General features: G+C 38.2%; 3 protein-coding genes, 1 non-coding gene and 1 pseudogene across 5 annotated transcripts in view; 2 read left to right on the top strand and 3 right to left on the bottom strand.

Annotated features, from left to right (window-relative positions):
* Nucleotides 1–95,545, bottom strand: part of SUSD1 (sushi domain containing 1) — a 100,274-nt gene extending 4,729 nt beyond the window's left edge. Inside the window, 18 exon segments of the mRNA XM_054584521.1 lie at nucleotides 5,525–5,564; nucleotides 11,996–12,254; nucleotides 15,442–15,538; nucleotides 25,596–25,782; nucleotides 27,297–27,388; nucleotides 36,106–36,298; nucleotides 41,687–41,796; nucleotides 48,747–48,933; nucleotides 49,426–49,523; nucleotides 59,008–59,041; nucleotides 59,044–59,087; nucleotides 59,090–59,151; nucleotides 59,153–59,186; nucleotides 72,441–72,620; nucleotides 73,264–73,416; nucleotides 81,183–81,338; nucleotides 84,432–84,539; nucleotides 95,212–95,545. Of these exon segments, the coding sequence (XP_054440496.1) occupies nucleotides 5,525–5,564; nucleotides 11,996–12,254; nucleotides 15,442–15,538; nucleotides 25,596–25,782; nucleotides 27,297–27,388; nucleotides 36,106–36,298; nucleotides 41,687–41,796; nucleotides 48,747–48,933; nucleotides 49,426–49,523; nucleotides 59,008–59,041; nucleotides 59,044–59,087; nucleotides 59,090–59,151; nucleotides 59,153–59,186; nucleotides 72,441–72,620; nucleotides 73,264–73,416; nucleotides 81,183–81,338; nucleotides 84,432–84,539; nucleotides 95,212–95,530 (2,353 nt within the window). The 5' untranslated portion in view covers nucleotides 95,531–95,545.
* A 21,956-nt stretch (nucleotides 95,546–117,501) lies between these two features.
* PTBP3 (polypyrimidine tract binding protein 3) lies at nucleotides 117,502–208,973 on the bottom strand. 2 transcript variants are annotated; one of them, XM_054584519.1, is made up of 15 exons: nucleotides 208,770–208,973; nucleotides 205,406–205,439; nucleotides 178,610–178,694; nucleotides 167,233–167,402; nucleotides 164,029–164,175; nucleotides 154,603–154,767; nucleotides 148,348–148,458; nucleotides 146,685–146,859; nucleotides 134,850–134,927; nucleotides 130,117–130,256; nucleotides 129,837–129,870; nucleotides 127,308–127,400; nucleotides 126,114–126,330; nucleotides 122,525–122,602; nucleotides 117,502–122,378 (listed from the first exon to the last, which is right to left on the bottom strand). In XM_054584519.1, exons 1-15 carry the CDS (start codon nucleotides 208,775–208,777, stop codon nucleotides 122,246–122,248), a joined length of 1,668 nt encoding a protein of 555 aa, XP_054440494.1. In that variant the 5' UTR covers nucleotides 208,778–208,973; the 3' UTR covers nucleotides 117,502–122,245. The 2 variants fall into 2 exon arrangements, with proteins under 2 accessions (XP_054440494.1, XP_054440495.1); XM_054584520.1 differs by lacking the exon at nucleotides 205,406–205,439.
* On the top strand, nucleotides 161,795–161,921 carry LOC129079728 (small nucleolar RNA SNORA25). The gene has a single exon (XR_008530090.1). It is a non-coding gene; the product is annotated as a small nucleolar RNA SNORA25 (small nucleolar RNA).
* Nucleotides 208,974–222,975: 14,002 nt separating the features above from the next.
* Nucleotides 222,976–283,244, top strand: HSDL2 (hydroxysteroid dehydrogenase like 2). The gene is made up of 11 exons (XM_054584517.1): nucleotides 222,976–223,153; nucleotides 231,923–232,086; nucleotides 233,050–233,148; nucleotides 234,042–234,156; nucleotides 238,879–238,982; nucleotides 242,122–242,220; nucleotides 258,204–258,398; nucleotides 260,293–260,364; nucleotides 263,341–263,490; nucleotides 266,289–266,417; nucleotides 282,476–283,244. The coding sequence occupies exons 1-11, from the start codon at nucleotides 223,137–223,139 to the stop codon at nucleotides 282,586–282,588; spliced, it is 1,257 nt and encodes a 418-aa protein (XP_054440492.1). The 5' UTR covers nucleotides 222,976–223,136; the 3' UTR covers nucleotides 282,589–283,244.
* On the bottom strand, nucleotides 250,936–251,951 carry LOC129079346 (heterogeneous nuclear ribonucleoprotein A1-like; annotated as a pseudogene).
* Nucleotides 283,245–288,358: the final 5,114 nt, after the last annotated feature.

The following is a 288,358-nucleotide window of genomic DNA, read 5'->3' as shown; positions in this document are numbered from 1 at the left end:
TCACCTTTTTTCATTCAGCGTAACATGACGGGTTTTGCCTCCAGGCATGGTTCCTGCTGATAGAACAGTTTTTGATTATATGTCTCTCTACTTTGTCTAGATATTCTGAAAATCTGAGTCCATCCAATCAATAGCCTCACGGTGAAGCCACATGGACTTCTTTAAGGACTTCCCCATTGATTCTTTATGGAGAAAACTTACAACTGGCCAATCTGAATTACATTTCTTACAGCTTTGCCATCCTCTGTTTACTCCTCCCTTCCATGGTCTTATGCCATGAAATCATGGTGTGTGTGTGTGTGTGTGTTTGTTTGTTTGTTTGTTTGTTTTGGAATCACCTGTAGAATATTCTCTTAGAAACCCAAGTGAGTGGATCAGGAGTTATATCCCAAGTTCTCAGGAACTCATTCTTGGAGAAAATAAATCCACTGGGCTTGAACTCCACCATTCTCTTCAGGACGGCTCCCTAAAGAGGTACAGTGCTCAGGAGGAGTGATAGGACTTCTCTGGGCTTATCTTTAACCCTTTCATGCATGGAAATATTGCGGATGCTGAAGAACCAGTTAGAAAAGCCCTATTCCTACTCTCAGACTTTGTGACAGCTTGAGGACTTCCTATGTCTGTGGACATTTTTTGTGAACCTACTCAGCAGGGTCATTTCCTGAAAGCACCAATTCCATTCTCAAAAGCTACAAATAATCAGCACTGTGAATTCTATTTAATGTGTTAAATTTCTCTTGCTCTTCTAGGGACTCCTCACCTGAATTCCCCACATAATAGGAGGTAACAAAGGAGATCAAAGCAGAAAACTAATTTAGAGGTAAGTAAAGTCTGATGAATCAGCAACATTATTGAATTCATTTTTCTATCGCAACTTCACAAAATACCATAAACTTAGCAACTAGCACCCATTTATTAGCTAACGATTCTGTGGGTCAGAAGTTCAGGCACATTGTGACCAGGTCCTCTGCTCAGGGTCTTACAAGGCTGAAATCAAGGTGTCAGATGGGCCACGTTTCCCTGCAGGGGACCTGTGGAAGAATTCGTTTCCTAGCTCATTCAGGTTATGGGCTAAATTCAGTTCCTTGCGGTCGTAGGACTGAGATCCCCATATTCTCACTGTTGTCAGCCAGGGGCCACTCAGTTCCTACAGGGCATCCACCTTTCTGCCATGCGGTCCCCTCTACCTTCAAAGCCATCAGGAGAAAACCTCATGTCAAATCGATCTCTCCCTCGGAATCTTCAGTTTCCCCTGTCTCTGACCTCTAGACCCACTTAAAAGGCTCATGGGATTAGCACAGGTCCAGCTGAATAATCTCTCCATTTGGGACCTTAATTATATCTTCAAATTTTTTCACAGCACCTAGAATAGCCTTTGAATAAATGAGGGAAGATGTGTGTACACCAGGGGCCAGGAGTTTGTGAGACTATCTTCTCTGCCTACCACAATTATGAAGGTTTTAAGCGAGTGTCTGTGTCTGTGTGTATACACACATATACATAACATACACATAGATATACAGATATAGTAGGCTTATATCTTGATGTAAATCTTCTCTGGATTATTTAATTTGATAAGTAGGCACCTACTATGCTTCGTTTTTCATCAAACTGTACTCCTGGTTGCCTGTATTTGTTCATTCCAATTCCATACATTCTGATTAAGCACCTAATGTGTGCCAGGCACTGCTCTAGCTCTTCAAATGCTCTCCCTCCAGAGTATAGAATCTAGTAAGAAAAGAAAGTGTACTAGTTGCTCTGAAGTATGGCAGAATGGCTAAAGATAGGAAGAGATAGAAACCTTGTCCGTCGAGCAAATTTAAAAAGCCTTAGGAAGAAGATGGCACTTGATCTTAATCTTGAAGAACAAGTGAGATTGCAGTAGGGCGTAGGGTATAGGGCAGTCCAGGTGGAAGTAAGCATGTAATCAATCATATGAGCAAAGACATTAAGGAGAAAAGGCAGGGGCCATATCCAGCGAAGAGCTGGTATATACGTTTGCATGGAGAGATGCTACTAGAAAGGTACATTGGTATCACATTGAGACCTTGAGAACTATGGAAAACCATCACAGGAAAGACTAAAATCAGTCCTGTAGTCTAGAAATATGAGTCAGTGGCAGCATGCAGGCTGCAATGAAGAGGGAAACCCTGAACACTTGTGATGGAAAATGAGATAGGAGCCTTTACCAGCCATCCATGCTGCAAATGGCAAGGCCTATGTGCAGAATGAAAATCAGAGAGGCAGGCCCGAGGTGCCAAATGTGGGCTGAAAGAGAAAGAGGAGAAGCCAGTGACTCAAGAGGTTTCTGCCTACAACTGAAGACTGTTCCCTGATTATAGCTTATTATCATTTCACATATATCAAATGACCTCGCTCTGTGACTCAAGAAATCACAGACTCATAGACTTTGTGGCTGCAAGGATCTCAGAGATCTCGGAAAGAGGCCACTGAGAATCAGCCAAGTTAAATATAATTTCAAAGACATTGGGCTGATTAGTAGCAGATCTCAGGCAAGAGAGCCTGGGCCTTTGCATTTCCCATTAAACCAACTGCTGTTTCCCTGGTAATCACCACAAAGCTCCTTTACACGCAATTTGCAAAAGGTAAACACCATAATTCACGATGGTGCAAGTTCAAGAATGGGGTTGTTGCTTGGCATGACTGGAATGGAACAATTTCTCTTGTTCACAGAAGAAACTGCCAGAGGTTAGTGCACAGCCCAAGTTAATTATGTACGTAGAAAAATGTATGCTAGCATTCCCTTCAGAATTCTGACAAAACCATGGGTGTTCCATTACCTCCAGAGCTTTCCAGAAGTTTGAATTCAAAGGTTCAAACCTGCTCTCAATGTGGGTTCTTAATTTGAAAGTGGAGAAAAAGGCACTTAGATATTTCCAAGGCAAAATCCTTCCTGTTTAACTTAATCACAGTAGAATGCAGCCAGCTCTTTGGCCATTTCTTCTATCCAGTTTGAGTGTCTGCCAAGCATCCCAAAGAGTTGCAGAAAGCAGTGGAATCTGGAAGCGACTGTCTCTGTATCTGTCCAGGTTACTCACACATCTCCACTCTTCTGTAAAAACGACCTCTTTTCCTTGTGGCAACTCCATTCCCACCCTTAGAGCTTTAGGAAACAGACTGGCAGAAAAATTTCCCGTTGGATCATTGGAATGTGTGGTTGTTTCTCATGCCCTCACTAAACTCCAAGAAAGGGAGCTTAGCCTATTGGCACACAGAAAGGTAACAAACAGCATACATCTTTGTTAAGAGAGGTCCTCACTTACTATGCTAAGTGAGATAAGTCAGAGAAAAAAAGATAAATACTATATGATCTCACTTATATGTGGAATCTAACAAAAGTGAACTCATCAAAATAGAGAATAGAATGGTTGTCGCCAGGGGTTTGGGGGGGTCAGGGACATGAAAGGGGACAAACTTCCTGTTATAAGATGAACTAGTTCCGATGATCTAGTGACTGTAGTTACAGTTATCAATCCTATATTATAGAATGGAAAGTTGCTAGGAGAGTAGATCTTAAATGTTCTCTGTCACTCTGTCATACACACATACACACAAAAATATATAGCGAGATGTTGGAGGTGTTAAGTAACCTTATTGGGGTAATCACTTCACAATATACATGCATGCCAAATGATCACATTACAGACTTTAAACCAATTATATGCCGTTTCTATCTCAATAGAGATGGAGATATGAGAGAGAGGAGAGAAATCCTGGTGGTCTGATAATTCGTCATCCAAGATGGCTGGCGGTCAGGTACCACACCTTCCCAAGTGAGAAACCAAGTCCTCTACCCCTGATGAAGGTGTGAGTAGAGGTAAAAAGAGGGGAAATAAGATTAGGGGATAAGCAGACAAGTGAAGGGAGCCTAATACCCTAGGTCCCTCTCAAACATTTCCTGCTCAGTACCCTGTACTGAGAGGGTAAGGAATCCCCCATTGTAACCTGCCACCCACGGGAATCCCCCTGGAAGCCAGGCTACATCCGCTCTTCCGCATCACCCGAGCATATTGTTTTATGCTGCCCTGAGTAAGGGATGGGATGGAAGGGGTTAAACTGAGACTCTGAACTAAGGGCAGGATTCCTCAGGCTGTTGCCGGGGACTCATAAACCACAAGGAAACAGTTTAGATTCAAAGGTCATAAACTTCACAACATTTCTGGTATTAGCTACAAACTAAGAGAGTTCTGGGAATCAAATCTACTGGCTGGCTGCCTGTTGGTTTAAAGAAAGAAAGGCACGGCTCGGGAAATCCCAGCCTGGAAATCGGGACCTGCCTTTGCTCAATCCCTTAGGCAATTCCCCCACAGGGAGAGCCGCGTGTGGGAAACAGAAGCATTAAACTGTACAGCACTCACAGAGCTCCTTCCGGCCGCATCTCTCAGGCGCGGCTTTGGAGGAAATGGACAGGGACACTCTCCCATGGGGCAGAAAGACCAAGGCAGCCCAACCAACTGATCAAGTGACCCGCTCTGCTGCCAAGGCAAGGGCGGCTTGCTTTTCCTGTCCTGCATGATGTGCTCATTCTTACGAGCCCGCTGACTGGTGCACAGTACTTGTCTTCCTTTCTAGGTGAAATTACTTGTTTGTCTTTTCATATTTTATACTGTGGTTTGAGAATGGCTGAAGTTACCGTTTAGTCAGAGATTGATCAACAGATCAGGAGAAGCACATCTGGATTAGATTAAGAGGAATGGACCATGCCCAGGGATCTTGGTCTTGGAGCTGGATGCCGTACCAGACTAACCTTTGAGTTTTCTTCTACCGGGGTTCCATTTTTGGTTGTGTGGAAGACAATTCTGTTTTCTTCATGGAGGGTGTCTTTCTTAATAGTACATGTGCATGTGTGTTGCAAGCAGCCAAAGGGCTGAAAGTACTGGAATGTTTCAGCCCTTTGTTTTGGCTTGACAGTGTGTCTTTCTGTGCCTCTTTTCCTGGTGGGGTCCATGCCCCATTCTCACCGCAGCCCTGGTGGGGCTCTCAATCCCATTGGTCTGCCTCCAACCAGCCATACAGGTAAGCCCCAAACCCACGGTAGGATGATCATAGTACCCCATCTCCTATTGATAGTGATGCATCCAACAGATAGTCACATAACCTGAGAGAAAAAGACTCCCTGAATTGAAAAACTTTCTGTTCCTACTCAAGTTGCTAAGCTGGGGCAGCTGGTACACCTCCCTTCCCACCACATGGCTTATAGTGGAAGAAAATGAGGCCCACTCACACTTAGAAACAGAACAGAGATGACAGACAGAAAGGGAGAATCCCACTCACGGCATCGAGTCCCCAGTTCCTGGGGCCCTTGAGATGCTGCCCTTGTTGGAATTCCATAAGTCCCGGCCCCCAACCCCCCTTCCTTTTCAGCTATGGCTTTGCTTAAGCTCCTATGAGATCGGTTTCTGTGCCCTGTGACAATTTCAAAAGAAAGCTCATTAACAAACACTTGATGTTGCAGATTGGACATAGAAATGAGGACAGCATTTGAGGCAGAAAATGGTTTTACCTTTCACCAGAGCCCAAACTGCACAGGAGCATCTTCTCACCTATAAAGGAAAACACAGCAACATGTTTAGCTAGATGGCATATGCTCTCCGTTGAAATAGTACATTTTAGCCCTTCAAGTTTCAGGGTTTTATCTCTTAATTTGGACTACAATATCTTCAGCATCTCATCTAGCTCTAATATGTTACAAATGAGCCACATGATCACCAAGTGGTCAGTGGATTGGCAAGTGACCCCAGCGCTCACTTCTATAGCTTTCCATAGATCTCAGAAAGCACACACTCGGGGTCACCAACAGGAATGGCAATTATTTTATTGCCTTTGCCAGCTCTGAGCAACTGGCATCCACTGCCTGGGGAATGCTGTTGAAAAAGATTCTGAGATCCCATCCAGGTTCAGCAAGAAGCTTTGATGCCTGTGATAGACAAGGCTATGAGAACTCCTGGCATATAATTATACTTCACCTATCTAGGTGATACTTATTGGGCAACCACATTTACCCAAAATGTAGCCAAGAACCAGGAAGAAAGCAAAAAGAGTATGTATGAGACAAGGGTCTCATCCATGTAGAAGAGACCCACAAACTCACTGGAATAGAATGCCTTCTCTTCTTCTCCACTGTTTTTATTTTATGCATACTTGTCTATTAGGAATGCTGAGATTACCATTTATGATAAAACAAAGCAAAATATTCCCCAAAGGAAACTGAATAGCAGACATTAGAAAAAGATTTTCCAACTTCAATCGAATTCTCTTTCAAGTGACAACCTTGGGCAGTTTGGGCTTTATTTTATTAAAAAAACGACAAAATATTTACACTGAAAAAAAATTCTGGCAAAAATTTAAAATGGCTATAAGGTTCTGACTGAGACTAAATTTTGCCTGATACTAAGGACAGCAAGTCCATCTAATGAAAGATAACATGCAAGAGTAACCAGTGAAGGACGTGTTTCAAGACACTGGAGAAGAAAAAAAGGCCATACACAGCATGGCAGTTACTAGGGAACTCTGTGTATTAAAAGAGAGAAATTGGAGGGCCAGGTTAAGAAGGGAGCTCATTAAAATGAAGTGCCTTGATGAGATTTCTATTTTATAAAGCTCATTCCAGCAATAGTATGGAGAAAGGAGACAGGCAAAACAAGAGACAGAAAGATGAGTTAGAAACTTGATGCTCAGACAAGAGATGTCAAAGGCTAAACAATGCTAATGAAAAAAGGAAAGAATGATTTTAAAGAGCATTATGGTGGTATAATAGACATAATATGATGATGGAATGGAATAAGAAGATAAGAAGAATGGAGAAGACAAGAATTATTCTCACATTTCTGTCTTAGCAAGTGGGAGCATGGTGATACTATGCAAAAGGACAGATATACAAAGGGGGAAAAAATGAAGGACTTGGAAAACTCATACTTCCTGATTTCAAATTTCACTTACAAAGCTACAGTAATCAAAATACTGTGGTTTTGCCAGAAGACAACATAGAGGAAAAGCTTCATGAAATTGGATTTGGCAGTGATTTCCTGTATATGACATCAAAGGCATGGGCCACAAAAAAAAAACAAAAAAAAAAAAAAACCAAACCCAGAAAACTTGCGCTTCATAAAAATTAAGAATTTCTGAGCATCAAAGGACAGTATCAACAGAGTAAAAACTCAACCTACAGAATGGAAAAAAAATACTTTCAAATCATATATCTCATAAGGGATTAATATCCAGAATATATAGAAAAAACTCCTAAAACTCAGTGAAGAAATAATTCCATTAAAAAATGGATAAAGGACTTAAATAATCATTTTCCAAAGAAGATATACAAATTGTCAAAAGTATATGAAAAGATTCTTAACATCACTAATCGACAGGAAAATGCAAACCAAAACCACAATGAGAAGCACCTCACATCCATTAGGATGGCATTATCAGCAGAAACCAGCAAGTGTGGGAGAGGACGCGGGGAAAATGAAAGCCCTGTGAACACTTAGTGGGACTGCAAAATGATGCAGCTGCTGTGGAAAACAGCATGACAGTTCTTCAGAAAAATTAAAAATAGAATTACCATATGAAGCGACAAGTCCGCTTCTGGGTGATTACCAAAATATTTTGAAAGCAAAGATTCAAAGAAATGTTTGTACACCCATGTTCATGGCAGCATTATCTGTAATAGCCAAAAAATGGAAGCAACGCAGCTGTCCATCCACCCATGAATAAGTCAACAAAATGTGGTATTCACATACAATGAAATATTTTCAGCCTTAAAAAGAAAGGAAATTCTGACACAGGCACAACACGGATGAACCTTGAAGACATTAGCTAAGTGAAATATGACACTCACACAAAAAGACAAATACTGTAGGATTCCATTCATGAGGTACCTAGAGAAGTCAAGTCCACAGAAACAGAAAATAGAAGGATAAGGCATCGTCGAGGGGCAGAGGTTGTTATTTAGTAGTTAGAGAATTTCAGTTTTGCAAGATGAACAGAGTTCTGGAGGTTGGTTCCATAGCGATGTAAATGTACTTAATATTACTAAACTGTACACTTAAAATTATTAAGATGGTAAATTTTATGTTATGTATACTTTACCACAATTAAAAATAAATCAGTACTATAATGTTCTGGCATTAGATGGTTGTAAGGGTTGTAAAGCCTCATGAATACACTTGAAAGCCACATAACTGCATACTTTAAATGGATAAATTATATAGTATGTGAACTGTATCTCAATAGAGCTGTTTAAAAAATAAAAATAAATAAATCACTGCTGACTTTAATATGACCGTTACACTAATGTATTTGAAGCCCAGGGGGAAGTAATTACAATTCAAATACACAAGTCTACATATAAATTTCTTCAAAGCTCCTTCATCTCCTTTAGCATCCCAAAGAGCAAATACATGCTCTACTTAGCTGTATGAAAAAGGGGTAACAATGACATCACAGAAATGTTTCCTACACACTAGAATTTTTATCATAACCTCCTGGTTTATTCTCTCTGTCATAGACTGAATGTTCACGTCCCTCAAAATTCATACGTTGAGCCCTAACCTCAATGTGATGATATTTGTAGGTAAGGCCTTTGAGAGGTAATTAAGTTTAGATGAGGGCATGAGGGTGGGGTCCCCATGATAGGATTCGTATCCACATAAGATGAGGAAGCCACCAGAGCTCACTCAGTGTCCATCATATGAGGAAACAGCAAGAAGGCAGCTGTCCGCAAGCCAGGAAGAGGGCCATCACCAGGGAACCAAATTGGCCTGCACCTCAATCTTGGATTTCCTAGTCTCCAGAACCATGAGAAATAAATGTCTGTTGTTTAAACCACCCAGTCTATGGTATTATCTAATGGCAGCCCAAACTGAATAATACACTGTCCCAGACCAAAGTCTCAACCTGGGACAGCAGCTCCCTAGCAACCTCTAAACTGTACTCAGGTTGTACTTCCAGTGCTACGTCTATGCCAACCAGTATCTCCAGGTAGTTTTCCAGTAAGAAGCCCTTGTTTCAGTCATAAACACCTTTTGAACAAGTTCAGGTCAAATATATTCTCGGCTTTAATCTTCTAATTCTTAATTCCTACATTACTGTCACAAAACACTACCAGACCTCTTTGCTACTTGGACATATTCTTTAAAGTAACCATTAGGAAACTTTCAGTCAAGACGGGGCTATAGGTAGACATGCTTCACCTCATCACACAACCACAAGAAGAATCACAACTAACCTCAAAACAAAAAACACCCAGAATTCCAGAAAATCAAACTGAATGGAAGACTAACAACCAAGGATTTAGATAAGCCAAATTCATCCAGACGGGTAGGAGGGGTGGAGATGGGGAGCTGGGGCAGAGAGGACACAGAGTGGCACAGAGCAGCAATGGCAGCAGTAGCAGTGGTGGCAGAACAGGTGGTCCCACATTCACATGCGGTGGATAAAAATTGGGAGGGAGACCTTGGGTGTGAGCAATCCCAGCCCCAGGCCAGATGGTGCAACACAGTAAAAACCAGTGGGGGTTGGGGTGGCAGAAGAAACTGCTGGTTTCTCAGGAGAGTCTGTTTAAAGGACCTGCATGGGCTTAGAACATACACAAACCTACCCACTCTGAGAATCACCACCAGGGCAATGGCTAGAAGGGTGCCAGTCACATGCAGGAAGTAGGTGAAGTGCCTGGAAATGGGGCAAGTGCCAGGGAAGCCTTCAGAAGCTAGGCAGTAGCACAGCCCCCCTCTGAGGCCCTCCCACACACAAAACCACAAACCAGTGAAGTGGGCTGCCCTGCCCTGGCATATGAGACTTTGCTCCACACAACTTAACAGGTGCCCTAAGACGGGGAGTCAAAGCAGCTCCACCTACTACACAGAAACAAACACGGGGAGACTGCCAAATTGAGGAGACAAAGATATATCACCCAAATGAAAGAACAGAACAGAACTCCAGAGAAAGAACCAAACAAAATGGAGATAGCCAACCTCTCAGATGCAGAGTTCAAAACATTGGTGATCAGGATGCTCAAAGAACTCACTGAGTACAGCACAAACACAAGAGAAGAAATGAAGGTTACACTAAGTGCAATAAGGAAAATTTCACAGGGAACCAACAGTGAACGCAAGGAAGCCAGGATTCAAATCAACAACTTGCAACACAAGAAAGAAAAAGACATTCAACCAGAACAGATAGAAGAAACAAGAATTCAAGAAAAACGAGGAGAGTATAAGAAGACTCTGGGACATCTCCAAAAGGAACAACATCCGAATCATAGGAATGCCAGAAGGAGACGAGGAAGAGCCAGACATGGAAAACGTACTTGAAAAAAAAAAATGAAAGAAAAAATCCCTCATTTGATGAAGAAAATAGACATACAAGTCCAGGAAGCACAGAGAGTCTCAAACAAGGTGGACCCAAAGAGGACCACACCAAGACACATCATAATTAAAATGCCAAAGGGAAAAGATAAAGAGAATCTTAAAAGCATTAAGAGAAAAGCAGAGTTACCTACAAAGGTGTACCCATAATACTATCAGCTGATTTCTCAAAAGAAACTTGGCAGGCTAGAAGGGACTGGCAAAGAGTATTCGAAGTGATGAAAAGCAAGGGCCTACAACCTAGATCACTCTGTCCAGCAAAGCTATCATTTAGCGCTGAAGGGCAGATAAAGTGCTTCCCAGACAAGGTAAAGCTAAAGGAGTTTATCATCACCAAGCCATTATTACATGAAATGCCGAAGGGCATTATATACGAAAAAGAAGATCAAAACTATGAACACTAAAATGACAATAACCTCTCAACTCTCAACAACTGAATCTAAAAAACAAAAACAAACTAAGCAAAGAAGCAGAACAGGAACAGAATCATAGATATGGAGATCCTTTGGAGGGTTATCAGCTGGGAGGGGGAAGGGAGAGAATAGGGGGAAAGTTACAGGGATTAAGAAGCATAATGGGAAAGTGCAAAATAGACAGCGAGATGTGGAGAATAGTCTAGGAAGTGGAGTAGCCCACCAACTTACATGTACCACCCATTGACATGAACTAAGGGGCGGGGGATTGCTGGAGGGAAGGGGGTACCAGGTCGAGGGGGGCAAAGGGGAAGAAATTGGGACAACTGTAATAAAATAATCAATAACATATGCTCTTAAAAAGTAGCTATTAGTTTTATATCAAACATAATAATGGCACATTAGATTCGTGTCCTATACAGAATTTAATAAAATGTCTCAGTTTTAAATATGTGATGAGCCTTACACTCAAAATGGCTCAAGTTCATCAGTCAAGAGATGTTTCTATTAATGTTAATATACTTTTCCAGTTGCAATGACCAACCCATATGAATTTACACAAAACTTACAGCATTCTCTTACAGCATTCTAGGGCAGCTATAACAATGTTTATTCCAGAAGATCTTCCATCCCTGACTGACTGATCCAGCTCTTGCTATTCTGCTTGTCCAGATCATTATATTTATTTATTATGTGATGAGTACTGGTTCTGTCTCTTGAAAGAACCACTGCTGAAGGAACATAGCCTTGCTAAGGACAGGGAGAGGAGGGCCTATGCAATAGCCGCGGAAGGGATGGAAACTGGGGCAGGACTGAGCTGAGTCTTCCCCTCTCTCCTGCTTTCAGGTGAGTGAGGGGAGGCAGCAGCCTGGCTGGAGGACAGGGAAGTGGCAGAGAGATCTAGAGATTCCTCTCCAGCTTGGCTTCGGTAGTGTACTAGAATAAGGGCATCTGTGAAGCGCAAGAGGAAGAACCCAAACCAGGTGAGTCCCAACGCAGGTCCAACCAGGTCCCCCAGGAAGTTCAGACCCTTGCCCTCCAGAAAGGTTTCACCTGCCTGTCATTTATAAAGGCAAAGGATTCAACACACTCCTGTGCTTATTACATGCAGTGTTCCTCCTGAATGATGGGAAAACAAATATTCAAATTCCATGTAAAGAAGAAAATAGAGAGTTCATAAGAGCTTTTCAAGAAATATACCTTATTCCATTCGCTTGTGATTCGTAATATAATGCAATAATCATTCCCTATTTTCAAGGGTGCATTATAATATTTCCCATAATACAGCCTGTCTCCAACAGATATCTCCGTGGCCTCATCTGGAACAGCTCTGGCCAGAAGTTCCGCAGCCACGTATCCACTGGCATCAGAAGCATTGCTAAAGAACGAGGCAGCCCCTTGAGAATCACAGGAAAATGTGCTTTGGACAGCCAGGGGAACCACTAACACCTGATAGGAACTGGAAGGAAAAAGAAAATGTCTATCAGACTCTTGCTTGGGGAATTCATTCATTCATTTACTCACATTTATTGAGCAGCTGCAATGAGATAAGCAATTTCCTAAGCACTGAAGATACAATACTGGATCCAAAAAAATAGTCCCTACCCGTGTGGGATCTAGTCTGACAGCTCCAGCAGTCAAGGAACTCCAGTTTTAAACCTACAGTGTTATTGCCAGATGACATGGGGGGGAGGGATGTCTTCACGCTCTGGCTGCTGGGTGCCAAGGACATCCTCTTTAGCCGAGCGAAGTTGTCGCCTGCGTCGCTGCCTGCCCTGGGCATGCATTCCGTAACGTTGATCTAATGAGTGATTTTCACGTGGGCACATAGAGCCCGGCTGTGGAAAGGGTTTAGCGGTCACAAGGAAGCTCGCTGCCCACAAGAGTTAATGTATTAAGTCTGCAAAAGGCTCCAGGGAACCACATGGTAGCCTAACACAAAACTCATGTGACTAACATTCCCTGCAGATTGCAGACTGACACAGAAGTTCATGTGAAATCAATGAGAAGCAAGGAGTACAAAGTCACCACGGGTTAATCTAGTCTGATGACATCCTGAAATAGCCAGAACGGCAAAATGTCACAGGCATATTGTGAAACCGTTCCCTAATTGTGGACACAGAAACACATTAGCAATCAGGTGTCATTTTGTCATGTGTTTTCTTATTTATCCCACCAAACAGAAACCCTGTCAGTGAAAGGAAGGCGAAGAATAAAATTTCACTGAGAATGAATCACGCCTTCTTTTTTATTTCCATCTATTCAGTACAGAGCTCCTGCCTCTGGTATAGTCATTGTTTGAACATCTGCTTCCTCAATCAGGCTCGAGAGCAGGGATTTAAATGATTCACTCTTACATCTTTGCAAGTCCTTACACAGGCCTTTGGCTGTGACTGACTCCACACTAATGTTTCCTGAGTTAAATTTTCAGTAAAAAAGAAAATAGGCATCGACATAAGATATGATCGGGGTGATTTCCAAAGCTCATTAGGCCACATAATTCTGTTTTACCTGTAAAGGTACCCTTCCTGGTCCACATTCCTAACGCTTGCTGCAGGCCCATGAGTCACTAGGTTAAGAAAATGGAGCCCTCCCCCACAGCACGTGTGTGACCTGGAAAGTCTCCGTCCTGAGCCTCATAGGTGTCCTCAGGGCCCTGATTTCCACAAGGTCTGGGTTTACTTTCAGCAAAGGGTTTTCTAGGAAAGGGACGAAGTAAAGCCTGCAAGACAATGGCTTGACACTGCCACAACCAGTAAACATTTTCTAAGCACCCACTGCCTACAAGGGATCATCTCTAACGACATACTTTCCTGGGGACTTGAAGGTGTCCCTATGAATCACGGGGAAGAAAGTAAATGTTGCCTCAGCCCCTTCCTGTCCATAAGCATATCTTCAAATCCCTCTCTTCTTTCCAGGCAGGTGGTGGTGTTCAAGTGCAAAGCCAAGGCTCACCCGAACTATTTGACTTGGCACATTGCCCGTGAAAGGCACTGTTCACGTGGCAGAAAGCAGTCTCCCCAGTTAGTGTGATCATCCCCTGAGCTGCTTGATAATTATACAGATTTCTAGCCCCCATCCCAGACCTACAGAATCCGAATCTCCCGAAGTAGACTCTGAGAATCTGTCTCGCTGATAAAGCAGCCCAGGTGATTCCTGTCCTCTTGCAAATGTGGGAGACTCCGTCATTTAGAGAGCCTAGGAACAGGCCCTCGGCCACCCAAGTTCACCAAGCTGCAGACGAAAGCCTCAGTCCCAGAGCCCCTGCTTTATGTACCATGTGCCCCAAGCCACGGCTCCCTTACCAACAGCACGCAAAGCAGACTCATGCCCATCTCACACACTGGCCAAGCTGCTACCCACAGTTCAAGTCAGAGACAGTTAGTTGTCAGGCAGAGGAAACCACCCTACCTGCCTGCTGGTAACTAGCCCGTGACGTTAGCGAAGCAGTCCCTAACTGCTGTTAGGGCTGTTGGGAATAGGAATGCTCGGGAAGAAGTTTTTGCCTCTTTCTGGTCACCACCCTCCCTTGAATGACTCACAGATCTCCACTTCCTGTTTTGGAGGCTCAGGTCTGCATAAGCCCCAAGGGTTGACTTATCATCTGGTTTTTCTTTTTGCCTTACGTCATTATTTGGCCCAAATACCACGTGTGCTCTTACAAATCCTCTCAGGAACTGATATCACAACTTCTGTTCTCTTTATAGCAACAGAATTATATAGTGCATTCCAGTCACTTGTCAGGAATCAAGAAACAAAACAATTTAGGCCATATCCATCCCTGGAGAGACCTTTGAGCATTTACTGAACTTAAACTAATGGAAAAACAGGAAAAAAAAAAAATCCCCTAAGTTTCATTATAAATGGACACCCAGATAATATCTCCAGATGTTCTCTTTTATAATATCTCACATTTAGTTTTATCTTGACTGTACTGAAGGGTCGCTGGACTGATGGGGTCAAGAGAGAGAAGGCAATGTCGGTTAGTCAAAGACAGCAAGGTTACTATTACCTCCTTGACTTATTCCTGCAAGCAAGTTGCTCACCTCTGCAGGCAAACCTCTGCTTTCCTCTCTAAAAAAAGGGAGTAATTCTGCTTTCATAATTCTACCATGACCTTTGAAAAGAAAGTGCTTAAATGAACACAGTGCAGTCCTCTAACCTACTACTATCTGTCCTACTACGCTGCTGCTATCTGGGATCCCAGAACAGTCATTAACTATGTGGTATTTTGCCCATAACTGAATACATGAATGAATTAAAAGGGTGATCTAAATGACCATTTCAGAAGCCATCTGTCCTTAAATAAGGGGAAATATATTCTGTTTTTGGTAAATGGGATGATGCTGCTGATCCACCATCACTGCCAAATACTCGTGGAGACGGGAGTGTGAAGGATGATGTCCGGCATGTCGCAGACACCCAACCGACACTCGTCCAGTGAGCAAGGACATGGTTTTAAGTTCTAGAGCTAAACCGTCCAAGTGCTGGTTTCTGGTCTTTTAGGAGTCTCTCTGCTTGTTTGGAAAGGTGCTGGTTGAAAATAAAGGTCCAGTCTGTGTGTAACTATTCAAGTGCTGCCACCCAAAGATTCCCAAACACTCTGTGGATTCTTGAGCAACCGTGGAAAAGGGGCTGATACTGACCTGATAGGCCCATTGATCTCCTTGGCTTTCCTCAGTTTCAGGCGTGGGAGAGGCCCTCCGTGTACTGTGAAAAAATCTACTTCTGGAAGGGGAGGCTCTGAAAACATGTTGAAAAGAAGAAAAGAGTATGATCAGGATAAGTAGAAGCACAAAGACAGGGGTCCTTGCAGGGCCATCAAAAGGAAATGTTTAATGTAAGAAGTGATGAGCATATTCTAATATACACTACAACACAGATGAATCTTGAAAACATGCTGAATGAAATAAGCCAGACACAAAAGGACAAATATTGTATGACTCCACTTATATAAAATATCTGTAACAGGCAAATTTATAGACACAGGAAATAAATTAGAGGTTGGCAAGGATTGAGGGGGTGGGTAGGGAATGTGGAGCTATTGCTTAATGGTAAACAGAGTTTCTGTTTGGGGTGATGAAAACATTTTAGAAATAGATAATGGCAATAACACTATAAATGTACTTAATGCCAATAAATCATGTACTGAAAAATAGTTGAAATGGTGCATTTTTAAAAAATATGTTATTATTTTATTACAGTTGTCCCAATTTCTTCCCCTTTGCCCCCCTCGACCTGGTACCCCCTTCCCTCCAGCAATCCCCCGCCCCTTAGTTCATGTCAATGGGTGGTACATGTAAGTTGGTGGGCTACTCCACTTCCTAGACTATTCTCCACATCTCGCTGTCTATTTTGCACTTTCCCATTATGCTTCTTAATCCCTGTAACTTTCCCCCTATTCTCTCCCTTCCCCCTCCCAGCTGATAACCCTCCAAAGGATCTCCATATCTATGATTCTGTTCCTGTTCTGCTTCTTTGCTTAGTTTGTTTTTGTTTTTTAGATTCAGTTGTTGAGAGTTGAGAGTTTATTGTCATTTTAGTGTTCATGGTTTTGATCTTCTTTTTCGTATATAATGCCCTTCAGCATTTCATGTAATAATGGCTTGGTGATGATAAACTCCTTTAGCTTTACCTTGTCTGGGAAGCACTTTATCTGCCCTTCAGCGCTAAATGATAGCTTTGCTGGACAGAGTGATCTAGGTTGTAGGCCCTTGCTTTTCATCACTTCGAATACTCTTTGCCAGTCCCTTCTAGCCTGCCAAGTTTCTTTTGAGAAATCAGCTGATAGTATTATGGGTACACCTTTGTAGGTAACTCTGCTTTTCTCTTAATGCTTTTAAGATTCTCTTTATCTTTTCCCTTTGGCATTTTAATTATGATGTGTCTTGGTGTGGTCCTCTTTGGGTCCACCTTGTTTGAGACTCTCTGTGCTTCCTGGACTTGTATGTCTATTTTCTTCATCAAATGAGGGATTTTTTCTTTCATTTTTTTTTTCAAGTACGTTTTCCATGTCTGGCTCTTCCTCGTCTCCTTCTGGCATTCCTATGATTCGGATGTTGTTCCTTTTGGAGATGTCCCAGAGTCTTCTTATACTCTCCTCGTTTTTCTTGAATTCTTGTTTCTTCTATCTGTTCTGGTTGAATGTCTTTTTCTTTCTTGTGTTGCAAGTTGTTGATTTGAATCCTGGCTTCCTTGCGTTCACTGTTGGTTCCCTGTGAAATTTTCCTTATTGCACTTAGTGTAACCTTCATTTCTTCTCTTGTGTTTGTGCTGTACTCAGTGAGTTCTTTGAGCATCCTGATCACCAATGTTTTGAACTCTGCATCTGAGAGGTTGGCTATCTCCATTTTGTTTGGTTCTTTCTCTGGAGTTTTGTTCTGTTCTTTCATTTGGGTGATATATCTTTGTCTCCTCAATTTGGCAGTCTCCCTGTGTTTGTTTCTATGTATTAGGTAGAGCTGCTTTGACTCCCTGTTAGAAGCATCTATAAATTGTGTGGCATGGAGCCTTAGATAATCTCCTGGATGGGGCAACCTGCTCCTCTGCTTTGTGGCTCTGCGTGCTCTGGTCAAGATGGAGGCATAAGTACACACACTTCACCTCATTGCACAACCACAAAATATAATTACAACTAAATCTCAAAACAAATAACAGTCAGAATTGTCAGAAAATCGAACTGTATGAAAGTCTGACAACCAAGGATTTAAAGAAGTCACATTCATCCAGATAGGTAGGAGGGGGCAGAAATGCAGAGATGTGTGGAGAGTTGCAGAGAGGCACAGAGAGGCACAGAGAGGCGCGGAGAGGTGGAGAGGCATGGAGAGACATGGAGACAATAATGTGTGTTGGATAAAAAACAGGAGGGGCACCTCAGGAGTGAGGAATCCCAGCCCCAGTCCATCCCACGCACCCCTGGGTTCCAGCACCATGAAGATAAGTCCCCATAACTTCTGGCTGTAAAAACCAGTAGTGGTTGGGGTAGTGAAAGAGTCTGAGGGAGTCTCAAGAGACTCCTCTTAAAGGGCCCTCAACAGACATAATACTCATGCAGACCCACCCCCTCTGGGATTCAGCACTAGGGCAACAGCTGGAAGGGCACCAGTGGCATATAAGGAGAAAGTGAAGTGTAAGTGCCATGAGATAGCTTCCTCCCAGGCAAAACTCCAGAAGCCAAGCAGTGGCATTGTCCCCTGTCTGAGCCCTCCCCCACTCAGCAACAGAGTGGTGACATGGGTTGCCCCAACGTGGTGATTACCTAAGGCTCTGCCCCATACAACTTAACAGGTGTGCTTTTCTACAATAGGCCATGCTGCTAGGACAGGGAATCAAAGCAGCTCTACCTAATATATAGAAACAAACACAGGGAGGCTGTCAAAATGAGGAGACAAAGAAATATGGCCAAATGAAAGAACAGAACAAAACTCCAGAAAAAGAACTAAATGAAATGGAGATAAGCAACTTTTCAGATGCCCAGTTCAAAACGCTGGTTATCAGAATGCTCCAGGAACTCTTTGGGTACTTCAACAGCATAAAAAAGACCCAAGCAGAATTGAAGGTTACCCTAAGTAAAATAAAGAAAAATCTACAGGGGACCAACAGTGGAGGGGATAAAGACGAGAATCAAATCAACAATTTGGAACACAAGGAAGAAAAAAGCATTCAATCAGAACAGCAGGAAGAAAAAAGAACTGAAAAAAAAAAAAACAACCAAGAAATGAAGCTAGGCTTAGGAACCTCTGGGACATCTTTAAACATACCAACATCTGAATCGTAGGGGTGCCAGAAGGAGAATAGGAAGAGCAAGATATTGAAAATTTATTTGAAAAAAATAATGAAAGAAAACTCCTCTGATTTGGTGAAGGAAATAGACATACAAGTCCAGGAACACAGAGAGTCCCAAGCAAGATGGACCCAAAGAGGACCACACCAAGACACATCATAATTAAAATGCTAAAGGTTAAAGATAAAGAGAGAATCTTAAAAGCAGCAAGAGAAAAGGAGAGAGTTACCTACAAAGGAGTTCCCTTGAGACTATCAGCTGATCTCAAGAGAATCGCTGCAGGCTAGAAGGAGCTGGCAAAAAGCATTCAAAGTGATGGAAAGCATGGACCTACAACCGAGATTACTCTTATCCAGCAGAGCTATCATTTAGAACTGAAGGGCAGATAAAGTGCTTCCCAGACAAGGTAAAGCTAAAGGAGTTTATCCACGAAGCCATTGTTATATGAAATGCTAAAGGACATTACATATGAAAAAGAAGATCAAAACCATGAACATTAAAATAACTGTAAATTCACAATTATCAATAATTGAATCCAAGAACAAACTAAGCAAACAGGCAGAACAGGAACAGAATCATAGATATGAAGATTATTTGGAGGGTTACCAGTTGAAGGGGGAAGGAGGAAATGGGGGAAAAGGGCAGGGATTAGGAAGTACAAATTAGTAGGTACAAAATAGACAGGGGGATGTTAAGAACAGTATAGGAAGTAGATAAGCCAAAAACATACGCATGACCCATGAACATGAACTAAGGGGGGGATTGCTGGAGGGAAGGGGGTACCAGGTGGAGGGGGGCAAAGGAGAAAATTGGAACAACTGCAGTAGCATAATCAATTAAACATATATTTAAATTACAATAATTGAAAGAGTAAGCACAGGATAGGCAAAGGTAGGGAAGACCTAGAACAGTCTAGAAAGGGATACAAACAATTAGAAAATTTTTTTTAAAAATAGAAAGAAAGAAACTCAAATAAATAAATGAAAACATTGTGTGTGACATGAATTGTCTTCCCAGAGGTGGCAGAGAACTGGCTTACCATTTTTTTTTTTGTGGGGGAGAAGGCTATTACCGAGCAAATTTAGCCTTATACTATATATCCAAACAAATTCCAAGTGGATCTAAGGTTAAATATGAAAAATAAAAATATTAAGAAATTAGAAAATAAGAATTAAGCTGATTTTATGGTGGGGAAGTCTTTTCTTGGGATGATCAGAAGCAGAAACCATAAAAGAAACAATAAAATTGGTTATATGAAAATTTTAAGTGTCTAAATGTCAAAAAGAATATTGAAAAGAAAATTAAAATGTAAATACTCTGGGGGTTGTGATAAGTAGAACATAGAACAAAAGATTAGTATCATTACATAGGCAAACTATTAAAATCAGTAAGAGAAAGGAGGTAATATAAGTGCAAATGTGTTTAAAATTCCTCTAAAACCCACCAAAAGGAACTAAAAGAACCAAAAATAGACAAAAAATTTATTTGCACCAAAACCAAATGAAAGTCCCAAGTTTATTCTATAAACTTCAACTAAAAGCAAGAAATTAAGACTCATAAATAGACACCACGATGGTTCTTTTCTAATCCTGAGTCCCACCCCAAGTAGACCATGCCACCCACTCTAGGCAGGATCAATTGACATGATGGCAATAGAAAAAAATGGTAGCTTACACCGTAAGTCATCAGATATCACAAGGCTGCTATGTCTCCCCTATCAATAAGATTATGAGACTTGGCTTCCCAGGAAGAAGGAACAATCTTCTTTTCATCTTTATTCCTCCTTCAGCACTTAGCCTGGATCTTTGAACATAACCAATCAATAAATATTTGCTGAATTAAATTAATTTACAGCATGCCCCTCCCCCATCCCTGTGCCACACAGAAACCCTGGTTCTGGGTTTCTAGGAGTTTCCACCAGTAAGATTTAGTTTAATGTGAAGACACTTGGAGGGAAAACTCCATTAATGTTTTTTTTCTAGGAAATCAGTTGTATCATTTTCCAGGGCCAAACCCTATCCTTGCTTCACACTTGTAGTAAAACTTAAAAGTTCACAATTTTTCTGAAATGAAGGCATATCTTCAACAACCAGATACATCTCTTCACAACAAATACTCTTCCGACGTAAAGAAACTCTCCAGCCCTGCCAGGTAGCTCAGTTGGTTAGGGCATCGTCCTGACATGCCAAGGTTGAGGGTAGATCCCCAGCGAGGGCACAGACAAGAAGCAACCAGTGAATGCATAAATCAGTAGAACAACAAATTGATGTTTCTCTCTCTCTCTCTCTCTCCACCCCACCCCCCTCCCCCATTTCCTCTCTCGAGAAATCAGTCAATAAAAAATATTTTAAAAAAAGAAATGAGCTACCGAATGGATTTCCATCTCACTGCACCTCTCACAAGCACACTCTTCCATTTTCACTGCAACACTTGCATCTCTGTCCTTGAACTTTCCTAGGAAGTTAGCAATAGCGTATTCCAAGTGTTTTCATCGGGTTCCCATCAGTAACATTTAGTTTAATGTACGACTATCAGAGGGAAATTGATTCACTTTTCTTCTGGGAAATTAACAGATGTATTTTCCCAGTTCAAATTCCTTGCCTAACATTTCTGGTAAAAATTCAAAAGTTCACAATTTTACTAAAATAAAGCCACATCTGAGGCAGCCAGGCATATCTCTTCATGTCAACATATAAGATCCCCTTTTTTCCTCTTCTACAAAAGGGAAGGGGTTTTCCTTTTCACCCTTTTATGAAATCTTAACCTGAATTTTTGTACTTTTTTAAAATTACAAATTCTTTAAAGTAGGGTAAGAGTTGGAAAATATGCTCATGAATTCAACGAATTTAAGCAGCTCAACAGTGCCCCCTGGTGGCCATAGGCACAAATACAGAATACTTGCGCTACAAAACAAGGTAGAAACTGTCTTACCAAGCTGAAACTCTCTTCCCCCAACTCAAAAAGTATTAAATGCTCATTTGAATCAGCAATGCAAACCATCCAAACATGACAACGACCAAAGAGTAAGAGAAGAGACTGCATAGCTATTCATTTTAATAAGTCACATGGGACGGAATGCCCTAAAACAAACATTACTTCTCTTTCCAGCCCCTAAAAGGTGGTACATTGTTTTTGGGTCGGGGCTCTAAAAGTTTTTTGAACTAACCATCCATCTCCTCAAGACAAACTCTATCCGCTGGCCATTTCTGGGTTGGCTCTCGTATTCATTAAGTACAAAAATATTTTGTTGTTGTGCTATGTGCTAGTACTGCCAGTATATGTTGGATTCAAAGCAGAACACACAGGCAACAGTCTCTGTTTTAAAGAGCTCCTATTTTGGTAGGTGAGAAAGAAGATAACCAAGTAAATTTTAAAAACACAATTTCTGAAAACATTCTATGAAGAAATTCAAGCCGGGTAAATGGACAGAGAGTGATGGGGTGGAAATGGAGAGGTTATTTATGAAAGAACGGGCAGGGCGCCTCTCTAAGGTTACAGCAGTTTAGCACAGATCTGAATGATTGCAATATAAAGGAATCACGTATAGAAAGTATCCATGAAGAGCAATTCTTGGATTCTATACTATTCTAACCGAAACTCATTGGACAGTTGAGCTTTCCAATGACATGTTCTCATATATGTTTTTAAAAGGTCGCTCTGACTAAGGTGAAGTTTAAGACTAGTTGCAGGGGGAAGTGATAGGCAACTATGAAAGCAGAGAGATCAGTTAGAAAACTACTGCAGAGTCTAAACAAGAGGTTGTTGGCTTGGATTACATTGCTAGTGGTGAAAGCAAAAGCAAAGAGAAATGGTTAGATTCAGAATACATTTCAGAAACAAGCCAATGGGGCTTGTTGATGAATTAGAAATTGGTGGGAGGGACAAGATCCAACATGACTCCTTTGACCCGAGCAGTTGGTGAGTAAGAATGCCAATAACTAAGACAGAGAAGCCTGGATAGAAAATTGATCTGGTGATGAGGAAAGAAATGAGAACTCAAAAGTTCTGTTGGATTTGCCTAGTAGATGCTCTATAGAATATGTTTAGGAGAGGAGTGGAAATATGAATCTGGAACTCAGAGAAAAGATAGGGACTAAGATACATATTTGAGAATACTCAGCATATAGTTAATATTTATAGCCATGAGACTGGTATAGATCACCTAGGCAGAAAGGGTAGATAATAAAGAAAAAGGAAGAGAGGAGGCGGGGGTGGGGGGTTTATAGAGCAGTAAGCTGCGAGTAAGGGGAAGTACGCCAATAAAAGTAGATGGAGCTATTTTCTTCCTTCTGCTGACTTTGGGCTACATTGCTCTTTCCTTAATTCTTTAAAATGTAATGTTAGGTTGTTCAGTTGGGAGTTTTCTTGCTTCCTGAGAGAGGCCTCTGCTGATACAAACTTCCCTCTTATTTACTGCTTTTGCTGCATCCCAAAAGTTTTGTTCTGTCATGTTGTCATTCTCATTTGTCTCTATGTATCTTTTCAATTCTCCTTTTATTTTTTCTTTGACCCAGTCACTCTTTAGTATCATGTTGTTTAATCTCCAGATATTTGTGTTCTTTTCTGCTTTCTTTTTACTGTTGATTCCCAATTTCAAAGCACTGTGGTTGTAGAATATACTGGTTGTAATTTCAGTCTTCTTGAATTTGGTGAGGCTAGTTTTGTGTCCCAGCATATATGATCTATCCCTGAGACTGTTCCATGTGCACTGAAGAAGAATGTATAATCTGGTGTTCTGGGATAAATGGGCTTGTAAATGCCAACTATGTCCATTTGGTATAATGTGTCATTTAAGGCCAGTATTTCCTTACTGATTTTCTGTTTAGATGGTCTATCCATAACTGTCAATGGGATTTAGGTTGTCTACTCTGTGTTTTTGTCCGTTTCTCCCTTTAGTTCTGTTAGTAGTTGCTTTATATATTTTGGTGCTCCCTAATTGGGTGCATAAATATTGACAAGTGTTATGTCTTCTTGATGACTTGTCACCTTTATCATTATCAAATGTCCATCTTTGTCTCTTGTCACTTTTTAATCTTGAAATCTATTTTTTCAGATATAAGTGCAGCTGCACTCACTTTTCTCTGGATGCCATTTGCTTGGAGAATCATTTTCTACCCTTTCACTTTAAGTCTATATTTGTCTTTGCAGCTAAGATGTGTCTCTGGAAAGCAGCATAGGGTTGGGGTTTGGGTTTTGATCCAAACTGCTATGTTGTACCCAACAGAGGATTCGATAAAGAATATGTAGTACATATACACTGTGGAATACTACTAAGTCATAAGAAAAGATGAAACACTGCCATTTACAATAACATGGATAGATCTTGAAGGTATCATGCTTAGTTAAATAAGTCAGATGGAAAAAGTCAAGAACCATGATTCATTCACTCATATGTGGGATATAAAACTGAAAGCAACAAATGAACAAACAAGACAAACAAAAACTCTTAGACACAGACAACAGTATGATGGTTACCAGAGGGAGAAGGGAGTGGGAGGGAGGTAGTAAAGGGTAAAGGCGGTCAAATATATGGTGACAGAAGGAGTTTTGACTTTGAGTAGTAAATACGCAATACAATATACAGATGATGTATTGTAGAATGGTACACTTGAAACATATATACCTCTATTAACCAATGTCACCCCAATAAATGTAGTAAAATTTTTTAAAGTAGATGAAGCTAGCAAAAAATACAGAGAAGGAACAGACAGAAAGATAGGAGGAACCAAAAGCCAAGATAAAAGGTATTCTAAGAAGCAGGGAAATGTCAAATGCTGTGGAAAAAGAAAAGAAAAAGATAAGAATGAAATTGGCCAGTGGATTCCACAAGTTGGAGACCCTTTCAGTAAAGCAGGGAAAGCAAACGCTTCCAAACTGGAACCATTTAAAGGGAGAACAGGAGGTAAGGATGTGGAGCCTACACAAAAGTCACTTCTTTCTGTAAAGTGGGGCTGAGAGAAGACAAAATAATGAGAGAGTATGTGATCAAAGGAAGTGTGTTTATTTTTCTTTGCTTTCATTAAAAAGGGAGATAGTACAACATTCTTGTGCAGTGTTGAGACTAATTCTATATTGGAATGAAGTGATGATTAGGCAAGAAGGGATAGGATCCAATGCACTAGTCTGGGGAGGCGGGCGTCACCCTAGGAATAGGGACAAGAGAGAAGACAAAATATATGGTTCTGCATGCTGGTATTGATGAGAGATTAGGAGGTGGCAAGTCCTCACCTGATTACTTCTAATTTCTTGGTGAAAGAGAAAACAAGGAGCTAACATTTCGAGTGTTAGCTCAGAGTAAGCAGGAGGAAAGGTAGCACAGATTTGAGAGAGACAAGAAAATGAGTGGAAAGTGAATCTGCTAGGGACTAGAGTGAGGCTGACAATCATTTTTCCCTGAAAGAAAACTATTCTTTTTTTTTAATCCTCATCTGAGGATATGTTTATTGATTTTAGACAGAGAGGAAGGGAGATGGAGGGAGAAAGAACAAGACATCGATATGAGAAAAAGACATTGATCAGTTGCCTCCCAAATGCACTCTGACCAGGGTTCTTGGGGGTCAAACCCACAACCTAGGTATGTGCCCTGACTGGGGATCAAACCTGCAACCTTTTGGTGTACATGATGATGCTCCAACCAACTGAGCCACCTAGCCAGGGCAGAGAAAAGTATTTTTAAGGCACTTGGACCAGAATCACAATTAAATATGTTGCTGAGAAACAGTAATAGGAAAAATTCTTTTTTAAGTATGAATTATTTTAAATATTTCAAATATCCAGAAGGAATTTAACCAATACTCATGTACACACCACCCAAGATCTAACCAATGGCAACATTTTGTTTCAGGTATCTTTGTAAGAAATAAAAGTCGCCGTGGTAGTCCCCTCAGCATCTCTCTCCAATTCTATGTCCTTCTTATTCTCTCTCTTAAAGTTCATTATATAATGATAAAAAGAAGTGTTCGTTTCTCCAGCTCCATGGTGACTTTGTTCACCCAAGTGCCTTTATTTGAGACTTACCTGTTATCTGGGTTGTCAGAGAGATGGCCACGGGACGTGCAGAAGACCACGCCTGAAGGCTGACACTGTAGTTGGTACCCGGACGCAGGTCCAAACACGTAACAGGAGCCTGGCTGCTGGTAGTGATATTAAAGATGATTTCATGAGCAAATTCCTTCTGATACCATCTCTGACCCTGAATGTGGAGCTAAAACAGAAAAGTTCACAAGGCAAATCATTAGCTTGGCAGGCTCTGAATGCCTAGATCCTTACCTTTCTCATGAATTCTCTTGCTGTCGAATCTGAAGTTCCTTCGAAAAATGAAATACAGCCCTGACTGGTGTGGCTCAGTGGACTGAACACTGGCCTGTGAACCAGAAGGTTCAATTCCTCATCAGGGCACATGCCTGGGTTACAGGTCAGGTCCCCAGCTGGGGGCCTGCGAGAGGCAACCAACTGATGTTTCTCTCTCTCTTTGTCCCTCCCTTCCCCTCTCTCTAAAGAAAAACAAATAAAATCAGAAGAAGAAGAAGAAGAAGAAGAAGAAGAAGAAGAAGAAGAAGAAGAAGAAGAAGAAGAAGAAGGAGGAGGAGGGGAGGAGGAGGAGGAGGAGGGGAGGAGGAGGGGAGGGGGAGGGGAGGGGAGGGGAGGGGGAGGAGGAGGGAGGAGGAGGAGGAGGAGGAGGAGGAGGAGGAGGAGGAGAAGGAGAAGGAGGAGGAGGAGGAGGAGGAGGAGAAGGAGAAGGAGGAGAAGGAGGAGGAGGAGAAGGAGAAGAAGAAGAAGAAGAAGAAGAAGAAGAAGAAACATCGGCTTTGGGGATCAGACTAACATGTATTCTCACTCCTGACTAACACATTATTATCTGGGAGACCTTAAGCAAGTTATTTAAAAAAAAAAAAGTGAAATACAACAGTAAGTAAAGATTAGACTTATAATATGGTATATATTGTATTTACAATATTATCAGTATGATAAATATATTTTTATATTAAAATACACAAAAGATCCAGGGCCCAACTCTGGCAAAGTTCTCTTCCCTGTTCTCGCATGTACAATATGCAGGTCCAATGTGAAAATCTATCGGCAAAATTTTAGGAGCAAGGCCAAGGGACAGTTTCCTAGAGAAAATATTAAGAATCTGAAGTAAGGCTTCTCCAAGGCAGGACGTGGGTTAGAATAGTCTTAGCTGGTCTGGTGAAGCCCGGAAAGGGTTTCGCTCCTCTGCGCGCCCCCTTCTGACAGTCCCTACACTGTCCTGTAACATCCCAGTACCTGGGCCAATAGACACACACATCTGTCTACTTAATTCCTTCTAATAACAGCTCATCCCGTGGTATTTCCCTTTCTTACTGAAAACCACGTCTACCTCCAAAAGTTCCCCTGGATGTCCCAGACAACACACCGAGACCCTTGTTGGGGGCATTGGCATGAAGAGACACACGCCTAAGTCTTTGGATTTCTCTGCAGATCCAGCCTGGACATCAATTCTGCACCAGGCTATGTGCCCAAAAACAACCTCCCCTGGCTTTCTCACAAATCCCCAAGGTCTCTGTTGTCAAAACTGCAGCAGAAGTGCCCATTTTATTGCTCCTGGTTGTAATTGTTGCTACAATTCTTCTATTGATAATGGCAGCTATATAAGTAGATTTTTAGGTATGCTGATATTTTTTAAACCTCCCACACAACCAACACCCATAAATAGAGTGATTGTCAGTAACTTACTAAATACATTTCCTGTATACCAGCTATCTTCATATTTCTCCATCTCAAGCAGGTTTCATTAAATATTGAAATGTTACTGATGGTCTGTTTAACTGCAGGGAGAAAAGAATGAGAAATCAATTGACATCCTTTAGAAATCTACTACCTTTTCATTAAAATTTTTCCAGTGATAAGCATTTACATAGGATGATGTCAGCAATATTTTAATTTACAAATTAGTGGTAGTAGTGCACTTCTATACTAATGTAAACTCAGTCCTAATGAAATATTTAGGATTACAAGATGCCCAACTGGAGGACGCCTCTTAAAAATTATTTAAGTGTATTCACTGCAAGCTCCTTTGGTTTACTAAATTACAACAGCAACTCATTATACTAGCCTTGGACAACGTCACTTAGATAAACAAACATCGGTTTGAAACTCTGAGCTGATGGAAACATTTCAGCATCAAATTGAGAACCACTCCATGAGGGACTGAATGTTCCTATCTCACGCAGTCAGGCTTTTCATGATGGAAGAGGGGGAGGGGTACCTCTTAGTTTGTGCTTCCTCATCTTTTATGATCAGAGCACTTGTTGGCCTCTGCTCCGTTTCATGGTAATCAATCCAGGAGTTATTTCAGATCTGGTACAGTGTTATGTAGAGGCATATATATAATGCCCCTCCTCCCACACACTTTTTTTAAATAAAAACTATTTTCAAAACCCTGATATCAGAGGTTTACTGCCTTCCACAATTATCCTTGTCCCTAAACTGTAAATAATAGAACAGACTTGCTAAGGAGTTTCATAGGAACACTGTGATGATTACTAAGTGATAAAGCACTTGTAAAGCATCTAAGAAATAAAGAAAGAAAAAAAGAAAGGTTCATGGGAGCCAAGCCAGGCGTGACAGGTTCCTACGAGTAAAGCCAAGTTGGTCGACATGAGAGTCCTTTACGGATTGGGTGGCTCTACCCAAAGAAAACCTGTTCCACAGGTTACATACTATACTCTAAATGTTGTGAGATAAAGTAAGAAAGTATAGATGATTCAGGATAACCTAACCTTACTCCTGGGTATAGAAGATGGTTTTAGAGATATGCAGTTGTGGTGTAAGGAACCTCACACTGATGAAACTTAAGGAAAATGAAGTAACTCCAATACTATTTAAATAGCTCCAGACCTTTTCGTATAAAAAGACAGAAAGTTCCCCAGTTCATTCAATATGACTAGATAATCACATGCCCAGAGCATACAAGGATGGCACAACTAATCACTAAGCACACCATGTCAAACTCACTTATTAAAATAAATACAAAAAAATCCAAAATAAAATATGAGCAAGTAGAAGGCAGCAGTACATTCAAAGAACAATACATTATGATCCAGGGAGATTTATTCCAGGAATACAGAGATGATCACTATTGGGAAAGCTATGAATAGATAAAAAGAGAAAAACCATATGGTTATTTTTATAATTACAATGATTAATATATTTAATACACATTCTTGACTAAAAATCTTAGTTAACTAGGATTTAATTTCATAGAAATGCCTTAATTTACAAGAGTGTTTATTAGAAGCTACTATGCTTATAAAAACATATTCAGTAAAACAATGAAAAAATTCCTAGTAAAGTGTAGAACAATACAAGGATGCATGGCCTCATAACTATTACTTAGCATTAGTCAGAGGATTTTAGACAATCAGAAAGAGGCATGGAAAAAAAATGAGCTATAAATACCAGTAAGAAAGAGAACAAATGTTGCAACTGCCAGTAACTCTAAGAGAGTCAACTGAAAAACAAATATGAAATTGCTTGAAAATAGAAAAACAAATACAAATAAAAGGAGTTTGGCAAGGTGCACCCAAACACAAGAACATAGAAAAACCAACAGTTTTCTATATAGCTGCAAGGGCAAGTATGGTAGGCTAAGTAACGGACCCTACCCTGAGTTGTCCACATCTGAGCACACCGGCCCCTGGATTCTGTGACCATGCTCCATCACATGACAAAAAGGACTTCGTAAATGTAATTGAGACAGGAGATCATCTGGATAAGCCAGAGGAGCCCCTTGTAGTGACAAGCATCCTTTTAAGAGGAAGACAATCAGGGTTAGAGATTAAGGACAAAAGCAGAGGTTAAACTGCTCAGATTGAAAGATGGAGAATGGGACCACCAGCCAAGGAATGCAGACAAGCTCTAGAAACTGCAAAGAGCAAAGGAATGGATTCTCCCCTCGAGCTCCCAGAATGAACATTAGCCTGCTGACACTGATTTTAACCCAGTGAAACCGATTCAGACTCCTGACCTCCAGAATTATAAGATAATAGGTTTTTAAGCCGATAAATTTGCAGTAAGTTGTCATACCAGCAATCGAAAAGTAAAACACCAAATAAAAGAAAATAGAAAAAAAAATAAATGATCCTTACTCACAAGAGAAAACACCATGAACAAATTTCTAATACCTAGAAATAAATCTAACTAGAAATGTCCAGGACTTACATGAAGATTTAAAGACAATTTTTCCCCCTGAAGGACAAAAAAGAAAACAATAGAGAGAAATGTCACATTCATGAAATTAGGAAGACTCATAAATGAAAAGGCATCAATTCTCTACCAATTAGTCTACAAATGGAATGTATTATACTTCCAATGGTGATTCCAATGGACCTTCTTGAAATGTGAGAAGTTCACACATTTATTCTTTGGATACATAGGAAGAGGAAGTAGAACAACATAAAAGCAATGTGGTTATCAGAACTGGAAGACAAAGAATACTACAAACTTTAAATTTTTTTTAATTAAAGAAAAAGCCAAGTTCCAGCAAAGCTCTCTTTAAATATCCCATATCTCATTCTACAGAGTGAGGGGGATTCTAGAAGAGACATGTGAAAGAGAAGAGAGGAACAAAGAACCCCAGAGTGAGCTAGAAATTTTATTCCCACGACCAAAAATTCTACCTTAACTGTGAAAGTACTGAAAAAGAGATCTGGTATAGCAGAAGGACTGATGACAAGGAAGGAAGGAAAAGCCTATGGGACTCCAGGCAGGGGAATGAGAAAGGTAGTGCTTCTGGGAAAGAAGAGGACTAAAAGGACCACGTAGGAGACTGAGTGGTTACAGGAGAAAGAAGCCAGGGGGACATTCAGAGCCTGAAAGGCAAAAGAAAACCCCAAAACAGAAGAATACACAATTCATCCCCACCCTCACCAAAGATAAAAATGTTCTTTAAAGAAACTGCACTTCATTCAATGACAGAAGAGGGCGCTCTTAACCTAGAAATCTTATTAATCCTCCTAAATTACCCATTCTATGGAATTAACAGACATTAAAAAGAAAAAATATATATAATCAAAGCATTTCAGCTTGTGAAAAACTCCAGGTTGTTAAAAAAAATCACATTCTAGGAAAAAGGTATAACTCAATAAACTAAAATAAATATCCCCAAATAAGCATCAGGAATATGAAGCAAACACCTTGAGTGAGAAATTCAAAAACTAAACAGAAATGGACAAAAAGCAGGGAAGGAAAGAAACAAAAGTTACTGAATTCAGGAAAGAAATGAAAGGAAACAACAAATAAATATCAGAAATAAAGTAAAAATGTCATGGTGCTCAAGGACGGACAGATTAGAATAAAATTTAAATAAGGGGCATTGAATAAAAACACAGGAAAACAACTAAAAAGAATTAAAAGAGTAAAAAGAAGTAAAAAAAAGTATTTTAAAGTGTTTGAAATGGGATATAGACAAAGATCCAACATGTGTATAATTAAACTCTCTAAAGAAGAAAAACATTGAGCTAACATTTAAAATTATAATCCAAGAAAACTTTATAAAAATTAGAAATATAAATACTGAAAGGGCCCATAAGATACCTGAGAAAGCTCATCCAGAACAATCAATTCAAGTAAAACTATTAGACTTTAAAGATAGAGAAAAATCCTCTGTGTCTCTACTCAAGTAAACAAACAAGATCCAAAGAGGGTGGGGGAGGCTGCATCAGACGTCTCAAAAGCCAAATAAAAAGCAAGGTAATAACAGAACTGAGTTTTAAGGAAACTCAAATCAAGAAAGTGTGAACCAAGATTTTTATATCCAGCCAAGAAATCTTTCAATGTGTCCAGGCCACAGAGGACTGTGAAACATGCAAGAACTCAGGGAACACTGGACTCTTGAGGAGTCTACTTGAAGATGAGTTTCATCCAAGAGACAACTAGGGGAACTTCAGCAAAAAGACTGAGAGTGATTATCCGATATATTCTATTGTAGATTTAGACAGAAAGGTAGAACAAGGTAGAAGAAAAAAATACAAATGGCCTGTGTTCTGATAAAGTAAAAATAAGGCAACTAAAAACTGGGAGGAGAAGGGATAGGAAAATAGACCAATTTGACTATTATGCAGTCAATAAATGGAAGGTATACCATTAAAACCTGACAAACCAGACATGGAAAAGTTATATAAGAAAACAGGAGACAAAGCACTTTAAAAAGGTACAAAGGTAACATTAGAAAATATATATACAAACCTTCTTATGAACAAATAAATAAATAATCACCAAACAAAACACAGCACAGGGAAGTACACAAAATACAACATAATACATATAGCATAATAAAATAATAGGACAAAGCTGAGTCCAAACATATCAGTATTATCAATAGCTGTAAATGGATTTAACTTCTTAAAAATATTTTATTAAAAAAATTTTTAAAGATTTTCAAATGGTCTCACAATGCAAGATCCAACTATACACTGTGTGCCTGAGGGACACCTAAAATACAGTGATTCCGAAAGGCTAAATATAAAGTGATGAGCAACAGTAAAACCAGGAAATGGAGACCCAAAGAAACTGGGGATTGTAATTCTGGTATAGATAGAACTCAATGCAAAGGGCATTAAGTAGGACAAAGAAGGACACTTTTTAATGCAAAAGCCACCATTCACAATAAAGATAAAATGCAACCACCATTATAAAGCAAAAAAATACAAAAAGAAAAAGAAAGACTATAATAAATATGAAAGCAGAAATTAACGACACAGAGCAGGAGTCAGCAAATTTTTTCTACAGAGGTCAGTTAGTAAATATTTTAGGCTTTCCGGTTCAACCAATTCTGTCACAACTCAGCTCTGCCTTTGTAGCACAAAAGCAGCCACAGACCATATGTAAATGAATGACTTGGCTGTGCGTCAATAAAACTTTATGATCAAACAGGCTACAGGACAGATTTGGCTTGCAGGCCATAGTTTGCTAATTCCTGATAAAGAAAAGAAAAAAGAATACTAGGTCTAACTAATTAAACAACCTCTTGGCTTTTATAAAATACAGAAAAATAGATAAACTTCTATCTAACATAATCCAGGAAAAAGGAAGAAAATACAAATAAAGGGAGAAATAATTATTGAAACAAAAGGAAATTCAAAAAGCTAAATGAAACTACTATGCAGACCATATGCCCATAATCTCAGAAACATAGATGAAATGGGTAATTCCTAATATAGTTTACCCAAACTGACCCCATTAGACATAGAAAACTTAAACAGGCCAATTTCCATAGAAAAAAATGAGAAAGTTATCAAGGAAATTCCTCATGTCCAGACTCTTTCAAAGGGGAATTCTACAAAACCATTTGAGACCAGACAGTCCAAATGCTGCATGAATTGTGATAACAAAAGAAATCTCCCAAATAATGAAGGAAACCTTCCAAATTCTTTTTATGAAGCAGGAAAAATACTAATGCTGAAACATGATAAAGGTAGTACAGAGAAACAGAGAAAACTATAAATGAATATCACTTGTGGATATTGGGGCATAAATACTCTGAAGAAAATATTAGGGAACAGAATCCAAGTCATACCATAATGCGGCATGACCGAGTAGGATGTATTTCAGGAAGAGGGGGAGAAAGGCAGGGAGGGCAGAAGAGGGAAAGAATGAGAGAGAGAGAAATTTGAAATGATATCAAATTAAAAAGTTGCAAGAAAATAAAAAAGAACATCTTGTAGTTATCTTTTCTTAACGTTGTATTAATAAACAGTTAAGACTAAGAAGTAAGTGATCTTTTCTCTGACTTCAGCCTGGGAAGCAGCCGTCTCGGAGCCTCTCTGTCTGTGTACCTGAGACCTCGCCTGGGGATTCTAGAGCAGGGATTCTTCTTGGGTTGAAGTAGATAAAATCCAGTGGAATTACCACAAACTCGGACGCCAAGAAGAAGTCATAAAAGGTGTGTGCCTAGAACCCTCCGTTTCTGGAAAGGAGATTTGCCCCGTCTCTGAAAAAGGATGAAATTATTTTATAAAACAAGTTTTGGTCTAGCAGATAGGAAAAGATTAGGAGAGAATGAAATAAAGGAAATAACACCAAGGAGAAGAAAATTTGAAATCATATTGGCCCAGCTTCAAAGCCATGACAAGGAAAAGGAGATCTATCCAAATACAATTGCTCTACAGAGACTAAAAAAGATAGGAATGTTTACTGGGTCTGGGGAAGTGGCTCAAAATCATTGAGGAGAAGAATAAAAGGACTATTTTAAAGAACAGACTAAAATGACTCTCCTCCCAAAAGGTGCCTAGATTCGGGTATTATTCTATCAAGAAGGGCCCCCTTCAAGTTTTAAATAGGGAACCCCAAGTAAGCAATAGTGGGGAACCCCTCAAAGTGGAATTGTGATACTACGTAGTTATAGAAAATGTGGACATATTTCACAAAAGAAAGATTTGAAAAAATCAGTGTAGACTTCTTCAAGCATCATTAAATTAGCATCAAGGAGATGCTATTCTTGTAGAGGGAAGGGCAGGCGGGCGCTGGCCAGAAGGAAGGATGCTGGGAAATGTAGGGAGTTAGAGTTTGAAGAGAAGAGCAGAAAAGCAGAGCTGCATTAAAATAGGAGGGTCCCTCAGAAAACTAAAAGCAGAACTGCCTTTTGACCTGGCAATTCCACTGCTAGGATCATACCCTAAGAATTCTGAAAACACCAATTCAAAAGAACCTATGCACCCCAATGTTCATAGCAGCACAATTTACAACAGCAAAGTGTTGGAAGCAACCTAAGTGCCCATCAGTAAATGAGTGGATCAAAAAACTATGGTACATTTACACAAGGGAATACTATGCAGCAGAAAGAAAGGAGCTCTGACTCTTCATGACAGCAGGGATGGAACTGGAGAGTGTTATGCTAAGTGAAATAAGCCAGTAGGTAAGAGACATGCACCGTATGATCTCACCTATAAGTGGAACCTAATCAACAAAACAAACAAGCAAGCAAAACATAACCAGAGACATTAAAATGAAGAATAAACTGACAGTAACCAGGGGAGAGGCAGGGGGGGAATAACAAGGTAAAAAGGGGAAGGGTGGTCAAGAACATGTATAAAGGACACATGGACAAAGCCAAAGCAGGGCAGGATTGAGGGTGGGAGGTGGGGATGGGTGAGGTGGGGAGTTGTGGGGGGGAAATGGAGTCAACTGTACTTGAACAACAATAAAATATTAAAATAAAATAAAATAGGCGGATCCAGGGAGGGATGACAAGTGATCCAGCCCAGGCCTGGGTTATAGGTTGGATGGAATAGAAACAAATACCACCTAATGAAAGTAAAATGGGCGGGATTTATTTGAACACTGGATGATTGTGGCAGATCTAGAACTTTCTGGTATCATCCTCTCTCAGTGGAGAGCTCATTGGCAGAATCCAAAGCAATACATTAGGAGGAAAAAAAAATCTAAGTGTGAAAACAAAAAGCAAATATAGGGAAGGAAAGTATTACAATTTAGCAAAAGGTATTAGCCAGGGAGTAAAAAAGGAACAGGAACAACTGGGATGGCAGTTTATAAGCTGAAAGCTCAGCTGGGCCCACGGAACAGCAGGAATACGCAGAGGGAAGAGGATCACTTTCCTTCTGTTTGCCTCCTGATGCACAGAAGGAAACAGTGGCAGGAAGGAATGCTCCAGTTCTCGTCAAAGGAGCACAGGCGCTTCAAGTCTTAGAAATGCAGTTCTAAGGAAAGGTGTGGCTTGGGCACTTCCTGGTTTATTAGACCAGTGAAAGCAGAAGTTCCAGAAACTTAACAGTAGCTCAAGGGTCAGCTGAGGGTAATTGTCCAGAGGAGACAAGAGTCAAACCTCCTAACCAGGAAGCAGGACTTAGAGGCAAGGCATTCAATAAAATAATTCCTGGAATCTTTCTGAGAATAGAAACACTCATAGGAAAGAGCAGAAAATTGGGACTGTGGCAGGGACATGGGAGACAATCCATGTCACTTGAAGAGCTTCCTACTCTCACTACCATATTGGGTACTCTGCCCACAAAGAAAGAGGCTCTTTCACTAAAGAGATAAAGCTCTTCGGCAATGGCGGGGGGTGGGTAGAAACAGGGCTCGAAGGAGGAAGGAAAATGCAAAGGTTGTAAAGACATGGGATGGGCACCAAGAAAGACCTGGGGCCAATGTTGCAAAGTTCTGACATTTCCAAGGAAAGTGAATTTCCTCCTTCCAAAATACACAGGAAGCCAAGTGTTAGACTAAATTCCAATAACCTCATTAGAAGAATTATTTCCTGAATTAGGTTTCCATTCACAGGTGCGGGGCTCCAGCCTGCTTGGCAACTTAGAGAGGCTGAAAGATCACAGGAGCCAGAACCTCTGCGGGAGGGGAGAGGTGGTCCGTTCCAGGCACCCTGAACCCCAGACCAAGTTGGTAGTTTGTTAGAACTAGAACCCCAGTCTCTTGATGCCCAGACTAGCATCTCTTATGCTCCCTCACACTGTACAATTCACATATTTCACTTTTTGCCCCGAGATGCAAACAGAAAGGCACGCACACCTACCTGCCGGTGCGGTGGTTATCACTACTTGCACCGAGTGTGGCTCAGGAGACCCCAGCAGGGTGACATTCACCGTGTAATCCGTTGCCGGGTACAGGTCTAAACACACTTCCAAAGCTTGTTCCCCGGTTGTGAAATTCAATGATGTGGCGTGATAAAAATCATGCAGATACCCCCTTCGGCCCAGAATTTTAACCTGTCATGAGATTAAATGAAATTGTTGCATTACATTTGCTGTTGATCTGCAGATATCGAAACTATAAGCAAAATAAAGACAAAGCAAGAAGTTTCCTTCTATTTGTCTTCATCCACTTAGAGTTACATTTAGTACAAGAGCAAGCTAAACTGGGGAAGGGCTTTACTAAGTTACCCTACATATTTTTATGCAACTTCCCCCTCACACAACTACAGACTAACCTTGAAATGCGTAACTTCATCTCGGATGAACTGAGTGTCAGGCTATTCCAAGGTAATCCCTGGACTGCGTTGGAGTTACTGGGCAAGATTATTTTAAATTCTTTTCATTCCTAAGGATTTCTTCAATAAGCCTCAAGGAACAGTTTTTAAACTTTATGAGAACTACTCCAAACTATGCATTCAAAGTAACTGCGAAGTGACACTTACTTCACGTGTTCTTTTCCAGCTGAGCTCTGCTGTGAAATAGCTTTTGGTCTGGGGAGTCATCACATATGCTGCCAGCTCAGTCCATTGCCAACTCAAGTTGCAGATTTAACTTAGGGACTTGTAAGGGAAAATACATGTGCAGGTCCCAGAAGGAATGTGCCCAGCCCTTGACTGATCCCTGTGCTGTAAGCTGGATGTCCATGCGTTCAGTGTTCCCTCTGCTGCTCATGTCATTCGCTACCCCACCCACCCCCTCATCACTGCCATCGTTCCACAGTCATCCAAGACCCTGACACAGGACTCACTGGGAGATTCCTCTCTCCCCCAATTCCTAGCATTCTCTTGGGTAATTTAAAGGTCTTCATATATAAGCCATCAGCACCTGGCCTCAGAATCCCTTGAGCTCAATGCTATGAAGTTCTCCCACTCAACATTCGTGGCTCAGATCCCCAGCCACACCCTGGACCATGTCATCACAGAGTTGATCCACCAAGATCTCACATGTCCTATTCTGGACCTCTCATTCCCACTAGACATGATCTCTCTCAAGATAACCCCTAAGATTTCCTCACTCAGGATTTTCTACCAATATTCTCCTACTTCTGTCCTCGTCTTCCCCACCTATCTCAGATACCACTTTTTATCATATTGGCCATTCTCTTCCCCAATACCCTCAATGCCCATGCTCCTTTGTTCTCAATTCCACCCCTTGTAGAAAACTCAAAGCACTGGGCCAGTCCAGGTGTTTGGCTCCCTCACCCCCGCGTTCAGACTGCTGACGTCTGCTGGAGAAAATCTCACAACTCTGGAGGCTGCATTTCTCCGTCATTCTCCTCCTAAACTTCATGTAGTGTAGTCTATAAACAACAACCAAAAAGGCTTTCTAGTTATAGTCTTTGATTCTGCTGTATGTCCTATTTTACAATACAGTCCTTTTATTTATCAATATATCATAAGGTTTTTTCTCTATCATCAATTCATTCTATAGCTAGAGTGCCTCTGACTTGCCAGCCAGAATATACAGTGTTGGGTCTACAAGGGCAAATGAGTTCCTAACCTAACACACCACAAATAAATATTCAGGCAAATAAAACACTCAGAGAGAAGTGTGGTCATACATGAGGCTGTAGGAGCACCCAGGAGGGACACCTGACCCTCCTTCAGGGATCCGAGAAAGCTTCCCTATCTTAATTGGGGACTGAAGGAGAAATCGACATTCACCAGGAGGCCTGGGGAAGTGAAGGGACAGAGTGGGAAAAACAGTGCGGATAGCAGGGACAGCGTTCAGGGCAGGAGGTCGGTGTAAGCCTCCCACCCGGCAGAGGACTGCGCTGAGCCTTGGAGCAGGGGCGGGAGTTAGCCAGGTGGGCCCAGGGAGGGAGGGAAGAGGGTTGCAGGAAGGACAGTCACAAGTGTGAAGACACATGTGAAAGAAAATGCAAGTAGCTTGTCAGGGATCCCAAAGATTATGGAATAGATGAGGTCTGAAGAAATAGATTTAGGAGTCTCAGCGTCGAGATCATTAAGGAAGCCAAGAGACTGGGTTAGATGCCCAAACAGGGTACAGAATATAAAGAGAATGGGCAAGGTAAAACTGGGGGTAATCAGATTTAAGGGCAGGTAGAGGAAGGGAATCCCATGAAGGAGACTGAGGGGGGGTCGAGCCAGCAGGAGAAAAAGAGAGGAATATTGGGCAAGAACAGCAAGTGATGTCCGGTGTGAATTAGATGATACTTCATGTCTGTGTAGTGCTCTATCAGATGAAGGTATGAATATTTATTTAAACTAATTCCTACTGATGAATATTTGTTTCTGATTATAACTAATAATTCAGAGAACAGCTTAATTTTTCTGTACATGCCTGAACAATTCATTATCATACACTTCTAAAAGTCATAGATAGATAGTAGCAAATATCAAATAACTGTGCCAGAAATGTCATGCCAATTTAAGTGCCCAACAGCTGTGTGTAACAGTACTCTCTCCAAGTTTATAGAAAAATCATAGTATCTCATGGTTTAATTTTTTTGTCTGTTTATTAGTGAGACATAATGTGTTCATGCATGTTTTAGAAATATGTATATTCTCTTTTGCAAACTGCCTTTGAATATTCAGTTTTTTATGGATTTCTTAAGAGTGTTTCACATGTTACTTAAATTTTTCTTTGTCTAACATATTAACAAAAGCTGTTCAGCCATTTTTAAAAAGATTTTATTAACTTATTCTTAGAGAGAGGGAAAGAGAGTGAGAAAAAGAGGGAGAGAAGCATCGAGAGCTTGTACATGCCCTGAGCTAGAGACCTGGCCCACAACCTAGGCATGTGCCCTGACCGGGAATCGAACCAGCAACCTTTCAGTTCTCAGGCTGGTGCTCAATCCACTAAACCACAACAGCCAGGACTTCTCTTTTTCTTTATATTGCTTGATCCATTGTGATACAAAAGCAATTTTTTCAATTCAATCAGTTTAGTGTAGGAGTAAAAAAATCATTTCTTTTCCTTTGTTACTTAAGAGAAGTTTAATATTCATATTATATACATAAGAATTTTTAAATGTGTGAAGAATGTTGGAATAAAGTTTTCAATTAATACTGCCTATTTTTTGTAGTTGGGGAGATTTATTGGTCTTCTGCATAAAATCATTTATGGTCTTCTCTTGAGATTAATAGCCAGTAATGGGTCACCTAGTAAGTAAGAAATGCATTGAAATAACAGTAAGGAGCTAGGATGGGAACGTGGACTTCTGTAATTCTCAGCTGCCCAGGGTCCAGCTTCTTGTTTCTACAGAACCATGGTTTCCCTTTGGGAAACCCACTTGGAGAGTGAGCATGAAAGCATGTGATTCTCACCAAATACTTTTGTCACCTTCAAAAAGGTTCATGAATTTAGTTATTGTCATGTACAGATGCTCTATCTTAAAGACACTGATTTTTGCTTTGGGTGTCTGTGTTCGTACCACACATATTACAGCATGGGTTTTTCACTCAATATTTTGTTTTTGAGACTTATCCACGGTGAATTATTTTGATCTAATTTATTCATTTTTAGCTCCTATATAATATTCAGTTTTATAAATTTATTAGGTTAAGCCATACCAAAACAGCTGAATAGCAGCAATTTCACATGGCTCGACCAAATATCACAACTATCTACTTTCCAACTGAAGTTATTTTCAATATTTTATTATTGTAAGCAATGATGTAATGAAAATCCAATTATATACCCTCATAAATACAAGTGCAAAAATTTCTCTAGGGTATATACTGAAAAGTAGGTCTCTGGCCAGGTGTCTCAGTTGGTTGGGGCATCATCCCATACACCAAAAAGTTTTTTGTTTGATCCCTGGTCAGGGTGCATATGCGAGGCAACCAATCACTATTCCTCTCCCCACCCCCCATCTCTAAAATCAATAAACATATCCTTGGGTGAAGTTTTTTTTTTTTTAAGTAGAATTGCTGAGTCTTGGGATATATACAACTTCTATTTAAATAATTTATTTTCTTAACCAAGTAGTTAACCAATTGTCTCAGAACCATTTATTTCTGCATTCATTTGAAAAATCATTTTTATTGTATATTAAATTATTTGGGTACTTGAATATGTTTCTAGGTCCAGTGTCCTCTCTAATACGAAAAACTGAGTACTTCACTCACTTGCTTAAAGGCCTTCAGCACCTCCACATAGACATCAAAATAAGATGAAAACTCAAAAGCATAGGATACAGGGCTTTTCATGATGTGGCCACTGCTTAGATTTTTGCCTCATCCCTTCCCACTTCCCCTTACTTCCTCTATCCCCGGAGTCACATTCTCTATTACTCAGCTTGCTATTCTACACACCCACTGCACCCTTCTTTGCCCTCACGCCACCTCCTTTATCTAGTTAATTCCTACTCATTCTCTATGACTTAACACCATCTTTACTTCCTGTTTTAAAAAAATTGTACCTGGACATACACACAATATCCTATTCCATTTATTTACTTTTTATCAAAGCACTCACTGTATCATATTGTAATTGTCTTTTTAATTGTAAAATGATATTAGTTTGAATAGGAACTTCCATGTCCTAATACCTGGTATACTTTTGGTAAACGATTAATTAATTACTTAATTTTAACTTAATTCCTCCTCAGTCTACTCTCTGACAGATGATTTGCTAGGCACTGAAAATAGTGCATAAAAATAACAAATTTCAGTTCCTTCCTGAACTCACTCATAATTTTACTTGAGGTCTGTGATGTTTAAAAAGTCAAGCTAAAAAAGAAGAAAATTTCACCCTTTGTGACAGTATGGATGGACCTGGAGAACATTATGCTAACTGAAATGAGTCAGTCAGAGAAAGACAAATACCACATGATTTCACTCGTCTGTGGAATTTAATGAGCAAGTGAACTAATAAGGAAAATGGGGACAGGCTCATTGATGGAGAACAGGATGACAGCTAGTGGAGGAGAGGAGGTTAGGGGGTGGGAGGATTGAGCAAAAAAGGAAAAAGGGCTCATGGACATGGACAACAGTGTGGTGATTGTTGGGGGGAGGGGGTATAAGGGGACTAAATGGTAATGGGAAAAAATACAATAAAGATTAAATTAAAAGTAAAAAATAAAAAGTCAAGTTAAATGAGGACAAATAGCCATGCAACAAGTTTCTTAAAAACCCACATCCTTGTGTGAATTTGATGACAAAATAAGCAGCAATTACTCAATGCACTAATAAGCTTATAATACATGTAAAATACCAGACAGGGAAAATGATAGCAAGTCACTAAATAGAGTGTCTTCCTTTAATTTAGTCCCTCACTTGCATCTACCTCATATCTCATATCCATCTCTAGAAACAAAAATCAAACTGTCTAGATGTTCATTTCATAAGTGTTTCTAAATATTTTGAATCCTCACTTGGAGCGCACCCAAATTTTTAAGTGACATAATTCTTTAATAAATAATACAAGAGATCTTACTTGGTATATTTGTTCTGATCCAACTTTCCTAGAATGCCTGTTCAATTTCAAACAAGCTTCATTAAATATTGAGATATTGAAAATTCCATCATCTTCTAAGAGATCATCTTCTAAAAGACAAGAGAGAACATAGAGAAAGGTGGCATCATCTTAGTAAACACGTCACGGCCAAGTACACAGGAAATTCTAACATCTTAAGAGAGCCAACGGGGTGTTTAAAGACAAGACCACTGCATTTGGCTTCAAGCCCTGGCTCTACAACTTCTTTATTGCATGACTTTACCTAAGTCACTTAACCTTTCTGAACCTCAGTTTCCTCATTTGTGAAATCAGGTCATCCAGTTTGCTTTCCTTACATGACAGGCTGTTTCCTTACATGACAGGCTGTTGAGAGTATCAAATGAAATAATGCATATTTAAAAATTGCTGTAAACTAATCAAGCTGTGATATTTTTAGAAATGTAATCCCATCACTTAAGTAAAATGGCATGTGATATAAGCATACAAATAACCAGAAAAAACTCTGAGACTAGGAAAAAGGTAAATAAAGGCAAAGGCCACAAGGTAGAACTCTCGGAGCGAGTGTTTCCATCTAGAAGATGACCAGCAAGTAGTTGGCCAGGAAGGATGTTTGTTCTCACAGCAGACTGCATTTCAAGAGAGCTGCTCCGACGAGTTCTAAGGCAGTAAAATAATCAGAAACAGACTTATTTCAACCACTGTGCAGAAAAAAGTAATTTCATGCCTTGTGTAGTCTAATTCTTTCCATCACTGTTCTATTTTCTTAATGTAATCACAAAGAAGAGGTTTGTTAGTAATGAATAAAGAACTCACAGAGAGCCCAGGAATACCATGGCTAATTTCTGAGGAAAAGCAAACTTCCTAACAAACAAGCTATATGTTTTCCACAAATAAGAAAAAGTTTAAATGTCTACCAGAGGGAAGCTTTTTATAACTACCTTTTATGCCTATTTCTCACACAGGAGCCTCTGCCTCCTCAGGAGTTATAATAATAACAATAAATTATTCTGTTCAAGTCAGAATTGTCCACAGAACTGTAAGTATCACTGACATATGCTGCACCAGGCAATTAGCTGGGAGGGAGGAAATATTCTTGGCTATAACTGGAAATGTAAAAATATGGTTATGAGAGAGAATCTGAAGACCTATCGGATGTGCTCTCCTTTATCTTCGCAACTTTTATTTTAAAAGATTTCATATGGACATCTGAAACAAAAACTGCTCCACGTATGCAAAGGATTCTGAGGCGCATCAATATACATATTGTATTCAGAAATACCACACACGGTGTATGTACACAAACAGAATGTAAAGGCAGAACTGCTGTCTGCACACTGAATACCCATCTCCATATGATTTTCGCCCTTACAGCCATTATAACCTGAATTCAGGGAGTGATGGCAACGTGAAGGAAGGCATCTCATTCCCACTTCCCACCCCCAATCCAGACAGAAGTGCTGAGAATAGTAAAAATGGGTCAAAATTTGCATCTGGGTTGGAAAGGAGGGTCGGTTGCCATACACAAGGCAGAAACACGAAGATATTTGAGCTCGGCACAGCGTGGAAGGAGCAGGGGAAGAAGAAATACATCGAGTGCTTCTGGGCAGCATGACTTCCAAGCAAAGGAGCATGGTCTCAGAGTCTCAAAGGATGGACCTGGAGGAGGGCAGGTGTCTACAGAGGTGGAGGCTGGAAGCAAGGACAGGCCACAGGACAAAAAAGTGATGAATACCCCATCTACCACCATTTATCCCAGTGGTTCCCAGTCTCAACTGCATATCAGAAACACCTGGACATAGCAGATCTAAAATAAAGCTTGGACATCTACATTTTCCTTTAATTTACCAAGCAATCTGATAGGTGGCCAGGGTAAAAAGTGTATGTACTACTACAAATAAGTATAGTCCCTTTTTAGCACACTGGAGATTTCCTAAGGTGAGGCTGAGGGACCTGGAGGTTTCATGGGCCTGGGTTGGCAAAAAGAGAGACTTGGTTCTTGTTTACCTTCGTAGGCTACACCACCACCATTAAGCCAGGCAACGCTGGGCTGGCCCAATTGCGACAAAGTCACCAGTCAAGATAGCAAAGTGCTCAGAAAGAAAGCTCAGGGCAATGGGCTTCCTCACAGCTGCTCCCCACTAGATGCTAGATCATCCAAGCTACACTAACTCCTTCAAGATGAGATCTGAGATACTAATATTAACCAATAAAAAGAGCAAAGGTAATGGCATCCGTTTTATTACGAAAAAAAAAATCACACCTAAATGAAAGTTTTGTCTTCCAAGAATAAGTAACCCGGGAATGAGTGGAGCCCAAAAATGATTCTACAAAGAATAAGAGGGAGATTGTGCTTAGGAGGCAAAGAATGAACATACTTTGGGGAGAAAAATATTGAGCCAAATAATAGCAAAATTAGGCAACATGTGTCATATACTTTCAGTTAAAAAAATTTAAGATGGATTCAAAAAGATAAAGGATGAGATTAGAGGAGAATGCAATAGTACAGAGGAAATTCGTTGAGAGAGGCAGAAATGAAAAGGGAAGTGGATGAAATAAAGAAACAAAAGAGAAGCGCAACAAGGAATTCAGAGTGCATTAGAAATGATGGAGATAGAAAAGTCAATGCATGTATGCATGAATACATACGGAGAGCGAACTTGCTACCGTCCTCATAGAAGACAGAGGAAAAAGACACGAATATAAAATGAGAGAAAAGGAAAGACCAATGCAGACAAGAAATTCCAAAGAGGAGTATCTGAAGAGCCAAAAGAACAGCTTTTTTAAAAAAGCAATAATCAGAGATTTCATGAAAGAAAATGTTCCTAATGTGTAGATAGGCCAAATTGTGAAGACAAAAAAAAAAAACAAAAAAAACAAAACCCACAGGGTACTAAGAAAATTTATTTCTAAAAAAAATTAACATTTATATCAGCCACGACTGAAGTTTCATGAGAGAAGGGATTTCCTTCTCATTCGCTGCTAAACTCCCAAGGCCTAAAACAATGTCAAACATGTAGTAGGTGGTCGATAAACATTTACCATGTGTATGATAAAGTGATTAAAGGTTTGACTTTCACACATAAAGAAAGCCTCTATGATATCCAGGCTGAAAAAATCAGGTTATCTACACAGGACTTTTAAACTCACACCTTCTTCAAACTCTTCTTTCAAAACTTTCAAGTCCCATTGCCAATGTGAAATGCCTCCAGAGTTCCTACAACAAAGATTATGTATGGCCCAAGAATTTTATCTTCAGTCAAGCTCTCATTCACTCGTGAAGAAAACAAAAAGACATTCTCAGATAGTCATGGGCTCAGAAAGTATCCCATTTCTCAGTGAGCAGAGGGCAGAAACCATTGTGCAGAGAGAAGAAATACAGAAAAATAGAGAAACTTTGGTATGAAACTTAAAATGCAGTAAACATTGAGACTACTATAACATAAATCTGTTTAAATAATTATTATAAATGTTGTTATAAATCAAGATAAAAGCGAACTCTTTAAAGATGTAATACATGTCGAAAGTAATTAGAAATAAGCAGGTAATAAAATGCCATGTTAAAGCAATAACATAAGGGAAGTGAGGGGGCAGAAGTAAAAGGAAGTAAAGAATACTTACAACTCCCACATCCTTTTCAAGGGGAAGTTAACATTATTTCAGCCTTAACACTGGTAATCCGAGAAATACATATGCAAGCAGGATTATTTTTGTTTTTTAATATGTATTGTGGAATAAAAACAGAGTCTTTTTCAATGATTCAGATGATACTGTCTGAATCTTTGAAAAAGAAACTCTGTAGCAAAAAGAAAACAATGGACATAATAAAGTAGCATAAAAAGAGTAAAATAAAATAAGATGACAGAAGAAAGGAAAACTGTATCACAAACAACACTAATGTATATTGCTTAATTTACCCACAAAAGAATAACACTTTTCTCAGAAAGGCTTCTCAACATATGCGGTCCCCTGGTGTACATCTTTAACACTGTTATCTTTTAGGGAGAACAAAACTGGGTGAAAGCATGTCACACAAATGGAAGCACAAAGAAATCAAGGAAGCCAGTATTGCTAATCAAAGTATAATTCAGGGCAAAAAATATTAAACAAGACAAAGTGAGCCATTTGTGAGTAGCAAAAGTTAGAATCTACAATTAAGATACCAGTCATGACTATAAATATGACATCAAAAGGTGTGAAACAAAACAATTAGAATTTCTAAGAGAAATTGAGGTAAATGGTGATCCAACTAAACAAAAAAGCAACAAAACAAATTTTTTAGAAAATCTCAGAAGTCCTGGAAAATCTTTAAATAGAGTTCATTGAAGACTAGATATACTCTATCTTCAAGCAAACACTCTACTATCCAGCACCAACCATAAAATTATAAAAATTGGCCAAAATTACAAAAATTGGCCCAGGGTAAGCCCTCCCAAAATGTCAATAAATCCACCAAGAGAATACCAAAATGCAATTAAACTAGAAATAACAATAAAGTGTAAATGTCTAAAAAATACCAGTTGTATAACACATAATTAATCATTCTATGAATGGGAAAATCAAAATAGCAATTATTTAATGCTTTGAAAGTAAGGATAAAGAAAACATGTATTAACACACTCATAAATAATTCTTCAATCAAAGGGAAAATCAGAATAGCAATTATATCATGCCTTAAAAGTAAGAATAAAGAGAACAGGTATCCATTCATACCTGAGGAATTCTGCCCGTGCTCAAAAGCAGAAGGTAAAAAGAAAAAATAAAGACTTTTATTATCAAACAGGAAAGATTGGAAATAAGTTGAATTATGCATTCACCTCAAGAATTTAGTAACAGAACAATTTAACCAACTTAAGAGAAGCAGGAAGAATAAAATAATAAAAATAAGGAAGAAATCAATGAGATACAAAAAAGAAAAACAATTTAAAGACCCAAGAGTTTATTCTTTGGGGGAAAGAACAGCAGCAAAACAGACAACCCAAGATAAGCTAATCATTTTTTAAAAGAGAGAAAACAATAAAATTAGGAATAAGAATAACCTGGGGTTATATAACCTGTAAACGCAGAGGAGTTGTAAGCAAATATTCCGTATGACATTCTGCCAATATACTTTAAATATCAATAAAATGGCCACTTTTTAAGGAAAACATTAATTATAAAAACTGACTCAAGAAAATGAAAGAAACATAAACAGACCAAAAATAATCATAGAAGAAATCACTAAAGTTATCAAAGAATTATCTCCCAAAAAGTGTGAGATTTAAATGATCTTATGAGCAAATGTGTCCACCTTTAAAGGAAAGGAATCAATTCAAAACTTATATAAATTTTTCAAGAGCATAAAAAATTTGGAGAAGTTCTCAATTCATTTCAAGAAAACTAGGACAACCCTGAAAATAAAATCAATAATTAAATATTCAGGATCTAGAGGGGGAAAAAATGATAAATCTTTATGAAAGTGCATAAATAAAGAGGGTAGACAAAACCCAAGTAGATATTGAGTAAATGTAGAAATGTACCTGTTTCCTATTGGGATGACTCCGTCTAAATCCCAATTCTCACTAAATTAATTTACAAATTTAATCCAATTTTCCCTAAAATTCCAGACAGAGGAAAGCAGTCTGGAGACATTAAACATCTCAGCCAAGGCCACGCAGCTCCTCATGGCACGTTAAGATGCAAAGCCAGGTCTGTCTGACCCCAAAGGCCATGCTTTCCCAGTGGAAATTAACTTGAAGAAGTAATGAGAGACTAGTAAAATCAGCTGACCCTGAACAGCAAACTGTCATTCTGACGGAACAGTGAAAGATGAGTTTGAAGTCCTGGGATGAGCATTTAAAAAAAGACATATTCCTAATAAATCCATAGCAATTTATTATTAATTTTGTACAAGCTTCTCTAATTAGTTACTATATTAACCTTATAGTATCTTTCCTTACATATTGTTTACTTAGAAAGAAATCATTTTGTTTTATTCATATACAAGTACTCAGGGACCTAATTTGTGTAATTTCGCAGTTGGCTTCATGTTGTTAAGATTGGCAGCCTTTTCAATCATTTCTACCAAATCTGTGTCACTTCTGATTCCTAGTGGCAGCAATAACTGAAGGTTGAGGTACATTTTCTTAAGTAAGAACTATCTCAACTCTCCCAAAATAAAAAAATGACCTCAATGGCTTTTAAAGGTTTTCTTATAAAATACTTAATCAGTCCGTACACTCTATTACCAGGATTATTTTTTAAAAACATTATAATTGTCACAATGTTATTATAAAAATCCATGTGATAACTCTGTGCAATGAGGTTTATTACTACTTCTTGAAACTCCTTTCTGCCAATTTTTCTTTTCACCCAACATTTACCTTCCTGCATCCTGGGACTGCCTAACCCTATCCACTCGCCCCTTGTCAATTTGATCACCCAGCCCCGATCAGTCCTGGGGGCAGTTCCCATTCTAGACAGAGAGCCACTGGGTCGGTGTCCCTGGCTCCTCCTCTCATTGGCAAGAGTAAGAAATGCCTTTTGCATTTCATACGAAAGATAAGCCATGTGGTTACCCATAACACATAATTAATCCTTCCATGAATGGGGAAATCAAAATAGCAATTATTTAATGCTTTGAAAGTAAGGATAAAGAGAACATATATTAACATACTCGTAAATAATTCTCCAATCAAAGAGAAAAATCAGAATAGCAATTATATCATGCCTTAAAAGTAAGAATAAAGAGAACAGGTATCCATTCATACCTGAGGGATTCTGTCCATGCTTTTTATAGCTAAGAATTGACTGCATCTTCACCTAATGCTGTTCTCTTTTAAACGCCCTCTTATTGCCTTCCACTTCACCCAGGCACCCCAGCGGAGAAACAACACATGCAGCCTGGTACCACCAGGACAGGAATCTCTCCTAGGCATTCTCCTGGCTACAGATCTCAGAAAGCAACTATGAACTCTCCTGCCCAGTTGCTTCTGAAGCACATTTCCCCCACATCCTGTGCTTAGCATTTTCTAGGAGGGAAAGAGATTTCAGTCCCACCTACCTGCTGTCTGCAACCCAATGAGGGCTGGCACAGAGCGTCTGGGAGGGGCAGTGGAAACGCTCACGGTGTAGTTGGTGCCTTGGTGCAGGTCTAGGCACACTGCTGGAGTCCTGCTGTCTGTGGTCAGGTTGACTGTCTCCTCGTGAACTGATTCCATAGGGTCCGCCCGGTGTCCTTGTATGTGTATCTTTGCAAGGAGAAGAGACAAGAGAATCCACCAGAACTACAGTTAAAACCACCAAGGGAGACTTCGTGGTGCTGGATCCTTTTCTCCTACTATTCCCTTTTACCCAGGCTGCTCACCTGGGGAAGATAAAAGAGGGAAACTACTGACATCAGGTATCTGAGGATGAAGTCTGATCAGCCATAAACCCTAACAAGTGATATAAAATGAAGAGTCCCTCTGGGGAGTGACATAGAAGCGCCTAGAAACAGGTCTGGATACCAAATGTAAATCCGTCTCTACACATACACCCTGTCAAATGACAAACACATGAAGCACAAAATGTAAAATAAAATACTCCAGATATCTTTAAAAACCTGCTCACTTTTTAAAAAGATGATGGGATTTGGAAAGCAATTAGACTGAGAGGCTCTTCCGGAAGCAAGTCCGTCGCCTCACGTTCCCATGAGTCACCATTTCTGTCCTCACAGGAAAAAAGTAGATCACCTTACTTACCACATACACGATCTCGGAGTCTATTCTTCCTGGGTTTATTTGCCACCTCACACAGGTGTTATTAAACACTGACAGAGCATTAATTTCTGTAATGATTTCTAAAACAGAAAAAAGAGATAGTCCACTCACAAAATGCATCAATGAGCTTTGGAAAAATCCTAACAGCAACCATGCTGGAGGGCAGGGCTTCATGTATTTGCCCAGCTCATATCTCTGCTGCCCACATGCTCTGACTCAGAAACCGAATCAGGCAATTCCGGCAACCCCAGGCCAGCCACCTCGTTTATCTTCATCGTGAATGAGACTGGCTTGCGGGGAAAGGCAAGATTCCTGCCCGAGCAAGTATGGGTAGGAAGTCCAACCTGTGCTTGGCCAGACAGGCCACTGGATGCCACTGGCGTTCTGCTCATGTGGGAGGGGAAGAGGTCCAGGGCTGCGCCCTGAATCTCCTCTGCAGCTGCACAGCTAGGATCGGCTTCTGGCTCCTCATGCCTCTGGCCGGTGGAGCGCTCTTATTTCCAGGTCACCGCTGTTCCCCAGAGGGAAAAGACAAGCATCGCCACTCGGGACTGTTCTTCAGGAGCAGGTTGGGATAAACTAAATGAATTTTCACAAGGTCCCTGGATACTTTTGGGCCTCCTTGAACTGAAACTGTTTAATCCTGATCTATCAGGAAGCCTCTGGTGTCTTCGAGCTGTTTGGCTTCTTTTAAATATCCTGTATCTGTTTCATGTAACGAATTTGGCAGTGTGGGAAACCATATTAGGCTCTTGGTTCCAGTGGGCCCAGTTAGCTACCTGAGAAGTTGCTCTGATGGGAAGAGAGCAAGGATCTAGCTTTTTAACCTCTTTAAAATCAGATTTCCTGTAGATAAATAAACCTATCCCTATCAGTAGATGACATGATCTTGTCTATAAAACAATCCTAAAAATTCACATGCAAAAATAACCATTGCTAAGAAAGGAATTCAGCAGGGCTGCAGTATACAATGTCAATATACAAAAATCAATTGTATTTCTGTACACCAGCAAGGAGTAATCCAAAAATGAAAGAAATAAAACAATCTCACTCCAACTGGTGTGGCTCAGTTTGTTGAGCATCGTCCTGTAAGTTGAAAGGTCACCGGTTTGATTCCCAGTCAGGGCACATGCCTGGGTTGCACCAGGTCACCGTTTGGGGGTGTGCACAAGAGACAACTGATCGATGTGTTTCTTGCACACTGATGTTTCTCTCCCTCTTTCTCCCTCCCTTCCCCCCTCTCTAAAAATAAAAAAAAAATAAAATTGTTTAAGAAAAAAGAAAGAAAACAATTTTATTTACAATAGCATCAAAAAAGAATAAATTTTCCTACAGTGGAAGCTCCCCTGCTACTATCTCTGGAGGAGGGAACCCTCATTTCTCCAAACAGAAACATTCTACAGCCCAAATTCAGGCTTTTCCCACTGAATCAGGCATCTCTTATGGAGTCTTCAGAATCTCCCAGCCTCACCTGTTCCCTGTTCCAACCCTACATGGGCCTTGACAATATGGCTGTGTGTTGTCTCTCAGCAGGATCTGCTGGGGTACCCACACCCAAGCACATGCAACCTGGAGGTGCGGGGGAATTAATGCCCCATCTTTCTTTTTGCCAGAAGGACAGTCCTACAAAGGCCTCTCAGGGCGCTGATGCACAAATGGGATGATCACTTCCGCTTAATGGACCCAATGCAATAAGGAATCCTTACATTGGCTTTTCTTCCTTCCCTGCTTCCTGAGACATCATTCCCTATGGTATATATAATAAATAGAAGCCCTCTGCCTCAGGCTCTCTTTTCTGGAAAACCCAAGGAAAGACTCTCATCAATGAGAGTGAGAAACTGTAATTGAAAAAAATGTTTTTAATTAAAAATGAAAGAAAATGGCTCTCCTCAACTCAGCTCCTGTCCATCTCTTCTAGTAAATCTCTTCCCAGTCTCCAAGCAGGAAAGGGAGCCTGAGCCTTAGGCACCTGTAGGGTTGGCTCATTCATCCTGAACTCAGAACCAATGCCACCTTTAGATAAACCTTGGGCTACTGATCTCCTTGCCCAAAGAAGACTTGACATCTTTACTCAATCATCCCATCAGCAGCGTTACAGAGACTGTAAGTTCCACATCACCTAGCCTTGGCTAAACCCAGGTCAGATATAGATAAACAAGAATAAGTGGAGGCAGAGAGAGGAAAACAGGCAAACTCATGGGGAGACACTGGAATATTGCCTATGGCTGTCCAATGCATTCCTGGGTCTCTACATCAGTACTTCTCCCCAGAGCACAGAGAATGTGAAATCAAAGAAATATTCCAGCTGTGGACATGAGTACTCTAAGAGATGCAAAGGTTCTATCCATGTACCCCCAAGGGTTGCATAAAGATGATGTTGCCACCAGTCTATCATCAGCTTAAAGAAGCCCCTCCCCTCTCCACCACTCCTCAAAGCCCTCGAGCCCTGGACACCGATGCTCACTCACACATCCCTCTGATGTTAACTTACTACCAGGTCCGGAAGGAAAAGGAAACATCCCACACTTCACCTTCTGAGTTGTCAGTAAAGTAAATTTCCTTCTCACTCAGGATCCATTTGCCACCCAAGCAGAGATTAGAGAAGAGACACAAAAGTTTCCTTTCTTATCCTTCCTTTTTGCTCATTCACTATGACAACTGAAAATGACATCTCAAAAATGCCATCTGCCTCCAGCTTGTGCCATGCTCTCTGCACAGATGGGACCCAGATCTGATTATAGGGTGTCAGATATTTCATCTCAAGGAGCAGTTAACAAAGTTTTTTGTTTTTCCTTCCAGGTGCCTACAGATCAGCTTGAAAAACTTTTTCATAAACATATCAGATATTAAACATTCACATTAATGTTGCCTTTTTTAAAAGGGATGACTTGGGCCTGGACTAGTGTTGCTCAGTTGGGCATCATCCCACAAACTGAAAGGTCACCGGTTTGATTCCTGGTCAGAGCACATGCCTGGGCTGCAGGTTCAGTCCCCAGACGGGGTGCCTGTGGAAGGCAGCCAAATGACGTTTCTCTATCAATGTTTCTCTCCCTCTGCTTCTCCCTCCCCTCCCATCTCCCTAAAATCAAACAATCAATCAGTCAATCAAAATAAAAGAGATGACCTGGGAAGCTATGTCCTAATTCCAATACCAATAGGTGAAAACATTTCTAGAAGTTCTCTCTGGAATTTACTCCAGAGTTCTTTATTCACCATTAACAGAATGTCCACTGAACGTCAACCATTCCTTCCACGTGAGGCACTGGGCCGTGATGATGATCAGAAGTCCTTTTCTCAGGGGTATGCTGTCTAATGGAGGGAGCAAACATACAAGCAGGTAAACCACAACTCAGTAAGTATTAGAACAAAGCTACCCTCAAATACCACAGGGTATAGAGAAAAAAGTCATCAACTGTCACCAAGGGACCTGGAGAAGCCGGCTTCACTGTCACCATGAATTTAATGGATGAAGAGCTGAAGAGCAGAGAAGACATCTAAGCAGACAAACTAGCAGGTCTAATGCTTAGAATGGTAAAAAGGTGTGGCATATTCAGAGTGGAGATAGAGCAGTGCCCTGTGATTGAGGAAGAGGAAAAATGGGAAGTGAGGTTGCAGAGAGAGGACAAAGTCAGACTTGGAAAGACCTTGATAGGTAGGTCAATGTGTGAAGACTGATAAGTAGGTCTTTATAGACTTGACCTCATCTTTACAGCAGTTATAAGAAGGAATAATAAAATCAATAATGAGTTATTACCACACACCAGATAACACATATAATACTTTCATTTCTTTAATCTTCAAAATAGCCCCATAAGCTTGCTCCTACTGTGTCCATTTTACAGACCTGAGGCTTAGAGAAGTTAAGTAACCTGCCCAAGGAATAAGCAGTCAAGTCAGGATTCAAATCTAGATCTGTCTGATTCCAGAGCTAAGAGCCTTTGTTTGCATGGAAGTAGTTATTCGGCAAAAAGGCGAAAAGATTCAATCAGGGCACTACATTGAAAATCATGAAACAATTATGATAGAGAAGCAACAGGAGTTGAGGACGTAAGGAACAGCAAGGAATCCTGGCTTCCTGCCGGTCTTTGAACTTGAGAGTCTGAATGGATTGCCTTTTACTGCTCTCATAATAAAAATAGGAGGAAGTCAACCCAGTTTGTGAGAAAGAAACTAATGAATTGTGTTTAGAACATGCTGAGTATGAGTTATCTATAGACTATCCACGTGAAAAATAGCCTTGAAAGTCATCAATGTGAGGATGACAGCTGAAGCCCTGGATATTGGTGAAAAATCCAGGTAGAACATCAAGTGGCCCAATGACAGAACACCAGGAAACACAGACACCAAAGGGGAAACCGGAGGAGAAAGGACAATGCAGAAGAAAGGTAAGAGGTTGGCTGAGAGAGCGTGATGGTCAAGAAGTCAAGGAAGAGATTAAAGGAGCCTCTGCTTCCTCCAAAATGATCTCCCTTCCTTCCCACCACAACCTCCACCTCTTGCACTCAAGGGGGGCCTGGAGCAGACCATCAAGGCCCCGGGGGCAGGTTCTCTCTCTCGCCTGTCATGTGGCTCTTTCTGCTCTGACAGAGTGCCAGTGTCATGGCTGGTCTGATATTTGACTTTGGTAAAAGTTACTAACTCAATAATTTTGTAATTGCTTATTTAATGCCGACCTGTCCTGAATGTAAGCTCAGTGATGGCGAAGACCGGGTTTATTCCTAGCCCCGGGACCTAATACAGTGCCTTGGACATAGATAGTTTTAAAATATTCATTATTTGGTTGATTGGTTGAATGGGTGGATGAATAGACAGATGATCAGCAACGCTAAATTGTGTAGAAAGGTGAAGAAGAATAAGGACTGAAAGTAGAACACGAATTTGGCCATTAGGCGGTCACTGGCAGCCTTGCTGAGAAAGCCATACAGTGAAGTGGGGGTGTGGGATGCCTGGTTCTCCCTCAGGAAGCGGAGAAGGCGACGGGGTGGGAGGGAACGGGACAGTGAGCAGAGACTGCTCTTTCGGAAGTCCCCCTGTGGGCCGGGACTGATCGAGTTGCCAAGTTACTCTCTTGGTTTCCAATTTTAGATCTTTTTTCTTTATTCAGGTGACCCAAACAATTGTCAAGCTCAATGGCATTTCTAGATGAAAACAGTACCTAATTTCAGAATTAATATAACTGATCTTCTAATAAGACTCATCAACTACCTTTGAAGGCAATTCCCAAACAGGGATTATAAAACAGATCTTGATAAGGCAGCATCATTAAAATGAGGGTATGGCTTCCCAAGGTGACTACTTTAAATAAGTGCATATTTGAATAAATTAAATCATAGCAGTTCTGCAATGTTTACTTTCTTTTTCTTTTTTTTCAGTCTTTAGAGTCACATAAAATAAGTAGAACTAGCATGGCTTAGGGGAGCGATTTCCTAAAATGCATTATGTACATCAGGATGATTTTTGGTTGTGCTTAGATACATTTTTATATTTGCTTTGTATTACTTTTTGTGTAAATTAGAAAAAATACACCTAGTTCAAAGTCATGAGGTCACCTATATTACAAAGTGCCCTTGATCAACTCATTTAAATTTAAATTTTAAATATAAGTTGTTTTAAAAAATTATTAAACAAATAATACTTTTGGTATAGCAAACATTGTCAGGTTGGTATACAAATAATTCAAGTTTGGAAAACACTAACATAGGAGAGAGATCGGGGCTTTCGAGGCTAACAGACCTGAGTTCAAGTCCTAACTCTGACATCTGCTAGTTACTGAATGACCCTGTGAAAGCTGTTTTAACTTTCATGAGTCTCAGATTACTCATCTATGAAGTGAAAATAGCAATCCTTAACTTCACAGGGCTTTTGTGAGGACAAAATGAAATCGAGCAATAAGACCGCTAGCAGAGCTCTGGGGGTGTGAGTTGGCATGCAATCAGTGGTGGCTATAATGCTTGATGGTCCAAACATTATTGCACATGTTTAAACAAATCCCAGCCATGTGGCTATTTATATAAATGAGTCCCCTCATCCTGGCTGACCTTTCTTTTCCATCTGAATTGTGTAGAGCTGCAAGTGAGCATCACTGGGTAGAAGAGAAGGGTTGACAAAACAAAAACAAAAACAAAAACAAAACAAGGAGCAGAAGCTACGAGGAGGCCTGGAGGCAGCTGGACTTGGTGCCTCAGTCAGGTTAGGGGTCTCAGAAAGGATCTTAGCAGATAAACAGTCTGTGTTCCAACAGAGATATTACCCTTCTGAAAGCATGGAAGAAGTAAGCATTAGCCTTATAATTATTAACTCAGATTCTAAACATAAAATGTCAAATGACCTGTGCAGAATGAAAGCCAGGGACACAGTCTTATCAAGAAAGAATCAACCTCTTTGATCTTGAGGTAAACCAACTCACTGAACATCAAGCTTCTACCTGGGGTTTTTCCAGACACTAGTTACCTAATTCTCAGCTGTCTGGAGTTTCCAGTCCAAACCAGCCTTAAAAAAGAAAAAAAAGTCACCACGTTGCTGGAGTTCACACTCCATTAAAAACACATACAGATGCATGTGACTAATCCAAAGAAATAGGGGCTCCCAAAATATTTTTAACTAAAAACAACCCAGGTAAAATGAAGATAAATTATTCCACCCAATTTGGAACTAAACATTTAACTATAAAAGAGGGGTCAACAGAATGAAAACAGAGAACAGAGGCCAAGGGCATTCAGAGATTAGGCAGGAAAGTAGAAGATGCGGGGGACCCCAATGTGGACACTGAGGGAGGTAAACACAAAACCCACAAGAGGGAGCTGGGACAGAAGGGGCGTTGTGAAGAGATGGGAGAAAACAAGGAAAAGAAGCAGGAAGAGGGGCAGCTGAGCAAAAGCCGTGGCAATCAGCACCTCTCACTACTTCTCCCATAGCCTCTCCTGCCTTCACATCCGCGATCCTGTGCAGGGCGCTATGAATTAATCAGCATGGAAATGACCCCCTTTATCTGCAGAAATTGAATTCAGCTGCCAATCTTGATGGAGGGCCTAGAGGCCTCCTCACAGAAAGATAACAGCTCCCAGGGAGAATGCCTTGTCTCTCCTTAAATCAAAGCGTGCACAAACCCATGGAAACAGCTGCCGCTGGAGCCACAGCCTCTGTGAAAGGTGGCAGGCTGAGGAGGGTAATTATAATTAGCAGTTACATAACATGTTTGTTCTTCAAAGTGCTCTACAAGCATCAGCTAATTAATAGCTTACTATGCCCCATGCAGATCCACAGGTTTTTCATGTAGTGACTAATCTTTGTACCTCCATTGAATTCTGAATGGTGGAGGCAGAAGAGCTGGAGCAAGGACGCAAATGGCTGGGTCCAGGAGATATGTCCAGCTCTCTTACCAAGTGACACCATACATAGCTCTGGGCCAGGAACATGTCCCCACATGTTGAATTCTGCATCCCATGAGGCAGCTGCCTCGCTTTCTCCAAATAACTCTTAGAGGTGCTGTTAGAAACGCAATAATAGGTTGGAATGACCACCAGTCTGGTCCAATATGGCATTAGCTCTTCTCAACTTCCCCAGTTATTAAGACTGTAAACCTGGAGTCCTTGTTGCAGGTACAGGTTTGCCTTGCTTTTCTGTGCAGGTTGAGCAAGTCAATGAGATCTCTGGTTATTATTCATGCCTGCCCTTTGTTGTTTCTATGGTTACAGTCTCTAGCCTCTATCTTCCTGTATTTGTGGCAGGGATGACTGAATGTGGGAACTGCACGCAACAGACAGGGCCTCAGCAGCAGAGCTGAGTTCTCCATCTACACCAGGAATGCTTTACCCAAGCATTTCTAGAGGTCCACAAACACTGTGAGTTTGAAAAACATCATAAGTATATGAGTATGTGCATTTCTTTGGAGAAAAGTCTATTTACCCAACTGTCCTGTAAATTCCAAGAAGGTCGTGTCTAGCAAAGTACCTCGTACATAGTGTATGCTACATAGCTATCTACCGACTGATTTGATAGATTTCATCAAATATGTATCCCCAAAATAGTTATGAACCATTGCTCTATGGACAAATAATCAGCAGCAATCCACAGGTTTTGCTTGCTCTGACTTTCCTATGGAAAACTGTGATTGGCAAAACCCAAGATATTCTATCATAATTCTGCTGTAAGTCAAACCAGAGACCCACACAAAGCTCCCCTGGGATTTCACGATTCAGGGTTCTGTCTTTGAAGCCAAGAAACTCAACATCTAGAAATACATTCCCAGAGCCACTCAACCATTTGTCATACCCCGAGACCAACCATCATCACAAATGGTGAGAAGCATCGCCTTTTCCCTCCTTGCTTCTTGGAGACAGGTGTGAAATAAAGCATGGGAAGTGCACATTTCTTATTCATGAGATCCTCTTTAACCAAGGCGAATAATTTCAGTAAAAGACCTAACACCTGTATGGTGCTTTAAACTTTTCAAAATGTTCCCCAAAGATTATCTCATTTGATTCTCTCTCAATAACTCTGAAAAGCAGGGGAAGCAGACTTTATTTTCCCACTTTTGGAGATGAGGAAACTGAGGTTTAGAGAGAATAATGCCTTACCAGATGACACACAGCTTAATACGTGGCACTGCTAGAATTTGAACCAAAGTCTCAGAACTCCTTTTCACCAGTAATTCTATTTTGGGTTATATGAGTACATCCAAAAGAATTGAAAGAAGGGTCTCAAAGAGATATTCTCACACCCGTGTGCAGAGCAGCATTATTCACAATTGCAAAGGGAAGGAAGCAACACAAGGGCCCATCAGTGGATGAGTGGATAAACACAATGTAGTATATACATAAATGGAATATGATTTAAAAAGAGGGCAAACTCATCACTTACGACAGCATGGATGAACCTGGAGTACATTATGCTATGTGAAATCAGCCAGTCACAGGACAAATATGACATGGTCTCATTTATACAAGGCAACTAAATTGGTCAAACTCATAGGAACAGAAAGCAGAATGGTGGTGCTGGGGGGTGCAGCGTGGCGGGGAGCGGAGAATTATTGTTTAATGAGAATAGAATTTCAGTTTCGGAAGATGAAAAAGTGCTAGAGTTGGCTGCATAACAATATGAATACACTTAATACTTAAAATGGTTAAGATGGTAAATTTTATGTTGTATGTACTTTACTGCAATTAAAAATGAAAATAAGTATTAAAAACCTATTTTTCATCATGCCAACTTTTCTCTGAAAAACTGCCAACATGGACAAAGTTAGGGCTTTAAAGTATGGTCCCCTGAGAAAATGGTTCATAGAGTAAAATCCCTGGGCCAGCCGAGCAGAAGGGACCGGAATCACTGTGATTTAGGGTGAGCTTCAAATGTTGGCAGCCTGAAATTCCCTATCCAACTGACTTTCCCAATCCACCCTATACATTTTCAGGATTCAGCTGACAAACTTAAAGCCAGGTGCACAGCCAGGTAAACGGCACAGCCAGGCGCAGTACACAGTGCGGCGGCAATCGAACAGCTTTAGGTTAGTGCTCCCATGACTATTTGCTTCTAGGAAACAGCAGCCCCACAGAATAAAATCTACACCTGTGCGTGTCCGAGTACTTTCTCTCCAGGTGCCTCTTTCTCTGTGCATACACAAGTGACCTTTCCTCCAGGACTCTCAAGCCCTCTTGGCAGACACAGCGAGCCAGGCCATCCCGGCTGCAGCCGTGGCCCCCACCAGGAACGGTGCTGCCCTCCCGGAGGGCGGCCACAGCGGATCTCTGCCATGGCAGGCAGCGCGCACTCATTAGGACCCTGCATTCTACCACTATAATTCACGTTTTGGAAAGAAACATAAAGTGATGATGGAAGCCACTCATGTGGGAAATGAGAAAACACTAATCCCACCAAGTCATCCAACTGCAGGCATATAAAGTGAGATTGTTCAGAAGTGGAGACAACAGGTATGTCTGACTTTAATAAAATTTACAACCACCACGCATAAAAATATTCCAATTATGAGATTATTTATATTATAAAGAATTCCTTGGTTGATGAAATAATCCATCTCAGGGTTCTTTTAATTATTAAGACTTTCTGGTACATTTTACCATGTACCTTCAGATCATTAACTTCTGAATAGATTGTAATGCAATTGTAGGAGTTTTGTTGCCAAATGATTATTAAATTTTATATATATTTATATATACACAAAATCTCTGAACTTTTTAAAGAAAATTAATGGAGAAAGTATATAAAAAGGATTATGACATTACCATTTTAGACCCAGCCAAATGCTACTTAACATAAGAGTAAAAGAAAGACATTATCAGAGATTTTACAATTGAAAAATATCCATGTGTATCTTTTCTGGAAAAAAACTCAAAGCTAACAATATAAAAAAATTAATAACTTGAAAATAAAATTACAAATTATTTCAACAAAATCTGAGCAGTGAGATGAATGGAAGAAATAAAACATGCTACGTTTCTCATATAGTAGTGGAGAGCTCATGATACAATTTTATTCAAGAAAGCATAATAAATATAAAATACACAAAATACAATGTTCATAAAAATTCCGAAGATAATCAAGAGTCCCAGCTATATGTAAATACGGAAAGAAAAAAATGACATTTTGCATTCATCCTGATTTTCATTTTTCTCCTCCATCTGAAGAAATCCAAGAAAATTAAGCACTCCTGACATCTAGGATTTTAAAACGTAAGTCCATTTATTGAGATAAAGTATTCAAAATAGAGAAAATTATATGATCTGTTTCCAACTCTGCATCAACCATTTTTAGCCTTAAAAATAGATGCCCTCTCCCTCCCCCCGCCCCCACTTCTTTTATATGAGCTTCTGACACAGAATTGGTGGATTTAATGGAACCACACTCTTCTCGGTCCCACATGGATGCTTGGCCTGCTGCCGAACCCCAGAGGTCGTTCCCTGAGGGAGGCCTCCCAGAGCAGGGTTTCCCCACTGTCAGTGGAGTTACTGTAATACCCTCAACACAGAACATCAACCCACCTGCCCAGGCGCTTGGCTCTGAGATTTTTAAAACAGAGTTAGTGCCGATTCAAATCATCAGCAGTTAGGGCACCAGAATGAGGTGGTCATTTCCTAAATCCTCCAACCCTATCTACCTCTGAAGTCCCTTTCCATAGATGTTTACCAGACACAAGACCTCTTGGCCATTATCATGTTTTCCCAGCATCAAACCTTTAGAGATTTACCGGCCCAAAACATTCCAAGACATGAGTACATTTGGGCGTAAATGAGCAACCAACAGACCAGGTGGTTAATATTTCCTAAGACTGCCCAGTCAATGTTGACAACTAAAACATCTGGTTTAAGCCAGGGTTCAGTTACAGCAGGAAGGAGACAGAGCATCAGGGAAGAGATTGAAGGTATAGGTTTAAGTAGGTTTATGGACCTTGAAGCTGTGATTCTAAACAGCACATTGGAGATGTTCGGGAGAGAACTCAGTGACAAATAGTGGGATTAGGGAGAAGCACAGACACAAAAGGGATAAGAGTGAAGAAGATTATTAAATTGACTTCCATCTTGGGCATGACCAAGAATAATGGAAGCCATGGTGGTTTTAGTTGGGACTACAAGATTTTTTTAAATTAATACCAAAAATATTAATTTGGGGGTTGACGAGAGACCAATAACCTTGTCTCTAAGGGCTAAGGTTCAGAGATTCAGGTAGATGCCCAGTGGTAGGCATCCGGACCTATGACTCTGTGAGTTCTCATCATAGAGCTTTTCTAACTGATAGTCTCTTGGCAAGAGATATGTAGAGAGGATTCCAGCATGGCTTGGATTAAAAACATGGTTAAACAATAGCTGTACAACTCAAATCAGCTGAGGAGCTTTTGAGAAACATATGCTGGAATCTCACCCCCACTCCCCACCCCAACCCACACACACACAGATAACTCTTCTGAATCAGTGGTACTGAGTTAGTTTCTTGGCATCCCCATTCCTACAAAGCTCCAAATTTGAGAATCTAAATTAAATACTGATATAAATGGCTATGATTTATCATCGCATGCATCCCATTTGGACCCTAAGTGGAAATTGTTACTATTCACTGTAACTCTCCATGCTGGGGATTATTGTCCCCATTTTACAGGTGAAATGGCTCAACGTAGCTAAATAACACATGCAAAGTCACACGGATAGTTATGAGATGGCCAGGAGCTGAATGAATCCATGTCTGTCCTTTCCTTCTCCTACAGCCACTGCCTCTAAGAGCTGCTCCATCTGCAAATCCTGTAGTACCCGCCCCTCTCACCTCAGCTTACGGCCCTCTGCCTTGCTCACACTCTTTCTCACCCAGGTATATCCTTTCTCCCTCCTACCTAGCAAAATATTTCCCAGTGACTCATCTGCTTTATCAATAAGAAAGGGGTCCTTTCTCCCTCTGAACTTCTGTGGCCTGTATCCTCTGGTTCATTTATTCATGCATTTATTGAGCACCTCGTAGTTGCCAGACACTATACTAGTCATTGCTGCAAAGAACAAAATGGACAAGATCACTGCCCTCATGCAACTTAGGGAGAGAATAAATAGACATAAATAAAATCAACATGATAATTACAGAGTGTGGTAAATGTTACAGAAGAGGTGAAATAATGCGATAGGGCGGGAAAGACTTTTTTAGCAGAGTGGTCAGGAATGGTGTGATGTCTCTGAGGAGGTGACATCTGAGTGAAGGACCTGAAGGATGACAATGAGCCAGTCATGTTTAGGAGCAAAGGTACAACATTTCCTTCAAATGAAATGGCCCACACAAAGACCCTGAGGTGAGAAAGCTCTTGCTGTGTTCCTGAAAGGGAAGAGCAACCTGTCTGCTAAAGCATAAGATGAAGGTGTGGAGGAAAAGCAGGACCACCTCACACAGGGCCTTGTAAGCCTTAACAAAGAACTTGGGTTTTATTTAGAAGCAGCTGAATGCCCTTGGAAGATTTTAAGCAAGGGAGTAAAAGAATCGTATACAGGTTTTTAAAAGGCCATTTGGACCATGGATGGAGAAGGGATGGGAGTAGAAGGAGAGAGATCAGTTAGGGTCTACAGCAGTGGTCCAAAAGAGAGAGGACGAGGTCTCGCGTGGACTTGAGAGGTGCTTGTGGAGACGGAAAGAGGATGCATTTGAGCTGTGTTCGGGAAGCAGAGCAGCATTCTTGGTGGTGGACTAGATGTGAGGATGCAAGAAGAGGTAGAATCAAGAATAATTATTCATCCCATTCATTCGACCTTCATTTCCTGCTTCAGGCTTTAGTGTCTTTTTATACATACATTTTGTCTTCCCAAATATACGTACAGTTTGTGAAGGATAGAATCTTATATCTTATAATCTCTTGCACCTCATAATGCCTACTTAAAATGCTATTTTACATAGTAAATAATAAATTCATTGACAGCTTGCTGCTATTTTATCACTGCTACTTTGGTATGCTAGCAGCCCCTACGGAAGAAAACAGACATCAGATTTGTCAGCATAATAAATGAGACACAAATAACATTATGTCTGTATTTGTTATACGACAGAGGTAACTCACACCCACCAAAAACCAAGTAGGTGGAAGATTAAAAAAACCCCAAGTAGGTGGAAGATAAAAAAAAAAAAAAAAAAAAAAAAAAAGACTCACGAAAACTTATCAGTCCTGTACCAAGGAATTTTGAGAAAGCTGTTCAAACCTCGATCATTTAAATCCTAACAGCATTCATTGAAATCCTACGAAACGCAGGCATTTTATTAGATATACACTATCTTACTTATTGCTCAAAGAAAACCACGCAATCAATGTAGATATATTTTTTCATGTAGTTTATAGTATGAAAATAGAGATCCTAAGAGCTTACATCCCATTCAAAAGTCACACCACTAATAAAACCAGGGTTTGCAGGACCCCAAAGTCTAGATCCATGAAATCTGGGCAGCCTCACAATGAAGGGGCCCACTCTAGGCCCTGGTGAGGGCTGCCCATAGAGGTGAGCTGATACCTTGGGAGGAAAGAGGATAGGAAGGAACATTCAAATCAGCCTGGAAGGTTCTATGACAAGTCCCTCTGCCCAATTTTGTCTCCAAGGAGCTGTCAAGAGCAAAAGAGCTGTTGGAAATAGACTTCCCCTGAAGTTGTGTGACCTCCAAGAAGCTTTCTTGGTACTGATGTTTAATCCCATAATAGAGGCATGTGGGCTGTGTCTGGCCTGGAACATAACCCTGTCACAGATAATGCCACCACCCTTAAGAGAGACAGCAGACCCTGCCACTTTAACTCAGACCAAAAAGTACCCAAGAAAGCAGGTGGCTTCTACTAAGAAATCCTAAAAACTCCAAAAGATGCTGCCATTGGTAATGAAAATATAGTTCTACATGAAAACCCCAAAGCTCTCATAATCACAAGGAACTACACCATTTAAAAACAGTTTATGTCCAAAGGAAGGGAAAATGTAAGCAGCACAAATTTTGTGCTGCATATGCATAGGAGTGTTCATTAAAGCACACATTTCTCTGGCTAATTACATTATTAAGATAACAATGTTTGGATCTGCATCAGGAATACAATCCACTAATTAGCAACATGGCTGGGAATTTTTCCTCACTATCCTATTATCTGTGATTTTTATTCAGATAATCAGCTTCAAAACAGGTCTCCCTGGGGGAAAAACGTGCTGTGCCGGTTTCAAGAACCACATTTATATTGTAACTTTATTTCATATCTTGAAGGTAAAAATGTTTATCCACACTGCCAGTTTTAATACTCTTCTCCAGAAAATATCCCAGCAGGAAATCTGTTGGAGAAAAGGCATAGGCAATGAATGGCATCTAACCAACGACTTGCTGTCACCAAAAGTCATCTACACTGGCTGCCACTTAGCATAAACATCAGCACAGTATGTGACTGATGACAAAAGTTACATAGTAATAAAAGGCTTTATCTAAGATTGTTTTGGAGACCAATAAATGCCAACCTAAGAAAGAAAAAGAAAAAAAGACCAGGAAGGTCTATGAATTGAGGCAGATGTTTGTCAACTGTTGGAGGAATGAATGATAGACCTATTCCACATATTGATATTGACCAAAAAAAGAAAATTCCCAGAAAAATAAACTGCTACTAGGTGAAGAGCTCTGGAAAAAGAACAGAAACAAGTATGAAAGCTGAAGAAAATCACATTAAAGTCTGTTTTCATCGTTAGGCAACAGCAACAGAAGTCTCTAATCTTCTCAAATCAGAGGCTTTACGTATCACCTGGAAATGAATATAAAGTGCAGGGATGTAAGAGTCCAAACAGTACAGGCAGACTAACCCCAGGATCTGTGCTATACTTGCCTTCTAGACGAGATAATTCAGCATTTGTACCTATACTTCCTTCATTTATTTCCTTTGTAAAAATGCTCTGACCTCCCATTAATGGGGAGCTCTTTTGGGCCGTGTCTATACCTCATATTTTTTTAAAAAATCCCCTGTAGTCATGGGAGTAATTAATATTATTATGAACATTAATCTTTGTGATGTCTATATGTTAAAAATATGGCCTAAGGAGTGAGGTTAAAGTGTAACTTTATGACACAGTTGAGTGCATTTTATAGCATGTTTTGAATTTGGCCAAGTAGAGTTTGACCCTCATTCCGGGATCACTTGGGCACTACATTACACATATTACTGGAATTAGGGGTTGAAATCTAACATCTCAATCTGTGGCAAATTGAATTTAGAAAATATCATCATAACCATCAAAGGAAAATGGGAGGGCTTTAGTGTTGCACAAGCACATTCTCAAGAGCAATGAAACTAAGCTAATGAGCATATTAGTACCAAAAAGCCCACTTGCCTTAGGCAGTGAAAAATAAATTTTTTTGATGTACTTTGTATTCTAAAGTCTTCCACAAACTTTAGTCTCCATGAGCAATACATTTCCTTCAAATAGAGAAAGCTCATTTGAAGTAAAAAGGAAAAATTTCCATTACACATAACGGTATTTATTGTTAACAAATAGTATCTAGTATGGAAACAGCTAGAATCTGAACACTTCAGAAACTGCAGAGGAGGTGATAGCAGTAAGTAAAAGCATGAATGCTGGGAAGAGAAAAAGAGTTTATCAGCTTATCTCTCATAAGGATCTTGCATTTGCAGAGGTGATACAGGGTTCTGATACTGTGAGCTGCATATGAATCTTCTTTTTAAAAAAATTAAAATTCTTCATTTAATGGCCTAGTTCTAAATAGGATATTTGAATCAAAAATAATTCATTAGGCAAAGTAAAAGATGAAGAATTTTTGACCTTCCCACTTTATGGTAGGAGATTTCAGAAAGATCTTAAATTTTTTATAGAAACATTGCCACCTGCCACACCCACTAGATTATGACTCTCCTATTATGGCAGCAAACACTAATTCAGCAGCTGCTCTGCATCACACAAAGTGAGTGCCCCATGCTGTGTATATCATTATCTCATGAAACCTTCATGCGATGAAAACAATTTTGTCCCCTTCTACAAAAGGAAACTGGAGTTTAGAGAAGTTTAGAGGTGGGTACATAAGTAGTAAGCGGCTCAGCCTAAATTCATGCAAGTATGTCTCATCATCTTATAGAAACCAATGTCACCATTTATGTTGCACATGCAAATGACTCCAACCATTTGTAAGTGACCTATTTTAATGGCATGTACTTGGCCAAAGGGTAACATAAGAGATTTGTAGCATGTAGCAAGTCAATACCAGATTCCTTTTCAATGTTTTAAAAGATTAGTATATAGTAGGGTGCCAGAAAGATCTATTTCAAATGAGCTAAACCTCCCATCATCCCTTGGAACACAGATGATAAACACAAGATAAGTGTGCTGCCGCAGGGACCCGCCTCACCCATGGTTGCCACCATGAGTCGATCACTCTTCCCTGCTGAGCCCAGACATGGTCTCAGAATGCTCTTTCCATCACTAGTAAAAATTCAGAGAAAGCAATGCAATGGACTTATCTGCCACCCCTCACTCGAACCCACTAATTTGTGTTCCAACTATGTCACGAATTTGTCAAACCCTTCCCAACTTTGTAGAGATGAGATTGGGCTCCACTGAGAAAATCTCAAAAGATGAAGAGTTGACTTGGCAACAACAAACACCCTTCAGGGTGGATCCTAGGCCACACTATGCAGGAAGCCACGTTTGCCGCAGCGTCCCCCTCCTTCCAGGACCCTCCAGCCTTTCATCATTGCCTCTCATCTCCAGGGCTCACCGGAGCTGCTTCTGCATGGGATGCGCCTTCCAGGGACGTGCTTTGAGTCCTCACCTTGATACTCAAGCTAGTGACATACAGTTAGTCACATTGTCACTCTGGTTCTTAATGGGAAATAATATCCATTATTAGTTATAAATAGAATGTTTGTGAAACGGGAAATAATAGCAACCTATGAACCACCTCAGAAGGCATTTCTAAAGATCAAATGAGACAATGTTTATGGAAATCGTGTAAACCTTAAAGTGCTGGACACCTCTAGAAAATCAGGTTCTGCTATTAGTAGTCTTGAGAAACCACGTCCCACCCTTGTTAACCAATTCGGAGGAGAAACTGCCTCTACAGTCGGCCTGCAGTGCTGGGCCACCCATCCCACAAAGGCCATAGGCGTGGCTAGAGGGGGACCAGGCGTCAGCCCCAAGGCCTTGCTCCTGGTTATCAAACACAGAGATGCCACACCCAGTGAGCAGCAAGCACGGAGGTCCAGAAGACAAAGTACAAAGGTGTGGAATCAGGAAAGCCATGAAATTTGAGGGGCAAAACAAACGAGGAGGCCCAGGTGTCGGCGAGGTTCCATCACAGGATAAACTGAGGCGGCAGTTCAAGAGCCAATGCCACAATGTCTGCCTTTGCCTGGGCCGCCTTTTGAGGCAGATTCGGGATATGTCCACAGGCCTCAGGTATGCCCAGCCTGATGTCAGGTGCTGGACAGGTCATGCTGAAGACGACATGGTCACTGAGCTCCCAGACTTACAGTCTAGTACGGGTGATTGGTATAAACCATAAAAATAATTACAACATACTTACACATTGCACACTAAGAAAGAGAATAATGTCAGAGGTGACATTTAAGTCAAAAATGGAAAGATGCAAAGGATGCCAAGAACAGGGAGGTTGCATCAACAGATGAATGAACAAACAAAATGTTGTCCATACACACAATAAAACCGTGGTCCCCAACCTTTTCGGCACCAGGGACTCATTTCGTAGAAGACAGCTTTTCCACTGACCAGGAAGGGTCGGGGAGACAGGAGGTGGAGTTCAGGCGGTAAGGAAGGCGAAGAGCAAGGCTTCACTTGCCCGCTGCTGCGCGGCCAGGTTCCTAACAGGCTACAGGGCGACACTGGTCTGTGGCCCGGGGGTGGGGGACCCCAGCAATAGGACATTACTCAGCCTTAAAAAGGAATGAAGTTCTGATTCATGCTACATCATGGACGAATCTTGAAAACATAATGTTAAGTCAAATAAGCCAGACATAAAAAGACAAATACTGTATGGATCCACATATATAAGGTACCCAAAATACAAATTCAGAGAGACAAGAAGTGGAATAGAAGTCACCAGGGGCTAAAGGGAGACAAAAATTGTAAGTTCTCATTTAACAAGTACACAGTGTCTGTTTAGGGTGATGAAAACATTCTGAAAGTGCATACTGGTCGTGGTTGCACAACACTGTGAATGTGCTTAATGCCACTGAATTGTACATTTATAAATAATGAAAGTTTTATATTATGTGCATTTTACCATAATAAAAAGAAATGTTTAAGTGGGTTGGTAAGCATTTCAAGTAGAGGGAAAAGCGTGTGCAAAGGCCCTGGAGCTAGGAAGAGCTTGACGTGTCGGTTGGGTGTAATGGGAGACCTTCAGGGAAGCCAAAAAGGCCAAACCCCTGCTGGCTTCCAATGCTGTTGTTATGAGCCCTTTCAATGATTTTAGAAGGGTTTTAAGCAAGGAGAGAGGATAATCCAATTTATGTTTCAAGAGGTTCATTCCTGCTGCTGTGCGGGGGAAGGGACTGGGGGAGGCAAACATTGAAGTGGATTCTGAGAGAGACTGCTCAGTACCAGGCACACTGCAGATAGGAACTCCCACCTCAAAAGGAAGATAAGGCCCCGTAAGGCAGGGGAGCATGTCTGGATGGTTAAGCTTCCTAGAATCCTCCCACCCATGTGCCCGCACTTCAACCACTCCTCCTCACTGGACCCTTACACAGGAGGCTAACGCCCCTCTTCCAGGCAACCACCCCATGTCCCCATTGGAACTCTCTTAGTCTTTGCCCCGTCTTATCCCGTAAACGTAGGTGCTCGCCCTTCTGTAATAGCGGTGTAGCTGCCTTTTATCTCCTCCCAGACGCCAGACTTTTCTTAGTCACAGGATCTGTCATACACAACATGAGACTAGGACCCCCGATTTGGTGTTGATGATCGATAACACAGTTCAAGTGATTCCCTCACCTTGCTCCTGGCTTGGCTGAATTTTTAAAAACTTACAACTTGCATCTCTTCTGAAAACTTAAAAAAAAAAAAAAGCAACAATAACAAAATAATAAGACATGCAAAGTAGAGATACTATCTTTTCCAGAGGGTTGATGGAAATGGGTGACTGACATTTCCGTAAATCCCTACCTACGTCAGAAGAGGTGACTACAGGGGCCTTTCATCCCCACTTCCAGCTCTGAGGCCCGCGTAGATGCCAGACCAAGTCACAGGCTCCCTGCCAAGGCAGCAGAGCCACCGAGGACACAGTAAGTAGAAGAACACGAACAACAGGTCCACCAACTGTACCTTCTCTGATGAGGAAGTCCGCTCTCAGACACACACGCTGCCATCTGTACCTCACAGCCGCTCCCTTCACAAGTACCTGCTCCTCCGCAGCATCCAAGTTCACAGTTTGCTTGTGTTCTTAGTGGAATTCCCAATTCCTGTGGCTTTATAAGTCTGAGCTAAAAATACAGTGCTGGCTGGCACCCAGCCCAGATTCTGGAGGCCCAAAGAAGACTGAAGGATAAATAAGAAGGGGTGTGCTTTTGAGAGGAGCAGGCACAGCGCTGAGGAGCAGTGGCCATGTGGGGACATGGGAGAGGCAGAGGAAGGTGTCAGCAGGCAGAGAGCAGTTATTAGAGGAGGGGAAAAAGAAGCGAAGATCTTCTGCATAACAGTTCTCTGGGGGATACAACAAGCGCTCTCTCACCTTCTCCATTCTCAGTCCAATAATCCAGATGGAAATCCAATTTTCAAAGTAATACAAACTGTCTAATATGGGGTTTCCTATGTAAGTCCGTAGGGAGTTCTTTGATATGCATTATGACCCATTTTAATCTAAGTCGTGAATTTTAATTGAGCCACTGAAAGATAATATTAGAACTAAAATATACTTTTAGAATTTCTTAACCCTCAGGATAATAATTAACTATTAAAATGTGTTTAGAGCCTGAAATCATAAATCAGAATAGCAAAAGGATTAACTCAGCCAAGCACATCACTGAGGTTTCTTAGTTATGCAATCAACTCAATGAAAACCGAGGTTTTCTTCCTTTTTTCAAAAATGGAAACAGCTTTGTTATATATTAAAAACTCCTTTGATATAGAAAGTATATACAATAAAAAAATCATCCAGGACCCCCACCCCAGTAAAATTTACCACTGTTACCACTTGATGCACAGCGTTCTATACTTTTTCATAAGCCTATATCAACTATTTCAAAAGTAAGAAGATATTATTCATAGTTTGCAACTTAGCAATATACTATTAATACTTATCTATGTTGGTAAATATTCTTTTTCAACATAACTTTATTGACTCTATAATATTCCATTTTATGTAGATGCCATAATTTATTTCGCCAATCTTCCATTGACAGACATTTGGGATTGTTTCCAACATTTCACCATTATAAACAATTATAAACAAATATAACTTCAGAAAAATTAAAAGTGTGAGTGCTTTATACTTCTCTATACAAGTAAATTTGAAAATCTGGATGGAGTAAATGATTTTTAAGAATATGTAAATTATCAAAACGGATATCAGAAAGGATAAAAAACTTAAATAGCCCATTAAATATAGAATTTTTAAATTAAAAAAAGTTTCAGCTACTTCTCCAAAAGTGCCATGTTGAAGTAGTTTTCCAGGTGAAATCTCTCAAATCTTTTAAAATTATACATATATTATTCCAGAAAAAATTTTAAAAAGATATTCTTTCACATTCTCTTTTTAAATTCTGAATAATATTGATACCAAACCCATAAAGATGATAAAGAATAGAAAACAGACCAGTCTCACTTACGAATATCAATGTTAAGAATTCTAAGTTAAATTTAACAAATATAATCTACATTAAAAAAGTAACACACAGAAAACCCCAGAAGAATCCATTCCAGCAGTTAGTATTGATTATTCAAGAAATCTAATATTAACCCCCCACATATGACTGGTTAAAAGGAAAAAAAAATATGATCACCTTTGTACATGCCTAGAAGACATGTAAAAAACAACATTTCTGATTTTTAAAAATCCTACTAAAATGGGAACAAATGAATGCTTCCTTAAGCTTATGTATATATAGCCAAAAACTAGTATATATGGTAATAAATGAAGAGAGAGGAAGCCAAAAGTAGAAAACAACCCAGATGACCAAGACACGAAAACAACGAAAGTGCCCCCTGATAGAGGAGAGAACACGTGGCACATATACACAATGGAACACTACTCAGCCATAAGAAAGGATGAAATACTGCTATTTGTGACAACATGGCTGGACCTTGAGAATATGATGATAAGTGAAATAAGTCAGTCGGAAAAAGCTGAGAAGCATATGACTTCACTCATATGTGGGATATAAAACAAACTCACAGACACAGACCACAGTACGGTAGCTACCAGAGGGAAGGAGCATGGGGGTAGTAAAGGGTACAGGGAGCCAAATATATGGTGATGGATGATGATATGACCAAAGTCAAATTGCATGGTGGGTACATAATGCAATATACAGGTCATGCATCACAGAAATGTACACGTGAAACCTACATAATCATATTAACCCATGTCACCTCAATAAATTTAATTATTTAAAAAGATTTCTTTTCCAAACAACTACTAACACCATAATATCAGAAAAGAAAACAAACCAAAAGTCAACATCATCATAAAAACAGAAGTAGCCCTGGCTAGCATGGCTCAGTGGATTGAGTGCCATCTTGCAAACCAAAGGGTTACCAGTTTGATTCCCAGTCAGGGCACATGCCTGGGTTGTGGGCCAAGTCCCCATCTGGGGGCACACAAGAGGCAACCACACATTGATGTTTCTCTCCCTCTTTCTCCCTCCCTTCTCCTCTCTCTATAAATACACAAAATAAAAATCTTTAAAAATATATTTAAACAAAAAATCAGAAGTAGTATCCCAGTGTGATTAACAACACAACCTCTGAAACTAGAATTCCTCAGTTCGAATTTCAGCTCCACCACTCTTTGTATGACCTTGAACAAATTAACTTCTCCATGCCTCAGTTTCCTCATGGGGATACTGTCAGGACTGAATAAGTCAATATATAGATAAAGTGCTTAGAACAGCCCCAGGCACACAGTGTTATGTCAGTGTACATAAGAATATAAGTAGATATATATATAACATCAAAAGCCAAGTTCATGAATGAATAATGAAACACTAAAACCATTGCCATGAAAGTCAGGAATGAGACAAGAATATTCAGAGTCAGCACTGCTGTTTAAATGTTTGTTCTGAAAACACTAGCCAAGTGATCAATCAAGAGAAAAACTAACTTTTATAAGTGTGGAAAAACAGAAGATGGAATTATCATTATTTGCAGGTGATAGGATGCTATTCCTGAAAAACCCAAGGGAATCAACTGAAAACCTTTTAGGAAAAAGAAAATGGGAATTTATTGGGTTTATTTCATTCATTCACCTCCTTGAAAGGAAATTTAGGAGAGAAATATAAAAATCTCAACATGGTATAAGCTGTGAAGCTAAACCTTTTGAAAACTCACCTTGGCAATTTAATTTTGGGGACTCCCATGTGCCCAAGGCAGTGCAGCTTGAAACAGTATCTTCTGGGCCACTGAAAAACCCTTCTTTGCAAGCATAATGAACCTGGCTGCCAAGCCTGGAAGTGTAATTGCCTATGATATAGGCATCTGGGACCTCGGGAGGGGTGCCACAGTCTATTTCTGAAAATAAATTAATGTCAAATTCATTACCACATGCATATGAATTTTCAAAATTCATAACCTCTCTTCCTCTCCCCCATTCCCCCTCCCTACACACATAGACCTCAGCCATATTTTAAATAGAATGGTTCATTTCCAAGTGACTTCAGGGCATATTTCCAATGGTTATCTCTATCCAATCTTCTGACTTTCCATAAGTAATAGCACCTATGCATATACAAAGCTGAAAGAGTTTGGCAATCAACACTCACTAACTTATTACTAACTAAAGAGAAGCTTAGTCCAATGAAGCGAAAACACTGCATTGCAAAATACCTTAAGCTATATATGCCTTTATAATTTTCAGGGTCACTTTTGAGATGCTGGTCCTTACCAGATCGGCTGTGTTCACCGGCTAACATAATGATGAACATCAGAGTATCTATTAACTGCTGAAAATCCCTAAAGTTTACTAATTTTAGCTTTTCAACATAGCCCCTTCTACCTCGATTGTGTTGTCCTTTGCTTATTTCACAGGTTGTATAAATGTGCAAAGGAACTAGTAATCCCCAGCACAGACCCACAAACACAGGCTCGGAGCAGGAGAAAGTCACCGTCAACAGAAACGCCCTTTCCGAGGCTGCAGTCTCTGGCAGAAACCCACCTTTGCATGACGTGGTATCTCTGGTCGGGTGGAAAGGCTCGGGCCCGCTCTCTGGCAAGTGTCCATCCAGACAGTAGCATTCAAAGCTCCCATGAGTGTTCACACACCGTCCTCCTTGCCTGCACAGGCCGGAAACCTCACACTCATCTATGTCTTGAGACCCATCCCAAACATAAGAGGGAGAGAAAAAACAGAAAAAGGAAAAAAGGTGTGTGAGGGGGATGCGACGTTATGACAGCCATTCTTCACATTCCCCGTCTACCTTTACAAATGGATGCACTTGTTTGTAATGGTATTGTGAATTTTATTTTACTCCTTAAGGGGTCTTCTCATGTATCCTTCATGAGGAAGTGCTCAGTAAGTACTTGTGACCTTGTTACGGGGATTTATAAAAACCAACGACCATCACAAACTCTCTGACACCAAATAATATGAACCCAAAAAAGTATGCTAGAAGAATTCAGTTACTATAAAATAAGGATGGCCTCCACCTCATACTAAAACCATCTAAAGAACTCCAGATACAAAATGATTTAGACAAGAGGGAAAAATGCTTTCAGAAATGAACATAGAATAGTAATCTATACTAAGTAGAACAGTAAAGGGATCACTTGGAAGGGCCTTATTAATTTTACCAAGATAACAAAGGCTTAAAACAGGCTTCAAGAAGGATGAGACACGCTTCTTGACAGACTTTTCCCCTTGACTGAGGATTATGAGAAGTAGCAGAGACAGAGGCAAGAAAAACACAGAATAATTCAGAGTCCAAAAACGAATCCTCTCAGCCAGTTAGCAGCCCTGCACCCCCACCCCAAACTGACTTAGGCAACAAAACTCAAAACCTAAGGACTCCCATGAGAGGCACCCACACCAATTTCACTTGGAGAATAAAAGTACCTTAAGTGAAGTGGGGCGCTTCCTAGGACTTGTGCAAGAACCACGGCGGGGCGGTGGACAGGGTGCAGCGAGGCTGGAGAAAGTCGGGTTGCTCCCAGACTCTGGGATTTCAAAGACCAGTGATTTTGGAAGGACTGCTACAAGGTGGCCAATATTCTATTTGGCCAGATAAAAACTTTTTCTTTCCAAAAAAACTACTAACACCATAATTTCATCAAAGAAGGAAGAAAATAATCCCAGAATCCTTTTAAATTTGTTTAATGTGATTTTACTGAAATTCACTGCTTTCTCCCTTTTCTTTGGTTTTGTCTTTTGGTTTGTTTTAGTCTCGGACCAATGAATACCTCATCACTCACTGATTGCTGCTTGGGAACTGGTAATTCACCCTGTCGCTGAAGGAGCCCACACAAGCTACCAATTCTGATCAACCTACACTTCTTTTACTGCAGCTAACTTTGGGGACCTCTTTGTGGGAGACTGTCTTCAAAGATGGCAGGCAACAACTTCCCTTCTCCCTTTCTTGCATGCCACTCCTCAGGTCAAGAACGGAATCCATCTCCACTGCCTTTGGGCTGGCCTTGGGACTTGCTTTGGCCAACAGAATGCTCTGGACCTAAATTTCAAGACACCTGGAAGCTTCTTTTTTCCCTTTCTTAGACTCCAGTGGCCACGCTGTAAGGAAATCCAGGCTACTGGGCTTGGAAGAGAGGTCCTGAGAGATGAGACCCCCTGTGAAGAGAGGCCACGTGGAGGAGAACTAAGGTGCCTGGCTGCTCGTCTGCATCGGGCCCTTGCTGTGTGAGAGAGGCCTTCCCCTACCGACCAGCCCAGCCCAGCCCCCAGTTGGATGTACCTACCCAGCCGTGGAATTGTGACAAATAATAAATTGTTTTAAGCCACAAAATTTAAGAGGGTGGGATGGGGGGAGAGTAGAGTCATGTAGTAATAGATAAGTAAGACAGTTTCTAAAAAGAGATTTTATTATTTTCCCCAGTTTCTAAAAGGGGAAGAGGGAGAAAGAGAGCGAGAGAAACGTCAGTCCATTGGTTGCCTCCTGCACACGCCCAGCCAGGGTCATGGCCCGCAACCTTGGCATCTGCCCCAACCCGGAATCGAGTCAGCGACCCTTCGGTTTTCAGGGCAGCATGCAATCCATTGAGCCACAGTGGTCAGGGCTAATTAAGACAGTTTTGACATATAAAGAGATGCAGAAGCGCAAACAAGATTAAGAGAAAACTACTGATCATTTTAAAACAGGTTTTTTTAATTAAAAACAAAATGTGAATGCCAAAAATAAAAAATCAACAGAGACACTGAATAATAGGTTGGTCAATGCTGAAAAATATGCGGATTCCAACTTTAGGAATTTCCAAAAACACATAGAAAAAGAAATTACATGAGACATAATATAGGACAAAAAAGTGATATGAGGACCAATCCAGAATACTCAATATCCATTTACTTTTTTTAGAGTATACTTTTTATACTATTCTGTATTCTTTTTTCCCATCCCCATTTCACTTGGCAAACATCAGTATTCATGTCAGAGGAACCGCAGAAGAGAATGAAGTAAATGTACAAGAATTAATATTTAAAAGAAAAACTCCTCAGCTTATGTGTTCAAATCCAAATAAATTTTACAACTGACAGGCATGACTGTTGAAAAATGAAAGTCATTCTGTACTTCATAGAATAAGGGGAAACTTTATAAACCTCCTGAGAGAAAGGAGCAGTAACCTATGAGGAAAAGAGAACTCATCTGACCTAGGATTTACTGTCCGAAACACTCAGTGCCACAGAGCTATGGAGTAATGCTTACAGGGTTCTGAGGAAAATGAAGCGAAACATCGTGCCATATTTAAACAAGGGGATGACCTTTCAGAACATGAACGATCTCAGAACTCTTACCACTGACATTTCTTCTCCGAACAAGATTTTGAGAAAACACTGAAGCCAGTGAAAAACATCAGAATAAATAATGGCAAGAGGAAGACAAAACGAAATACAATGAAGAGTGTTGAGAAATGAAACCAGTAAAACTTAGGGTTAAACAACTGTTAATAATAAAATCATGATGCTTTTGGCAATCATCAAGAAAGTGGGCTTAAAATAAAAATGATACAAAATGAATTCAATCTCAATCTAGGACAGACTTTAAGAGATGATTTGAACACTGCAGAATACATGCGTTTCTAGATTTGATTGATCCTTTTAGCTTATGAAGATTTTTTTTTTATCTCATTGAGGGATTTGTAAAATATGTATGTATAGCTTTGGCACAGCTATTTCCAGCTTGACCACCTGCTCCAGACTCCTCAAACAGTAGTGGGAACCAGCGGGCTTTCTTTTTTCAGTAGAGTTCTAAAAATGAGCAGTATGAATAACTATAGGGCAAAAACTGTGGCTAAGCAGCCGTGGTCTGGAAAACACTTGGAGTTTCTAGATATTATGTCAGCTCTGCATGGGTCACTATAGTCAGTTATCAGTTTGTTTTGTGTGCAGCCATTCAACAGCCTAATTAAAAATAACTGTTACAATGATCATTAATAACTATTTCTGCCCATCATCTTGCACATACTAGGCATGGTTCTAAACCTTCATTATTTATTACTGATTATTTCTATTTTATTTAAGCCTCAAGATAAGCTGTGAGGCAGATGCTATTATTATCCCCACTTTATAGCTGAAATAACTGCAGCGAGGAGCGGCTGCATAACTGGACCGAAGTCACGGGAGTAAGTAGTGGGAAGCCAGGACTGGAAGCTGGGGACCTGGCTCCAGAGACCATGTTCTTACCAGCTACACCACACTGTCTCTCCCATTACAATCTAAATGCATGAACATCCAATCAATAATTCCCCGTCCACAGAGATTGTCAGAGACATCATCAATCGCCTTAATGAAGCCTAGATATATCTGCTGTGTATCACTGAAGTAAGAGTATGACACGATTTTGACTTTTAATCCCCTGCTACCTCTTACACTCACAAACCATCCCTTTTCTAACCCATTCTAGAATCTTGGCTGGATAAACCTGTTAAGCTTATTGGAACAACTTCTCCACGGGGTCTCCATGAAATTCCATGGGGTCTCCAAGGTTACACACGTTTGTGAAGAAAAAATGTCCTAAGCAACCTTATTAACATACTTAACTAATCAAGGGGGGAAATTCCCTGTGTCCTATTCTATATATTGGATTATTCAACTTTATCCGCAGCCAGGACAATTTCTTGCTAGCACGTAGCTAAACCGAGCAGGACACTCTGACCTGGTGCCAGGGCCTTGGTGTTCTATATTTAGCCCTTTCAACTGAAGCATGGGTTTGAAAGTCAGAAAGAGCCAGGTCTGGGAACTGATTCTGCTGTTTACTAGGTATACTCATGCCTGTTCCTTAACCTTTCTAAACGACTTCTGCAAAATGAAGCTAAATATAGGAGGGGTTTTTTTGTGAGGGTGAAATAAAACATATGGAAAGCACTTAGCACAGTGCCTGGCAGATGGCAGGTCCTGGAGACATGTCAGCTAATACATGAATGAGTCTCTCTCTCCTGACTCATACCTCCCTGGAGCACAAGCCACTCCTTCATACCTGAGCCTAAGCATGACCTTGAGCAATGCTACCAGTGCTTGGGGAGTGGCCACCTGGCTTGTTCCACTGGACTTGAATGTTCCAAGACAGACACAGAAAGTCCATCTGGGGGACCCTTAGCTGGAAAAAAAGGGCCAAGGAGGCAAAAGTTTAAAAAGAAGCTAGCCTTAGACTTAGAGTAGACTCAATGAGAAAAATGCATTCAAGAACTTTCAATGAAAATGCTCATGAAAATGCTCTCAAAGCCAACTTCCCTCTATATTGCTACATAAGTACCATATCCTCCCAACTCCAGCAAGTAAGATGAGAAAAAAATTATTCCCGCACAACTTGGAGAGTAACTTCTTTTTTCCCGCCACCTTCCTTCCTCAAATACCAAATTTAGCTAAGAAGCCACAGTAGAGGAAAATATACACCCCCACCCCTGAAAATCAGGATTGTTCAACTCACATCATTTATAAATATTATCCAGTGTTGGCAAAGATGCAAAGACTTGAACACCTTCATGAAATCAGTAGTCAGGGAGAATATTGCTATGAACTTTCTGGAAAACAGTCTGGCACTATGCATCAAAATATGTACCTTTGATACAGAAACCATTTTTCGAAGTGTGTAAAAGGAGATCATTATTTGTAAGGCTCTAAGTACAAGATGTACCTTACAGAATTCCTTATAATAGCGAAAAACACAAACAAAAAAAGAAACAAAAAAACAGAGAAACAATCACAACAGGGAGGGAAATCAGTTAAGTAGCATAGTACAGCCATATAACAAAGTCTGTATAATTTAAAAGGTATTATATATCTATCTCTACTATTTTTAATGACAGTTATAATATACATTCAATAAAATGTACTGATCTTAAGTGTTTGGGTCATGAATTTTGAATCAGAAGATGCTGTACCAAAGCTCTGCCCCCAAAATGTCAGATGCCTTGACTAAGGCACCATTGTCCCTTTAGGGAGTGAGGGGGGCACCCCTGAGTTTCCCCTGCAGGTTAGCAACCCTCACACTTTACTCTTGCTTCTTACTTGCTCAAGCCCCAGGATATAGATATGGCAAGTTCTTTCTCAAGGCCTTATGTCCACGGCAGTCTCATTTCTCTCCACCTACTCCTGGCCCACTCGAGTCAAAGCGTTGTCACACTGGAAGTGCCCCAGAGCTGCTTTCTCTGCATTGTGGCCCATGGTGACACTTCCATGGTCCCCAGGAACATCCCCAGGAGCCCTGGGGCCACAGCATCTGCAGGTTCTCCAGAACAGGAAGCCCTACCCCGGAACCCCTGCACTCATTCCTCACCTATCCTTGGTGACATCCAAAGAGGCCTATCTGCAACCAGCTCCTGAACTTGACTTGAACTCTGCAAAGTATGAGGAACATCTGGTCGCAGGATTCCTTGTAATTCAAGAACTCTGATTTGCATCCTTTGATTCCAGGCAAACACTAGCTAACTGCTGATACCCCAAAACTTGCTAAGCTTCTGCCCCAGCTAAAGTCCACTGACGTTTCTGTGGCAACTGTGATTTTGAAAAAGACAAAAACAAAAACAAAAACTCAGTATCATCAAGAAGAGTAATCCACTGGCTTTCACAAAGCGATGACTGGAGACCTCAGGAGGAAAGGTCATGTGAATGGATGGCTGCCAATGGGCATGGGGCTTCTTTACGGGCAAACGGAGATGTTATAAAATTTGATAGTGGTGATTGTTGCTCAACTTTGTGACTATACTAAAAACTACTGAACTGTGTATTTCAAAAGGCTAAATTTTATGGCATGTAAATTCTATCTCAGTTTTTTTTAAAGCAAAAGTCACTAGTTACAAGAAGCAGAATAAATAGAAGCAACGCCCAGATCAGGATTTTACTCCAGGAAGATTCGTTCTTACTAGGCTGACAACCCTTGCATAACTTTTTTTCTTCTTTCTATCTTTTTAAAAGTAGAATGCATCCTTGAAAACTATAGTGACATAGTTATAACATGTGTTTCCTGGAAAACTCCCACAGCCTTGAAAACACAATTTCAGGTATCACGTCCTCCAGAAAGTTCCTCGATCCCTTTCCCACTGCCACGGTTAAGCACCCCTATGGATTCTGGATTCCAGGAAGCCCCTTTGCTTCCCTGCCACTAACACTTCATTCTGAAATTAGCTGTCTGCATCACCTCCCTCTAGCATAGAAGAGCATGAGACCTATACATTGAATGAACTGAACATCAGATCATCTTCTTGGAAGGTTGTGTTTTTTTTAATGATATCTTTAAAAAAAACCCCACAAAAACCCACCTAATTTAATCCTGCAACCCTGTACTTCTGCAATCATATGGCAAGTAATTTGCTGCCTAAAACAACAGGATATTATAATATGTCTTCCTGGAAGGAATGTGCTCATTTGTATCAAGAATAAATCAAGTGGACCCTTGAAGGGGTCTTAACCTTGGTACAGGTTCAAGAGGGAGAAGGAATCAGAGCATCAGAACCTGTGGTTCTTGGTGAGTAAGAAGATAGACCATGTTCTCCTCTCCTTTTCTTTTCCCTGAAAACCTTTAAATATAGCAAAGCTTTTAAGCAGAGTCATTAAGTCTGTACAAACCCATCTTAGAACCAGCAGTCTCTTCCTGCCTTTCCTCTTCATTATAGTTCAAAGATTTTCTAAGAAAACCAAAGAGCTATATTACCATGACAAGCTGTAAGTAGACTTCGGATAGTAGAGGGGCCACTGAAAATTAGGAGGGTTTTGCCCACCCTTTGTATTTGACCAACATATGCCCAGAAATCTGACCATCTAAGCTGCTGTGGCATGAAAAGTTACACTCCTCACTCCGTTTATTCCTGGGGGAGGTGAGCCCACATCTCTGATAGGAGCAGCTCTCGGACCTCCTGGAGGCCATGTCATGGTGCCCACCCCCTGGGACCTTAGTGGGCAATACGCACAGAGCTGGCGAGTGCCAGTCACCCCCAAAACAAACACCGCCCCCCGGGGTTACAGGAACCTGCAGATGGCACAGCATCTCTGAGAGTCCCTCCTTGCTCCTTGTTATAAAAATGATCAAACACACAGGACAAGAAAAAGAATATTACAGTGAATTCCCATAGACCCGCACCCCCAAGATTCAACAATTGCTCACATTTTGCCATTTCAAGTACCTTACAGATATAGTAACACTAGATACTTTCATAATAACAACACTCAGTACTTAAAATAAGAATATTATCCTAAATACCTCAGGATTGTTATTCCATCTAACAAAATTAACCATAATTCTCTAATATTAACTAGTACTCAGGCCATAGCCCCATCTCCCTCATAGATGTCCTTCCCCGAGCATCCTTCCCTGACACCGCACCCTGCCCTAGACTGGCCCTGTCCCTCCTCGCGCCCCCAGACACTGCCCTGCCATCGCCAAGTTGCCATCACACAGCCCCCTTGGGCAATACCTGTGCAAAAGGTGCCGTCGTTGGGAATGAATGTCTTGTTGTTGTTTGTGGCTCGATATCCTTCTAGGCAAATGCAATAAAAGCCGCCGAGCGTGTTGTGGCAAGACGTGTGGTTCCCACAGACCACAGTGGCCCCAAGCTGGCACTCGTTTTTATCTGTTGATACATGGAGACAGCACCCAGGAAAGGCTATCAATCCGTACATGGTCAACCCCCGCCGTTCTCCTGTGCTATGGAATCAACACTCTGTGACCCATTTCCCCAGCCTCTTTTCCTGTCACTACGCTCCTCTGACTACAGGACACAGGCCCCTCGCAGTTATGTGTCTGGTGGGTATGACACCGTGAGAGAAATCCGACATCTCCTTCTGGAAATCCATCTTAGTTGAAGGTCGGGAGCAGTGGGTTCTTTCTGAACTTCTCCACATTTGGAAAGAGCATATCATAGGCCTGGGGAATCACACCCAGCAGAGTCCCACGCTTCCAGTTCAGCCATTCTTCTTGCTTTTTTTTCCATGAAAGCCAGGGGAGGACGATTTTACACATAGTGATTAACCGGAAAAATTGTTACTTCTGGGTTACCAGGAAACACAATGGCATTAGCGCTTAAGCCTCATCCGGGAACAGGGCTAATACGGTGGCAGGAGCGGCTCCTCAATGATCCGTGTGAATAATATTAGTCACCCAGTGAGGCGGAACTGGAATATGGCATGCTTGGTGAGTCCACAGGAGCCTGAGGATTTTTAATTCAATGATTTGACATAGACGCAAAATGAAAGGAAATCTCCCTCCTGCCTCTGTCCGCTGGCCCAGGAGCCAGCAAACTTCTGCTGTAAAGAGCCAGCCTTAGGACTCTGGTTACCACTGCTCAGCCGTGCTTTTGGAGACCAAAACAGCCATAGACAGTAAGTTAAAAAAAGAGCAATGCAGTGTTCAAATAAAATTCTATTTACAAAAACAGGCAGTGTCCAAATTCTTCCCTAGCCTCTACCACCAGAGGAAATTCCTGTGATCAATTTCTTATGGATCTTTCCAGAGCTGATCTATCCAGCCAGTGGTTTGAAGTGTTTTTGGTCTTTGAAGAGGCGCGGTTGGAACTATTAACTTATGAACCTCAGTGTTTCTGTTTGTTTGTTATTTAGTGATTTGTTACAGCATTGGTTCCCTTGAAGCGGTTCCATTGCTTCTCACAATAGCACTCAATTCCCACTAACTGGAAAGTATTCCCCCAGGCCCCGGCTGGTGGCTCAGTGTGTTGGATCATTGTCCCGTACACTGTAAGGTTGTGGGTTCAATCCCTGGTTGGGGTGTGTATGGGAGGCAACCGATCAATGTATATTGATGTCCCTCTCTCTCCTCTCCTTTCTTCTTTTTCTAAAAAATAATAGACATCCTCGAAAATCAAAGTACCCAAAAAATCTGGTGTTGGTTTTTTCTTTCATTTTTCCTGTATTATCTGTTAAAATTTAATGGAACTTGGAACGCAATTCATCATTGAAACTGTCTGTGGTAAGAGCTGCCTGAGCATTTACAGAGGCAGAGGACCGTCAGGCCCGAGCCAGGCCAAGCATCCAGCCCAGCTGACTGAGCACTGCATGGGGGTTTCAAATACAAGTCTGGCTGCCCATAAAATGGGTCACTCCTGTCCTTCGCCATTTCTGTCATTGTCTCTGAGGCATGTCTTTCTCCCTCCCCTCTGCGGACTTCACCAGAAGGGACATTTGGGCTTGGAAGAAATCCTTGTATTTTTAGGTCCCTCGGCATAATACCATGTCACAGCACCTCTGGCCCAGGTGTAACCTCCCCGGTAACCTGTGGTGTGGCATCAGCAGACCAAGTACTGGCAAATGCAGTGTCTAGTATTTGGGAGCAAGTAGCACATAAATTCATAAAGCTCCCTCCTTCCATTGGGAAAAGTCTGTATTGTTCAGAAGTCAGAAAGCAATCAAGGGGGCAGGGAGTTTTCCTGGGAGGAGGACCTCATTTGGGGAGGGAGCAGAAAAGGATTATCCATGGTCCTCAATTCCAACAGCATTGTCAAGCCCCTGTCAGCAATCCGTGGGGGGAGAGGGTGACAGAAATTCCCTCCAGCGCCTTTGACTGCTGGGCAGCCGCAGTTCTCATGGGCAGAATCCCAGAGAGAGAGAGAGAGAGGCAAAGAAGGCACAACTGCAGCCTGCAGGAACTGGCGATGGTGTGTGGTTGTGAAAGCTTGTATCTGTGAAGTAGAATATGGCTTTTGGAACTCAAAACTGAGTTGTAGTTGTTTTCAAGGAAGGAAAAAAAAAAAAGATATCACAACTTCCCTGGCTGGGTGGCTCAGTGTGTTGGAGCGTCGCCCCGTATACCAAAAGGAGCATATGATCGATGCGTCTCTCTCACATCAATGTTTCTCTCTCTGTGTCTCTTCTTTTTTTTCCCCTCTTTCTCTTCTCCTCTTTCTCTCTCAAATCAATAAACATATATCCTCTGGTGAGGATTAAAAAAAAAAAAGATATCACAACAAAGTTGTATACACTGTTAGTCCACAACCTCAAGGGAAAGTTATCGATATTTTTATTGCATGCGGCAAGGCTGCTGGGAGGAAATGGTTATTATAGTAACATTCATTACTACAAAGATGCTGTGAAACTCTTCCCTCTCTCTGAATTGGGCTTGAACCTGGATATTGTCTGACTCTCATGGCATGGTAGACACCATGAAGCAAAAAATGATCTCAGATGCTTCCAGCCTACAGGTCTTTATATTAAGTCACGCAAGACCCCAAAGGGCCATAACCACAAAGTATTTGGAGGATAGATCGTGGTAGACATAACACTCAAAGCAACAGTATTTTATCCATTAGCCAAAAAGTCTAACAGGCAATTGTGCTTTGTTTTTACTCATAATACTAATATAAGTAGTTTTACATCCAAACAACTGGAGAAATTAAGAAACTCAATATTGATTTGAGTTGCTCAGTTCAACTCAAGACTTGAAACAGATTTCAAATATGTGTTAGGCCAGAGAACCCTCAGAGAGTCAAGTTCAATGACCTCTTACATGAGGGATACTTCCTTGAAAACGCTAGAGACAGGATATATCCAAACACTGAAACAAAGACTTATTATAATTGACAAAACTTCTTGTAATAAAAACAGTGAAAAAAATAACAATGTTTTCTCCCCAGCGACATCAGCTCTTTAACACTAGAGAATTTTGTTTCTTAGTTCGTTCAACTTTTTAACTTGGTGCAGGATTCAGAACTTACCAATACACTGAGTCCTCCCGTTGCCCACAAATCCATACTTGCAAATACACATCTTCTTCCCTTCTTGTTGCTTGCAGGTGGCATGTTCATGGCAAGTGGCACAGATGTCTAAACCCGAATCATAAATTGTATATATTGGGAAAAGAAAATGATATGGTCACAAATCATATTTTGGGTAGTAAACATGTATAATGGAGAACCAAAATTTAAATACCAACATTAAAAAGGATTTGATCCCATCCTTAAAAATCTACAGTGACTGCTCATTGCCAACACAGTCAAGTGCAAATTCCCCTACCTGGCAATCGAGGCTCTTAACAGTCTGACTCTAGGCTAGCTCCTCCAGCTTCATTGTTCCCAAGCCCGAACCATACACGATATTCTCTGGTCAGGAGGCCGCCTCGTCTTTCCCATACATGCTGTCCACTCATACTCCATGCCATAGTCACAATGTTTCCTTCCATTATAGTGCCTATCCCTCCCATTCTGATCAGCTAGCACCTATTCCTACTTCAAGACCCAATTTAAGCATCATCGTCTCCCTGACACCTTCCCCATTTGCCCATTCTTGAAGGAAATTGAGTGTATCTTCCTCTGTGCTCCTCTAACACCTGCATATCTCCCACGTTACTTTGTCATTATATTCTATTACAGCTGTGTCTTCTGTACTTGGTATTATGAAAGAGCTTCTCAAGGACAGGGACTATGTCACTTGCCCATATGTCATTATTAATACAGTGTAAACACTCAATCTATTGTTATTGACCAACTGGATAAAGGAACCTGTGATCCTACTTGCTACAACTCAAAAAGCAAATGAAGGGAGGAAAACTTCTCTACTACCCTATCCATTTTCTTTGCAGGGAAAAAGCGAATGTGTTTACAATGTCAATGAGAGAACAGCCGGGTCCCAGCAGGGTGACCAGATCCCAGTTACTTAGATAAGCAGCAAAAATGTTTGGGGCTAAAAATCCTGAAACACCCAAATTACCAGATGGTGATATCTGGCCCGAGATCAAACAAGAATTTCTACCAGAGGCTAGTGAGAGATCGTGTTGCACTCTCTGCGTCTGTAATTTCAGGAGTGACCAGCAAGGAGAACCTTTCCGCATGGAATTTCATCTCAGCCTTGGCCCCGTTACTGCCCTGGTAATAAAGACTTAGGCCTCGGGCTGCTCCAGGCATGGGGCCAACTGAGACAGGGAGACTTCTAAGTACTTGTAACCACGCTTGCTTTATTTTTTTTTTAAACAAAAGGTTACACAGAAATGAGACAAACCACTACTTCTTACTAATAACAAATTAGCCATAGAATATTTTTCAAATTTTGTATACATAGACCATGAAGAAAAATACAAATTTTTCAAAAGCAGAAATTGTGTGAGTCATACTATCTGATATCTGACTACTGCTACTAATGTAATAAAACTATAAAGTAAAACAGAAGACTAGTGTCCCCAAAAGAAAACCAACTTGAAACTATAGAACACTTTCCCAAATAAGTCTTGGGACAAAGAGAATATCAAAATTGAAATGTTTACTACCAGATATAAAACCTTACCTGCTCCAGAAACTTTGTGTTTTACGTGTCTTTATGCTTTAAAAGAGAGAAAGAAGAGCAAGCAGCCGGGGCGGGGTGGGCGGGGGGGTACCTAGAATTTTACTGCAGGAAGCTTAGAAAAAGATGAAAAAATAAAATAGAGGTTTATTGGGGGTTAGGAATTAGTAAAAGTAAAAAAATGTTAAAAATTAGAAAATATATTCAAATTCATTTAAAAAATTTTCCCCAAAGTCAGTACATCATGAAGACCGGTAAAGTGGTCAACACTCAAGTAAGAGGGTGGAAAAAAAAAGAGCATGTACAATCTTCGGAATAAGAAGGAGCTTATAACAAAAAATACATAAAACATTTTTTCAAATTACAAATGAAAGACTTTCATTTTCATAAATGAAAGTTAAATACCACGGAGTGAATATACTCTGAACCCTACCCCACCCCCCGCAAAACATCAAGGACTAGGAAGGTATAAATGCCAGGAGGGGATGTGATAGCAGACGAAGGACGTCAACGATCTTTCAGGAGACGGGAGAAGTGGACCTGTGGGAACCACCTGAGAAAGAGGAAGAACGAAAAACCAACCCCGAAAAACTCAGGAATTGGGGTCACTGAGGAACTCAGAAGGCAAGCATAGGGGGATAGCGCTGAAAGTTCCAGGAACTGCTTGAAAGCACGTCTAAGGAGTAGTTAGATGCCCAGACCCCTCACTAACCCTGGCATCAGATGGACTTCTACCACACGGGGAGAATGGACCAGAAAAGCCCCTGAGAATAGGAGCAACAGACAAAGCTGAAGTGAGAGTGAGCCCCTTATCTAAAGGTTCATCAATACGGGTGATATATATGCAATGGTTTTGACATTTTAACACATATTTTAAAACAGTTCCATAGGGACACTGTCAGTTCATCATCACATGCAACCAAAATTGTGGGAGTAATTTTAAAATAACGGATCTCGGGTCAAATCCACAAACCCAGCTGCGATCAACCATAAAATGACGAGCACTTTCCCAGTGTGCGTGTACGGCACAATAATAGAAACACCATCTAATAAAATCAACCAAAAAATGGTAAAATGTTTGATTTTTTTCCTTATATAGAATGCTTGTCTTTATAAAGATATCAGCCTTTATATACATTCAGTTCCAGGAACTTATTATCATGTGGAAAATGATTGCTTCATATAACTGCTAAGTGAATCTAATACACACACACACACACACACACACACACACACACACAAGAAATTAAGAAGCAAAGTAGTACCACCTACTCAGATAAATTAAAGGCGGTCCCATCTGAATTAGTGAAGGACAGAATCTGAAGTATTTTTAAATAGATTTAATTAAGTTCAACTTCATTCAATAGATTGAACCAGACAAATGAAATATGGCCCCGTAGGAAGGCAGCCGGGTACAGAGGAAAGCACTGGACTTGAGAGCTGGGACTGGACCCCAGATCCAGCTGAGTCCCCTTCACGTGTGACCTTTTGCAAATCACTTAATCTCGCTGGGTCTCAGGTTTTTTTTTTTTACCATCTGTAGAACAAGGGCTTTGGGCTTCTCAGATTTTAAAAATACATTCAAATTACCTGAGGATCTTGTTTAACTGCAGGCTCTGATTCAGTTGGTCTGGGGTGGGGCCCTATATACTCGCATTACATTTATGCCAAGCTCCCAGGTGGAACACATTTGAGTAGAAGGGTTCAGTGGCCCCTGAAGTCCTTTCCCGCTAATGTTCTGACACTTCATCCTTAGGGTACCTGTTTTAATGACCCATTAAGAATAATTTAATGTTAAGCGTAACCCCAAGGACAGTACATGGTATGCTTGGCTCAATAAATGTCTGGTCCTCAGACTGGCAAGCGCGATGTATGCCAGGCTTCCAAAGACTTCTCAAACCACCTGCAGAAGGGAAAGTGGTTTCCAGAAGAAGAAAAGCCTCAGCCGGAGCTTCTCATTCGGGCATAAAGAGCGAGGTCTGCAGGGCCTTGTGGGCAGGTGTTAAGAGTATTAAATGCTTGAGGGACCAAGTAGCCTCTTAGGGAAAAAAATCTTGTCCTAAAGAAAAGGCCAGGGGAGCACAATCCCAATCCAAAAACAGACAACTGGGGGAGGCAGGGCGGGGCGCTGGCTGCTGCTGACCACACACAGTGTCCGTTGTTCCACAGCCCGAAGCTCGATTAAGAATCACATGGAGATAGGGTGACCAATCCATGTCGGTTTTAATACTGAAAGTCCTGTGTCCCGGGAAACCCCTCATTTCGGTGCAAATCAAGACAGTGGGTCACCCTCCCCGCAGAGCTTGTTAAAGCAGAGCCAGTCCATGGAGATTCTGATTCAGTAGCGGTGGGGCAGGGCCTGGGAATCTGCATCTACAACAAGCTCCCAAGTAGACTCAGCCAGGGCTACCCCCTCGATTCACTTCCCTTCGCCACTCTGTGGGGACTAAGCCAGCTTCAGCCACATTCAGCAAAGCGAGGATGAGACCTAGGTTGGCATCTTCTCTCTTGCTCCCTGGCTCTGTGATCCTAAACTGTCAGTCCTTCAGCTTAGTCTGAGATGGAGATCGTGTTGCAAGGATTAAATGGGAATTATAATGCTGTATGAGCTCTGAGGCACTTGACTGAGATCATTTACATGAATATTTATCTCTCTCCCTGTGGATACTGCTATTATTGTTAGAAACAAGTCACACAAGATGCAGTATCTGGTACTGGTCAGGGTGGCTAAGAGAGAGATGACTTGGGCCGCAGTCCTAGCCCTGCCACTTGCCGGCTGCGTGACCCCAGGTAACCCGCGTGCCTCTGTTTCCTATAAATCTGTCACATGAGGATAACGACAGACCAACTTCGTATGGTTGTTGTGAGAATTAGAGAAAATGAGTTACTATACATAAAGCAAATAGAATATGTTAGACATTATTATAACAACTACTCAGCAGCTCTTTGTTAATGAATAAATGGCAGCTAGCCAATTACACGGATGAAGAGAGTGATAAAAACTGCACTGATGCAAATCCCCCCAAAAGCAATGTTTTTGTGTGGTCAGATGCCTACCTGTTCATGGGGCTGATAGTCTAGGAACCATATTATCTTATTTTATATAATCGCTCCCTGCCTTCCCACATCACATCCTGACTCCGAGGTTGGCAGTTCAGCTTCCTGAGGTTCTCAGTGCTGCCCAGCCCTCCCTCCGCTCCACCGCTCACTAAGTAATCCTGCGCCTCGGGTGGATGGCAGCCGCCAGCCTGAGCAAGGCCCCTCGCTCCCGATTTTGATACCAAGCAACAACTTAAAGTCACTTCTGAAATAACAGCAGGTGGACTTTGACAGTACAATGAAGGGATTTTGTCCACTGCCAAGGGAAGAAGGTAGCTCAAAGGCACAAATGGAGCAGTAGTGTTTGAATCTTAACCTAATCCCCAGCCACATACAGTTAGACCAACAAATTCACAGCGCAACCCTCGTGAAATCCTGGATCTCAAACTTATGGAGACATGTGGAAACGTGAAAAGACCTGAGGAAATAAGCAAAGGGGGCACGGAACTCAGGAAGAGACAGCATCTCCAGTCTTCTACAGCATGATGCAAAATTGCATTGCTCTTAAGAGACTGCATCAAATTCCAGAGAGGGAAGGAACCTGAGAAACTTCATATATTCTCCTCTGCAGCATCCCTAATGGAAACAAGCAAAAACATAGCCTCTACTTTAGGGTTCTCCAAGACAGGGAGCACTCTATTCTTCCTAGCAACTGAATCCTCGCAGGGCAATGTGAACCACCCTGTATTTCCCTTCCCAGCCCAGCCTGAGACTGACATTGCCTGTCAGGAACCCGTAACTTTTCCTCCTATAAAACAGTTATAGGGCCCTCAGCTTCCTTTCGACTTTTTGCCCTTTTTTGTCCACTTTCCTGTTTGACCAAGATCAACTTGCAGTGGGGCTGTAACGGCGCAGGAACTCCATTTCTTAAACATGACCCTTCCTCCCTCCTGTTCATCCACTCCTTTCCTTCATCATTAAGTCCTTAGGATGTCAGATTCAGGTCAGTATCACACGTCTTAATAACAAAACCTAAGGTCTGTTAACCACAGAAACAGAGTTTCCATCAAGCAGATAACATCTTGACTTCAGCTGTGAGTCAGCCCCCAGGTCCAAGAAAGCCAACCACACCCTCATGAAAGCAGACTGAACCATGGCCATGGCTGACAGCAGGACCTGACACAATGACCTGCTGACTGCCCACTGGCCCCAACCAGTCAGTGGGGACCGCAACCCCAACTCCTTTAGCCACAATGACTAATGATTTTTCCTTTATATAACCCATCCCATGGAAGCCATCAGGGAGCCAGATCTTTGAGCATTAGCTCACCTGTGACTCTGGGCTTGGTACCATTTCCTCAATTAATAAACCCTTACTTCCTTGGCTGCAACTTCCTGTTCGAGTTTGATTGGGCTTTGATGCATGAAGGCAAGCGGACCCCTTTAGTCTGTTAACAGGGCCTCCACCCATAACCTCCTGACCAGGAACCAACCCCCACTAAGTGCCCCCATTTCAATGCTTTTGAGTTTTGAGTTAAGCAGCCCTATATTTAGGCCACCCCCTAGGTTCCTGTCCCGCATGTCACCCCAATAAGCTCTCTCATTCTTGGGCAGGCTGTATACTTCTTAAAAAATCTGTCATTTCATTCACTCTGTCTCCTCTGCAGAGCTGAGGCCAACAGGCCACTTGCTATCTGAGGCTACAGAGACCTTGGGTGCCCATTTAGGATTTGACCAGAAGACTGAGAATGTGCCCAGGGCCAGCTCTCTGGAGGTGGAAGACAGGCCAGAGTGGCAATCTTTCTGGGCTCCAACCCTGCTCCCTTTCTTTGAGCAACTGCGGGTTCCTCTGAAACAATTCGCTCCCTCCACTTTTCCTCTTTCTTCCTCTTCCCCCCTCTAACGAGTGAATATGCTGCTATGATTCATGATAACAGAGTGAAGGTCAAGCCTATGAAATGCATGATTAGTAAAGTCAGGTGCCCTTTATACAGATCTTCCCGCACCTTCTCCACCACTGATTGCTCTGCCAAGATTTTCAAGGCCTCTGCCCATCCTCCTTGTGGCCTTCCAAACCTCAGACAGGCCTGAGCCAGCAAGTCCCCCAGCCACTCCCACATTCAGAGAAAGGTTAAGAAACAGGACTGACTGGTTCCACCCATCCTTCCCCTTCCTAACCTCTCTATTCCCCGAGGGCCTGACACCCCACCTAGCCACCAACCAACACCCTCCTGCTCAACCAACTGTGCTCTCACGCTTCCCTCACACTCAGGCCATCTAACTTTGGCTCCCCCATTCTCTCCTCCCTGAAACATCTTTGATACCAATTAAATGTAATTTAGGGAGAGACTGAATATACCTGTGGACAATGGCCAGACCATATGTAAAAATAGAACTCTGACCCGCAATCTATAGCAATCAGTCCAGGAAGTCAAATCGCAACCTCTGTAGCAATCGGTCCCAAACGGTCAGGACTCAGACAATATCACCCAGCTTCCCTAATTTTTGCTCCCCTACCCTGCCTCCAGCATTCCAACTTAGGACCAATCAGAGAAAGCCAAATACGTTCCCCTAACCAATCACACAGGACTCCCGCTGGTAGTAAGCTGCCTCTAACCAATGCCAATATCCTCCAACCAGGGCCTTCCCTCTTGTTCCACTATAAAGCTTTTACACTGCCTGCCTTTGAGTCTCTGACAAATGTAAGTGATGGTGGCTGACTCTCTTGCCATAGTAGGCTCCGAATAGATTGCTGTGCCTCTTCTCATTTGGTTGGTCTTCATTTATTTCCATAACAGGTTCTTAACTACAAGCCACAGTCCCTATGCACATAGAGCTCTCAGTCCAGTAAACAGTCACACTGGTGGAAGTGTACAGAGTACCATAGAAATGCGTATGTAAATAGTAAGTGTGTACGCGTCCCATACAAATGTGGTACAGAGGCAGGGGCATGGTGTTGCTGAGGCTGCAAAGGAGACTAGAGAACTTCATGGGGCTTCCAGGGAGGGAAGACAACTGGGCTGCTTTGGAAATATGAACAGACTCACTAAGGAGATGGCTGTGGGGGAAGGAAAGGGCAGGTCTCCATTCTTCTCCTTCCATCCCCTTCCAGAGACTAAGCTTTCCTACCTGTAGACCAAGTTTGCCTTTGGACCTGCTCCCTGAGATATCTCATTTATTTTTGCATTCTTTATTTTCTCCCTTTCTACTGAATAGGCCCCTGAGTCTAAAATGGTCTGAGTCTCACCCCCACACCTCCTTTCCCCCTCAGAACACACGAAAAGATTCTTGCACTGGCTTGGCCAGCCCCCTGAATGCCACCTTCTATTTCCAACTTCTTTAAAGAGCACCCGCTCTGCAGCACAGGCGCCTGTGCTCTCTAGAGCCCCCGCATCTGACGCTCACGCTCACTGCTGGGCTGGCCCTGGCTCACCGCTGACCCAGGCCCCCGAATCCGAAGCCTTCCCCGTCTCCACCCCCTCGACTTCTCTTGATGCTCTGCTAACCCAGCCTTCTTCCTACCTTAGTGGCTGCTGCTCTTTCTCTTCTACCTGCATCTACCATCTAAATTTGAGCTTCCTCAAGAATCTGTCCTTGGCCCTCTTACTTCTACTAAACCTCAGGCTCCAAGCAACCATCAAGTTTACATTAGCTGCATACATCTGCTGTCCACAGTCTTAAGTCCCCATTGGTTTCATCTGAAAGCCCTACCATCACCTCCAGTTCAGGATATCTAAAACCAATTCAGTCATCCTTCTTCCCAAATTAGCCTGCCCCTCCTGTGGAACCAGAGATCCAAGTCACCCAGTCCCCAGCCCTTCCTGTCATCTTTCATCTTCTGTTCCCTTGCACCTTCATGTCTGTTACTAGGTCATGCAGTTCCACTTCCCCCTTATCTTCTACACTTGGTCCTCTTTTCCTGCCGTCATACTGTGGAGACAGTGCTCAGAACTTCTAAGCCAGCGGTTGCGCAACTTCCTGAATGGCTCTAAGCCTCCAGTCATTCCCCACATTGTCCACTGTAGGGAAACCTGCCCGTAATAAAATCAGATTCTCCAAGGTTGTAAATGAAAGAACAATGCCTACCTAAGGAGAGAAGGCTCAACCAGGCAATCCTGACTTCCATTTCCCCAAATTCACCCCAGAGCCTTTAAGTAGTTGCAGATGGATGACCTAGGGGAGCCACTTTGTTCAACTACCTTAGACCAACAATTCAGTAAGACTACATTGGCAAGTTTGCTAGGCTAGAGAGTCTTAACACAAAGATTCTGGAGGGGGAGGTAGAAAAGAGTAAAGGGGGAATAAATGGTGATGGAAGAGACAGCTTGGGGTGGTGAACACACAATATAATATGCAGATGATGTATTACAGAATTTACACCGGAAACCTATGTAATTTTATTAACCAATGTCATCCCAATTAATTCAATTAAAAAATTATATGCGTCCTGACCATTGTGTCTCAGTTGATTGGATGTCGTCCTGCACAGCAAAAGGTCGCCAGTTTGATTCCAGATCAGGGCATGTGTCTGGTTACAGATTCGGTCCCCAGTCAGGGCACGTGTGAGAGGCAACCAACTCATGTTTCTCTCACACACCGATGTTCTTTCTCTCTCTCTCTCTCTCTCCCCCCTTTCCCTCTCTCTAAAAATAAACTATTTTTTATAAAATTATATGTTAAAAAAAATTCTGAAATAGGGTCGAAGCACCTACAAGCTTTTATGTACACTGCCGTGGGAGACCAAGTTATAGGAGGAAGTTGGAAAGCCTTTCAGGCATATGATGTACAAAAACAGGCACTTCGGAAGGCTGAGCCATCAAGAGAAGCACCCACCAGTGATGGTAGAAGTCCCAAGATGAAGAAAACCTGGGGGGACAGGAGTCTGAGCTGCAAAGTACCTACCATTTTTCCTTACATAGGTTTCCTTCCACTTCAGGGTCAGTGTTTGGTTTTATTAAGTAAGTCAGAGGGTTTCCTTACAGCCACTTTTCATATCACTCTCGGCGCAAAAACCTGCAGTGACTTCCAAGGGCTCCCCACTTCCCATAACCAACTAAGTCTAAATGCCTTGGTCTGCCAGTTAGGGCACTCCGCCTTCTGGTTAAATCCATTCTGCTTTTCCGCCCGCATTTCCCAACCATATCCTACCTACCAGTCGATCTGAACTGCAGGCCCCCTTGCTTTTGAGCCCCCGTGTGCTGCTTGTCCCGGCAGCTCCGTCCGGAATTCATCATTCTACGTACAGTATTTGTGGAGCGCTCACTGTGCCCTCTACTATGAGCGGGGACGCCTTTTCCTCATCTTCCCATATCCAAACACCACCAATCCTTGAGAGTCTGGTTAAAGGGTCACCTCATCCATGATGCCACTAGATTCCCCCAGCCAGACGTAATCTTTCCCTTCTTTGACCACCCACATCTTCCCAAAGCATATATGGCATTGTCTTCTCTTACAGTTATTTGGGCAATTGCCACCACCCTTATATATCTCAATACCATATTAAACACTGCGTTTGAATGGGATGGGGGGGGGGGGGAATCTACTCCAATGGTCTGGAAATAGATTATTTGCTTCTGTCTCCTTCACAATACGAACTCACTGAGGTCCAGCATCAAGACCTCATCACATCTTGCACAGGGAAACAAGGACCATCTATTGAATCAAGTAATGAATACTTTCTTCCTGTAAACTTTCTTACACTTTTTCCCTCACCATATTAGCATCTAGTTCCTTATCAAGGTGAAAAGAATTAAAAGGTAGAGAGAAAATTTCTTCGGCTCTAGAATTTACAGTGCAAAAGCCACAGCAGGACCTGAAGCGTGACGGTGCGGCCAGCCGGAACACCCTTCGACGCCGTGCGTGACTCTCCCCAAGGCGCCGCTAGTGCCCAGCCCCCACCTCGCTTCAGGTCCCTCCGGGGCGCGAGCAAGGCCACCCCCAAACAGGTCTCCCTGGCAGCCCTGGGGCGGGGACGGGGAAGCCCAGGCGGGGAGCCCCTCCTGCTTCTTGGAGCCCCGCCTTCCCTATCCTCAACGGCCGGAGCTGCCCCACCTGCGCTCCTGGTTCGGGCCCCGCGCGGGTCCGGCCCAGGGGCGGGGAAGCGTCCGGGCGCGCCCAGCCTCGTGGAGGCCCAGCAAGGACCTGCGGGGCCCCGGTGCTGCGCCCGCCCCCGCCCGCACTCACCGACGGCGCCGTGCGTTCCAGTCGCGCCGCGGGCCAGGCCGAGCAGCAGCAGCAGCGGTAGCAGGCGGCGAGGCAGGCGGCGAGGCGGGCGGCCCCCGCGCCGGGGCCGCGGGCCCATGCCGCCGCCGCTGCGTCCCTCCCGGGGTGCCCGCGTCTCCTGCTGGGGCCCCGAGGCGCCGAGATAAGGCAGCGGGCGCCGCGGGGAGGGGGCCGACCCGGCCGCTTCCGGCGCTGCGCTGGTGTGCGGAGGACTCCGCGGGGTCCCGGGGCGGTGGCGGGGCCCGGCCAGCGCGCCCGGCCTCGGCAGACGCTCCTTCATTCACTCTCCCCTTCACTCATTTGTGCACCTGCCAGGCGCGCGGTGGCCCTGGGAACACACAGCGGGCAAAGGGACAGGGTCCGGCCCCCTCGGCGCGGACGTTCCAAAAGTGAGGACTGTCACCCGGCAGACAGTGACACAGCTGAACAGAGGGTCCCGGACTGTGCTAGAAGGAAACGGCCATCGTGCCCTAAGCGTGTGAAACGAACGTGGCATCCAACCCGGTCGGGGACTCAGGGAGGCACCCCCGGGATGGCAAAGAGTGGCGAGGGGCAGAAAGAGCGGGAATCTTCCAAGAGGTTCAAGAGACCAGGGTTGAGGTCGCTGGAGCTCCAAGGGCAAGATGAGAGGGTGAGAAGCCGCCGGCCCAAGCTAGCCAGGGCGACAGACTTCACCAGGTGACAAGACCTTAAAGAGCGACAGAGTTGGGGTGGGGGAGGGGCTGGCAGGGGTTCCTGCTGCTCCAAGGAAGTAAGCTAAGCCCCTGCGGATGAGCAAAACGTGAGAGAGGAAACAAAGCAGGTAAGAAAGTCACGTACAAAGAGTGACAAGAGAGTGTATTTTAGATGTTTGGAGAGAGGCATTAAGATGCAGAAATAAATAGGACCTCATAAACCAAATAAAGGGGTTGCGGAGAAGCTGTAACGGGATTTTAAACTGAGCGGCTTCATCAGGGAAGTCTCCCAGAGTCTCTGTGGGGTTGGGATTGGGGCTGGGGAGGCAGGGAGACGGGCCTGGCCCTGCCGCAGGAATCCAGGCAGGAGAGGGCACGTCCAGGAGCAGGGCATTGGCAATGAGTACAGAGAGAAATGGCAAATGAGAAGTGGTATTGGGTGGAATGCACTGGATTCTGTGACCAGTAGAACGGAGGAGAAGGAAAGTGAAATAACTCATCACCTAAATGTCTGATTTGGGCAACGCGGTTGGTGGTGAGGGGGGTCACTGAGACCCAGACCTAAAGGAGTCGCTGTGAGTTGGGCAGGCAGAGACTGCAGGGGGGGAAGAAATGTTTCAGTCTGAAGGCTTTGAACTTGGGATGTCTGAGGGCCTCTCCAAAGCAAGGCCCCCGCTCCTTCACCCACGTCCTCACTTGCTTTCTCTCTACCATGAGCCTGATCTAAATCTAACCATCCATGAACACACCCATATAAGGGCTAAACTTGTTGTGCAGCCTTAAAAAGAAGTAGTTAAAAATAAACTTCCTAGCCTCCTTTGCAGCAGGCACTCTTGCTAATTATTTTCTGTTGTTGTTGTTCAGCGAAGATAAGAGCCTGCTCTGAGGAGCAGGAGGTGGACATTGTGGGTACGGTAACCTAGCTCCTGTTATTGAGACAAATTCTTTGTCAAACTCAGCTCTCCATGAAGTTTAAAATCATGTCAGTTTTTCAACAAAAATGCATGCATTAAATAAACTTTTAAATCAACCTATATTTTCTTTTATACTTGTGTGTGTGTTTCATTTTATTTACACATACACACACACACATTTAAAATGGGTGATGTTAGGAAAAATAGCCCAAATCTTAAATAGGTTTTCATTTTATATTTGCAGGAATCATATTTTTAATATTTGGAAAATTTTATGTTCACACAATCCATGTTACTCTTATATTCTATAGCAGATTGTATGGTTTTCATGAATTCTTTTTATTGGCTCATTTTTTTTCTTTCAAGCAAATATTAAAAACAAACAAAGTCCTTACCCAATAGTGAGTTCATGGAATCACAGAATGAAAAATTATCTCCTCATCTGTTTTGTTACTAGAATTGAAAAAGACTAATGAACCAGAGTTAAATCTGGAGCAGTGGAATTATTGTTGAGAAATCATTATTTAGCTTAAGAAAAAGGATCTTGTTTTAAGGGAGCATGGCCAATATCAACATCTTCTGAAACAGAATTTAGAGAGAGTTCTTTTTTTCCATGGCATCTAGATATTAATGACTTTATCAAAAATACTTTTCTTTTGTTTCAAGGTAGCATTATACATCCTGAAAGTTCTCTCTCCTCTCCTTCCCACGCCAGGTAAAATGACCAAAGATACACATACGTGCACACACACACAGCACACACATACAATTAGATATGCAACAGTGCTTTCGACCAGGAAAGAGTGACATCAATGAACTAGGTGGCTTTGAGGAGTGCATTGGATTAGGTTTGCCACATGTTCTTCACAAAAATATCCACTAAAAGAGATGGGAGGTAGGGAAAATAATTAAAATACATGCAATTTAAAACATCAAAATATGATACACACACTTCAAGTTATTATCTGTACATATTAATGTGATGTGCAGAATTTATAGTATTTTAAAATTTAATTTGGAACCACTATGTAGGAAATATTGAAAAAATACAAAGTATACTTCTTACCAGTTCAAAGCACTTTATTTTGCTCATCTGTGTACATATTGATTAACACAATCAGCTCCTTCCTCAGGCTGTAAGCGACCCAAGAACCAGTTTCCTGGCCCTCCAGGAACACTGTCAGCTCTACACTTCTAAGAAACCATTTTTTACTTCATCTTTAAAAGGTTTTTTTAATAATAATTTAGTCATCAGAGGGCCTTTATGTGGCAATATAAAATATTTAACTCCCACTTAAAATACTGAGATTACTCACCAACACCTGAAATGATCTTAAAGGACCTTGAGCAGGCAAACATAACCCAGAGGGCTTCCCACTTTGTTCCTGTCTCCATTCATGGAAGGTTAGTAAATACAGAAGTCTATCTTAATACATCTTGCTATAAAGTTAAAGCATGTGATAACAAAGGAATATTTGTGCACTCAAGTACACAGCAGCCTTATTCACAATAGCCATAAAGTTGAAACAGTCCAAATATCCATTAAAGGATGTGTGGATAAATAAAATGTGGTATATCCATACAATAGAATACTATTCAGCCTTAAAATTCTGACGCATGCTACAATGTGGATGAGCCTTTGAGGGCATTATGCTAAGTGGAATAAGCCGGTTTTATTTTTAAAGACAAATACTGTATGAGTCTACTCATATGAAATATTTAGAGTAGTCAAATTCATAGACAGAAAGTAGAGGGCTGGTTGCCACGGGCTGGGGAGAAAGGGGAATGGGGAGTTAGTGTTAACCGGGTAGAGAGTTTCAGTTTTGCCAGATAAAAAGAATTCTGTACAAGGAAGGTGTTGATGACTGCAAAATAATGTGAAGGTACTTAATGCTACTGAACTGTACACTTGAAAATGGTTAAATGATAAAAAAAAATTAGGTGCCAATTTTTATTTTTATTTTATCAGACTGGCACTAGCATATGGAACATTCCAAATCAATTTTGGATCCTGGTCAAACAGAATTACAGGAAAGTTCCCTGGGAAAGCCCCTTCCCCCAGCCCCTGGGCTGTAAGTAGATAGGATTCTAAGAGACTCCTGGGTGGGCTGTGGGGCAGCCGGGGGTGACGAGGAAGAGGACAAAAAGAAGGTGAACCCTAGTCCAGTGTTTAGGATTTGTCCCCAAGCTGCCCTTCGCTATGTCCGTTTACAATATAAAGTTTGGGGTTTGCCCAGTTGGTTCCCAGCTGGGTATAAGGCCAGAAGGAAAAGGGAACAGGGAGGCTGGATACTAAATATCCTGGAAATTTCCTAGAAAAATCCTTTGCTGGGTAGTCACATTTGTAACCAGAAATGATACAGAGTTTTTCCCACTAGCAGGCCTACAAGTTGTAAGTAAATTGCTTATATGTGGTTTGAATATCTAATTGTAATGGTTTGATATACTTTGGTATTGAACTCATTGCATTAACAGGAATGATCTAAATGTTTGAATCCTTTGAAAAATAGTACATTTTTTTTATTGGGAAAAGATTTAAAAAATATTTGAAGCCTTTGAATTATGTTCGTGAAAAATTGTGTGTTTGGTAAAAGTGAGTCCCACTGTAATATCCCGCTCCACGCTCACACACATCTATTCCCTAGCTGACAAGAAAGGACCACGTTGACGCTCATCTCAGGCAGATTTATCACAACTGATACAGCGACCTGTCTCTGTAGAGAAATACCCTACTGGTGACTGTCTCTAAGTCAAGCGAAGGTAGACTTCTCATTCTTGGATGCTCAATGACTCTCGGATACCCTGCTGCCACATGAGAAACAAGAGGATTACTCTGTCTTCTCTAACACACCTCTTCTACTCCTCAAACACCCCGCCCGCGGTTAGTTTGTAGAACTTGGGCAGCAAACACACACTTGGCCGCTGCACACTGCATGCTAGAGGCAGTGCTGTCTGACATGCAGCACACCCAAAACCCCAGTGTTCTCAGAAAAGCAAAAGAAACATGGATGGAAAATGGCAGCTCAGTAGAGCAGGGAAGCCCCCCAACTCTCCCCGTTTTCAGAATAATGCCATCCCTCCTCACTTTGTACTGGCAAGTGCACTTTAACAGGACTCAGACACCTCCGGTCCCGCCAGCAGAAGCTGGAGGAGCAGGACGTTTGGATTTGGGAGCCAACTTCAGACACTCCAACAGACCCAAGTTCAGGGAGCAGCTGTCATAGTAGTCACCAGTCCTCCCCCAGACCTCAGAAAGTAGGAACACCAAACGGGACTGGGCCTCTGTCACCCAGTCTGTCACATACACAGTGCCTGTGTGCATGCGCGCGCCACACACACACACACACACACACACACACACACACACACACACACACACAGAGTCACCTGCCTCACTTGAGGAAACCTCAGCTGTTGGTCTGTTTGTTCCACAAACCCTAAAAGGAAGCCTTGCTAGCAGCCCATTTCCGGACCCACGATCAGCTCAAGGACCCTTGCAGCCACCCACAGGCCTGAGGAGAAGTGGGGCACACCCAGCCATGACCAACACAATTGCTGAGGAAGCCCACGGCAGCTGTGAAGGCTGATTGAGCTAGACCTTCCTTGGTAAATTCCGGCTGACAGTGAGGGCGTGTATCACTGACCTTGACAAATAGTGCAGTCTTCATAACAGACTTTACTCAATTATTTTGCAATGGACTTAGGTTTTACTGGTTTCTTTGCTTTCTACTGTTTCTGTGTCTATAACTTCCTCTTTCACCCTCCTCCTCTATCTTCATATTCTTCTGGTACACCTTTGAGTAGTTCTATCAGAAAGCGTTCCTGGATGGTAAACTTTTTGAATCTTTGCATGCCCTAATATATCTTGATTTCACTCTCATAATTTAATTATAGACTGAGTATAGAATTCTGACTTCAAAATAATTAAAGGCTAGGTCAATGGAGTCTAGAATTCTGGGTTCAAAATAATTCCCTCTGAATTTTCTCTTCCAACATGCGTGTTACAGATGAGAATGACAGGCTAATGTGGTTATAAATTCCATTCCAGTGATGTGTATCCCATGATTCCTGTATCAAGCTTTGGAGATTTTCTCTTTATCCTTGGAATTCAGAAATTCTTGAGAATGAAATTTTTCATTATTTTTGCCCAGGACTCATTGGTCGCTTTCAGTTTGTAGATTTGAGATTTTCTTCAGCAGAGACATTTTTTCCTTTTATTTTTAATAACTTTTTAAAAAAGATTTTATTTATTTTTAGAGAGAGGGGAAGGGGAGAAGAGAGGGAAACACCAATGTACTGCTGCCCCCCACACACCCCGCACCGGGGACCCGGCCTGCAACCCAGGCCTGTACCCTGACTGGGAATCGAACCAGAGGCCCCTTGATTTGCAAGCCAGCACTCAATCCACTGAGCCACACCAAACAAAGCAGAGACATTTTTTTCATTTGATTCTTTGATTTCATTCTCTCAATTCTTTCTATTTATTCCCTTCTGGAATTTATGGTAGACAATGCCTAAAAACTTGCCTCTAACCTCCCTCAGTGTTTATCTGATTTTCTTCACCTCCTTTGCCTTTATTCACTGAATGTGGGAGACTACCCTGTTCACTAATTTGATCTGCTTCCATACCTATTCTGATTTTCAGTCCATCTGTTGAAATATTTTATTCTGACAATCATGCTTTTAATTTTCAAGGATTCTGTTTCTTTTACAGAATGCTTTTAATTTTTGTGGATCTGATAACTTCTTAAATTGCCCTGAGTATACCAACTAGTGTATTTTAAAGTTCTTTCCTGCTTACCTCTGTTTCATCAGGAAGTTGATTATTTATTTAGAGGATTTGATGAGCCTTCTGGTGTTTTTCCTCAGGTGTTTCATGATGGTTGGCTGCCTGTTCTTGTTTTCTACATGGGAGTCTCACATGTTTAGAATTAGTTGTTTGGATACATTTCCCCCGCCCAGATGAAAATTGTTTTCTTAGGAGTAAATCCGGCGGCAGTGGTCCTAGCTCCAATCACTTTGGGAATGGGAGGGGGAAACCAGCTATGGCTACTTTCTCCGGCTCCAGTGAGTTCTCTGAGAGTTTCTTGTATCGTGACTCTCATCTTACTGATAAGCCGTAAGCTTTACTTAAAAGTTTCACTTTGAGGAAAAAATTCACAACTAGCCACTTCTAAAGTAGAAGGTGGTTGCAGGAGTTTTTGCCCCTCATGACTTCATTACCAGCTCCGTGCCATCCCAGTGCTGCTCCCTGTCCCTGCTGTCTCTGAACTTGAGGTTATTCTGCAATTCTAATTGGAAGTTCACTTTTTTTGGAGATACTCTCTGCTTTTGTGGGGTTGTATGTACCTTGGCTCTTTCATGGAATCTGATAACATTTGCTGTGTATCTTCCACAGATCATCTCTATTTTGGTATTATTTCTAATAGTAATACCCTACCTGGATTTCCAGGACGCTTTCAAGTGATTTTTTTTTCTTCCCATTTTTTAAAAAAAGTCAAGGTATAATTTATATACAGTAAAATACATAAATATTAATTATATAGCTCTACTTCCAGAGCCCCCCATATGTCGCTTTCAGCACGCACTTAATTGTCTTCCCCACTAGACTGTAGGTGGCCCACAGTCACAGCGAGTGCCATATTAAGCAGCCATCCCTGCATCTGGCAAAACTCCAGGTACCTACTAAGTGTTCCTCACATTTGGGGAAGAAAGAAAGGAATGGGGTCAGTCATTGTCAGTCCTAGGTTGCCAGTGGCTGTTAATATCAGCTCAACCGCACAGCCTTGGAGCAAGCTGGTGTAGAAAGGTGTCAGATTCGTCATCTCCCCGCATGTCTCATTTCCTGTTCATTCAAGGGCTCAGTAGTTACTAGATGATATGTCCCCAGATGACTGTCTCCCCCATTGCCTCCAGGACTCTGACGATGCCCCACATTGTGCTGACTTGCTCACACAGTTGTTTTAAAATGGATATGAGTGAGAGAGACTTTGAATCTGTGCCAAAGAGGTAATGGAAAAGGCAGCATGTATTAGCTAGCGCAAAAGATTTCTTAGGCTTTGATTTTTTTCTGGCAGGTTTGTAGAATAAACCTTAAGCACTCACAGGTAATTTTTAAATCAAATTACTCTTTCACATCATGGTAGCTACTTCTTAAATGCAATTTGCCAGTATCAGCCACAATATCGGGCCGACAGGCCACAAACATTAGATGCTCACAATACACAGGTTGTCACACATCATCTAAATCAAGCCACTTGCACCTGCCAAACAGACGAGCTCTCCATGTTACCAACTCACCAGCTGCTCTCAAAATCCCTCTCCTTCATAGCCCTGCTGTGTTCTATTTAGGAGACTTCTGGTTCAAGTGACTTACAATAATCCAACATGTTGAAAGCAGAACTGGAATGTATTGGCTCCCATAACCGAAAAGGTTCCCTGACAGATCTGACTTGAGGTGTGACGTGACCTAACACAAACAGTGTGGCTGGATTCCAGTTCCTTCCTCTCGGCTCTGCCTGCTCCATTCTCAGATTTCCCCACGATTGTAAGATGGCTGCAGCGATATCCCCTCAGCTTCGAACCCAGAGGACAGAGAAAGCTTCTCTTCCCCAAGAGTGACACAAAAACTTTGTGAGCCTATTCATCCCTGGGGACAAATGCCCACAGCTAAACCACTGTCCTGCATAATAGGATCAATAAATAGCCTAGGGCAGCAATTTTCAACCAGTGTACCACAAGAATTTTTTAAAACAGGTAATCCCTGACTCTTCAGTCAAGGGCACTAACTTCTTTTTCCTTAAATTGTCCAATTAAAAAGTGACAACAGCCTGCACAATGATAGCCATCCACTGTGTGAATAAAAAAAAAACACCTTTTTTGTCAGCTCACCAAAAAATATAATAGATCCTTTTTGGTGTGCTTCAGGATTTTAGTAATTAGTTTACATGTTTCACGAGATGAAAAAGGTTGAAAATCGCTGGCCTAGAGCCACCAGGATCCACCTTCAGTGTGGTGTCAGCTTCACCCAAACCCCAAGGACTGAGCTGGGGCGAAGAGGTTCCCAGCGGAAATGCAGGGTGATGTCTTTTATCAGAAGGGTAAAAGTGCCAGGCAGCAAAACCAGCAGGTGTGACCACAGCCGTGAACACGCTGACTCTGCAGAACCCCCCTCTTCTCCATTTAACTAGCATGCCTTTTACAAATCACACCTTATTTGAGCTGGACCTGCTCTCCATGTGACATTCTAGGACATGGCTTGGAGTCTCTTATTCTGGGTAACTCCTTTTTGTGTGGTTGTTTTAAACTTGTTTTCCTGAAGGGTTTATTTATACCCCTAACTAAATCCAATACTACAATATTCTGGAAGTCGTCTGATCAGCGTAACATCAAGTGGATCTTTTCCTGAAGGTCCTGATAGTCAACCCTTGTAACACCCTCAAAATTTGTCACACTCAAGCACAGGACCTCACATGGGTACCCACTACATTTGATATTTTTAGATGCAGTCCATTGCACGTGCCCTCTGGTCTTGTAGAACATGATGACTCCAGAATGCACTGTAAGTGGCTTTCTGGAAAGCAACCCTCTGCTTTGCCCAGGAATAATGAGCCTGAAGTCACCTTGGTCTGGCTCCCAGGACCTCTCCAGGGTGGTCTAAAAGGGCAAGGAAACTGCTTGGCTTCCGTACACCACACACTACATTTGTAGCCTCTGCAAAGGCAGAGGAAGGACTATAGCTTCTAGATCAAATGATCAACCTAGTTTCTAGGAAGCATTTCCATCCAGCCTACACAAAGGCTGATGGGGCCCCAGAAAAAGGCCTTCCAGCTGCCAAGATAAGGCAAGTTATCATTGAGGATGAAGCCTTTAAGCTGGGGCCTAAAAGGCGGGTGGGTTTTCAACAGGTGAAAATGGGGACCCAACAGGGAATACAAGATAGACAGAAAAAAGTCTTTTCTCTGAAAAAAACTGCACATAATTTGCTAAGGGATGGAGGTATCTGATTTTCTATGGACACTGCAAGAAAAAAGTCAGAAATTGAAAGGAAACTAAAAGGAAAATTTTGCTGCGCCTACCCCTAAGCCTCCATGTCTCACGGAGCTTCCCCAGGAAGTGTCTCCAAGCCAGGATGCTTTTTAATTGCAGCACAAGGAGCCCTTTCCCCGAATCCCACTTTTTAGAGGACTCTGCTTATTACAAACATATTTTTAAAAATTACATTTATTGATGTGCAAAGTAGCACTTCCTGGTTCATCACCTGGTTATAAAAGTAATATAGGTGAATTACAGAACTTTTTTTTTTTAAAGAAATAAACAGTCTTTATTGGGCTCAGACCAGGAGTCTGAGGGCCCTGAGGACCTCTGTGTGTTTGCCAATATCCTGTTCCACATTCTTTTTGACCTGCTTCCATAGGCTTGTGAGCTGTGCTGCCTTTGGTGGCAGATCTTGGCCTCCTTCCTCTTCTCCCGGTTGACCATCGCTGGCGGGTTCTTCCAGCTAACCTTGTGAGCCAGGGCGGACTTGCACAAAGGCTTCAGATGCATAGTCCGGAGGGCAGACAGAACCACCCTCCTCCTTTTCTTGTCATGAGGTCGCATCAAATGCTTTGGGAGCCTTGCCTGGCTTGGTCGTGGGGACAGCCAGCCGCACATGATCCAGATGGTGCTCCTGGAGGCCAGGCACTTTAACTTGTTTCTCTAGAAATTGTCTGAAATGTTGATGCTCTCGCAGTGTACAATCCCCAGCTCCAGGCCCAGCAGAACCTGCCTGGCCACGATGAACTGCCAGGTGTATGATGGGTAGGGCCATTGAGCACTGGGACCTGCCCCTCTGCCATCTCTGGCAGCTGTTTGGGAAAGTGGGATGTTTTAATACAGAAAACTATAAAGGCTATTTGGCCTACACATAAAAATTAACTTCTTAAAAATCACACCAGTGCCCTGTCATTCAGAATATTGCTCTTAGCATCGGCACAGCTACTTGTCACTCTAAACATCCACTCCCATGGTCAACCCCATCCAGGCTCAGGAGACGTCCCTTCCCATCTGCCACCCCACATTCTTGAAACAAGGGGTGGCTGCTTTCAAATGCCCAGGAAGTTTCTCATTGTATCACGGCTCACAGCAGAGGTGGGTGCTTTAAAATGCAGGGAAGCTTGAGAAGTGAAAGCACAGTAGAAAGAGAGCAGACAGGTAGATTGATTTATTAAATTCCTTCTATGTGATAGTACAAATATAGCAGATTCTTGCATGATGAAGTACATTTTGCAGTAGTGCTGAGTACCACTTTCTGTTTTTCTTCATGTTCTATCTAATTCATGGCTCTAGATGTACTCACAAATTTGGACAGTTTTTGCAGCAGTTGCTCATGACAGCTGAGGAACATTTACAACATTAGCAATTCATGTGACTTTAAAATTTGTGAATACATAGGTCTAGATCTAATGTAGATGAAGTATAATACCAGTTCTTTATGTTGGCAACTATATGGACATTAAAGGCTAGAATTGTGAATAGGCTTATTTTTATAAAAACATTTAACAAGATTCAATCAGGTCTTTACAAAAGTAAATTAAGTCAGTTTTGTTGGAGTGATTTTAACTTAAAATGTTAATATTAACTAATTATAATTTGTATTTTACTCAATTTTAACAGAGTTTTGAATATTTTAGAAGAAAACATCTTAAAAATGTATTTAAAGAATTACATTTTTATTTTGATTTTGGTTTACTGTTTTTGATAATGTATGTTCAAATTTTGTGCCCTGTGAATGCAATTACATTTTATTTTTAATCCTACACAATTAAATCTGGCCCACCACCTGTTTTTGTTTTATACATAAAGTTTTACTGGAACACAGCTATGGTGCTCAACATTTACATGTTGAGCAACATCTATAGCTGTTTTTATGATACAGTGGCAGAGTTGAATAGTTTTCATATTAACCATATGGTCCGTAAAACCTAAAATTTTTACTATCTGGTTCTTCATAGAAAAAGTTTGTCAACCTCTGCTTTGGATGATTACTGCCAAAAGAATACAAATTATGTGAAAAGCTCTAATGTCAACATCATTTTGCTGAAATAAATACAAAACCCCAAATGTTACGGAATGTGTGTGTGTGTGTGTGTGTGGTGTGTAAGTCTTATAAATTATGGATGTCTTTATTACTCATCCAAGCATCACTGGCTTCACAAAAGAACACCCAGACGTGTACACAATAATTAGATTTAGTCATCTTTAAAAGCCTGTCAACTTTCAGCCATATAAGAAGGTAAGGCTTTTCACCTATTTTAAAATTTCGTATTTAGGGAGGCATATTTTTCCATATGAGGTATATTTACTCTAGTCCCAGGCTCTGCAAATATAGGGGCAGGCCTGCCAGAGTGCGCTCTGAAATGTGCCAATGTTCTGCCACACCGAGGGCTTGAGAGATGGCCCCTTGCGTGGAGGGCACAGTTCCAGAACAATCACACTCCTCACCCTGTGCCCTGCTTCAGGTTGGGTGGCCACGAGGACACCTGGGCAGACACGGTGCCTGGAAGGACTCCTCTCCTCTTCTGCAACTGACCGGTGGGAGCAGCGTCGCCCCTTGAAGGCTCCGAGAGGCTCTGGCCTTGGGAAGAGCTCCTGAGGCACTGCCAGCGCAGACAGGCCTCCCGGCCACACTGGCAGCCCTGCATTTCCTCCAGCAGCTGTGGCCTGCCCACCCCGGTGGACCCTGGGCGCCAGCGAGGACAATCGGTGTCCCTGCGGCTCAAAATGTCAGGGCCCACCCATCTCTGCTGTTGGGGGTGGCAACCGTTCACAAGGTGTCAGATACGCTTTCCTTAACTGTTGCCAGATTTGGCCGATAAAAATACAGGATGCCCTATTAAATTTGAATTTCAGATAAACAACAAATGCTGTTTCAGGATGAGTAATCATGCAATTTTATTGCATAATATGCCCCATGTGTCACATCTCAGACAAAGCATTTAGTAACAGGGACATTTAAGAATCATTGCTCTTTCCCTGCTGAGGAGACTTTAGTGGCCATGTGTCTTAGATGATATAGCCAAAAGATGGATGATAGTCGCCCAGCCTATAGAGATGAACTTCAATTCCTTGCTGGAAGCTGTGAATATTAAGGGTTTATCTGTTACTGCACCATCACCTGACTATTACATCATCCAAGACCCTGCCTAGACTTCACCCTGGCCCCTTCCTTCCATTGTGCTCCTGGTGTTTTTATAACCCCCTCTCTTACAATGCTTTATAAATGCTCATTCAGTCATCTTTCTCCCTCTAACCAGACACCGGAGCCTTGTCTTATCTGACTCTGTGATCGCAGGAACTCAGGTAGTAAGTATTGAACATTTGAGGGTGTGCTGAATCAATGAATGGCCAATAATTTCCCAAGTTTAGAGCCAGGAGTTAGCTTCACATTCACCTTAGTCTCACCGAGATGTCACTTCTCCAGGGTTTATCTCCACGATTCCATAAATAAAGGATCGCCTCCCTTGAACACGTCTTCGATCTTGGGAAATTGAATTACACGTAGCTGTGTTATTTATAGAGCAGCTGGTAATCAGAAGCGCAAGAGATGGGGCGGGGGGGGGGGGGCGATGACATTCATTCTTAGTCACAAATTAAAAGAGAAACATGACAATGACATTTCCACTGAGAGAGAAAAGGTAGCCTGGCATTCAGAGGCCCTAATCCAGAGCTGTGTTCACATCCTCATCATCTATACTTTTCCCTGGATGTCTTGCCCCTGATGCAGAACGTCTGGGTCCACAGCCTACTTAGAAAAAAGAAGGAATTATCATTTAGAGTAAATGTTACTCTAGAGCAGTGATTCTCAACCAAAGGGCGGGAAGAGCACCTATCAGTCTCAGAATGGGGGAAAACATAGAAAATATTTTTTATTTAAAAAATGAATTTTCCTAATACAAAATACAGGGGTTCAAGTGTGACACGTTAGGTTGATAAGCATGTGGAGAATGCAGAAGGAGAAAGCATTCAAAACAAGCTGTCGAACCGTGGCGCTCAGCACACATTTGCCAAAGGGTGTTATTTGTATTGCATGTTTGCTACCATCTGTGCTACAGTTCCTACTGCAAATACAAAGCAAGTGTTCTTTATTTTAAGGGGAGGGCAGGTTTTTATTTGAAAGCAAGTTCTGATTTTGAGTCTTTAAGATATGGCAAAAAAGACATGGCTTTGATGGGTGTAGGAAGGTGAAGCTGCAGAGACAATTCTGTTTCGCTATTTGGTTGTGAATAGGGAAGATAAATAGAAAGTTAGGCAAAGAAGCATCGGGGATCTTATTCCTTGTCTTAGGATTGGGGAGATGAGCATGTTTAAAACGCTGATAAGAAAATCTGGTAGAGCAGACAAGGTGGAAGAAGCAGGAGAGAAAGGACAATGGATAGAGATAATGGAGCATGGATAGAACACAGGAGGGAAAGAGGGGAAAAGGACAAAGAATCTGTGTGGTTGCACTAAATTTTAGAGTCGCTGGCAGGTTGCTGAGGACTGCAGCCTGTCAAGTCCATTAGGGGCAGAGTAGAAAACCTGATTTGCCTATTTTTGTGAATATGTGAACACTGATACCAAATTTGTACAAATTTCTTCAGTTCCATACTAATGTTTATGGGTGGCCAAAGAAATATTCACTTGGCTAAATTTAGAAACTATTACCTACCTTGAGTGGCTTTTTCAAACTTTTCAATAAAGGCCAACTTGAAATTGAGCTTGTTTTGTTTGGAATGTAGAATTGAAGCCCAGAAGACACTGAATCTGAAATTTAAAGGCACAAATACCAATCTTGTTTGCTCTTTTAAGCATTTACAACAAAAATCCATTTCTAGATTCAAGTTGGTATTAAAATATTTCATTTTCTCATCTCAATGATGCTCTAAAGGACAGATTTTGAGATTGGTTTCCAAGAAAAACAAACTCCCACCACATCTAGTCCAGCGGCAGGATAAATTCAGGCTAACTTCCTGAATTTATCCTGAATTTACTAGGTCGGGGTAGACCTAAATTTCCTGTGAAACTCTTGGGGGGAAATTCTTCCTTCTTGATATTCAATCTTTGCGGGGGGGGGGGGAGGGGAACCCCTCAAGGAGGGTTTGTTTAAGTGACACAACTCTGAGTCAGTTGCATAAGAAAACATTTAGAAAATCCAAATTCACCTGGGAGAATTTAGGGATGGAGCAGTTCCCTGTGTATCACAAAAGGAGAACCGATTTCCCACACCTCCCTGTCATTCCCACCCATGAACATGTGCTAGTCTGACTTGTCTGCACCTCTGGCTCTGTAAACGGAGTGGTGGTGGCAGACTCACCTTTGAAAATGCTGAGCCATCCACGCTGCCTAAGACACAAGCCACTATTCTCAGTGTGACATCGATGCTGCCTTATAAGGTTTAAAAACATGGATTTTTAAAAAAGATCAAAATAACAATTGTTCTCAAAAATTGCCATTGCTTTGTTTTTAGCCTTGATGGTCACATTCTAAGGACCTTAATGAAGGGGGCCATGAGACTTGTCAGTGAAGGAGAATAAAGAAGGGATTTGTAGGTGAAGGAGAATAAAGGAGTGTTGAGAAAAACTGCAATAAATGGAAGAAAATTGTGCTGAGAATGAAGACACTGGTAAAGAGATAAAGAATAGTTGCCTGGGAACAGAGGCCCCATTGTGCTGGCAGCGCTGTATTTAATTCAAATTCCTGCCTTAGTTGGGGGGTAACTCATTTTCTGTATTTGGCGAGAGGGCCTTCAGAGAGGTAGTTAAGGTAAAGTGAGTTCAGATGGGTGGGCCCTAATCCAGTATGACTTGTGTCCTTATAAGACACACACACACACACACACACACACACACACACACACACACACACACACACACACACACGACACAGAAGGCAGCTATCTGCAAGTCAAGGGGAGAAGCAAGCAAAGCTGCCAACACCTTGATCTTCGACATCTAGCTTCCAGAACTCGGTGGAAATACATTTCTGTTGATTAAACCACCCAGTTTGTGGTACTTTGTTATGGTAGCTCTAAAAAAGTAACTTTGTACAAGGGAACATTTAGCTTCTTTGGGAATGAAAGTATATGGGAAATCTATGCTTTTGGGGGACATCATGGGAGAAGTAATGGCCACCCTCAATATCTATAGATCAGAGGCAAGTTTCAGGGTAGTAAACTTGAATACATATTCTAAAATACAGTTGTGCCATTGGAATTTGTCACCAAATTCCCAGACCCGTAGAGTGGAAAATAGGTGTTTTTGTAGGTTGAGACAGAGTCTCTATTTACTTCTCTGAGTCCTCACTCAGCAGTCCTCACTCAGCTTTCTGTGTATTTGATCAGCTTGCAGCTTGGTTTAGATGAGATATTGGCCAATAATAACCAGTTTGCCGCCCACAGTCACCAGAAATCACAGGGTTCTATCTATAATGGTCTCAGGATTTTTACTTTGAGTGGAGGATGGGGACTACCAAGGGAAAATACTAGGACTGGTTCCACCAGAAGCTCCTGCCAGCAGCAAGGAAATGGCAAATCTTTCTTTATCCAACAGACGATGGACTGTATGCTGATCTTTGCATGACTGTTTTATGTCTTAAGGAACGACAGCTACTTAGTGAACAGGGGTTATCATCACAACCTTGTAATCCCTAGTCTTTACACCTTTATTTGTGAGACTTTACAGTAGATTAGTCTAAAAGTGTCATACATGAAGCACAGAAGCTAACAGGTAATTCTGTAGCTCTGAAAGAAAATTAGAAGCATGATCTGAAAATACAAAGACAGTATGCCTGTTCTGGAAAATCTGGGGCTGACAGCCACTATTCTTGGACCGTATTTAGAGATGTTTAAAGGTAAATTTGTAAATTAGCATCATGCTGCAAGAAAAGACGTACCAGCACTTTACACCTTTACTATGTTCCTTGATTGCATGGTGACTTTTACAACTTTGAACTCTCCAGCAAACATGTTTGTCTACCAAATCAGCCTACATTTAAGTACAGCAATAAAAGGTGTGAGGGGTAAGGGATTCACTGGGACGGTCCTAAACCTTGTTTTGGCTTAAGTTTTCATTCCTACCTAAATAAAAAGTTTTATTTTGCTCTCAAGCAGCTACTTATCATTTTTGTCATAAGGGATAGGTATGCATTGGAAATCCTTAAGTTAAACAAGCCAATCAAAGCAGATAGCTACGATTAACATACCCTTTTGCAAAAGAACCATGAAATGAAACCAAAGGTAACATAAAAAAATATAACAATAAACTAAAACACAAACTTATTTGGAGGATCAAAACAAGGGAAAAACAAGTATTTTGAAAACACTTCTGGCAAGATAGCTGAAGAGAAAAAAAAGAAAATAGCAATTAAAGAGTGACTAACAAATTAGGTACAGATTTACAAATATTATAAACAACTTTTGACCAATCAGTTGGAAAACTGTAAGATGAATTAATTCATTAGTAACCACCTCAGTAGAAGGGGACAATGAGCAGCATTACAGAAGATTAAACACAGTATGAATTATATAAATTAGGTGACAGGAACATGAAGTTTCACTATAGTCCTTCTACTTTAACAAATATTTGAAATTTCCCATAAAAACAAGGTAAACAAATTTTTGAAGGATAGAAAACAAAATAATTTTGAAAACAGGCAAATAAAGGGAAAGAATCAAGTGTTTATCTTGTTTTTTCCTATAGAGTGCACCTCTGAGTAACCAAATAAATGGATATGGAGAAGTTTCTCATATAAAAGTAATCCAAACAATACATGCAAAGGGAATAGAGCTTCACCATTTTGCAATCTGTAAAAACTAATGGAACTAAGCAATGATCATCAATTATTACCATCACAAGACACATAAGTGCCAAATGCCATCTATAAAGTATGTCTTGCCCCCGTCCCCCGCCCCAAATAAAAAAGAAAAACCAGCCCTGGCCAGGTAGCTCAGTTGGTTAGAGCATCATGCCAATACACCAATGTTGCAGACTCTATCTTAAGTCAGGGAACACACAAGCAGCAAGCAATGAATGCATAAACAAATGGAACAACAAACTGATGTTTTTTCCTCTCTCTCTAAAATCAATAAATAATAATTTTTAAAAAGCATACAAAAAGAAAACCAGGGAGGCAGGAAGAAGGTAAGCAGCAGCTCCCAATTTACAGAAAATTTGAGGTGGGAAGACGTATTAAAATAACACCATGGGGGCATAATCAGCAAAATCCAGGCTGTTGGGAATTTTTACAGAGCAAGTAACTGTTTCTTCAACAAGTTGCAAGGGGGGGAAAGGTGGAATGACTTTGAAGACTTTATTAATAATTGTATTGTATGAATTTAAACATATAGCCATGTTTGTGGATGAAATTCTGTAACTGGGATTTGCTTCAAAATAATCTAGGGAGTGAGGAAGAACAGACAAAACAAGATTGGCCTCTAACTGCACTTGGGTATTGGGTACACAGAGATTCACCACACTATACTAATTAATATATATTTAAGAATCTTAATGACAAGAAGTTTCACTAAGCCTTTCGTTTAAAGTCTTCTCTTTGGACGGTAGGTCTTTCTGGCTTTTCTTGATGAAAATATGTAAGGGGTCAGACATCAAACAGCCTACCAGATCAGGCTTCTAGCTGCAAAAACAAAATAGGTACATTTGACCCTTGGACAGGGAGTGGGGGCACCAACCCCTGCAGAGTCCAAAACCAGAGTACAGCTTTTGACTCCCCCAAACTAACAGTCATCCCTTGGTATCTGGGGGGATTGGTTCCAGGACTCCTTGCAGATACCAAAACCGAGGGATGTTCAAGTCCCTTATATAAATAAAATGGTGTACAGTGCATAGCGGGCCCTCCATATCCACGGGTTCCCAGCCACGGGTCAAAAATACTGTTTCCAACCTGCAGTTGGTTGAATCCACAAATCCACACATAAATGAATCCAGTTAAAGCCTGTGTTGTTCAAGGGTCAATTGTATGAATAAAATCGTTTTGAATTTAATTGGGTATAAATGGTTCAAAAATGTAGAATTTCCTGAAAATAGAGTTTGTGGCTTTTTTTTGTTTTGTCAGGGAAACATTTTTCCTGTAAGTATGCTGTCATCAGAGATGAATACTATATATATTTGCGAGTTTCATGGTGAAGCTCAGTCCATGGTATCTTGAGTACTTTATAACAAGGACTTATTTAGTGGGTAGAATAATCAGCTGATTAAAGAAGAAGGAGACAATAGCACCTTGCATAATTATAAAGTTTTTAAAATCCTTTTAAATGAAATGCAGCACACAGATAAATGCACAAATCCTAAGTGTAGAAGAGCAAAGAATTATCAGGAAGCAAACAGTCCTGGGTAACTGGTACAAAGGTTAATAAATAAAACATTTACCACACACTAGAAACCTCTCATCCCCTCAATTACCTCCTTCCCAAAGGTAACCACTATCCTGTTTTTGAACTTGACGTAAATAGAATTAAACACTATATATTCTTTTGTGTGACTTTCTTTGTTCAACATCACATCTGTGAGATTCTCCCATGTAGCTTTTATGTAGCTTTGTGTTCACTTAACTATCGTTAACTACAGTTATAACTATCAAGTATTCCACTATATGACTCTCACTATAAAATCTCTTTATTTCTACCACTACCTGTTGCTTGAAAGTACTTTGTCTGGCATTAATACCAGCTTTCATTTGGTTAAAAACAATTGCTAAACAGGTCAGAATCTGACATTTAAATTCTGCAGGATCGAGGGTTTAGCTGAATAATAATTCCATAACCCTGGACATAGTTTACTTAATCTGGGGGCAATTTATTCCAACAGAACCACTGAATTTTTCCCATTACCCTCTCTATATCTAGAACACAGGAATAAGATATACAAACCTTTATGGAACATTAGTATCATTAACTTTTTCTGGCTAATTATACTAGCAAAACTGGGAGGTCTACATCCAAACCCAAGTTCATGAATGCAGTAATACCAACAAAATTGTTACTAAAATTTTATCAGTTCAGCATTAGTTATTTTGACAGAAAGACACAGTGACAAATTTCCATCAGAAGTCAAAATAAGACAACAGAAAAAAATCACTGATGTAGAAACAGAATCACACAAATTGTAAAGAGTGGACTTAATATTTCTAATTATTCCTATTCCAGCACTCCAGTTCAATTATCAACAAATGTTGAGCATTAAAAACTGGGCACACCTTGTTTGATAGTGTCCTCTTGCTTGCTTATTCCTGCACTGTTCAAGTCTGGTGTGTCTTAGAAATGATCACTGCTCTGAAATAGCAGGTTTCTGAGTCAAAAGTAGACAGTTACGTATGCAGGTATATGTTATGTGTCCCTACATATTCATAATTAGCTGTATGATAGCTTTAAGCCAAATGTATTGTCTAGAATTGCCTAGAATTGCCTAGAGGCCTCATGATGCATTTTGGGGACTTCCTAAATCAAAGGCAAGAGTTTAAGACAAATTGGTTTATGCATTTAGACAGAAATTTCCACTTATCAGACATTTCTAAAAATGGAGTCATCATATCCTTAATGCTCTGTTTCCCAGCACCCAGCTCAATTGCTGGTACAATTCATACTTGGTCAGCTGAACGAATAATTTTTATTAAATAATGTTATGGGCTAAATTGTGTTCCCCCAAAATTCTTGTTGGAGTCCTAAATCCCCTGCATCTCAGAGTGTAACTGTATTTGGGGACAGGGCGTTTAAAAAGGTATTTATGGTAAAATGAGGTCAGATGGGTGGGCCCTAATCCAGTATGACTGGTGTAACAGTATCTTGCAAGAAGAAATTAGGACGCAGATACACACACAGAGGAAAGACCATTTGAAGGCACTGGGAGAACATGGCCATCTGTAAGCCAAGGAAAGAGGCCTCAGAAGAAATCAACTCTGCTGACACCTTGGTTTTGGACTAGAATTCTAATCTCTGGAACTGTTAAGAAAATAAATTCCTGTTGTTTAAACTACTTAGTCTGGAACACTTTGTTGTCAGTCCTAGCAAACTAAGACAAATAGTAACTACATTTTTTTGAGTTTAGTTTTCTCAAATTTACAACTTGAAATTACATTTTTAATTTAAAATTTTCAGTAGTAGGTAGGCATTTTCACCCATCAGCAGAACCACCACCACCACTTACGCAGTCTTTGAGTTGGTTTTGGTTAAATATAAGCACCTCTATCCCAGGTACAGACCTTCAAGAGTATAACCCTCACAGCACTCGGCAGGACAAAACCACAACAGCTGGGTGCAATGGAGGGTAGCGGACAATGTCAGGGAGACTTGGTTTCTAGTCCAGACCCTGCAATTAACTGGTGTGTGGCCTTGGGCAAGTCACTTCCTCCTGTGTTGTTTCTTCAAAAAGTTGATTTGAATTAGATGATCTCTTAGATTCACTTAGACTCAAAAACGCATGATTCTTAATGATGGTTATAAGCACTCTGCTATGTAAATAAGCATTTCATGGTCAAATTAAGTTTATAAAAACTTCACATGGCCATTGGTTTATTTTATCTTTTCCTGATAAAAATGTCTCATGTTTTTCTAAAAAGAATTGATGTAGTTACATTTATGGAGATTTTACAGGTGATCCAGCAAAGATCAGTAGTGTTTACATAATAAATTCTCTCTTCTAAAAGATCCCAGGGTAAAAGATTAAAATAAATTACTATTTAGACTCCTACAATCCAATATTTCTTTAAAGACAGACCCCAGAAATAAAACATTTATCTAAGGAAAAGCAATATATGGGCAGCTAGTAACTGTATTACCCTTTGAATTAAAAAGGACAGAAACTTGGTTTGAGATCATGCCTTGTATCTCAAAATTTATGGATACTAATTCCACAGGGAAGCCAAAAACGGAACCAGACTAGAAAAAGTATTCCAACTCTTTTTTGGCGTTTCACATTTATCAAGTGTGTGTGTGAGAGACAGAAAGAGACAGAAAACAAGCAAGCGCGCCACTGAGTACTTGTACTAAAGGAGGAGTGCCATAGAAAAAGCTGCACTACAGGCGATTAGAAAAGCAGTTTGCTCATCAAAATGAGAATTGTTCCTTCAAGAGAAGTGGTTAGTAGACTCAGGGTTTTTTCAGTTTTTAAAGCTGTATAAATATGTGCTTGCTACTCTCTAACTATGACAAGTTTAGATGGATGGCTATGAAAAATAAAAGAAAATATGACATCATTAGAATTACAGGTAAGACAAGGGGAAACCCAAAGTACAGACAAGAACACAGAAAAACTTTAAGAGCGTACAGATGTCATGACATTTATTAAAAGGCATGCTACAATGCTATACTTGTTAGGAAAAGAGATTAGAGATACCAAGTAATAGTCAGCAAATATACAAACTGAATGAAAATGGAATATACTGTAGGGTACAGAAGCTTGAATTAACCATGCACTACGCATTTAGAAAATATGTTTTTTAATATTTTGTCTTCTCTTTGCATTTATAACAATTCACTCCAACAATCACAGAATCCTTCCCCCCCCTCAATGCCACAAACCGTGTTACAAATGAAGCTGGTACTGCTGCTTATCAAAATATACAAGACAATTGATGTTTTATATAAAACCACTTTATATGTTAACTTGTTCCCAAACCCGCCGCCCCCCTCTTTTTTTTTTCTTTTTTGGCCTGGTTAAAAAAAATGTTGTTACAAATATTTACAGCATCTTCTGTTAGATGAACATTCTTATAAACCGAAAAAGGGAATCTTATGAACAGACCATGTAAAACACAAGACAATGTCAGAGGCTCCTAGCTGTGCTATTTTTTTTCTTAAATACAGTACTGAAAATGCCCATTAAACCCTTGTCATCCCAATCCATTCTGTTCACATTTTAACTCCCATTTTCTCTAAGTAGTCTATTCACCGATAGGAAATAGAAAGTAAAGGCCGCTTTGCGCTGGGTCTTCTTTCAGAAAGGAGCGTCAGAAAAAATGCTTACTACAAGTTAAAACCAGAAGTCAGTCTTTGGTCAGAGCAATGAGGTGACATTTTGATGCAAAACTTTGCTTGGTCGGTGATCTTTATAATTAGTACTTTCTGGGTATGGGATGAATTTTTTAAATATCTGGGTAACAATGGCAAGGGTGGGGGAAGGCCAGAGTATGACATCAAAAATAGCTATTTAAATATCTGTTATTACAACTACTATATAGATTTAAGAAGTGAAAATAACACAACAAAAATCCGTTTACAGTGCTGTATTAAGCTTGCCATAAGCAGCTTTCAATTATGACTATTACCACCAAGGTCATTGGACCAGACAAATATCCCTGTTCTCTGGAACACATGCCTCAGGTTACAAAAACTAAGATGATGACCACAAAGATTTACAGCAGCTCTGTTCTTGGACCTGCACAATGCTATATAATGAATATTATGCAATAAAGGCAAAAGTGTGACTGAGACTTCATTTACTCAGTTACAATTCTTCACTTGTATGAATAGTCTGTGGGATAACATTCTTTTAAAACTATATAGTACATATTTCCTGAAAACCAGCATACTGATACTATCTTAGTTTTGAATAGGAAGAATAGGTCAATTAAGACTACTGAAGAAGGCACATAAACTTTGGTCCCGTTTAGTTTTTCTCCCTCTATAAAACCCCTGAAACTAATATTTCATTAATTTTCTATTTTTTAAAACAATTCACAACTAACTGTTAGAATTTGCTCTGAAAAAAGACTGCAAATAGTCTTGTAGGTAACAACACAGCTCTTTTAAAAGATTGCTGAGTTATATTTTCTTTAAAGGAAAAGTTTTGTGCAATCTAAATTGTATTTCTTTTAGCACAATAGTAGAATATTTTAAGTCTGGCAGTTTTATTCTTGTTCACAGATCAAGACAAAGGAAAGGCTAAGAAAAATGCTTTTACGCATAGTCATGCCGTCTTTTTGGTTTTAAAAATAGCAGTACACATTAGGTTTTCTAAGAGATGGGCTAATAGCTTGGCAAACTTCCGTTTTTTAAGTGACACATGGTGGGGGGGGGGGCACATACTTTTGCGTTTGTCATCTTTTGTCCAAAAAATATTTAGTGGGAACAGAGGAGCAATTGCATGATAACATACTCAATGTATATATAAACATTGCTGTGTTAAGGACATGGAAGCTTTGCAAAATTTACATGAAACTGAACAGACATTCATGAGAGTTATTTCTAACCAACTGATGTAAAATCTATGATTACTATTGTACACAGACAAAGAAGGCATTGCTCTGCTCCCTTAAAGAATTAGGCAGGCAGAATTAGGCAAGCAGAAAGAAGTTATGTCTCTACAAACTGTGAGGTCTGCATCTTCCAACTACAGCCCCCCAAAAAATCAGAAACATTGTTACTACAAATAAATGATCATAATATTTAGTCTTAAAAAGAATTTAATAAGATACTGGGTAAACCTCTGAAATTCTTCAGTTATCAATTAAGATACTGGGTCATTTTTCTATTTGTATCTCACACAAAACACATTTTACTGTTCTGCAAGTTATTTAAATCTAAAAAAAAATGTTTTGGCATAAATTGCTACTATTAAACTAGTATGTACTGCTATTTTTTAAAAGTCCTGAATATATATACTTCGTGTAAAAGTGAAGACACTTCCAAAAGTGATAAAACAATACTCCTTAAAATAAAGTAAGCAAGCATAAAAATAGAATACTATGTCAGCTCAACAGCAAAAACATGGCTTAGAAGGTATCTAATAAGCGCATGCCAAAAACAAAAACACCACCACCAAAGATCTAATTTTTCCACTACCCTGATATTTTAAAAACTTTTTACAGAAACTATGCCAACACAAATACCGTAGACTTCTAAAATTCAAATAGCAAATAGCCCAGTATGGACAACATTGATGTGCTACAAATTGATGGTTTCAAACACTATTTTAAATAAGAATACCTCACTTTCTCAAATCTTAATTTGATTTTCTTTGTCAATAAATTAAAAAGTATGTAATGTGTATATGTATGTACATCAGGAGTGTATGTATGTGTGTGCATGCACGCACACACACACACACACTTATCTACACATACATACACACACACACACACACACACACACACAAATCCCTGAAAAGGATTCAAATGTTCTCTCTCAGATTTAAAAACCATGCCCTATTTCAAAAGTACATTCAACACCATTATGATCTCCCTTCGGCTACACTTTTGCTATGCTTACCCACTGAATGTTAGGAGAGTCATGACTTTAAATTACACAATAATTCTTAACTCAAAGCAAATGAAATAATCCAATTTAACAGGTTGAAAATTTTAATAGTGCCTATATGAAAGGAAAAAAGAAGCAATATTGGGAGATTTCTCAAATTTTTTCTTCCCCCCTTAACTCAGTGTTTCACTAAAAATATATCTCATAAATGAAAAAATAAAAACTTAAGTGATTATACCTATCAATTCAGCCAATGTTATACTGATCCACCCAAAATGTCTCAATTTAGTGTCCTCCTTCCTATTCTACTAACCTACTATTGCTCAGTGTTGCTTGAATTCTGCTTTTAAACAGAAAGCAGAATTTTTTAAACAGAAAGCAGAAAGCCTCTGTTGTCTCTGATTTTTTGTAAAACATCTCTTGCAGAAACCTTCCTGTGTTCAAATTAATGGCTGGAATATAGCAAAAAGATTGAGATATTCATTTTAAAGATGAGATGAGCAACTCTGAGAATCTGAAAAGTGTAAAAGTGGTGACAAAAATGTCCCTTTTGACAATTCCTGCTTTAAAAAAATCTGATCAAGCATTGAAGGAGTAATTAACAAAAGCAAAGTTTCTCATTAAAAAGAAACAATTTTACATTTTACAATTACTGAAGCAACATTAAAATGTATTCTTACATTCAGCCAAAAAGAAAACAGGACAGAGATGAGAAGGAACCCACTGTGTCATACTCTTGTGTATGTGGGCACCCAGTAATGATGTTATATTAACAAAGAAAAGCAAATTCTCACTTGAGTACTGAGAAAAACCAAGCAATCCTGAGACAAAACATGATGAATGATAAAGATTAGACAAGATCCAGAAACTGAGATTGTATTTCATAGGTCCAAACTGGTATGCCCTACTGGCAGACCGCTATTGGTCACAATGTGAAGAGGCCTACAGGTGCGCACTGAGTTATTCTCCAAACCATTTACCTTTCCCTACCCCATCTCTGCACCAAAGCACCATAAATTTGAATAAAAAACTATTACTTATTGAAAACCACTTAAAATAGCAATGAAAAAAAACTTTAAAATCCTTACCAAAACAGGGAAAGAAAAGAAAAACACTCACCAAGCCCACAATATAGCTTTCAAGATTCTTAGATAAAACTCTAACCTATTGTATCATAAGCACATAATAAGGCACATAAGAAGAAATTAAGTAAATACACAGTAATTCTGAATAAGTATTACAGATTATAGTGGTACAAAAAACCCTTGAGATTAATTTATTTCTAAAAGAAGACCTTACCAAAAATAACTTTTAAAAATCTGTCAAACCATATGATAGACCTGAATATTTTCCTTAAGACTGTAAACTTTTTCCTGAAAGCAATGATAAAAAAGTAGTTTATAAGTAGAATTATTTTTTTTAAATTTTCTAAGATCATATATTACTCAGCAAATGTGTTATTTTGAAATTTAAAACATGATTTTTCCTAATAAAATTATTAATTATTCTAACACCTTAATTGATCCTGGCTGGAATTTCCTTGGGGACAGCTGAGACACTTCATTTCTCCAAACAATCTTAAAAAGTTAAAGATATGCAATATTCAAAGGAGTGTCTTAAGAGTGAAACAAGCCATTGAAAGAAAACATGGAAGTTTGTAAATCTGCTTCCAAAACAACCCAATTTATGTATAACTGTCAATATAGGTGAAATAATTTATAAGTGAACATAATTATGAATCATAAAGTTAAAAACGGTTGTAAGAAATTGAAATTACTTACATCAAGTAATTTTAAAAAGTTGGTATGCTTAAATTTTGTAAAGTACAAAGGAGTTTAGAAATGTGTAAGGCTGATCTGGACCCAAACTAAAAGAAAGTCTGTCCTCTTGAAATCTAATTTAATATGGGGAATGTAATTATTAAAAAAAGTTTTCTTTTTTCCTGAAGACCATTTTCATAGAAATTATGGTATAAAGGAAAAACACATCGTTGATCACATATTAGTGGGGAGTGTGTGTGGGGGTAATCATCTCTTAATTTTTTAAATATACTTAAATAGCGAACTCAGAAAAAATTATTTATGTAAAAGAGGCAGAATTGGTCTAGAGCTGCTTCAGTCTATGTCTGAACGTTTTACTGAAATTATGGTCCAGTCTTAGGAGAAAAATTCACAGAAAAGTCAGATTGTGGATTTTGAGAAGGAAACTCTGAGGTGGTGATTTTCTCCAAGGTCATGGTTATGAAGCTCAATGAGGGCCTGGATTGCTTCTTCCACAGATCCCAGCTGAATAAGGGCCATTTTGCGATCTTTCCTGAAAATGGGGTAAGAAATATAAAACGTGTACAGAATTAATTTTGCCTATACACCTTCTCCCCAACCCTAAAAGACTTCATTGAGCTACCTTAAAATTTGCATACCATATTAAAAAAGGTTAAGTTACGTCTTAAAAGGACTTACTGAAAGAATTTAAAAGCCTTCACTGTACAGCCAGCTTCAGTGAAAAGGTTCTTCAGATCATCCATTGTAACAGAAGGTCTGTGAAAACATCAGAGAGTCAACCAAATATCTTAGCCCTTATTCTCAAGTGAAGCAAAGAGAATCAAGACATGCAATGCAGGCATGTTTTGGAACTGCCCTGAAAAATGTTTGAGGTTGGCATATACATGTCCTCAAACAACGGAATTTTGTCTGAAATCTTTTGCAAAAGATGTGGACAGGTATATAAAGAACAAGAAAATCTTTCTATACAAGGGCAGGGAAATGTAGGTTTACAGTTGTTAGTATGTGGAACAGTTTATTGTACTAATATTATTAATTATTCTATTATTTATTTGCATTACAACTGTAAACCTACTTTTGCCCACCCCTGTATTTATTCTTTCAAAGGGATTAGTACCCATAACACTGGCTTCAGTAATTAACTTTATTACTTCCAAAACTATTTCCCTAGTTCTGACTTGTCTACTACAGAGTTCTACATTTTAAACTGCTTTCAGGATAATTATGAGTATGTGTATATGGTAGTAAGGCTCTAAGATGGCCCCCAATTACTCTGGCTTCCTAGAATTCACACCCTTGCCATACTGAATAGAGACGTCCTCTATAATCTTTAAAGGGTACTGTAGAAATGACACACGTGATTTCTGAGGCTGACAGACACTGCATTTCCCACCTTACATTCTCTTGAATCATTAGCTTTGGAAGAAACCAGCTGCTATTTCATGGGGGCACATAAGCAGCCATTGAAGAGGTTCTTGTGACAAGCAAGTGAGGACCTCCTGTCAATAAATAGGTACATGAATGAGCCGCTTAGGAAGTGGCCCTAGTTAAACCTTAAGATGCAGCCTTATGAGAGACTCAGCCAAAACAACCCAGCTAAGCAACTTCTGGTTTCTTGACTCACAGTTACAGGATAAGATAATGAACACTTACTACTGTGTTAAGTTTTGGGGTGATCTGTTATGCAGCAGTAGATACCCAATACATTGGTCTACCACATGAGTGTTAACTAACTAAACACAGACTCTTCATCTCACAACTGCCTGCAAGGTCAATATAGCAGAAAAATACTGACAGATCTGCGTTCGCATTCTATATTTCTCATTCACTTTTATGTCACTTTGAGTAAGTTACTTTACCTGAGACTCTCAGTTTCATTGATAAAACGAAGCTCATGACCTTGCCTCCAAGGTTATTAGGGATAAATTGAAAGAAACAAAAAACAGAATACGGTGGCCCCTTTGTCACGGTTTTGCTTTCTACAGTTTCAGTTACTGACAGTTTGAAAACATTAAATGGAAAATTCAAGAAGTAAACAATTCATAAATTTTAGATTTGGTGCCATTTTGAGTAGCATGAGGAAATCTCCTGCGATCTTGCCCCATTGCTCCTAAGACACAATCATCCCTTTGTCCAGTGTCTCCAGACTCTATATGCTACAAGTCTGTCAGTCACTAGACACTTCAGTGTTTGATCACCTGTCCTGGTGGTATTGCAGTGCTTGTGTTGAAGTCACCCTTAGTTTACTTAATAGCGCAAAAGTATAAGAGCAATGATGCTGGCAATTCAGATGTGCCAAAGGGAAGCAATAAAGTGCTTACTTTAAGTGAAAAGGAGAAAGTTCTTAACTTAATAAGAGGGACCACATTTATGTAACTTTCATTACAGTATTTTGTTGTAATTATACTACTTTATTATGTTATTGTTATCAGCCTCTTGTGACTAATTTATAAATTAAACTTTATCATAGGTATTATGTACATATAGGGTCTTGAAACATTTCCTGTAAGGGGGAAAATACTGTACTGGTTACCAGGGACTAGGGAGTAGAGGGAAATGTGGTTACTGTTCAATGGGTATAAACGTTCTGTTTTGGACCATGACAAAGATCTAGAGCTGAATAAAAGTGATGGTTACATAATATAAATATACTTAATGTAAACATACACTAAACTGCACACTCAAAAATGGTTAATATGGTAAATTTTAAGTTGTATATATTTTACCACAATTTTTAAAAAAATTTAATATGGAGATTAAATGAGGTAACACACATAAAACACCACCACAGTGCCCAAAATTTGGTAGATGGATCAGAAAATATTAATGTCCTTTTTCTCTTCTACTCACATGTCCTATGTATGTTGCAACTTGAGGTCAGCTCCTGGATAATGTATTGAATTTAAATAAGTAATGATGGCAAGAGCCTGCCTCAGTATGTAAATATGTTGCCCCTCTATGTGACTCTGTAGTGATGAGCTGCTGAATTTCTAGGTCAGCATAATTTAGATTTTTTTTTAAGTGGTTCCTCCAACTTCCTAGCTAGCATGAGGCTTGTGCTATTACCCAATTCAGATTCAAAGTTTCCCTAAGTAGGCTAATGAGAGGCTAGCTGGGAGCCCAAGTTATCAACAGTTTTGAGTAATTATTTTCTATATCTATTCATCTCCTATTCTCATTCTCAAAAATGTTCTAAAACTTTACCATTGTCCACTCCTTTGGTCTTTAAATTTCCACACACATACAACTGTACACCACAGCTTTTTACCCACCCTTTCCAAAGCATATCCCTTGTCATTTAATAGATTATACAAAATTGCCACCTTTTTTGGTTAAGGATTTCAAGAATTAAAAAAGGGGTTGCCTGATGTTTTCTATAAAAGGACACACAGTAAATACCTTCGGTTTTGATGACCATACAATTTCTGTTACAACTCTTCAGCTTTGCTGTTATAGCTCAAAAGCAGCCACAGATAATATATAAATGAGTAAGAGTGGTTGTGCTCCATGAAACTTTATTTATGGAACATGAAATTTGAATTTTAATCATTTTCTCAAATCAAAAAGTATTTTCCTTTTCCTTTCCCCCTACCATTTGAAAATATAAAAAGTCTTAGCTAGCTCATGGTCCATACGAAAACAGATGGTTTTGGTCCATGGGCTGTAGTCTTGTTGATTCTAGACTTAGATTACTAAAGAACAAGCCTACTACAAAGCTGGTTAATACAGAGCGGTCACCACAAGAATCATTTTTAGCTATAATTAGTTACAATTAATGTTAATTATAATTAACAATTATATATGGCTTTGCAGCTTGTATATAACTAAGAATTCTTTTTTTAAACAAATTCTTAAATTCATAAATTATTTGATTTTTCTATGTTTACTTAAGAATCTTTACTTCTATACAAAAGGATGGATGAATACATACCAATGAAATATTTCTGTGTATATTTATTTTTATGTCATTTTATAACCAATAGGTTAACAGGTAACTAGCTGCTAATTTTCTACTTGGAAAGAAAATTTTAAAACACTGCTATCTTTCACATTTTCCCATGCAGACTGAAGATACAACCTTCTTAAGATATAATGGCAAATGAATCATCTCATAAGAAACTAGTTGATAGGACAACTGCTGCATTGAAATAACTTCGGAGTTTTTACTTCTCTTAAAACATACGCTGTTTATTATAATAACTATGAGTCACTAGTCAACAGTGGATTACTAACCACCTAAATGAATAATAACTAATTAGGTACATACGGGATGTTGGAAAGATGTAGAGTGGCTGATGGTGGAAAAATATTCTGGAAGTTTTTAGAGCCAGGCTTTTTGAAGCGATGCAAAGGACTATTACTAAAATCCTTAGTCAGACCTTGATCTTCTTGTCCCTCTCGAGGAAGCTGAACTGCTTGATGTTTGGAAAGTGTAGCACGAAGCACTTTTCCATAAAGTCTCTGACCGCTCAGATGGTTCATTGCTGGTGCATAGGAAGAAAATGAGATAAGTTTGGGTATTAAGATAGTCTCTGTAAAATTTGTCTAAATTATCAAAAATTCTTTTTATTTAGTCATTTAAAATTCTACTGTTGGTTTCAAAGTTAAAATGGTTATAAATTTAAAAACTTACATATAGAAATGTACTAATGATTTAATTTTACTATAAGGGAAGAAAAGCAGTCAAACTAAAAACAACTATCTTCTGCCCTGGCTGGTATGGCTCAGTGGATTGAGCACAGGCCTGTGAACCACAGGGTCGCAGGTTCAATTCCCAGTCAGGGTACATGCCTGGGTTGTGGGCTAGGTACCCAGTAGGGGGCACATGAGAGGCAACCACAAATTGATGTCTCTCTCCCTCCCTTCCCCTCTGTCTAAAAATAAATAAAAACCAAAAAAACTATCTTCCTAGCACAATGATAGGAAGTTCCAGACTCCCTGAAACAAAGCAAGTGCTCAAGAAATGGTTATTGAATAACTCAGTTTAATCTGAAGCAAAGTATGTTTTATAAAAATTCTGAGTGTTAATATAGTAGCCACTGTAACAATGAACAATGAGACCACAGAATGATACTTTGTTGTACCATCACTGTAAAGTTTGCCCAAATTTTTATGCTATGCAAACAGCTCTAGAAAACTTAATTTACAACAAAATCAAGCAACCAAATAGAAAAAAATTAAACAAAGAAAGTGATGTTCAGTAGTTTAAACTAAAAAGACAAACCCTAGACTCAAAGCTCTAAATAGCATTATGTTCAAGTAGATAAATGAACTTTAAAGAGCAATAAATATTTTAAATCTTTATAAAATACGAGCATGTTCAAATAACAATGAAGACATTAGCACAAAGAGGTACTCTTCAGTAAAAGTATGTTCCTACTAGTGGTAAGTTTATTTTCTAGGAAAAATCATAATACAAAAGGTAAAAGTCACCATTATTATTATTATTAATCATTAATACCTAGCTGAGCTTGATTTGCATCTGCCATCTGAACCAAAGCATTTTCTTTCTTATTAAACATAATCTTCACTCGATGTACATCACCATATACTCCTAATTAAAAAGACAAAAGAAAACATTTTTAATGCCTGTGTAATATTTAATTAATATTACTAATACATTAAAAGGTTTTCCTCATATAGGTGGGGCAAAAGTAGGTTTACAGTTGTGAATATGTGAGGTTATTCTTACATTATTAGTTATTAATTATTATATTATTTTCCATTCAAATAACTGTAAACCTTTTGACCCACCCTGTCTGTAAACCTACTTTTGACCCACCCTGTATACATTCCCTGCGCAACTTCATATATACGCTCCCAAATTTGTATCTCCTCTATGTTCCACATCACCTTTTCCTTTTTCCCAATTCCATGTTCACAATCTCTGTTGATAAATATTACCATCATCCAAATACTTGCTCTAGTTAAGACACCTGGAATTCATCTTTTGACTTTCTTTCCTTAAACCATTACATTCAATAAATCACCAGTCCCCACTAATTCTATGGCCTAAACATCTATCACTTTTGTCTACTTCTCATCATCATCACCATCAAAGCTATTATCGCCATTTCACATCTGCACTGTCGCAACAGCCTCCTAGTTGATTTCATTACAACGAATTTTTCTACATTGGTGTTTCCCATTGTGAGTCCTACATCTCAAAGAACAAGCAAAATGATCTGTTTATAGAAAACCAACATGAGAAGTTATATTTAATTAATATTTAATATATAGATAAAATTATAGGCAAAAGTTTCTATAATATGAAGGGCATTCTCTCATTTTTTTCATTTAGCATATTAATATATTGCAGTTTATGTGCTACAGAGTATCATCAATATTACAAAAATAATATCCTTAAGAAGTGTTGGTTATCTTGTGGGAAGGCACCTAAGAACAGCTGAACTTAGAGATGAGTGGTACTTTTAAAATTTAAAACAATACAAGTATTCTTGTCCTTTTCAGAAATATGCTATCCTTTTCAGAAATAACAAGTGGCTGAAATAGATATTATTTAAAAAAAAACAACAATACACATACAACTTGTTCTTCAAGCTGAGTGTAGTATTTTTTTAAATGAGAAGTTAACTTCTTTAAGAAATATGCTTTGACTATTAAAGAGATACGAAAATGTATCATTAATACTTGATTTCATTATTGAAAATTAACAGAAATGTGTCATCTATAAAAACTTTTACTAGAAATAAGCATAAAGGATCTCTATGGGGTGATCAAAATGTTCTACAATTGGCTTTGATAATAATAGCTGCACAATTCCATAAATTTACTAATAATCATGGTGTTGTTATGTGGTATAATGTTTGGCTATAAATTACATCTCTAAAATGCTGTTTAAAAAATCCATTACCCACTCAAAAAATTTAAAACAATTTTGTCATAGTAAAAATTCTTCCAAGTGAAAGTGAGTTTTAACCCCATTTGTTAAAAATATTCTAATAAAACAATTTTCAAGATCAACTAATTTAACCAGAAGAAAAATGGAACTTTTCTAAGAACAACAGAAATTAGTGGATTAGGCTGAAAAATTAGTATCATAATTACGTACAGCAATAATGAAACACTTCTATTTATAGTGCATATGTTTATGAGCTATCCTCAGTTATGACAACCATTAAGATCAGGTACTACAATAAAGTGAATTTAAAATCAGAGCTTAGAATACTGAACCAAAATAAAAAAGATTTCTGAAATTAAGAAAGCATATTAAATCATATTTCTCCCTAAATGTTTTTTATGAAAAAGTTTCATCGTTAATAAAATCTTCAAAATATTTAATACAGCTTATTTAATCACTCATGTATTTGTACGTATTATACTATACATAATGTATATAATACAAGATGGATAAAGTATATGAATAATTAAGCATATATACATTAGGAGTATATGCTAATTTTTTTTAACTGAGAAACACTATTAGAAAGTTCAGAGATTTGTAAAACCTGAATCTTATTATGCCTCTCTCCTGCTTTTAACTATTCAATGTTCCCCACTGTTCTTAGATGAAAACCAAGCTCCATAATTTGGCTTACAAAGCTTTCCATGACATTGCTTCTGTCCATGTGTACAGCTTCAACATGTCTCTCCCTTATATTCTCCACTGGACTTTCTTCACTTCCATGTTCCAGAAGCCTTCTCTCTCACTGGTAGTATCTGAGAAAAGCTATTTGCCCTCCTTTTCCTATGTGGTTAACACACACTCATTTTCCACATCATTAACTATCATTTCTCTTGGTACACCATCTTTGATTCTCTCAACTAGGTTAGGACTCCCAGCTACATGTTCTCTTCTTTACAAAACTTTATTGTCACTGTAATTACTTACTAATTCTTATGATCCACTCTATAATCAGTGTCAAACACACTACTTAGCACACAGAGGAAGTCAATAAATATTACTGAATGATGAAATGTGTTCAATCCACATCACAGATAATATTAAAAACAGCAAAAGAGAACTTACCAAATAAGATAAACAGTCCATGTGGTGTGATAAGCTGAAAAGGATAATACAAAATATAAGTGTCTAATTTAAGAAAAATTTAAAGTAAGTTTACCTGTAGTAATAACACTTGACTTTGTTTAAAGCATTAGTTTTATATATTTTCTCTCTATATATTCATGTTGGATTTCAATAAAAATCATTGAAATAAACTTAAAAAGTTTTTTTTTGGAATACAACTTAACACCAGAAACCACTATAGACCTCCTCCTGAACGACTATTTTATACTTTTCAACTCACATCAGGGTTGAGATTGGTGACAAGTAGAACAGAATTTCCTGGTATGCCACTAGCCCCAGGAATGGCCATCCTTCCAGTGACAGCAGAGGAGGCGATTGTGAGAGGACCGAGAGCTCCAGGAACAGCTGGGACTGAGAGACCTTTTAAAAATATCAAAAGCATTTCATATTCTAGTTATCTGGAGATTACAACACTTAATAAGTAAATAAATGAAGACAAAAGAAAAATAGAGAAGAAAATGTGTCAAAGCTACCATAAGGGTATCACAGGCCAGTTTTCTGCCCTACAGAATCTGTCTGGAAGTTCCTTGTTCTTCAGCATTATCCTAGTCAGTGTTCTATTATCCATATAGTACTTTGTAGAGCAACTAAATTCACTGTTTTCTTTTTTTTTTAAAGATTTTTATTTATTTATTTCTAGAGAGAGGGGAAGGGAGAAAGAGAGGGAGAGAAACATCAATGTGTGGCTGTCTCTCGTGTGCCCCCAACTGGGGACCTACCCTGCAACCCAGGCATGTGCCCTGATTGGGAATCAAACCAGCGACCCTTTGGTTCACAGGCCTGTGCTCAATCCACTGAGCCACACATGCCAGGACTAAATTCACTGGTATTAAAAGCCATTAGACTTCTCAGAGGATCTATCAACTACAAGCATGCCCTCATTTCTAGAAACAGATATATTCCAGCACATTTCTATAAAGTAGAACAAATTTGCATATTGACTTCTACCATAAAATAAGATACATACAAGGTCTGTCCGGAAAAGTCCAGCCATTGTTAATATAACAAGAATGGTCTGCATGACATCGACGTAACCTGGTAGCCAGGGAAAGTGGACTGGAATGCGCATGTGTGAATAATGATGACTTCACTGTACTAGTTTGCAGGGACAGTAGATGCTGTTGAATGAGCATGTGTGGCCATCACATTCAAAATGACTAAGCAAGTAGAGCAATGAATCTGCATCAAATTTTGCATTAAGCTTGAACATTCCTCCATGGAAACTATTCGGATGATTCAGAAGGCTTTTGGTGACGATGCAATGCGTGCAGTGCAAATAAAAAATGTGGCACAAATGCTTCAAAGATGGTCAAGAATCTGTTGAAAGTGATACTCGCTCTGGAAGGCCTGCAACAAGCAGAACACTGAGAAAGCTGAATGTGCACAGGCCGCAATCAACAAAGATTGGTGACTGAAAGTGCGAGAACTAGAAGCTGATCTGGGTATTACAAAAATTACCGTGTCCAAGATTTTGACACAGGATCTTGGCATGGAACGTGTTGTGGCAAAATTCGTTCTGCAGTTTCTGCTAACAGAGCAGAAGGAACGCCGTGCTGCAGTTGCTAATGACTTGATTCAAACCACTACCAATGAACCAGATTTGGCATCCCTGTGACTTCTGCTTTCTCCCAAAACTAAATAACCTTTGAAAGGGAAGAGATTTCAGACCATTGATGAGATTGAGGAAAATACAACAAGCTGATGGTGATTCCAACAAAGGATTTTACAGAGTGTTTTGAACAGTGGAAGAGATGCTGGGAGAACTGTGTGAGGCCCCAAGTGCCTACTTTGAACAGGACTAAAGCATCATTGTTCTAGGTACAATGTTCTGTGTATCTTGTATCTTCTTCAATAAATGTTTCTATTTTTCATATTACACAGCTGGATACTTTCTGGACATACCTTGTATATTTTAAAGATCTTTGAGCAGAATTCACAAATATACATGTAGGTCGTATTGCCATGTTCTAAAACTGCATTGTGAAAATGGCTGTTCAACTTTGTGATTTTTAGTTAATTTACACAGAGTTGTATATCTAAGACAGGTATACAGCCAGAAATACATTCTGCATGGGAAAGCATTATGTAACCTTGTAAAGTGCTATATATGTATTATTACCATCAACTATAGATTTACAGGATTCAATATTCTTTTGTACCAAGAATTTTCAAGTCCTCTATTCTCCAGATATGTCAGAACTACTGAGAAAGTTCTATATACTGCAATATTGACACTATATACTGTACTTAAAACAGCATACCTTCTCTGAAGGTCCCACTATTTGTGTTCTCAGCTTAAAAATCGTAAGGTAGCCCTGAATAATGTGGCTCAGTAGGTTGGGCATTGTTCTGCAAACAAAAAGGCTGCCAGTTCAATGCCTTGTCAGGGCACATGCCAGGGTCATGAGCCAGGCCACCAGTTGGGAGTATGCAAGAGGTAATCGATTGATATTTTTCTCACACATCGATGTTTCTCTTTCTCTATCTTCCTCCTTTTCCCTCTCTATAAAAATAAACAAAATCTTCAAAAAAATTATGTAAGGTAAAATCTCTAGTACAAAATAAAACAGTTCCTTAATTTATTGATTCTTAGAACTCAAAATTCCTTGTAATAGACAGGATCTTTCCACTTTCCCACGAATCATGTAATTAAATTGCAATATAGTTTACATTCAGCCTCCTGGTATTGTGCTTGATAAATCTAAAGTTTATCACTACTATCGTTCTGATGAATTTTAAAATTCTGCAGACTACCATCTCAGGCTGGATACTCTTCCACGAAATTTATAATCAAGTCTTTCATATGACTTCTTCTTATGCCACTCCAATCCAACTCTACAACTTTTGAATAACTTTTTTTTCATTTAAAATTCTTTTCAATTATACTTTATTTCAAATTTTATTTTGTATTAGTTTCAGGTGTACAACATATTGGTTAGACAATCATATACCTTACAAAATGTTCCCCCTAAGATTTTAAGTACACACCTGGCACCATACATTGTTATTACAATATTATTGACTATATTCCTTATGCTGTACTTTTGTAGGTCTATCATATATTGCCAAAAGCACAGCTTAGCTACGTTGTAGGATGCCTATGTGTATGCATATGTACTCGTATATACACAGTCATTCTTTGATATCCATGGATGCCCACAAGTATCAAACTCTGAGGATGATCAAATCCCTTACATAAAATGGTATAGCACTTGCATATAACTTTTATGTATCTTCCCATATCCTTTAAAAATTATCTCTAAATTACTTACAATACCTAATACAATGTCAGTGCTATGCTCTGTGAGTGCTTGTTAAACTGAACTGTTTTTAGGAAATAATGACAAGAAAAAAGTCTGTATGTGTTCAGTAAATACACAATCACTGAATGCATAATCACATACTGCGCATCAGTAACATTTCTGTCCCCAAATATTTTCAATCCACAATTGGTTGAATCCACATATGCAGAGCCCATGGATATGGAGGGCTGACTGTCTATCCCCCTCTACAAGAACTTAAAAGTTTTATTGACTTCTCTTTCTTAACATCAAATACTGTAGTTGATGTTAAGAAAGAAAAGCTGATATTCAAAAAGAAATATCTAGTTGATATTCTAAAAAGAAATATCTACAATGAGGAAAACCTGTAACACTACTTTGAAATGTATGTCAATTAAACACGTGGGGGCTTCAAATATATAAAAAGTCTACAATGCCTGCATTTTAATGGAATAGTCAGAATATTCGCTTAATTAAGCATGTTAACATGTCTTAAAACCACCAAAACCCTACAACTTAAACCTCAGTCTTATCACCCTTTCTTTTTTAATTAACTTCATCCTGTCCATCAAAGAGAAAGTAGTTAAAATTCTCTGAATTAGAAGGGTAGGATATAAAGATTATTGCCAGAAAGCAGCTATATTGCAACTTAAAATAGTTATAGTCATAAATCAGCTGGAAGCTGGAAACGTAGTATGTAGACTAGCTTAATACCACTCTTCTAACTGCCAACCTCAAAATTTTCTTTAGGAACCAGAGATAATATCATAAGGAAATTTTTTTGTTCCCTTAAGTTATGATCAAACTTATCTGTTTACTACTTAGAAAAGAGTGAGAGTCATTTGGCTGTGTATAATGTGTTCCCATGTATAATGCACACCCAAGTTTTTGGCCCAAACTTTCAGGAAAAAAATCTTTCATTTTAATTTCTTAATTCAATTTTTAATTTATATTTAGGTATTTGGTTTTTTTGTATTATAAAGGAATTTCAGCATTTATTTTTGAAATTTTATGTAACAATTACCAAACACAAGAACACATACAAGGTATTTCAGGTACTAACCATGTATAATGTGCATCCTTATTTTTTCCCTCAAAAATGTGGGCAGAAGAGTATGCATTAAACATGGCAAATACGTATCTCCATTAGCTAAAGAAAAAAATACATATCCCCTGAAATTAACAGCATGCATACCATCTGATGGTAATCTTCTGAACTCATTATAGATGTTTATTGATTCAAATATTTACTAACTGCATAATATGTACTGAATGCCATCAAAGGTTTGAGGACAAACATTAAGATACAGATCTGTTCAACATGTAGCTGATAAGCTTATCGGCAAAGACAGATTCAGTCCATGTATTTTATACAATATCCAAAATGGCAAACCTAAGGCTATTTAATATAGTCAACTTAAAGTTATCTGTGCCATTAGCAAATATAAACAATGTAGAACATATAATGGAAATTTGCAACTGAGAATGGAACAAGAGAGATTTGTAAATATAAGGAAGCTATGTATCATACAATGAACCACTTCTATGGTTGACACACATAATACTTTTATTGTAAATCCTTCAAATATGGTAATATTTTTCACCTTGATAAGTTCCTAGAAAATACAGAAAATCAGAAAAATAATTTCAAATTCAACTTTAAAAGAGTCACCTGTAGCTTGAGGAAATCCAATGGCTGGGGCAAATCCAGCAGCCCCCGCATATGGTGAGGAAATTATACCTGGTGCACCTAATAGGAAAGAGAAGCTAAAATAAATATACTACCTTCTATAAATATGGTTATCAAAGCAGTATAAAACAGCTATTTGAGGGTATATTACTGTTAAAGAGTTTCTGTTATGAAGTAAAAATTTATTCAACAAGTGATCCTTAATGTATAAGTGAAGAGTCTCTTCCATTTACAGAGGCTAACCCCCTTCAATTGGGTTCAAGATTTAAGAGTACAGCTTAGCTGTTACTTAGTTTTGAGTTATTAGTTTGTTACTTAGTTTTGTTATTTAGGATGAGATTCTTGCCCTTATTTAGGGGACTGTTTCTATGTGAAAATAATCAAATACTTATTAAGTTATACTGTACCTATGCGGTACTGCATTGATAAAAAGAAATATGAAATAAAAATTCTTGTCTTTGAGAGGTTTACAAACTAAAAATATAATTAAAGGAGATTCATATGCTGAGGATCTAGCAGTTTAAATACAAATGTACTACAAGTGGCCTAAGAAGAAGGGATCATAGAGGATTCATTCTGTTTTGGAGAAGGTTTCTCAGACGTAAAATTTGAGCTAGACATTACATACTGACAAGCACAGTGTTTACTCTGTACTAGATGCTAAACAAATGCTGTTCCTCTTCCCTTTCCTTTTAGAAGCATGGTGATTATGCATCATCAACAAAAATAGGACTTAGTTCCAATGGAGGAGTCAGTATTACGAGAAAAACAATTTGGTTTTGGACATGTCAAGGTGGAGCTAAAGACATTCAAATGGAAATGCCCAACAGGGGAAATGAGGGGACAAACTCAGAATAACTATTATAAGAAACAGAACTGTAAATCATCTATGTATAAATAAATATGAGAAAGCCATGCAAATGAGAGGACCACTTAAAAGGACACACAGCAAGAAATAAAGAGGGCTAAACCCAGAATCTGAGAGTATTAGTACACTTAAGTGGTAGAAGAGGACATTCTAAGGAAAAGAGGGAAAAAAAAGCCTTAGAAATAGAAAAATGTGAATTATAGAGCTTCGTGATCTAGAGAAACAAGCTTTTTAGGGAGAAGAGGTTCAAGAGAGGTTAAAAAAATGAGAAATGTACAAGATAAAGAATAATTTTAGAGCAACAGTGAAAAGTTATAGATTGTGAGAGTCAAAGGGAGTTTGTTTTTTTTTAAATGATGGGTGATGAATGTATTTATAGGAAGAAGAATGTAGGCTGTATTTTCCAAAGGAATTTAAAACTTATGTAATTTTTTTCTCTTCATTGAAGAGAATTATTTGACAGAATTAGTTAAATACATAGCTGTGATTTATTAAAACAGTTCAAGAAAATACGGTCATTTAGACTTAGGGATAGAGCTAGAAGAAAGACCTGAAGATACAAAAAAAAAAAAGAAAAACAACAAAAAACACAACCAACCCCAAAAAAACCCAAAACCTGACAAAATAACTGATATAATAAGGGAAATATATTTACTGAAAGCATATTATGAGCCAAGCATTCTTCCAGTGCTAAGAAAGCACTGAATGAAGAAGAATCTCTGTCCTTGATAAACTAATATTCCAGTCAACTGAAGATCATAGGTAAAATGATTCATTTTTACAAGAGTAACTATATTTAAGGCATAAAGGAAGGCAACAAAAAAGCTTCAATATGGAGATGAGTAATTATAAAAACTTACCCTAGGAGGTTAAACATAAGAAGAGATATGAAAGATTGTGTTATTGTTGCCAAATACTCACTTGCCTCTTCCATATAGCTCTGGCCAGTCCCGTGACTTGGGAGTGCCTCCTATGGGAGGAACACGCATTCCTATGCAACTCCCACTGCATTTGATCATGTCAGAGAAACACATAGATGGACATGCTGCCTCTAAACAGCAGTTTTAAGAGGTATTATGGTATAAATCAACTCTTATTTTTTACTCTCTGCCACAGAATGCCATGTCTCCAATGGAGTGACATTTTTGGCCCAGGCCCTAGATCACGAAGGCAAATGAAGGAGGGTTGCAAAAGCAGATCACAGCTGCCTAAGTGTCGTGTATGAGGGAAATAAATTTTAATTCCTGTAAACCCTGAGATTTGGGGAAACAAGGGAGGTACTTTTTAAACACAACAAAGAGGCTAACACAGATGCTCACTGAGAGGGGTACATGAGACAGGAGAGCCGTAGGTTCTAGAAATGAGAAAAATGTTGAGATAACTATTTCAGAACATAAAATAGTGATAAATACAAGAACTGGCAGATGATTACCAGGATCAAAATTTTAAATAACTGTTTACAAGTAGAATATTAATTTTTAATATTAGATTATTAGATTAATAATTAGATTGAGAACATCTGTTAAAATTTGAAAAAAGAATTATTTGTGAAGTTTCCAAAAATCTGTTCCTCAAATAGGCAGAAACAAAAACATTGGAGCAGAGTAACCTGTTAGACAATAGGTTAGTATCTTTATGAAAAGATTATAGAAATCTTCAAGAAAAAGATCTAAGATTTGAATGGTTAAGAACAGATACTTTGTATTTGGAAAATGTACCACCATAAAAGTATTAAGGCAAGACAAAATAATAGACATTTTTACCTATGAAATCAGTTTATCAGTATTATTTATAATAGTAAAACCCATAAGGAAAAAGCTTAATGTCCCAATTGGAGAATGATTAAATATACTGAGTCACTAGACAAAACACAGAGCCATTGACAATATTACAAAGAGTGTGTACTATGAAAAAAAAGCACAATTATAATTATGTTTTTTTAAAATGTGGGTTTAGTAGCACACTAAACAATATAGACCAATTTTATTGCAGAAAACGCTCAATGAAAGAATAAAAGGATCTTTGGAAAGCTACTTACATGTCTAGCAAAGAAGGAACAAAAATGTTCCTGAAAGTTCTAACCAAACGCAAGCTCTCATGCATATTTGCAGCCAATATTCATATTTTTAGGGGTCCAAGGGAAAACTAATAAAATTGTGGGTTTAGATAAAGATGGTCCCAAATATAAAGCTTTTAATATTGAAGAAAAGAAATTCTCTCTGAAGGTACATACCACCTTGATCCTAAGCCTCAAAAAAAAAAAAAAAAAAAAAAAAATCACCCAATCAATTATATAAATATAATGAATAAATCATGAAAAAAAGAAAATGAAAAAATATCTTATTGAAGAAATACAGCTGCAAAGATTTCGGACACTGGAATTATCATATAAAGATTTAAAGGTATGTTGTAAAATATCTGTAGGGCAGGAGTCAGTTTTTGAAAAAGAACCAAATAAAATTTCTAGAAATGAAAAGCAATTATTGAAATCTGAAATGACCAGAATTTTAGCAACAGATTAGATGAAGGTAAAGAGATTGTTAATGAAATAAAAGTTAGACCCTAAGGAGTTATTTAGAATGTAGCTCAGAGATAAAGGAATAAAAAATACAGAAGTTTGAGACACTCATCAGAATAGAGTAAAAGGGTATAACAGGTTAATAAAAGTTCCAGAAAGTATAAAAAAAAAATAGTGGGGAGGGTAAATATATGAAAAGATAATTTCTAGAACAACAACAAAAAGGTAACCTACCAAATCAAGAATCCCAATGAGCTCCAATCAGAATAAATCATACTGAAACTACAGGACATCAAAGATAAAGAAAATATCTATGGAACAGCCAGAGAAAAGAGTAGTAATTAGGTTGACAGCTGATTTTCTCCGAGCAACAATGAAAACCAGAATACTGTAGAATGATTTCTTTAATATGCTGGGGGAGAGGGGGACCTACAAACCTAGAAGTCTATCCTAAGAAAAATAGCTTTTAAAACTGACAACAAAATAAAGACATTTTGGACAAATAACAACTGCAAGTGTTACCACAAACTTCCCTAAGTGAATACTGAAGGATGGGCTTTAGGCACAATGTAAGTGATTCCCAGATGGCATATCTCTGTTGAAACAAGGAATGGGAAACCTCAAGAGTTATGTGTGACTTAATCTAAATGAATACTGATTGTATAAAACAATACTATTGCCAGGTTAAAATAAAATTTTAAAACATATATCATAAGTCAGAGGAGGTAAAAGGAATTAAAGCAGCATGAGTAAAATCTGAGGGTATCTGGAGAAAAGCACTCCAGGCAGAAGGAATAACCAACCAGTGGAACAATCTAGGAGTGGGAACATAACTAACATGTTTTAGAAACAGGAGGGGTATCAGTTTGGTTGGCAGAAGGAGCCAGGAGGGAACATCAAAGGAGGTATGTCAAAAAAGTCAAACTGGAGTGGATAGTATAGGACTTGGTAATCCAACATAAGACTGTGGGCATTTACTCTAAAAGAAATGGGAACCTTTGGAAGGTCATCAACATTAGATTCAATTATATGACTTAGTTTTCTTATTTACATACAAGAAACTATAGATATAAATAAAAGGTACTATGTGAACAATTCTGATGTATATTTAAAAACATGTGAAACTATCATCACAATTAAGATAACAAATATTTCCATCATCTCAAAAATTTCCTTGCGTCCCTTTGCAATCTACCTTTTCACAAACCCTGCCTGTCCTCAGGCAACCATTGATCTGTGTTCAGTCAATATAGACTAGTTTGCATTTAACATAATTATATATAAACAGAATAATATATTTTTTATCTGCTTTCATTCATAATGGTTTATTTGGCTTCTTTCATTCAGTATAATCCTGTTGTTCTTATCAATTTATTCCTTTTATATTGCAAAATAGTATTTCATCACATGGATGAACTACATTTTGTTTATCCATTCACCTGTAACAGAATTATTTCTAGATTTTGATCATTACAAATAAAATTACCAGAACATTTGTGTACAAGTATTAGTGTAAACATAAAAACAGTATGCTAGTGAAAGATGTCCCACATCTTTGAAACAGTAAGCCTTTTTAATTTTAGCTATTCTAATGAGCATGTAAATAATACAGTGGTTTTAATTTCTATTTCCCTGATGACTACAGATATTGAGCCTCTTTTCATGTGCTTATCACGGCGCATACACCATCTTGTAAAGTAACTCTTCAAAACTTTTGCTCATTTTTATTGGTTTCTTTGTTTCCTTATTATTGTATTGTAAGAGGGTTCTTTATATAACTTGATATAATGAATCTGTCTGACATGTGTGCTGCAAATATTTTTCTTCATGTCTGTAGCATGCCTTTTGGTTTTCATGATGGTATCTTTCAAGCAGTAACACTTAAACCTCTGCACATCCCAGGTTGCAAGATTTTCTCCTAAGTTTTCTTCTAGAAGTTTTATAGGTTTAAGTTTTACACAGAGGTCTAAGATCCATTTCAAGTCAAGTTGTCAGTATGGTGCGAGATACTAATCATTTATTATTTTTTTCCAATATGATATCCACCTGTCCAAAAACTACTTGAAAGATTTTCCTTTCCCTGTTAAATTTTACATGGGCAATTTTGTTGAAAAGCAATTAACTACATGTGTGAGGTCTATTTCTAGAGTCCCTATTCTGCTAATTTAATTTATATAGCTATCTTTCAAACACTACCATATTGGCTTGATTACTGCAGCTTTATATTGTCTTCCAATTAATAGTCTTTTGAATATTCTAGATACTTTCTTTTTCCATTTCTATATAAATTTTAGAAGTTCAGTGCATCTTACTATAGAAAAAAATTAGTAAGTTTTTCAATGTTGCTGAATATGAAATCAAGAAACAACTCTGCCTTTCTATATTAGCAACAGTTAGAAAACAAAGTAACAATAATAGCTAAAATTTACATTGCACTTTTGCCATGAACCATTCTAAACTCTTTATGTACATTAGCACATTTAATATTCATCACAACTCTATCAATTAAGTGCTACTATTATGCTCATTCCATATATAAGGAAACAAAAGCACAGAACAGTTACGCAATTTGCCCAAGGTTATACAGATAATAAAATAATAAATATTAGACCAAAACTATGAACAGTAAAATGACAACAAACTCACAACTATCAGCAACTGAACCTAAAACAGAAACAAAAACTAAGCAAAAAAGTAGAACAGGGACAGAATCACAGGAATGGAGGTCACATGGAGGGTTATCAGTAGAGAGGGGGCTGAGGAGAGTGGCGGGGTGGGGGAGGGAAGTACAGGGAATAAAAAGCATAACTGACACAGGTACGAAATAGACAGGGGGAGGTTAAGAACAGTGTAGGAAATGGAGAACCCAAAGAACTTATATGTATAACCCATGGACATGAACTCGGTGGGGGGGAGGATGCTGGAGGGAAAGAAGGTACAGGGCAGAATGGGATAAAGGGGAGGGAAAAAACGGCACAACTGTAATAGCATAATCAATAAAACATACTTTAAAAAAATAAATAAATATTAGTTCTAGAATTACAACCTAAAAAGTATGGTTCCTAGGAATAAATCTAACAAAACATCCAAACCTTTAGGGAGAAAAGTCACCAAATCTAATGAAAGACATTAAGGAATATCCAAATGAATGGAGAGATGTATGTCATTCAAAGACTGGAAAATTTTATTGTAAAGATATCAATATCTTCTAAGTGATTTAGAAAATCAATGTACCGATCAAAACACCAATAGCTTTTTTGATAAGCTGATCCTAAAATTCATGTGTAAATGGTCAAGAATTGCCAAGATACTCTTGAAGAATAAGGTAAAAAGACTTCCTCTATCTGATATTGAGACCTGGGGTAATGACAGAAGTAAACAGACCAATGGAACAACACCCAGAAAACTACTTAAGGGAACATTAATCTGAAGTTTTAATGCTATAGGATAACCATGTTGAAACTATTTTTTGTGTATTACAGGATCAAGCAAATAATTAAGGCTAATGGAAACTAGCTTTCACATTCTTGAAGAAGGAAGTTATCAATATGAAAAAGGTGCTGGGTTGGAATTGGAGGCATCAGTTAAAATTTGTGGTTTTTAAACAAACACACATAAAAATATATTTATGGGGCACAAATACACATATATCCTAGTAATGTCCATTTAAAGTGCCTAACCCTGATATGATTACTCAGTTGGCTGGAGCTGCATCCCGTACACCAAAAGGTTGCGGGTTCAACCCCCCAGTCAGGGCACCAATGGGAGGCATCTGGTAGATGTGTCTGTTTGCTTGTCTTTCCTTCCTTACCTCCCTAAAGTCAACAAACATATCCTCGGGGAAGGAAGGGAGGGAGGGAGGGAAAGGGAAAGAGAAAGGGGGGGGGGGAAGGAGGAAGAAAGAAATAGAAAGGAAGGAAGGAAGGAACAAAGGGAGGGAAAGAGGGAAGAGTGAGTGAGAGAGAGAGAGAGGGAGAGAGAGAAAAGGAGGGAGGGAGGGGAAGGGAGAGAAAGGAAGAATGAACGAACCTATAAGCAATGATGTCTTCTTAGCAATAAGCACATCTAATGCCCAGATGTTAATTTCCAAATACCATTTCTCATTAAAAGGAACCAGAGCTCACTTTGCAGTGCTAAGTCAGGGCAAGTTAGGAAAAATCTGTTTTATCTTCTGCCAAAAAGTCAGAAAGTGATCAAATGCTAATGGGGATATTTCAAGAGGCCACAGAAGCCAGTGTGAAAGAGCTCCCACTGGCTAAATCTGGGACAGTATGAACATAAGATGAAAAATTATTCTACAAAACTATAACCCACAGAATAAGAATCTATGAATCCATATTGACATAAAAATAGGTAAATGAATAAGCCACAGAGATCTAATGCACAATATAGTAAATATAGACAACAGTACACTTTGTAATGTGATAAATACTGTTAACACATTGGCACTCATATAATATATAAATGTATCAAAGTAACATGTTGCACACCTTAAATTCATACAATGTTACATGTCAAATTTATTCAAAATGAATAAATGAATGAATAGGATGATGTTAAGAAAAAGTCCTTTATAATTAAATCCCAGCTAATAAAAGAAGAAGAAATAATGGAATTATCAAATCACCAATATAGCAACCATCACAGCAACAACTAATTTTGGCAATGGATATCAAAACTATATTTACACAGTCCCAACAGATCTTCCTACAAATTAATTACAAAAAGAAAAACAGTAACTTCATTGGAAGAAACTTGAGAGAAACCACTTTAATAAGTGACTGACTATAGGGGTTCAGAATGAGTTACCCCAAGACATGCCCTTGTGGTATGCAGATTATTTTGAGCTAAAGGCTACTGAAACCCTGCAGGCTCAAGAGAAACTTCTTCCTCCATTTAACTCCTAAAAAGAATTTAAATTAGAGCCCTTGCGCCAGAAATAACTTTTTATGATTTATCTATCTACTGAACATCTGCTTTTCTTACCCTGCAGTGACCTTTCTCCCCTTTGGAGACCCAATGTAGAATGTTTCCCTTTCAATCACTAAACCTCTTATGTATGTGGGGGTCTTTGACTTAAGTTTGGTTATTTTCTCTTGTTAACCTGTCTCATATAAATTTAGTTATTAATATTAGACCAGCCTAAAAAACCTGAAAGGGCATAGAAAAGTTTCTTCCTCTGCCCATGATCAAAGTTATTATCACCAGGAACAGAATAAACTGATATTGTGTGTCTCTTGATGTAATAAACAGAGAAAAACACATTATTTCAGCCAAAAAACCACACACTCATACTGAGTGACATTCTATACAATATCCAGCCTGAACTTTTAAAAAATGCAAAGATCATAATAGACAAAGAATGAAGAAATGTTCCAAATGAAAGAACACTAAGAAAACATGACAAATATATTAGCCTGATACTGGTTTGGATCTTTACTAGAAAAAATTCTCTCATAAAGAACATTACTTTCTCAACTGGCAAAATTTTCAAAGGTCAATGGTTTAGATAATTGTGTTATATGAATGTTAATTTCCTGATTTTGATAACTGAACTGTATTTAGGTAAGACTGACCTTGTTCTTAGAAAATACAAAGTGAGTATTTAGAAGTAAAGGCGCATTATGCCTGCAACTGACTCTCCAGTGATTTGGGGGTGGGGACGGGGGGGGGGGGGAATACCACCTCTACACACACGATAAACTGTGGCATGATGTTAATAATTGAGGAATATGAATGATGGATAAAAGACAATTCTTTGTACTATTTTTGCAACTTAAATAATTTCAAAATAAAGTTACTAAAATATTATAAACTTTAAATAGAATTATATAGTTTTATGATGTCAGGGTAACAAAAGATTTCTTAAATAAGACACAAAAACACAAATATAAAGAAAAGGGCAAATAAATTTGACTACATAAAAATGCCATAAAGCCAAAACTGGGAGGAACACATATAAACCGATACATAAAACCAAAAAAGAATTAGTGTCTGGAATATATTTTAAAAACTTCTACAAATAAACACAAGAAAAAGGAAGAAACCCAAACACAAAATAGGCAAAAGAGTTGAACAGAGAAATTCATAAGGGAGAATGGCCAATAAACAAATAAAAATACGTTCAACCTCATTGGTGATCAGGAAAATTTCTCAGCAGCCATTGTTCACAATAGCCTCAAACTACAATAATCCAAATGTCTATCCACAGTAGAATGGATAAACAGTGGTATATTCACACAATGGTAACCTATATCCTTGATGCTATTTAGAATGAATGAGCAAAAGACCCATGTATGAATATAATGAATCACAAGTCACAAAAGAAAAGAAACAGCATGATTCCATTTACATAAGGTTCTAAATATAGGAGAAAACATTTTTAAAATTAGCACTTAGGGCTTCATAATAAGTGGTAAGAAAACAAAACAAAAACAAAAAGCTGAAAAGCAAAAGAATGATTATCATCAAATTTGAGACTGGTTATCTTTGAAAGAGTGGAAGCACAATTAGTAAGAAGAGTGCAAAGAGTGCTTCTTGAATATGTATAAATATTTGATTTCTTAACCTAGTTGACAATTACATGTGTATTAAAAAACTTATTTACAGATTTTGTAAGGTTTTCTATAAATATAGAGGTAAAAGTAACCTTACAGTTGTCAGTACATGAAACAGCTTATTCTTGCATTATTATTTATTAATTACTGTATTATTTTCAATATGAAGAACTGTAAACCTAGTTTTGCCCTGCCCTGTATGTATCACTAAAAACAAGGACAGAGTGCTTACAACTCAACCGTAGGAACTTTAAATGACAATCTTTAAAAAAAAGAAAAAAAACAAACAGGTAGGAAAAAAGTTAGGAGCGTGTGGTATTTCAGAAGCCAAGAGAAAAAGGAGGGAATAGTAAAATTTCACACAATATATAAAAAGCATTCTTTGATGAGTCACTTATCTTAGGATGTAGGCAATACTTTATAATGACTAAGAATTTAACACAATGAAATAGGATGTTAATGTTCTGATATTCAGAAACCAACTATGCTAATTGTATTTTTAAAATGTCTTCTTTCCACAATGCAGAACATTAATTACACCAACAGTATGTACTAAATTATTGCAGTTAACTTTACTAAGTAGTTCTGCATTTGATAGTCAGTTTTGGCCAACTTCATTGATAGTTCCAATTTCTATCATGAGTTACTGAACTGGTAACTACAAAGATGTTTAGCTCTGCAAAACTGGAAATGTAAGTAGGGACTGCTAACAAATATAAAGCACAAACATTGGTCAGCTCAAAGCAGAAACTTTAACAATTTTAGGAATGTGAACTTAAAAACAATTCACTTGACTTTTTCACTTATAAATAACAAAAAGCTTTTATTTGAAAATAAAGTTACAAACTATTTTCTAGAAAATTTTGGACAACCAAATGGCTATGGATTCTTCTTTCTCACCTGTAAAAGGAGGATTGACTAAAAACCACTCAAAGTCTCAACTAGCAATATTTTATGGTGCCATTTGGGAAAAGAAAATCAATCATAAAGGGTAATAAAATTTAAGTTTATCTAAATATAAACCACACTTGTGAGAGGTGCAAAATAAAAAAGTAGCATACATTTACCTAATGATATATATCCAACTGGGCCATCCACTGCTTCTTCCTTAACATTAAAGGTTTATTTAAAAAGTATAAATATGGTCACAAGAATCAATCAATGAATGCATAAGTGTAGCAACAAAATTGATGTTTTTCCCTCTCTCCACCTTCCTCTCTCCAAAGTCAATAAATAAAATTAAAAATAAATAAAACCAAAAAGTATCAATATACTGGGAACTAGTTATAAATAAAAGGAAGTTCTTCAAAGCAACATTTGCAAAGACTATTCAGAAGACTGTAGTTTTAATAAAGCAAAACTACAACTTCCCACAAACTTAAAAGATGAAGTTCAGATGTTTAAAAAACAAAATAAAATAAATCCTGTTGTTTGAATAAAGAAAGAACATACCACTAATTTAGGTTCTTATTTTAAAATATCACTATTTAAAAAAGGGAAAAGCATTTTTCTCAAGAGCACTTAAGCCAATATTTTGTTGGCTACAAACCAACATATTTAAACTAATGTTACTATGTAAAAGACTACTGATTTGAAGCAAATGGTTGTGTGGCTAATAAAGGATGAATAACAGTAATGTTAGAAAATAAATCTGTAACTTTTAAATTCAGATACTCACTTGTTTTGCCAACTAATAGAATCTACAAATATTAAAATCTAACTAATGGACACATTTTGTTCTATGATCCTTGCTATCCTTTACAAATCCTGAGAGAATCCAAGAAGAAAAAGGCTAACTGACATAACATGGATTAATAAATGAAATGGCATAACTTCAGAAAACTTGCTTTGTGACTCAAAATGGAACTACTCACCAAAAGCAGCAGCCATAGGGGGTTCAAGGGATGGATGGCCATCACCAGTAGGAAGGTCTAAGCGAGTGAAGTCTCTGCTTTTGTCATTATTATATTTCACATTAAGGCTGGTGAGCTTGGAGAAGTCAATACGCAGAGTGCAGCATGCATTATAGATATTCTGGCCATCCAGAGCCTAAAGCATGTAAGAAAGGGACTGATATTTTGCAAGACAATAACACTGATAAATCAAGTAGCCTCTACTTTGACACAGAATGGCTATCAGATATAAAGCAGAGAGCACTGGACTGAAAAAACAAAAGACCTTTATTTACATTTACCTCTGCCACTATGTGTACCTAAGAGAGAAAAAGAAAATCTCTCTCAGTTTTTTCTTCTGTTATATAAGGATAACAATCCCTATCTTTTCTCCAGTAAGATCAAATGAAAGAGGAGAAATGTAAAGACTTGGAAAACTATTATGCAGTGTTGTACATTGTATTAGCTATTATTATGATTGTTTTGTCCACAAAAAATGTTTAAAGATATTTTAATTTTCCATTTCATCTTAATTCTTTTTAATGTAGTTTATATACATTAAGATGAAAGAAAGCCTTTTTAAATGATACTTATCAGAACAGCAATATATGAAATATTATCTTGCGTTTTTCCTTCTCTTGTAAATTTATTTTTTAGTACTGTGAATAATAAGCTGAGGGAAATTCGGAGTCAGCTCTGATACAAGACCAAAGATTAGTAATCCCTCCCCTTCACAATAAAAATTTACCAAAGAAATATTTGTATTATGACTTCCACAAATACCCAAACTTATAAAAATAGGTATCAGAAACCAAGACACATAAAAATGAAACAAAAAAATACACAAATATACAAAATACCCTAACTTGTAATAGTATTTTATGAGTATGCCATCATAAAGGTACAAAATAATATATATGAAGGTAGGAGGTACAGCAAAAGGCTATATTTTTAATTAAGAGCTAGACACTAAGTGGTACACAAAAGTACAACAAACCTTGTCCCTGTCTTTGGAAAGAATTTAGAAATAATTCAGATACTGATAAAAGAGAGAATTCCGGTTGAGGATAGATCTCACTAGGAGATGGGTCACATATAACTAAACTCTGAAATTTTATATCTCCGTCGAAAAGTCAAGCACTCAATGCACTAAAACAAAACAAAACAAAACAAAAAACCCTATGAATTGACAGCAGTATAGTTCCTGAGATTTAATGTCTTCAACAATTCAGAGTTCAACAAGATTCAACAGTGAGTATGGCTGCAAAAATAGTGAAATCAATCTTTGGCTAATTTAATAGAAGAAAATGAAGGTCAAAGGCAAAGATAATTCTACTTTATTAGATTATATCAGGAGTACTGTGCTCAATTCTATACTTTAAATATAACAGTAATGAGTCCCAGCGATCTGAGAATAGGTGATTTGAAACCATTTCACATGAACAAAGAAGTAATTTTTAGCTTATTGTAAAAAAGAGCACATGAAACAGTATATTTAAAAATGGTAATTTTTATACTATGTATATTTTAATAAAACTGAAAAATACATGATAAACTGGAGCAAGGGAGAAGACATGATGGCTCTCTTCGGTATCACTGAAGTGACTGATTAACACTTGAAAAATGAAAGAAAGATAATAATTACCATTTTGGCATATTGTGCATTCAATGGGTCAGCATACTGAAGCAAGGCTTGAAACTGATTATTCTTTGTAAAGGTGATAATTTTCAAGACTGTGCCAAATTTAGAAAATATCTGAAAAAAAGTTCACATTAGGTTAAATCTAAGTAAAAATTAAACTAACATGTCTTTATAAATACAACTTGATTCATGAATCCCATTTTTAAATTTCCCCTATTAAAACTGTTGGTCAAAAATAACTTAAATAAAGCCTAAGATGTTAAAGTTTCAACATCTATGCATGGCTTAAAACAGGACCTACCCCAATAGGCACTCAAATATTTAACCTATTTTATATGTCATAAATGACACAATACTAAAACAGGAGGCTACAATAAAAATTAATTAATGTTACAAGATAATGGGGTTAAAAGTATACGAATGCAAGTGAAAGAGTAATATGGACCAACTATTTCACTCTGACAATCAGCATCATCTACTTCTTGAGACTTTTATAAACAAACTACAAAATGTTCAATACAGACTGCTTTATTAATTCATCAAATATTCACAGAGCACTGTTCTAAGCACTGGAGAGTCAGCAGCGAACAAAACAAAGACTTTCTGCCCTTATGAGAAAATACATGTAATAAATGAGCAAATAAATAACAATGTCTAGTCATTAAAAAATTGTTACAAATTTTAAAAAGAAAAAGGGATGAGAGTAAACCAGAATGCAAGTTGAGAAGGTACAAGAGTGGTCAAGGAAGGTGTCTCTGAAGTGTCACTGGAGAAGAGGAATAAACAGAGTACAGAGAACGTTTCCTGACACATCCCTGGTTACCCGTGCTCTTACAACACTGTTATATTTCACCAACACAAAGGTTCATGGCCAAGGTTACTACAATGCATTTTGTTTTTCCCTCACACCCCATTTTAAATTTGAATCTTAATGAGCCAGAAACTTGTCCTTCTGCTTCTAAGAATAAAAAGATAATTATTCCCTCTACTGGTATGAAGTTGCTATTATCAAATATTATGTCTGAGAGTCCTTAACAGGACAAATGGCCCTACTTTTTAATTATCAGAAAGAGTACTAAAGGATATCCTAAAGCAGAAGCAACAACAACAAAAAGAAAGGTAAATTCGACTACATCAAAATTAAAAACTTTTGTGCATTAAAAATCACTATTAATAGAGTGAAAAGGCAACCCACAAATTGAAAGACAGTATTTGCAAAACATATATCTGATAAGGAGTTAATATCCAGAATACATGAGGAACTACAACTCAACAACAACAAAAACCCAATTTAAAAATAAACAAAAAACCTGAATGGACACTTCTACAAGAAAAATTAACTCGACAGCCAGAAAAAACAGGAAAAGATACTCAACGTCATAAATTAAGAAATGCAAATAAAAACTATAAAATACCACTTCAAACCTAATAAAATAGCTATTAGCAAAACAAAAAACAGAAAATATCAAGTGATGGTGATGATGTGGAGAAAATGGAACCCTGTGCACTATGGAAAATATTATGGTGCTCCTTCAAAAAAAAACTTAAAAGCATTACCATACGATCCAATGATTTCATTTCTGGGAATATACCCAAAAGGACTGAAAGCAAGGACTCAGACATATTTGTGCCCCATGTTCACAGCGGCATTATTTACAACAGTCAAAAGATGAAAGCAACCCAATGTCCATCCACAAATGAATGGATAAACAAAATGTGGTCTATATATACAATGGAATATTATTTAGCCTTAAAAAGGAGCTTCTGATGTGTTATAACATGGATGTACCTTGAAGAGAGTATGTTAACTGAAATAAGGCAGTCACAAAAGGACAAATGATACATGATTCCACTTGTATAAGGAACCGAGAGTAGCAGTCAAATTCATACAAAGTAGAATGGTGGTTGCTAAGGGTGGAGAAAAGAAGGGACTGGGGAATTATTGTTTAATGGGTGCAGGAGTTGTAGTATAGAAAAGATGAAAAATGTCTGTAGATACATATATTGTGTTCAGAACTTAATGCCACTGAACTATAAACTTAAAAATGGTTAAAATGGTGAAATTTGTGTATCTTTTACCACTCCCAAAATAAAGTAGTCTAAAGTCCATTATTATAACAATTGATTGAAGTAAAAGCATACTTTTAACAGGTACAGACATGATGAGGTAACAATCAATTTCCTTGTTACAGGAAAGATATTTTGGGGGTTGTTGCTTATTTTTTCTTTTTTTAATTGTATTTTTTTCCATTACCATTTATGCCCCTGACACAAAAAATGGAGAAAAGCATTTTGTTTCTAGAAAATAAAGTATTTCTATTCTGTAAGTTTTCTTTGCCAGTAACTTTTCAGAATAAAAATAAAGACTCAAATAAAGCAGGAAGAAAATATCAAAAAAAATAAGCAACAACATTTAGGAATCAAGGAATGCCTAAAGTGTGATTTTTAACATTATTTCATAGTTATCAAAATATAAAATTTTCAAAAGATTTGGTCTCAAAAGATTAACATTTGGGAAAGTGTAATATATTCAGATTTAGTTCTATTGATTATAAGGTTTTAACTCTATTTCCCTAATATATTTATTTTGATGTCATAAACATAAACACAGAGACTCAACCCTTGAGGTCTTCTGTACATTATAATCTTTTAGACTTTAAAATGGGACTAAGAAAATACTATAAAATTCTGGTAAAATTAATCGTCAGGGCAGAACTTGCCAGAAACTGAAAATGTTCACTAGTATTCACTTGCAAAAAGCATATTCATATTATTTTTAAAATATCAAGCACATTGGCCACAACTTGCTTTTAATATTTTTTGTAGACAACAAAACAGTAAGACTTAATAACCAGAATTTTATATTATTAGTATTGCTTCTTTTATGTAATACCATAATAATTGATTTCTGCAAGTTATCTATCTTTATTCTGTAATTCAAAGAGATCAGTCTTTTACCGTGATGAACTTTGTCTCTTGGACAGTCATAAAATATCCCTATATATAATAATACTTGGAAATAATGAATTATATGAGAATATTATTTTGAACTACTCCAGTGCACAAAGAAGTTTTTATTATGCAGGGTTGAGTTTACATAATGATCAGTCAAAGAACACCTTCTTTACCTACAAATTTCTCTAGCTGATGCCACAGAATCCAATGGCTTCAAATTATTGCCCATATACTGATGATTACCAAACCTCCAGCCCTGAATTCTTATGCAATCCAAATTTATTTCCCCATTGTCTATTCAATATCTCCTTCTTGGATGTTTATTAGGTATATCAAACTTAATATGTCCAAAACACCCTCTTGATTCCTGCTCTACCTCCCACTCCTGCCCCAAATCTTTTTTCCCTTCTGTCTTATTTTAGTATAAGATAGTTCTAATTTCCATAGTCTCACAGCCAAAATACAGAAGACATTCTTGATTACTCTCTTTTTCTTCATAAACCACATGTATTTGACCCATCAGCAAATCTTTCCAAACATATCCATATAACTATCTCTTATGCCTACAGAATCACACAGCAAGAGTGATTCTGTTAAAACATAAATGTATCCCTCTTCCCAAAATCCTCCAATGGTTTCCCCTCTCACTCAGTTTAAAGATTATAAAGGCTTTACGCCATCTGGCCCCTAAACCACTTGCTTCTCTGACCCTTTTATGGCTCTCCTAGTTTTTACACTCCAATGACATATCCTTATTTTTGATATCTGAACACATCAAGTATACTTCCATTTTAAGGACTTTGTACTTGCTGTTTTTTTCTGACTGGACCATTATTCTACCACAAACATACCCAACTAACACCTTAACATTCCTTGTTTGAAGTAGCACCACTCCAATCTCAATCACTCTCAATCCCCTTACCATGAGCTAAAGGAAAAACCACTAGTTTCTACAGCAGTTTAGTTAATGCCAACTATTAAGCACAGAATATAAAATAATCCTTTAATTAATTATAACAGGTGCAAGCAACTCCATACTTTCACATATCTCTACATCTCAATATTCATTGTGTTTATGCTATTACTTACAAAATTATCTTACCCACAAGACTACAAAGCAAAGATCAGTTTCTTACAGTGCAATTTACTAGCATCTGATATAGCTAAAATTTCTTGAGCCCTTAATACGCAGCAGGCACTGTTCTTAGTGTTTCTAGTGCATTAACTCATGTAATACTTACAATGAAGGGATTGGGCACCGTCTTTGTTCATCCCCATTACATAAATAAGTAAAAGACATAGAAGGGGTAAATTACCTGCCTGAGGTTATAGAGGTAGTAAATGATAAAGCTAGGAATCAAACCAGCTCCAGTCCCTTATGCTATACTACCTTTTGCTGGCTGATGAGATAGAGTGCCAGGGGGAAGAGAGCCTAATTAATGGTATTAGAGAAAGACTAAGGAAGCCTTTGACTGAAAACTTGATAATGCAGAATTCAGTTAAGTGACTAATGTCAGTGAAGTGTTACAAGCCTAAGAAAGAGAAAACAGAAATGGACTAAGATATGAATAAGCTGGCAGGAAGGGGAGAAAGTCAAGGGCCACACAAGTCAGGGTGCTAAATAGGTAGAGAAGTGTTAGGAAATAGGGTTTAAGAGATGGAGAAGATCTGCAGGTGGGGGTGTTAAGGGCTTTGGTCAGGAGTTTGGTTTGATCTCAACAACAGAAAGTAGCATTAAACAAGGGAGTGCTATAACAGAAAGGCTCAGAACCCTACACTGAAAGTTGCTATTAAGAATTCTCAGAATTACCCCTCTTCACCTGAAGGACCCTGTGATCTTTTGGGAGAGAAACAAGGTTTGTTACTGCTCTCAGAGAGATGATAAGTGAAATGATAGGACACGACCACATGATCCTGACTAAACTCACTGCAAGAGATAGCAATGTTGAGCCAAAAGAGCAAGAACATCCTTTGTAAAACAGTGTAAGTTAGCAGCAGCTACAGTGTTACAGTACCAAAAGCAAACAAACACAGCTGATGGATCATAGAGTGCTCCATTACACTTTGTGGGATACATAGAAGAGAAGAAAATCCACCAGAACAAAGAAACCAATCACTTGAGCAACTCCTGAAGCTTTTTAGGGTACAACAGTGGCTATGGACACCAATGTTAAAGCACTCTGTAGAATATGCTTCACAAATGCATGTTTAAGAAAATGATAGTCAGAAATCTATCATAGGGATCACTGGCCTAATAAATGGCATATTCTGGTATTTATATGCATGGCACAGGACCTGTATTAGGAAGTGTACCCAAGTTTTATCACCAGTTGGTACAGTAACTGGAAATGTAACTTAACTTCTAAGGGCCTCTGTTTCCTTATTTGTAAAATGTGAGAATAGGATAAGATGCATTTCAATTCTCAAAAACACTTGTGTGTGCGTGCACACACTCACCTGTGACTCCTCACTTAGCAGTATAATACAATGATGAGCAAGAGAGTTAAATAATTCTAAAATGGCTTCGCATTGTATTGGCAATATATACTGAGATACAGTATAAAAATAAGCAAATAATATGTTTTAGTGTTTTAATAAACAGATTGACAAGTATAATGAAATAAAATCAATATGTAACTAAAAGGGACAAAACTAACTGGTGTTTTTGGGCTAGATGCCAAATATTTATGTATATAGATTACCAATGAACTATACGTTACATTTTGAGAATATATATATATGGAGTATTACGTAAAAATATAACAAGCATATAAAACAGAACTCTGCATTTCACATTAGCAGGCTTGAATTCTAACCGGCTCTTCAAGTACTCTCTACAATATTCAATGCATCAGTTATCTGAGTCTCAGTTTTATTCACTATAAAGTTATACAATGAGGTGGTGACCTTCCATTCCTTAAATTTTAATAGGTCTTCATCGTAGGTAGGCCATGATTTGATAGAACGTCTTTTATCAAGTCAATTTATACATATTAATAACTAGTCAATGAAAGCTATTAATCAGTATTTAACATGATACTTCCACGTTACATAAAGAATTACTGTATATCTTTCAGTGCTTTTTATAGGATTTTATGTTTAAATCATTTTCATGCTTAGATATATAAAAAAAGAATGTCTCATACACCCTTTTTAAATCAGTATTTAAGTTTACAAAAATGGGAACTGTTAAAATTATCTCTGATTTTACTTCTTGCATGAAACAGGATGAATTTTTTTTTAATTATTTAAACCTAGCAACCAAAATTCACAACCTAAAAACATGTAAGTGTTCCTCCTTACCTGATGAAGAACTTCCAGAGTAACAGGGTAAAAGAGGTTTTCGATAATTATTCGGAGCACAGGGCTCTGCCCAGGTAGGATTGTGCCTTCATTGGTAAGAGCTCCAGGAAGCGCCAGACTTCCCGACTGGACAGCACTGACAGCCTGCAGTGCAGCTTGGGCTCTCTACATAACAATCCAAAATGAGAACTTTTGGTTATACAGAAGCATTATATAAATCCTAAAAATTAGTTAATGTGAAGTAATATGAAGTAATATAGTTAAATAAAAAATAAACATATCTACTCTTTCTGGATGTATATATCCTAAATTTATAATCAGTAAAGAGTCAAAAGACTTGGCACAATGGCACAATATATAAGAATGCTGCTTAAATTTACCTGAAGAAACGAAAAAAAAAATACACGGCAAAAAAGGAAAATTAGATACGGTTTTTATCCAAAAATTTTAAATGACAACAGGAAAAAAGACAATGTGAAAGTAACATTAAAGATCACTTAAAAACCATTCAAGTTCTCTTCTTTTTGTCTCCCTGAAAAGTTGAAATCTAAGGCCTTCGGGAGAAAAGGACTCATGGACATGGACAACAGTGCGGTAACTGCTGGGGAGACGGAGGTATATGGGGACTATAATGGTAATGGAAAAAAACAAAATGGATTAAATTTAAAAAATAAAACCTTTGGGTGGCATGTGGAAAATATATGGAGGAGAGGAGTTGTAGTGGTTCAGTGAGGTACGGAGGGGATCCCTGTAAGGAGGCATGCTGACACGGAGCACCAGGGCCTGAGCAACATTAGGAAAGCATCCATTTAGTAAAGCTTCCTTAGCAAGGGGAACCTGAGCCCAAACAAGGTAAGAAAGGGGCAGCTCATTTCGATATCAGAACCTGAGGAGCAAGAGAAAGGTAAGAAAGGCATCCAGAGGAGAGTAACCTGGACAGGAGTGTCCAAACCCAAGGAGAGTCAGTAAGGGGTTCAGAGGGGATGGGTAGCCAATGTGGTAAAGACAGTCTGAGTATGGTGAACAAGAGGTTTATGAGGGCCTGAGTGGGGTAAAAGGTAGTAATGGAGGGACTGCCTTGCAAGTGACGTTAGAGCCCAAGCAGGTGAACACAGACAAGTTTCTAAATATGCTTCACTAAAAGAAACCAGGGTACTCTAAAAAATGTCTACTTCCAGATGTGGAGTAAGGAAAGCAGAAGATAAATATATAACTTTCGTTTTTATGGGTTTTTTTGTTGTTTGTTTGTTTTTTTTTAAACTACAATGCAATGAAGTGTGTAAGGAATGACAGGAAGAGGCTGAAAGGGCCCCTAAGGGGGATCCTACTGGCCAAATATAGGACGATTTGAAAAATCACAATAATAATGATTATAACAAATATTGGGTTGGCCAAAAAGTTTGTTTGGTTTTTTCCCCTAAGATGGCTCTAGTAGTGCTTAGTTGCCCTTAACTTCATTCAAAGTAATTTTGTTAGATTGTATCATGACAGCTTCCTATCAGCGTGCATTAAAAAAAACTTACCAAAATCGGTAAATTTTTCTGCAGCCATTTTAACACTGAAGATGAGGAAAATAAGCAATATTTTTGGCATATTATGCTTTATTATTTCAATAAAAGTAAAAATGTAACTGAAATGCAAAAAAAGATTTGTGCAGTGTATGGAGAAGGAGATCTGTGACTGATCAAATGTGTCAAAAGTGGTTTGCAAAGTTTTGTGCTGGAGATTTCTCATTGGGCAATTCTCCATGGTACGGTAGACCAGTTGAAGTTGATAGTGATCAAATCCAGATATTAATTGAGAACAATCAATATTACACCACTCAGGAGAAGCCAACATACTCCAAATATCCAAATCAGTAAAGTTATTGGTGAAAATGAAAAATGTGGCTTTATTTTATGGAAAAAATCATACAGACTTTTTGGCTAACCCATAATAGCCTATCAAATAAAACAGGAACCCTTTAGTCCATACTGATATAAACTGACAGCTGACAAGGAACAGTATATTTACATTATCTTAAAGTACCCTTCCCCAAATATTCCTTTCCCCCTTTGTAAGTCCTGACCTTACAGTGGAGATGCCAAGCAACACCAGCTTAACCAAGTGATCAAAGAGCACATTACCAGTAACGCAACAAACTGAAATTATGTCCCATCTAATATGATGCAATGAAGAAAAAAAGAACATAACTCCTATGATGTTCCTGTCAAAGATATATACACTGAACCTAATCACAAGATAACATCAGACAAACTCAAACTGAGGGACACCCTAAAAGATAAATTGCCTGTACCTTTCAAGTGCCAAGGTCATGACAATGAAAGAAAAACTGAGGAACTGTTTCAGATTAAAGGAGACTAAGAAAAACATGAATTCTAAACAGAACATGTGATTTGGAATATTTGTTTTACTCTAACAAACATTATGGGGCTACTGGCAAAACTTGAATGGGAACTGAGAATTGGAGGGAAGTAATGTATCAATGTAAACTTCTAATTTTTTTTTTATCCTCCCAAGGAAATGCTTACTGATTTTAGAGAGAGGCAAAGAGAGGAAGAGACATAATATGAGAGAGAAACATTGATCATTTGTTTTTCACATGTGCCCTGACTAGGTACTGAACCTGCAACCTAGGCATGTGCTCAGACCAGGAACTGAACCTGTGTCCTTTCAGTTTGGTGAATGTAGCCTAACCAACTGGGCCACATTGGCCAGGGCTTAAGTTTCCTGATTTTGACCACTGTATCCTGGCTATGTAGGAGAATGTCCCTGTTCGTAGGGAAAAAAAAACATGCTAAGCGTTAGACAATGCAGACAAACCAGATTAGCAATTAATTTTCAAATGCCTCAAGAAATCAAAAGTTCTTTTTATTGTATCAGCAACACTTTTCTAATTTTGTAATTGTCTCAAATTTTAAAGTCATTATTTAAAAAATGAAATAGGTGGAGGGAAAATTAAGAGAAAAAATCATGGTGGTTAATGATTACTGAAATTAAATGGATGTTTTCATCGATCTTTTGTTCCATACTTATCACTACTTAAGAATGCTAATAATTAGTAAAATGTTTGTGCCACAAAATGAAAAACCCCACCACTTTAATGAAGCTCCTTTCATTTTCACATAGTGTTACTTGAAATTTTAACTCTGCACTTTGTCATTTTAAATGAGCATTTCTTGTGTTTTGTTTTCATGATTTTAATTTTTACTATTTACCATCTCACTGAGAGAGAAGTAGTTTTCCAACATTTTGCTGTAACATTAAAATGTAAAATAAATACCTTTCTGAAAAATGGCCATCTTTTCTTTCTGTATGCTTAATAGCAGGACAACTATTTTTATACTTAAATACAGTCGTTTGCATAATGACGTTAAGTCAAGGAAGTATCACACACGATGTATATAATCTTATCACTAAGATTAAAAAGGAGCTGAAAAATTCCTATTGTTTAGTTACATGTTAAAGGTCATAATGTTGTAGTACAAGATGTTACTCACATGTTTGTGGAGATGCTGGTGTAAAGAAACCCAGTATGCTGTCAGTCATATAAAAGTATAGCATAAACAATTGTGTACCAATACATAATATGGATAATGTTAATAAACACCTATGTTACTGGTTTGTCTACTTTATCTACTTTCTGTTATTTTAGAGTGTATTCTATTTATTAAAAAAAAGTTTGCTATAAAACAGTATGTCATGCTATGCTGGCAGTAGCTTCATACATCTATTGTTTACTACAGGGGTCCCCAAACCACAGGGTTAGGAACAGGGCCACAATAGCAGGAGGTGAGGCCGAGGTAGAGTGAAGCACTTCTCTTTGGCATTACTACCTTAGCTCTGCCTGCTGTTCCTCCCCACCTCCTGCCCCCATCTGTGGAAAAATGCTCTCCCATGAAACCAGTTCCTGGTGCCAAAAAGGTTGGGGACAGCTGGTTTACATCTCTTGATTGCATCATTTTCTCTTGTACTTGATTTTATCTTATGTTGTTTTATGAACTCAGTGTTACCAAAGTGTACAGTGTTTATGAAGTCTGCACTGGCATACAGCAATGTCCTAGGACTTCACATTCACTCACCACTCTCTGACTCACCCAGAGCAACTTCCAGTCCCTACAACTCCATTCATGGTAACTGTCCTATACAGGCTTAACAATTTTCTTTTCCTTTTATACAGTAATTTTAATGTAACTTTTTAATGTTTAGATGCACAAATACTTACCATTGTGTTACAATTATATACAGTATTCAGTACATTAACATGCTGTACAGACTTGTAACCTAGGAATTATTAGCCTAGGTGTGTGGTAGGCTATACCACCCAGGTTTGTATAAGTGCACTCTGTGATATTCACACAATGACAAAATCACCTAATGATACATTTCTCAAAACACATCCCAGTCGCTAAGTTGCAAATGGTTGTAACAAGCCTTTTATTTATACCTTTTAATAGCATCTTTAGGTTATATACAAATTTTTTATGTTATCAGGTAAAGCACAACTGTCAACACCATGTTCAAAGCATCATCATGTTTGAGAACAATTTTAATATTTTATCTCACTGATTTTTAAAACTATGCTCTTGGAAAGCCCATTGTATGTGGACTACTGAGCACCACCATCCCATTTCAAATACGGCAGTTTATGTCATCTATTTATACCGGGCTCCTCAGTAAGATTTTAAGGTTCTATTTCTTACACCTTTGAAAACTTACTTAGACTTCTACACTTTGGGCCCATAATTAGGTGAGGGATGGTGGTGGTGTCAATCAATCAAAAAAGACTCAGAGCTGACACAGGGGTTAGATTAGCAGATAGGAACGAAAGCAGTTATTTTAACTACTGCGTGTGTGCACACGCACACAAAGGTGAGTAGAGATATGGAAGATAAAATAGAGTGCTGTCCAACCAAATTTCCTGTGATGATGGAAATGTTCACTATCTATGTTGTTCAATTTGATAGCCACTAGCCATATATGGCTAGGGAGCACCTGAAGTTTGCCTAGTCCAGCTGAAGAAATGAGATTTTTATTTTGAAATTTATTTGTCTAGGAAAAGACATCATTATAATGAGGTTCTAAGTGGAATAATAGTTCCTTTTCCTCCTAGATTATGATGATTAAATCTTATCAAAATTAAGCCTGCACGAACAAAAGTAAACTTAACCTCACTGACTTGATGTCATTATACCTCCAACACAGTTCTATTTCTTTATATTAAGCAATTCTCTATATATGCTTGCAGTTGCTAGTATTACAGTTATTGTCGTTCCTCTTCACTCCTTCCTCGTTGGCATAAGGGATATCATAGTGGAGAAATATAAAAAGCCATTGTATATATTGTCTTAATCATTCTGGAGTTTTCAATATACTCTACGTTAAGTATTTCATTGAACACTGAATACAAAGGTCTTGCTGAATAGCAGGCATGCAAAAAATGCTTTTGACAGCAAAAATCTGAGAAATTAACACCTGGGGAAAAAACCCTTTACTCCATAAGTAACTCTGTAGTTTCTATTTTTAATTAGGCAAAAGAATATTTAAGTTAAAAAAAAAAAAGAAACTGAGGCATACTCTCCACTGAGAAAAACAGAAAAATTGGAGAAAGGAACAATAAATGTTTTCTGTGATTCTGACACTAAAAATTACAATGCAGAATTCCTATTACAGGAGATTATATTTAAATGTTCAGCAACGAATCTATGGAATCACTGCAACACTGACTATAAATAAAGAAAATGGCAGTATGATCAAAACACCAACACATATTTTTGAGGCAGGGGAGAGAAATATACTTCATGTAGAATTTAAACATGCTCAGATTATGTGAAGAAGGCATTTCTAAAATTGAGATGGAAATGAGTATACAATAAAATGCACATATTTTAAGTGTTCCGTTTGATGACTTTTTAGGGAAATTTTAGAGAAAAATCCTTCCATGGTCATCTCTTTGAAGATTTATAAACTTCCACCTATGAGATCAAGAAAAACTGCCTATACAATAACGGCTGCTCTTAACATAACCAATTCTCAAATGCTGTACCTCAAAATATGATATAAATTTTTTAGCTATAATTTTAGTTTAAATCAAGGGACAAAAATACTTGATATTCACCTAACCCTCTGGCAAGTATGCTCATAAGCTGGAAAAGAAGTTATGTGCATTGGGGTATCCTGTTATTCAGAGAATAAAACAGAATGAAACAGTAATTTATCAGCTTCCCAGAGCTGTCAAAATACAAGACATCTGAAACATTTTATATATGCAAACAGGTACCTTCAATTTTGAATTCAGCTTTGTGGTAGAACTTTGAAAAGAGAAATTATTATATTTTATGAAACATCAATACATAAAAATTACACAAAAGTAACAAAACAGAAAGAGTACTGGGAAGAAATCAAGGCTATCAAAGAATAAACTAGGTCATTTGGGCTGGCTCTGGTTGCCAAGCAACTGGGATTTCTTACTGTTTCCCTTTAGAATAATCCAGTCTTTAAGAGTTTTATTAAATTGCTTATTTCTTCCTCAAGACTTATACTAACATATTTAGGAATCACACTAATGAGAAAACTGTACAACTTACATAAAAAAAAAATTAAAAGCTCTACTGAAAGACAAGAAACAAAATATAACTTCTTCAAAAGGATCAGTAAGAAAAATAAATACGTTAATTACCTGAAATTTAATCTATAAAATCAACTCAATTCCAATTATGTTTTTTGGGGGTAGAGGTTATCAAAATAATTCTAATATATCTGGAAGAATAAGTGACATGTATTGACCAGTTAATTTCATAAAAGAGAGAGTAAAGAATGGGCCTTACCCTATAATATATTAAGCCATAGGGACATTGAAACAGGAATCAAACAGAATGGAATCCAAAAGGCAGTCCAAATTAGACATGTAGCGCATACTACGTGAGCATCTGTCTCATGAGGGGAGACTGAGGTCATGCAAGCAGAATATGTAGGCATGACTAACAAGTGTATATATGCATGTTGTAAGTAAGTATAGCATGTTTATAGAAAACTAGAACATGACAAAGAACATGCTTCACATATGCGGATAATAGGTTATCAAAAAGATAACCAAGGAGAAACTGATCACTAGAAGTAAAATAAAGACCAAAAAATCCTAACCTTACTCTCTAACCCTAAAATATTTCTAATAAAAGATTTACATATTAATAGGTCATTTCAAAGAGAGCTTATGGAATCAAAACCAGGAGCTCTTAACCCTGTGACCTAAGATTGAAATTCTCTATAGGATGTGATAGACACTCAGTAGTGCTATGGTTTCCTGAGGAGATATAAAATTTAAAAAAAAAAAAAAAGATTTACATATTAAAATACAAACAACTAAAACACAGAAGTAGGAGAACATAGGTAAATTATTTTTAATTTTACTAAGCTAGGTCTTTATGAGTATGGTATTAAAATCAGAAACTGTAATACAATCTTAATAAATTTATTGTACGAAAATATATAAAAAAACTGTATTATTAGCACACAAAACTCATAAGAGACAAAGTAAAATGGTGGTTGCCAGGGTCTGAGAGGACAAGGGAATGGGTACAGAGAATAAGTTGGGGAAGAAGAAAAAGTTCTGAGGATGGATGCTGGTGTTGGGTTGCATAATGTGAAGGTACTTAATGCCACTAAACAGTATACTTAAAAATGGTTAAAATGGTAAAAGCCCACAGTAACAGAAATCACTATAAATACTTTATAAGTTACCAAATAAAAATATGTATTTTTATTATCTTAAAAACAATAAGATATAATTTCTCACCTATCATATTAACAGAGACAAGAAAATTGCTCATACATTATCAGTGACACCCAAAGAGAGCACATAATCTTTACAGAAAGCAATCATATAACATATATCAAAATATAATATATGCATATGCTTAATCCCAGCAATTTCACTGCCAGAAAGATAAACTAATTGGAAACAATCTCAATGTCTATTATTAAAAACAAAAATTGCCCTGGCTGGTGTGGCTCAGTGGATTGAGTACTGGACTGAAAAACAAAAGGTTGCCAGTTCAATTCCCAGTCAGGGCACATGCCTGGGTTGTGGGCCAGGTCCCCAATAGAGGACATGTAAGAGGCAACGACACACTGATGTTTCTCTCCATCTCTTTCTTCCTCCCTTCCTCCCTCTCTAAAAATAAATAAAACCTTAAAAAAAAAAAAACAAAACCTGTTACAGTTGTTCCATAAAAGGGAATATCATGCATTTAAAAATTATAAACTAATTCTGTATTTGTTCTAATGAAACAATGTCTGACAGCTTTCAAAACATTAGACTTCCTTTGGTGTAAAATTATATACATAGATGATAATATACCTAAATAGAGAATGGGCATAGATCAAAATGTTAGTTATCTCTGGGTAACTAAGTTGTTTTTTTTTATTTTGTTTTGTTTCTTAACTTTTTTAATTGTTTTATGTCTTCTCATGAGAATGTATCCTATTTATAATTTATAAGGCAATTTTTCATTTTAAAAAGTCTACATTATTTAAAAATAATATTTCACTTACACTTGATTTTATACAGCTTATATATGTCATTAGTATCTCTTGGAACAAATTAGGAATTACATATGGAAAATAGTTACTTTTTAAAAAATAACGTGGAAAACTTATTTAAATTCAGCAGCGTGCATTATAAATTACTTTCAACACACAATCAAAGAGCTGGAAGAATTCTTTCACCTACAGGAAGAGTATCGGAGCCAGACATGCTCTTAACATAATAAAAAAAAAAAAATCTGTCTTAAAACGTTACTTGTTTTGTGGTAAAAATTTTTTCTACCCTTAAGTAATTTCAAATTACTATTTTAACTACTTAAAAAGTCAACCTGGAGAGACAGGGAAGATTCAGCATCAACTACACCATAATAAAAACTGGAAAATAGGTAAGAAATGTTGGTATTCTACATTCCACATTCATCTTGAAATCACTTAATGAACATATCTATATAAATTCTTATTAACATCTTAAGTTCAGTTACTTAACATCACAATAGAAGCATCATTCAACTTCTTAATGCCTTTGTTATATATTCAGTGAAAAGAACTGACTTCTAAAGTTCCTTTTACATCTGAGATTTTTGAGACATCTATAACAATGTAAGTTTTTTCTTTTTTTCTCACGAAAACAGTTTCAAGGAAAAAAACTAAGTATTTGGCATTTTTAACACCTTAACCTCAAGCTTCACATTTCTAAAGGGCTTTACTTTCTGATATTTAAGCTTTTAGGTTAGAATTTACATACACAATCTTTACTAATAAACCATCCTAAGATAAAAAAAAAAAAAAACCAAAAACTTTTCCCCCCTCTGAAACACAGAAAATTAACTTTAAGCTATTATATTTATTTAATAACTTTTTAAAAATGCCATTAATACTTACAGCTTGATTAGGTAGATTGTCAGTCTTAAGTTCTCTGTGATTGGAATACTGAATAAAAATAGGCTGGCTTCGAAGATGAGGAGTAACAGGAGTGTAGTAATTCACCATAGTAATAGCAGCTTCTTCAGAAGCCATTTCTAAGAAAGCCTGTAATCAACACAAGAAGGTAAAGAGGAAGTTTTTGATTTTGAAATACAGCTATGAACTCTCTTGTCATTCTAGCTTGCTCTAAACTCATTCATTCTCAATCTAAATAATATTGCTCCCAAGGGAATGAAGAAATTTTTGCTTCAATTTGTATCACTGATATTAATTGGGAATAAATTTAAAAAGTTGAGTTCAGTAAAGGATTTGGGACTGCCAGTTGATTAAATGATTTCATGTGGGTTTTGGTTTTTCTCTTTTTTATGTTTCTCTTAAATCTAGAAATAATTAAAAAGACAAAAATAAAGTGTGCATCACCACTGTAAATGGATGCTTTCAGAAGTGGGGATTTAACAGTTCTTTTCTAAAAATTCTCTAACAGTGATGAGGCATAATGATTTGTTCTTTACCTTTTTATAAAACAGCTGTTTATGAATACAATTAAATAGAGTAGTCAGGAGCAGAGGCTCAATTGTTCAAATTATGAAAATGGGAGAACTTCCTATGTTAAGTCAATATTGATTGGAGTCACTCAAGTGACAATTTTTAAATATCTGTAATTACTGTATTAGTATTAGATATTTGCAGAGTAACACAGGACAAGCTAAGATGGAAGATGCACCTTGGTATTTATAACTTATTCTATATATGGCTTCTTCTGGCTATCAGGACTCCTGTAACTTCTATTATAGGAATAGGATACTCATAAAGCTTTAAGATGGCAGGCTTTGCCACCTATCTTAATGGTTAATTAGGAAGATAAAATACAGACATACATTCACCACTCTGAACCCTCAGAACCACCTTATTCAATTGGCAAGCATACGGTAACCAATTCAAATTATGTATATAACATTTATAATTTATTTATAAAATATGTATTTAACAACAAAATTTACTGAACACAGCAAATGGTTAAGTATCTATAAGCTGAACTTTCTTTGCTTATAATTACCTTACTTGGCAAGTATTTCCATTTGGCAAATATTCCAGGCAAAGGAGTATTAACTTAATGAATGTTAAATATGATACTTCACTGAATTTATCAACTATCACAACTGAATTGATTAAATGAACTAATAAAAACATTTTATTAAGCAGTAATGTAAGCCACACAACAGTGGACCAAATACCATTAGTTAATTGATCCACAATGAACAAATAATTTCTCCATCTTCAAGAAATAAAATAAACTTTGAGTCATTTATACCATCTAAAAGGTGGTATAAATCCACTATCCAATTGTATCAGTAATATACTTTTTCTAACATTTCTAAGAAAGGAGGATAAAAATGATCAAGATAAAAATAGCTATGGCAACATTCTCCATCTTGTTTTTAATCATCTCTTCAACAAAAAAAAATTGTAAACTGTATTTTAATAATATTCACTATATGGGGAAAGTGTCTCTTCTTTAAACTCTTTACTACATGTTAAGAACAAACTCAGTGTTTAACATGAGTCACACAAAGGAAAAACTAAACAATGTATTTGGAATAGTACATGATTCTTAGCACAGAAAGTTTTTTCCTGAAAGTATACAGAACACAAGAATTCATATGTGAAAATAATTTTTTCACATGGAATCCAGTAAATATTTTATTTGTTTTTCTAAAGTATTCAGTCAGAAGAATCAATTTTCATTATGTGGGTGCAAAGAAAATCAAGTCAATATCCACAGAAAGGCTGCTGAAAATAATTTCCTTTGTGCCCTCAATACCCTAACTCCAAGTACCAAGGGAAAGATTACACCTAAAAGTATTTCTAGTGACTCACATCAGAATCTCTGGCTTAAGTATACTACTAACAAGACATTTTTCAAACAGAATTTATGATCAAAAGACAAGCAATCAACGTAACAGCCAATTAGCACTACCGGTAAATAAAAATCCGGAACTAACAGTAGAGACAAAGGAAAGTATGACACTGCCTGATGCCTCTCACAGACATTTGTAATGATGTATAGGATACACTATGGAAACACGATAATATACACGATACATGGCTGTTAGACATCTCACATCATTAGACATGGCCACGTTGGCTCTTTTCAAACTATGCAAACCTACCATTCTTAACAGAGGCAACCGTGTTAAAATAAAAATCTTAGTACATGTACTATCTCCAAGAGACTTAAGGGAAGTGTGGAGACACAGCAAGGGTTGAATACTAAGACATGTTATTTAACTTCTAGAGATTAATAACCTCATCCAAATTAAACAGAGATGTTAGTTTATAGTTTACTAAAGATATGGGACCGAATCAGACATCATCATCCAGTATCTAGCAAGATTAATGCTAATCAATTTATTTATAAATATATTTAAAATGTGCTTCTTAAATTTTATTAATGAAAAGTACAAGAAACACAGGGACTTATCACAATATACAACAGTGTCTAGGGCCTATATTTGTTATCCTCTTCTTTGCAGCAATGCTCAGTGTAAAAGATTTTCAGGGCAACTTAAAACTAGAACTAAAAAATTCATTCCATTGGGTTCTGAGCTGGAACAAGAAAGCATGCAATTATTCAAATAAATATGACAAGTATTATAATTTTATCATGATCACAGCAAAAGCAAGTTTCCTTATTCATCTTAAGAAAAACCTATTAACTTCTGAAATGAAGAACCTCTTACAGTCTCTTTCAAATTATTAAAGAAGCTACATATTAATTCTACAACTAAAATACACTAAAAATTTATATGTAGATTTTGGAAAACTTACATGTTCTATAATTTGCCTATGAGGTATAATTTATATTCTCTCTCTTTCTCCATCAGGGCATTCTGATAATCACAGGATATCTGCATAAACTATTTTGTAATTAAAAAAACAAAATGTGTTTTATTAAGGAGGTAAAAGACCAATCAATAAATAAGAGATAATCCTGTTTCCTATGTTAATATTTTTGTTTCCTGTCATACAAAAAAATACTTTAAAAACTACTTCAAACAGAAGGAAATTTAGAAAATACAGAAAAGTTCAAGAAAATAAAAATCATCTTTAATACTAATACCAAGAGACAGCATTATGGGCCAATCTTTAAATATTACATACCTGGCTTTTTCCTTTCAACATCAAAAGATTAGTTACTTTGCCAAATGGTAGACCTAATGATATGACCTCTGCTTCGGTGGCATCACTTGGAATTTTGCGAAGATGGAGAACACGAGAAGGCGAACAGGGAGGTCTATCTCCTTTAAATTTCTTGTTGTCATTCCCATTAGCTAAAGAAGTAAGATTTTCAAAAAATTACTGAAACTAATTTGGGTTGACATACTACATTAACCATATTGTCACATTTGATCCTACAAGAGTGCTCTCTGTGAAAAGCTCTGCAAAATCCATTACATGAATAAAACAAGATGTAAAAAGAAAGCTGACTACTTATAGGAAGTAAAAGATAAATGACTACTTATAGCAGTAATATATAAAATAATAGAATATGTTACAGTAGTAAAATAATAATGTTTTGGGGGTTATAGTATTATATGAAATGTAAACTGTACGACAGTAAAACAAAGGATATGATGAGGGAAATGGAAAACTTCTTACATTATATTTCCGTCTTCTAATATTTTTTGAAGGTAGACTGGTAAATTTAAGATGCATATTGTTTATTTAACTTAAGAGCAGTCACTTAAAGTAAGCCCTGTCCTTACCCCATTCTGTTGTCGATGTCATGAAATTACATCTTTATATACTGTGTCTGGAAATACAAACTACAAACTAAAAATTCTTTTAAATTCATTCATCTCCTAAATAATGTTGAAAACAAAATATGAAGTTACAAACCAAGTCACTTGAAAGCCTTTACATTAATAATTTAAAAAACAGTATTAGTCTCTTAAATTGTGCAGAAAACAAAAAGTGGCATTATAAACCATTGTTAGAATACTAGCCTTTATAATTGCCCATGTATTTTATCTTCATTAAGATCTTTATTTCTGTATGGTTTTTGTCTAGTGCCCTTTATTTTCACCCTAAAGAGTTCCCTTGAGTATTTCCTGTAGGGCAGGTCTAATATAACAAACTCCTCAGCTTTTGTCTTAGAATGTCTTAATTTCTCCACCATTATTTTTTTAATCAGTGACGTGACTTTAGAGTCAGATGAGTTACACATAAGTTGTCTAATTTCTTTCTTAAAAATTCAACTTATTTAAACTAAAAAAAAAAAAAAAAAAAACCCATAAAAAAACAAAAACACCTGTGAATGAGAGCTATGCCAAACATAGAACTCTTTGACAGGTTGACTGTTTTATTCTTTTAGAACTTTGAATACACTGGTCAACTGCCCCATGGCCTCCAAAGTTCTTGATGAGAACTTATTCTTACTGAGGATCCCTTGTATGCGATGAGTAGATTCTCTTTTGCTGCTTTCAAGATTCATTGTCTTTTGAATGTTTGATTATAATGTGTTTCAGTGTGAGTCTCACTGAGTTCATCTTACTTGGAGTTCACTAAGCTTCTTGGATATTTACGGGTTTATTCATGTTTTTCATCAAATCTGGGGAGATGGTAAATCTAGAAATCAGATTCTTCCCCTTCTCCAGAGCTTTCTGGGTTTTGTTTGTTTTATTTATTGTATCTCTCTCTCTCTTTTTTTTTTTGATAATTGAAGGCTGCTTCTGTGCCAAGGATGAGGTTGAGGTGTAAATTTAAGGTCTTCTCAGGTTTCTCCCGTGCGTTTTCCTGAGTATGCATGATTTTCCCTGTAAATACAGTTTTTTTTTAATGTCCTAGTCTTTTTTAATGTCTGGCTCCCAAAAGAGAATAAAAAAAGAAATGAAGTAGGGGAAGAAGAGCACTGGCTCTTTGTATCTCCTGGTAGTCACTTGGTAGAGAGGGTGACCTGGCCTGTAACAATAGGGGGAGATACTGCCTCTTTGTTGGCAACTATCTGATCTAATGAAGCAGTTACCTGTCAGAGAACCTAAAGGATAAGGTCCTTTTTGCCCAACCTAGCAACCACAAGCTGTTTGTAAGCTGTTCCTGGAACAGAGAAACAGCTGCTTGCCATGTGACTAGGGGTGGGGGATGGTAGCTGCTACTGTGCTAAGAGCTTAAAATTAACCATAATTTACTTTCCAAGTCTACCCCTGGAACCTGCAAGCCTTCAAAAGACTCAAGAGTTCCAAATTAGTTACAGATTTTGGCAATGCAATTGTCTACAGAGGAAATCAGATTCCTGGTGCTTCTTATCCTGCCATCTTTCCAGAATCCACCCTCAATTATCTTTTAAATTAACAAGAAAAAATGAGAAAGGAAAGTCATGTATGCATATAATTACCACTTTGTGTAGACCCAAGTTTCCACCTGGTACCATTTTCCTCAAGAGTGAAGAATTTCCTTTACCATTTCATAAAATGAAAGTATATTACTAAGAAATGCTCTCAGCTCTTTTGTGCCCCAAGAAAGGCCTTTTCAAATAGACAAAGAATTCCAGTTTCATTGTATTTATTTTCAACACTTTAATGATGTTGCTCCACTGTCTTCTGGCTTGCACAGTTTCAGGCAAGAAATCTCTGGTCATTCTTCCTATGAATAAAATGTTATTTTTTCCTCCTCTGGCTACTTTTAAGATTTGTTCTACATTCCTGGTTTTCAGCAACTTGATTATGATGTGGTTTTTGATGTGTTTATCCTACTTGTGGTTCTTTGAATTTTTTGGATATGTGGGTTTATATTTCGAATATTTTTAGTTATTTCTTCAGTTGTATTTCTGCTTCCCCATCCCCATCTTTTTCTTTGGGACTTCAATTATATGTCTGTGTAGATCACTTGATATTGTTCTAGAAGTTACTAAGGCTCTTTCATTTCTTTTTCAGGGTTTTTTTGGGTGTCTGTGTTTTAGTTTCTATTGCTGTCTTCAAATGCACTGATCATTTCTGTAGAATATAATGTGCCGTTAATGCCATGCCAGGTATTGTATTCAGGTATTATATTTTTACTTTTAGAATACCTATTTGATTTTCTTTCATTTTTTCCCTTTGTTATGATGATATTTTATTTTAAATCCCTGAACATACTTTTAGTAACTTTCAAAGTCCAAATCTGCTAATTCAATCTTCTCTGTCATTTTCTAGGTCTTTTTCAATTGACTGATTTTTCTCCTGATTATGGTTTATAATTTTGTGGTTCTTTATATACTTGGCAATTTTTTAAAAGATTTTATTTATTTAATTTCAGAGAGTGAAAGGTAGAAGAAAGGGAGAGAAACATCGAACAGTTGCCTCTTGCACACACCCAACCAGGAACCTGGCCTACTACAATCTAGGAATGTACCTTGACCAGAAATCAAACTGGTGACCTTTTGGTTTGTGGGATAATGTCCAACCCACTGAGCTGCACCAGTAAAGGCAATACTTGGCGATTTTTGACTGGATGCTAAACACTGTAAGCAACAGAATCTCTTTTATTACTTTAAAGTACCAAAGTCTTGGACTTCCAGTCAAGATGGCAGGGTGGGTAAACACAGCTCACCACTTGCACAACCACATCAAAAATATACCTAAACTATAGAACAACCAGCATTCAGAGCCATCAAAAATTGAGCTGAATGGGAAGTCCTACAACTATGGAATTAAAGAAACCACATAGAAACTGGTATAAGGGGCAGAGGCACAGAAAAGGCTGGTCCCACACACACGTATCGCAGATAAAAATTGAGAGCATAACTCAAGAGCAAGGCATCCCAGCCCCATCCCAGCCCCCCAGCTCAGGGTTCCAGTGTCAGGAAGATAATTCCTCATAACTTCTGGCTGTGAAAACCAGCAGAGACTGAACCTGTGGAAGACGGAAACTGCTGGAATCCCAGGCAGCTCATCTTAAAGTGGCCACACACAGACTTACTCGGATTTATTCCCTCTGAGCTTCAGTGCCAGGGCATCCAACTGAAAGTCACCAGAGACACATGGGGAGGAAATGAATTATCTGGCATCAGGTTGAAACCCGAGAGGCAGCCTTCTTCCAGACAGAAGTGCTAACTGAAACTACTTTTCCTTTTCTGAGCCCTCCCCCAACAGAGAGGGCAGGTGGAGGGGGAGCATATCTGAGACTTCATCAACCTGGGTCACACTTTGCCCCAGGCTGGTGAGTCCCTGAGGCCCTGCCCCACCCAACTTTTAGGCCCACCCAACCTGCTTCCAGCGGCTTTTCCATAAGAAAGGTTTATAAGACCCATGATTCAGATTTTCCTAAATTCTCTCAAACAAGTTGCATCTGGCATCAGTGAACACCACACTTCTGGCTAAGTCATCCCAGGCCAGGACTATCGGCAGCCGTTCTTGGTTCACAGCTTAGCTTCTTGTGGGTACTGCCAAGCACAGCACAAGTAGTTACCATCTGCAGATCAGTTTGTAGCTAATGGTGTGTGACCCAGGACAGAACACAGGTGGTGGCTGACCTTGGGTATGCCAACAGCAATCAGGGTTCAACTATAAAAGGAGGGAGTACACAGCCCACACAGTGGGTGCACCTCGAGTACTCAGTTTGGGTAATAGAGGAGGCTGTGCCACCGGGTACTACAGAGCATCTACTACATTAAGCCACTCTATCAAGCCTGGGATATGTAGTAGCCCTGTCCATTACAGAGAAACAAACACAAGGAGGTTGCCAAAATGAGGAGACAAAGAAACATGGCCCAAATGAAAGAGCAGAACAAAACTACAGAAAAGGAGCTAAACAAAATGGAGAAAAGCAATCTATCAGATGCAGAATTCAAAACACTGCTTATCAGGATCTTCAAGGAAATTAGTGAGGACCTCAACAGCATCAAAAATAACCAGTCAGAAACTAAGGATATATATGGCCCTGGCTGGTGTGGCTCAGTGGACTGAGTGCTGGCCAGCGAACCAACGAGCTGTCAGTTTGATTCCCAGTCAGGGCACATGCTTGGGTTGCGGGTCCTCAGTGGGGGGCATGCAAGAGGCAACACATTGATGTTTCTCTCTTTCTCTTTTTCCCCTCCCTTCCCCTCTGTCTAAAAATAAATAAAATCTTAAATATAAAAAAGAGAAACTAAGGATATACTAATGGAAATAAAGAACAATCTACAGGGAATCAACAATAAAGTGGATGAAGCCAAGAATCAAATTAACCATTTGGAACACAAATAAAACAACCAATCAGAACAGCAGGGACGAAAAGGAATCCAAAAAAACAGAGGATAGTGTAAGGAACTTCTGGGACAACTTCAAGCATACCAATATTCACATCAAAGGGATGCCAGAAGAGGAATAAGAACAAGAAATTGGAAATTATTTGAAAAAATAACGAAAGAAAACTTCTCTTATTGGTGAAGGAAATAAATATACAAATCCAGGAAGCACAGAGTCCCAAACAAGATGGACCCAAAGAGGCCCACAGTGAGACACATCAAAATTAAAAAGCCAAATCTTAAATACAAGAGAAAATCTTAAAAGGAGCAAGAGAAAAGCAGTTAGTTACCTACAAGGGAGCTCCCATAAAACTGTCAGCTGATTTCTCAAAAGAAACTTTGCAGGATAGAAGGGATTGGCAAGAAATATTCAAAGTGATGAAAAGCAAGGAAGGACCTACAACCAAGATTACCGAGCAAAGCTATCATTTAGAATCTAAGGACAGATAAAAGAGCTTCCCAGACAAGAGAAAGCTAAAGGAGTTTATCACCACCAACCAGTATTACGTGAAATGTTAAAGGGTCTTCTTTAATAATAAGAAAATCACAAATACGAACAATATAATCGCAATAAATTATATCTGTCAACGAATCTAAAAAACAAATCAAACAATTAGAATAAAAACATAATCATAGATAGAGAACATTTTGATGGTTTCCAGATGGGAAGGGGGATAAGGGGACAAGTGAAAAATGTAAAGGGATTAAGAAGCACAAAATGGTAGTTACAGAATAGGGACATAAAGTACAGCATAGGGAACCTAGTAGCCAAAGAACACATATACAGGACCCATGGTTATGGACAACAATGAGGGGATTGCCTAGGGTTGGGTAGAGGGGACAAAAGGGGAAAAACTGGGACAATTATAATAGCATAAACAATAAAATATAATTAAAAAAATAAAGTACCACACTCTTTTCTGGAAAAAAAGTTACTTTTAGATCAGGTAGCTGATGTGGAGCTTGTTTTTAAGCTTTATTAGGGTGAGTTTAGAGTAATCTTTGTACTTGAACTGGTGTACCCCTACTGTTAAGGTATCTGTGGCTTAATATTCAGCAATAGATTCAAATGCAGATTTCTGAAGCACTTTTCTCATAGAGCTCCCGCCTCTCCCATATTCAGCCCTTATGTTCTCTAGCCGCCTCAGCACTCCTAAACTCTTATCTCCAACTCTTCAACTCAGCAATTCTGCCATGTTTGCCTGGGTTCCATAACCTTATACAGTTTAGGAAAAAAGCCAGGATAGGGCTCACCTCATTCGTTTCTTTTTCTCTGAGATCACAGTCCTGCTAAAATAATAATATATTTGAAATAATAGCTACTTATAAAAATAAAAATTTTAAAAAGAGATGGGAAAAGAAAAAGAGGTTTATTTCCCACTCATGAAAAAAGTTGGAATGTAGAAATTCCAGATCTGGAATGGTGACATACAAAGTTATCATCAGTCAGGGTCTAGTTGTCTCTCTGTTAGGGTATAATCCTCATCCTATTTATCTAAGACGAAGGCTGGAACTCCTACATGCAGCAGGATAAAAGAGGAAATTAGCCCCCATGTAGAGATGCCCCAGAAGTAACATTTCCATTTCCATCTCATTAGCCAGGACTTAATCACATGACCATACCTAGCTATAAGGAAGACTGGCAAAATAGTAATTTAATCGTGGTAGCAATGTGCCCAGATAAAAATCCGGGTTCTGTTACTTAGAAAAAAGTATTGGAGTATATAATTAAACAGTCTCTGCCAAAATTCTTAAGATTAAATTTAAGAGGAAAAACACATGATTTATGAAGAAAAGTGTAAACCATTTTCATAACCATGTTCCTAGATGAAAGACAATACCAAAAAAAGGATCCACAATTCACATTAACATACCAATTTAATATAATTCTAATCAGAAGGCCTAAGATGTTGTGAGGAAAATATTGTGAAAAGAGGAATTATTTGTTTGAGAACTAGACTAAATAAAGTTCACGTGGAAGATACCCATAATAAGCTAAAATATATTTTAAAAAATTAATAACTAATATCTAAGTAGAATTACTGTATGTCCCAGTTTGCCTCAGACAGTCACAATTGGCACCACTGTTCTAGCATCCTATACAGTTTAACATCTTCCATTTTGGAAAAAAATATTATTAATAGTTGCACTGAAATAAGCTACAATAGGAATAGTGGAATCCAATGTTTTTAACTTGCAGTTTTTGCCATAGTCTCATCTAATAAATAATTTATAAACCCCATGTACAGTGGTTAAATTTAAAAGTCAACCAGTGAGAGACTGAATTTTTTCCCAACTGTTTCCACAGACAACATTCAGAGCCTTTGACTAAAAAAAATTTTTTTTAAAGTGTATAATGGGATACCAGTACCTGATAGCTTCTCATTCCTTTCATGTTTTTTTTTCCCATGAGCTGTACCAAAAAATATACATTTTATTACTATCTCCACAAAAGTTTTGCCTTTAATGCTTAACTATTTTACACTGAATTTTCATTAGTGTCTGATACTTCACTTTTGACAGAATGACTTCCCAAAGGCTTTATTGGGATTTATTGTAAGGATTCAATATTAAACCATTACTGGACAATAACTGATCTAGTGTTAGCATATCTAGTGATGATAAAACACATAATTTAACTGTTTGCAATGTCCAATTAATGGAATCAACATATTAACACCTGTAACTTCACTGTTTACATGCGGAGAAGGAACTTTGCAGGTTATATTAATTTAGAATTAACAGTGTATGGATTAATTTTATTTTATATTAACCTGGCCAATAAAATTCTCACATTTTTCAGTGACTAGAAGCCTGGCAGCCAAATGAAAAGCATAAGTAGCCAGCTTTTACAGAACTGCATATAGTACAGAAATATTTTTAATGTGTAAGTGATCTCAAAAAAAAAAAGGCGGGGGGGTGGGGGGGCGGGCGGAATTTCCAGCTGTCACTAGCCAAGCCACTCAGTGAAAGGTAAATTAAAAAGCTGCCATCTACTAGAGGTATGTAACAAGGAAGCCAATCTCTGTTCAGGGATTGTGATGGAGACATCTGAATGTTTGAATTTTTTTCTTCCCTTCTGGTATAGGAATTCCTAAGGCAATATAATTAGCATATACATTAGAACATGTTAGCACACAGTAATACTCTACGAAGTCTAGCAACACAAACACAAAACTACCCTGGAGATTCTCAAAGAAAAAAAACAATTCAGCTAGAGATTATCTCACAACCAAAAATTATAAATCTGCAAAAGTAAAAATAACATAGCATAATCAAATATTAACACATACAAAAACAGGAATATGAGAACCCCAAGAGCTCGAAAACTGTAAAATGTGAGGCTATAAAAACTTTGTTTTAAATGATTAAAGAATTAGGGAAGAAAAGGAATAGAAACCAGAAGAACAAGATACTGTTTTTTAAAAAACAAAACTTTAAAAATGAATCAAACAGAATATAAAGAAATGAAAAATATAAGCCCTGATATCAAAAACCCAACAGAAGGATTAAACAACACATCAGATGAAGATGAACAGGTGAGTGAATTAGAAAACCATTTTAATAAAGGAAATCATCCAAAATACAGGGTGACAATAAATATAAGAGATTAAAACAAATGTGGGACTGAATGAGGTGGTCCTAAAAACTGCAGTTCCAGAAGGAAGCAATTCTGTGGAGAGTCTGATCATTTCTAAGCAGGATAAATAAAAGTTTCCAGCAATGGTCCTCAACCCTGGCTGCATGCACTGAGATGTTTCACCTAAGCTGCTTTAAAATCAAAATAAAAAAAAGTGCTTAGACGGCCCCTCACTCCCTTCCCAGATAATCTGGAACAGGTGTGGGGTAAATCAAGGCATCTGTATTTTCTTCAAAGCTTCCCAAGCTACTTCAGTTAGCACCCAGTGTTGAGAACCTGTGATCCATACCTAGGCATATTTAGTGAAATCACAGAACAAAAATAAAGGAAAAATATTAAAATAACTACAGAGAATACTATCTACAAAGTATTAACCTAGACTGACAATAGACTTCTCAACAACAGAAGCCGAAAGAATAAAATAGTACATTCAAAGTACTGAGAGAAAATCCTCAATCTAGAATTCCAAATAGCTAACTATCATTCAATATCAATAGTGAAAGACATTTTTAGTCAGTATGAGAGGCTACTATTTATAGGGCTTTGATGAAAGAGCTACTAAAGAGGATGCGCTTCAGGAAGGGAAACATTGAACATAGGAAATGGGATACAAGAAGAAATTCAAAACATAAAAACAAAATAAACTGCTGCTGCCTGTTAAACTCTGATCTCATACTTCTTTCGTTTCCTAAGTAATCAATCAACCAAGATATAAGTCTTTCTGGTCATCCATTCCACTATGTAAACATGACCAAACAAATTAACTGGCTTCAGTTTTTAAAATAAGAACAAACACATGGGCCCCACCCTAGATGTACTATAACTGCAGAGTAAGGGCAGAATTTTTTTTTTTAAAGCCCACCAGATCAAAAAGATAATCAGGTTTAGGAACTTCATGTTCTAGCATTTCCTTTATCCATTAGTTCTCAAAACATGGTTCTCAAATGGCGGCATCACCTTTACCTGGGAACTTGTAGAATGCAAATTCTCAGGACCCACCCTTGATCTACCGAATTAGAAAATTCTAGGGATGGACTCAGCAACTATGCTTTATTTAACCAGCCCTCCAGGTATTTCTGATGCCAGCTCAACTTTGAGAAAGCTGCTTTAGTCTCACGCCCATGTTACTCTGTCCAGACTTCTACATGAATGAATCCCTTGCAGTTGCCCTGCCTACAAATCTTTCCATTTAGTCCTCTAGAGCAAGGTATCATGGTTGACAATTCCTATTTATTTTTAACCTCTTCACTCAATTTTCTTTTCATCTTTTGCCTTAACTGAACTTAGCGCAGTTCTCTAGATTCCTAACATAAAGGCTGTTCACTGTCCCAAACCCTAGGTAGCTCAGGGTATGGAAAAGTGAGGTCCCCTCACTCCGTAACTCCCTGTAACTCCAAAATATCTGGATAAAACCTCACCTTTTCTGAAAGGCTCTCCACTGTCACAGCTTCAGCTGTCAACTGTGTATGATACTCACTTACAAATCTCCATCATGTTGAGACCAGAAGAACCCACTGTCTACCTGACACTTCCATCCTGATGTTCCAAAGGAACTCAATCTGAACCTGCTTTGTTATCCAGTTCTGTTCTTCCTATAGTTTCTATTATAAATGAGTGGCATCACCATCTCTTCAATTACAAGTCCAAAACATGGAAATCATCAATGGGATTTCTTATTCAAACATTAAAAACAAATAGTAATCATCAATAACTATTAATTTCACCTTCTATAAGGTCTCTAATTCTCTCCATTACAATTGATATTGTTACAGTACAAATAGCCTCTTAACTGCTCACTCTCCATTATTACACTTCCTCAACTCATTTTACAGTCCTCAAATTTCAAAAATATTTATTTTTATATCATGCAGTACCTTATGGGCTGTGAATTATGTTTCAATTTTTAAAAATCATGTCATGCCCTGGTTGGTGTGGATCAGTGGACAGAGTGCCAGCCTGTGGACCAAAGGGTAACTGGTTTGATTCCCAGCCAGGGCACATGCCTGAGTTATAGGCCAGGTCCGCAGTAGGGGGCGTGCAAGACACAACCACACATTGATGTTTCTCTCCCTTTCTCCCTCCCTTATCCTCTAAAAATAAATGAATAAAATATAAAAATCACGTCACTTTGAATTTTAATATTGGATACTACTACTATTCTAAACCCATCATTATTAAATATAGGGTGGGGCAAAAGAAAGTTTACAGTTGTGAGTACATGACACAGTTTATTCTTATATTATTATTTTTTAATTATTGAGTTATTTTCCACATAAACCATACACCTACTTCTGCCCAACCCTATATAAGAGTTTAAATCTAGTTCTTTTACTCAATTGTTCAGGGTCATCGACTTACTGACAATTTTATCGCAACTGTGTAACAACACACAGAACATCAAACAAAAAAAGAATTATCAAATTAAATCCAAATTAATCCTTAAAATTTAAGAGAGCCATAACTCTTAATTTCATATACATAAATTTTACTGCAATAAATTTTAGTTTTTGTTATATATAAACACAGGCACTTCAACCTATGTTTATAAGATGAGCAAAATAAGAACAATGTAAAGAACTTTTTCTGAAACCCATGGAAAGAAAACATTTTAGATTTAAAAAAAAATGAAAACTCACCATACACACCTGTAGAAGGAGTAGAATTGTTCATGGTAAAAGGTCCGTTAATGATGCCAGAAGAAAGAAACTCATCAGGTCCCCGCTGAAAAGCAAGAGCAATATTCTGTTAATAAAACAAGTCTCAGATAATGATCCATATTTACTAGTAAAAATGAAGAAGTCAATATTACTTCATCTGATTATCAAGGCATTTAAGGAGATGTCCTCAAGAATCACAGAAGCTAAAGACTGGAAGTGAACTTTATAGTAAGGAAAAATTACTGCACATTTGCATGACTATTGCCTTTGAAGGGATTCAAAGGTACCAAAAAACAGAGCTGCCATCACATAACTGGGGCATAATTCTGCACCCTTTTTTGATGAAACCCAATCCTCTAACCTGTTACATTTGAACTACCAGAAACCATACTGAATAATACAAAAATTCACATGTTCTATGATGGCATTTATATAACATTCTCAAAATAACAAAATTATAGAGATGAAAAACAGACCAATGGTTGCCACGAAGCAGAGATGATTGGTGGGAGAATGGGAGTATGATTATAAAAGGGTACCATAAAGGAGATCTTTGTGATGATGAATTAGTTCTGTATCTTGATTGTGGTGACAGTTATATGAATCTAAACATGCAATAAAATGAAACAGATTTATTCAAAGGTACTGTATCAATGTCAATTGTGTTTGATAGCGTACTATAATTACGATGTCACAATTGGGGGAAAGGGTGCAATTGGGGGAAAGGGTGCATAGCACGCAGGAGCTCTCTATAGTTCCTTTACAACTTGCTGTGAAACTCATTTTTTCAAAATAAAAGTGAAAAAAAAAAAAACCAACTATGATGAGATATATCATTCTGAGCCAGAGGATTCCTACTGACTTAAAAGATTTCTTGTTAACCCATCCTCAACCCTCGAGAGCAGATAAAATTGGTCCAGGTGTCAAATACCAAAGCTTACTCTCAGAGCTCATCCCTATCTCACACTACCATCTATCAGCATCCTATACAATCATGGTCCAGAAGGCATCCCTTCAAAGGCAAGCATGTTCAGAAACGACCCCATGAGTTCCTTATGGATCTATATGTAGGGAAAAAAAGGGAAAGAATCAAAAGGCAAACGACAAAAACCCCAAAAAGGGGGGGGAAAAAAACATGGAAAAAAATCACCCAACTCTAAATTATGAGCAAATAGTTCTTAAAATTTAAAAAAATTTTGAAGAAAAAAAATAATAGCCTTTCCTAAATAAAATACAAAGGGATACGACAGCATAGGAGGGAGGCAAATGAGAATTATACTAAAGAGTTAAAAGACAAATTGGTGAGAAACAATACAGCAGTGTCATGAAGGCAGACATTTCAAAAGAGAAGGATAAGAGAGCCGAAAGTGCAAAACAACTTTCCACCATTCAAAGAAGTTATCTGCTATAAGTAACGAACTCTTACTATGTAATTTCATTATCAAAAAGCTTTTAGAAAGAACAAATTTTCAAGAAAGCACTTTAATGGAGGCACATGACCCTATCTAAAAGGCTTCTGGCCCTGAATGGTATATAGCTCAGTTGGTTGGGTGTCCTCTTGCACAGGGAAAGGTTACTAGTTAGATTTCCCATCAGGGCACATGCCTAGGTTGTGGGGGCACGTATGAGGGGAAACTGCTCGAGGTTTCTTTATCACACGGTTTCTCTCCCTCTCTAAAAATAAATAAGTAAAATCTAAAATTAAATTAAATTAAAATAAAATAAAATGCTTCTAGAGAAGACGTCAAGTTGCTAACACAGGCCCAGGCAAAGCTGGCCAGTTAAGAATCCAACAAGTTGATTTTAATTTTCTTGATGAACACATGGCATTTCAGTTTCAATTTGAGGAGAAAAGTGAATTACTCATGGTTCTTTCCATTTCTACCTCATTCAATAAACTTTGTATCTAGTTTCCTAACAAACAAAAATCCAATTAACCGTTAACACGGAATTATTTCTTGCTGCTTACTAAATCAAGTCTAAATGTACTGTGATGCCACCAAAAAGCTTTCTAATCTGGACCATCTACTCACAATAACACTCATCTGGTAATTTTCCCCAAATACATATTTATTCCCGCCTTTTTAATTCTATATTCCTGTCTCAAAAACTATCCCTATACTACATATCCAGTCCTATCTACTGGTTACAGACTGATAATACTATAACCTTGACAATTTTTCTATCTTAAAAGTGAAGAGGTTGAATTTAATTTTGACTGTCTTTCAACATTAAAAACTGTATGGTTCTAGGATTTTAGTATCTTTTGCATAACATATTCTTCATATGTATAACTATCAATATAACACATTTGATCAAATACGTACACCAAGTTTTTTTCTCAGCTACTTGGAGGTCTATTATTGTGCCTTCTACTTGATTATATTCACCCATTCCCTATAGCATGTGCGAGATTCATGGTTTTCTGCCTTAGCTATGCATTACAGTATAGTCATTTATCTAGTTTAAAGTACTACATACCAAGTTCTACCCCAGATATTCTAGTAGGTGTAGGCTGAGGTCTGGACACCTGTATATTTCCAAAGTTCTAATGTGTAGCCAACTGAGAACTTTTATAAATAGTACAGATGCTATAATGAACACAGAAGCATAACAGTAAAATGGTTTAAAAGATAGTGTTCTAGAATAGACCAGATAAAGGTTTGAACAGGTTCTACAAACTTACCTTCTTATGATACTATACATTCTTTAACCTCTCTAAGGCTCAGTTTGCTCATCTGTAAAATCAGAATCAAAATGGTACCCATCCTTATGGGGTTTTCTGAGGATTAATATTTCTAATACATAGGTCTCATTAAACACTGGTAAATAAATACTAATGAGTAACTCCTCAGTCCTTTTCAAAAGCTATATATGCCAATAATTACATGTATGCAATGTAGTTAGTATTGGACAGCAATCTCCTGTCCAACAGAGGTAAAAGATATCATTTTTTCATAAAGGAAAATTTCTAAAGTTTCAAAAAGACATACCATCTCCCAAACCTAATGAAAAGAAAATTTCCTTTTCTCAGATGAACTGAGACTTGATTTTGAGATAAAACATTCTTAAAAACTGAAAGCAATAATTTCTACATTTTCTGTAACAAACTCTTACAATATGTATAAATTCCTAATAACAAGAGTTGGGACCCTTTTTGTATGTAATTGCACTGGAGATTTAATAAATCCCCATGTATGATTAACCTCTGAGAATAAGAAATAAAGCATATATCTGCCTGGGCATTAGGATTTTTTTTTACAGAAAAATAATGAGATTGTTTACAGGAAAAAAAGAAAATTTTCACTACGACCATTTTTGTAAGGATCTTTTTATACTTATCCAATTATCTCATAATAAATCTGCTGATGTTAAATAAATCATTTTTAATTTTGATATTCTCTTTTATCTTGATACACACTTTGTTATAATATGGATCTATGCTCCTTTCTGTAACCCTCTGAACTGATAAACTTTTGCCATTTCATTAAGAGTTCTCATCCTTATTACTTTTAATGAATTCTTAAAAATCCATAATGGCATACTTAAGTATTCCCTTATTATTAAATATTGATATTTGCAGTTTACTGACATAAATTATGCTGTATTAAATCTTTTAAAATATAGCATTTTCTGAATTTTGCATTCTATCCATAGAATATTCAAAAGTGAAATAATTCTGCCTTTTTGAGTAGAAGATAAAATTGCAAGAAATCTCAAATTCCTACTTAATGTAGAGTAACTTCAAGTTACTACTCTATTACAAGGGATTATTAAGAAGCATTTTTATTTCCACAGAGATCTTTCAAATACCATTAGTATTAGCACATGACCACCTCATTTTAATATTATTCAAGAGTTTGGCTCACAGTTTGTTTAAGAAAAGAATTTAACCTTTTCCAAAGAGAGGTCTTTTGCCTTCTCCTTCTGGGAGGTAATCTCTAAACCCCTGGAAGGCCCTAACTGAGAAAGGTGTCTTTTTTTAATCTGGGGGCTTTATATCAACAGTCTGAGGGTAAGGACTGGTCACACCAAAAAGATGAACAATGTGATGGAGGGTAGGGGTTTTGGGGCATATCTGGAGAGGCTAGCGACTGAAGACTAAGATTAGCTTCAAGAACAATCAATTATGCCTACATAAAAGAGCCACCTCAATAAAAAATGCAATCACCAAAGTACAGGTGTGTGTCCCTGTTTGACAACACTCCATGAGTACTGTCATATATTAATGCCAGGAAGGTAATCCTGACTTTATGGAGAGAGAACAAAGGAAGCTCTGTGTTTGGTTCTCCCTCCAGACTCTGCTCTATGTGTTTCTTCCCTGGGCTAATTTAAATCTATTATTCTTTCCCTGTAATAACTAATAACCATAAGTATAACAGCTTTCTGTGAGTTCTGTAAGTCCTTCTAGCAAATTACGGTACCTGAAGCTGTTTTTAGAAACCTCCTAGAAAATACAGTTAGTGTCAGAAATGAGGGTAGTCTTTAGTGGACTGTGTCCCCTAATTTTGCAGATGGCCCAATTCCTCTCATGATTAAATGCTATATATCAATAAGGTATAATAAAACTATTCATTTAACACATTTTTTTAAACTTTATTCTTCACCTTTAAATTACCATTTCAACTTCTAACTATAAGAAAAGTTTAATCTAAATATGTGGTCAAACACTTAAGCACAGAAAAAAAAAATTTAACTTAAATTAATGCAGAGGTTTAACTGTCACATGCAACATACCCACACAAAATAGAAAGTATCATAACAAAGAAATGATGAACAATGCTAAATCTTCAAAATAAAACCCCATTTAAGTTGACAATTCTACTAGATCTTTCAATAGTTAACAGGAAGAGCTTTTTTAAAAAAAGAATATGCCTAAAATATACATAAGTAAAGCAAACCCTACAACAGCATGTACAGTGTTGGCGTGGCTATTTTTATTTTTATTGACTTAATACATAAGGAAATAAAATATTTGATCCTGAAGTTTCATATCTGGAAATTCCATTTTATATCAGAGATGGCATTTATCATTCATTATACAGGATAAATAATACATCTCTTAAATAATATGATAGATACTTAAAAAGCCTGTAACTTTTTGACCCTAATAATTCCACGATACAATAAAAGACAAAAAGAGCAAAAAGCAGCTTACATTTGAAAATACAGTCATAAAAATCCTCTGATAATCACCATTTTTTGTCCAAGATTTTCCCCCCAAGAATTCATTTTTAAATTACAGAAAATAAAGGTTTTTTAAAAATATTATAAAGCTCAAATACTGAGTCATATTACTTTGTACAACTTTGAAAAAGCCAAGAAAAACACAATTCTGTATTATTTTAAAGTCAGTTCCCTGCTTTTAAAAAATGACTTTTCTTTCCTAGACATAAATTCTCCTGAAAACACAACACTACCTGTAATTAGACCATTCAGTAGAAAACAAAAAGTATTTTTGAAAATCGTACTTAATATTTATAAACAAAGCATGTGAAAGCAATTTTCCATTATAGTCAAGGGAGAGCAATGCAGACCTAGGTAAAACTGAGTGGCTCTCATAAGTCTGACTGCTATCACAAGATAATGGCTTAAGAAATGGAAGATAAGCAGAATGAAGACATTTAAAAAATAAATAAAAAGTTTGGATGAGTGACTACAGATGACCAAAAAAGGAAATTACTAAAAAGGGAGAGAAAAAAAAAACAGACTCTCTCACAGGTAAACAATTGACCATTACATTAAAAGGCTTCAGCAAGCCAAATAATAAAGATATCATAGGGTGAGGGTGTGATGCATGAACAACACTGGATCAACAGTCTCCTTAGAAACACATAGTAAATTTACACAAGTACAGCAGTTGTTCTGTGGCCTTGTCAGCTCTCTGGCTAAGTCAACACACCAATTGGCTTCATTGCCTCAAGTATCAATTATTGAAGCTCTCTCCTACTGAAGAATAATTAAATACACAGGGCCAACAAAGCAAAGGAATATTGTAATTAAGCAGTACAAATAAAGTGTTTCATCATCAAATTTTATGGGAAGTAGTTTTATTAACATTAAAGTGAGATAATTAATATGATAAAAGGCAATCCACACAACTGAGAAAGAGTCACTAAAATAACATATAAGGAAGATTCTGAAAATAAACCATTAACTCAAGGTTAAACTTCAGATCATATCTAAAACAGACATGAAATTCAAAAAAAGATCATTTGTTTTAACCAATCAAGATACTATAACCATAAAAAAGAGATTTTAAAAACTACCAATTTTCCACAATCCTAGAACTATCTCTTTTTAAATAAAGAATCTTAAATACTGCAACTAATATCCACTTACTACCTTGAAACCAAGGTAGTCAGTTCCCTCTATAAGTCTAGATTATCTAGTAACCCTTTGTGAACACTTAGCTAGAACAGAAAACTCACGTTTTTACCATGAGTTTTCATGCTGTTCATGCTGTTACCATGTTTTTTCATAAACAAAAATAAAACTGATTGGTATGTAGAGCCTCATCATACTACATATATTTGTTGATTATGGTCTAATTATTCACCTTTATATCCTCTTCCACAGAACCTACTATAATGTTTCCCATGCAATCTATGTTCAAAACATTTTTTGCTTATAAAAATGAGTAACTATAAAGCTAACGGAATAAACTGAGTGAAGGTTTCATATTTTGAGGCAGTATTAGATAACTTCAAGTTTGCTTTTTAACATTTAGCCTTTGTTACCTTTAACCCTTTCAACACCTACTATTCTAAATACATTCAAAACCCAAAGGCACTGACTATTGGTAACTCGACCCTTAAGAGAGACTTATAGATATGTCCCCGTACACTTTGCGGCCCCATCAACATTTCATCTACTAAAGGGTGTGATTATTCCAAAATGTATTTATTTCCTGAAGAACAGTTACTTACTCTCCCTCCCTCTCAAAAGGACAGTTACCAAATTGTCACATTTTCCTCTCCAAGGCAACCACCATTGAGATTTTAGGATGTGAGAATAAAAAGGGCGGTAATTAAAGATGGGGCAAATTCTTCAGATGTACAAGAGTGGCAATGTTTAAAATCCTCACTTATGATACAATTTCAATAAAATGATTTTGATTGCTTTCATTTTATGTGGGCACCTTAACCATAAAACACTAATTGTGTTTTTTTTAAGTTTATTGATTTTAGAGACAGAGGAAGGGGGAAGCGGGGGAGACAGAGAAAGGAAGAAAAGAGACCGAAAAAAGGAGGGAGGAAGAGTGACAGAAACACTGCTCTGTTGTTCCACTTATTTATGCATTGATCGGTCCTTACTTGCATGCACCCTGACCAGGGATCAAACTGAAACCTTGGCATAACGAAATGATACTCTAACCAACTAAGCTAGGTGGCCAGGCCATTAACACATTTTTTAATGACTAGTAATTATTCCTTTAAAAGCCTCTAATTCATGACATCAAACCAAAATACCATTTACCTGAATATTTATTTAGTTCCTACTATATAGGCATAACCCATACATAGCCAATTCTATATGTATGAAAGCCTGTCCAGAAAGTATTCAGCCATGTACTTACTATGAAAAATAGAGATATTTATTGAAAAAGATACCAGAAACATTGTACATAGGACAATGATGCGTCAGTCTCCTTCAAAGCTGGCACCTTGGGACCTCCCAAAGTTTTCCCAATTGTCATTAGCTGCCCCATCTGAATCTCATCGATGGATGGTCTGAAATGTCTTCCTTTTCAAATGTGATTTTAGGTTTGGGAAAAGCCAGAAGTTGCAGGGTGCTAAACCTGGCCTGATGGGAGCTGAGTCACCTTGGTGATTTGATGTTTCGCCAAAACACTGCACAAGATGTGACGCATTAGCAGGCACATTGCTGTGATGAAGCTGCCAATCACCCGCTACCTCTAGCTGCAGCCTTCTGAATCATCAGAATAGCTTCTGCAGAGGAATGTTCAAGCTTAATGCAAAATCTGATGCAGATTCACTGCTCTACTCGCTCAGTCATTTTGAACACGTGGGCCACAAAGCACACATGCTCACTCAACCATGTCAACTGCCCCCACTGACTAGTACAGTGAAGTCGTCATTGTTCACACATGCACATTCCAGTCCACTCTTGGCTGCTCCGTTACATCAATGTCATGCAAACCGTACTCATTACATTAACGCTGGTTGCGCTTTTTCCAGACAAACCTCGTATAACTGTCATAGCAATAATATTCATTCATTCAACAAATTCAACAGATACTTACTAAACATCAAACTGAGAGGTCTTTATTCAGTGGGGAAAACCCCAGTGAACAGACAAAAAAATCCTTGCCCGTATTTTATGGAGTCTACAATCTTACAAAAGAAAAAATAATAAATAAAATTATGTAGTATGCTTTAAAGTTGTAAGTGCTTTTTTAAAAGTGGGATAAGGAGCAGCCAGGGATAAAGAGAATTATAATTTTAAGTAGGTAGTCATGGAAAGATTTACAAAAAAAGTGACATTTAAACAGTCTTTTAAAGACAGGAGGAAGGAAGAGGGAAGAATATTGTAGGCAGAGGAAACAGAGAATGGCTTGCATGTTCTAGAAAAACAGTGAGAGAGCAACTGTGAGTGAAAGAAGTAAGCAAGGGGAGAACAGAAGAGGTTAGGAAGACATGTTACAGCATGTGGTACCTTGAAGGCCATTCTAAAAAATGTTTCTGGATGAAATGAGTCACAAAGAGTGTTTAACATAGGAATGGCATGGTCTTCTTTGCTTTCTAAATGATCATTCTGGCTGTTGTGTTGAGAATATCCCTTCCCATGGAGGAAAGCACAGACTCCAGAAAGGAAACTATGAAGATAATCCAGATGAAGGGCAAAGGGAGTGGCAGTTACTACAGAGTGGCTGGATTCTGAATATATTTAAAATTGCTAATGAATTAGATGTGTGTGGGGGGAAAAAAAAAAGTCAAAGAATGCCCTGGCTATCCCAAATAGACTTCAATGTAAAATATTCCTGCTATATTGTCAGTTCACAGACATTTTAAAGTTTACATTTATTTATATATATATATATATATATATATAAAATCTAATTCTCAAAATTCTTCAAAGTAGGTATTATTTTATCCCTCAAAGAAACGAAACATCAGAGACTCTTTTGACATAGGTCAGAGAGGGTAAATGGCATAATTAGTGGTTTATTCAACAGTTATTTTTAGAGTAGATGGCTTATTTCTCACTCTCCATACCTGTTTTTTCTTAGTCTAATAAACAAACCTCCCCTTGATATGTTACGCCAACCCTTTTATCCATTTATGGCACCATCTAGGCATCATTTTATATTAGAACTGGACATAAAGATGTATGTATGTAATCATCCTTTACAAGAGCAAAATAAACAAAGTGCAAGGATAGCTAATACTTACCTATTGCCTAGTATGTGCCTAGTATGTGTACTATTATTCTATTTCTATGTACTTTATCATACATATTTCATATAATCTAGGAAGTCTCCATTTGTTAAGACCCATAACAATCTAGAAAGAAAACGTACTGCCAGTTAAATTATCTTACAGCATCAACTTTAAACCAGCAAAAAATATAACATAATTTTTGGTATGCCACAGAATTTTACTGATTAGTTTATGTGGGCCACGAGATGAAAAAGGTTAAAAATTGCTGCTCTAACACAAGGAGAAAATGTTCTCTTTTCCACTATGACTGCAGGAAAAAAACAACAACAAAACCCACAATTTCTGTCATAAAACTGCTTACAAGGGCTACTTCTAACAAAGGAATCCTAGGATCACCTTAACTCTGAAAAGCATAAACAACTATGTCTTCTAAAAGTAACAACAGTCTGGGCTTTGGTTAGTTGTCATGCTTAATAATTTACTGCACTAGTAGTACTACTTACACTGACGACTATTTTCCAAAATATACAGAGTTGGGTCTCTCCAACAAACACTCCTGTGAAGCTGAGAGTTTCTCCCGCTGATGCATCCCTCCATAGGTTTTTACAGCCAGAGGTCTTGAGGCTTTCCACAATGGAACTCGGGAGAAACCTGGTCTCTCTTGCTCCCCAGCTGTTCCTCCTGGTTTATGCTCACGCAAATGTGGAACTGCCTGGTCTGCTAGCTGCCACCTCACCGACCTCGTCCTCCAGCCACCACCTTGCCACGCGTCCTCTCTGCCCTGGCTGCCTATCTCTGCCCCTCCTACTGGTCTGAATGAATGTTTCTTCTTCAACTTCTTTGTTGTTTGGCTTCCATACAGTTCGATCCTCTGGCAGTTCTGGTTATTTTTTGTTTTTAAATTTGTTGTTGTCCTTCTTTTGGTTGTGCAAGGAGGCAAAGTGTATCTACCTACGACTCCACCTTGGTCCAAGATATCACAAAAATTTTTAATTAAAAATTTCTTTGAGCCCTGGTTGGAATGGCTCAGTTGATTGACTGCTGGCCTGTGAACCAAAGGGTTGCAAGTCTGATTCCCAGTCAGGGCACATGCATGGGTTGAGGGCCAGATCCTCAGCAAGGGGTGCATGAGAGGCAACCAAACACTGATGTTTCTCTCCCTCTCTTTCTCTAAAAATAAACAGATACAATCTTTTTTTAAAACGTCAGTTCCTAAAATTTCTTCTGCATAATTTAGTGATCTCCTAGCACCTCTGAATTTTATAACAGCTACAGTGTTTGTACTTAGGCTAGTTTTCATGTTTCCTTAGTTCAAGAGCATTAAGAAATCAGAATGAATAGTGATGAGCCTGACAGATGAAATTTCAATGCATCACAAAAACAGAGTTGTGTTCTAACCTCCTTTACATCTTGGTGAAACTACAAATATTCTTTATTGTTTTAGCACACTTAAAGCTACGCTTCCATCTCTAATTCTATTAAAATGGTATAATATTTGTCTTAAAAGAAATCAACTTCCAAAAATAATTGAACTTAATAAGGAAATACTGGCTGGAATATTCATTTTCCTGTTGCCAACAGAGACACCTGGGTGTGAAAAATAGAACATGGGCTTTGGAAACACACCTTTGTTTGAATCTAGCCCTTGTTATTTATCACTTATTTGACCTAGGGTTTTAGGTTATAGTAACATCATAGATTTAATATCCTGAAAAACTGGTTTAATATTATAATAAATATGCAAAATTCTTCTAAAAGGACTTCTTGTACGATGATACCTACCAGAATAGGGATAAAATGCTTTTTTTTAAAAAAAAAAAACCCTCTGGAGAGGGAGCAGTATTGGTGAACAGAATGCTGATGTTCTGTCTACTAATTCTATGAATAACTGAGAAAGAAGTTGAAGCCTATGACTAATTATTCATTTGGCTATTTCTTCTTTCACCCAAAACTGTTACACAACTTGTCAGAAAAATGTCTTATTTTCTTAAGCAGGAGTCCTTTTGAATAACAAATTCTAAAATCTCAAGAGTGCTAACTTAGTCTAAAAAGTTGATTCTCTTCAACTACTGCTAGTCTTTTGCTGTTGATGCTATTGCTCCAACATGTCATCACTAGAGGAGAGCTGTTGAATGAAATTCCTGTCTGCAATAGTGACTGAGCAGAAACCAGTATTTCCTCTGCATGTAAAGATGGGAACTCTCCTCTGGTGTTAGTCTCAGCTACTTTGTCTCCTAACCTCCCAAAGTTATAAAACTCTCAAATTTTATATACATTCATTCATTCTCTCCACCCGCTTCACATGCGCAGACATATTCCCTACTGCCCAAATCACAACAAACATTTTTAGTGTCAGTGTCCAGAATTAGCCTAAAGACCACCACCAGGTTCAATAATTCTCTAAGCACTCAGAGGACTTAGCATATAGTTGTGTTCTAAAACTTACAGTGGAAGGATACAAAGCGAAATCAGAAGAGAAAGGTATATAGGGAAAAATTCAGTGGACATCACATGTAACCTTTCAAGAGTTCTCACTCTGTAAAGACACATGGGACACGACTCCTCTAGCAATGAATTGTGAAAACACATGTGGAAATGTTGTCTACCAGAGAAGGTTATTAGAGACTCACTGCCCAAGGTTTTTATTGGGGTCTGGTCCCAATAACCCTCTGCTAAGCATATACCAAAATTCCAAATTCCCAGAAAGAAAGAATAAACTATATCATTTACACAAACAGCTCAGGCACAATGAGCCATTCTTATCATTTAAGGATAGGTCATATCAATGTAGGGGAACTCTATTCCAAATAAAAGCCAATTTTGTAAAGTTATAAGCAGCCTTTCTAAGTAGTCTCCCTACTACATTAACTACATTAACTATTTTCCACACTTACCCAGCTAAATGGCTAAGCAAGTTTTTATTTTTCTAGCCGCTCTCTGGAATCCAGGCACATTTCTTAAGTTAAGGCTCTATTTCTACAGCTACTGCTGTTGCTGCTGCTGCAGCATTAGCAATGGATTTGAAAGAGTAAAAAAACGAGGTTCTGTGCTGCCTCATTAAGATCAGAGACAGGACATGGTGTTATAGGGTAAAACAGGTTAAATGGCACAGGCTATGGAGTCACACCTTCTGGATACAAATCCTGGCTCCACTGCTTACTATGTGATGAATAAGTTACATCTTTCTACCTCAGTTTCCACTTCTGAAATAGGGAAACTACAAACACCTTCCTCATAGTGTTGCAAAGATTCCATGCAAAGGTGTATCTAAAGCACTTAACAGATATCATTCTTTAAAAGGAAGTTTCCCTCCTTCCTAGTGTTCTATCTCAGGTGAACTGACAATGAGAATAATCAGGGTCTTATACCCATGGTCATGATACTACATTAGCAACAGCTAAAGTATCAAATTATACCATTAATTCACAGTGGGGAAAATGGACGTTATAATTAACTGGTATTTGAATAACTAGGTGGCCATTTGGGAAAACAAAGTTGACTCCATTCCTCCCACTTACACCAGGATATACACCAAATGAATCAAGATCTAAATGTGAAAAATAATCATATAACTATTAAGAAAACATGGGTGAATTCCTTTAATCTCAAGTGGGAGAGTCTATGATTCAAAATCCAGAGCTCTAGTACTACTACAACTACTAATAATAATCAATTTAATTATCCAAAAATCAAAAGCTTTCGCATGGCAGACAGTTTCATAAGCAAGTCAAATGACACACAGGGGAAAATATCTGCAATTCATTATAAACAAAGAATTTACCTCCCTAATTTATAAAAAAACTTCTATAAGCTGAAAAGGAAAATAGCCCATAGAAAAATAAATAACAAAAACCAACACCCCAAAGGAAAGGAATTAAAAATATCCCTTAAAGATATAAAAATATGTCCTGACTGGGTGGCTCAGTTGATTGGCGCATCGTTCAGTGCACCAAGAGGTTGCAGGTTTGATTCCCGGTCAGGGCACATACCTGGGGTGCAGTTCAAGTCCCAGGTGGTGGGTGTGCATGTGCATGCTCACGCGCACCAGACAAACAATGTTTCTGTCTCACAGTGAGTCTCTGTGTTTCTCTCCCTTCCTCTCTAAGATCATTGGGCATGTCCTCAAGTGAGGATTAAAAAAAAAATAAAATAAAAGATATAAAAATATACTCTATGTCACCCATAAAAGAAATGCAACTAAAATGAGATACTGGCAAAATCCGAAAGTTCAACAGTACTATCTAGGCAAGAATTGTGCTTCACAAAATTGTACTACCATACTGGAGGTAAATCTCTTATCATTTACCTAGAGACATCTTTTAACCTTTGATGTAGCAATCCGATGCCTGGACTCTACTTACAGAAACACCTGCATATACATAAAATGACATGTATACAAGATTATTCAAAAGAAGTTGTTTATTTAAGCACCATACTAGGAGTAACATGAGGACCTAATAAATAACGTCTACATCCACAAAACATTTTTCAGCTGTTAAAAAGTTAGAATGGAATTTTGAGGAAAATTCCCTATTTTGTGGTAAAAACATCAACATATAGACCAGTATATATAAGTATGCTGCACTTTATATTAGAAGAGGAAGAAAACACTATGTATATTTGCCTTTATTTGCATAAAAAGTTACTTAAGGGTAAAGAAAAAAACTAATAAAATTGCTAGCTTTGGGGGACAACACTGGGAATGAGAGTTCTCCATATACACATAATTGAATTTATTTTTTCGTTGAGTTACTTCTGTTAACTTTTATTAATTTTTTTAATCAAATATAGTATAAAAACTGAAATACTTCAGAGGAGTTTCTATGATAAAAGCAAATCTCTCCATTTATATCTCAATCTCTAAACAATCTAAGTTATTCTAATGGTTGTCCCCATAACTCAAATATGCTTTTATCACTACTTTTGAGTTACCGACTTTAAAAATAAACTGACTTCTAAAGTGAAAACTTTAGAATTTATCTCTTACACTTCTTCTCTTTTCTGTCCTCTCAATGTTTGAAAAATATGCTATTAATTTTAATTCTTATATAAGTATCTTTGAACTTTAAACACTATACTTATAACTTATTGCTAATCTTGTCAATTTTACATTACTTCTTGATTTTCCATTTTGAAAGACAATGCTATTAGTGCTAGCAATCAGTTCTCTCCTGTCCCTCCCTCTGCCAGCTTCACTTTTATTTACTTATGGTTACTACATTGTGCCCTGCAACAATGGCATTCTGGGCTTTGTTCACTGTGGCCTATCCAAAGGTTGACTTAAAGTTGGAAATAAACAACATTTACATTTTTATCACTATGTAAAGAAATATAACCCTGGTGTAGTTCACTTTTTACTCTATGGTCTAATATTACAACTTCAGGACCACTTGAAAAAGACTGTTCCTAGAATCAAGATCAAATGAGCCCTAGCCAAGAAGCTCAGTTGGTTAGAGAGCATCATCCTGATACACCAAGATTGAGGGTTCCATTCCCAGTCAGGGCACATATAAGAATCAACCAATGAATGCATAAATAAAAGGAACAACAAAATTGACGTTTTTCTCTTGCTCACTTTTTAAAATCAATTAATAAAGATCAAATGAATTTTTTTCCTTTTTAATTTTATTTTATTTTTTCAAATACATTTGTCTCTGCCTACTCCCCACCACTTTCCCTTTCCCCTTCCCTCCTTCCCTCCCTCAGCTCTTCCCCTTTGGTTTTGTCCATGAGTCCTTGCTATATGTTCCTTGACTTTCCCCTTCCCTTCCTTTTCCCTGCCCCCCCTCCCTCCTTCCCTCTTGTCTCTGTTGGTTTCTTTTCCTTTCAGTGCTGCTGGTCTTATTTTCCTTGCATCTTTGTATTGTTGGTTAGGTTCCACTTATAGGTGAGATCATATGGTATTTGTCTTTCGCCCCCTGGCTTATTTCGCTTAGCATGATGCTCTCCAGTTCCATCCATGCTGTCGCGAAGTTTTAGTCGTTTTTTTCTTTCTGCTGTGTAGTATTCCATTGTGTATATGTACCATAATTTTTTGATCCAATCATCTACTGATGGGCATTTAGGTTGCTTCCAAAACTATTGTAAATTGTGCTGCTATGAACATTGGGGTGCATTGGTTCTTTTGTATTGGCGTTTTGGTATTCTTAGGGTCTAGTCCCAGCAGGGGAATCACTGGATCAAAAGGCAGTTCCATTTTCAGCTTTCTGAGGAAATTCCACACTGCTTTCCACAGTGGCTGTACCAGTCTGCATTCCCACCAACAGTGGACTAGGGTTCCCTTTTCTCCACAGCCTTGCCAGCACCGGTTGTTTGTTGATCTGTTTACGATGGCCATTCTGACCGATGTGAGGTGGTGCCTCATGGTGGTTTTGATCTGCATTTCTCTGATGGCTAGTGATGCTGAGCATCCTTTCAAATGCCTCTGGGCCCCTTGTATCTCCTCCTTGGAAAAGCGTCTGCCCAGGTCCTTTGCCCATTTTTTGATTGAATCGTTTGTCTTCTTGGAGTGGAGTCGAGTGAGTTCTTTATATATCTTGGAGATCAAACCTCTATCTGATGTATCATTAGCGAATATATTTTCCCATAGGGTTGGCTCCCTTTTCATTTTGCTGATGTTTTCTTTTGCCGTGCAGAAGCTTCTTATTTTGATGAGGTCCCACTTGTTTATTCTTTCCTTTATGTCCCTTGCTTTAGGAGACATATCAGTGAAAAAATTGCTGCGTGGGCTATCTGAGAGTTTCCTGCCAATGTTCTCCTCTAAAGATCAAATGAATTCTTGATTATACTCCATAATTTCTAAACATCACGCCACATTCTAATTTGGTTCAAAGTTAGACCATGACTTATTTTATTTTTGGCCTTCCAAGGGATTTTTAACTCTCTTTTATTTATCTCACACTATTGTCCTTTATTTTATCATCGATTTTTGCCAATATTTTCATGACACAATTCATTCTATCTAGTCCGTATTCTTCTTCCCAAGACCTTCTTCTAAAACACTCTTTCCTCCTATGTCAGTCTAGAATGCTATCAGAGCTTTCTATCTAGAAGTCCAATGTGTTATCCATTGCGCCACAGAGCCAAGTTATCAAGGCTTTCTGCAGAGCTGTTAACTTGAGTCTTTTCACTTTTCCTCTGGGTTGGCTCAACTTTTTCTTTACCTTCTGTGTTCCTCGTCCTTAGTTCACTAATATTTTGCCAGAGTACATCCTTAAATAACTACCTATATGATGGTAAACAGAAGGTATACTTTATAGAGCCATGCATGTTTGAAAATTCTATCTTCAATGTACCTTCATAATTAATCATTTGACTTAATAAGGAATTCTGGGTTAAAAATTACTTTTCCCCAGCACATAGTATGGCTGGTAACCTGCCAGTATGACATTGATTTCTTCAAAGGTGACTTGTTTTTTCCCTCCCTCAAAAGCCATCAAAATCATCACTTCATCCATGGGATTCTAAAATTTCACAATTGTCCTTTGTACTCATTGTACTAGGTAATAAATAGGTGGGTCTAAAGCCTGAAGCTAGTATGAGTTGTTTGACCCACTGTCCTTTGTACTTGCTGTACTAAGTAATAAATAGGTGGATCTGAATTCTGAAACTAGTATGAATTATTAACTCCCATCTCCAAAATCAACCATGGAGAAACTGTAGAAGCTAGAGGGATATGTGGATTTCAGGAACCAAAATGAGAAAACTGAGAAAGTTGAAGGCTAACTTGAACTGGTATGTGGAGGATGATGAAGATGACTAGCTACAGACTGTGTTGAGGGCCCAAAAGTCTCAGCGAGGGGGTAAGTTGGAAGAAAGCTTTCATATTCTGTTCTTGCCTAAAAATATCCTCAGGTATAAAGCCTCACTAGATTTGCCATTCATAAATAAATGTTACAAACTTTTTAGAGAAAGTACTAAAATCAACAGAAAAACAAAGCTAAGAGATGATACAAGAGATATAAAAAACAGAAGTGATTACTTGATGAAATTTATATTGTCAAAACACAATTTGAGGTCTAGAGAAAATGAGAATGTCTACTATAATCCACAACTAAAATTCTGGATCACCATGATGATAAAATGTAAGGAAAAAAGATAACTCAGTTGTTGAGTTGAAATGTTAATAAATCCCTCTTGGAAACCAATAGACCAAATATACAAAATATGATCAAAAAAAAAAAAAAACAAGTACAATTAACAACCTGAGCTAATAAATGCACAACTAGACATCCAGCTAAAAATACCCAGGTACAAAAACAGACATTGTATCATGTTGGCAAAATTTATCTGTAAAGAAACAACTAATTAAGTATTTTAAGGTTTGTGGGCCATACGGTCTCTGTCAATATGAAAATGAATAACGATAGCTGTATTTCAATAAAACCTTACTTACAGACACTAAGATTTGAATGTCACAAAATGTTACTCTTGATTGTTTTTAACCATTTAGAAGAATAAAAACTATTTTAGTTTTTAGGACATACTAAAACAGATGGCACTAAGTTCTTTTTAGGCCTTGGGCCATAGTCTGCCAACTCTTGTATTAGTTCATCAAAGTCTCAATATTATCCACAGGATAAACAGACTATGTTCTCTACAATGAAATTAGAAACAATAATAGAAGAGTAGTTAATGTTTTAAAACTAAATTTGTAAATATGTTTATTGATTTTAGAGAGAGAGGAAGGAAGGGAAGGAGAGATGGATGGGGGGAGAGAAAGAGGGGGGAAGAGGGAGAAAGAGAGAGAAACATCAATGTGAGAGAAAAATACCAATAGGCCACCTCCTATTCATGCCCCAACTAGGACTGAAACCACAACCTAGGTATGTGCCCTTAGAAGGAATAAAAGCCCAAACTTTTGATGTACGGACAATGCTCCACCCAACTGAGCCACACCAGCCAGAGCAGGAAACTAAATTTTTAAAACCACTCAATAATCCCTGAGTTAAAAAGGATTTTTTTTACATCATAAGAAAAATGTAAAAATACTTGAATAAAATTAAACTGAAAACACAAATCCAAAACTTGTGGGATCCATCTTTAGTACTTCAAGATAACTGTAAATACCTTTATCAGGAAACAGGAAACCAAGATAACTGTAAATACCTTTATCAGGAAACAGGAAATCTGAAAATAAGTGTTAATTATTTCATTCAATAAAGTTAGAAAAAGAGACACAAAGAGACTACATAAAAACATGAAACAAGAAAATTAGGAACAGAAAACAATGAAATTGAGAACTAAAAAATTAACTACAGAAGATTAATAAGTACCAAAAGCTAGTTCTTTTATAACATTAATAGCCTGGGCCTATGGCATAACTATTTAAGGGAGAAGAAACAAACAATTCAGAATATAAATAAAAGAAAAGGAAATAACTAAAGATTATAGAGATTAAAAATTAAAGCATATAAATTGCAAAAAAATAAACATGAAATTAATAATGAAATGAATATATTCCTTAAAAAAAGTAAAATCCCAAAATCAATGTGAAAGACAAACTTGATTTAACCACAAGAAATTACAGTAGTGAAATAGACAAAGACCTCCCATCTCTCACTTCCAATCCCAACCCAGATGGCTTTATAGGTGAAATCAACCAAACTTTCAAGAAAAAAAATTGTTGCACAAAACAGCAAAAGAATGGTTAAGAGGTTAGTGTAATCCTGACTACAAAAATAAAATTAGAAAATCACCACTTTGCAACTATCATTACAATAACTAATTCAGGCAAGGAAAAATTAAAACCAGGAAACAAATGTTTATGAATTAAAATATTATTAACCTGGTCTCAAAGTATCACTCCACAAAATACTTATTACACGTACAAGGAAAAAACATAAATTTACAGTAGAAAACTTGGCAAAGACAATCTTGATCAAGTGACCAAAGTTAACATTACAAATAATAGGACAAAATCAACATCCTTTGTCTTCTGGTACAACACAATGAGAAGAACATAATATCAACATTGACTCATCACTTTGATTTAGGTAGCTGCATTAGTTATGCATGAATGGATAACATATTATCCCAAAATTAAGCAGCTGGAAAAAAAAACAAGTATTTTTTTAACTCCATTTCTTTGAGTCAGGAATCTGGACATGGTTTAGCCAGGTCCTCTGGCTCAAAGTGTCTCACAGGCTGGAATCCTCTCAAGGCTCAAAAGAGGAAGCAGAGGATCTGCTCCTAAGCTCACTCAAGTGGTTACTGGCAGTGTTTGGTTTATATATGGGCCTCTCCATAAGGTAACTCAATGGCAGCTCACATTTATCACAGTGAGCAAATAGAAAGCAAAAGAAGTCATTCTTTTGAAACCTAATCCTTCAAGTCGGTTTAAATCCATATTTTGCTATTTGTTGTCTCTTTGATTCATCGTTCTTTCACATCTTAAACACAGATTAAAAGAAAAGGAACAGTTAAAAGACATAGTACCACATAGCCCTGGCCAGGTGGCTCAGTTGGTTGGAGAAATGCCAAACACACTGAAAGGTTGCAGGTTCAATTCCTTGACAGGGCACCTACCTAGGCTGCAGGTTTGATCCCCAGTCATGGTGTGTATGGGAGGCAACTGATGGATGTTTCTTCGTTCGTTCGTTCGTTCGTTCGTTCCTTCCTCCCTCCCTCTCTTCCCCTCTCTCTCTCTCTCTCTTCTCCCCTCCCTCCCTGCCTCCCTCCCTCTCTCTCTCTCTCTCTCTCTCTCACCATATCCTTGGGTGAGGATATACCACATAAAAACTTATCATAAGAAAACTATAGTTAGACTTCTGGTCAAGATGCAGGTACAGGTAAACATGCCTCCCCTCCATGCACAACTATAGCAAAAAATACAATTAGACTACAAAACAAATACCACCCAGAATTATCAGAACATCAAACTGTGTTTGGAAGTCAGACAATCAATGAATTAAAGAAGCCACATTCATCTAGAAAGGCAGGAGGGGTAGAGACATGGAGACATGCGAAGAGACAGGGAGAGGCATGGAGGTGGGAATGGGTGGCCCCACCTCCACGTGTGGTAGATAAATATCTGGAGGGATACCTTGGGAGTGAGCGATCCCAGCCCCAGACCAGACTGCCCAGCCCAGTGTTCCAGCACCAGGAAGATAGGGCCCCATGATTACTGGCTGTAAAAACCATTGGAAGTTGGGATGGTGGAAGACTGCGGGATTCTCAAGAGGCTCCTCTTACAGGGCCCAAAACAGACTTAGGACTCACACAGATCCACCCCCTCTGGGATTCAACACAAGGACAACAGCTGGAAGGGCGTATGGGAGAAAGTGAAGTGACTGGCATCAGGGCGAGTGCCAGGAGAAGCTTCCTTGTGGGCAAATTCCAGACGCCAGGCATTGGCACTGTCCCTCTCCGGACCCTCCACTACACAGAACAGAGGTGTGACACTGGATGCCCTGCCCTGGCGATTACCTAAGGCTCTGCCCCATACAACTTAACAGGTGCACTTATCTACAATAGGCCACACTAGTAAGCTACGGAGTCAAAGCAGCTCTACATACTACACAAAAACAAACACAGGGAGGTTGCCAAATTGAAGAGACAAAGAAATATGGCCAAAATAAAAGAACAGAGAAAAACTCCAGAAAAAGAACTAAACAAAATGGAGGTAAGCAACCTTTCAGATGCACAGTACGAAACACTTGTTATCAGAATGCTCCTGGAACTCATTGGGTTTCAATGGCATAAAGAAGACCCAGGAAGAATTGAAGGTTGCACTAAGTGAAATAAAGACAAATCTACAGGGAGCCAACAGTGGAGGGGATGAAGCCAAGAATCAAATCAATTTGAAACACAAGAAAGGAAAAAGTATTCAGTCAGAACAGCAGGAAGGAAAAAAAGAATTGAAAAAAACAAGGCTAGGCTTAGGAACCCCAGGGACATCTTTAAATGTACCAACATCTGAATCAGGAGGAGGAAGAGCAAGAAATTAAAAACTTATTTGAAAAAATGAAAGAAAACTTCCCTAATTTGGTAAAGGAAATAGACATATAAGTCCAGGGCACACTGAGAGTCCCAAACAAGATGGACCCAAAAAGGACCATACCAAGATACATCATAATTAAAATGCTAAAAGTTAAAGACGAAAAGAGAATCTTAAAAGCAGAGAGTCACCTGCAAAGGAGTTCCCATAAAACTGACAAACGATTCCTCAAAGAAGCTTTGCAGGCTAGAAGGGACTGGCAACAAGTATTCAAAGTGATGAAAAGCAAGGACCTACAACCTTGATTATCAAACAAAGCTATCATTTAGAATTGAAGGGCAGATAAAGTGCTTCCCAGACAAGGTAAAACTCAAGGAGTTCATCATCACCATGCCATTATTATATGAAATGTTTAAAGGGAACTATAAAAGACCAAAACTATGAACATTAAAATGGCAACAAATTCACAACTATCAACTCAATCTAAAACACAAACTAAGCAAACAAGCAAAAGAGGAACAGGATCACAGACATGGAGATCATGTGGAGGGTTATCAGCTGGGAGGGGGAAGGGGAAGGAAGGGAGAAAAGGTGAAGGGATTAAGAAGTACAAATTGGTAGGTACAAAATAGAAGAGGGAATATTAAGAACAGAATAGAAAATCAAGTAGCCAAGAATTATATGCATGACCCATGGACATGAACTAAAGTGGGGGGCTAGGTGACCGCTAGAGGGAATGAGGATATTGGAAGGAGATGTAAACAGGGGGAAAACCTGGAACTGTAATGGTATAATCAATAAAATATGTTTTTTAAAAAAACTGGAACGCTACAATCAGACAAAGTGGCCTTCTGGAAAGGAACTATACTACTAGAGATAAAGAAGTATATTGCAAATTTTTTTAAAAAACGGTTATTTCATGAAGAAAATGTAAATTTATAGAGGTAAATGTACCTAATAACCAAGCTTCAAAATATATAAGACAAAAACCAACAGAACTACAAGAAATAACAAATCCACAATTATGAATGGGAATGTCAATAATCCCGTCTTCTTTCAGTAATTAACAGAATAGGAAAATTATTAAGGATATAGAAGACATGAATTTTCAGTCAGCTTATCTTATTGATATTTATAAAGCACTAGACCCCAAAAGGTAAAGTATACATTCTTTTCAAATGTACACAGAACATTCTTAAAGAGAGACTATATGCTTGACATTAAAACAAATCTTATGAAATGTAAAAGTAATAAATGATATAAAATATGTTCTCTGAGTAAAGTGGCATTTAAGGAAAAAAGTAACGAAGTTATCTGGAAATTAACCTTATATATTTATATTAAACATAAATATTCCAAAATGTTTCAAAATTATACCACATACTTATAAATAATCATGGTTCCAAAAGAGAACTTACAGGAATAGAAAACACTTTGAACTAAGGAAAATAAAAACCCAGCATATCAAAATTTGTAGGATGCAGTAGAAAAAATTAAAAATTTGAATAGCACAATATCTTTTTTAAAACTGAATTCATAATTAAAAACTTTCCCATAAAGTAAAAGTACCAACAAATAGCTATAATGATGAAACCCATCAAACACTTGGGAAAAAAATAATACTAATCTTATACAAACTTTTTAAAAAGGAGGGAATCCTTTCCAACTCCTCAGTTTTAGTCATCTGACAGTAGCTGTCTTTCAAATAATTTATACATTTCATCTAAGTTACTTATTTCCTTCCTTTACCCTCTTGGGGTTTACTCTAAACAAAAGGTAATAGGAAAAAAAACTTTGGGGATACTACTAAAGCTGTGCTTGGAGGTAAATTTATAGCATTAAAAACATTACATTAAAAATATCTCAAAGCACAATACTAAGTATGGTGAAAATGTCCTAATTTTAATACACTGCTAGATAGTAATCTGGAACTATCTAGTAAAGCTGCACATGTGCATTATCACTACCACCCAATAATTTTTCTTCTGATGTGGCAGGAAGTCTTCTAACATGGTCCCCAATGATCTCTACTCTCTAGTATTCATACTCAGGGGTAACTCCCTTCCCTTAAGTGACTTACTTTTAAGAACAGAAGAGAGCAAAAGTGATGAGATAACTTTTGATATTGAGATTAGGTATCAAAGGACTAGCTTCTGCCTAACTCTTACTTTGTCTTTTTATTTTTATTTTTTTTACTTTGGAATAGCAAGTTGCTGAAGCAAGATGCCCTACAGAAAGATCCACATGGCAAGGAATTGAGGGCAGCCTGCAGCCAACAACCAGTGAGAAAGCCAGGCCCTCATCTCAACGGCCCAGGAGAAACTAACTCCAGCCAAGAACCATCTGAGTGAGCTTGGAAGCAGATTTCATCTCTAAAAGATCACTGCAACATCTACCAATACCTTGAAAGCAGCCTTGGGAGAGCCTGAAAGTGTCCGAGGACCCAGCTATGCCACACCCAGATTCCTCACTAACAGAAAATGTGAGATAAATCTTAGTAATAATAAATGTTGTTTTAGGCTGCTACACACACACACACACAAACAAAGTCAAGAAAAACAAATGAAACCCAGCATAAATAGAAGGAAAGAAATAATAAAAGAACAAAACTAATGAAATAGAAGAGTCAGCCAATACAGAAAAACCAAAGTGTGGCTTTTGAAAATAGTAACATTAAAAGGCTCTAGCTAGACCAACGAGGGGAGAAGAGAGGACACAAATTACCAGTATCAACACTGAAAATATAGCCCTGGCTAGTTTAGTTGAGTAGATTTCAGTGCCAGCCTGTGAACCAAAGGGTCGCCAGTTCGATTTCCAGTCAGGGCACATGCCTGGGTTGTGGGCCAGGTCCCTCGTTAGAGGCATGTGAGTGGCAACCAATGGAGGTCTCTCTCATACATCGACATTTCTCTCCCTCTCTCCCTCTCTAAAAGTAAATAAATAAATTTTTTTTAAGAAAAGACTAAAAATACAGAAATCATTACAGATCCAAGGGAAATTAAAAGGATAAGGTAAAATACTATGAACAACTTTATGCCCATAAAATTTACCTGAAATATAGAAATTCTTTGAAAGATCCAAATTCAACATTTATTCATGTTACCAATAAATAGCAAATGAGATACTGAAAGGAATTTTCCGAACCTGAAAAAAAGGCACGCTATGACCCTAAACTGACTGAACATGTTTCCTGTCTTCAAGAAAATTCCAACCTAAAAATATGAATTTAATTCTCTTTCATATGGCATTTACCCAATAGAACAAACACTAGCAAAATTAGGTTTGGGTTCCAATATAAGTTTATCACCTAAGTACCTGTGTGGAAATTTGGCATTCATTCAATATTTTGAAGAAATTATTGTGTGTCAAACACTGGAAACCAAATGTCAAAAATCCCTGCCCTCATGAAACATTCTAGTGAATCACTTAATCTGTAAAAACAATTCAGTTTTCTTTCTCTAAAATAATAGTTTTCACATTTAAGGGTATTTTCATATTAAAAAAGAAATCCATATTATTTTTCTGAACCCAGAAAAGCAATTTATGGAACATAACCTGAAATCCACTCTTGGCAATGACTAAAACTATTTGTTGTATCTCATTCAGACAGCAAACAGAGAAAGATAAGTAATTGATATTTCTGAAGGACTCATTTAAATACACTAATTTTGGTTTATATAATCCAGAAAAATATGAGCCTTATTGGCCTATTACTTGGTAACTAAACTTCCTCAGATGGGATCCAAGGAAGCAGAATTTAGGAGAAATCTCTCCATATAATGAATAATTTTACAGACATTTGCAGTATTTAAGACTTTAAGATTGCCTAGTGAATCAACTAATCAACTTATCTTTGCTTCAGAGTAGAATCTGATCTTTGTTTTTAAAGTGCTTGCTGCAAAACAGGTAGTCAGAAATCCAAATCATGTATTCAAATCTAGTTCCTGTGTCTAACATTCAATTTTTTTTTTATTTAACATCAAAATACATGTTTCTCCACAAGAAAACAGGCATGACAATCCTTCAAGCACAATTACTCAACTCCAAATGGTAAGTTTTTTAAATGTGTCATGTATTCATTTTTCCCCAGAAATAACTCTACAATCATGAATTACATTTCTGATAACACCAAAACATTTAAAGTATCCCTTCCTGCTGTTTCTCATCTCTAAGTATCATACCCAGATAAGAAAATGACTTAAGTATACCAGAAAAAAAGGGGGGAATCCCACCACGAGACCCCCCTCCCATTTATTTTCTAGTCTTAAAATATGTTCAGAGTTTGCCAAAGCAAGCTAACTCCACCAGCTTCGAAAGTCAGTACAAGCAATAGTTCCCAATTACGTAATCTTGGACATACTATTGTTAATCTCAAATGCTCTATGCTGTACTTAATGCTTATTTTTTAAGGTTTTAAGAATATGAGCGCCACCATCAGGCCCAGTGAGTACAAATGCGGAAGTGTGGAAACTGCTAGAGAAATGATAGACAAAAACTGGTGTAACAACTTTACATAAAATACATACAATAAAAACATGAATTATTCCTTTCTATTTTCTACAGTGATCCGAACTAAATGGCTTCTAGAACTAAGTTCTCACCTCAGCTATACCAAACACTAAACTGTTGTAGGGAAACTTAAAACACCCATTTATATTTTAAAAGTCTCATATTGATGAACATTGTTTACTTGATTTATACTTTAGGATCTAATAAGGGGGAAGACTTGATAGGACTAAAATGACACACTTATTAGAAAAATTGTTACTATGAAACATTAATTATCCAGTTCTCCTGTTCACCTCTTAAACAGTACCTTCATTACTGGCAGCTAGGTATAGTGAAAACAAAAAGTCAGGCTCTAGAACCAGGAAGACATGGATTTGACCTCTGGTGTACCACACCTCAAATAGAAACTTTCTGAACCTATTTTTTCATCTTTAAAATGGGAATATTAATATCTACCTTGAAAAACTGTTATAATTAGTGAAAATACATGTAAAGCAGCTGGCACAAAGAAGGAATTAAACTTCAGCTGCTGTTTTAATTTTATTACTTACAAAGACATACAAGATAAAATATAAAAAAGGACATGACAGCAAAATAAATCAGAATCTGGATTACATTTAACTGCTAAAACAAAACAAAACAAAACAAAACAAACATACATCATGATAGTTCAAATAAAACTCTGGGCTAAACTTTTTGTTCACATTTTAGTTACACAAGTTAATATTGTAGCTCTACTTAATAAACATGTAAAACCCAAAATTAGCTACAAGAGTACTTATTTTGGAGCTAAATAAAAAAAAATACTATTACAACACAGTAAAACGTGTAAGTTTATGAAAAGGTGAAATGATTTCACCATTGGAAAAAAATGCCAAAACTAAGATTTAAAAATGCTATGAAAGGATAGTAAAAGATTCCTACCTTTAAACCGACTGCTATAAGATCTGTAACAACACTGTATGGAAAAAGTAAAAGAGAAAATGGAAAACAAAGTTAGAGAACAAGTTTTTAAAAGACAGATAATAAGATTAAAGAAAAAAGAAAAAGCATTATAACAACAAATAATAAAAATAAGAATGTGATGAGTTGTGAAATGCTAATACAAAGAAAAGTGACGAGACAGTCTAGCAACAGCAGAGTGTAAAAGCAAAGCTTCAATAGAAATGTAAGAAATGATTAATAAATCAAATTCTCTTTTAGTATTTAGAAAAGTATTTAAAAAGTACAGTTGTGCTTCATAAAATGAGTATGTTTATCCATTTAACAAGTCCAAATCAAAATTTAAAATCACCAAAGTTCATTCTCTTAAATCACTGGTAAAAAATGTTTAAAATTTTAAATGAAAAAAAAAAACACCACCATTAAGTGGATTTAAAGAAATAGAAGGTATTTTTGCAAATTTGCATCTATCACCCCCAAGAGCTCACCAAATACAGCTAAGATGGTCTCTCAAAACTCATCAAATTTCAAATATCAAAATTTTCAAAGATTTACTTTTGAAAAAAATTCTAACACATCAAAACTCTGTTGGGGGAATCACTTCATAAATTATATAATTGTCTAACCACTATGTTGTACACCTGAAACAAACATAAAATTTAAAAAACAGTAATAGTAAATTTAATTTTAAATTAAACATTTAAGTAAAAGTCAACTATGGAAAAACTGTTTAAATGTAAATTATCTCAGGAGGAAATGAACACATACACACACACACAACAGTTGGGATCTGAAGAGGAACTAGAAATATTTGTTGATTGGTGGTTTGTTGTTTTTTAACTATTCAAAACAATGAAAAAGGATCTTTTTTCAGGCTGTGGAAAATGTAGAAATGTAATTAGCCACCTGAAAACTAAAATTCACTGTGTTCAAAACCACATTCCTTAACACCAAGGTGTAAAGACTGCTGTGAAGTTCTGCCAAACAAAAATCCATCTCTTCTAACTCCAAAGAAACTGTTTTCAATGAAGTCTGTCTCCATAGCTCCCAAAAGAAAGCTATAATTAAATTCTATCTATTGTTAATAACCTACCATAATATCATTACTTAATAAAAGTAAACATTAATGACTCTGGACTGCTTAATGATGCAAATATAATGGTTTTGAATGATAACCATGTAGATTTATTTTTTATCATAGACTTTTGAAACTTGAAATTCATTTGATAAAATTTAAATGTAATAAATAATTGATGACTGTGCATAAAAAATAAGACTGTACTATATTGTGGTACTGGTCCTGCTACAAAGGTAAATCATGTACCTACTGGAACTCTCAAATGAATTTATCTTCTTGTCTCTTATTGCCCCACATATTTAAACCATTAAACTCATTCTTAGCTTTAAAACCACGATAGAGTGAGGAGAATTAACTTCTTTAAAACACTGTCCAAAACAGTAAGTTTGCACATCATGTTACCCAAAAGTTTAGCAGACACGATGCATAACCCAAGAGTCCTCTATATAACCCCTATAAATTTTCCAACACAAAAAGCTAACCTGCTTCCATATCTCAAATCAAACGATCTTACAATTCACTACTTATGATGATACTAATTTCACAGCCTTTCTAGCTAAAAATACAGGGTCTGGCAGAAGGAACGCCTGCTTGAATATGGTTGGTAGGGTAATAATGTGGGTGTAGTAATTTATAATTCTAACTTGAATATTTCACCTAAAATGTCACATGGTGTGCTTGAGTGTGATATTATTATGTTACAGAATTACATACATGCTTATGATTTTGTGGTAAAAAAGGGATTTTTTTTTTTGTGCCAGACCCTCTATGTGGCATAATTACACAAATTTAAGTAGCAAAATTTTGCACACATATAAAGTGTAACTGATTAAGATGATGTGAAATTAGTTTCAACAAAGCTTTCAGAGTAGTTTCAATTAAAACAAGAGTTTCAATAAAAAATACTTTAAAGAACATCCAACCATAAATGAAACATAAAACTGAACTTTGTCTAATCTCTGTAGCAGTGCGCAATACGCATTCAAATGAGTTATTCCAATAAATCATGTATGATTTAAGTGTATACACTTAATATTATGAAACTGGGATAAATGAAATCTGGATAAATGACATCTAATGAAGGCGAAAATCGTTTTAAGATTCCATCGTCTTTACACAGCATGACAACACTCATCAACTACATGGCAACATGTACCCGGCTTTTACTGTTCAAGCATGTTCTACATATTTTCTACAGCTTAAAGATTGACAGAAATCTTGACATCAAAATCAAGTAAAAGTCCAAACAAAACCTCGAAAGCCTAATGGGAATAAATAAGTGGACTGGCAGGTTCTAACAGACCTGGAGATCTTTTTAAACTCTCGATGTACATACACCACGACCTTCAATTAAGTCACAAAGATCGTAATCCAGCTGTTTCCATAAACATTAAAATATCCATCAGGTACCACCCCACACCACTGGATTCCCAAGAGAAATATTTATATGGGTAGTTCTAAATCTCTTTATTTTCACCATAGACCTCATTATCTTTTGGAACTACCCGAAAGATAGCATTTTTGAAGGCTACCCGAAAACTGCATTTACACAGTCATTTTACATTTATGGCAGAGAATTCACGAAGTTGGGGGCGGGGGCGGGGGGTGTCCACGGTCGTCAAGTCCAGACCTCTGGTATACAGAAATCGTTAACACAGTTCGTATCACAAGTCCGGAGACCTCGGCCGCTTTCCCCGCATTCCCAGATCCCGCGTGGAGCCCTGGCTTCGGGACCAGGTCGCCGCCCAGACGTGCACCGACGCGTGCACTCGCCCTCCGCCACTCCGCGGCCACTCGCCTCCCCGCTTAGGAAGCTCCAGCGCTCGCCCCACCTCACCGGTAAACAGCAACTACCCAAGCAGAAGGACGCCCGCCCCGAACGCCGCCTCCGCCTCCCCCAGCGCCGCGCACCATTTTCTGAGAGGAAGTGTCGGGAGGCCGGGCAGGGCTCCACGACCCTCAGCGCGGAGGGCGGCCCGCGGCCCCTAGCCCCCGGCGGCAACACCGGGTTTTCCTCCACTTCCCTGTGTGAGGGGCGGATATTACGGGGGCGCCCCGTGGGGGAAGGCGAGGCTGAGACGGCCCGCCCCTCCGCAATTCGAGCTCCCCTAGGAGGCGCCCGGAAGCCCCTCCGTCGGGCTTGGCCGGGGCCGCTCCTCCAGCCGCGGGTGCCGCGCCCAGCTCCCGGCCTCAGCAAGTCCGGACGAAAGCCGAAAGGAAGCGGGGCAAACGCCGCCCGGCGCGGCGACCGTGCCGCCCAGCACTTACCCATCCATGGCCCAGACGGTGGAGCGCACAGTGCGGGGACTGACGGGCTCACCGCGAGCGGAGAGAGGGAGTGGCAGCAGCAAGGCGGCTCCGGGGAACGGGCGAACGAAGCCTCTCCACAGCCCCGGCGCGTTGGAGGTGGAAGGAGAGTGGGAAACAGGGGCGGAAACCAGGGACGCTCCCGCCACCGCCGCGCCCCCGCCTTCCCCCACCCGCAAGCGCGTCCCCGCCTCGCCTCACCCCGCCCCTTAGCGTCGACGCCCTCCCTTGGCCCCGCCCCCGGCCGGCCTCCGGCTCAGCTCCAGAGTGCCCTCTTCCGGCAGTCTTCCTAACACCCCTGCCTCGTGCTTCTCATCCGGGCGGGCGCGGGCGCCCCGCCCCCTCGAGTCCCTCCGGCGGCGTTCACGGGAGCGCGCTCCTTGTGCTTCCCGCTTCGCCGCCGCGCCTTCCCTCCCTCAGCATCCGCTGGCCTTCGGGCTTCTTAGACCAGGGCCGCCTGGCTTGGATGACTCTCTCTTCTGGCGGAGAAAGTGTTGGAACCCGACTCGGAAGAGTAGGTAAGAAATCCCACGAGAACCTACGGACCGCAGCGTAATTGCCCCGGTGGGTGAGGCTGTCGGTGCCTCGGCCCCAAGCATGAAGGCCAGGCTTGAGCCGTCCTCGTTGGAGCCCTGGGCGCTGCAGTTCGAGGAAGCCCGGGCTCGGGACCCTAGCGGGGACGAACTCCAGCCAGTACGGGACCGCCGGCTGCCCGCTCGCAGGCGACTCTGGGACCCGCGCCGGCCCAATAGGTGTGGTTGGGATTAGAATGAATGAGATTGAAAGAGACTGTTCCGAATTTGAGAACATCGGATTTTTTTTGTAACAGTTTTAGTCTTCGGGGGCTTTTCGACCCGACAGTCTGAGATTGAATTTATATGAAATTTTTATTACACAATATGGAATGGCCACTCTAATGTCAGCATTTTATAAAAGTTTTTCACTTTCCTCCATGTAAAAAAACAAACATCAAAAGCCTATGAGAAAGTGAGGCGCATATTCAAATAAAAATTTAGACACGAATACGGTGATTTGCCTATAATTTCACAGCCACTAGAGCCCTTTCCTCTACTTTGAGCAAAATTTAGAGAGAGATATAATTTTACATAAAAAACAAGCGAGTTGCCAATATATTCATCTATGCGAGTTGATATATTGGCAACTTTTTTTTTCCTCTTCTATTCTAGTTGTGAAATTGGGTGATTTTTCAATTCACAGATCACCAAAACGTGAGCCACTAAACCTTGTCCTTGACCAAATTCTTAACCTCCTGAAGAAAGGGCTGCTCCCTCTCTGCCTCCTCATTTGAAAAGCAAGTAGGGCGCCCTGGATGGTGTGGCTGAGTGGACTGAGTGCCGCCCTGCGAACAGGTTCTCGAAACGTCACGGGTTCGATTCCCATTCAGGGTACAGGACAGGGTGGCGGCCAGGTTCCCAGGTCGCACCGTTGTTCCTCTACCTCTCTCTCTTCCTCCCTTCCCCTCAAAAAAATAAAATAAAATCTTAAAAAAAAAAAAAAAAAAGCAAGTAAGGAGAACCTCGGGTAATGAGACATACCTATCCTTGATAAGATGCCACTCTTAAGTAACTGGGTGCTACTAAAAAGAGTTAAACTATCCTTCCATTATTCCTTCCATCCATCATTCAGTCAGTATTTATTGTTTACTATGTGCCAAGCACTGCAGAAGTACCCAAGAAAATCAAGTTCCAGCTTTCTTGGTTGAATGGATTCTGTGTTCACCACATGGACCTGGCTTTGCATGAAAGCACTACTGGCTTCCTGATTGTGAAGAACGTAACACATTCTGTATTTGCTAATTTCTCTATACTTTTGAAATGTAAGGCAGTTATAATAATTTGGTTTGTAAATTATCTAACATTTTTGCCTTCCTTCTGTTTTTATTCTAATTTGTCTAAGTAATTCCTCTGAAACACCTTCATTCACCCCCACCAACTATTACTATGTTTGGACAAAATACAACCTTTGAACATCTCCTTAAGGCATTCTAGTATGCAGTGGTAGTTAATATTTAACCAACATTACCCTACTCATATTTACAGTTAATATTTCTTAAGATACAAAAGTAATACAAAAATGCCAATATAGGTTAGAAATAAGACCAGTTTTTAGGTAAATCTAGGATGTAGACATTTTGGTATTATTTTATCCCATGACAAGTATAAAATCATCATTATTAACCTGTATTCCCTAAAATAGAAACATTTGAAGTTTTACTGAGAGAAAAAAAGCTAAACTCAAAAGGCTCCATACTGTATGATTCCAATATATAACATTCTCAAAATGACAAAATTATAGAGTTGGACAACAGATTAGGGCTTGCCAGGTATGGGAGGGTATGGAGAGATGAGGGGATGGGTATGACTACAAGGGAGTAGCAAGAGGGATGTTTGTGGTAATAAAACAGTTCTGTATCTTGATTATGGGATATAACATGTAATTATGTTTATACATATCCACACATGATAAAATTGCATAGAATTGTAGATGTATACGCAAGTGCATATACAACCAGCAAAATCTCAGTAAGATTTGTGGATTGTACCAATATTGATTTCCTGTTTTGTTACAGTTATTAAGGTTTTACCATTGGAGGAAACTCGGTGAAGAGTACACAGGACTTCTTTGTACTATTTTTTAAACTTCCTGTGAATCTAAACGTATTGCAAAATAAAATCTAAAAGAAGAAATCTTGCAGTGTTTCCTTAATACTTGTTGCTTGTTCAGTAGATAAGCAATAACAAACTTAAAAGCTTTCATGAAAATGTGTGGGATTATAATTCATGTTTTTCATGCTCTATCACCTTGGTAAATCAAACTAGGTTAAAACAGCTGACACATACAGTCTGACAGACTTTGTCCAGTCTGTTGAATTACGAGTCTTCCTTCAAAGTCCTTCCCAAACTATTTGAGAAGGCTTAAAAGCATATCCTACATACTCACTGACCTCTCTACCACTATGAGTCATGTCCATTTTCCTCCTCCTGTGAGTGGCCCTAATGTAATCATATCTTTGTAAAGCTCCTAACATGTCCAATGCCTCGGTCAGAGAACACTGTTTGCACTAAAGGTGCTGTCTCCTGTCACTGTTCTGTAGTAGGAGTTGACAGCCCATGCCAATTTTCTGGAGCACTTTTCTGAAGAGGAGAGAATTCCTTTCCTGTCTTTTTGCCCTACTATATTACCTAGGTTCCAGTTTTTCAGCTTTTAATAAAAACAGCCCTTCCCATTTTTATGCACAAAAAAATCCTTTAGGATTTAGGCACGAGTCTGTTGGACAAGGCCAGGTAGCAGTCTGAGCAGTAATCATTGTATCAGTCCTCTTAACTGCTTAGCTTTCATCCTTTTTTTTAAATGGAGAGGCTTTTTAAAAAAAATTTATTAATTTGAGAGAGAGAGAGAAACATCTATTTGTTGTTCGACTTGTTTATGAATTCATTGGTTTCTTCTTGTATGTGCCCTGACCAGAAATCGAACCTACAACCTTAGCATATTGAGACAACATTCTAACCAACTGATCTATCTAACCAGGGGAGCTTCTGTCTTTAAAACTGGTACATCCCACTAGAGGGTGGGTTCTTCCTAGGTGTTTCTTTGGTCCCACTTAGAAGTAGATCTCTTGGAAATAGAGTTCGTCATACCTCTTCAGATGTGCTTGAATATATTTGATCTTGCTTAATCGCAAGATGAGACTTCCCCACCACTCCAACAAAGAGAAAATCCTATTCATTAACTTTACCAAAGAACTAGAAAAGAGGGCACAATTTGAGTTAAGGAGAGCAACACCTGTGCCTCGGGGTTAAAATGAAAAGTACCGTATGGTGGCAAAGAGTGTAATCTAGAACCAAATTTACTAGTTAGAATCTTAAAAAACTGTGAAGCAGTGTGCAGCGTTATATTGCCCTGGCCCAGCTTCTGGTAGAGAGGAATTTCCCAGCCATTCCCATCCACTATGTGTTGCCCCAGGAGGAGAAGCTTTTCTTGGTATCAGCAGTTTAAAGATGTTCAATGATGAAATCTTGCAGCTATCAACCTATTTGGCTGAAGCATGGACATCAAGTTGTTAAATATTGCCTTTAACAATGACATATGCAAGTATTCTAACACGTACCTGCATCCTGTGGCCAGAGCAGACCATTTTGGCACCAAGGGGTTGGCCATCATGTTTGTGTCAGATGAAAATACTAAGATTGATCCTCAGTGATATGGAGAATCACTATGAGGTCAATATTAGTGAGCTGCTTGATATGATAAACATCTGCATTGAACAGACATGACAGAGGACTCACCTGCCCATCCTAAATGTGCCATTCTCTGTCCCTCTTCTGTAGATGACTCTGGGTATGGGATGAAGGAGATACTATTGTCACCTACCCGGCAATCCCCGCCCCATGGCTTCCGTCTTGCATCACCACCCCTCCTAAAATCCCATTTCCTGATTTGTTAGAATTATTTTTTAACAAAGCTGGAAAAAAATGTTTATAGACCAACACTAGCTAAAAATGAACTAGGATAAGTTACTTAATCTCTCGGTGGTGCAGCTTCCTGAACTATAAAGGGGGGATAATAAATAGGACTTATCTAATAGCTTTGTGGGAAAATTTAAATGAATTGATACATAAAAGGTACACATGGTAAGTGATCAATATGTTTATACTTATTATTTTGTATTACTATTACAAGTTTACAAAGCAGCATAATTCCTTGAGGATATCATTGGAGAATCATGTATTTAGAGTGGACCATGGCTCAGCACCAGCTGATCTGTAAACTGCTACTAGTCCAGTAGCATTCAGAGAGGAACTAAGTGTCTGGCATCAATGCCAGAGCTGGGGAACAGCTTTCTCCCAGACAGAAAGCTGGGCAGAGGCCACTGTTCCTTTTCTGAACCCTCCCCCAACAGAGCCACAGAGTAGGCAGGCAGAGTGCCATATCTGCGACTCCATCAACCTGTTTAACACTGTTTGTCCCCCCCCCCCCCAGAGATCCCCTGAGACTCCGTCCCACCCAACTTATGTGGCTCACCCAAGCTGTTAACAGTGACTTTTCCATATGAATGGCTGGTCTTGGTTCATGCTTCACAAGTTCCTAAATCCTCTCAAGCAACAGCTGGCCTCAGGGAGCCTCCAGCCCCCATATCTCTTGCTAAGTGGTCCCAGGCCTGGCACTAGCAGCAGCCAGCCTAGATTCACAGCTTGGCTTCACCTGGGAATCTCCAAGCCCAGCACAAGTAGGAGCCATCTCAGGTTGCTTTATATCTCAGACAGGGTGGATGGCTACAGACCACGTCGGAGCACCACCACCTTGCCACTGCACAGCTGATCCTCCACAGAGGACAGAGGTTGGTGGTCAGTTGTCACAGCCAATCCTTGCAGCTGAATGGCCTGGGTAAATCCCTTTCATTGACCTGCCAAAAGCAATCAAGGCTCGACTGCAAGAAGAGGATGTACTCAGCCCACACAAAGGGCATACCTCAAGTACCCAGCTTGGGTAATAGGAGAGGCTGTGCCACTGGACCCTACAGGACACCTACTACGTTAGGCCACATTACAAAGATGGGGTCATAGCAGTTCTACCTTATACATAGAAGCAAATACAGGGAGGCTGCTAAAATAAGCAAAGAAACATGGCCCAAATGAAAGAACAGAACAACACCCCAGAAAAAGAACTAAACAAAATGCAGATAAGATATCTATCACTTTTTACTTCACTTATTTTAAAAAGAAATTTTATATCACTATTATAAATGGAGTGTCATTTGCCATAAGAGCTGTCACTAGATACAATGTAAACAGCATTGAATTCTAGCTAGATACTATTATCTATTGAAGGCCCTGGGCCCAGAGACCTCTCTGTCCTTTTCATAAAAAGGGAGATGACCAAGTATGGGTGTAAAAGGCAAACTTGCACCAAAAAGGAACTTTGCTTCTAATTCCAGTGTTTAAAAAAGAGACAACAGGGCCACAATGGAGCTACTTGTGCTAAGCCCCACATCAGCAGCCTAAGACTTAATTCTAATCTAATTGCAGGTTCAACTACCAGGAATTTAACCTTTAACTAGTCAACCTGGAATTACCTAGTCAGCACTAGTGAAGTAATTGCCACATAAAGCCTTTCCATTCCCCATAGGAGAGTGGTCCAGCCAGAAATGGTACATCCTTTACTACTAATTTCCTTTTTCTGCCCCTTTTCCTTCTTTAAAAATTTTCCTTTTTCTACAGTTCAGAGGAGCTCTTTTTCACTTTGTAAAGTTTAGTACCAGAATTATGGCAACTTCCTCTGGTAAATTAGAAGATCTATGTTTTTGTTCCAGTAATAATTATCTTTAAATTTTAAATAACATACTTAAATCATCAGCGTTAGAAGCAAAAATGTACAGGGGTGAGCAAAAGTAAGTTTATTAATGACAATAAAGAACTCTGTGCCAGTGTGTTTGAGTATAGCAAGTAGACTCCACAAGTAATGAAGGCTGGCAATTTGAGCACATACAAGATTGTACCTAAGTGCACTGTGCCATCGTGACATTCTTTTGAGTTAAAGCTGTTGTAATAATCACAACCATACAAACAACTATAAACCTACTTTTGCCCACCCCTGTATTTATTGACTGCACTCTGAGGAATGAAAAATTCGCCCTCACACTAACTCTGCCTCATGACTCTCCTTTCTTTCTAGTCAATTTTGCCAGAGGACTAGTGTCACGTTATGTAAATTTTCTATCACGAATTATAACCATCACATTAAATTTCATAAATATTCTTATTTATTTAGACATAATTATCTGTTCCAGTGGATTAATGTTTATTGACCCTGTCATATTACTTTTATTTTATAGTCAGTGTTAAGTTACTCTGCTCGGTTTACTTTGGTCAGCAGTTCTATCTTGCAGTTCACTGTTAACCCTCAGCTGCCCTTCATTTTCAAGTTTCAGTTATGGGTCAGGAAACTCAATCCTGGAAAATCAAAATGTGTGTCACATTGTCTCTTCCTCAGTTCTCCCTTCCTTATCATCTTGGAATGGACCCCAAGGGTAGTCTTCTTAATTTTTCCATGGTTCACTCAGGTCCATAGTCCTTATGTCTTCAAGTTACAGATTACTGTGGACCGTTAGAACCATCTCATTTACTTTCTAAATGGCACTGAGTTATTATTTAGAGGAAATGATTGTCAAATCTCACCACTTCCCTCAATTTGGGTACAAATTGGAAGGTATTCTTCATAGTCTGTGGCAGGGTATGTCTATTACCTAGTTTCATTAAACTTAAAATTTCTTCTCTGGTTTTGTTCATTTGTCCCTGGAAGTTATGTTACAATCGATGACTGTCATTAAAATATTTCCAGTCTTATCAAGAAACCATGGATACTGTCCTTTCATTTCTTAACATGATCCTCCTTTAACTTATTTATCTCTAACTGATGTAATGCATCCTAATCTTTTTAAAGAAGGAGTGGAGGTAGACGAACAGTTGTGAGTAGGGTAGCAGAGAAAAAAAGGCAAGTCCCCTTTTTTTTCTCTTTCACAATTAACCTGTTACCTATAACTTTCTCCCTGAGCCTGAGTTAGCCTACTGTACTAAAAGTGGATTTTGCTTTTCCTGCCTTGGTATTCCATTTGTGTATAACTATATAAAATTGATACATATTGTGGATGTCTGTAATACTGTAAATCTTCTTATTTGGGACAAAATAGTCCCTTAGGTATCCCAGACTATATCACTAATAGGAAATAAAAATTTTATTTTACAATTAGAACACTCTAGCCACTAATTCAAATGTTCCCTCTAATTTTTTTTGACATAATTATTTAACAAGGAGCCAAACAGATTGGTTAGGATATATTTATTTACTTTTTCCTTACTTGTCCTTTGTTGAAATAATAGCCTGTAGAAAAAGCAGATCATGGTCTACAGGTTCAGTGGAAAGGTTCCTGGAACACCAGACAGCTGGACAAAGCTGTTACTCTACCCCAGTATGGTTCTAAAAAATGTTTAACTGCAAGTGAGCCCACAGAGCAGGCAAATATTCAGCCTTGAACAGGCAAATAAACCAAAGGTCAGTTGCAGAAAAACAAAACTAAAGAATAATCTGGAACATTTCTCTATGAGAAAATGTTATTTATGTAACTAAAAAAGCAAATCTTCCAATCCTACCCCCATCCATGAAGGTAGAGAATTACTGTGTCAGAGGATACTAAGTTTTCTCTTTTTTTTTATACTAAGTTTTCATATAGCCCTCTCCTCAACTGGAGCAGTGGGAGTATGAGAACTTAATCAAAAATTTAATTTATTAGGGTAGTAGGAGTATGACACCCTCAAAAATTTAATTGGGCATAAAGACATGGGGGGTAATTCCAAAGCTTGATATTTGTGCAGCAAAGTAATGGCCATTAAGAGACAGATGGTTCAATCATGGGCCTGATTCTTAAGCTTTGAATGCCCTTTAAAAAAACTTTTTTAATGCCTGGTGGGAACAGTTTGAAAGCTAAAAGATAAAAAAAGAACTGTTATTGCCTTGCAAAATATTAATGCTACCTTTATAGTGAGCAGGAGTAAAGCTATGTTGATTATAGAAGACTCAAGTGTTTCTTTCTCAGTGTGGAAGGAGTACGTGTACTCAAGTGGAGTGCTGTGTCTCAGAATTAATGCCTGACTTTGGGAGATGTGTGTGTATTTGAAATAGTAGTAACTATTAAGTGAGGACACCAGCAAGAATTAGGTAGGAGTATCTTGAAGGGAACTGGACTTGGAACCCACACCCACCCTGGACTCTTGCTAATGTCATAGTCTCAACTGAATGAATAATTCAGGCTTGGAAAATGTTTGGCTTGGGAAAGGAGGATGGATCCTGCTATGAGACCAATCCCTGTGGACAGGGCATGGGATCTCCTGAAAGGGGTAGAGATATTAAAGCCCACTTTAAAGAAGGAAATTTGAACAAAATTCATGCTCTTAGGGAGAAAAGCAGATAAGAAGCCAGAGCAAAGCTAGGGATTTGGGTGTGTTCAAGAGGGTAACCTCCTGTAATGGTTTATATTCTTTTGATACTTTTGCCTCGAGACAGAGTATCATTAAGAGTTAGGTCCAGATGTGTAACATAAAACTAAAAATAACAATGTCTTAAATTAGATAAATTTTATTTCTCATGCAAAAGAATTCTAGAAGTAGTGATTTCAGGGCTATTGTGACACTCCATGTTTATCAAAGATCCCACCTTCTTTTTGTTCCATTATGTGAGCATGTGCCTGTCATCCCTAAGGTCACAAAATGGTTAGAAGGGTTAGAAGCTCTGTAAAGAAACTTCCCCCAGAAGTCTAAGATCATCCACATACGTCTCAAGAGCCATAATTTGATCACATGGCCACTCAAGAAAAGCTGAAAGATGGTGTTTTTACTGGGCACAGTGCCACCTCTAATCATAGAAACTGCTGGTTAGAAGTGAAGAATGTGTGGTAGGTAAGCAAATAACAGTCTCTGACATAGCAGTTGTCATATAAAGTTAATTTTTTATATGTATAGCAGCGATTTTCAACCTTTTCATCTCATGGCACACATAAACTACTTACTAAAATTCTGCAGCACACAGAAAAAATATGTTTTTTCCAATCTGACAAAAAAAGTTAGGTATTATTTTGATTCACTCACACTGAACAGCTATTGTTACTTTGGCTGTTGTCATTTTTTAGTTTGATAATCTGAAGGAAAAGAGGTCAGGGATGGCATGTTTTTAAAATTCTTGCAGCACACTAGTTGAATATCATTGATGTATAATAATTCCCTTTTGTTAGCGTCAACTCGTTGGCAATGAGTTGTGTGGGAATGATGTAAATAAACCAACAGAGCAAAAAAGTGAAATATGGCACGATCCACACACCCGCTCCAAAACATGCCCTCATGCAAGGGATCAGTTCTCTGCTGAGGGAAATGTTTCCTGAAATTCTAAGAGATAGCCAGCTGCAATGTGAGGGAAAACCCACAGTGCACCTTGGAGCAGTGGGAGTATTGGAAAACTAGCAGGAGGGTTCTGGCTCCAGCCCCAGCATTTCCTTCACGTATGTTATAGGAGAAAGCACTTTGAAGGCGCTATAGGAAAGGGGAAAGCTAGTTCCCCTTCTGGTTGCAAAACAGATGCAGCTGTTCCAAGCATCATATCTAGAAATAACATCTAGAAGAGGTAATTCTGTGGTCTCTTTCTTAAAAGTAAGAAAACTTTTCCCAGCACTTGTCAGCACATTCCCAATTCTGAACAAGACATTGACAAAGGGAATGAGATTACATTGACTAAGGTCAGTGATTCTCAGTCTTGGCTGTGTGTTAGAACTACCTGAGAGACCACTTCCTGTGTGTACCCCATACCAATTTAATTAGTATTACTAGGAGTAAGACCCAGGCATTAGAATTTTTAAAAGATCCTTAAGTGATTCCAATTTGCAAACAAGCCTGGGAACTACTTGCCAATGCCTTCTTGAGCCCCAACCAATAAATAGCATTTACAATACCTGGAAACTTGTGGGAAATACAAATTCTTCAACTCCATTGTCCAAGACCTATTTAATCAGAAACTCTGAAGGTCTGGCCTATTAATCCGTGTTTCATAAAGCTCTTCAGGTGATTCTGGTGCACACTAAAGTTTGAAAACCATTGACCTAGACTAATCAGGATTTTATCCTGAGCTGCAGTTGTGGTTACCTTTTCTGAAGCATTGATGAACAATAACATTAGCAGGGAACCAGGAGCTGAAAAACATGAGCAGACAATCAATAGTTTTAGCTATGAGCATTCTCAGTCACTTAAACTTTTTAGTTTGAATTTAAAGTTTATGGGAAAGTTGTAATAATTGAAGAACTAGTATATCTTTTCCCCAAATCACCTTTTAGCACCCTCTCGTTCTTCCTCTACACACACATACACACACACTTTTGAGAGTTGGTGCATATTCATTTCCTTTTACCTCTTAATACTTTACACTAAGAACCCACACATTCTTTTATATAACCACATTTATGAAATTCAGGAAATTTATCATTGACACAATACTTTAACCTGTAGTATATGTTCCAATTTGTCAATTGTATTAATATAGCAATTTTTTTTTCCTATACAGGATCTAGTCCAGGATCATGTGTTGCATTTAGTTGTAATGCCTTGTTAGTCTTTTTAAACCTATTACAGATCCTTAATCTTTTTCTTTTATGACATTGATATTTTGGACTTCTCATTCATCTCTGTGATGGAGTAAACAACCATGCCAAAATGTTAACAATGATTATCTCTGAAGGGTAGTATTAGAAACTTCCACTTTCTCTAGATTGTTGGAATCATGTATTGTCAGAAAGATACAGACATTAAAATACAGCAATGATTTTAATATCCACTAATTAGTTATTTATTAAATAATGACTGGCAATATTCGTTGAACAACAAAAGGCAAAGCTAGGGTCCTATGGGGAGGATTTGGTACATTATCAGAAACAATTGCCATACCTTCAAAATCCCAAGGATTTCCCCATTTAGTATTCTGAACTAGAGTGGGCTATCTTGTGGATGAAGGAAATGGAAAGTTTTGAGATCCCTGACTCATTCAAAGCCATTGAAAGCACCCATCTGCTCCTAGTCACATTGTATTGTTGGCCTCTGACCATTAATTAGTAATTTTATATTTGACTGGAGAAGCCTAGGATATCTTAAAAGCCAAGTTGAAAAATTACAATGGCAAATTACAATACACTAAAGCAATGTTTTCCAAAGGGTAAGTTAAGATCCATTAATAAGTCATCGAAATGATTTACTGGATTATGATCAGCTCACAAAGAACAAGATAGGATAAAATCAATTAAGATAGAATAGACAACTGTGAGTGTACTGGATCTGGATAAGAAAATTATTCCCTTATGTGGGTTATGGTAAAAAAAAACATGAATGTTACTGCACTATATACTTAAAAAGTATATTCTTATACAGGAGGTCAGGGTTAGGAAAGTCATTTTTTTAATAATTTAATATAAAGTTGTTTTCAATGTCATATCTTTTGATATTTCAATTTAAGTTGGCATTTTCAATCTCCTATGTATCTGAAAATTACTTTTTAATATTGGAAAATTAAATTTACTAGACTTTAGAAGTCACAAGTGAAGACAAGATTGACTATTTTATAATTAATATAAAATGAATTAAAAGTCCTATTATAATAATGCAGTTTTAAGGAATTTAAAATTTATACCCCCCCCTTATTTCCCCTTTAGGGGAGTCCTATTGAGTATCTCATGCTGTTTTTGCCTTAATCCAAACCAGATTATTATATCACATTGTTAATAAATTAACATTTTGTAGTATTATATTTTGAATTTTAAAAAACAGTGCCATCTGGTGGTTATCCTGAACGTTTTCATCTCGGGTATATATCTAAGAATATAACTGCATGTGGATGAATATCCAGTTGTAGCTTGTAACAGATGTTTAACTTTTTGAGGAGCTGCAAAACTGTTTCCCAAAGTGGCTGTGCCATTTTACATTCCCACCAGCAATGTAAGAAGGTTCCAATTTTTCCACATCATGGCCAACACTTTTTTTCCCATCATTTCTATTATAACCATACTAGAGGATATAAAATGGAATCTTCATTTTGGTTTTGATTTGCATTTCCCTAATAACTAATGCTGTTGGGCATCTCTAAGTGTGCTTGCTCGCCATTTGTATAACTTGTTCAGAGAAACGTCTATTCAGATCCTTGCTGCTTTTTAAAAAAATTATTTTTTAAAGATTATTTTTTAGAGAGGGGAAAGGAGGGAGAGAAAGATCAATGTGTGGTTGCATCTAGCGCGCCCCCTGCTGGGAACCTGGCCTACAACCCAGGTTTGTATCCTCTACACTGGGCATCCAACCCCCGACCCTTGGGTTCGCAGACCCGCGCTCAATCCACTGAGCCACACCAGCTAGGGTAGATCCTTGCTTCTTTTTCATTAAGTTGTTCATCTTTTGTTGCTGAGTTAAGACTTCTTTACACATTCTGGATACTAGACCTTATCAGATACTTGATTTGCAAATATTTTCTCTATTTTCTAAGTTGTCTTCTCACTCTTTCGAGTGGAGAGTTTCTTCATTGAACAGCCCCTACCAACACTTTATAAAACACTTAATATTTACAACAGCCTAATGTTCACATTGGCTACTCCTCATTCCTCCATAATAAGAAACCTTGTCCTTTTCGTCCTGCTCTATCTCCAGTGAGCAGCACATATAATTTCCCCTTGTGTATCTAAGCACATAGTATGGACCGCAAATTCAAATGTCTACAGGAGACTGGCAAGTGATACAGTAAATAGACCTATTTGGAGCTTGTAATAAGTGGGAGAGTACATACCCCATCTCCAGGCTGGTTTCTTTAGTTCTCGTAAAGAACCTCATCATAATCCTGTTCCACCGCTTCACAGTGGAGTTTCTTCATGTCTACCATTAAATATGCCATTTAGTTCATTAGGGTAGCAGAGTTACGTGCAAGGTGTACTACCAAAAGCAACACTGGATCCCAAAATTAACCTTATTCAAGCACTGAGTTTGCGAGTTGCCTCGCTATCAGCTAAAAGTAGGGAAAAAAATTAACTGACGTCTTTGGAGCGACTATTGCAAAGAGCTCTGACCCAGAAGCTGCCCCTCACCAGTGCTATTTACAGACCCGCGAGGTCGGGCCGGCTTTCGTCCAGATTCGGTGGGAGAGTCGAAGTGCGATGCTGGCTGGCTTCTGGCAGAAAGTGAGTTATCTGCAGCGGAAAATGTTCCTAAAGGGAGCCTCCGAGAGAAGCCGTGCAGCCCAGGTTTGGGCGTGGAGGGAGAGTCGACTGAAGCCGCACCTCAGCCCACAAGGTCTCTAAAGCACAATTCAAACGGTCACCCTGCTGGCAAGGGAACGCAGCGCTGTGACGAGGAACCCTTTACAGGCCAGTAAAAGGCAAACGTAACCGCGGACGTACTCAGTAATCTAGACACAGGCAGGAGACCGATTGTCAAAGTAGAGCCCGCGAAAGGGGCGGGGCAGAGTAGTCTTTCACCGCGCTTGCGCAGAAAGTCGGTTTTCAGGGCCAGCCCAGGAGGAGGCCGAGAGCCGAGGAGGCCGAGAGCCGGGAAGGCCGAGCACCTGGGTGGGGGCGGCCCACTGCGTGCGCAGGCGCACTCACCAACCTCCGGCTGCTTTGAACGCCCATTCTCAGCGGTCCTCGGGGCGGGATCTAGGGGGTGGAACTAAATGCAGACGGAAGGACCGCCTCTCGCTCTCTGCTCGCTGCTGCAGCTCCGCCACCGATTTTGATCTACGGAAATCATGTTACCCAATACAGGGTAAGGGGATGGGGTCGCTGGGGGGTCGGGGGGGGAAGACCGGGCCGGGTGGTGTGAGCCAGCGTGGATGGTCTAAGGGGCCCGGCCGCGGTGGGAGGGTTAATGAAGCTCCCCCACGCTGGACGCAATGTTCCTAGAACTACGGTAATGCGTGAAAAGTATCCCAAAGTTGTGTCCGTCAGGGTGACGGCCGTATAAAAACCTCTTCCGCAGGTAAAGGATCCAGAGTAGGTTACTCCGCCGCCCGTACGGCCTGCCCCATCTTGGGTTGAACAGTAGCTGCGTGTCTTGCTGAAGTCACGCAAGTTCTAGGTGAAAGGTCACTGGAACACTTGTGCGCCTCATGAATGTTCTGAACACTCTTGTTCACCACCTGTGCACCTCCTGTTCTGAACACTCATTCTGGGATAAAATAATGGCATATTTAAAATGATTTTCAAATTAATAACAAAACTAACCTTGAAATATAGGTATTTGTGTGGGGGGGACTTTTTTTCACTTTAAAAAGATTTTTAAATGTGGTAAAGTACACAACAAAATTTGCCATCTTAACCATTTTTAAGTGTAATATAATTCAGTAGTGTTAGGTATATTCACACTGTTGTGCAACCAATCTTTAGAACTTTTCAACTTAGAAAACTCAGGCTATGCCTGTTAAACAACTCTTTTCCCCTTTCCTCCAGCGCCTGGCAATCACCGTTGTACTTTGCTTATGTTAAGTATGGATGTACTGAGCTGAGTGGCATGTCCAATATGTAATTTGCTTGAAACATACAGGCCCACGGCCAATCGATTTAAACAGCTCAAACTTTTGGGTGTCACTTAAAACTGATTTTTGTCATCCTTAACTTCCAGTCCTGCTGCTCTCTGGTATTTTTTCCAAAGATATTATGTGCATTTATAAATATATTTGTTTATCACCCTGAACACACACCACATCTAAAATTTTTTAATTCATTGGAGTGGCATTGGCTAATAAGATTATGTAAATTTCAAGTGTGCTGTTCTATAATACATCCTCTGTGTATCGCATTGCACACACTACTTTTAATGGTAGCAAACTCTCTTCTGGGCCTTGCTATTTTTACCTAATATGTCTTAGGACACATATATTAAGTACATGTAGTCCTTCTTCCCTTTTAATGGTTACATAATAGTCTACTGATATACCATAATTTTTTAACCAGTTCCCTACCATTGGATACCAGATCATTTCTAATTTTTTTGTTACTCCATCTTTGCTGCAACGATTATCCATGTATTCATCTGTTTCCACATATTTGAATGCATTTATATGACAAATACCTCGACGTGAGGCTGCTGGACCAAAGAGTATATACACTTTAAATTTTGATAGCTAATACTAATAGCCCTCCAAAAGATTGCACATTCACAAGAGTGAATGAGCTTTCCTAATCCACCATGTTGGCCAACAACAAAATGTTTGATAATAAAAACGAGGGAGGTGTTACTGGTGTCTAATGGATAGAGTCCAGGGATGCTGATAAGCACTTTTTAATGTCAGTAGTGCAGAGATTGAGAAATTCTGGTTTAAAGCCATTTTTGTATCTTTCCCTTTACTTGTCTTACACAGTAAGTGTTTTGATCTCTGAGAGCGCTATTTTTAAAAATTTGTTCTGTCATATGCGTCACAAATGTTTTTCTCAGTATTTTTTACTGTGTCTTTGACTACATTTATCATGCAGATAGGTGTTTTTATTGAATCAGAATTAGTCTTTTTTAAGGCTTTTGTGTTTTTCTGCAAACCTATAAGGCCATCTTAAAGCAAGATTTTTTTTTTAACGGTAAGTATTCATCTACTATTTTTATGTTTGGGGGGGTTTCTATGGCTCTCAGATTTTTCATCCACTTGAAATGAAATGCTATTTTGCATAGTCATTTGGCATAGGAAGCGAGTTATGAAGCCCACTTCATTTTGATTCAGGTTGTACAGTTGTCCCAGAACCGTTGACTCATTACTTTTTCCTTTCTATTAGAAATTCCACCTCTATCTTATACTGAATACTTGTATGCATAGAGGTCTGATTCTTGTTTTTTTTAATTATATTACTTTAATCTGTCTTTACATGCACCAATACCAAGCCATTTTAAATACTGTAGTTTTATAAAAATGTTTTAATATCTTAGAAGGCTAGTTCCTGCCTCATTCAAAATTTTTTTTCCAGAATTTTCCTGGTTATTTTTGGATGTTTGTTTTTCAGACTGAACTTTAGAATAGCTTGTATAGTTTTTTTACAGTGATTTTTTCTTTAAAAATATTTTCAGATTTTATCACCATTATTCTGATTTTCAGGTGTCAGAGAATTTTGGTAAATTGTAGTGTAGCTTATCTCTACATTAGCAAGTTGTAGCCATCTATGTACTGAGGGATTTCCCTCTCTCCCTCCCTCCCTTCCTTCCTTCCATCTTATGTACTGATGATCCCCTGCCAACCCCTAGGTTCTAATAGTTTAGAGCTAGAGGAGTTCCTTAGTAGTGGAGACCCAGAGTTCAGGTTAAGAGAAGATGCTTTTGCCTTTCTTTCAGCAATGCCTGAGACTCTGAATGAGGAGGAAGGTGGCCTTTATTCTACTGGGAATCAATGTAGCTAGACTGGAGGCAGAGAAAGGGCTTTTTAAGCAATAATTGGGACATGATAAACTTTGAATATGAGTAGGTACTGAATTACATAGAGCAATTATTATTAATTTTTTTAGCTGTAATAACGACATTGCTATGTGAAAGTTAAAGATGTATATTTATAGATGAAATTATATGACCTCTGAGATTTTCTTTCCGATAATCACACAAAATTTTGGTAATTGTTGAATTGTTAAACATGGGAGCTTAATATACTATTTTCTATATTTTTAAATATATTAGAAACTTTCATAATAAAATTTTAATGGCATCCTTAAATTTTTTTCTCACTGATTATTTATTAGTTGTAAGGGAAAACAGTAATTATACAGTGGAGCGATACTAACATGAGTGGATGATCAAAATTAATATCACCATAAATACAGATGTACATTGTGTGCTTCCAGGTGTGATACACTATGGACACTGTATTTCATGTTCTGGCTGGGAATAAATAGCCTGAATCTATCAGGAGGACCTAACAGCTGAATCCAAAGTGGGAAGCATTCATTTTTAAAAATGAGTGGCACTATATTCTTTAAAAAGTCAATACGTGTCATAAAGGATAAGAGAGGTTGCTATAATGTTCTGGATTAAAGAAGACTGAAGAGATATGACAGCTAAATGTACTATCTGATTCTAAACTGGATCTTTTACTGGAGGGCAAAAATTACTCTAATGAGAATTATTGCATCCATTCACAAAATTGAAATATTGGCAGTATGGTAAATAAAAGTAGGGTTGTATCAATGTTACAGTTACTGAAGTTAATAATCCTACAGTGGTTATGTAAAGTAACAGGCCATGACATGACATGTTCAACTTACATTTAAGTAGTTCCAAAAAAATAAGATATACAGAAAGAGAAAGGTAGAGAATGAGCATAAGTGCTAAAGCAGTGGGATAAAATGTTACCAATATATGAATCTGGGCAACAGATATATGTGTTTTCTTTGTACTATTCTTATTCTTGCAACTTAGAAATTATTTACTTGGGCGCGAAATGGGGACAACTGTAATTGCACAATAAAAAAGGGAAAAAATTATTTACAAATAAAAAGTTAAAAAGAATGATGTACCTGGGAATAAAGCCAGCAAAAGATGTATAATACCTTTCTGTAGAAACTTTTACAATTCATTGAAAGACTAAAAAATAGAACATGATACCATGTTCATGGATCAGAGCACTCAGTGTCTAAACATGTCAGTTATTTCCAAATTAAATTATATATTCGACACAATTCACATAAAAATTCCAACTGATTTTGCTTATGCAATTAGCTAAGCTGATTCTAAAATATATGTGGAAAAGTGAAGGTTCAAGTATAGCCGAGAAACTCTTAAAGAAGAACAAATTGGAGGTGTTTGCCTCCAATTAGAACATTTAGACCCAGGGTTCTAAATGTTCTAAATGGCATCTCACCCTGCAGGTCCTCTCCCACATGGCCTCTCATCATGTAGTCATATGTCCCTGTTCTTTTAAATGTGGCATCTGGCTTCTGGTAGAGACAAAGTGGAAGCTGTCAGTCATCTATAGCGTGAAATCCCAGAATATTACTTCCATCACATTCTGTTTCTCAAAAAAAAAGGTCATAAGGCTAAACCAGACTCAAGGGGAGGGAGAAAATATGCTGCTGTGATGGAAGGAATGCCAAAGAATTTATGGCCATGTTTAATCTACAATGATGTCCTTTAATCCAGCAGTTTCACCAATAAATGTGTATGCCCTAGAGAAACTTGCACAAGTGACTGGAAGAAGTGTGCAAGAATATATATCGCACTGTTCTTCATAACGCAGAAAAAACTGGAAACCGTCCCCAAAGTCCATAAATGGTAGAATGAATAAATAATTTATAGCATATTCATATATGAAACATTATACATTAATTAAAATAAGTGTAGCTATTTGTACCAACATGATTAAATCTCCAGTGTTTTGTGAAAGAAGCAAATCATAGGATAACAGTTACTATATGAATCTACTCTAGAAAGTTCAAAGTTAGGCAAAAGTCAATCAATGTAATTTCTAGACTGTGATTAAGCAAAATTTTTCTATAAAGGGCCAGTTAGGAAATATTTTAGGCTTTGTGGGCAAGAGGCAAAAATGGAGCTATTATGTGGGTGCAAGATGTATATATATGAGATATATGTGTATATCAAGAGAAAACCAATTTCCACAGTGTTTTTTATTGGTGAAATTCAAAATAATTGAGTATAATAGTTCTTTGTAATACAGATCTACTAATCGGAAAAATGAAATTCTTTTTGGAGCGAAGGGGGAGAGTATAGTAGTTTCCTAGGGAAGCCATAACAAAGTACCACAAAGTACTTTGAGTGTCTTAAAACAGAAATTAATTCTCTCACAGTTCTGAAGGCCAGAAGTCTGAAATCAGGGAATCATCAGGGCTATGGACCTTCTGAAATTCTGGGTAGATTCCTTCCATGCCTCCTCCTACCTTCTTGTGGTTGTTGGCAATCCTTGGTATTCTTAGCTTGCCACTGTATTGCTCCAATCTCTGCATCCGTGATCACATGGTATTCTCCCTGCTTGTCTGTCTTTACATAATTTTCATAATTCTCCTCTTATGAGAAGACACCAGTCATGTTGGACTAAGGGGACACCCTACTCTGGTATGACCTCATCTATACTAATTATATCTGCAATAACTCTAGTTTCCAAGTAAGGTCACATTCTGACATACTGGAGGTTAGGACTTTTAATATATCCTTTTGATTGATACAATTCAATCCATACCAGAGAGATAATGTTTTACTTACTTGAGGTTCAAATTAGTGTTCCCTAGCATCAAATTGATCATACATGTTCATCTGTAAGAAGCATTCTTAGCTCTAGGACTATACTCAAATGGATGGTCAAATTTGGCTGCTGGCTTAAATGTAGATTTGTAGGTATTAGGAATAATCTTTAAAAAACCAAGGGTATGCATAATAATATTTAAAGTAGTTATTACTTCACTGTGCAAAAACTTTAATTTGATGTAGTCCCGTTTGTTTATTTTTGCTTTGAAACCACCAATGAAATTAAAAGGCAACCTACCAAGTGGGAGACGATATTTGCAAATGATATATTCAATAAGGGGTTAATATCCAAAATGTATAAAGAACTTATACAACTCAACATCAAAAAAAAATATTTGATTAAAAAATGGGCAGAGGACCTAAAGAGACATTTCTCTAAAGAGGACATACAAATGGACCACAGACACATAAAAAGATGCCCAACATCACTAGTCATTAGGGAGATACAAATCAAAACCACAGTGAGATTTCACCGCACAATTGTCAAAATGGCTGTTATCAAAAAAGCAACAAATAACAAGTATTAATAAGGATGTGGAGAAAAGGAAACTCTTGTACAGTGTTGGTAGGGTTGTAAATTGGTGCAGTCACTATGGAAAATAGTATGGAGGTTACTTAAATTAAAAATAGAACTACCAAATGATCCGGCTATACTGCTTATAGGTATATATCCAAAGAAAATGAAAACACTAATTTAAAAAGATACATACATTGCAGCATTATTTACAATAGATAAAATATGCAAACAACCTAGATGTCCGTTCAACAGATGAATGGGTAAAGAAGCTATGATATACATAATGGAATATTAGTCAGCCACAAAAATGTTGAAATCTTACCATTTGTGACAACATGGCTGGGCCTAGGGAATATATACTAGGTAAATAAGACTGTGAAAAACAAATACTGCCTGATTCATTTATATGTGGAATCTAAAATGCAAGGACACAACAAAACAGAAACAGACTGATAGATAACATCACCTGCCAGAGGGAAGGGGGTTGTGTAGGAGAATAAGAGAAAAAGATAAGGGGATTAAGAAGTACAAACTTACAGTTATAAAATAAGTCACAGTGATGTAATGTACAGTGTAGGGAATATAGTTAATAATACCACAATAACTTTGTATGATGACAGATGGTTACTAGACTTAATGGTGATCACTTCATAAGCTATATAAATATCGAATCACCGTTATATACCCAAAACTAATATAATACGTCTATTATACTTTAATAAAAAATAATAAAAATAGCCCTGACTGATGTGGCTCAGTGGATTGAGTGCTGGCCTGCAAACCAAAGGGTCGCTGGTTTGATTCCCAGTCAGGGCACAAGCCTGGGTTGCAACCCAGGTCCTCAGTTGGCGGCGTGCAAGAGGCAACTGATTGATGTGTCTCTCACACGTTGATGTTTCTCTCTCTCTTTCTTCCTCCCCTCCTCTCTCTCTAAAAATAAAAAAAATATTTTTAAAATAATAAGAATATATTAGTTGTTACCTTGTTCGGGTTGCGGGGAGGAAGAAGGAGGATAAAGTTAGGAATAGACGGGGAGCTTCAGGGGTATTGGTGATGTTTTATTTTTATTTCTTGATATTCATTTTATTTTGTTCTTTATATACTTCAGTGTATATACTTTTTTGTATGTTTACTATATTTCACTAAAAATAGTTGCCTCCTGTTTCTTCCTCACTTCTCTACTCCTTCTTAGCAAACTGGTTAATCCCGCTGCCTCTGATCACTTCTGGAGTATAATCCTCCAGATCTTGGCAGAACTTTAAGTTCTTTTTGTTAACAGGCCTGCTTATCTATTAATATTACCCCTGTCTCTGGTTATTGTTCCCTTTTCTCTTTGTCATTGTCACTTTTTCTGTTATCTCTTCGTTCTTCTTAAACATGCTTTCTTATTTGCCTTTAGAAAGTAAATAAGAAAGTGGGTTTCCCTCTCTGTCATCTGACCTTGTTTTTAGATGTTTTCTTCTCACCTAACAACTAAGTACAAAGTTTAAAATTAAGGTGGATGGATGTAGAAAGTGAACTTTCCTCAGTACTTTTGGATCAGAGAATCTTTTTGATCAATACCCTGGGCACTTTGTTAGCCTTCTAGGTTTGTTTATCAGCTTTATAGAGTTGTATTTCACATACCACACAATTCACCCATTTAAAGTGTACAATTCAGTGACTATTAGTATATTCACACAGCTGTGTAACCATCACCGTAATCAGTTTTGAAAAATTGATTTTTTAAAATGAACTTTGAAAAATTGATTTTTTAAAATCAATTTTATCACCCTCCACCCCTTAGCTGTCAGCCCCCAACACTTCCCAGCCCCAGCTCTAGGTAACTACTAATCTTCGTGTCTCTATAGATTTGTTTATTCTGGACACATCATGTAAGTGGAATCATACAATTGTGGTCCTTTGTGACTGGCTTTTTTCACTTAGTGTAATGCTCTCAAGGTTCCTCCACATTGCAGCATAGATCAGTACTTCACTTAGTTTTATTGCTGAATATATTCCACTCTAGGGACACACCACATGTTATATATCCATCTATCAGTTGATTGACATTTACATTGTTTCTCCTCTGGCTGTTATGAACAATGATGGACATCGACTGAACAATTATTTGCTTTTAGGTTATTTCTTTTAAATGGTATGTATTCGTTGTGGGAAATTTGAGAAATGCCAAAGAATATGAAAAATATGGTAGCCCTCGCTGGTGTGGCTCAGTTGGTTGGGGAGTTGTCCTGTAAACCAAAAGGTCATGGGTTCAATTCCTGGTCAGGGCACCAGGTTGTGGGTTTGGTCCCTGGTTAGGGCATGTATGAGAGACAACCGATCGATGCTTCTCTCTCGCATTGATCTTCCTCTCCCTCTCTCTCTTCCTCCCTTCCCTCTATCTAAAATTAATAAGCATGTCCTTGAATGAGGATTAAAAAAAAGATAAAATTTATTCATAATCCTACCACTTGAAAATAAGCTTCATTAACACTTTTTTTTGGAAAATAATACATGTTTATGTAGTTTATTAACTTCTCATTTCCCTTTAAGATTTACTTACCATTTGAGTAGATTTTGTTTGCCAAATCTCTATAAGACTGGCCAGTGGCAGTTGTAATAAGTAATTTATAAATCATGTGCAGTGGGAGTACAGTAGAGTTATTAGCTAATGAGATGGGGAAGGAGGAGGATTTAGAGAAGGTTTCACAGAGGAGGAAACATATTGCAGAAATATGCATATGTTTCTTACACTGGTAAGTAAATAAAACATTGAGGTATCTAATTAGGTCACATTTCTTCTGTTGTAGGAAGCTAGCAGGATGTACACTTTTTATCACAGGCGCAAGCCGTGGTATTGGCAAAGCTATTGCATTGAAAGCAGCAAAGGATGGAGCAAATGTCGTCATTGCTGCAAAGACCAGTCAAGTACATCCCAAACTTCCAGGCACTATCTATACTGCTGCTGAAGAAAGTGAGTGAATGTGACAATGCCATTTCATGAAATGTCCTCACCGTGATTTCACTACATAGAGAATTTGCTGGAGAGTTTAATTATAGGTATTTGAAAGCTACCCTAAAAATAATTTTACCTGCTTAAAGTATTTTGTCACCTGAGGCAGTGATTGTAAACTATTTTTCTCCCCCAGCACTTTACAGTGATATGAAAGACTTCCATTAAAAATCATGCCTCATGAGGGCAGTGGTTCTTAGATCTGAGCAGAGCATGGCAGGGTGGAAATAAAGAAAAATGTGAGAGGTGGATGATGTCAGCACTCTGAAAAAGCTCTCCATGTTTTTATTCTCTATACCACTTGCTAGTCATTTTAACACTTTCACTTCACAAATCATTATTGAGTGCTTATATTCAAGGCATTGTGCCAAGCACAGTACCTGGAGGGAGAGCTCAAAAATTCAACTCAGTTGAGATTGCTGGTTTCGTTAGTTATGTTAATAGCATTGTGGTGATGTTAGGGGAATACCTATGAAGTATTGATGAGTGAAGTGATGTCTGAGATTTGTTTTAAAATATACCAGTGAAAAACAAAACGGGGTTGGACATAGATAAATTAAACTGGCTACACATTAACAATCATCAAAGATAGGCAATAGATTTGTGGTAGTTCATTATACTGTTTTATGTATTTTTTAAAATTTTTAAACAAAGTTTTTAAAAATTACCTTCCTTTTTTTTGCTTTTTAATAGAATTTTAAAATTTCCCATTGTTTTTAATGGAACTGGTCTACCTAATCTGAAGCTGGATTTGGATTAGCCAATCTGTCCTACTACAGAGTAGAGTCAGTGGTAGTTGTAAGACACATTTATTTATATTGGTTTTCTGAAAATAGGATACTTATTTCTTTGACTCTTACATCAGAATGAAAAGTTTACTATTTGCATGCTTTAATGCTCTTTTTGTTTGTTTATCCATTGTAGTCGAATCTGCTGGAGGAAAGGCCTTACCATGTATTGTTGATGTGAGAGATGAACTGCAAATCAGTAATGCAGTGGAGAAAGCAGTTGAGAAATTTGGAGGTAGTGCCTTAATTCTGAAATGATTATTGACTGTTCATAAAATATAGGTGTAACTATAATTTTAATTAAATTATTTTTCAATTTTTCTGAGTCTCTGGTGTATAACCAGACGAGTATCGTTCATATAGAAATGTAGCTTAAAACCATTTGATGAATATTTTTGATTTTGTAAGAATTGTTTTGAATAATATAACAAGTCTACCATCTAATATAAAGTTAGTCCCTTGACAATTACATCTAACCAAAACTAGTTCCCCAGATACCTTTTTTTTTTTTTTTTTGGCCACTCTTCAATTTATATAACTGTATGTTACATATTGCAGGGGGACTATATAGAAGGTGTAGGAATAATTGTTATTCTGGATTAATTTTATATTATGAATGAGTTACCAAAACAAACTTGATCTACTCTGATGATTTGCCTAGAATTGAAACTCTGGATCTTTTCTCTTTTCCCAGCTCCCAAGACCAGAAAGGAGCTCTTCTTTCATTTAATAAGGGCCTTAGAAGGGAGGGAGACCTGTGTGCTTGGAAGGAGGGCAGGCCTTGTCAAGATGCTAGAGAGAAGGGGAAACTTTAAGGAAGTTTAACCTAAGGTCTTGGAGACAAGAAAGAATGACCAGGAAGTAAGAGAACAGACAAGAATGGAAACTACAAAGCCTCCTTGTAATTTCACATAGAGCTCTGGTGATTGGCTGTCTCCATGGTACCAAGAAAAATCATTTTGGTGTTTTTGACATCACTACTGAGTCTCATGTTGGTATATTGGTTAGTCATTTTCTCTGAAAGAAGTATTTATGAACCAATAGAGTTCAACTATACAGAATAATATTTTTTATTTTTTGTCATAAAGTTTGAATTATATTAATAGGAACTTGATTATTTGAAAACAGGAATTGATATCTTGGTGAATAATGCCAGTGCTATTAGCTTGACCAACACATTGGACACACCTACGAAGAAGGTGGATTTGATGATGAACGTTAACACCAGAGGCACCTACCTTACGTAAGTTACAGAGTTGTTGGGGAAAATGTAATGTTTGCTTAGAGAACTAGTAGTAAACAGATTTGAATCAGATTAGCAATACAGTTTAAAATCTAGTCAATCCTTATAAAGGCCTAAAAATGCTCCAAGTTAGTAGATAATATTTTAAATGAATAGTTTTTATTCAGAGCTCCTTTTCTCTGTGAATCTAAGAAGTATTAAAGTATAGCTCAAGCATTTTCAAACATTTGCATAAAGTAACGCACGTAAATCAAGTCCTCTGATTACTCAAGGCAGCAAATAGACACTCCTTCCTTTGAAAAACATTTGGGTTTTTGTTATATAAATAACAGGAAACTCATTATACATCACATTTTAATGTAGCTGACGAAAGGCTAATGCTATCTTGGGCAGTATCAGGGGAAATACTGAATATAGAATGAAAGTAAATGTGGTCCTGATCTCTGCTGGATTGATCAGACAGTCCATCTTGTTTATTTGTCCATTTATCTGTTTATTTCCCTTCAGATCTTACCATTTTTCATGTGCACATAAGGATGGATCAGCATAGAACTTGCTTGTCTGCCTTATATGTATCTGTCTTACATGTATATATAGAACAGGTGGCTAGGACCTTGGGCTTCAGAGTCAGACCCCTTTGAGTAGGATTCAAGATCCCACCCTTCATGATTTGCTATCTGATAACTGTAATTAAACCTCTTTATAGATTCTGTTTCCTCATTTGTAAAGTGGGGATGATTAAGTATGGCCTAGGCTTGGTCATGAGAGTTAAGTATAAAATTTGTTCTGAACTTTGCCCTCAGACATGTTTTATTGGGTCTGCAAAACTTGGCTCTGGCAATGTTAAAAATTTGTTTTTATGATTATCTACATTTAAAAATTCACTAGTTTCCTGCATGAATAAAAGCAGGAGATTTAAACAAAACCCCAGCCTTCTGGCTTTTCTTGAAAAGCTGGCCACATAGAGACAGTATTCCCACGTGGCAATAGCTGCTATAGCAGAGAAGCAGAATATCAACTGCCTCATTAGATGGAGCATGAGCTCCGTTGTGTTCCAGATGCTGAAGACAGACTAAAAATTTGCCATTTATTATTATGTTTGCACTGTTGTTTTTCTTATATTAAAGACGAAAGTAAAATATTTCTCACACCCACTTCTCTTACCTGAAGTGGGGAAATGAGACATAGGCCAAGAGGGCCATATGTTCAAGTAAAATGAGTGAGAGCCTACTGCTTTGTAGATGGGGCATGCTTCTATAAATTCAATATGTAAAGTATATCTCTACTGAATAGAAAACATAGTGAATCCAACCGTAATAAGAACTATAGCAAGCATATAGAAAAGATAGTGATGAAAAACTTAAATGTACAAGGAAAAAGACTCCCATTTCAATAGGGTTTGTGTTTGTTTTCAAATAAAGTAAGCAGTGCTGCTGTGTATGCAGTTATGTATTACATGAAGAATTGATCTAGGCATCATAATCTTTCACGGCTGGTAACTTTGTGGAATAATTTTGATTGAATAGAAACACTTATTTGAACAAGTGTTTAAAAATATAAATCTAACCAGGAATACTATTGCTCAGTATATTGAATTAAAGTTTAAAAAGACATGATTTGTGAAAAAGTTAAGTCCTATGTGGCAGTTTCTATTGTAGATGATGATGCCACAGATAGAAATATTCCACCCACTTAGTTATATTTATTTAATGTCAGGAGAATTTTGATACGATTTTAAAAATTTAATCATAGGTATCATGACATGAACATCATGAAATGGCTTGTTAGTATTGTGAAATACCTTAGGAGGTTTAATGTGAGATTTGTCAAAAGTAGTAATCATAACTATAGGCACTGCTGCTGTAATAGTCAGTGTTAACTTTATACTTATTAAAAACTTAACTATTTCAGAAATGTTTCACAGAGGTGCAGCAATTGTTCATTCTTTCGTTCACTAGATACAAAGATACAAAAAGTGTCTTGCTAAAAAGTAAAAAATGGACTGTTATGAATTCTGCCTCCTAAGTACACACCTTGGTGGTTTGAAACACAGTTACTTACATTGAATACAAATATGATTGTCTGCTGTATGACGAGATTGTGTAAACATACTGTATTATTGAAGAAATTGACTCTTTTTGCCACTCAAGAGAAAATTCCCAATTCAGCTCCCAAACAAAGATTGTGTCAAAGACTTGGCCTTTTTAGCTGACATGACTTTTAGTAAACACAAATATGTGATTCTCCTTGTTCATTCCTTGTGAAATTATGTCTTTGGAAGACCCATTTGGCAAGAACAATCTGGACCCTTATCTATACTGAGGTCATTTTCCAAAAATTAAAATGATAGCCTAAAATACATTTCTACAGTTGTAGATTTGAAATTTCAGTTTAAAACAAAAACATGATTTCAAACTATAAGGAACTTACCTTGTTCACTTCTCTTTCTCCATGAATCCTATTTGTATAGTTAAAGAACTGCAAATGGAGTATATAAGCTATAGGACACTAAAAACTAAATAGGAATATGTTGGAAAAACAGATCTACAAATACCTTGGGAATAGATAGCCTAAAACAAAAACCCCTTTTAAAAACAAAGATTCTGTTTACTGTTGAAACTTCCTACATTTATGAACAGCTATTTTTAAAATAAAACTAAATATTGTTCCTGGTTAAAGGCTTATTGAAATGCCAAATGAAAAACTTGACATTAACCTTTGGACCAAAGAAAAGGTGCAAGGTTGTTGGTCTTATGAAAGGTCTAAGTTATAAACGAGAAATTCATAATGAAACATTTCCATTTTAATTTTCGTTTTGTTTTTATTTGGTGACACTCATTTATTCACGTAAGATAATTACAGATTGTTTCATCAGGGAAGCTTGAGAAGCATCCCGAGGGGAAAATGTGGGGGTAAGGCCCGAAGAACTGACCTATTTGGAGGTTTTAGCAAGAACCTGGAGTGGTTTCCTGATTCCTGTTGCCCAGGGACCCTAGGGCCTGGTGACTTGTGTTTTAGTAGTTTAGGGGGCTGGAAGACAGAGGTGAGGTAGAAGGTAGGCCCTTAATTTTTATTTTTCAGTTTTAATTAAATATATAATCTCCAGTAGTACATGTGCTTGTATCATGTTAGATGCTTATGGAAATTCAGTAATAAAGTTTGTATTTCTGAACAGTTGATTTTTCCTATACCCAGCTCACTTTACTTATTGACTCAAGTACACTATAGGCCTTACCATAAGTTTTCAATAAGCTTAATTTATTAAGCTGAAGGTATCAGTATGTAAGCATGACAGTGAGTTTTCAATATAATATATAAGACAGGGCATATTAACTGTAGAAAAATGCACCTGATTTAGGATTTTTAATGGTGAGAGCCAGCAGGCAAAGTGTGTGTGTGTAGAAGGCTTTGTCTAGTAGATCAAAGGAGAACCTCATGCTTCTGATGTAAATAAAATGAGCTCTTTCCTTTGAATGTCAGATATGATCTTACTGCCTGGAATAAATTTGGTTTGTTTCCTAGTGATGTTTTGAGGTGCTTTTCACTGTCTTAATGACTGTCAGCTCTGATATTGTTTGTCCTTCTCCATCTCACCCCTGTGAAAGGGAAGCACCTTTGGAAAGGAATAATATATAAAAACCCCTTCAGTGACATTGATTGTATCTGGTTTATAAATTTGAAAATACATTGCTGATGGTAACAAGAATGTTGTACATTTGATAGTAAGAAAACTGACTTGAAAGAAGAATGGATAAGTTTAAAGTCCTAGAAGTTATTGAATGTAGAATAAAACTGAAAGCTATACAATTGTTAAGCTACACTATGTTAAGCATTAACATGTTATAGCTTAATAATGAAACGTTTTAAAATATTGGACTTGAGTCTCCCGTAAAATAAATTGCCTACCTTTATAAACAGTATTTTAAAAAAATAAAGCTAAATGTTGCTCCCAAAGTCATATTGCTTTCCATATTGGTGCAAATGGAATTTGGGGATGTATTAGGAGTTATGTTATTAAATTACAATTCCAGCATAGTAGAACTACCACACCTACTATAAGAGGAAATAAGTCAGGTTAAATAATACTGATAATAGCAGTTTATTTTATGTTTAGCATATGTACTGTTTTAAATATCTCATATATATCTCATTTTAAACCTTTGGTCAAATCTAAATGATGGCAGGTATTACCAACACTTACAAATGAGAAAACTGAGAAGTAGGATGGTGTATATTTTTCCCATGATCACACAAGGAAGGGAAAGAGGGAGGATTTAAACCCAGGTCTACCTGACTTGAATACCCATGTTCTTTACCATAGTAAAAGCTGTGCTGGCTGACAAGTACATTAACTGTTACTTAAAATGTGTGTGTGTGTGTGTGTGTGTTTGTGTGTTTGTGTCTGTTGGGGAGGAAGAATTTGGAAAAATGTAGTCGAGGATAACTTCAGTTGGATTTAGGGCTAATGTGACAAGGATTTTATTATTATCATCAAGCAGATTATGTTGTCAGGCCATTAAGCAAAGTTTCAAGGATGAAAATTAATTGTTTTACCTATGTTCATTCTAGAAGACTAAAAACAAAGCTACAAGAAGAGTAAAAAGTAGCCTACAGATTACTGAACAAATTCAGTTCTTTAGAAGTAGTTTAAAATACAACTTTAAAAAGTGAGGTAGTAGTTAGAAAGTTATTAATTTGGCTTGTGTTTTCTTTTGCTTTCAGATCTAAAGCATGTATTCCTCATTTGAAAAAGAGTAAAATTGCTCATATTCTCAATCTCAGCCCACCACTGAACCTAAATCCACTGTGGTTCAAACAGCACTGTGGTAAGTCATAGGTGGGGCAGATGGTATGTCATTTGTTTTGTATTAAGTCAGTGTATATGTTATCTAATCACAATTTACATATAGCACTTGGCATTATATTTTCTATGCAAAATCAGTAGTATTTTGGAAAGTAGATTCTTAATCTTTTGTCTGTAACTATAGAATTGAGGTATAATATATATTCAGTAAAATGCACAGATATTAGTGGTTCAGTTTGATGAGTTTTGACAAATGTATACACCTGTAAACCAACATCCTGATCAAGACATGCATTTCCATTATCCCAGAGAGATCCTTCAAGTCCCAGTGGGTGTATTTTATTGAATGTAACTTGTTCTTCAGTAAAGTTGGTTAAAAACTATCCATGAAATACTTAACCTTTCACAGCAAACTAATGATTTAAGGTGAGTATGTTCAATAACAAGATTTATGTACAAGTGCCTTGTTTAAAATAGTTGTATCAGAAACTTGGTTCACAGAGCAAAAGTGAAAGTTCTGTTTTCATTGATGAGGTTAAACGAGTTTGCAACCTTTAGTTATTTTACTAGTAGTAGTTTCTCTTTAAATGACCACTTTCATTCTTTAAAAGGTTAAAAAAAAACAAAAAAAAAACACCAGCTTAAGAAACAATAATGTAACTTACCTCAGTATTAAGGAAAATGAAAATTTATTACTGTCTCTTTTCTTTTGATAAAATATCAAATTTAAAAAATTAACTTTGGAGAACCACAGAAATGGACTAAATGGAAGTCCCACACTGTAGAAGTAAAGAAGAAAACACATCAAGATTAGTAGGCGTGGAACAGGCTGGTCCTACATCAACGTGTGGGGTATAAAAATCAGGAAGGATATCTAAGGAGTGAAGGGTCCAGCTTCATACCAGGCCCCCCAACCCAGGGTTCCAGTGCCAGGAAGATAATTCTCCATAACCTCTAGCTATAAAAACCAGCAGAGATTGAGGCTGTGGAAGACAGAAACTGCTGGAATCTCAGAAGTTCCTCTTAAAGAGCCCATGCACAGACTTACTTGGAGTCACTCCCTCTGAGCTCCAGTGCCAGGGCAGCAGATTGAAAGGTATCAGAAATATATGGGAGGAACTGAATTGTCTGGCATCAGGGTGAGAGCTGGGGGACGGCCTTCTCACAGGCAGAAGTGCTGGCAGAGACCATTTTTCCTTTTCTGAGCCCTTCCGCTACAGAGCCAGCAGGCAGGTGCCATATTTGAGACTCCCATCCACCCCATCCACCTACCTAACATTTTGCCCTGCACTCATGATTCCCTAAGGCCCTGTGCCACCCATCTTTCAGGCCCATCCAAGCTGTTTCCAGTGGCTTCAGATTTTCCTAAATACTCTCAGACAAGCAGCTTTTGGCTTCAGTGAGCCCCATACTTCTTGCTAAGTTGTCCCAAGCCTGGCACTAGCAGCAACTGGCCTTTGTTCACAGCTTGGCCTCTCCTAGGCACCTCCAAGCCCAGCACAAGAAGCAGCCATCTACAGATTGCTTTTTAGGTAATGCTGTTTGACCCGAGAAAGAACACATACAGTGGCTGTCCTTGGATATGCCAACAGCAGTCAAGGCTCAACTATAAGAAGAGAGTGTATATAGCCCATACAGTGAGTGCACTTTGAGAACCCAGCTTGGGTAATAGGGGAGGCTATGTCATTGGACCCTACATGACACATACTACAATAAGGCACTGTATCAAGCCTGGGAGGTGTAGTAGCTCTACCTAATATAAAAAATCAAACACAGGGAGGCTGCCAAAATGAGAAGACAAAGAAACATGCTCAAATGAAAGAACAAAACAAAACTCCAGGAAAAAAACTAAACAAAATGGAAATAAACAATCTCTCCGGTGCAGAGCTCAAAATCCTGGTTACAAGGATGTGCAAGGAACTTAGTGAGGACCTCAACAGCATAAGAAAGATCCAGTCACAAATAAAGGATACACTAATTGAAATAAAGAACAATTTATAGGGCAACAACAATAGAGTAGATGAAGCTGAGAATCAAATCAATGGTTTGGAACAAAAGGAAGCAAAAAATAACCAATCAGAACAACAAGAAGAAAGAATTTTAAAAAACCAGCTTAGCATAAGCAGTCTCTGGGACAACTTCAGGAAGTCCAATATTCACATTATAGAGGGGCCTGAAAGAGAAGAGAAGGAGCAAAAAAAAATGGAAATCTATTTGAAAAAATAATGAAAGACAACTTCCCTAATTTGGTGAAGGGAATAGACATGTAAGTCCAGGAAGCACAGAGAGCCCCAAACAAGATGGATGCAAAGAGACCCACTCCCAAGACACAGCATAATTAAAATGCCAATCGTTAAAGAATCTTAAAAGCAGCAAGAAAAAAGCAGTTAGTTACCTACAGGGGAGTTCCCATAAAACTGTCAGCTGATTTCTCAAAAGAAACTTTGCAGTTTCAGTTTGCAGGCTAGAAAGGATTTGCAAGAAATACTCAAAGTCATGAAAAACAGGGACCTACATCCAAGATTGTTTTGACCAGCAAAGATATCATTTAGAATCAAAGGGCACATAAAGAACTTCTCAGACAAGAAAAAATTCAAGGAGTTCATCATCACCATACCATTATTATATGAAATGTTAAAGGGACTTTAGATCAGAAGAAGATCAAAACTGTGACAATAAAATGGCAATAAATACATACCTGTCAACAATTGAATCTAAAAAACAAAATAAACAAGCAGAACAGAAACAGAATCATAGATACAGAAAATGTTTTGAGGGTTACCAGATGGGAGGGGAGTTGGGGATTATGAAGTACAAATTGGTAGTTACTGAATAGTCATGGGGATGTAAAGTATAGAATAGAGAATAGAATAGCCAAAGTACATATACAATATGCAGGACCCAAGTATATGGACAACAGTGTGAGGATTGCCTGAGGGAGTGGGCAGAGGCTGGGTAGGGGGACAAAAGGGGAAAATTTGGGACAACTGTAATAGCATAAACAATGAAATATAATTTTTGAAAAATTACATTTTTTATGTATTATTGAAGAATTCTAAAAATTTATCTGGAAGGAAATAGTAATGGAAAGAAATTATTTATATTTGCAAAGAAATTATCTGTATTTCTTAATTAAGTATTTTGTTTGTGGTTTCTTTCAGCTTATACCATTGCTAAGTATGGTATGTCTATGTGTGTGCTTGGAATGGCAGAAGAATTTAAAGGTGAAATTGCAGTCAATGCATTATGGCCTAAAACAGGTGTGTGCTTTCAAAAAAAATATTTTTTGTATTCTCATTTGTTCTGTTTTTTAAATTTCTGTAAGAGTTTATTTGAGTCAAACTGACAATATATGCTGGGGAGCAAGATCTCAAACGCTCTTGTCATTTATTGTTCACGACACTCTTAAGATACAGCTTGGGTGAGCAAGGTAGAGTACAAGTGAGTAGATTATCAAAGGTAACCTCAGACTTTGGGAAACAAGTTAAACTCTTTATTGTACATCTTCTAGCTTTGACTTGGGGCATAAGACTGACTCTTATGCAGATTTCTGCACTTGAAACACTGAACACTGGAATACTTGAAGAGATTCATTGAAGCCAACAGGAAGCCAACTGTGCATCCTCATCGTGTTCCCTTACTAAATTCTGTAGATTCTCATGCTTTTGTTTTCTCCTCATACACCCCAACAAATGCTTCTTTAATTTATAATATTTCTCTTGTCTTTTTCATTAAAAAAAAAAGCTGACTTATCTGTATTTTCACATGAATCTGAGTCCATACAGTGCCTAGACCTCCTTTACATGACAAAAGAACCTGTATATGGCGGGGTTTTGTATGCAGCTTTAGAATTCATGTGTGACAGAAACTGATGGCTTAGGAATATGCTGTGTAAAAATGAGGAAGACCCAGCAAAATTGACAGAAAGAGAAAGCTTGTTCTTCTTGTGGGTTCCTATTCTTCGCTTATATAGAATAACTAGGTTAAAGGATGAAAAAATCTTTTCTTCATATGTTTTTCCATATATTTAATAAATGATGCTTGTGAAAGCCACAAGTTTTTTCATCTTAAAAATAAATGGCAATCCTATGCTAGAAAAGTGTGTTTAATGATAAGGAGAATACATAGTGAGAACCACTTTTTCATTTAACTTTTTAAAAATGTAACAGAACCTCTATTACACTAACACAGAACTTAAACATCTAAGTTAGTGTGGCCCCATTCCAGGGGAGCTCCTTAGGGATCAATAATCGTGTTTCTGCTCCTGGAACCGTTGTGGTCACTCAGATATTTATTGCATGAATGAGTCATCATTCTGGATTCCTTTTGAAAGAATCTTTATATTCTTCACTACATTCCTTAAAACATACAGATGCCAACTGATATATTGTCCACTTATTTGAGGCTAGAGGGGTTTCTGGAAAGGTGACTTTTGCAAGTAATGTCCTTGCTGTCCTCCCTTTCCAACCAGCAACAAACTCGCCTGAGTGGAGCAGATGTTGCGGTGGGGGGCAGGCAGGACTTGGAAGGAATGAGAAAAGCATTGATTCTATAAGAAAAGCAAATGAGAAACTTGTGAAGGACTTGGTTCCCTTCCAGTCCAGAGGACAGGATGGGACCCGCACTGGAGAGAGAATAAATTCTCAGAAGTTCCTGGAAAGAGCTTCACCCATGGAGATCTGAGGACCTCAACAGGGTGATTCAGCAGGTTAGATAAGTATTTCCTACCTGTGAGGCTTGGGACAGTGAGGGGACTGGGGAGACTTGTTTAGGCTCCCCGGTGGATTCAGTGATTGGTATATCCGATATGTCACCTATCCATGGGGCAGAGGTTGCTGTGCTTGCCAGCACTTGAATGATCTAAGGGTGAATAGAGCAATAAGAAAAAAAAGTGCAGTCAATGTCCAACACAGAAAGAATAAGCAGTAGTTCTAGAGGAGAAGGTTTCAGTGAAATAAAACTGCTAAAAAAACAAAATAAAACAAAACAAAAAAAACCCACACAGAAAAAACCTTGATTAAATAAATATAGCTACTTAAGATATTGAATATAGCATGAAAAATAATTTCTGGAACTATACAGAGATATGTTTTGAATTATAGTAGTACAGTAGTTGAAGGATGGAATGGTCACTGTTAACACATGTATAAGTAGCTTGCAAGTTCAAATACAAGAGATATCTCAGAGCAAAAACACTCTGAAGAAAATGGAAAGAGATTTAGGGACCATCACATGCAAATATGAGGAATCCCAGGAAGAGGATAAAGAACAAATACAGGAGAAACAATAATAGAAGTAAAAATTGAACACAATCCCCTTGAGCTGAAGAAAGACTTTAGTGTGAGATTAAAAGTTTTACCAAGTTTAAGGCTGAATTTATGGGGGAGAAGAAATACCTGAGAGAATCTCAGAATTTCAAGGATAAAAAGAAAATCTTACAGGCTTTCAGAAATAATATGTTACTTATAAAGAAAAAAACATCAGGTTGCAGACTTACTGTCTACAACAAACTAGAAATCAGTGGAATAACATCTATAGATTACTGATAAGAAGGGACCTAATCAAAATAAGTTATTGATAAGATGAAAGGAAGATATGGGGACATGCAGGGACATCACATTTGACAAAAATCTTCCACAAGTGCTTTTAACAAATCAATCCAAACAAATCAATCAGAGGAAAGAGACTTTTCAAAATAGAGGGAAATGACGAGAGGAAATAATGCCAAGCAAATAACTCTAATGTATATGGTTAAATGTGAGTTGTGATAGAATTACTGGGAATATGAAACGCAAGTACCAAATAACTTAATATAGAAGAGATACTATAAGAGAAACCTTTAAGATTAGTCTCTAAGCAAAAGCATTAACCTGTCTTCAAAACTGAGAAGGGGCAGGGAAAAATATGGAAGGAAGTGAATTATATAGAGTTCACATGGGCATTGAAAAGCAGGGAAAGAAAAGTGTGGGTCTTAGCTTTTTCTGACTTATTTCACTTAGCATTAAATTCTCAAGATCCATCCATATTGTCAAAAATGGCAGTATTTCATCTTTTCTTATGGCTGAGTAGTCCACTGTGTACCTATACCATCTCTTCTTTATTCAGTTCTCTATCGAGGGACATTTTTGTTGACTCCATGTCTTGGCCGCTGTGAATGATACTGCAGTGAATGAAGGAATGCATATATCTTTGAGAATACATGTTTTTGAGTTTTTCAGGTAGATACCCAGGAGAGGGATTGCTGGGTCATATGGTAACTATTCTTAGTTATTTTAGGAACTGCCAGACTGTTTCCCATAGTGGCTTTACCAGTCTATAGTCCCACCAGCAGTGAATGAGAGTTCCCTTTTCTCCAACACTGGTTATCACTTGTCTTGTTGGTAATATCCATTCTAATAGGTGTGAGATGGTATCTCATGGTAATTTTGTTTTGCATTTCCCTAACAGTTAGTGAGGTTGAACATCTTTTCATATATCTATTCCCCATTTGTATGTCTTTTTGGGAGAGGTGTCTGTTCAGGTCCCTTGCCCATTTTTCAGTTGGATCGTTTGGTGTTGAGTTTTATGAGTTCTTTATGTATTCTGGATTTTAAATCTTTGTGGGAGTTGTTTTTCAAAATTATCATCTCCCATTTGGTCCATTGCCTCTTTGTTTTTTTGCCAGTTTCTTTTGCTGTACAGAAGCTTTTTAGTTTAATATGGTCTCATTCATTTATTTTTGCCTTTACTTCCCTTGCCTTTGGGGTCAAATTCATAAAATGTTCTCCATGACCAAGGTCCATAAATTTAGTACCTATGTTTTCTTCTTTTGGGTTGGTCAAAAAGTCTATTTTGTTTTTTCCATTAAATAAAAGACACATTTTTCATTTTTACCAATAACTTTATTGATATGGATATTTTGAGTATGTCAGCTGTCTCCTGCTGTTGGCTTCTGCTGGGTAGAGGCCAGGAATGCTGCTAAACATTTTCCAATGCATAAGAGAGCCCCACAGCAAAGAATTACTTGGCCAAAATGTCAGTAGTATCAAAGTTTACAAACCACTTTTGATATGTTTGATCAGTCACAGCTCCTTTTCCATACACTGCACAAATCTTTTTTTGTGTTTTAGTTGCATTTTTACCTTTTTTGAAATAATAAAGCATAATACACTGAAAATGTATATTTTCTTCTATCTTCAATATTAAACTGACTGCACAAAAATTCACCAATTTTAGTTTAAATGGATGCTGATATGACAGCTGTCACGATACAAGAGCCATCCTATGGAAAAGAACTAAGTGAACTTTTTGGCCAACCCAATATGTAATTTATCACTTCAGCTCTTATATTTAATTTTAAGAAATTTTTGTACATAGGGACAAACTGTAATCTAGTTTCATTCTTTTGCATGTGACTTTGCAGTTTTCCTAGCACCATTTATTGAAGAGGCTTTCTTTTCTCCATTTGTGTGTTTCTGGCTCTTTTGTCAAAAATTACTTTCCCATGTACATGTGGTTTTATATCTGGACTTTCAATTCTGTTCCATTGATTTGTGTGTGTCTGTTTTTCAGTGAATACCATGCTGTTTTGATTATCGAAGCTCTGTAAGTATAATTTTAAGTCAGGTAGCATGATACCTACAGGTTCATTCTTTTTTCTCAGAATTGCTTTGGCTATTTGGGTTTTGTGTTTTGTTTTGTTTTGTTTTTTTGTGGTCCCATATAAATCTGATGATATTTTGTTCTGTCTCCTTAAAAAATGACATAGGGATTTTGATGGGGATTGCATTAAAATCCCTATATTGCTTTGGGTAATATGGCCATTTTATCTATTTGGATTCTTGCAATCCATGGACATAGAATATCTTTCCATTTCATTGTATCTTTTTCTTAATCTCCTTTAATAATGCTTTGTAGTTTTCAGTATATATGTATTTTACATTCTTTGTTAAGTTTATTCCTAGATGCGGGTTTTGGTTTATTTGTGTGGTTTTTTTGGGTTTTTTTTTTGTTGTTGTTGCAATTACAAAAGTAATTTTTTTTCATATTTTTCCTGAAGTTTTGTTGTTAGTATAAAAGAAAGCTGTAGGTTTTTGTATATTAATTTTGTATCCTTAAACTTTACTGTATTTGTTTATTGTTTCTAATAGTTTCTTAGTGGAGCCTTTAGGGTTTTCTGTGTACAGAATCATGTCACCTGCAAAACTGACATTTTTACTTCTTCCTCTCCAATTTGGATGCCTTTTATTTCTTCCCTTGCCTCATTACTCTGGCTAGGACTTCCAGAACTATCTTAAGAGTGATGAGAGTGGTCATCCTTGTCTTGTTTCTGATTTTAGGGGGAGAACTTTCAGTATTTCATCGTTCAGTATGATATTGGTTGAGGGTTTGTCATATATGGCCTCTATTATGTTGAGGTACTTTCCTTCTACTATTCCTATATTATTGAGTATTTTGATCCTAAATGGATGTTGATCTTTTTTTTTTTTTAAATCATGGTTTTTCTATTACAGTTGTCTCAGTTTTTCCCCATTTGCCCTCCTTCATCCATCCCACCGAGCCCTCCTCTCCCACAGTCAATTCCCACTCTGTTGTCCATGTCCATGGGTCATTCATACATGCTCTTTGTTTAGTCCCTTCTCCTTCTTTCCACCATTGTACTCCTTCCCCATCCCCTCTGGTCACTTTCAGTCTGCTCCATGTTTCCATGCCTGTGGTTTATTTTGTTCATTAGTTTATTTTGTTGAATAGAGTCCACTTATAGGTGAGATCATACGATATTTGTCTTTCACCAACTGGTTTATTTCACTTAGCATAATATTCTCCAGTTCCATCCATGTTGTCGCAAAAGGTAGGAGGAGTTCCTTCTTCCTTTTTTTTTAAATATGCAGATTGATTTTATATATTTATTTTTTTTTAATATCAAGATCCATTATAAAATACTAAAAAATTTAAATCCATTTTAAAGTCTCAACAATTAAAACAACATGACATCAGCTGGATGTTGAATCTTATCAAATGCTTTTTCTGCATCTCTTGATAAGATCATATGATCTTTATGCTTTCTTTTGTTAATGCAATGTATTACATTGATTGATTTGCGTGTGTTAAACCATTCTTAATTCCTGGAATTAACCCTACTTGATCATGATGTATTATTTTTTTGATAAAAAATTGTGGTACTCAATTTGCTCGTATTTTGTTTAGGATTTTTGCATCTTTATTCATCAGAGATACTGGCCTGTAGTTTTTGTTTTTTGTGTTATCCTTGAAAGTTTTGTTATCAGGGTTATGTTGGCCTCATAAAATGTGTTAGGAAGTGTTGCCTGCCCCATCTTCAATTTTTTGGAGGAGTTTGAGAAGGATAGGTTTTCATTCTTCTTTGAATGTTTGCTAGAATTCACTGGTAAAGCTGTCTGATCCTGGACTTTTATGTTTTGGAAGGGTTTTGATGGTGGCTTCAATTTCCTCACTGCTTATTGGTCTATTTAGATTTTCCAATTCTTCATGATTTAGACTCGGAAGGTTATATATTTATAAGAACTTAACCATTTCTTCTAGCTTATTGAATTTGGTGGCATTTAGTCTAGTATGTCTTTTGTATCTCTGTGGTAACTGTGGTAACTTCTTCACTTTCATTTTGTATTTTGTTTACATGAGTCTTTTCTCTTTTTTCCTTGGTCTAGCCAGGGGTTATTGATTTTATTAATATTTTCAAAGAACTAGATCTTTGTTATATTAATTTTTATATAGTCTTTTCTCTATTTCATTTGCTTCTGCTCTAATTTTTATTATTTCCTTTCTTCTGTTGACTTTGGGTTGCTTTTGTTAGTATTCTAGTTCTTTAAGATGTAACGTTAGGTTGTTTACTTGAGATAGGCCTACAATAATATAAATTTCCCCCTTAGTTACTGCTTTCGCTGCATCCCAGAAGTTTTGATATGTTGTATTTTCATTCTCATTTGTCTCTATATATCTTTTGGCCTCGCCTTTTATTTCTTCATCAACCCAGTCATTTTTTAGTAGTTTGTTGTTTAACCTCCACATATTCGTAGGTTTCTTTACTTCCTTTTTGCAGTTGATTTTTACATCAAGGCATTATGGTCAGAGAATATGCTTGGCATAATTTCAATCTTCTTGAATTTGTTAAGGCTAGTTTTGTGACCCAGCATATGGTCTATCCTTCAGAATATTCCATGTGAACTGGAGAAGAATGTATAATCTGATGTTCTGGGATGAAAGGCTCCATACATGTCAATTATGTCCATTTAGTTTAATGTTCCTTTAAGGCTGATTTTTTTTATTGATTTTTTCCATTTGGGTAATTTATCTAGAGCTCTCAATGGAGTACTAAGGCCCCCAACTATGACTGTGTTTTGGTCTGTTTCTTCCTTTAGCTCTGTGAGTAATTGCTTTATTTATTTTCGTGCTCCTTGTTTGGGTGCATATAGATTAAAAAGTGTTACATCTTCTTGATGTAGTTCCCCCTTTATCATTATAAAATGTCCATCTTTGTCTCTTGTTACCTTTGTTATTTTGAAATCTATTTTGCCAGATATTAAGTATGGCTACACCTGCTTTTCTGTGTGTATTATTTGATTGGAGAATTATTTTCCACCCTTTCACTTTGAATTTACCTTTGTCATTGAAGCTCAGATGTGTCTCTTGAAGGCAGCATATGGTTGGGTTTTGTTTTTTGATCCAGTCTGCTACTCTGTGCCTCCTTATTAGTGAATTCAGTGCATTTACATTTAGGCTAATTATTGATGTATGAGGGTTTCCTATCATCATCATTTTTTTTCTGGTAGCTCTGTGCCTACATTGGTTCTTTTCCTCTGTGTTTCTGTCTGTTAATTTTGTTTGGTGGTATTCCATGCTTCTTTCCTGTTTCCTCTTTTTTAAGTTATGTGTCTCAGCTTGTGGGTTTGGCCTCCATTTAGGGTGCATATGAGAGGCAATCAATTGATGTGTCCCTCTCACATTGATGTTTCTTTCCCTTACTCCCTCCCTTCCCCTCTCTCTAAAAAAGATAAAATCTTCTTAAAAATAAAAAATAAACTTTAAAAATTAGGAATTATAATAGGTAATTTCTAAGGCCCATATAACCTATTTTTTTAGACCCTGCATTATGGAAAATTTCAAACATATATACAAGTGTACACAAGTGGAGATAATAGTACTACCCCATGTATTTTCAACTTCAGCCCTTTCAACATGTGGCCAATCTGGTTTCACCAGCCCACATGCCTCCACCTGCTTCATCCTCACCTGTACCCCGCTGGACTATTTTAATATTTTAAAGCCAGTCTAAGTAACACTGTCATGCCATCTATATATACTTCATTATGTATCTTTACAATATAAGGACTCTTTTTAAAAATCCCATAAAATCATTATCATAGCTCAAATTCATGAAGTCTAATACTTTAATATCATCAAATATCCTATCAATGCTCTAGTTTCCTCAAGTGTTTCAAATGTTTTCCTTGCAGAGAGTCTATTCAAATCAGAATCTAAAAATGTTCCATACATTACATTTATGTGCTATGTCTCTTAAATGTTTTTAATCTAGAGCAGTTATACTCTTTTTTAATTTCCTTGCCACTTCTTGAAAAAAACAGGTCATTTATCTTATTTCTAACATTCTGGTTTTTCTTTTTTTTTTGTAAAGCACATTTATTCAACATCATGATCAGACTATTACATTTAGCAATCAACAGCATGGGTGCAAAAGTAAAAAGAAAAAAGAAAAACTACATTAAAAATCCTTTGTTGGAATGCTTTACACTTTCCACAGAACAGAAACTAAAATAACCTGTTATACAATTAGTCACAAATACAGTCCTCGAGTTTTTTGCCCATTCACATGAGTACTGTCTGAAACAAGTCTTCTTTGTGGCAGCTGGGCCCTGCCACTACTGTGCTTGGCTGAGTTCACAAATCTGTTGTAACCCGTAGCTTCCCAGTCACTTCTCTGGCTCTCCTCACCTGCTAAGCTTTGTTTCCTGGCAGCAATTAAAACCTTCTGCCACTGCCGTAGCTACTGCTGCTGCTGGAACTGCCATAGCCACATTGTTTTCATGGTTTGGCGAAGTATTGGCCTCCACCACCATAGGGGCCAGAGCTTCTGCCTCCAAAGTTTCCTCCTTTCGTGGATCCAAAATTTGAAGGTAGATTGTTGTAGTTGCCAAAATCATTGCAGCTTCCGCCACCTCCAAAATTGCTTCCATCATTACCAAATCCGCTATAGCCATCTCCACTACCACCGTATCCACCACCCCCATGGCCACCACCAAAGCCTCCTCAGCTGCTGAAGTTTCCTCCACGACCAAAGTTGTCATTCCCACCAAAACCACCTCTACCACCACCTCTGAAGTTTCCAGAACCACTTTGACCTCTTTGGCTGGATGAAGCACTAGCCATCTCTTGCTTAGATAGGGCTTTTCTTACTTCACAGTTATGTCCATTTACAGTATGGTATTTCTGAATGACAGTGTTGTCTACAGAGTCATGGTCATCAAAGGTTACAAAAACAAAGCCCCTCTCTTTTTGCCACTGCCTCATTTAGTCTGATTTCAACCACTTCCCATACTGTTCAAAATAATCTCTTAGGTGATGTTCTTCAGTGTCTTCTTTAATACCACTGACAAAAATGTTTTTCACAGTGGGCCCCCGGTCTTTGAGAATCTTCTCTCCAGACAGCCCGCTTTGGTTCCACATCTCTTCCATCCACCTCGTGTGGCCTTCCATTCATGGCTGCGTCCGCCTCCTCCACAGTGGCATATGTGACAAACCCAAAGCCTCTGGAATGCTTGGTGTTTGGATCTCTCGTCACCACACAGTTTGTGAGCATTCCCCATTGCTCAAAATGGCTCCTCACACTCTCATCTGTTGTTTCAAAGCTCAAACCTCCGATAAAGAGCTTCCATAGCTGTTCTGGCTCTTCGGGGGACTCTGACTTAGACATAACTGTGGACGAGGAGACTTCAAAGATGCTTACTCAGAGGCGTCCACTGGCAGAAAGGAAAGCTTTTTTTTTTCTTTATCAATTTCTTTATCAATTTTAGAGAAGGAGAGAGAGAGAAACATCAGTGTGTTGTTCCACCCATTCATGCATTTATTGGTTGCTTCTAGTATGTGCCTTGTTTGGGAATTGAACCCATAACCTTGGCATATCAGAATGATGCTCCAGCCAAGTGAACTATCCAGTCAGGGCCTGATTTTTTGACTTCTTTCCATTGGTTCATTTAACGTATTCCTGTATTCATTAGGGACTTTTATATTGTTTATTCCTATTCTTCTCCATTCAGGCATTATTTTATTTATTTCCATTGTTCCATAAATACCTACTGGACAGTTACCATGTTGTAGACACTGCAGGGTCCTGGGGATACTTTTTTGGCCTTTTCACCTAATAGATGACAAGGTTGGCAGGAGTTGGCCATTAAAAGTACATTTAATCCAGTATTTTTATGAAGTACTATAGCCTTGTAGGTACTCTTGAATTGACCTGCCATGTATGGCAGTCTGAAATGTATCCAGAATTCTAGCTTAGAAACAAATGAGGGATTTCTTTTCATCTTTGCTTCCCATCTGCTGTGTACTGGGTGAAGGGACTTCCTCAGCTCCTAGCAGTAGTGAGAGGTCTAATGGCCCAGTGCTGAAGCTGAGAAAGTAAGGGGCTGGGCTGTGGGTAAGAATTTATGGAGTGCTGGGCATGTTGCTGATGTAACTCGGGAAAATTTAGTTGTTGCAGCCAGCTCTCTAGTCTCCATCTTTTATTTCTTCTAAGGACTCCAGGAATCAATTATTAAAAATCCCTTTCTTCTGTAATTTGACAAAGATTCCTTTATTTCCTGGTCCGCTCTGGAATCAGAACCATTTTTTTTTATTGTTTCTTTATTTCTCTTATGTTTCTGTTTCAGACACAATTCTTTTGAGATTTTCTGGAGAGTAATATTCTTTGCAGTGGGGTAAAAGTTAAAAGTGATAAAGTGCTTCTACAATATTTTTCAAACTATATGTCAAGACTCATTGTTGAGTCATGAAATCAATTTAGTGAGGCATGAAATCAATTTAGTGGATTGTGGAATTGATTTAGTAGGCAGCAGCCAGAATTTTTTTTATTGTTTTGTTTTACTTCTAATGGAATAAGATAGAATATATTAGAGAGTACTGCACACAGTAAGGTCAGCATTGTTTCATATATAAATAAAATATGTTAGTGCATATATATATGTGTTATGCATTCTTAGTCATATTGGTAAACAGTGTTACTTAATGTGGATCACATTCAAAGACTTTAAAAGTTCATACTTATTATGACTCTTTTTCAACTTCCTTTCCTTCCCAGCCTCCTGCTCCCACAAACATTGCTGTTATTAAAGTTAATAGATAGTGAGAGTTGGGCAATTAGAAAGGAACGACTCTGAGAGAACAAAGTCCTAACATTATTTTCCCTCTTTGTACCTCTGTTACGTTACTTGTTACTTTCTCTTCATTCATCTACCAAACATTTTATATTCTAGGCACAGTTCTCTGTACTATTCATTCATTATATATTTAAGAGACAGTCTATTGGGCATTAGGGAGTACTAAGATGAATGTGATGCAGTCCTTAACCCTCAAAGAGTTTGCCATTTAGTGTGGGAGATGAGAAAATTTGTTTCCATTGCACTTTGCCCTTCCCTCCCTCATCCACTTCCTGAATCTTTAGATTTTTGGGATACTGGGGTGACAAAGTTAAAAAAAAGCCTACTCTAAAAATTTTAGATTTTATTCATACAACAAATATTTATTGGGCACTTGTTCTAGTGCTTAAGATACACCATAGAACAAAACAGACAAGATTCTCTGTCCTTAGGGAACTTACAGTCTAATTAGGAAACACAGTAGACAATTAACATCATGAAAAACAAAATGTATAGTAATGCTAAAAAATAGAAACAAGGTAAGGAGGATTAGAAGGTAGAGAGAGTAGGTTGCCATTTTCATTACAATAGAAAGGCTTGGTCTCTTTGAGAAGGTGATACGTAAGCGTGGACTTGAAGGAAGTGATGGAGCTAGCCTTGGGAATGTGTTAGCCATAAGGTATTTGAGGGGAAAGCATTGAAGGCAGAGGAAATAGCCAGGTTAAAAGTCCTATGAAGTGAGCGTGCCTGGCATCATGGGAGAGCAGGAAGCAGGCCGTTGTGGCTGGAGTGAGGGAAAGCTGTTGAAAGTGAAGAGATGATACCCATGAAGACATGGGATCAGATGTTATAGGTCTTTGCCAAGACTTGAGTTTTTACTCTGAGAGAAATGAGGAGCCTTTGCAGGGTTTTGAGCCTAGGAGGGACCTGATTAAGCGTAACTTTGGAAAAGCATCTCGGGCTGCTCTGTTGAGAATAGATTCTCAGGGAGCAAAGGGAGAAACAGACCAGTTTGGAGGCTATTGCAATAACCTAGACACAGATGTTGGCAGATGTGACTGGGTGATAGCAGTAAAGGTGAGGGGGGAGAGGTCAGATTCTGATTTATTTTGATGCTAGAATCGACAGTATCTGCTGGCAGATTAGGTATGGGGTGTAAGGAAAAAAGAGTCAAGGACGACTCCCAAGATTTTTGGCTTTAACAACTGGAACAATGAAGTTGACATTAGCTGAGACAGAGAAAGCTTCAGGTAGAGCAGGTTGGAGAGCAAGGTTAGGAGTTCAGTTGGAGCCTTGTGTTTGAGTATCCATGTGGAGATAGATGGTCCACAGGCAGCTGGGTTTGCAATTCTGGTGGTCAGGAGAGAGGTCCAGACTGGAGGTTGAAATTTGTGGGTTATCAGCATATTGATAGTGTATAAAGTCACAAGGCTAGATGATATTATCTAGGGAGTAGAGAGGAAGAGAGAGGACCAGTAGCCATTAAGAAGTTGTGAAGAAGAGAAAGACCCCACATAGGAGAGTAGGCTAGGAAAAAACAAAGGAGTATGATATCCTGAGCCAATTGAAGAAAGTGTCTCAAGGAAGAAGAGTGATTGATTGTGTCAAGTATTGCTGATAGTTTTTACAAGATGGGGACTGATGTTAGATTTAGTATAGTGGTCTGTATATATTCTTCCTATCACTTATAACATTTGTAAATAAATTATTGATTGTTTAACTAGAGTAGTTTAATGCCTTTCTTGTGAGAATGAAAGCTTGAAAGTGGAGAAAATGGCTGTTTTCTTTATTTTATTATAGTCATTATAGATATTTAATAAATATTTGATGACTGAATAAATGCATATCTTCTGCCTAGCTTCAAAATAGATACTCTGAACAAAGCTTATGTAAGAAAAGGGAGGACATTGTATGAGAGGGATAGTGGAGGACATTATCAGGATAGACAGAAGTCAGCTCACTGACAAGATCTTTACTTTAGCTTTGAAATGTTCATTTTAGGTTTACTAGATATCTTGGAACCTTTGGTATCATTTGGGTTCTATATTTATTGGCACAGTAAGTTCAGTTTTCTGTCATTTGCCTTGTGGTACATAGTGTAATGAATTATGTCCTTGAGACTCTTGAAACATAGCAGGAGTGCTGTGTCTCAAGTGTATGATCAGGAAAGGAGATTTCCTAACAGAGGTAAACAATTGAAATGAGCCCTTCAGTGGATGTTGGAATTAGAAGAACTGGGCAAGGAGGTCCTGACAAAGGGAACAACCTTCTGGGCAGAGGGAGGGAACAAGAAAGGCTATAGCATGGAAAAATGCTGCTCTGGTGGAACTACAAGGAGTTTGATCTGGTGTCTGTGTGATAGGGTGTAGGCTTTCTGTATGCCCCAGAACGTGAGCAACTGCAAATAGTTCAGATTGACCAGAATGTTGGGTGAGTATGAAGTGGTGAGGGAAGCTGGGTGAGCTAAGTCCCAGGTCTTGATTTGCCAGGTTTAGGAGTTTGAATTTTAACCTATATTCAGTAGAGAGCCACTTTAGAATTTTGAAGCAGGAGAGCAATAATAAGTACAGGGACAACTGGAGCAGTGGAGTGATGTGATTGTTGATGAAGTTTAAGAAGTTTAATTTGGCATCCGAATATAGGATGGCTTGTAAGACTGTGGAGAGAGGAGGCAAGAAAGCTACCTAAGATATGGCATTATTTATAATGGAGGCAATGAAAATGGATTTGAGAGGGTATCCAGGCCCTATTTGTTCGGTCTCTATTCAGAAAACTACGATTCCTCTTCCTAGGCTGTATGGAGTGGCTTTCTCTCTCTGCCTGCTGGAACCCGAAGTAATCTCCCAACATTACTGCCCTTTAAGGAAAAGGAGTTTTATTTCACTTAATGGAATGAATACAGTGTAACATATATTATCAACAATCAGAGCACTGTCCTGGTCTACTGTGCGTCCTCTCTGGCTCCGTATGCCTTCTCTACACCCACTACATTACCCCTTTTGGGCCTAGAACTTTGGCCCTGCTGAATTTAGCACATCCAGAGATGAGTGAGCAGGTTTCAAGTAGTTTCACAATATGAGGCTCCCAGGCCCCCAACTATGTCACCTTCAAAAATAGAAATTTTTTCTTTTTATAAAATCCATTTCATAGTTTCTGCTGAAATAGAGGGTGGGGCAGAGAGGAGGGATGAGGGCTGCTATTCAAAATGCCTGCTGTCTCTTACCTCTTGACCGGTCAGAACAGGTGTGGTAGAAGAGGAAGGTCCACTTTGGGACAGGTGTCATATGGGTTGGGGGTGAGGAGTCTGGGAATGAATGGCAGCTATTGATCTCAGGACTGGCGGCAGAGAGGAAGATAACAATAATATCTCCGAAGAGTTTCGGTCCTCTGTCACCTGGACCACTTTGCAAGTTGATGTGGGAACTCAGCTAACCAGGGAGGCCAAGGTGACAAGGTGGCAGCTGGCTTCTCTGGTGCTAGAAACCAAAACTAGTTTACTTGTTTTTCAAAGGACCTACTTTCTATTATCTTATTATGGCAATTTATACCATATTTCATTGATTGTGAGATGCCCATGCATTTACACCTTCACATCTTTATTATCAGGATGCTCTTTCAGTGGATGATATATCATAGTTTAAGGAGTTTTTTTTCTTAGTGATACACTTTATAATCAGTGCTATCTTTAGTTTAGCCAGTACACAGAAGAATATATGTGTGCTTGGTAGAGGCTGCTGGGTGTTAAAGTGGTAAGATAAGCTCTCTCCCTGAAGGACTCAGAGGCAATGCTGATGTTTTAAACCTGATATGCAATGCATATGTTTATGTGAAAGGAAATCTTCCATTGATTTTAAGACTCTTGTTACTGTCTGCTTTGAGCGAACTGTAATCAGGATAATCAATCTGAAGCTACTAGATACTTCCCCAGTTATTCCTTAATAAGACTCAAGTTTTAGGGTCACCTTCAGGATTCTTGTGATCCAAGGTATATCAGCATTCATCACAGATCGTCTATTTTCCAAAGTCATCAGTGAATTTCATGTTATGGATCCTACTGTTAGCCTCTATTTATTAAGTGCTTATGGTATATTTGTCATTGTTTCAGGCACTGGGCATACAATGATGAAAAAGAAAAACAAAGTCTCTATATTCTAGTAGAGAGAAATGAGACAATAAACTTAAGAAAGGAGCTCCATAGTTTAGAAACAGGAAACAGAGCGAAAGATGCTAAAGTGGCTTTCCAAAAAATCACGGCCTGGTTGGTGTAGAAATCTCAGTCACCTGACTTACAGCTCAGTGTTCTCTCTGTTATACCTTACTGGCTTGCTTTTCTTTATCTTTATTTTTTTAAGATTTTATTCATGTTATTGTTAGAGCGGAAGGAAGGGAGAAAAAGAGGGAGGGAAACATCAATATATGGTTGCTTCTCGCATGCCCCCTACTGGGGAACCTGACCTGCCATCCAGTCATGTGTCCTGACTGGGAATCGAACCAGCGACCCTTTGGTTTGCAAGCCAGTGCTCAAGCCACTGAGCCACACCAGCCAGAGTTTACCTTACTGGCTTTCTTAACTCTCAAGAATGGTATGCAAATTCTTAAGTATTCTGAATCAGAAAAGTCTAATTGAATTTTGCTGTGAGTCTCATGAAGGAGTTCTGTATAAGGCACCATTATGTAGAGCAAGGAAAATGTGTTTTTCTACCCAGTTATGTCAATAGAACATTTAGCAAATGCTTTAAGTTCTGGACCTTGTTTTCATTACCTGAGAAATAAAAGGATTAGCCATCTTGCTTGTTACTTTTGTAGTCTTATTATTTGATTTGGAGTTACAGATGTATATATTTTCTCTACAGCCATACACACCGCTGCTATGGATATGCTGGGAGGATCAGGTATTGAAAACCAATGTAGAAAAGTTGACATCATTGCAGATGCTGCGTATTCCATTTTCAAAAAGCCTAAAACTTTTACTGGCAACTTTGTTATTGATGAAAATATCTTAAAAGAAGAAGGAATAAAGAATTTTGATGCCTATGCAATTAAACCAGGTAATGCTTATTGTTTTTCAAAATAGTGATGTATTTTTCCACCTTTTCTGCAAGGAACAGAGCTCTCGTTTGTGTGGATATTTGTGTGACTATAAAATTAATATGCTCTCTTTTTTAAAATATTTTTTTAGATTATATTTATTTATTTTTAGAGATGGTAAAGAGAGGGAGAAAAACATCAATGTGTGGTTGCCTCTCGCACAACCCCTACTTGGGACCTCTCCCGCAACCCAGACATGTGCCCTGACTGGGAATCGAACTGGTGACCTTTTAGTTCACAGGCTGGCACTTAATCCACTGACCCACACCAACCAGGGCTATTACGCTCTTTTAAAAGCTGTTCTCCCAATAAAGGGAAAAACCCATACCAGCACACCTTAAAGGAAAAGGGAAAAACAGAAGGGAGTTGGGGGCTTTTAAAGATATATACTGATACAGAAGGTCACATCAGCTATTAGCCATTTCTGAATCTCGAAACCAAAAATGAAGATTAGTTTTTAATATTACAGAGTAAAGATTTTATTCAAGGATATGGTAACAGAAGATACAGTAGTGGGTTTTTACAGAAACTTCTTAAAATTATGGGCTTTTTCTAAATGTCTCTTAGAGTAGCTTAATGGTAGATAGCGAAAGTGAGTGAGTAGGGTCGTTCTGATGTACAGGGGTATGAGTTGAGAAGTCCTCAATAGACCCCTTATTCAAAAATCATTCTTTTTTTCTGAAATTACAGATGATGGTGGGATGATAATGAGTTTTACTTCATCTATAAGATATAATAGATACCAAATAATAGACATGTCATTTGGGCTAATGTATATTTTAAATATTTATTAGGTTAAACAGTATATTTGTATCATCCCTGTCTCTCAGTGTGAACTGAACTGAATTAAATAGCTCTTTACAGTTTTACAAAGCATTTTTATATACTCTGTCTAGCTAACCTCATAGCAGTCCTGTGAGGGAAGCAACGTTGTTTCATGATTAAGAACATGGGCTCTGGGAAAAGGTAACTCAAGTTCAGATTCCAGTTCTGCTGCACTTCAGGTGTGTCACCCACTTTCTCTGAGCTTCACTTTCCTTGTTGGTTAAACTAAGGGAATGCTACCTTCCAAACAGGATTTTTGTCAGAACTGAATGCAATAATGTATATAATGTACTTGGCACAGTGCCTGGCTTATGCTATAATCACAGTATTCAGTAGTTATTATTTACAATAGAAAAACAAGGTCGAAGTGATTAAGCCTCAGTCTAAAAATAGTCAGCTAGTAAGTGGCAGAACCTGAATCAGACCCGGGTCTTCTGGGTCCTGGTACAGTAATTATCACTTTAGGTACTAAAGACATAGCATCTTTAATGCACATTAAACATTTGATTTTAAATTTAAATGAAATTTAAGTGTCGAGAACTTAATACAATTAGGTATTATGATAAGTGTTAGGCTCTAACAAACTCAATGCATCCCTGCCCTTTAATTTTCTTTAATCTTCTGAGAGGGAGGAACGGACAGACAGAGATGGGGAATAAGTCGTCTTAATGAGGAATCCCCTTCTCTCTCAGGGTCAGGTAGGAAACAAGTCCTAAACACCTTGGAGGCCTATAAGATATGAGATGCATGGATAGATGGGAAGAGGGCAAAGGCCCCTGGGAGAGCAGTTAAGGCCTTAACAGCTGACTCTGGTTGGATGAAATTTGCCGTAGGAAAGGATAACTGGGTTATGGGGAAGTTATTTTTACTTAGTAATCAGGTAGTTTAACAGTTCTCCTGGGGTCTTTCCATCATACAAGAGTGATTATTTAAATAGAAGCAGATATAATGTTTATTAAACAGGTATTACAGTCTTAATATGTTGAAGTTGTTACAGTAACCTGATTATTTTTGGGGTCATTTTTTCAGGTCATCCCTTGTTACCAGATTTCTTTTTAGATGAATTGCCAGATACAGTTACCCAGAAAATGGAATCACATGGTAAGATATAGACCATATTTTATGGGTGGAAATAAAGGTACTCACCTAAGTATTTTTTCTAAAATATAGAATTAAACATCTCTGTCTTCCACTTTTAAATATTTTTGTGATTTAAACTAGAGAAGTAATGTGAAGTCTTAGTTCCAGCAAAGAAGGTTGTCTTTTTCTTCTACTAGCAAGAAGTTCTTAACATAGTCTTTTGATTTCATTTTTAAAAGTCTGAAAAAAAATCTCAACCTTTTGTAAGGTTTTATTTCTTTTTCATGGCACTGTCTTTAGGTATTTTGTATTGATGTGTTATTTTATTTTGAGAAAAATGTGTCACATCAAAGTACATCTAACACCATTCACAGAGTTTGTGCTATGTAACTACATTATCAGAGAAATTAACTTCAAAAGAGGTCTTGGTTTTACTTTGTTTTATTTTTATAATTCAGAAATAATAGCCCCCTTGAGTTGGGCCAGAGTTTACACGGTAATCTTTGTGTTCCAGCCTGACGCCACCAGCTTACTGAAAGATGTCAAATGAAACACTCTTTAATGAATACCCATGAGAAGAATTTCTCTCGTGGTTTATTAACAAGAATAGTTGTTCTTCTGAGCCCTTAACTGATTTTTATGTAACGGCACTGAACCTCCTAAGTGATCGTGAATTCTTTAGATGGCTGCTAGAAAATTTAGGAACATATTTCCTTTATGTATTTATCAAACTTATAGAACCTTACCACATTGCATTTTCATGCTGAATCTTTCTGGCTTAATCTTATCCTTTCTCTCTTTATGTGTTCTTTCTTCAAAGTATTGGAGATAGTTTAAAAAGTCACTTAGGAAACTTTTCTTTTGTAATATAGAAAGGAAAAAAATTATTCAAAATCTTACCACCCAGAGAGAGCACTTTTGAAATGTGAAATTTTTTTTTCATTTTAAAGATGAGATTTTCGTTTGTTTGCCACATGGATGTATCAGAATTTTAGAACAACACTGTCAGTCTCTTTCTCAAAAGGCATTTACAAAATGGCAGAAATTAGAGAGTTTATCAAAGTCTAGTAGAGACAGGTCCTCTAATAAAGGCAAGTCCAAAATCCTGGGTTTTGCCAACCCTCTAATATTGAATCTGTCTTTCTTTTCTTTTCTTTTTTTTTTAAGATTTTGTTTATTTTCAGAGAGAGGAAAGGGGAGGGAGAGAGGGAGAGAAACATCGATGTGTGAGAGAAACATTGATTGGTTGCCTCTTGCTCACCCCAGCTGGGGACCTGGCCCACAATCCATGCATGTGCCCTGACAGGGAATCGAACCAGCAACCTTTTCGGCCTGCAGGCTGGTGCTCAATCCACTGAGTCACACCAGCCAGGGCTGGTTCTATCTTTTGGAGGAAGATGTACATGATCTGAGCTCATTTAAATTCCAAATTTAAATAATAAGAACCATTCATTGATCACATATATTTAACTTGTTTTTCAACAAATGTTCATTGGGCACCTACTGTGTGCCAAACACTGCACTACATACTTTGCATGCATTGTCTCATTTAATACAGATGCCCCTACAAGACAGGTACTATTCTCATCTTACATCTGAGATCACACAGCTGTCAGGTGGCAGAGCCAGGATTTAATTTCACCTTTCTTCAGTTCCAAGGCTCATACCCTTAACCAGTAAACTTGTTTCTTTCCTAACTCCTTAATATTTCAAGTCCTTTAAATTAGCATGTCCCTCCCCCAGTAATTCAATTTATTAATTTATAATGAGGAGTTGCCATCTTATGAACTAAATGTGTAGTTGCTATTATCAGCCTATTCTGTCCCTTTGGGCATAATTCCATAGGGAACAGAATTAGAGTCAATATGGATTGATTGTTTCATGTTGTTCATGGCCATGAAATGAGAACAAGAGAGGTTAAATAAGTAAAATGTAAGATAAACGTTTACTGGTATCAGGCTTTGATAGGAATGATTTTGCCTATGGGATCAAAATATGTCAAATGCATTACCTTCAGTCCATATATCCACCTCCCCATGAGAGAAGCCCTCATCCTTTGAAGTCAGAATCCTCAGATTCCTTTGGCTAAAGCTCCTCTTCTCCATGCAGTGCTGCTAAGAGCATTTACTTCTATAGCTTTCTTTTCCCTCTTCTCTCTGGTTTAGTCACCTGCAATTTTACTTGATATTTTCTGTAGACATACTAATATATTCATATAGACAATTGTCCAGCATATCTGGCCTGGGATCTAACTTTATCTCTTTCAGGTGATTTTTTACTTCCATATCCGAATCTATATATTTTTTTTAATTAATTAATTTATTTTTTCAAATACATTTGTCTCTGCCTCCCCCCCACCACTTTCCCTTGCCCCCTCCCTCCTTCCCTCCCTCAGCTCTTCCCCTTTGGTTTTGTCCATGAGTCCTTGCTATATGTTCCTTGACTTTCCCCTTCCCTTCCTTTTCCCCCGCAGCCCCCACTCCTTCCCTCTTGTCTCTGTTGGTTTCTTTTCTTTTCAGTGTTGCTGGTCTTATTTTCCTTGTTGACTTTACAATTTACCTCGCAGAGCTCAATGTGTGTCCCTCATTTCCCAATGTGTGTCCACCTTTCTGACTCTTGTGTCTTTTATTTGGTTTTAGAACTCAGAGTGGATGATAAAGGGGTGATTCGTTATTATCCCTGAAACTCCAGTAGATTGTTTAGGTCCATTTATTACAAACATTGTATAGTTTAATAGTGGTTTGCCTTTTTTAAACCTAATCTGAGAATCAGCCTTTTGCTTGGAGAGTATAAACAAATTACATTTATAATCATAATTGACCTGTTTGGATGTTATTCCATTAGCTTGATTTATGCTTTTAGATACCACTGAATATATTTAAGGTCATTTTGGTCCAACAGTTATAATTGGTAGAAAGTCTATTCTTTCAATTAATTCTATGTGTGGCCTAATATTGCCTAGACTTTAAAGCCATATTCATCAATAATATTTTACAGATGCTGCTCCACGGCTGAAAGAAGAAAAGCCGCAGCAACCATCAAAACCACGTTCTGGAGCTGTGGAAGAAACATTTAGAATTGTTAAGAACTCTCTCAGTGATGACATTGTTAAAGCCACTCAAGCAGTCTATAAGTTTGAACTCTCAGGTAAGGATTACAGTTGGTTATCTGAGTCTTTTATGAAAATAGGATATTTCCCTTGCAAGACTATCAGCTTCCAGTTATAATCACCTGTCTAGTTGGCTATATACAGAACCCTTAACCAAGAATGTAGACATTTCAGAATGACAAATAAATACTGATTTGTATTTTTAAATTAAGATCAGTGCTTATGGACACATATAAAATAAAATTTCACTATAAATACTTCCAGTGTTACACTAGGGGCATGTTACCATTTTCATCTTTGAGATTATTCCAGTCAGTCTGAATGTAGTCAGCTTTTTAAAACTGACTATATTTTTCATCTCAATATAGCATTAACACATGTTAATGACAGTTTTAAGAACTGGCTACGTCATTCCCACTTTATGAAAATTTTGACATTATCAGTTCTTTTATTCTTTGTCACCTCTATTATATCTTAATCTATCTGCACCTTCCTGTTTTTACTTCCTTTTCTGTCCTTCGAACCCACTCTCCATTGGTTTAGTTACTCCCTTGTCAACACCCTAAACTTCTGGACCTTCTGTGCTTATGTCCCTACCTGCCAAAACCCTAGTCCTGGCTGAACTGAACTGTCTGGCTCCCCACAGCTGCACCCAGACTGCTGAATCTTGCTGGAGAAATGGAAGAAAAAAATAATTGCACCACCCAGTGGATCTGTATCAGTAGAAATTCATCACTGCCCCTCTACTGGGGTCTAAGCAACATGTCCGAATTCTGTTTCTGTGGTCAGCTTACTGCCTCATTCTCCACAGTTACTATTTTAACCCTTCTCAGTGTCCTCAGATCTTCCATCTCTCCCTTCACCACTCCCCTGTCAGTGTCAATGGATAATCCCACTTCCTCTTTCACAGAGAGAATACAAGCCTACAGGTGAATTGCTTCAACTTCCTTTCATCTGATACTAAATTAACCATTTTAGACTTCATTCCCTCTTCTTCCCCTCCCAACACAACAGAATTCAACTCTAGATCAGTGCATCTCAAGCTTTTCTTTTTTAAATATTTTACTTATTTATTTTTAGAGAGGGGGGAAGGGAGGGAGAAAGGGAGGCGGAGAAACATCAATGTGTGGTTGCCTCTCGTGTGCCCCTCACTGGGGACCTGGCCTACAACCCAGGCATGTGCCCTGACTGGGAATCGAACTGGCCACCCTTTGGTTCAGAGGCCAGCACTCAGTCCACTGAGCCACACCGGCCAGGGCATCAAGCTTTTAATGTTCATACTAATTACCTGTATTCATGCTAAAATGCAGAATTTGGTTCAGCAGGTCGGTCTGAGGTGGGGTCTGAATTCTGCATTTCTGACAGGTGATAACAGCACTGCAGTCCATGGAGCACATTTTGAATAGCAAAGTTCTAGATTCCATTTCCTTTGGCCTCTTCAGGGGCTTTGCACTGTTAATTATGCCCTCTCTTTCACTGCTCATCCTGCAGCCTCCTTCCCAAAGGTTTTTTAACATTCTCAGTCTATTCTGTGTTTTAAACAAACACAATGAAACACAATAAGCAAAAATTATTTTCACCTACAAATCACTCTGCTCTGGTATCATTTTTATCCATTCCACTGAATTTGTTTTCACCAAGGTCCTTGGTGACTTCTCTGTCACCAGTGGGTATTTATCATTCTTGTCACACCTCTGCAGCATTTGATGCTGTTGACCATTCCTTCTGGAAATGCTCCCTTTCCTTGGCTCCTTTGACAATAGCTCTCCTTGCTTTCCTTCTCTGTCTGTGATCATACCTTCTCAGTCTCCTGTGTTAGAGGCTTCTCCTTTGTCCTTCAAGGATGTTCTTCAGGTCACTGTCTTAGCATTCTACAGAGTTTTGCTAGGAATCTCCAAACCCTCACATGACTTCAGTGACCATATGAAGTGTTTATTCATATATCTCTATTTCTAGCCTAGTCAGACTTCATTTGACATATTCACTTGGCCGTCACAATATGAAAATTTTCAAAGCTACTCACCATTCCCAGTAGCTGCCTTCGGGAATACCTGTTAAGTCTGCTCTTTAGTAGTCCTCTCTCAGTAAAAAAACACACCAATATTTACTGTTCCCTGTGCCCAAAACCAGTAAATCATTCTCATGTACCCTCCCCCCCTTTCCCTCTTCACATTCCGTGAAGTACCTAGTCCTCATGGGTCCTGCTTTGAAATTATTTCTCAGGTATGCCTACTTTTCTCTATCCCCACTGCCATGATCCTGGTCCAGGCATACAGCCCCAAGCTCCAAAATTACCCAACACCATCCTAACTAGTCTTCTACATCCTTTTTATCCTTCTCCAATATAGTCTTCACACTGCTGTTAGGGTGATCTATTTAAAATACAAGACTATGTCATTCTCCTTCCACAGCACATCTGTTAGGGTGAAGTCAATGAATACATGGCTCACTGCACTGATCTGACTGCTGTATGAGCTCATCTGATCCCGCTCTCTGCTCTCTTTCTACCTTCTGGTCCTACTATACTTTTTATTCAGTTCTTTATTTAGCTAATTCTTACTTAACTGTTAAATCTCAGCTTCAGTTGGGATTTCCTTACACCATATCACCCTCCAATTCCTCTTTTGTAAGAACCATGTTATTGCGGAGTCTTCGGAGCCTAGCCAATGCCTGGGATATAATAAATAATTAATAAATATTTGCTGAAATCGATAGCAGCCCGGGGATTTTAGCCTGGGAAACAGCAGTATGTAAGATTATTCTAATTGTAGCAGTTACTAAGTTTAAGGAGAGGGCTTCTTTGGCATTTATTTCTCTACCTTTGTCTTCTGTGTAGGTGAAGATGGTGGAACGTGGTTTCTTGATCTTAAAAACAAGGGTGGGAATGCTGGATATGGAGATCCATCTGATCAGGCAGATGTGGTGATGAGTATGTCCGCTGATGATTTTGTAAAAATGTTTTCAGGTGAGTTTTCAATTTCATTAATTTATCAGTACATCAACAAACAGGTGTTGGTGAAGGTGTGGAGACAAGGGAACCCTTATGCATTGTTTGTGGGATTGCTTTCCAATATGGAAAACAGTATGGAAGTTCTTCAAAAAATTAAAAATAGAACTGCTTTGTGATCCAGCAATTCCACTTCTGGGTATTTATCTGAAGAAATCCATAACACTAATTCCAAAAGATATATGCACCCCTGTGTTCATTGCAGCATTACTTAAAATAGACAAGGTGTGAAAGCAACCTAAGTGTCCATCAATGGACAAGTGGATAAAGAAGATGTGATACATGTATATACAATGGAATATTACTCAGCCTTAAAGAAGAATGAAATCTTACCATTTGCAACAATATGGATAGGCTTAGAGTTATGCTGAGTGAAATAAGTCCAACAGAAAGAGACAAATACCACACGATTTCACTTATATGTGGAATCTGAAAAACAAAGTAAACAAATTAACCGAAACAGACTCATAGATACAGGGAAAAACTGATAGTTGCCAGATGAGAGGCACTTAGGGGGTTGGTTGAAAAACATGAAGGAATTAAGAAGTACAAACAGGTAGTTATAAAATAGTCACGGAAATGTCAAGTACAGCATAGGAAAGATAATATTGTTATGACTGTGTATGGTGCCAGGTGGGTACTACTTATAGGTGAGATCACTTCATAATTATCTAAATGTCTAACCATGGTGCTGTACCTATGAAACTAATATAAAATAATATTGAATGTCAACTGTAATTGAAAAATTTTTTAAAAGAGCACTTCTTGGGAAGTAACGACTGTTACTTCTACTTTAACCAACAAATGAAGAGTAGATGTCAGAATTTCCTTTTTGTATGACTGATAATAAGATAATTCAAAAGGTGGACTTCATTTTTACTGGTTTGACTAAGATATTATTTCCAATAACACCTGATTCACCAGAGGTGATGGACTCAGCTGCAGCTCACTTATTGAGAGTAAGTAAGTTCATGCCTCAATTTTGCCAGATATTGTAACAGAAAATAGCTGTCCTCTCCCGTGGCCCAATGACCCTGCTTTCTGTGGCATCCCTAACCAAGAGAACCTTTTGCATAATTTTCTTTTCTACTCATGTACATCTAGCTGTGTCAAAAAAAATTTTAGGGTAATTTATAAAATTTTTTCTGCTCTTAGAACACTACTCCAAATGATGTTAATTATTAGAAGCAGCATTGGCATTATAATATTCTAATCTAGCCCTGGCTGGTGTTGCTCAGTGGATTGAATGCTGGCTTGCGAACCAAAGGGTCGCTGGATCGACTCCCAGTCAGGGTACGTGCCCGGGTTGTAGGCCAGGTCCCTGGTAGGCGGCATGTGAGAGGCAACCACACACTGATGTTTCTCTTTCTCTCTTCTTCCTTTCCCCTCTCTCTAAAAATAAATAAAATCTTTAAAAATAAAATTAAAATCTTTTTAAAAACATTCTAATCTAAGGATTCTTTTATTTAATGAATTATTAATGTTATTGATTCTTTGTTCTGTTTTAATCTTCATAAATTGAAGATCACAGTGTATTCTTTGCCCTGTAGGTCTTGCTTTCCAATTCTAATCCAGGATGCTAATGGCCTACCAACTATCTGAGCTAATCTCTCTGTAGTGTTACTAATTATTGAGGTCTCTTCAATTTTCCTTTTTTTTAGCAGTGTTAAATATTCATAAATAGTTAAATAGTGCAAAAATTATAAAATACATTAAAAAATAAAATAAGAAAAATTAATTGTTTATCACACAACTGAGAGATGACCATCAATTGATTTTGGTTTACAGTCATATATCTATTTTTGTGAATGTATAAATACATGTGCTTATAAAAACTGTTACAACATTACTACTGTTTGATAATCTTTTTCATTTAGTACATTATAACATCTTTCAATGTTGATGAATAGTTATCTCTTTAATTATTTTCAATAGTTTTAGTGTTTTAACAACTTTTTTTTATAAAGCTTAAACAGTATTTTGGACATAACAGATGCTCAGTAAATGTTTAATAAATTTAAATTTTATAAATATGTATTTTTTTACCCTAATAACCATTTAAAGTAAAAACCTGTCAACTTTACACAAAAATAACAATAATTGTAGTGAATATTTATTAAACGATTACTATGAGTAAAGCAATACTCAAAAGAAAGTTTTGAGCTAAAATATTTTCTTCATTTTATAAAAGTGGAGATTGAAGTGTTGATGAATTAAATAATAGACCGAAGGTCACATAGTGAATAAACATTAGAACTAGGATTCAAATCCAATTCCGAGCTTGTACACTTTAATCATGATGAAATCATGCTATTCTAACCTCAAAAGGTGCAAGAATCAAGTTACTTCTTTAATTTACATTTTATTTAATTTACATTTTATTTATATAGCATAAACTTGTATTAATGGGCTTTTCATTTACATATTTCTGGAATGTGCTTTCTGTTTCCTGGGTTGATTAGGACAGATTAGTCAGTTAAAAGAGCAATTTTAAAAGAAGTATTTTTATAAGTTTTCTTTTATAGCAATATTTAGATTAGGAGTGAGTTTGCTTTTATTTTCTATTTCCTTTTGTTCTCACTTCATTACTTTCTTTTGAATGGACAAAATTTAGACTTTATAATCCTAAGCATTCTCCTTTAAGAAACCATAGCCATTTCTGTGACCTAATTCACATAGTGGATACATTATAAATGTAAATACTTAGAGCAGCTAGTGATCAACTAATCAAAATCTCTGCTTTTTGCCAGTAGAGGCCACTGTATGGTAAAGCATTATAATAGAAAGGAAAATAAGTTAAACAAGATTACCTGATTAATATATTGGCAGAATGGATTCTATATAGAATGCTGTATTTATTAGCTATTTTTTAAAGTTCCCTTTTACTTTTTAATATTTATTTTTATTGTTTATGCTATTAGTTGTTCTCACTTTTTTTGTTGTTGTTGTTCCACTTATTTATGCATTCATTAGTTGATTCTTGTATGTGCCCTAAGTGAGGATCAAACCCGCAACCTTAGTGTATCGGGGACGGCGCTTTAACCAACTGATATACCCAGCCGGGGCTGTGTATTGATTTTTGTATCCTGTGAATTAACCAGTGAAGACATTTAGGCCTGGGAATATTGTAATAGCTTTTATTTTTTTAAACAACTTTATTGAGATATAATTCACATACCATATAATTCACCCATTTACAATTCACCGTGGCTGTTGTGGCTCAGTGGATTGAACACCGGCCTATGAACCAAAAGGTTGCTGGTTTGATTCTCAGTGAGGGCACATGCCTGGATTGCAGGCCAGGTTCCCCAGTGTAGGGTGCGTGAGAAGCAACCACGCATCGATGTTTCTCTCTCTCTCTCTCTCTTTCTCCCTCCCTTCCCCTCTGTCAAAAATAAGTAAATAAATAAAATCTTTTTTTTAAAAGTATACAACCCAACCATTGTTAGCATATTCACAGGTACTTGCAACCCATCATCACAGTTGCTTTTAGAACATTTTCATTACCTCAAAAAGAAACCCCATACCCATTAGCTATAAATCCCATATCCCCCATCAACCTGCCTCTAGTCCTAAGCAACTTCCTAATTTACTTTCTGTCTCTGTAGATTTCCCCGTTCTGTACTTGCCTATGAACAGAATCATACAATATGTGACTGACTTCTTTCAGCATGTTTCTTCTTCAACATGTTTTCAAGTTTCATCCTTTTTTTTTTTAAGATTTTATTTTTTTAGAGAGAGGAGATGGGAGGGAGAAAAAGAGGGAGAGAAACATCAGTGTGTGAGAGAAACATCAATTGGTTGCCTCTTGCATGCCCCCAACTAGGGTCCTGGCCTGCAACCCAGGTATGTGCCCTGATGGGAAGTCAAACAACGACCTTTTAGTTCACAGGCCTACCCATTGAGCCACACCAGCCAGGGATCAAGTTTCATTCTTATTGTAGTACTTCATTCCCTTGTATGAAAATATGGAGATGAAATTCATGTAACATAGTTAACCATCTTAAAGTGTACAGTTCAGTGGCATTTAATTTAGTACATTTACAGTGCTATCAAACCACCACTAATCTTCAGTTTCAAAACTTTTCATCATCCCAGAACACCCCATACCATTTAAGTAACACTCCCCATTTCAGCCTCCACCATCCCCGGGCAACAACTAATATGCTTTCTCTCTGTCTATGGATTTGCCAGTTCTGGAAATTTTATATAAATGGAATCATACAATATATAATTATTTGCATGTGGCTTCTTTTACTCAGCATAATGTTTTCAAGGTTAATCCAAGTTGTAGTAGCATGTATCAATATTTCTTTTTTGTGTGTGTGTGACTTAATGATATTTCATCATATGGACATACCATAGTTTATTTGTTCACCTGTTGACAGATGTTTGGGTTGTTTGGCTGTTATGAATAATGTTGATATAAACATTTGTATCCAAGTTTCTGTGTGGACGTATGTTTTCATTTCTCTTGTATTGCTAGGTCATATGTTAACTCAATGTTTATCTCTTTGAAGAATTATTAAATTGTTTTCTACAGCAATTGCACCAGTTATATTCCTACTAGCAATGTGTGAGAGTTTCTATTTCTCTGTATCCTCACCCTCACTAGCACTGGTTATTTTTTTAGAGTTTTTTTTTTTATAGCAATCCTGGAGGGTGTGAAGTGATATCTCATTGTGGTGTTTGATTTGCATTTTCCTAATGACTAATGATATCATCATATTTTCATGTGCTTATTGGTTGTATATATATATCTTCTTTGAAGAAATGTCTGTTCGGATCCTTTGCCTATTTTAATTGAGATTTTTTTAGTTTTAAGAATTCTTCATATATAGCAGATATAAAGAAGGTATGCAACATGATGATTATATACCTTATTGGGTATATAATTTGGAAAAAAGCAAGAAAATATGTTCTGCCATTTTTGTGGGTTATCTTTTCACTTTTTTGATGACATATTTTGAAACACAAAAGTTTTTAGTTTTGATGAAGACCAGTTATCTGTTTTTCGTTGTTGCTTGTGCCTCTGCTATCAGATCTAAGAATCCTTTGTGAAATCCACGTTTTGATGATTTTCCTTTATGTTTTCTCCTAATAGTATTTAGTTTTAGCTCTTAAAATTAGGCCTCTGACCTATCTTGAGTCAATAATGTTGTACATGGTACAAGGTAGGGGTCCACTTTCAGTCGTTTGCATGTAAATATCCAACTGTCCCAGTACCATTTGTTGAATAAGCTCATTCTTTCTTCATTGAATGGTCTTGGAATCCTTATTAAAAAGCATTTGACCATAGATGTAAAGGTGGGGCTGCCTTTAGCTTACTGGGGATTAAGAGGAAAGGGGGGCATTGGAGACAGGATCAGAGGGTAAGCCTGGGGTGAGCTACTGCTGCCCACTGCTCCCCAGGCTGCAAGTCTCATGGGGACCCTTACAGTTTAGGAGGAAGTAAAAAGTTCATGCCCGAAAAGGGTCATAGTTATGCTCTAGACTAGAGTGAGCTATCACTCAGTCTTTGTCTTGTGTTTCTGTCTTTCTTCTGCAGGTGAGAATCTTAGGGGAGCGTTTCAGCAAACTATTACTTAGCTTTCAGGTCTGTTTTTAATATGCTGATGTATCAAAATGATCTTATGGGAGGGGATGATTATTTGGTCTGCTATACTGTTTTACTTTTATGATGGGTCTGCTTGGCTTTTAATGGGGTTTTTGTTATTTCTTCCTCTAACTTCATTTGTCCTTGGGTTTAGCTGGCACAGATGGCATTAATTGGGTCTCTGTTCTGTATTGCCCAGATCAGGGTGATTTAAGCTTTGGTTTCTCTGGTTAGGGAGGAGAGTTATAAACTATTTGCTCTCAAGCGTCCTTGGTTGGGGAAGATAGTCTTATGATTCATCAGCTGGTTGCAAGTTGTCTCAATTGTTTGGCCTTGTTTAATTTTCTTGTCTCAGTGCTGCGGGGATGGGACACGTTGCGGGGAGGGCGGCGCTCCGGGATCCGAGGGTTACTGTCCAGGGCCAGCTGAGATGGGAGCGCGGACTCTGAATCCCGCAGAGCCCGTCTCGGGGTTGTCACGGATGGAGGGAATAAACACGAGTCGTCACAAACACGTCTCTGTCTGCCAGGAGAGGGGCCATGGCTCTTCCCTCTAGTGGGGAAGGCCCCGAGCCCCTTTTTCCAAAGGCTTTTATTGAAAGGGTTGTCAGTGGGGCCGGGTAATAGGAATACACAGGTGATCTCATTACATCTGTGTGTTAATGTTTACAGAGAATAGATGATGTTTTGAAGAAAACAGATGGCAGGAACACACCGATTTACTTGGGTCTGAGAGGAGACTAATAAACAAGAGAGCGGAAATATGAGAGCGTAGTAAACATAAGAGCACCAAAGGGTTTAAGGTTAGGGTCTGTGAAAGATGTAAATTTCCTTCCCAGCATAAGTTGTCTATAGCTTTTGAGGGAGAAACAAAGCATACTTTAAATAATTTTCTTTTAGGCTGATGTCCCTTGGGAACCGCCAGATCTTGTTTAGGGCTGTCTCCAGTATTGTTTTGAGCCTGAGCCAGGCATGGGGAGGGAACCACCAAGAAACAAGGAGACTTCTTTCAGATGGAATGAGGACTCCGATCATGTCCAAGCCGAGCCAAGGGGTGCGGACCTTTTTGCTCTTTCCCTATGTTCCCCAAGTCAATGTCTGCTGCCTATACCAGCCGATGTCTGTCTTAGGTTGTTTCTCCTCATGAGAAAACTTACCCATCATCAACAACCAACCATCACAGGGCCAAGCAGGGTGATGAGAGGGAGGCAGGGGCTACACCCCTGCCAGGGGGTCAGGTTTCATCTCCTCAGTGGCTTGTTTTCCTAAGGCCTCCTTGATTATTTCCAGCCTTGGGGCCCTCTTGCCTATTGGTGGGGTTACAGTTCCTGAAACCAGACAGGGCATTTCCCAACATCTCAGTTTCCCTATTCAACTTGCCCAGGAATTTTCCCAGCTTCTTACTATCCTGTCACAATAGGAGCCAGTATTTCCACTCCTAGATATATACTCAGAAGAATTGAAAACACTCCAATACATGTGTACACATTTTCATAGCAGCACTGTGAACAATAGCCAAGAGGTGGGAACAACCTAAATGCCCACCAACAGATGAATTTATAAATAAATTATTATATACAAACAAATTATAATTTATTATATAAAATTAAATATTATTCAGCCATAAAACTTAATGATACATCATGGATGAATCTTGAAAACATGTTAAGTCAAAGAAGCTAGACACAAAAGATCACATAATGTATGAATCCATTTATATGAAAAACTAGAATAGGTAAATCCATAGAAAGCTGTTTGGTGGTTTTCAGGGCCTAGAGGAAGGGACACTGGTAATGCTTAATGGGTACTGGGTTTCCTTATTGGGTAATGAAGTACTAGGCGAGTAGATAGAGGTGGTAGTCACACAACATTGTGACTGTACTTAAATGCTACTGAATTGTTCACTTTAAAATGGTTAATTTTACATCATGTAAATATCACCTCAATTTTTTATAGTATATAGATTTAAAAAGTTGTTTGGCTTTTCCCCTCTCATTCCCCAGAGGTAATCTGTCTTCAGGTCATTTTGTTATTTCTTTCTATTTAACTGCACATTCTCAATGTTTTCACATTTCTCAGTTGTTATATTTATAGCACTTGTTTTCTTTAGATTCACTAAAGACTGATAGGTAAGATTTAAGCACTTTTATAGTGCCTTGATTCTACTTCACCTCCCCGCTTCTTATCCTCCCAATATACTGCATTTTGCCATGTATAGTGTGCGCCTACGTTTTGACCCAAAGTTTCAGGAAAAAAATCTTTCATTTTAATTTTTTAATTCAATATTTATTTACTTATATTTAGAGACAAAACTGATTATTGTATTTTAGGGTATTATTTTGCATATGGATATTGCTGTTGCTTTCTAGAGTTACACTTTTAATGCATAAGCATAAATAAAAGAATTAAAAACATGTGGACTTCTCGTCAAGATCACGGCATATGCAGACACGGCTCGCCTCTTTGTACAACCACAACAAAATTACAACTAAAATATAGAAAAACCGTCACTCAGAACCAACAGAAATCGAGTTGAATGGAAGTCTAACAACTACAGAATTAAACCACATCCACCCAGACTGGTAGGAGTGGTGCAGACACGGAACAGGCTGGTCCCACATCCACATGTGGTGGATAAAAATTTGGGAGGGATATCTCAGGAGTAAAGAGTCCCAGGCCCCCCAGCCCAGGGTTCCAGTGCCAGGAAAATAAGTCCCCACAACTTCTGGCCACAAAAACCAGCAGGGATTGATTCAGTGGAAGAAACTTCTGGAACCTCAAACAGTTCCTCTTAAAGAACCCACACATAGGCTCACCTACTCACTCACTCCCTCTGGGCTCCAGTGCCCAGGAGGAGGCTTGAGGGGCACCAGTGGCGTGCAGAGGGAGACTGAGGTGTGTGTCATCAAGGTGAGCAGAGGCCATTGTCCCTTTTCTGGGCCCTCCCCCCACAGAGTTGGTGGACTGGTGCCATATATAAGATTCCATCAACCTGGCTAACACTGTTTGACCCTCCTTGGAGATCTCCAGAGACTCTGCCCCACCCACCTTACTGGCCCACCCAAGCTGCTTTTCCTTATGAATGGTTAATGCTTCACAATTTTCTAAATCCTCTCAAACCAGCAGCCGCTGGCCTCAGTGAGCCCCAGGCCCAGAACTAGCAGCCTAGATTCACAGCTTGGCTTTACCTGGAAATCTTCAAGCCCAGTGCAAGTAGCAGCCATCCCAGGTTGCTTTATAACTCAGACAGGGTGGCCCCAGGTAAAACAGGTGGGGACTGATCTTGGTCTCCACCACCTGGGAAACCCCAGGGCCAGCGCACCCAGTGGACAACTACAGACCATGTGAGAGCACCACCACCCTGCCCCTGCACAGCTGATCCACCATGGAGGACGGAGGTTGGTGTTAAGTGGTCAAAGCCATACCTTGCACCTAACTGGCCTAGTAAATCCCTCCCATTGATCTGCCAACAGCAACCAAGGCTCAACTACAAGGGGAGGGGATACTCAGCCCACATGAAGGGTGCACCTCAAGTACCCAGCTTGGGTGATAGGGGAAGCTGTGCCACTGGACCCTACAGGACACCTATTACATTAGGCCACGCTACCAAAACACCAAGTCAAAGCAGCTCTACCTAAAACATAGACACAAACACAGGGAAGCTGTGAAAACAAGACAAAGAAACATGGCCCAAATGAAATAACAGATTAAAACTCCAGAAAAAGAACTAAATGAAATGGATACACAATCTATCAGATGCAGAGTTCAAAACACTGGCTATAAGGATGCTCAAGGAACTTAGTGAGAACCTTAATAGCATAAAAAAGCTCTGGTCAGAAATGAAGGCTACACTAATTGAAATAAAGAACAATTTACAGGGAAACAACAGTAGAGTGGATGAAGCTGAGAATCAGATCAATGATTGGGAACTTAAGGACACAAAAAACAACCAATCAGAACAACAACAAGAGAATCAAAAAAAAAAAAAAAAAAGAGGATAGTGTAGGCAGCCTGTGGGACAACTTTAAGCAATCCAGCATTTGCTTCACAGGGTGCCAGAAGGAGAAGAGGAAGAGCAAGAAATCAGAAATCTATTTGAAAAAATAATGAGAGAAAACTTCCCTTGGTGAAGGAAATAGATACACAAGTCCAGAGAACGGTCCCAAACAAGATGGGCACAAAGAGACCCACCCCAAGACACAACATAATTAAAATGCCAAAGATTAAAGATAAAGAGATGGGACAGCAGGGTGGCAGAATGGATGAGGGGTGAGGGGGTTAAGAAGTACAAATCAGTAGTTACAGAATAGCCATGGGGATGTAAAGTACAGTGTAGGAAAGGGAGTAGCCAAAGAACTTACATGCATGACTCTTGGACATGAACAAGGGTAGGGGGATTGCCTGTGGGAGTGGGGCATGCTGGGTGGAGGGGAGCAAAGGCAGATAAAATCAGGACAACTGTAATAGCATAATCAATCAAATATAATTTAAAAGACATTTATATAGGTACAGAATTAGTACTGCCCATGTATAATGTGCATCCTTATTTTTCCCTGAAAAATTTGGACAAGAAGTGTGCATTATACATGGCAAAGTATGGTAGTCATTTTAGAATTTTTGCTTAAATCAATAGTCGTTTAAATAATTATGATTCTGGCGTAGTTTGCTGCTGAGTCAAATAGTAGTCTATTATAATGTTTCCTCTCAGAACTTTTATTTTTGCTGGATATAAATAATTGCCCCATTTTTTCTCCATTAGTGTAGGTATAAAGAAACAAAGCAAAATCTTCCTGTAGTCTCCTCACAACCTCTTGATACAGTTTTCTACTCTGCCCAATGTGTCAAATTACCTGTCAGTCTACTTTTTCCCCCTGAATCCCTCTATCTTCTTGTTACAATCTGAACAGGTATCTCATTATAATAGCCTGCTACACAGCTGTAATCCTAGAAAGTTCTTTAACTTTGCCTTGCACCGAATCCCCTATTTCTGTATCCCATGTCTTCTCTCTTGGTTTACATCTTCATTTTGGTGGCAAACATTCTCCAGTAGGTTCATGAAAAAGATACAAAAGAGGTAATTTTAGTGAGTATCTAAAACTACTCGTAGTCTACCAACACACTGATTATTCGGTGGAGTGGAGATTTCTGGGTTGAAATTCACTTTCTTTCAGAAATTTGAAGACATTGCTCCATATTCTAGATTACCATTGAGAATTTGATACTATTCCTCTTAATCTGTTGTTTCTACCCTTCTTTCTGAAAGCTTCAGAATCAAAATGATCTCTTTTTCTGTAGTGTTCTGAAATTTCACAATGATACAAGGTAATGTGGTCTTTTTTTCTTTTATTTTCTTGGGTATTTGACAGGCCTCTTGGGAATGTTTCTTATGTTATTTCTTTGATATACTCTTGGTTTTCTCAGTTCTCACTTTTAGGAGAAAACATTAGGTCTCTGATTTAATCATCTTATTTTTTAGGAGATTGATTCACTTTCTTCTTTCTTTTCTATTATTTTTTAATAGTAAATAAATACTTTATTTGAAAAGATTATCAGGGCGAGGGCTAGAGAGAGGCTTTTGCACCAGCTGGAAACTGTTACAACAGAGAGAGACTGAGCGCTATGACCAGAGATCTGCAAGCATCTGCTTTCTGTTGTATTTTAATATTGTCTATCAAATTGTTAACTTCCAAGAGCTCCTTGGTGTTTCTCATTCTTTCTTCTTCTCTTATGTTCCCCTTCTTTCTCCTCACTCAACCCAATTCCACTGCCCTTCATCTACTCTTTTTCCCCTTCCCCTTCTTCCTCTCCCTTCCCCACCCCTTTTTATCCTGTCTTTTCTCCCTCTTTCCTGAGCTTCTCCCCTTCTCCCTTTCTCCTCCAGCATCCTGTTTATGATACATTGGTGTTAATCAATGAGGACATGAACTATGGAACTTACTTGTTTGTTATTCATATACTTTGTTTCAGTTTTCTTCTCTGCTACATTCTCTTTCCTCCAAATTGCTTTTATCTGTGTTGTTGTTGTTTTTGTTTTGTCTCCATTTGATGTCCATTCATCTTTATAGATGAGGCTCAACAAAGCTGATCGGGAGCTGTGTATCATGAGTAGAATGGTGGGCTTGTGGACAGGAGGGTTCACTGCGGAGATAAAAGCAGGGAACCTATTTTTTGGCTGGAGGACACCCAAATGTTAGTGTTTATAAGTTTTTGGTGGGGCTCTTCTGTTCCTTCAAAGAATAAAAATCTTCAGGTATCTTCCATGGCTATTATTTATGAAGTTAGGTATTTTTTAATTATATTTTATTGATTATGCCATTACAGTTGTCCCATGTTTCCCCCTTTGCCCACCCCCAGCGCCCCCACTCCCTCAGGCCATCCCCACACCATTGTTCATGTCCATGGGTCATACGTATAAGTTCTTTGGCTACTCCATTTCCTATACTGTACTTTACATCCCATGGCTATTCTATAACTACCTATTTGCACTTCTTAATCCCCTCACCTCTTCACCCATTCTCCTCCACCCCACCTCCCATCTGGCAACCATCAAAATGCTCTCCATATCCATGATTCTCTCTGTTCTTGTTTGCTTAGTTTGTTTTTTAGATTCAATTGTTCATAGATGTGTTTATTGCAATTTTATTGTTCATAGTTTTGATCTTCTTTTTCTTAACTAAGTCCCTTTAACATTTCATATAGTAACGGTTTGGTGATGATGAACTCCTTTACTTTTTTCTTATATAGGAAGCTGTTTATCTGATCAAGGAAGATCTTTATCTTTAAATGATATCTTTGCTAGGTAAAGCAATCTTGGATGTTGGTCCCTGCTTTTCATGACTCTGAATATTTCTTGCCAGTCCGTTCTGGCCTGCAAACTTTCTTTTGAGAAATCAGCTAACGGTCTTATGGGAACGCCCTTGTAGGCAAATAACTGCTTTTCTCTTGCTGCTTTTAAGATTCTCTCTTTATCTTTAACCTTTGGCATTTTAATTATGACATGTCTTAGAGTGGGCTTGTATGCATCCATCGTGTTTGGGACTCACTGTGCTTCCTGGATTTGCAAGTCTATTTCCTTCACCAAGTGAGGGAATTTTTCTTTCATTATTTTTTCAAATAGATTGTCAATTTTTTTGCTCTTTCTCTTCTCCTGGAATTCCTCTGATGCGAATGTTGGAGTGCTTGAAGTTGTCCCACAGGCTGCTTACACAGTTCTCATTTATTTTTTTATTGTTTTTTCTTCTTGTTGTTCTGATTAGTTGTTTTTTGTTTCCTTATGTTCCAAATCATTTATTTGATTCTTGGCTTCATCTACTCTAGTTTCCCTGTAAATTGTTCTTTATTTCAATTAGTGTATCCTTTGTTTCTGACTGTATCCTTTTTATACTGTTGAGGTCCTCACTAAGTTCTTTGAGCATCCTTATAACCAGGATTTTGAACTCTGCATCTGATAAAATGCTTTTCTCCATTTTGTTTAGTTCTTTTTCTGGAGCTTTGATCTGTTCTTTCATTTGAGCCATGTTTCTTTGTCTCCTCACTTTGTCTCCCCACTTTGTCTCCCCGTGTTTGCTTCTGTGTATTAAGTAGAACTGCTATGACTCCCTGTCTTGATAGCGTGGCCTAATGTAGTAGGTTTCCTGTAGGGTCCAGTGGTACAGCCTCCCCTATCACCCAAACCGGGTGCTTGAGGTGCACCCTTCATGTGGGCTGAGTATCCCCTCCCCTTGTAGTTGAGCCTTGATTGCTGTTGGCAGGTCAATGGGAGGTAATTAACCAGGCTAGTCAGCTGCAAGGACTGGCTGTGACCACTAACCACCAATCTCTGCCCTCCATGTAAGATCAGCTGTGCTGGAGGTGGGCAGGTTGGTAGTACTCTGACATGGTCTGTAGTTGTCCACTGGGTGCACAGGTTCTGGGGTTTCCTGGGTGGTGAAGGACAAGGTCAGTATTCACTCATATTTTGCCCAGGGCCAGTCCACCTAAGCTATAAAGCAATCTGAGATGACTGCTACTTGTGCTGGGCTTGGAAATTCCCAGGCAAAGCTGCTGCAAGTGCTGAGCCTGGGGCAATTTAGCAAGAGGTAGGGGCTGGGGCCTCACTGAAGCTGGCTGTTGCTTGTTTGAGAGGATTTAGGAAGTTGTGAAGCATGAGCCAAGACCAGTCATTCATATGGAAAAGTCACTGTTAAGAGTTTGGGTAGGCCAGAAAGTTGGGTGGGACGGAGCCTTAGGAGATCTCCTGGGCAAGGCAAACAGTGTTAGCTGGATTGATGGAGTCTCAGATATGGCACCTGCCTGCTGGCTCTGTGGCTTTATGGGGGAGGGTTCCAAAAGGGGACAGTGGCCTCTACCCTCCTTTTTGCCTGGGAGAAAGCTATCCCCCAGCTCTCTCTTTGATGCCAGTGACTTTAGTTCCTCCCTGTCTGCCACTGATGCCTTCAAGCTGCTACTCTGGTACTGGAGCGCAGAGGGAGTAAGTATGAGTAAGTCCATATGTGGGTTCTTTAAAAGGAACTGCTTGGGACTCTATCAGTTTCTTCTACCAACCCAATCCCTGCTGATTTTTGCAGCCAGGAGTTACGGGACCTTATCTTCCTCGCACTGGAACCCTTGGCTGGGGGGCCTGGTGTGGGCCTTGGGACTCCTCACTCCTAAGATGTCCCTTGTGAATTTTTATCCACCACACATGGGCATGGGACCATCCCATTCCAGCTCTCCTCCCCTCCTAGCACTCTGGATGGGTGTAGTTTCTTTAATTCCCTAGTTGTTGACCTTCCATTCATCTCGATTTCTGGGTGATGGTGGTTCTGTATTTTAGTTGTAATTTTGGTGTGGTTGTGTGAGGAGGCAAGCTGTGTTTACCTATGCTGCCATCTTGACTGGGAGTCTCTTGAATTGAGGTATTTTAACATCTCATTGCCTTGGACTAATGCACAGTTCAGTTTATTCATTACAATGCAAGAATTGGACTTGATCCTTTATATCTACAAGGAGGGACCAAAAAAACCCCAGAATTATCTTCCGGAGGGCTGACCCCTTATTGTACAGGCTTCCCCAACTAGATGAGTGTTTAGTAACCCATCTGGTGGTATTGTGAGAGGCTGCATTCGGATTCAGTGAATTTTTTCACTGTACTGAGTATTTAGCAGTTTTTGACCAAAAACTGCATGACCCCCATGCCTCATGCTCCCTATTCACCTGATCTTGCCCCAAGTGATTTTGTTTGTTTGTTTGTTTCCCTGGATGAAAAAAGTCCTGAAAGGAAAACATTTTGCCAGTGTAGAAGAGGTGAAACAAACAGCAGAAGCACTAAAAGGCATCAAAATTAATGAGTTCTAAAACTGTTTTGAGCAGTGGAAAAAAGCCATCTCAATGGGTGTATTGTATCAAATGGAGAGTACTTTGAAGGTGACTGAAGTTTAATATGTAAGAATAGATACACAGTTTTTTAATCAATATATTGCAGTCCCCCCCCCTTGTATAAATGCTTTGCTACAACTCCTATACAGAACAATTTAAAGTCGTTTAGTATCTCAGTATATACACAATATATTAACCTACACTTTTTTTTCTACAAACAGCCTGTGCATGGCCCAGTGAAAGTTTACTAATGCACCAGATACATATTGGGCCCTCTGGAGATATGACCTATATATAAATGGGCATAATAGAGCTCCGAAAACTATAAATGAGAATCAGACACACCTCTCTTTGAATTTCAGCACCATTGTATACAAGCTGTGTGATCTTCAGAAAGTCAAAATCCTCTTTGAGCCTCAATTTCCTCATTAATTCCTGTGTGTGTGTGTCAGACTCTGTGCTAACACCCAATGAGACTTGCAAATAAAAACAAAGTTTTCTGCCTTGATGGAGCCTCTATTTATTATTTGTTGTTAGTAGCTGTAATATTGTTTTAGTGTTCACATTTTATATCCTGGCACTTTTGTAGTTAAAATAATGCTAACATACTTTTGTGTCTTTACCTATGCTTTAATGACCATTTCTTAATATTATATGCATTTAGATTTTTTAAAAAACCTAAACTTGAAATGTTAAAAATTTAATGATCTATAATAGATTGGAACATTAACTAAAATAGTGTTTGTTTACCTCAATTCATTTGAGGGCCATGTATCCTTGAGAGTACTGTAACAAGTATATAAATGTTGCATCTTCAGCTTTTTGCCATAATCTTTTGCTGATTGTTATTTTTACATTATCTCTATATTATAAGATATTGTTAACATTTAAGTCTGTGAATTGGGATTCCCAGGATACTGATTTAAAAATGCTGTAATAGAAATTTCTGTGCTTCACAGATTTATAGAACTCAAGGAGATTCTTTTTATAATGCATATTCTTGAAGCAGTATGTCCCTAAGGGTACTAATGGATGCTTTTCCCTCTGTCAATTTCTCATTTTAGGGAAACTAAAACCAACAATGGCATTCATGTCAGGAAAATTGAAGATTAAAGGAAACATGACGCTAGCAATCAAATTGGAGAAGTTAATGAGTCAGATGCATGCCAAGCTGTGAAGGAAAAGAAAAAAATATGTCGAACTCTAAGCTCAAAAAGTAAAAGGGCTCAACAGTTAACATCTAATGTTTGTTTTCTTCCCTATTATATTATATGGATATGCAATTTTTTTCTGGAAAAAGTGTGTATGTATTTGTAAAACTTGAAATTATAATTAAAACAGTTAGCTAATCAAACATAAACTTCATTAAGTAGAATTCAAAGACATTCTGCTTTTTATATTTTGTGAGTTTTGCCCTCCAAGCACTATAAATCATTTACCAAATTCTTCTAGGAAAAGTATTAGGAGCAACCAATCAGGGTCAAGCAGTAAAGTAACATTAGCTCTTTTCAAAGCTTCTTCCCATTTAAAATATGGTTAGTTCTAAAATTTTTATTTTGGGATTGTATACCGATGAAAATTTTAGTGATATTTTAGATTTTTATGTACTTTAAATAAGATAGTCTACAATACATTTTCCCAGGAGTCACATCATAAACTACTTATAAATACTAATTTGAAGACTAATGAAACAAAAGCAGTTTTTCATTTTGTTAACTAGTTTTCCAGGTGTAAGTCATCTATAAGAAAATATTATTGTAATTCAACTAATATGTATGCTATTTTAAGTTATGTAAAAATGTCCTGAAATAAAATAATTTCTCCCCAGAAGTATGTGCTTGGTAACAATGCTTTGAAGTGAGAACATTAGAATAGATGGTTGTTAAAGGCTTAATTGTCTGCCCCCCAAATTTTTATGTTGAAGTCCAAACTCCTAGTACCCTCAGAATGTGACTGTATTTGGAGATAAAGCCTTTTAAAAATGTGATGAAATTAAAATGAGGCTTTTAGGGTGGGTACTAAACCAATCTGCCTGATGTCCTTAGAAAATGAGGAAATTTGGGCACAAAAGAAGAGACCAGGTATGCACACAATAAAGACCACGTGAGGACACATGAAGACGGACATCTGCCAAGTCAAGGAGAGAGGCCTCAGAAGAAACCAAACATACTGACACCTTAATCTTAGACTTCTTCAGAACTGAAAGAAATTTTTGTTGGTTTAGTCACCCCGTCTGTGGTATTTTGTTCTGGCAGCCCTAACAGACTCATACAATGGTTGGCTTGTTTGTCTTTTTTTAAGAAAGCTAAACTTAAAGCCCTTACCTTTCATTTTAATCAGTTAAAAATACTTGCTGAGTGTAATATTTCTACTTTCTCATATTCTACTTAATATTATTGTGCTATTAAGCAACTTAATTCCTACATTTCATATAGAATCATAATGTCAGGGGATTTAATATGTATTTTATAAATGAGGAAACAGAGTATCAGAGATGGGAAAGGACTAGCCAAGGCCAAAATTAACAAGCCCTATCCAACAAAAACTTCCCAGTACATTGGCCTTGAATAGAACTTGAAAGCCCTACCTCCCACTCCATGAAGCCCAGATGGAGTGACTTTGAGTGGTAGCCTTACAACACCCTTGGCATCGCCCAGTCATTTCTAGTTACATAAGGATCCTGCTCACAAGAGATGTTGCCAACTGCCTCCTTTTCTACTGAAGTTTTCTAAAAACTTCCCTTTCTCTGCATTCTCCACATGGTCACAAAGCTTTGGGAACATAAAAAGTAGAAAATACTGTGAGGCAGGAATTCTGGTTTCTGGTCACTAAACACATGAACTTGCTAATGAAAAGTCTTTAGGATATTGTAAAAAAAATAATCCACAGAGCCTTGGTTTTCACATTAGGAATTGAGGGAGCTGTGTGAGGTCATCTGCAGCCCCTTTGCGCTCATGACTAGGAAGTACTGAGCAATCTGCACTCTTCTGTCAGAAGTGAAGGTAGTGCTACCTACATTCCTAAAGCCTTCTCTCTTGCCACATGTTGCAACTGACGTAATGACTTCACATGTATTCCCTTTTCTTGGATTTGCCCATTAACTGCTTTGAAGTTGTAGATCCTCCTGGAAGTTTTGAATGGCTATCTTGTGTGTTGTCCTGTAATCAACTGAGTCATGCTGCTGAAACAGAATGGTATGGAGGGAAACTATGCCACTGTACTTTTTAGTGATTGGGTGAAGTTATTTAGACATTTTTAAGATAGTTTGTTGCTAGTAATCCTATATTTCAACAAATCCTCTTAATATAGAACCTCATAATCTCCTTAAGTAGAAGAAAAAACATCTTTTCCCTCTACCTATCTTAAATTTTCAGTTGGGCCGCTGTAAATTAAACTAAGAAAAGATGATTATCAAGAAAAAAAAACATAGTATTTATGCGTATGTGTGCACATATGCATACCACGTCTGTCTGGAAATAGTCTGGCCATTATTAATATAATGAGAAAGGTTTACAAGATATTGATGTAACCTGGCAGCCAAGGAGAGTGGACTGGACTGCATATGCATGAACAATGATGACTTCACTGTACTAGTCAGTGGGGGCCTAGACGCCCTTGAGTGAGCATGTGAACTGTGTGGCCATGGCATTCAAAACGACTGAGCAAGGAGAGCAATGAATCTGTATCAAATGTTGTGTTAAGCTTGAACATTCCTCCATGGAAACTATCTGGATGATTTAGAAGGCCGCAACTGGAGATTGGCAGCTTCATCATGACAATGCGCTCACTCATGCATTACGTCTAATGCAGTTTTTTTGAGAAACATCCAATCTTCCAGATGACTTAGCCCCCCTACAGTCCAGATTTAGCACCCTGCAACTTCCAGCTTCTCCCAAAACAAAAATCACTTTCGAAAGGGAATAGATTTCAGACCATCAATGAGATTCAGGAAAATATGACAGGGCAGCTGATGGTGATTGGGAGAACTCTGTGAGGTCCCAAGGTGCCTACTTTGAAGGGGACAGAAGCATCATTGTCTTATATAAAATGCTTCTTGAATCTTGTATCTTCTTCAGTAAATGTCTTTTTTTCGTATTACATGACTGCATACATTCTGGACAGACCTTGTACATGGAAGTATTCAGACATGAGTAACTCAAAGGAATCATTAGAACTTGAGCTTATATAACATCTTAACAAAAGAATAATAAATTTTTAGAAAAGTAACAATGAAAAAGGACTTTGAGTTTCTAGTATAGCATCATGCAAAGGAAAATATGGGGTTGTATAGTAAGAATGTGTTCAGTTTTGTAAGAAACCGCCAAACTGTCTTCCAAAGTGGCTGTACCAATTTGCATTCCTACCACCAGTGAATGAGTTTTCCTGTTGCTCCGTATCTTTGTCAGCATCTGGTATTGTCAGTGTTGTGGATTTTGGCCACACTGAGAGGTACGTAGTGGTATCTCGTTGTTTTAATTTGCAGTTCCCTAATGACATATGATGTTGGACTTCTTTTCATATGCTTACTTTCCTCTCTCTGTTATTTGGTGAAGTATCTGTTCAGGTATTTGGCCCATTTTTAAATCAGGTTGTTCTTTTTTCGTTTTAAGAGTTCTTTGTATATTTTGGAAAACAGTCCTTTGTCAGATATATATCTTTTGCGAGTATTTTCTCCCAGTCTGTGACTTGTTTTCTCATTCTTTTGACACTGTCTTTTGCAGAGCAGATTTTTTCATTGTCATAAAGTCCAGCTTATCAATCATCTCTTTCATGAATTGTGCCTTTTATTTTGTCTAAAAAGTCATTGCCATACTCAAGGTCATCTAGGTTTTATCCTATGTCATTTTCTAGGAATTTTATAGTTTTGCACTTTACATTTAAATCGGTGTTCCATTTTGAGTAAATTAATTTTTGCAAAAGGAGTAAAGTCTTGGCTTATATCCATTTTTTTTCCATGTGACTATCTAGTTGTTCCTGTGCCGTTTGTTGAAAAGACTATCTTTGCTCTGTTTCAAAAATCAGTTGATTATATTTATGTCAGTCTTTTTCTGGGCTCTCTCATGTCCCATTGATATAGTGTTTATTCTTTAACCAAGGAACACTACCGGATTATTATAGCTTTATATTAAGTCTTGAAGTCAGGCATTGTCAGTCTTCCGACTTTGTTCTCCTTCCCTATTGAATTAGTTAACTCTTGGTCTTTTGCCTCTTCATATAAACTTTAGAATCATTTTGTTGATACACTCAAAATAGCTTTCTGGGTTTTTAAAAAAAAATCCTCATCCAAGGATATGTTTGATTTTAGAGAGAGAGGAAATGGGGGAGAGAGAGGCAGACAGACATGTGGATGTGAGAGAGAAACATTGCTCAGTTGCCTCCTATACATGCCCCACTGGGGATAGAACCCACAACTTACAGGTATGTGCCCTGAGCAGCAATTGAACTCACAACGTTTTGATATATGAGATGACATTAACCACCTGAACCATCTGGTCAGTGATTGGCATTACACTGAATCTGTATTACAGTTTGGGATAAATATGTGTGTTGATAATATTGTCTCCATACCCATTACCACGAAATATCTCTTCATTTATTAAGTTGTTCTTTGATATCTTTCATTAGTTTTGTAGGCTTCCTTGTATAGATCTTGTACACATAATGTTAGATTTGTACTTAAGTATTTCATTTTGGGGATGTTAATGTAAGTGGTAATGTGTTTTAAATTTAAATTTTCATTTGTTCATGGCTGGTATATAGGAAAGTGATTGACTTTTTTATATTGACCTTGTATCCTAAAACCTTGCTATAATCATTCATTAGTTCCAGGATGATTTTTTTGTCAATTGTTTCAGATTTTCTACAAAGACAATTATGTCATGCGTGAAGTTTCATTTTTTTCCCTTAATTTTAACTTTAATTTTCTTTTCTTGTGTTATGGCATTACCTAGAACTAACACTATGTTGAAAAGCAGTAGTGAGAGGGGACATCCTTGATCATGATCTTAGTGGAAAAGCTTCAAGCTTCATTTATATGTTAGCGGGTGACTACATTTCTTTAGGCTGAATAATATTCTATTGTACGTACACATCACATTTTGTTGATCCATTAATGGACATTTGAGCTGTTTCCACCTTTTGGCTATTGTAAATAATGCAGTGAATGTAAGTAGGTAAAATGTCTCAAGTTTCTGCTTTAAATTCTTTTGGTTGCAGTTTCTACACAGGATTACATATTTGAAATATGTAGAAATTAACTAGTTTTTTTGGTACAGATAGCATTTTGTCAAAAATGTTTACACAGGTTTTTCATTCAGCCTAGACCAGGAGGAATGTTGATAGAGCCAGGTATTAAGGATCTTTGTTGTGCGGAAGTTAATCTCTGTCTTCTTCAGTCATAGTCTCTTTGCTACCTAAAGGATAGAAGTGACTGAGGTTTCTCTGTCACATTTGGGATGAGGCCAAATGTGGGCCCCACATACAGCTAATCAGATATGCTTTAAATGTTGTTATTATCATTATTACTATTTTGGAGATGCTCAGTTCTGCAAGTAGAAAAAGAATTAAAAGCCTGGACACTGCAGGCAGACTGCGTGGGATGAATCTGGGTTCCTCCTGCTGCGACGTGAACTTTGGCAGATTTCTAAGTTTCTCTGTGCCTCAGTTTCCCCATCTATAAAATAGCAATGCTAATACCAACTTCATAGAGTTCTTAGGATTAAATAAATTAATATTGGCTAAGCACTTAATGTGAATTCTGCACATACAACAAGTGCTCTGAAAGTGTTTGCTAAGTAAAATAAGGGTGGAGGGTGCCTGGTAGTACGCAGCATGTCCAACCTACTTCTGTTGTACCTAGCGGTATAGGTGGTGTTATTTATTGTATGATTCCCCGGTCTTGGTGAGTTCTAGGTATTTTTAGCGGCCCCGCTCCTTCCGTGGGAAGG

The sequence above is a fragment of the Pteronotus mesoamericanus genome, unplaced genomic scaffold, assembly GCF_021234165.1.
Source record: "Pteronotus mesoamericanus isolate MK-2021 breed Mesoamerican mustached bat unplaced genomic scaffold, CSHL_Meso_final contig_78, whole genome shotgun sequence".
NCBI classification, from domain to species: domain Eukaryota; kingdom Metazoa; phylum Chordata; class Mammalia; order Chiroptera; family Mormoopidae; genus Pteronotus; species Pteronotus mesoamericanus.
The sequence above is the reverse complement of the archived record's forward strand: the minus strand, read 5'-3'. Positions and strand labels throughout refer to the sequence as shown.

Bases quoted from the DNA above. Each gene is read 5' to 3' on its own strand.
- HSDL2 (XM_054584517.1), top strand. The intron at 232,087-233,049 runs GTGAGTGAATGT...TATCCATTGTAG, and splicing joins CTATACTGCTGCTGAAGAAA to TCGAATCTGCTGGAGGAAAG. The intron at 234,157-238,878 runs GTAAGTTACAGA...TTTTGCTTTCAG, and splicing joins ACCAGAGGCACCTACCTTAC to ATCTAAAGCATGTATTCCTC.
- PTBP3 (XM_054584519.1), bottom strand. The intron at 148,459-154,602 runs GTAAGGAGGAAC...ACTTTTTTTCAG, and splicing joins CTCTGGAAGTTCTTCATCAG to ATATTTTCTAAATTTGGCAC. The intron at 122,379-122,524 runs GTAAGTCCTTTT...CCCCATTTTCAG, and splicing joins AAGGCTTTTAAATTCTTTCA to GAAAGATCGCAAAATGGCCC.